We start from the raw sequence: 288,358 nt of genomic DNA, 5'->3' as shown, positions 1-288,358 counted from the left end.
GTGTTTGCAACACAAGTGCAAATTCACACAGACGTCCTGACTGTGGATTTTTTTTTTTATTGCTATACGCTATATGCTAACTTAAATAACTTCTAATATACATTGACATGGCATTTTGTAAGCTACATCTGATATAGCTTTTTAAATAATTTGTATTGTGTTATGCTTAGTTTATAGGATGTTAACAAAATGTGCATTATGGTCATTTTAATTGGGTAACTGATGCATGTGTGATCTAAGTGTGATCTAACTTACATATTGTAAATTGTAAATTCAGGGACACTTCTGAAATATTTTGGAGCTAGAGCACCGACTGGCCAAAATGATACTTCCACAGCAGCCACAGACATGGTCTGTATGTGTGCATTTTTGCATAATTTTTTACTTTTGTAAATGCTATAAATGTTGTGAATAACATGTATACTAATGACAATACCATTTTCTCTTTATTAGAAATGCCTCAACCAGAAATTCCACCAAATCCTGTGTCTGAGGATGAGCCTCTGTCTACTGACCCTGCTAACTGGCCTTCAGTTCTGACTGACAGAATTCGGACACAGCTGGTTTGCAGAGGACCAAGTGAGGTACCTGCAGTGCAGACTTTATTCTCCCCAGAAATGAGTTGAATGGAAGAAGACGCCATCACCAGTATTTCAAGAAGACATTGGTTAATGGTGAAAAGATTCCCAGAAGCTAGTTAGTCTATTCAGAGAAAACCAACAGCCTTTTCTGCTTCTGCTGCAAACTCTTTTCAAAGAGGACAATTAACTTAACAAGCTCAGGCCTGACAGACTGGAAACATGCAAATTCTTTGCTCACCTCTCACGACAACAGTCCAGAACACCTCAACTCCATGAAAGTATGGAAAGAACTGGCAGTCAGGATAAAAAAGGGGGAAACAATTGATAACCAGGAGATGGCACTTCTAGAGGCTGAGAAGATGAGATGGAGAGCAGTGTTGACCCGTTTAACTGCGATTGTGTCCATTGATGAGTCCAGTCTCTGGCAGTGAGAAATCTGGCACCAAGGGGGAGTACAGACACATTGTTCATGCCATCTAATGGGAATTTCCTCAAAGAGGTTGAACTGATGGCATAATTTGACCCAGTAATGAAAGAGCAACTTAACTGAGTCCAAAAAAGTACCTCTGGTCACACCAGCTACCTCAGTCACAGCATACAGAACGAACTGGTTAATCTGATGAGCAGCAAGATCATTTTTGAAATGGTGAGTGACATCAAGAAGGCAAAATAGTTCTCAATTATTCTTGATTGCACACCAGACATCAGCCACACTGGACAGCTGTCAGTTGTAATTTATGTGGTGTCACTGACAGAGGAGAAGCTCTGCATAAAGGAACATTTAATGGGGTTTTGGAGGCAGGGGAAACAACAGGGGTTCAAGCCAGGCTTCTACAAATGAATCCAAGAGCTCTTTTTGTGCCATGTGGGGCTCATACCCTGAATTTGGTTGTGGCCGATACTTCTAAGGCTCCCACTGATGCCATGAATTATTTTGGCATCTTACACAAGCTTTTCACCCTGTTTTCAGCCTCCACTCAGAGATGGGCCATACTGAAAAAAACATGTGGGCATCACTTTGGACTGACACAAGGTGGGAAAGTAAAGTGAAGAGTGTTGAGCCCCTGAGATATCAGGCAGCAGCTGTGAGAGAGGCACTGATTGAGGTGAGAGATCACACTAAAGACCCCATCATTAAGGTTGAGGCCCAGTCCTTGTCGGAGGAGGTGGGATCCTACCGCTTCAGCATCTGTACAGTGGTGTGGTATGACATCTTGAGCCAGACACACCATGTGAGCAAGTTGATGCAGTCTCCCAGCATGCAAATTGATGTAGCAGTCAGTCTTCTCAATAGGGTTGAGAAAGATCTTCAAAGCAACAGGGCAACAGGCCGTGTGACAGCACAGATGTCAGCCAAGGATATTTGTGAAGAAATGAATGTTGACGCTGGTCTGCAGCAGAAGAGAATGAGGTCCACAAAGCGTCACTTCTCCTATGAGGCATTTGATGAGCCTTTAAGTGATGCTCTGAAGAAGCTGGAGGTCACATTTGTCAATGTTGTTGTTGATGCTGCAGCTTCAGCTGTTCAGGAAAGATTTTCCACACTGCAGAATGTGAGAGAGAAGTTTGGAGTGCTCTCTAATTTCAGAAACCTCCCAGACAAAGAGCTGCAAAAAGAATGTGAGACCCTGCAAAATACACTGCACTTTAAGGGACACTCAGACATGGATGGCAGAGAGTTTGTGCAGGAGCTGAAGAACTTCCGTGACCTCCCATCAAAATCCATGACTCTGCTTGAGCTGCTGACTTTCATCCATGAGAAAGAGCTCGCAGAAATCTACCCCAATCTGTGGACTACACTCAGAATTGGTTTGACTCTTCCAGGACAGTAGCTGAAGCAGAGAGGAGTTTTTCCAAGCTGAAGCTTATTAAAACATACTTGAGGTCCACTATGTCACAGGAGCGTCTCTCTGGACTTGCCATCATCAGCATCAATTATACAGTTGCACAACAGATTTCGTTTGATGATGTAACTGATGATTTTGCATCAAAGAAGGCTAGAAAAGTCAAGTTTTAGATTGCACTTCACACCTGTTGTTGATGTTAATGCCAGTTGTAAACGGTGAAAAACCCAGGTTGAAAAATCTGCTACAGTCTGAGCACTGAATTCAGATTATGTTAATTATCTGCTGTTTCTCTATGTACAAAACTGGTGTGTTATCATAACTGGAACTGTTCAGATGGTATTAGGATGATGCAAAACAAAACTCGTATGTAAAATACGAAATAGTTTACTGCAGGAATCTTTTTTATGTAGTTTTTTTATTTATTTATTGTTTTAGCTTTCTTCAGGGATTTTTCAAGCATAGTTATTAGATCCTGCGATGAAGGATTTGTGCAATTTACATTAGTGTTTATATACTGTATTTTACTTATTATCTTGTTTTTTCTCTGTTCTTGTTATCTTTTTGTATTTAAGATTATATATAATTAAAGCTGCAAGCAGCGTTGAATGGGCCCTCGCACCCCATGCTTGTCGGCGACCGGCGGACGGGGTCACTGCAGTTCTCAGGGGATACACTGGAGTAACAATGCACCGTGGCACGATGCACAGTCTGTGCAATTCAATATTTTACAGAGCAAATCATCTGTGACAGCTGTAAGTCTTGGCTGTTTTGAATGTATTCTCTCTGTGACATTAAAGTATGTTAAAACAGCCACACACACACACACACACACACACACACACACACACACACACACAGAGAGAGAGAGGGAGACAACCCACCAGAGAGAAATGTAATGGCTCTATCTGTTGGACAGTCAACATTTGAATTGAATCCCATCACCCTGACAGTAACAGCAGGTCACACTTACAAAATAAGACATTTCCTGTTCTCAATAGGTGGCACTACAATAATTGTATAATTATTCTCTCTGTGGCATCAAAGTATGTTAAAACAGATTCACCTACTATTACAGGTTACTGACACATAGCCACCAGTGAGAAATGCTATGGCTCCATCTGCTGGACAAAATAGCACACTACTTGAAATGATGATGGAATTGGTAAGACAGTTCATTTCACTTTCACAAGCAGAACAGGCCCAAAGTTTAATGGAAACTCACAATTTTCACAGTAAGTCATCACGACGGCCATTAGTCTGTCCTGATAAAATTTGAAGAGAATCCAATCACCCTGACAGTAACAGCAGGTCACACTACAAATATGCTCCAAAATCAGACATTTCCTGTTCATAATAGGTGGCGCTACAATAGTTGTATGAATATTGACATATGGATGTGTGCAGTTAGGGACCATTAACAATACTGTAAAGTTTGATGCAGTTTGGACTGAATTACAGCAAGTTTAATGCAACTTCCTGTTTCATGGCGCGTCATGAAACTTTGAGGGGCCAGAACATCCACGCCACTTCGACGAAAAGTCAAAAACTTATGTCAGGTTCCTTCGCCTATCTTTCGACAACGTATTTCCAAATTTTGAAGTTAATCTGATAAGGCATCAAGCCTGAGGGCAACCAAGACACAACCAAAGTTTTGTCCAACTTTCACAGTTTTATCAAAATAACAGACTTCCTGTTATATATGTGACATATTTCCAGATTTTTAGACGCAATGGGCTTCAGGAGGTGGTCCGAAGATGGCGCTACAGAGCCATTTTGCCACGCCCCGTGCTCAAGGCCCTTATACATTAAAATTTTCGGCCGAACAAAGGCGTCTGCAAATTTTCAGAACTTTTCGTGCATCTTTAGGCATGATTTCATTGGAGGAAAGACGCAGAAAGTACGAAAACAATAGGGTTGGGCCCCTGCACTTCGTTGCTCGGGCCCTAATAATAAACAGTACGAAAACAATAGGGTCCTTGCAACTCCGTTGCATGGCCCCATGGGGCCCCTGCACTTCGTTGCTCGGGCCCTAATTAAATAATACAAATAATATAATATATTGTTGTGTTGGTGGTGGGGTTGCAATTAATCTCTGGGGAGAAGGCTGTGACTGTTGTCTGTGCATATGCACCAAACAGCAGTTTCGAGTATCCAGCCTTCTTGGAGGCCCTGGGGGGAGTCTTGGAAGGGGCTCCATCTGGGGACTCCATAGTTCTTCTGGGAGACTTCAACGCCCATGTGGGCAACAATGGAGTAATTTGGAGGAGACTGAGACTGAGACTGGGCAGAATGGCCTGCCTGATCCTAACCTGAGTGGTGTTTTGTTGCTGGACTTCTGTGCTGGTCACGGATTGTCCATAGCACCATGTTCAAGCATAAGGTGGCTCATAAATGTACTTGGCACCAGAGCAACCCCAAACGTGTAGTGCAGGTGAACTGGGAACAACTGGTGGAGGCCCCTGTTCGTGAGATCTGGTGAGGAAAGCCATCAAGCTGAAGAAGAAGGTCTTTTGGTCCTGGTTGGCCCAAGGGACTCCGGAAGCAGCAGGCAGGTATCGGGAGACCAGAAGGGCTGCAGCTTCTGCGGTCTCAGAAGCAAAAACTCGGGTGTGGGAGGAGTTTGGAGATGCTATGGAAAATGAGGTGTTCCAACTATCGTGGTATCACACTACTCAACCTCCCTGGGAAAGTTTACTCCCAGATGCTAGAAAAAAGAGTCTGACTGATTGTTGAACTTTGGATTCAGGTACAATGTGGATTCCGTCCTGTTCGTGGAACAATGGACAAGCTCTTTACCCTTGCAGAGCTGCTTAGGGATCACATGAGTTTGGCAGTCCAGTCTACATGTGTTTTGTGGACTTATGAAGGCCTACGACAGGGTTCTGTTGGCTGCATCAGGCCGTGACCTCCACTACACACTGGGATGGTTTGCAGCCAACCGTGAAGTGGTTGGGATGAGGGCCAGCACCTCCAAGTCCGAGGCCATGGTGCTCTCCCAGAACACGGTGGATTGTTCCCTCTATGCTGGGGGTGAGTTCCTGGCCCAGGTGAGGGAGTTCAAGTATCTCGGGGTGCTATTCGCGAGTGATGGTAAAATGGAGCAAGAGATGGACAGTCTGGTGCAGCGGCTGCAGTAATACGGGAGCTGTATCGAACCATCGTGGTGAAAAGGGAGCTGAACTGTAAGGCAAAGCTTTCGAATTAACAGTCTATCTTCGTTCCGGGTCCTCACCTATGGTCATGAACTATGGGTAGTGACCGAAAGAATGGCATCGCGGTTACAAGTGGCTGAAATGAGGTTCCTCCGAAGGGTGGTTGGGATCAGCTTTAGAGATAGGATGAGGACCTCGGACATTCAGAGAGATCTTGGACTAGTAGTTTAGCATCGAAAGGGGCCAGATGAGGTGGTTCCCCTCCCTTTAGAGCTTTAAGAAGCATGGCCAGCCGGGAGGAGACCCCAGGGGAACCCGACCTCGGATAAGCGAATGGAAATTAATGAAAGAATTAAAAAAGGAATGGCTTTAACAAAGCCAAGATTTGAATCCCATTGGTGTTTTGAAACAGGCAGTAAAGATCCCACATTCCTTATGGAAGTGGTATGGAAGTGGCTTTAGTAAGAACATCAGGGACTGGTGAACGTTTCTATAAAATGACTACAAAAAGTTGCTGATGGTCAAGGATTTATTTATTTTTCATGCTCTAATTTTTTGTAATCTGTGAATGGCAACATTAAAATCTCACCTGTTCGATGCTGATGACATATGGAGGGACCTGTCCGTTCTTTTTTGTGGAATTTGTCGTCCAGGTGTCTTCTCTGCTCTTAATTTTTATCAATCATCTTTTCACCAAAGCAGTCTGGATCATTTGCAGAGACCATTATATAGATTTTTTCCAACAGATGTGCTGTCTCTTTTTCATGTGTGCACATGTGGTATCTATGTCGACAAATCTGGCGTTTCAAGTCTTTCAAGTCTTCTAACGCAATTTTACAATTTTCATGTGACTGATGGGTCACAACTGTCATTAAATAGTCATGTGCCCTCTTGCCCAAATCCCTTTTGAGCCACTGCACTCCTAAATGGTAATGGAGGCTGTGCTGACCATTTTCCAGCAGTAAGAGAAAAGCATGAATTCCCTGATTTGATGGAATTTTGTCAACGTCTTACATATATATATATATATATATATATATATATATATATATGTATATGCGGCTAACGGCTACCAAAATGAAGGAATCGGATGAAAACCATTGACTGTATATATTAAAGCACGTTGCTAGGACTGATGGAAGGCAAGTTTTATTTTAAAAGACTACCTGACGGAAGCCTTGACAGACAACAAAATAGTCTAGCGCAACCTCTGAGTAATAGAGTAATATAAACTAGTATGCGCGCACCATGCTTACTCGTGCTTGCGACCTGGCTACCGTAATACCTGTTGTTCTAGTCTACATGCAATTTTATTTCTCATTCATAAAAAGCTAAATTGGGGACATTTTTGGGGACAGCTTTAGCCAGGGACAGGGACACCAAAACGGGGACTGTCCCCGGAAATCGGGGACGTCTGGTCACCCTACCGTTAGCGCAGTGTGATTTACAAGTGACAGCTGCAGCAGGCTGAGGAAATGGGTGGGACTTACCCACATGGACGAAATGTAATTGGCTATCAGCATAGGCAGTGATACGTGAACACAGGTATAGCCTATCACAACAATAGCCACCCGACCCAGTCCCCCAGCGGACCACAACGCTGTTGGCCGTTGCGATAGACTTTTTTCCCCCTTTATTTTTATTTTTCCCATGGCCACGCCAGTCCGCCCATGAGCCTAGAGGCATACGCACAGGACGCACAACTACCTGTGGTTACCCACCAAACACCAGACGTCATTTAGACGTTGTTTTTTGGGCTAAATCTGGTCGGTCTGTCATAGCCGTAATTTAGCCAAAAAATAGTTGTTAAAAATTGGGCTTTGTGTAGTCGTCTTTCTATAGTCCAAATTTAGCCCAGAAATAGTCGTTGAGAATTGGGTTGTGTTTAGTCGTCTTTCTTTAGTCCAAATTTAGCCCAAAAATAGTCGTTGAAAATGAGCACAAACATAACCCCTCCTCCCCCCCAACCCGTCTTACCATAATTCTCCATGTCATTGACTGCTCTTCTTCAAAAAGGTTCTCAGGATCATCTGTATGGATGAGGGAGTGATAAAACTTTGTTAGGGGTCCATGCAACGCGTTCCAGGATCACTATTGATTTTGTTGCAATTATTAGGGGTCCATGCAACGAGTTGCAGGATCACTATTGATTTTGTTAGGGGTCCATGCAATGAAATTGCAGGATCCCAAACTGATTTGGTTGCGATTTTTATTTTTCTTCTTATTAGGGGACCATGCAACGAAGTTGCAGGACCCCTGTTGATTTTTAGGTGTCCATGTAACGAAGTTGTAGAGTCTCTATTGATTTTGTTGTGATTTTTATTCTTATTGAGGGGTCCATGCAACGAAGTTGCAGGCTCTCTATTGATTTTGTTGCGATTTTTATTCTTTTTATTTAGGGGTCCATGCAACGAAGTTGCAGGGTCCCTATTGATTTTGTTGTGATTTTTATACTTCTTATTAGGGGTCCATTTACGTTTTGGCTCATATCTCGAGAACCGTGTGCCCTAGAAACAAATTTATTTCTCCCTCTGATTCCTTACATAGCCCTGGTTCTAATGGACTAGGCCACGCCCATTTTCGCCTGCCATTTTTTCCCGCCATTTTTTCCCGCCATTTTGAAGAAATTGCACCACAAGGACAAATAAACTCCTCCTAGCCCGTTCATCCAGTTCTCACCAAACTTGGCATGAATCATCTATGGACAAAGATAATGAAAAGTTGTCAAAAGAACTTTAGCAGGGTTATTAATTACAAAGTTTATGTCCAATTAATTTTTAGGGCTTGGCACAAGTCCAAAGCTAATATTTTGTATATACCCAAACTTAATCAAACTTCATATCGTTGATAATAATATGATTCTGTACAAGCACGCCATTTTTTGTGTCCCTTGGTCACTAGGGGGCGCTACAAAAGCAACATTTTGAAATCTCCAAAATCGCAATAGCTAACATCTTGAAATTTGGCATACACAATCTGTAACACATTGTGTACACGCCCATCAAGTTGCATGACATTATGTCTACATCGGGCACTACAGGTGGCACGGAAATATTTAAGGCTTATAACTAGAGATGCACCGATTTATCGGCTGGTGACCGGAATCGGCCGATTTTCACGTGATCGGCCATGACCGGAGACCGCCGGTCAGTCTGACATATGCCGATTTTTTGCCGGTCAAATGCACTCGCATTTACATCGCGCAACATCAGCATCACACGCAGGCCAGCTGACAGTCTTGCCTGGGCCCGGGACGAGATAATCTTAGACGAACTTCTCTCTCTTCTCTCACCGGTAGCCTGACTCTGTCCCTCTGCTCCGAGACAGCGGGCCCCTCCCGCATCACTCTCTCTGTCACCTGACTGCAGCCGGATCTCTCTCCTCTCTGTCTCATCCTCTCTGACGGAGCTACCGAACTCAACTGTTTCTGTCAAAGATAACGTGTTGTGTCGGGCTTTTATACAAGCTAATGGACGTTAGCATTAGAGCTAGCCTGTTAGGTTACGTTACAAGGCTGGTAAACGTTGGCTGCGCTGTTTCTAACCTACGTTCACTTTACTAGTCCCAGCTTCACCGTCACCACCTTTTTTTAAATATTTGTTAAGAAAATCTTTAAGGCCTCTATTTTCTTCTCTTTTTCTCTTTTCTTTCCTTTTCTGAGCACCGGACTAATGCTGACCGGACATTTAGAGCGTACTGAACTTCAAATCAAACGGCAACATCAAATTATGATCAGTGGCCAAACCATTTTTGTGTTGGGGGTGGGGGGGTTCTTGACCACTATTTCAAGGACAATTAGGAAGAAAACAAACAAAAAAAAAGGCTTTTATGTAACTCAAATATTAAATTTTTTTTCCCCACAAATTGGCCTATTTTATTTTATTTTTTTCCCCACACCAGGAGTAATTTATATAGTTCTATTTTTATAGTGATAGCGATTATCTGTTCAAAAAACGTTCTATTAAAGAAAAGATAATATTAATATTCTATTAAAGAAGAGAAAACAAATCTTTGTGTGTGTTGTAAAGTGGTTAGAAAAAATGAAATCGGAATCGGCTAAAATCGGTATCGGCAGGTCAAACTCAATGAAAAATCGGAAATCGGAATCGGCCGGGAAAATTGTAATCGGTGCATCTCTACTTATAACGTTTGAAGTATTCACTCAATCCTTATGAAACGTATCAACCCTCATTATAACATGCTTGCGTACAATCAATCCAAGTTTCGTGAAATCCGGGCTGTAGGGGGCGCTACAGTGACTACATGTTTATATCTCACAAACCAGTAAACTGCTTGAAATTTCAGAATAATAATCAGTGGATAACTCTTGACAAGCCCACCAAGTTTCATGCAATACAGTCTGTAGGGGGGGCTACAATGCTGATTTATGCCTCTGCGTCCCGCTCGGGGACGACTTCGCCATGGCATGGATCCCTTTATGATCGCTTGCAATCATCTAGTTAGAGGTCCATGCAATGAAGTTGCAGGATCCCTTCTGATTTTGATGTGATCTAGGGGGCGCTACAAAAGCAACATTTCAGTATCTCAAAAAACGAAATAGCTAACATCATGAAATTTGGCATACACAATCTGTAACACATTTTGTACATGCCCATCAGGTTGCGTGACATTACGTCTACAGGGGGCACTATAGGTGACACGCAAACATTTAAGGCCTATAACTTTTCAAGTATTCACCCAATCCTTATTAAACTTAACAACCATCAGTATAATATGCTTGCATACAATCATGCCATGTTTCGTGATATTCGGGCTGTAGGGGGCGCTACAACAACTACATGTTTATATCTCAAAAACTACCATAGTAAACTGCTTGAAATTTGACAATGATCATCTGTGGATGACTCCTTACAAGTCCACCAAGTTTGGTGCAATATGGTCTATAGGGGGCGCTAATGGTGACGTGTAAATTTTGAGTCCTATCTCCTACTAAGTTGGCAAACCCAGCTTTCCTCTAGTCACACTTGACCTCCTGTCAGGTCTTTTCCCACCTGCTTTAGCCTATGACTCCCTCTAGTGGCAGACTGAGGCAATGGCATCTGTGGAACACTGCATAGAAGCTCACCAAATTTCGTTGCTTCCAATCCGCCCCACTCTCATTCACTTGTCAGCCAACAGATTCCTCTGCAGACACTCTGCCTACTTTCAGGCCGTGTCTGACTCGCTCATGCCGCTGCGTCTCACTCGGGGACGACTTTGCCAGAAAAATACACTCCTCCTAGCCCGTTCATCCAATTCTCACCAAACTTGGCATGAATCATCTATGGATAAAGATAATGAAAAGTTGTCAAAAGCAGGGTTATTGGTTACAAAGTTAATGGCTAATTAATTTTTAAAGCTTGGCGCAGTATAACTCCAACGCTAATATTTTGTGAAGTCTATACCCAAACGTAATCAAACTTCATAACATTGATGATAATATGATCCTGTACAAGCACCCCAACTTTTGTGACCCTTGGTCTTTAGGGGGCCCTACAAAAACAACATTTCTATATCTCAAAAACTGCAACAGCTAACTTCATGAAATTTGGCATATACAATCTGCAACACATTGTGTACACGCTGTTACAACCTGGCTCAAGTGGCCACAACAAAAAGGGAGATGCACCACGTTAGCGGCCGACAAAACAAGTTTATTTCTTTAATAATTAACAAGGGCCAACTTAGGAATCACACTGAGAGCACCTGCGGGATTAAAACAGAGGGGAGTCAGTGGACAGAATAGAGAAGGGTGAGCCCTCATACACCCTCTCTTTTAAAGTGAAAGAGTGGCGGCAGCCAAAGACTACAGGGCACTGGGAACAGGTGCCCTGAGTTATTGCAATCATTTAACTACACCCACACATGCCCACAGGGGCATCACACACTCCCATCAAGTTGTGTGACATTACGTCTACAGGGGTTCGCTACAGGTGACACGGACACATTTCATATGACTTAAAGGCCTAAAACTTTTGAAGTATTCACCCAATCCGTATGAAACTTAGCAACCCTCATTATAACATGCTTGTGTACAATCATGCTAAGTTTCGTAACATTCTGCCTGTAGGGGGCGCTACAACCACTACATGTTGATATCTCTCAGGATAGCTGTCCTGAGAGAGCTGGGTTTTATAAACTTATACTTGCACTAACTCTCAGGTAGGGCTACACCTGATGATCCCAGTGTTTCCCACAGATTTGAAAGCAATGTGTGGTGGTCGGCGGGGGGGGCATTGACCATTTAAAATTTAAAACTGCTTATTATGTAGGTAGCCAAAGGGCCTGTTTCACTTGATGCAAAGGTTCATTTTTGTGATTAAAATAAATGTAAAATATTACCCCAAATCCGTCTTCCTAGCCAGGACAAGACGTACGTATTAAGCTACATGTGTGCGCCTGTGTTATAACGGCGCTTTTTGCCCCGTGTGCGCTCATGCGCTCATCTGTTGACATTTCCGAATGCCTTCCTACAGTTGCTTAACAAAAGCGGGTTTCCACACAAAAAAGTGCATGTGTCATTAGTATGAGAAAAAAAAATTGATTTTAACTGTGTCGGGCTGGGGTCGGGCTCGGACATAAATATCTTAATGCCTGTCGGGCTCGGCTCGGGTTCGGTTACTGCTCTGTCGGACGCGGGCCGGGCTCGGACAGAAAAATGCGGCCCGATCCACACGGACACAGATGATCCAGACAGACGTGGTGTGCACGGAGGGGAGGGGCTGTGTGTGTGTGTGTGAGAGAGAGAGAGACGCGTGAGTGACAGAGACGAAGAGAGAGCAGGGAAAGGAAATGCAGCTGAACGAATACGCAGCGTGTTTTAAATAGCGTAAAAAAAGAATAACGAAACGCAATATGTGACGGTCGGTGTTGAATCTTTTTTTTTTTTTTTTTTGGTCGGTGTTGAATCTGTGGCGCAGCGCTTTGGAAAATGTCAATCAATCAAATGTGACTGTCTCCTTGCAACTGTCACTTTATGTGAGCAACAGCAACAGAACAATTTCCTTGAAGGATTAATAAAATATTCTGAATAATAAAATCTTCACACCAGTCAGAACAATCAGCTCTTGAGGCAGAAATGCATCTTTTTAAAGGTGTCTCTTAGAAAGATTGTACATGTAAAGTATTTACACAAAAATAAACTCACCTCTGTGTTGTCTGAGCTCTTGTGTGCTATAGATGCAGCTGCCTCCTCTCACTGGATCCAGTCCTTTATATATGGGTATCATCTGAATCTCTGACTGAATATAACTTCATAATTTGTGACGTCAAAGGGAAAAGTGAAAGTATTTTTGCTGTACCACGTGATTTCCCTGAAACTCACCTGTGAGTTTCACATAAAGTGAAAGTATTTTTGCTGTACCACGTGATTTCCCTGAAACTCACAGGTGAGTTTCAGGGAAATCACGTGGTACAGCAAAAATACTTTCACTTTTCCCTTTGACGTCACAAATTATGAAGTTATATTCAGTCAGAGATTCAGATGATACCCATATATAAAGAACTGGATCCAGTGAGAGGAGGCAGCTGCATCTATAGCACACAAGAGCTCAACAACACAGAGGTGAGTTTATTTTTGTGTAAATACTTTACATGTACAATCTTTCTAAGAGACACCTTTAAAAAGATGTATTTCTGCCTCAAGAGCTGATTGTTCTGACTGGTGTGAAGATTTTATTATCAGATTCAGAATATTTTATTAATCCTTCAAGGAAATTGTTTTGTAGCTGTTGCTCACATAAAGTGACAATTGCAAGGAGACAGAGTCAAATACAGATAGAATAAAAAAAACATATATATAATAAAAACAAGATGTAAGATGCATAAAAACCAAATATTAAGTATGCATGTTTGCAGTAAAGGAACACACAAATTAATTTCATAAAATTTTCTAATTTCAACGGAGTGGTTTCTCTCTCTCTCTCTCTCTCTCTCTCTCCAGCTCAATAGCCTCCTCGCTTTTTTTTTTCTCACACAAAATAATATGAATTTACTACTGTAACTTTAAATGCAAAAGAAAATGAAATATATTAACACTTCAGTGTCGAATTAACTCACTGGTATTGCATCAATATATATAAAAAAAAAGAAAAATACAGAGTAAAGATAGACTTAAATAAATCAATCTACCTCATTTACAACAACTTTTTCTTCATGAACTCATATGTAAACACACTACCACAAAGCAATTAAAATGCATCGTTCTTATATGCTTATTGTGTGCAATCCATCTCTCTCAAAGTGCATTAAAATACACGAACCTACATATGAACAGTGTAACGCACCTATGAATCAACAAAGGGGAGCACATGAGTCACACACACGGACAACGGAGTGGTTTCTCTCTCTCCTGTAGCGAGTGAAACGATACGCAAAATCTGCACGATTTCAGCACAATTTAGGGTCTTTTTGACCGATCAAAACTTACTGTGAAACTCATATGAATGTTCACAACGAAGTTGTGTTACAGTTTCATGCAGTTTTAAACAAGTTTAATCACTTTTACAGACGCTAGCTTAAAACAATGAGGGAGAGCATCACAACGCGTCTTACCAGCTCAATAGCCTCCTCGCTTTTGCCGGGAATGCGCAACTGCGTCACGCAGAGGCGGTCCTGGCTAGATTTACGCCCTTTACGATTTTTGCCAACAACGTCCGTTCGCCTGTCAATCAACCGGAGTTACCGCCCACATAGCAAAACTGGTGTGGCCCACCTCTGGGCCACACCTCCCACTTGCACTCGGCCCACATGCCTGAAAGAATTCCGGCCCTTATGTGGGCCACATAAGGGCCACATCTCAGCCACACTGCAGCCAGAGCTGGCCCTAATATGGCCCTAAGGTGGGCCAAACCATTTACAGAAGTGGTTCCTGATGTCAGCCTTAACTCAGCCACTATATTTATGTGCCATATATATATATATATATATATATATATATATATAAAAACAAGTACAGTATTATAAGCAAATGTTTATTTTTTTTAGTCATGTCAACACAGTACATTTAACAAACATTTAACAAATTTAAAAACTGTACATTTATGATTCTAGACATGTCCATAAAGGTTTAAGATTGTATTTGTCACATACAGTTATATATAGTACAATGCACAGTGAAATGTGTTCTTGTACCTGCAGCCAGTAGTAAAAAAAAAAAAAAAAAAAAAAGAGTACTACAGTAAAACAGTAGTAATTGTAAATTCCTTAACACACAAGGTAAAACAATACAAGTGTAAATGTACACCGATAAATATAGAATAAAATATAGAATAAAATATAGACTGTAATACAGAATATAGATGGTAAAACTCAAGTGTAAACTTAGGGGGGGGGTAGTTTGTATATATACACACACATTTACGGTATTGAGCAGCTGTGTGAGTAAAGTGCAGTGGTATAAGTCTGGTTAAGGTTCAGAGTTGAGCAGGCGGATGGCATGTGGATAGAAACTGTTCTTCAGCCTTTCAGTCTTTGTCCTCAGGCATCGGAAACGCAACCTGATGGCAGTAGAGAGAAAACTGGATTCTCCCCACTCTCAGCACGAGTTTAAGATATGGTGCTGTCCATTTCCTGCTTTCTCTTCATCCTCTTCAGTCTGCCACCATCTCTACCTGGAGAGAGATGTAAACATCTTTTGATGGTCCAGTCTATTTCCTGGTCTGTGGCCCCAGATGTTAGTCAGTTATGCCAACAGCAGCTGAAACATACACACAAAGCACAAATGATACAAAAATTAACATTTATGTATCATTAGGTAATATGGCTACAGTAATTATATTAAAACTGATAGTGATGACAATATTCAGATAAGTGTTTTCCCTACATCTGCTTGGTTTAATTTATGTACAAAACAAGGACTTACAGTGTTACACAAACTGTGAGTAGTCAGTATCAGTATGTAATCAATAAAAATAACTCTAAGATTCTTGAAAATAGAGTCTGTAGGTTTGTAAACAACATTCAAACCGACCCGTTTTATGGTCGTTTACAAACAATAGTTTCAGTCTAAGTTCCTAAACCTCAGACTTCCCACCAGTCCCCTAGAACTGAAGAAGCTACTCGGATGAGTTGTGAAGCGTCTTCTCAAAAAAATAAAATAAAAACACATAACACATACATAAATAAAACTCTACAAGTCCACAGTTGCCTTTTTAAACGCTATTTTTGTTTTGAAGCACGATATATCTGCAATTGCCAGCGGAAAAACGCTAACGGTCAGCTAGCAGAAGCTATGGCAGTAGCCCTAATGTTTAACTAGTCGGAAAAAACGTGAAAAAAACAAAGAAAACGACCCCTTCGGCAAAACATCTGCTGTGTTAAGTTCGTCTATATAATTTATTCAAAACGCATATGATAGTTTAACAGCAACACAGTGCAGTCCATCCTTTCCTGAGCCGCATTTTAGGCTAACGGTAATCGTTAGCTAACGCTAACCACGCGTTAGCCACATAGCTAACCGTTAGCCACATAGCTAAACGTTAGCCACATAGCTAACCGTTAGCCACATAGCTAAACGTTAGCGCCCCTTGTTAACATTCAGGCTAGACTCTAGACAGACATTGTCTTTGTATACCAACATTACAGCGCATTGTCTCAAAAACAAATGTTATCGTAAACATAAAACTGATGCATTTCACTCACCTAGGGTGACCAGATCCCAATTCGCCAGACGTGGGACAAAGACTACGTTTGTGTGGGACAATGTGGGACAATGTGAGATACCAATGCTTCAAGGTAGTCTAAAAGAACTATGAGAAAAAATAAACATTTCTATTCTGCCCCTTTGCTTATAGCATTAGCTACTATGCTTTGCCATCTGATTGATTCAGTAGGACATAACAGCCTGCAAATAAAAACTTAACAAATATATTTTACAATATAAATATATATAAAAACTTGCTTAAATGCAAATTTCCCAAGTTCACAAGGTGAGCAACACGTTTTGTCTCGCATTGTCTGTGTCGTTTCACGTCGTATTCACCTCCGTGTGAAACGGAAAAATGACTCAAGCAAACTTCACAGCAAACTTTACCAGACTCGCCTTGCACTGGTTTCACCCAGGGATAGATAGTTTCCCAGTCTTTATTATAGCTGCATTTCTTCTTCTCAGTCGTACGGGTTGTGCTTCCCTCCATGTCTCGCGCTGCATGCCGTTCTGGGGGGTATTCCATCAAGCAGGCTAAAGGCAAAGCCAAGCTTAAATGGCCAAGTCTGGCTAATATGAGTGAGAGTTCGGTTCCATCAAAGAGGCTGAGATTAGCCCCAACTCAGTAACCATGGAAACTATGACTCCGGCTAAGCCTCAACCATGGCTAAGCCAGAACTGTGGCTCAGGTTTCCGTTCCATCAATCTGAGCCTCAACCCTGTTCCACCAAGGTGGCTAATGTGAATGCCAGCCAAGTAACCATGGTAACTTATCCTGCCGGGCAAACCTGGTCTGTAGCAGGCTAAAAGTGAAGCTTAGCACCATCTATGATCAAAGAATGTCCAATAGACAGAAACAGAGACACACAACTGTCATGGAATGATAAAATAATATGTAAAACATAAAATATATAATAAAATGTATTAAAGAAATTATTTATACTAATAATTATATATATATTATCTATAAGTACATTAAAGAACATTATCATGAAAATAAAATATAATAAAAAATAAGACACAAATAAATTAATTAATAAAATTAAACTAATTAGCCAAAAAATATAATAAAAGGAAACTGAGGCGTTGAAAATAAAAGATTGAATATGTACACCAAACCACAATTAGATGTAAATGTTCAAAACCACCACCAGCACCAAGGGTCTTCCAGGACAGGACCAACCCGTTGACCCACACAGATGTGTACCTGTGGAAGAGGTAGCGGTTCACCAGGCAAAGCATTGTGTATTTATGCAGTTTGCTTGAACCACACATTATGAGGGTCACTCGCCGCAGCCAGTCTCTGACCACTGTGTAGTCAGTCTGTATTGCACTGTGGTTCTTTGCCAGTGATACATTTCTCTACAGTGTTGGTGCTGCTGAGAAGTTAAGGCAACTGTTTGCAGAGTGGCAACAATTATATGTCCTCTATTCATTTGTGATTATTTCCAGCATCGCCACATATTATGCAAAGGATTTGAGATGATCACATGGGGGTGTCCATGATGTCATATTGTCATAGGCCATGACTAATTGGAAACAGAGACAGATGGCAATGAAGTAATATATTTATTTGAATAAAGGAATTTCCATAGTTATCTTTCATATTTATACATTAAACATGACACAGAGCAAACACATTACAGGTAAGAGCAGTCTACCTGGCCCTGAAGCAGTTCCTTAATATCTACATCACCTTCCCTGGCCATTATGACCCACAGCGGATCAAGGAGACATTCTATGCAATTGCAGGTTTGTGACAGTCATGTAAAATACTTTGATTAAATGTAGCCTATCATTATCAAAAATGTAGGCAAGGCAACTTTATATAGCACATTTTAGCACAAGGTGATTCAAAGTGCTTTACATAAAATAAAATGAAAATACAACAATTCAACATATAGCATCTGGGACAAAATGCAGAAGTAGCACAAATACAGCATGTAAAAATGACAGGCTTAAATGAAAATGATATAAATTCTATACAATTAAACAGAGCAATTGGCCATGCAGGAAATAAATTAAAGCTATCCCATCGATTTGCATAACAATCAGTTGATAAATGTGATGAATATCACTTTCTAACATTACTACTAGGGCTGCCAAATGATAAAATATGGAGAATTTCACATAAATTGCAGTGAAACAATAATGCTATTTTAATTATGTTCATATGAATGTTACTTATTAGGGCTGTCTTTTTGTTCTTTGGGGATTTTCCTTTTAATTTTAGGGATTTGGTTGCATTAATAGGTCCACATAATTGATTAGTTTAAAACAAAAACCATCAAGAAATCAATTGGTAGATTATTGTCTACATATATTTTGTCCCTATGATGGGGGATTTATATAACATGATGATGCTGAAATACTTAATTTTCTTTGTCACTTACGCATTCAGCCTGTCGGCAATATTCTGCCACGCCACATCCCTCGCTTTATTGCCGCGGTATTGCTTTTCTTTCGGATTACGTGGCTGTAATCCTCATATACCTCCATGAGGAGGGTTTGCTCCGCTGTAGAGAATATTTCTGCACGCTTTCCATTGCTTTTCGGCATTTTTGACAGTGTTCGGCACTCGACTATAATGGGCTTTTTAGTTTCCCTGTGGGCGTGCACAAGTTGAGACTTAACAGGTGAGGCTTGACTAAGCGTCAGGTGGAGCCAGCTGATTTCACTTGATGGAACGACTTGAAGCTAGATTGGGAAGTGGAGCTTAGTCAAGCTTCAAGCTTACACCTAAGTCTGGCAATTCTTAGCTACGTTGATGGAATACCCCCCTGATCTGATTCGCATTGTTTGTTGTTGGTGGGCGCGCCGTTAACCTGCGTCCGCGTCCCAGTTTGATTGACATGACCAAACAGCCCGCCCCGACCCCTGATGACAGCCCTCACTGCTTTCTCCAAACAGCTATTTGATAAATGCCAGATTGTAAAACATGCATTTCGAAACTGGAGTCTGACTGTCAATAACAATGCGGGACAACGTCTCAATTTGCGGGACGTGTGAAAAGTAATGAAAATGCGTGACTGTCCCGCACAAAGCGGGACATCTGGTCACCCTACACTCACCACGTCTATGTTGTCCGTCTCACCGGAGTGCACGAGCAGCCATCAGCTCTGGCCACAGTGACGTCGGTCGCGTCAGTCACCTGGACGGTTACGTCACTTCCGTTGAGTGGCTGATGAATTTAAAAAGTGGATAGCTGGCTGACCGTTGAAAGTCCGCTGTTGCAAAGTTTAACTTTAAATTTTCAGATCAACTGAGACATCTGTCCTGTTTCGACAAGAACCATATTGTGATAGTTGACATTGATTGACATCGACAATATATCATAATAATATTTAATTTACTTATTTATTTTTATTAAATCTGTGATGTTAAACAACAACTCACTCAAAAATATCGAAAAATGACTTTAAGGTTGGCATGAGTCCGGCCTCACATATGTGGCCCAGAGGTCTAAGCTGGTATGTGGGCCGAATTCGGCACTCCACAAGTGGCCCACATCTGTCTGCCGGAGTCAAGACAGTGCCGCCTTTGCCGCATCTGGGCCATGTCCGGCTCACATGCCGTATGCCAGTGCCGAGTGAACGCCACCTGTGCCGGCTTCAAGCCAGACCTGGCCCACATGTCTCTGCTATGTGGGCGGAGTCACGTAGATGACTGCACAGATTTTTTTTTTATTTTTTTTTTGTCATTACATATAATCCAATTAATTACATGTAGATATGGGTCTATGGGTCTATGTTCATTTTAGGAATGAAATACAATTTATTTGGAAGCAGTTTGTGTTGTGTGGCCTGGGATCAGTCTATCCCCCCCCCCCACCCTTGCCTCTTCTGACACACACACAACCGGTATGACTCTCAGCAGCAAGTTGACGTGACAATGAGGGCGCCCCAGCGCCCACTTCTCTAACTTGACATGGAAATGAGCGGTAGACTAGAAAACTGGCGAGTTTTGTTTCCAGTTTTTTTATTTTATTTTTTTTTATTTTTTTTAGGGCGCTCGTGCGCCCTCACATGGCGTGCGCCCTGGGCGGTCGCCCACATTGCCCATAGCAAAAACCGGCCCTGGCGTCACGCATGTGTGTCTCGCTAATAACCGTCCCCCGCTACAACACGTAATGTGGAACCAATTAACTTATATACAAAAATTACTCACATCCAAGGTTGAAAGTACATTGAAAAATTGACTTTTGCAACAGAGGTTATAAACAGGTTTTGAGAAGGTTCATCAAAATAATATAATGTAAAACAATTTCTTTTTAAATAAAATATTTACTCAGCTACATACTCCCCCCTGAACTTCTCAAAACAGTGAGATGTTGGGTTAAAAGCTGATTTGCAGGTAACACACAACTTATTTACTCAAACAGACATCTTTCATGCAACACAAATGTTTCCTAACTAACAAGGAAAATGAAACAAAGGAGTTGGCCAGACTCCTAATATTCACTTGCCAAAGAAAGTGCCTTATACACATTCTCATACTGATGTCCGGGTAAATGCTACCTTAAACTTTGGTCAGTCTCAAAACACATATAGTACACACTCTCAGAAACAAAAGTCAACTTCCATGACCCAGAAAACCTACATGAATAAAGTTTTAGCAACTGCATTGACTAAACTGCCTGTTTTTTTGTTTCTCTGTGTCATGTTCTGGATTAACCTGTTAACTGGCTTCACTATCCTGCCCACTCTTGTTCTTATCTGGCCTGCTGGATTACTTGGTGGCAAACTTCTGTGGTCTGGGGCATCTCTGCTAGTTTCATCCTCCTCAGCTACACTGTCTGGGTGACTGACACTCGAATTGGGCTGGCCTACACTGTATTCAGACTCTGCCATACTCCCACTGTCCTCATCTTATTCAGGATGACCGTCTTCCTCATCTCTGGCATTCCCACCGACACAGGGACTTGACTCAGCATCCGCAAAGGGGACTTTGGGGGATTCAGGAAGGGTGTGTGCCATCTCATGAGAGTCATCTGGGGAAGTTGTCTCAGCTACCCAGCTGGCAATGCGCTCTGAGCGATCAACCTCAGCCTCTGGTATGATGAGGCTATCACTGCCCTCATTGTGGGCATGACTTGGCTCGGCCACACAATCAAAAGATGACTCCTCAGCTTGATCCACCTCAACTGGCAGGAAGTTGGCTTGCAGAAGCAAGTTTCTATGGACAACTCTCTCCTGTCCAGAGACTAGATGCTTGATGCGATAGGTGTGGCACCTTGGGTTTTTGGCGATGACTGTGTAGAGGATGGACTCCCACCGGTCGCCTAGTTTTCTGCAGCCACGCACACACCTATTTGCCAGAAGGACTCGATCTCTTTCCTCGATGTCTGCACCTTTCACCCCTCTGTTGAACAGATCTGCCCGATGCTGCTGGCTATGATTTGCATTGATCTGGGCTGAAGCCAGAGCTTCTTTGAGGTCACCTCTCATCCTCTTGACATAACTGTCATAGTCTGTGACATCATTGTCCCTTTCGACATTGTGAAACATGACATCCACGGGGAGTCTGGGAATGCGCCCGTACATCAGGAAAAAGGGGGCATAGCCAGTCGATTCATGAACCGTGCAGTTATAAGCGAAGGTCAGCGTTTGCAACATCTGTGGCCATCTTTGCTTGTCTCTGGGGGGTAGGGCCCTGATCCTATTCCTGTTGAATCTCTCAGTGTGTGGCCGTTCCCCATGGGATGGTAGGGGGTCGTTCTTGACTTTTTAACCCCAGCAATCTGTAACAGCTCCTGAATCAACCTACTTTCAAAATTCACACCCTGGTCCGAATGGATCCTTTGAGGGAATTAGACGCAAAAGTACTTATCCCACAGCTGGCGTGCGACTTGCTTCGCTGACTGGTCAGAGCACTTAAAGGCATGAGCCATTTTGGTGAAATGGTCTGTGGCCACTAACAACCGTCAGGACTGCTGACACCTCACCATCGGTCAGCGAACAACATTCACATGAAAGTGGTTTTTCAACACTCTGATGATTGGCACCAGCTCTGAACACCTCTTGAACGACACCCTCTTGAACTTGTTGAGACTCCTCCAAAAGCTCCTCATATGGCTCCTTTATGAGCCTCTGGCTGACATGGCATTGAACGAATGGCTGTCTGCTCAAAGCGTCAGCAACAATGTTCTTACTCCCAGGTATGTACTTGATGCTGAAGTTGTACGCTGCTAACTTTGCTACCCATCTTTGCTCACACGCGTCGTGTTTGGGCTTTGTGAGGATGTAAGTCCAAACAGTAAATGTGTGACCTTTTAACCAGTGACTAAATTTGCCACAGACAGACCACTTCAATGCCAGAAACTCTAGGAGGTGAGCAGGATAGTTGCTCTGAGCACGGGTCAGCGCCTTGCTGGCAAAGGCGATGGGACGTGCCTTACTTTCACCATCCTGGAGCTGAGATAAGACAGCGCCTAAGCCATCCTGAGAGGCGTCAGTAGATAGAATGAATGGTTGGCTGAAATCAGGGTGCGCTAGCACGACTGAATTCAGGAGTGCAGCTTTCAGCTGTTCAAATGAGCTGCAATGCTCCTCCCTCCAGTCACCTGGATGCAACTTCCTGAATGCAGCAGTCCCTCTTGCATTCACTCTCTTTCCCTTTGGTGCAGCAGTCAGTGCAAACAATGGCTTGGCCATGCAAGAAGAATCGGGAATGAACTGCTGATAGTACATGACCATTCCCAAGAACGACTTGATCCTCCTCTGGGACGGTGTAACACCGTCCTCCATCATGAGATCAGACTGAGACATAGAAGTGATGGCCTTGACCTTATCAGGGTCGGTTGACACGCCGTTTTCAGTCACAATATGGCCCAAGAATTTGACGCTCCTCCTCAGTAGGTGACATTTTTAAGGGGCCAGCTTTAGTCCATGGACCCGCAGTCTGTTGAAAACTGTCTCAAGCCTCCTGAGGGCTTCAGCTTCATTGGGAGCGTAAACAAGCACATCATCCAGATAGCAGAGTAGCGTCAGGAAGTTCTGGAGGTGAGATCCATTGCACTGAATATGGCCGAACCTCCCAGAGCTGCCAGACAGTCAGACTGATGGGGCAAAGGATGTGCATCTTTGACTGTGCGTGCGTTCAACAAGCGATAATCCACGCAAATCCTGAGATCCCCATTCTTCTTCCATACAAGCACTAGCGGGGAGGCCCATTCACTGTTGGACTTGCGGATGATCTCACGTTCTTCCATCTCTGTGAGAACCTGCCGGAGCTTGTGATACTCCCCTGGTGGGACACTATGGAATGAATTTACTATCATAATGCAAGAGCATTTTAAATTGATTCGAGGGCAGGATTTATCGATTTCATTCTCAGATTTTGTGATATTATCTCTCAAAACTCTGCTCTCGCTCTCAAATTTGCTCTGCGCTCTCAAATTTGCTCTGCGCGTGCTCAAACTGTGTCCACGCACTCGTTTACGATGCTGCTCGCGCAGATTTCCTGCGCTCAATCTCCAGCTCTCTCTCTTGCTCTCACGGAACATGTGCGCTCACGAAACTCTGCTCTGCTCGCGGATGTTTGGTGTATCAACGCTGTCAACCAATAGAAGGCCGGCTGGTAGTGACCAATCAGATGATCCCTGTTTGTATACGGGTGCGTTGGCTGTTTTTCGAGGAGCGTCGCATACGGGCGGGCACTCTTTCAACAGGTTTCATTCATTCCCTACCCCCGGGGCAGTAATAAATGTGATTTCTTGTATTTGTTGGACCACTGTAAAATATCATTCAACACATACAAGAGCGTCCGAGCTTCTCATTAAAATGGCTATATTGTATAATAACAGCCGCATCGAACACTGTTCTTTGCGGTGTGCTGGTGCAGAAAACAATGTCACCATCCTGAAGCTAGCGGGACGGGCGAAATGGATCGGCGGCAACGCCAAAGTGCTCAGGCAAGTTATTTTTAGATTCATTTTAATGTCACGCGCTTGTGGTAACTTTCGTGAACGCTTTAAAATCAAGGTAAAAATGTTTACGATGAGGCAGTGAGCTGCTGAGGCTCTTGGTCTCTGTTCCAGACCTAGCTAATGAGCTATATTCTAGATGTGCAACAAATATTTACATGGGACATTGGTGGTTATTATTTTTCTTCCTAATGTTAGCAGGCCATAAAATTGCCTCATCGTAAACATTTTATCTTGATTTTAAAGCGTTCACGAAAGTTACCACGAGCGCGTGACATTAAAATGAATTTAAAAATAACTTGCCTGAGCACTTTGGCTTTGCCGCCGATCCATTTCGCCCGTCCCGCTAGCCTCAGGATGGTGACATTGTTTTCTGCACCAGCACACTGCAAAGAACAGTGTTCGATGCGGCTGTTATTATACAATATAGCCATTTTAATGAGAAGCTCGGACGCTCTTGTATGTGTTGAATGATATTTTATTCGAACAGTGGTCCAACAAATAAAAGAAATCACATTTATTACTGCCCCGGGGGTAGGGAGTGAATGAAACCTGTTGAAAGAGTGCCCGCCCGTATGCGACGCTCCTCGAAAAACAGCCAACGCACCGTATACAAACAGGGATCATCTGATTGGTCACTACCAGCCGGCCTTCTATTGGTTGACAGCGTTGATACACCAAACATCCGCGAGCAGAGCAGAGTTTCGTGAGCGCACATGTTCCGTGAGAGCAAGAGGGAGAGCTGGAGATTGAGCGCAGGAAATCTGCGCGAGCAGCATTGTAACCGAGTGCGTGGACACAGTTTGAGCACGCGCAGAGCAAATTTGAGAGCGCAGAGCAAATTTGAGAGCGAGAGCAGAGTTTTGAGAGATAATATCACAAAATCTGAGAATGAAATCGATCAATTCTGCCCTCGAATCAATTTAAAATGCTCTTGCATTATGATAGTAAATTCATTCCATAGGACACGCCGGTATGGGAGCCTGAATGGCCGCTGATCAGACAAGTGGATGCGATGGACAAAATCACTCATTAATTAACATTTTGTTAATAAAATGTCCAGGATGTTTTGTTATGTTAAGTCACTGATGCCTCAATCTGTAACTCCTTCTTAAACTGTGAAACTGTAACTTGAAGCCTCTTCTTACTCAGGCTGAGATTTGTTTATTCATTCTTACTTTTCTGGTGAGTGAGGGATGAAAAAGTACTTTCACTCCAACCCTAGTTTTTATTTAGGCAGTTGTTAACGTGGTACAGGAGGCGGTTTCGAGTGCCTACAAAAAATGTTGCTTGCAATAGTTAACCGGCTTGGACATACGTTCACCTGCATCAAGCTAGAATCGCAGACTCCGCTGCAGAGGAAGTGATGGCATCCTACATACAGGAAGTGATCGTTACATACCCCCGACCCCCACCCCACCCCCACCTCACCCCCCCCAAAACAAGGCCTGTCCTCCGCCTGGGTCTGAGTGAATATGTGTGAGTGTCAGCCACCGCTGTCGCAGTGTGTGGGGCACCATCGGTCGCAGGTGGTTCTGGAGCAGCCGGAGGCTCACTCCTTTCATCACCCCCACCAAACAGGACGTCAAAGCCGTACTCCGGCTCCTCCTCCCCTTCATGCAGACCTATTGCCGACTCCATACATCTGGACTCTGCTGCTGGAGAAACATTGGCCTGTGAAACCTGTGCATCCCACCCCCAAGTGTGGAAGGGTAAAAGGTTGGACACGTGGTGAACTCCAGCATAGGAGTTGTCTGCCACACTGGACAGTTTGAAGTTCAGCAACTTGGCCGTGAACCCAGCTAATGCATCCAGCCGAGGGTGAGTTCTCAGCCGCACCAGGTCTCCAGTTTTGAAAGAGACAGGTCTCCTTTTTTTGTCATACTGAGTTTTCTGCAAATCTCAACTGGTCAAGAGAAACTGATGCACATGATCATACGCGTCTTGCAAAGCTGCAGACAGCTCAGATTTGTAGGCCTTGACGGACTCTGGAGCTGGTTCAACATCAGGCTGCATTGTCAAGTCTAGCGGAGTGCTGATGTCCCTGCCCTACAGGAGAAAGGCAGGCAAGTCACCAGTGCTCTGATGAGGAGCGGTTCTCAGCACAAAACTGATAAGACCAAGGTGACGGTCCCAGTTTCTGTGTTTAGACCCAACACACGATCTGATGGCGGTTTTCATCGTTCGATTCACCCTCTCAGTTTGGCTGGATTGAGGGTGATAAGCCGTGGTCAGCCTGTGGGCAGTTCCCATTGCCATCACGACCAAATCAAAGACGTCTGGACGCCCCTGTGAGACACCAGGTATTTCGGTGCGCCATGCCTGGCAAAGACCCCGGACAGGAACTTATCGGTAGCCACCTGTGCAGTTGCTTCCCGCACCGGGCAGATCTCGACTCACTTTGTAGTCGACAGCGTCGTCGTATAGGGGGGAAAGGTGATGACAATTCTAAGGGCCCACAGCCCATCAGGGCCCACACACAGCCCCAATAATTTCAATAACCCCCTTGGCCCCTTCTTAAAAAATGATTTGGTCCACACCGCGGGTTCGAATTGAGCGAGAGCGAAGTGAGCGTGAGCGAACTCCAACAGGGAGTGAGGGAGATGAAGATGATGGCACCACATAAAAAACATAAATCTGGACACCAGAAAAGACTAGAAAGGGAGGCCAGGGCTAGGAGCAACAGAGCAGGGGCCCCGGACATCAAATTTTTTTTTTCTAAGAATGGTGAGAGTACAACTACCGAGGGCGCCTACTTGTTCATTTATTCATTCATTTATTGTCTGTAACGCGTACCTGACGGGGCGCAGGGGCTGTAGCTTACGTTAGCTGTCAATCATCGGGTGAGAGGCGGGCTACACTCTGGGCAAGTGGCCAGTTCATTGTAGAGCAGCGATTCCTAGTGTAGATAACTGAACGTTGTGTAGGCTATCTACAGCGGACTGTGTGTTTCACACATATTACTGTCGGACAGTGCTCCAGTAAACACCAAGCACCTGCTCAGTTACGAGGCTACATTGAATTGTATTATGACGCATCAGGGCCGGTTTTTGCTATGGGCAATGTGGGCGACCGCCCAGGGCGCAATCTATGTGAGGGCGCACGAGCGCCTTCAAAAAAAAAAAAAAACTCGCCAGTTTTCTAGACTACCGCCAGTAGCGGTTTTAGGCATGGGCAAACATAATCATTTGTGTCATTTGTGTCATTTTTTCATGACACAAGGGGGGCGGCACGAGCACTTGGAAAATAAACAAATAAATCTGCTCCGCTACATGGTTTTCTATCATCTGTCATATCTGTGTGGGGAACTGGCAAATTGGCGCCCCCTGCAGCTGCAGGCGCCCTTGCTTGCTGAGAAGGTGCCGTGCACTAGTGATGGGAACGGCAGTTCTTTTGACTGTACTGAATCACTAGAATCAGTTCATTAAAACGATTCGTTCAAAAGATTTGTTCACCGAATCGTTCCGTCCTTAGCTGGAGCCCTGATTGATGTCAAACGCATCCACATCCGGTGGTTGCCAAGGCAACCGCTCAGCGTATCTGTGGTCGGCAGCCCGGCGATCTGCACATCAGTCCATACGGTTGACCAATAAAAGTTCAAATCACAAGCATTAGAGCACTAAATACTAAAATATATGAATGGAGATTCTGACACAAAGACATAGTAACGTTGTACTAATTAGCAGACAACGGACTGAATCGGTTAGTCTATTGTTCCACGGTGGCACGTAGTACAGCCAACAGAAAACTTACTAAAATACAAATGACAACACCACTGTGGCTAAACACCATGTATGTTAAGTACATGCTAACATACACACTGAAAGTGTCCGTCAAATAACAGCATGTTTAACATGGAATTAGCATGTTAGCTTCTAGCCTCGTTTTATTCTACACAGTTTATACTACACGGTGCTACACGGATGTCAACAAGCCAGCGCTAATTATAGCAGTAAAGTTACTAAACGTGAACCAAGTCCCCTGCCCTGAGTGGCAGTTCTATCTGTGTGTTCAGTAGTATGCGAGTGAGTGACACAGGCTTCGTGATTCGCTTTAAGATTCTAGGATCACTAGAATCGCGAACGTACTGATTCGTTCGCGAACGTACTGATTCGCTGATCATGCAGTACGTTCGCGAACGTACTGATTCGCTAATCATGCTACGTTCGCGAACGTACTGATTCGCTAATCATGCAGTACGTTCGCGAACGTACTGATTCGCTAATCTTGCAGTACGTTCGCCAATCATGAGTGGCAGGGCGAACATGAATCGCCTGACAGACTCACCTCTCTGTTTGTAGCGAGTGACACAACACTACAGCAGCAGGAGTTTATATATATTTAAAAAAACACACACACACACATCACAGCTACAGCAGAAATTCTGTTACTTTTAAAAACTTCAGATATTTAAATCTTCCTGGCAGTCAGAGCTTATAGACGTGTATTAATGTAAGGGTATTATATACACTGTTTTATATTATGTATTCCCCTGTAGGTCTAATGCAAATATGGTGCTCCGTCTGGTGAAATAATACATACCGAAGACCGAACATTATGTGCGTGCATTTTTCCAAACTGTGTTTGTGACCAAATGTCTGATTGTTAGACTGCCCCCCCGGCAGTTCCACTCCCGGCCGGCACTCTCGCTGCAGAGCTCAACTGAACTGAGAAAGGAACGAATCAGTTCATGAAGTGATTCCATTCAGTACGTTCACTCAAAAGATTCGTTCAAACGAACGAATCATTCGCGACCGACGCAACACTACCGTGCACAGAAGCTGTGTGTGAGAAGGAGGGGGGGGCAGTTCACCTGGGTCTCTCCCACATTGAACGGATGGGAGGGGGTCCACTGTATAAAGGGCTAAAGTCAGTCACACCTTGACTTTCTTCCATATAACGCACATTTCATTCATAGTATTATAAATACAGGCCTATAATTCCTGCATGCTTTTGTTTTTATGAATTTTGTGAAATGGCCAAAAATAAAAAATAAAAATAGGTAATACAAAACGATTATGTGGTCACCAAGGTGAATTGGTTTAGTCTTGACTTCTGGTTGTGAGTGACAGAGCTGGGAGATGGAAATCTGTTGATTGTCGAGTGTCAAATAAATGCAGAGATGGACAGAAAAAGAAAAGATAAAGGTATGCTATGTTCTCTCTGTATGATTACAGTATCATGTCATGAATCAAGGGCTAATGTTAACTGGTGCTATACGTTTGTTAGACTTTTTGCTACGATGCTTGCAATGCTTATACAACAGTAATTCGTCTTAACAAACACCAGATCTAATTTCACCTTAAGATTGTGCTTTTCAGTTATTATATATTTCCATCACGTTGGGTCCTGTAATTAGCCAATGGAATTTTCATATCTGTAAGTAGTTTCAAAGATGAACATTTCCTATTTGCTACAACTCTATTTCGTGTCAAAACATAGTTTAACCAGTCAGAACTAAAAGTGTGCCAAGCATAGAATTGGACGCAGTAACCAAGGAGCTAATTGTTCCTCCCTGAAAGATAGATTAGTATAGCCTCTAATGACAGACAGTTAGCGTGTAAGGGCATGTTTATTCAAATTTGTAATTCATGGATGTTCTTTTCTTTTCGCGTGCTGGGGGGGTTATGTGAAAAATGACAAAAAAAAAAAAAAAAAATCTGTGCAGTCATCTACGTGACTCACGTAACTCCGGTTGATTCACAAGCGAACGGACGGTGTTGGCAAAAAGTAATGCAAAAGTTAATGATGTCTTCATCTTCATCTTCATCATGGATCAAAGTAAAAGACCAAAGAAGCATCAGGTGCCCAGTTCAGAAAAACAAGAAAAGAAGAAGAGGACAAACTGGCAAAAGATAAAGGTATACAGATTTCTATGAGTGACGTGAGTGACAGTAGGCTATAGGCTATTTATTAGCCTCTTGCTAATATGTTGCTATTAGCCACAGAAGACGACTGTATTTGGTTTTTAGTTTTGCTGAACTAGCAACTATTAGAATTGAGGCAATTGCACTTCACACCTGTTGCTAATGTTAATGCCAGTTGTAAACAGGGTGAAAAACCCAGGTTGAAAAATATGCTACAGTCTGAGCACTGAATTCAGATTATTTTAATTATCTGCTGTTTCTCTATGTACAAAACTGGTGTGTTATCATAACTGTTCAGATGGTATTAGGATGATGCAAATCAAAACTCGTATGTAAAATACGAAATAGTTGTATTAGCGCAGGAACCTTTTTTATGTAGTTTTTTATTTATTTATTTTTTTAGCTTTCTTCAGGGATTTTTCAACCATGGTTATTAGATCCTGTGATGAAGGATTTGTGCATTTATTTATCTTGTTGTTTCTCTGTACTTGTTATCTTTTTGTATTTAAGATTATATATAATAAAATAATACAAATAATATAGTGTTGTGTTGGTGGCGTTTTTTTTTTTTTGGGGGGGGGGGGGGGGGGGGCGCCAAGGGATGGTTCGCCCAGTGCGTAAATCTAGCCAGGACCGCGCATTCAAGTTCTACTCAGTAATTATGAGCATTAGGCGAAGGTCAATAACGTTATCATGATGTGTTCAAATGTGGTCTTGTAAAAATGTGTTAGCTATTGGTGGGACATTTGAAAATACAAAAAAGTTAAATGTTCCAACAAGATTTGTTGTTGTTTTCACAGCGATATAAAATAAAATACACCATAATGGCTGACAATAACAAAAAGACAATTTAGAATTTTGGACAGTTTACACTGACTTTTGGATGGTTTAAAAATATTTTTTGTCTGACAAGGGTGACACTGACATTACAAGAGCTTGCCCTCCACATACAATGGCAAAGTAAAGCTGTCTGCCTAGAGCTATGGTAGCCTACTGAGTAAGCCCATTTAGATTTTGTGTATTCTTCATCAGTTTTCCCATGAAACGTAACATTTAATATTTACAAAAAGCAATATGTAATGGAGCAATAAAACTTTATGCTCTGCTTCTCCAGAATCAGCAGTGGCCGCTTCATCTGAGTTTGACCCAGCAGCAGATCCTCATCCCCAGCAGTCCAATGATGCATTTGATGGTGAGTGAGTGATTAAGACACTGATTGGCTGTTTTGGTTTATTAGTGAACTGCTGTACCACTGCTGGCAATTACTAAGACATTAATCAACCCTTTGGCTATTTTAATTACTGTATTCAATAGCAAAATAAAGGCAAAAATGTTTTTTAACTCAATTTAAGTCACTGTTGCTGTTGACAGAGCCAGGCCCATGTCCCCAAAGTGAGGCTACTTCAGATAGTGAAGGGAGTTGTGAAGAAGAGCAAAGCTGTTGCAGTCATGAAACTGCTGAAGACAGTCAGAGCACAGGAGGTACAGAAAGACAGGAAAGAGAGAACAAGGAGGAGGAAGAATATTTAACATGCGACCCAGGATTATGGCCAGAGAAGCTCACAGACCACGATCGTGAGATTATTGTCAAAAAGCTGGCCACAGCCACTCAGACAGACCTGGCCTTGATAATGCCAAAGGATTCGGAAGGAAGGAAATTTCCAGAATATTAAGAGTATACAAAGTCAACAAATGGACGGGAAAAACAGAAGAGGGACTGGTTAATGTACAGTGAAAGCGCAAAGGCAATATACTGTGTGCCATGAATGTTATTTTCCTGTGATGGCCTAAAAAAATCAGCCAGTGCACTTATAACCAAAGAAAGGTACAAAATATCAGATCTCAAATGGCGGAGAATGTACAACAAATTCCCTGACCATGAGGTTTGCAAGGCGCACAAAACCTGCTACCTCAAGTGGAAAAATCTCAGATATTCTTTAATGGAAGCAAAGGGGGTAGACAGCCATCTGCAACAAGAAGTCCAACTTGAAGTTGACAGAAACAAAGCTATTCTTGAGAGAATATTAGATGTCACCCTTTTCCTGGCCTCAAGAAATTTGCCATTCAGAGGGAGCACAGATACGCTTGGTGATGTACGGAATGGTAACTTCCTTGGCACCATAGAACTTTTAGCCAAATACGATCCTCTGTTGAATGATCATCTGAGAAAAGTGAAGGAGAAAAGACCAAGCACCAGAGTGACCCATTACCTTAGCCCAGAGTCTCAAAATGAGTTCATTGAACTCTGTGGAGATAAAGTATTGAAAGAAATACTGAAAGAAAGGGAGTGTGCCATTTATTACTCATTAATATGTGATGGTTCTCCAGATGTCTCCCACAAGGAACAGAATGTAATTCTGTTGAGATATGTTGTTCAGCAGGAGAATGATCAGTGGGAGGTAATTGAACGTTTCTTGCAGTTTGAAGAATTCAGTGGCAAGACTGGCCATGAAATATCAGAGATGATACTGAAGACATTAGAGGGGCACCACATTGACATTGCAGATTGCAGAGGCCAGGGCTTTGATAATGGCTCAAACATGTCAGGAAAAGTTAAAGGGGTCCAGGCTGAAATACGGAAAATAAATCCACTTGCTACATATTCACCATTTGCCTCACATACTCTAAATATTATTGGTGTACATGCTGCAGAGTCATGTACTGATGTTTCAACATTTTTCGGGTGTTTGAATTGCTTGTACAATATCTTCAGTGCCAGCCCGGAGAGATGGGCCATTCTCAAAGAAAAGACTGGCTGCTCCCTTCACCGCATGTCTGATACCCGTTGGAGTGCCCGTGTAGCGGCTGTTAAACCAGTTGCAAATCACTTGCCATCGCTCATAGAGGCCCTGGATAGCATCCTTGCTAGATGCAGCCTTACTAATGAAGTCAGATCAGAGGTCACTGGTCTGAGGAGTTATTTTACATCATTCAAAGCCATCGTTCTTCTGACTGTCTGGAAAAAAATACTGCAGTCCATTGAAGACAGAAACATAATTCTACAGTCAGGAAAAATTACGCTAGATGTGGAAGCAGCAAATATAAAGGCATTGAAGGAAGAAATGCAGGTCTTTCGCAACTCATGGGATGACTTCCTTACAGAGGCTTCCCTCATCGCAGAAGCTATGGATGTTCCCACTGGATTTCCAGTCAGCCACAAGCGAAAGAGAAAGCGTTTTGCAGATGAGAGTCAGAGGTCAGAAGAAGAGGGAAACCAACAGGAGACAGAATCAAATCTGTTTCGAAACGGTGTTTTCTATGTAGCTTTAGATAACATCATCTCTGCCTTAGACAGCTGCTTTCAAGCCGTTGCAAATATCTGTGAAGAATTTGCTGCAATATTGAAAATCAAGGATTTAAAAGATTATCAGATTCACTCAGTTTGCCATCCATTAACAAGCAAATACAAACAGGATCTTAGTGCTAATTTTGAAAGTGAAGTGCAGCATTTGAGGTCTGTCTATAGTGCCACATTTTCAGGCTGCCATTCTCCCCTTGAACTGCTGAATTCCATCTATAAACTTCAGCTCCAGAGCATTTTTGGTGAAGTATGTGTTGCCATCCGAATCTTCTGCACTTTACCTGTGACTGTTGCAGGTGGAGAAAGGGCATTTAGCAAACTGAAACTAGTTAAAAACTATCTCAGATCCACAACAACCCAAGAGAGGCTAAATAGCCTTGCTAGACTTTCAATTGAAAGTCAGCTAAGCCGACAGTTGGACTTCAAAGACCTCATCACTGAATTTGCCAACAACAAGGCTCGGCGTTGGGCTTTCTGATCAGACTGACAGAGATATTGCACCATGCAAGCTAGTTAAGCTGTGAACAAACAAGCCAGTTCAAACCTAAACTGAGATTAGATGAGGTTTGATTTTTTTTGTTGTTTTTGATATTTATTTTATAACAAAGTATTTCATGTGCTGTTGGTGTTACCTGCACATTTAAGTTAAATGCTACATTTCTACCTTGAGCTCCACCTTGTGGACTATCTTGAGCCAGGACACTTTGAGTTTTTTTAATTGGTGGCCAAGCAGCGAAGCTGCGTAGGACACCTATTGTGTTTGTACGTTTTCTTCCCTATTATTATTATTTTTCCGCCATGGGAGTCTATGGCAGCCCATAGAACCGTATGGTAAAAAGTTGTGAAATTTTGCACACAGCTTAAGGACAGTCTCAACATTACTTTGACAGAGTTTCATGTAAGCACTAAGCACGCTGTAGCGCCACCAACGGGTCAAAGTTTAAAGTACATTTGTGCATGTAACTTTTGAACCGTATGTCCGATTTTTGAAAACAAGGTATCGTTGGAATTCTTGGATCATGACGATTTCAACGCACTCTATGACGTCATAATGCGTCATGATAGATTTTTCGCAATTTACGATTTTGGCGAAAACACGAAAAAAGTTTCAGCGGTCACAAATTTTGTCCAATTCTCACGAAAATTGGCACAGACCGTCTTCTGACCAATGCGCACAAAAGTTACTATCGGGCGTCTTCAGGTTCGAAACCATTTGGCCGCTACAGCCAATCAAAATTAGCAGCGATGGCGCCGTTTTCCATTTTATCTCATATCTCGGCAACGCTTTGGAGCAATGAAACCAAATTTGGTACCGCGCTTCCAGATGCTGTCCCAAGTGTACGAAAAAAATCTGGTGTCTTGTGGCCACTAGGGGGCGCTATAATTAGCAAAACATTGTTTTTGCTCATATCTCTTGATGCGTTTTTATTTGAAATGAAATTGCGATATCCGCAGATACCGTGGGTTGCCCCAGTGACAGTTCATGCCAACTTTTCGTGCTAGCCAATCGCAGTCGGCGGCAAAGCCGCCAAACAGGAAGTTTTGTTATATCTCGGTGATGCTTTGACTTCCGAAGACCAAACTTGGTCACACGCTTCGACACTCCCTTAGAAGTGCGCAATAAAAATTTGGTGTCATTCGGCCACTAGGGGGCGCTGTAATTAGCAAAATTGCGTTTTTGCTTATAACTTTTGACCCGTATGCCTGATATTTAAAAACTTGGTACTGTTGGACTCCTTGGATCATGCCGAGATCAACGATACCTATGATGTTAATTTCGCCCCATTGGAATTTCCGCCATTTTGGATTTTATCAAAAACACTTAAAAGTTTTCACGGGTCACAAATTTTGTCCGATCAACACCAAACTTCACACACATCATCTACGGACCGTGCTTCATTAATGCATTACTTTTTGTCTTCGGAACTAAAACCGTTCTCCTGTAACAGCCAATCGAAATTTGCGGCGAAGCCCCTAGCAGGAAGTGAGCTCATATCTCAGCAGCCCTTGCATCTATCAAAGCCAAACTTGGTGCATGGTCTCAGGACCCGATCAGGGGAACGCTCAAGAAATTTGGCGACCTTTGACCTCTAGGGGGCGCTGCAATTAAGTAAGATGCCTTTTGGCCTTTAGCTGTTGATGTGTTTGGAATTAAAATGTACTAATGGTGTCTGGTAATACTGTTAGACGTCCTTAGGCCGACCCACGCCAACTTGTGATGTCATCGTAATTGATTCGGCCGCCATATTTGATTTAATCAAAACCATCAAAAAGTTTTCACAGGTCACAACTTTCTTCTGATCTTCACCGAAATTGGCACAGGCCATCTTCAGACCATGCCTTATCAATGCATGGCTTTCTGGAACAATTGGCAAAAGCATTCGCCAAACAGGAAGTGACCTTATATCTCAACCAATTTACATAATAATACTCTAACTCATTGTTGAGTGATTATACACCAGGCATCAACAGAAAAACAAAGAAAAACATCATAATACACAGTTGTAAAAAAAGTGGCAATGAATGGGGTAGAGGGGCCCACTCCGATATTCTTTCAGGGGGCCAGAATTCCTAGCAACGGCCCTGGTAGTCGACGAAAACCAGAATGTATTCATTGCCCCGTGAAGACCTTGGGAGGGGCCCGACAAAATCGACCCCAGCAAACTCCCAGGGGAAAGAGACAACCACCGGCTGAAGGAAACCTCCGGGTTTCTGGTTGTTTGGTTTACAGAATTGGCAAGTTTTGCAGGACAGCATGTACCTTTTTTACATCGCATTCCACTTTTATGCTGATGACAGCCAAATTTATGTGCCCCTCCGTCAAACAGACAACTACTCTGCAAATCAACTGCTAGAGTGCTTGGCAGAAATCAAGGCATGGCTGGCCATGAATTTCTTACACTTGAACAGTAACAAGACCGAGGTCATGCTGTTTGGGCCTAGCGATGCCTCCAAGGTCCATGCTGATTTGGGGCCTTTAAATCAGCATTTAACGCAGACAGCAACTAACCTCGGTGTACGAGTTGACAGTGATCTGAAACTGGATGCACAGATTAAAACAGTGGTTAAGTCCAGTTTCTTCCCACTGAGACAACTGGCCAAAGTAAGATGATTTCTTTCTCTCCACCACTTCGAGATTTTAATCCATGCTTTTATCACAACTCGTTTAGACTACTGCAATGCACTTTATGTTGGGCTTAGCCAGACGTCACTATCTCGACTACAGCTCATTCAAAACGCTGCTGCTCGACTTTTAACTGGTACCAAAAAGCACAATCACATTACCCCAATTTTAGCAGAAATTCATTGGCTCCCTGTCCGTTTCCGGATTGATTTTAAAATTCTTTTATTTGTATTCAAAAATATTCATGGCCTCGCTCCTCAGTATCTGTCTGAACTGCTCCAGCCGTACGCTCCCTCACGCTCTCTTAGGTCGGCAGATCAGTCACTGTTGGTTGTCCCAAAGACAAAGAGGAAGCTGAGAGGTGACCGTGCCTTTGCAGTTGCTGGCCCCAAACTGTGGAACAACTTGCCATTGCACATTAGACAGGCCGACTGTCTTCCTCATTTTAAAATCCTCCCTTAAAACACATTTTTTCTCTTTGGCTTTTAACTCAGCATGAGATGTTGGTTCTTATTGTTTACATGGTTTGATTGGTTTTATGATTTAAATCCTGTTTTTAATTTTTCTTTGTGTTTTTATATTCTCATGTCTGTGTACAGCACTTTGGCCAACCTCGCTGTTTTTAAAAGTGCTTTATAAATAAAGATTGATTGATTGACTGATTGATTGATCACCCCTCATGCCAGGCCAGTACACCTGTTTCTGGAGACGGCCATGGGTCTTTGCTATTCCCAAATGACCTGACATAGGTTGGTCATGGAAGTAGTCTAACAGGGTACTGCGAAGAGAGGTCGGTACATAGAAGTGCCTGTCGTCTTCATCTCAAGGAGGACCTCCTGTCTCTAAAGTAGACAAGGCCCTCATGAAGGCAAAAATCAGAGGAGTTGATGCAGGCGTCATCCTCCAAAGAGGTCGGAAGAGAGCTGATCACTGTGTCAGCAGCCTGCAGAGCCCGCAGCTGGTCCTTGTCTGTCAGGACAAGCAGCGGCTGGATCCACAGATTCAGTGAGCCCACAGTGGCATAGCAGGGGAGTAAGCCAACCTCCTCACCAGGTGAAACTGGATTGCATCACAGCGCATCAAGGATAGTGTTAGCTGCCCCAGGTTTGTGGACGATGTCCAGGTGAAAGTCCTGGAGCTGCAGGCACCATCTGGCCAGGCGACCTGAAAGGCTTGGCCGTGACATCAGCCAACGCAGGCTGTTGTGGTCGGTTACCACAGTCACATGGGTCCCTTCCACGTAGGGACAAAAATGTTCTAGAGCCCAGATTACGCCGAGGCACTCCTTCTCCGATGTGGAATAAGGACGCTCAGACTTGGACAGTGTTCGGCTTGCATATGCGACTGCCCTCTCGCAGCCGTTCTCATCATTCTGGTCCAAAGCAGCCCCCAAACCAACATCACATGCATCAGTGTGGATGGCAAATGGTTTGTCAAAGCTGGGAAGCACCAGGACTGGTGCAGTGCACAGCTTCGATTTGAAGTCATCCAGGGCTACTTGGCAGTCATCAGTCCACTGGAACTGGGCCTCTTCTCTAGTCAGAGCAATGAGGGGTTCTGCAACCTTTGAGTAACCCCGGATGAAGCGCCGGTAATAACCAGACATGCCAAGAAACTGTTTGACCTGCTTGACAGTACGGGGTCTTGGGAAGGTCTTAATGGCATCAACCTTCCCCTCATCCGGGCTTAAGCCCTCCCGACTATCAACGTAGCCCAGGTACCGGAGAGAGGGCTTGCAGAAGTGACATTTTGAAAACTTCAGCAACAACCCAGCATCTGCCAGGTGCTGGAAGACTGTCCTGAGATCTGTCAGGTGCTATGAGAAACTGGGTGAAGCAACAACTATGTCATCCAGGTAGACCACGCAACATCTGTATACCAGGCCAGCCAGAACTGAGTTCATCAGCCTGGAATGTGGCAGGTGCATTAGAGAGACCAAACGGCATTACCCTGAATTGGTACAAACCCATATGACAGACAAAAGCGGTTTTGGGGCGTGAATCAGGAGCCACTGACACTTGCCAGTACCCCTGGGCAAGGTCCAAGGTTGAAATGTACTTCCCACGTGCAAGGAAGTCGAGTGACTCATCCACCCGTGGGAGCGGGTACGAGTCCTTGACTGTGGCCCTGTTCACTTTCCTATAGTCAACGCAGAAACGCTGCTCACCACTGTCAGGAGTCCGCTTGTCCCTCGATCATTTTACAATCTTATCAATAGCATCATATCTACGTTCATCTGGGCAGGTAAATGGGCCAGGGCAAGTAGATCCTTGCTCCAGAGGGGCAGATCATTGGGCGGACTGGGATTACCCAACCTCCTTGGGTAATATTGGGCAGCCAACGCACATAAGATCTTACTCTGGTTCATCTCATCTCAGTATAGTTAGTACCAGTTGGAGGCGAACTCATGTTCCATGTCTCTCCAGGCGCTAGTATGTAGCACCCATCCCCTCTCCCTCGCAAATTGCACCTCCAACCCTATTGTAACTAACACATTAAAAATATGGACCCAAATTAGGAGGCGATTTGGATGGCTCACCCTTCCCCAAGCTACACCTCTCTGTAACAATCATTTATTTGTACCAGCCAAGATTGATTCGCGCTTTTCAGTCCTGGGAACAAAAGGCCTGAGATGCCTGGGAGACTTATACATAGACAGACTGTTTGCTGGCTTCAACCAACTATGCTTATCCTTTGGACTGGGTAATACAGACTTTTTTCGCTTCTTCCAACTTCGTGACTTCGCACGAACATACTCTCCTCAGTTTCCCCATGCCCCACCCCTCAGTGGCATAGACTTAGTACTGCAGGCTAAATCTTTCCCTAAGGGCCATGTCTCATATCTCTATAATCTCTTATCACCAACTAACGACTCAGCTGTGAATAAGAGCAGGATCGACTGGGAAACCGAACTCCAAATAAGTATTTCTGATGCCCTATGGAAAAAAGCGTTGGAAGCTGTTAACTCCTCCTCTAGCTGTGCCAGACTTTCCGTCATTCAATTTAAAGTACTCTTTAGACTGCTTTATAGCAGGGACAAACTCGTCAAACTTTCTCCAGACAGGACTACTGAAGCTTGTGACAGATGCTCTCGGGTGCCCTGGAATCTGACGCACATGTTTTGGACATGTTCTAAACTATCTAACTATTGGCAATCCTTTTTTAAATCTGTTTCTGATATCCTAGGTATATCTATTAGTCCTTCACCACATATAGCTATTTTTGGTGTGGCTCCTGATGAACTTGTAACCTCATCTTTGCAGGACAACGTTATAGCTTTCGCATCCTTGATTGCACGTAGAAAAATTCTTCTCTTATGGAAATCACCCCAGCCACTTTCCTTTAAATCCTGGCTGCATGACCTATTATTCCTATTGAAACTCGAGAAAATCAAATTCAGCCTCAGAGGCCGTCCCGAGAAGTTTTACTCACACTGGAAACCGCTACTTGATTATATCAATAAACTCCCTGCTAATGAAATGTCCCCACGATTCTATGCTCACACCTTCCTCGGTCCACCAACCCCCCTAAATATGACCCCTTGCGCCCAGACGGGCTCAGGAACAGGGGGCTAAACTGCTGAGCATCATGTAGAGACGCAGGCAGCAAATGAGCAATCCATGTGACAATCTCTCTCCTTTTATTATTATTGTCATTATTTATTCTGTTTCACTTTGCATATTGTTTTGTTTGTTTGTTTGTTTTTTGTTTTACCAGTACTTGCAGTTATGTAAGAATGATTTGAGTGCATTAACCTGCTGATATTATAACCTAAAGGTCTTCGGGTTGTGTGGGATGGGTGTTGGGATGTACAGGAAAAAAAAAAAAAAAAAAAGAGCTGCCGTACAGATAAGCTGAGCGGTTGCCTTGACAACCGCCGGATGTGGCCTGCGGGCCTTGAGTTTGACATATGTGCACTATGCAGTCAGGGCTCCTGCTAAGCACTGAACGATTTGGTGAACAAATCTTTTGAATTAATCATTTTAATGAACTGATTCTAGTGATTCATTACAGTCAAAAGAACTTCCGCTCCCATCACTAGTCCAGGGTGTACCCCGCCTCTCACCCAATGACAGCTGGGATAGGCTCCAGCCCCCCACGACCCTTCACAGGACAAGCGGTCACAGAAGATGGATGGATGAATGAATGAATGTATAAATTATGCAGTATATACAGTGTACAAAACTAGAAAATAAAGTTTTATCACTCCCTCATTCATACAGATGATCCTAAGAACCTTTGTGAAGAAGAGCAATCAATGAGATGGAGAATTATGGTAAGATGGAGGAGGAGGAGAAAGAAGAGGAATAGGAGAAGGAGGAGAGGATTCATAAATTAAATATGGTTTGCCAAAAAAAGTTTTAAACTGACCTTGTGCAATCTGTTATATTTTCCATAAAGGAGCAGCAAATGATGGAAATGAAGCTGCAACCAAGGTAAAATATTCTGTTCATAATCAGTAAAATATCAGAAAAAATATAAATTTTCCACCAGTACACATTTGTAAAAAGTAATTTATGTTAGCATTTTCTAAAAAAGAATATTCGTATATGATTTAAACAACTGTATAAACAACAATGAATTGAATTCAAATCCATTGGTCCCTTCAATGGGTGTGGAGTTTGCATGTTCTCCCTGTGCCTGCATTGTTGTCTGTATCTGGGTTAGCTGGGATAGGCTCCAGTGGTTACAGAAAATGAATGAATGAACTCAGGCAGCAATACCACCAGTAACCACTAGATGGTGGCAAGCAGCCTTGAATGTGTTCCACAGTAATGTCTTCATAGCTAGCTAACTGGCTGCTGATTGAAAGATAACTACTTAAGTATTTTAGTGCATGCCCTTCTAGAACAAATGCAGAATGAATTGCATCCTTAATGTGAGAGTCAATGAGAACCATCTTGGCTATTATATGCAGCCAAACTCAATTCAACACAAAGGTGAGGGCCAGCAGTACTTCATGGCTAAATTCTGAGTCACACAGACAGTCTTTGACAGAGACAGTTACTGACAATGAGCCAAACACTGTGGTAGAAAAATCTTCAGATTTCTTTGGAGCGCCTGTGGCTCAGTAGGTAGAGCGGGTTGTCCATGAACCAGAGGGTTAGCGGTTCGATCCCTGGAATGTGCCACATGCTGAAGTGTCCTTGAGCAAGACATTGAACCCCCAGTTGCTCCCAGCGTGTGGCACTGGTGTGCGAATGTGTGTGTGCTTGTGTAAGCGAATGGGTAGATGTGTCTGTGACTGTAAAGCGCTTTGAGTACCAATAGAAAAGTACTATATAAAAGCAATGCCATTTACCATTTCTTTGGGCTCCAAAAAAGAAAGAATGAATTCAGGTCATTCTTCATCGCCTGAACTTGAAACTATAGACCCTTTTACAGCCTACGTCATGATCAACCATGTGTTGTTGGGTGCCAGAATTGGAGGAGTAAGGTTAATAGCGCCAAACTGAAATTTTATCATATACCAGCTGCCACTCTGAATCAAAAAGATCATAGAAACCTGTGGTTAAACGATATAAAATGAGAGGATTCAGCTAGCACAACACAAAACTCATCTGTTAAATCTTTGTAAGTTAAGTCTTGTTCATGACCATTCAGGACATATGTTACACGTCCCAGATATGGGACTGAATGCAACAAATTTAAAAGATCCTGAAAGACAGGAGAAATAAACGGAGAGTTTGACACAGCAGCGTTTCTCGTTTTCTCCCAAATTGTATCTGTTTATTCATTCAGAATAAATCACAAAATATCTGTGCATTAATTGTTTTGGTTCAAGTCCCAGTGTGGCGTACAATATATAAAGTATATAATATATTAATCTCTAATAATAGTATAAACTATGTTATATATTCAATGCACACATAACCAATTCATACAAAATATTGGCATATTACCATTTCCCAAAATAACACAATATCACATACTCTATATTCACATTCTAACATATCAGTTATCCAAAGCCACTGTGGCTGCATAGTGTACTTTAACATGGCTACAAGACATAAGAATCACTTTAAATCACTTAAACTAAACAACAATGACCATTTACAAAACCATGTGTGTGTGGACTAACTCATGCTTATTAAAGTTGGCAAAATAATCGTGTCACAAGCAGAGTGTCGAAGCTCAAAATGCTATGCTACATGGATCAATGGGATGATAATTACCCAGTTCACTGCGAGACGGCAGTTTAGCCGTTGATCAACGGCAAACTTTCTATTTACACTTAGATTATAAACAACACTTCCATCAGTTATCAACCCGATGTTAAGAAAAAGGGTGATACCCCAACAAGTAAAGATATAGAAAGGGCAGTTTACCCATTACTGACCTGAAAGACAGGTGAAATAAACGGAGAGGTTGACACAGCAGCGTTTCTCGTTTTCTCCCAAATTGTATCTGAGAGCGAGCGGAGGTCCGTTCCCATAGCAACCGGAACGCAACTGCTTGTGCTGTGCCACTCCTTAAAGTGACAGTGTAAATATATACATAAAACGAAATATCTTGTGGACACCTATTTGGGTGTGCCACACATAGTTGTAGGCATCTAAAGATTCACATGTCCTCATTTTCTATTCAGTGTACACTCTTGTTTTCTCTATCAAGTGTCCGACCGTTGCACAGTATCAGATCCTCCATGGGTTATTCAGTCTGGTCCCGTCTATTAATATTAACTTTTTCAAGTACTTTTCAAGGACACTCTCGGTCCTGGGGAGCGAGTGACTGTATGTATTCAGATAAAAAAAAAACAAAAAAAAACTTGTGTTTTCTTTGACCATTGTCAAAAACAATCCACAGAAGCTACTAGTCCATGTTAGCTAAGTATTAGTGACGTGTCATACTCAATAGAGCCAGTTCTAAGAGCTGATGCTTGGTAGTGAATCGGCGACTATTTTTCCTTATGCCTGTGAGGATCATACAATTATGTGAAAGAGACAGGGGGACAGACGCTGTGGATGACTGAGTTACAGCAGACAGTGGTGAATAGGGCAGATACTCACGGAGAGAAGAAATCACATCAGCTCGTCAAAGCTGAGGCTTCAGATTTTTCTCAGTTTCACAAATGGTCACTAAGGACATTTATACCGTTTGTTTACTGGGTTTGATTCAGTTTTTGCTTGTGTGGATTTGATTGCAGTGTTTTGTTCATTTGTTTGCACAATTAAAGTTTTACTCGGACTCGTACTCGTACTCGTCGTCTTCCGCTTATCCGGGTCCGGGTCGCGGGGGCAACAGCTTCAGCAGGGAAGCCCAGACAGCCCTCTCCCCAGCCACTTCAGCCAGCTCCTCCGGAGGAACCCCCAGGCGTTCCCAGGCCAGACGAGAGATATAATCCCTCCATCGTGTCCTGGGTCGGCCTCGAGGTCTCCTACCGGTGGGACATGGCCGAAACACCTCTCCCGGGAGGCGTCCGGGTTAAAGTTTTACTGAAATATTAAAAGTGAGAATGCTTTTGTAACAGAATAACTGCACAAAATGAGACAATAATTAGCCTTCTCATAAAAACATTGAATGCAAACGGCTTATCAACACACAAACCACATGTACACTATATTACCAAAAGTATTCGCTCACCTGCCTTTACTCATTCTATGAACTGAAGTGCCATCCCATTCCTAACTCATAGAATTCAATATGATGTCGGTCCACCTTTTGCAGCTATTACAGCTTCAACTCTTCTGGGAAGACTGTCCACAAGGTTGAGGAGAGTGTTTATAGGAATTTTTGACCATTCTTCCAAAAGCGCATTGGTGAGGTCACACACTGATGTTGGTCGAGAAGGCCTGGCTCTCAGTCTCCGCTCTAATTCATCCCAAAGGTGTTCTATCGGGTTCAGGTCAGGACTCTGTGCAGGCCAGTCAAGTTCATCCACACCAGACTCTGTCATCCACGTCTTTATGGACCTTGCTTTGTGCACTGGTGCACAGTCATGTTGGAAGAGGAAGGGGCCCGCTCCAAACTGTTCCCACAAGGTTGGGAGCATGGAATTGTCCAAAATGTTTTGGTATCCTGAAGCATTCAATGTTCCTTTCACTGGAACTAAGGGGCCAAGCCCAGCTCCTGAAAAACAACCCCATACCATAATTCCTCCTCCACCAAATTTCACAGTTGGCACAATGCAATCTGAAATGTACCGTTCTCCTGGCAACCTCCAAACCCAGACTCGTCCATCAGATTGCCAGATGGTAAAGCGTGATTCATCACTCCAGAGAACGCGTCTCCACTGCTCTAGAGGCCAGTGGCGGCGTGCTTTACACCATTGCATCCGACGCCTTGCATTGCACTTGGTGATGTGTGGCTTGGCTGCAGCTGCTCGGCCATGGAAACCCATTCCATGAAGCTCTCTGCGTACTGTACTTGGGCTAATCTGAAGGTCACATGAAGTTTGTAGCTCTGTAGCAATTGACTGTGCAGAAAGTCGGCGACCTCTTTGCACTATGCGCTTCAGCATCCGCTGACCCCTCTCCGTCACTTTACGTGGCCTACCACTTCGTGGCTGAGTTGCTGTTTTTCCCAAACGCTTCCATTTTGTTATAATAGAGCTGACAGTTGACTGTGGAATATTTAGGAGCGAGGAAATTTCACGACTGGATTTGTTGCACAAGTGGCATCCTATGACAGTTCCACGCTGGAATTCACTGAGCTCCTGAGAGCGGCCCATTCTTTCACAAATGTCTTGTTTCACAGTCTGCATGCCTGAGTGCTTGAATTTATACACCTGGGGCCAGGCCAAGTGATTAGAACACCTGATTCTGATCATTTGAATGGGTGAGCGAATACTTTTGGTAATATAGTGTATTTGCTATGTTGGGCTAAAATATTAGGCTATAAACGATACTAAATAAAGAGCTGTTTGGGAGCCAAAAGAGCCAGCTCTTCTGTGGGAGCCGTGGCAAACGAGCTGAACTTTCCATCACCACTAAGTATTCCTGTGGATTGTTCTACCTCCAGCTAAGCCCCACCCACTAGATCACATCATCAGTTCAAACGTTCAATAAGATCATTTGTTTCCTCAGACTGATTCAGTGAATACACCTGGTGAAGCTAAACATCCCAAGAAGAATGAAGAAGTGACCAATGATAGAGGTAAGATTTTACATTCTATATTTAATTTATTGAGTTTCAAACCCTGTGGAGATGAAAGTGATTAAACAGACAGTAGTCTACAGGTGAAACACTCAAAGTAGTCAGTAATATCAGAAACCAAACTGTGAGAGTGTGTTTTAATGACTTCTGAAATATAACAGTGATGTTATGTTTTGTTTCAGTGACGTCTCAACTCACTCTTGTGCTGATTGGTGACAAAAATTCAATTGAGATTGGACCAAGAAACTACTTACTTCAACATGACAAACAAACTAATGTGGAACCATTTTCATCCAAACTGTATGATTTGTGTGGCCGACACATCTGTATCATTAACATGCTCGGTCTACGACACGTTGACAATATTCCATCAAATCAGGGAATTCATGCTTTTCTCTTACTGCTGGAAAATGGTCAGCACAGCATCCATTACCATTTAGGAGTGAAGTGGCTCGAAAGTGTTGCTGGGAAGAGGGCACGTGACTATTTAATGACAGTTGTGACCCATAAGTCACATGAAAAGTGCGAAACCACATTAGAAGACCTGAAAGTTAACACCAGCTTTGTTGGACAAAGATACCACACATGCACAAAAAGTATGATGGATGAAAAGGAGATAGCAGATCTGTTGGAAAAAATCGATGCCATGGTCTCTAAAAATGATCCAGACTGCTTCAGTGAAAAGATGATTGATGAAAATAAAGAGCAGAGAAGACACCTGGACGACAGATCCCACAAAAAAGAATGGACAGATCCCTCCACGCGTCATCAGCATCAAACAGGTGAGATTTTAATGTTACCATTTACAGATTACAAAGAATTAGAGCATGGAAAATGAAGGAATCCTTGGTCATCAGCAACTTTTTGTAGTCATTTTATAGAAACGTTCACCAGTCCTTGACATGTTCATACTAAAATGTCTGACCCCTCCTCCATGAAGAATGTGGGATCTTCACTGCCTGGTAAATCTTGGCTTTGTTAAAGCCATTCCTTTCATCTTTTTTGAGGCATTCCTTGGTTTTCTTATGACCATTGTTCTGTTGAAAGGTCTGCCTCAACTTCAACTTTTAGGCAGATGGGATCATATTTTCTTCAAGCACTCTTTGACGCGATTGAGAATTCATTCTTTAAATTATGATTACAAGCTGATCAGTTGATGAGGCAGCAAAGTAAGCCAGGTAAAATGTGTGCATCTGTTTCTGAATGTAGACATATGCTCTAGACCAGTGATTCCCAATCTGGGTACGCATAGAGTGATTACATTTTGAAACTGTAAAAACGGATAACGGGTTGTTTTCTCATAGGGCTGGGCGATTAATTGAATTTCGATTTCGCTTCCTTCGATCATGAAAATATGATAATCGTAATAAAACGATCATTCTGCCGCACGCCGTGTCTTATGGGGTAAATGCAGCGAACCCTTCCATCTCCACCTGTGCGCTCCGCTCTGCCCCCGCGGGAAAAAAATAAGTGTGAAGACGATAGATGACAGAAAGGCAGCCTTTGGTCGGGAAGAAAGGTAAAGCGAATTTTGTGGCGTGGAAACACTTTGGTTTTTTGGAGTCTGACTTGGAACAAACAAAGATATTGTGCAAGATATGTCACGCTACTAAGGCTGCCAAACGTCCGTTGAAAAACGGAGTCTTCCCGTATTTACAAACTAAAGTACGTGTCCCGTATTGAGCTGTCACGGGATGCACTTTGTCCCGTATTACCATGAAAATAAAAAATACTGTGTAAAATGTCAATGGATTTAAGGACTGACCAGGCGCTTTATATGAATATTTACAGTAAACTTATTCCCAGGCCGTCTCCTGATCTCTGATCAATGAGCTGACAGTGGAAATGCCGCTCACCTCATTGGTCGAGGTACTATGGAAGCCCATTTCCACCACTTGATGAAAAAAAATTATGAGATACTAAGTCATAATTATGAGATACTAAGTCAAAACTAGACAATTCCCCTGCGGGAAATCGCGAGAGTGATGCAGTGGCCGCAGCAGTCTGCGATACCATGCTATATTGCTGCGACAGTACGATGCTACGATGCTATGATGATGCTACTATGCCAAGATGCTACTACAATGCTATGATGCTAAGATACTAAGATGCTATGATACTAAGATGCTACAAAGCTAAGATACTATGTTGCTACGATGCTAAGATGCTACAATGCAATTATACTAAGATGCTATGATGCTTTAATGATCACCTGTTCATATAGTCATAATATAATCCTGGTGAAAATATTTGCGACTTACGTTGCAAATAATTTCATGTTTGACAACAAAAAGTAATGGTCAGGTCAAGACAGGTATGAAAGTATTCGCGACTTACGTCGCGAATGTCTTTACTAAGTAGCATGTCTTTACTACCATGAGCAGCAGCTATAACAAAAAGCACAACTCAAATAGTCATTTAAGGCCTGGTTCCTTCTGACTGGATGGGTGTGAGTTTGATGTCATGCAGGGTACAACAAACCAAACAGGATGAGGAGGATGCAGTAGGCCTGGCTGAGAGAGAGAGACACTGAGAAGGGTCGTCCTTTATGCTTCGCCTTCTACAAACTGAAGGGCAGGTACAGGCAGCAGACCCCTCCCAGCTCCACCTGAAAGCCAGCATCAAATAAGGAAGAGAGTGGGAGGGATCTCACTAGGATCCCCAGACAAAGAACGAGCAAATCGTAACAATTGATCGTTAATCATAATAATTTTAACAATAAAACTCATTACTCCTACCTGAGCAATAGTTTAACAGTTTACGGCACAGTCTTACAGTTAGAAAAACAATAATATTAAACTTAACACATCCAGGCTGTAACAAGGAACCAGCGATGAAGTGAAGACCTTCAAATTGTCCTGCGAGTCCAGCTCTTTGTCTCATGTTGGACGTCACTGCAGTCTGTCTGGATCAGCTGGAGGAAAACTATAGGCAGAGAAATAGACATGTCAAATAATGTTATGTAACATACTTAATATAACTCTTATGAGTGTTCAACAGCTCATTATTTATTTAATTAAAAACATCATATTATATTAAATTACTCCAATTATATATATATACTGTCATTAATGTTGTTGCAAGCCATAAATGTTTCCTACTTTATGTGGTGGAATAATATATTTTTCAGTTTGACACAGTTTAATTTAAAAATATCTTCCCTTTAAATTGTAAAACTTCAACATTATTACTGTGATAAGCACCCGCTAGCAAGGCGGCGAATTAGCCGGCGGCTAACCCCACTAGCCTCCGCGTTAGCTCACGGCTAACTGCCGCGGCTAATTCGTGTTTAACTCCCGCGGGTCCGCGGTTAAATCCCGGTTAGCTAGCGGTTAGCTAGCGGTTAGCTCGAGGCTAACTCCGCGGTTGAGTCCGCGGCGTTAAGGTAGTGGCTAGCTAGCTCCGTTAGCTCCGCTAGCTTGCTAACATACATGAGCTATGCTGGAAGGCTAGTCGTCGGCTAAATCACTGGGCGGCTAGTCGTTAGCGTCTGTTAGCAGTTTAGCTATTCACTGACCTAATAAGATGAAGGAAACGGGTCAGGGATGTTGTGTCAGGAGTTTCAGCAAAGCAGCCAGATATAATTTGTGTTTAAAATAAAGGAAAAGGTCAAACATGACTGAGAAATTGTCATTCAGTCAATGAGAAGAGCTATAGCTAAGAGGCCCAGCAGCTGTGTGAAAGCACCAAGGGAGACAGCGATGGTTTGGGGGGTTTTAATGTTTTGGCAGATCATGTTTTCCACTGAGAGCTCTTTTCCCGCCTCTCGTCCCCAGCAGCTGCGTGTGTGAACGTGTGTAAGCTGGTTGGGGTCTGGTTGTCATGGCTACCAGGGTCAACTGCTCCTGTTCGAATGTCAGTTGGAAGACGGGGAGAGAGAGAGAAAATGCTGAAAAATCGCCTCGAACAGGAAGGACTTGTGGCCAAACCGTATTTCCAATCATTGAACCGACTTAACTTTGGGCATCTTGAGGCTTTCCTGAACGTCTACATATGCAGTTTGTGGGTAAAATGAAGAAATGTGACCTATTAAAGCGATTCAAAGAAAGGTTACGTCTGCTTTCCTCCAGAAATTTCCCTGCCTTTTTAACATGGCAGTCTATGGAGCTGTGGGTGGGTGTTGCTGGCGCATCTTTGTGTCTGACGCCAAAACTATAAGACTTACAGCTTTAGCAGACGAATTTGAGTGAGAAGACAAATTTTCCTACGTTTCTATGTATAAATTATGTCTGTCGTGTGAAATTTGTGGCCACGGGAGCAGTTTCTGTGCAGTTTTTTGACTAACTTTCTTCTCCCCTCCTCACTCTAGCTGATGATGTCATCCACTCTAGCACAAACATTCCGCGCAATACACACCCATTATAAACCCTGAAATTTGAGTAAAAACCTACACAACTCTGAGGCTTCATAGTTTAAAAACGGTAAAAGTTGTCGACAAATGAAGTGAATCTCTGAAGAGAAGGCAAGAGTACCTACGTTTTAAAGTTTAAATGAAGTCTCTCGGTTAAAGTATGCCAGAGCAGTTCATTGTTGAAAATGTCTGTTGAATTTTTATTTTTTTCGGGCTTCTCCATTCATTTCAATTGGGAAATTTGTCGCAGTTTTTTCGCGACTACGTCGCGAAAAAATCTTGTTTGAAAGAACTGTATAGAAGCACACCGAGTCCGATCGAGACGCACGTTTTGATGTATTTTGACCTGTGTGCGACGAACGGTATTTGAGTTGAAAGGTTTCGAAAATGCGTAGGAAAAAGTTTAATAATAACTAGACAATTCCCCTGCGGGAAATCGCGAGAGTGATGCAGTGGCCGCAGCAGTCTGCGATACCATGCTATATTGCTGCGATAGTACGATGCTACGATGCTATGATGATGCTACTATGCCAAGATGCTACTACAATGCTATGATGCTAAGATACTAAGATGCTATGATACTAAGATGCTACAAAGCTAAGATACTATGTTGCTACGATGCTAAGATGCTACAATGCAATTATACTAAGATGCTATGATGCTTTAATGATCACCTGTTCATATAGTCATAATATAATCCTGGTGAAAATATTTGCGACTTACGTTGCAAATAATTTCATGTTTGACTACAAAAAGTAATGGTCAGGTCAAGACAGGTATGAAAGTATTCGCGACTTACGTCGCGAATGTCTTTACTAAGTAGCATGTCTTTACTACCATGAGCAGCAGCTATAACAAAAAGCACAACTCAAATAGTCATTTAAGGCCTGGTTCCTTCTGACTGGATGGGTGTGAGTTTGATGTCATGCAGGGTACAACAAACCAAACAGGATGAGGAGGATGCAGTAGGCCTGGCTGAGAGAGAGAGACACTGAGAAGGGTCGTCCTTTATGCTTCGCCTTCTACAAACTGAAGGGCAGGTACAGGCAGCAGACCCCTCCCAGCTCCACCTGAAAGCCAGCATCAAATAAGGAAGAGAGTGGGAGGGATCTCACTAGGATCCCCAGACAAAGAACGAGCAAATCGTAACAATTGATCGTTAATCATAATAATTTTAACAATAAAACTCATCACTCCTACCTGAGCAATAGTTTAACAGTTTACGGCACAGTCTTACAGTTAGAAAAACATCAATATTAAACTTAACACATCCAGGCTGTAACAAGGAATCAGCGATGAAGTGAAGACCTTCAAACTGTCCTGTTAGTCCAGCTCTTTGTCTCATGTTGGACGTCACTGCAGTCTGTCTGGATCAGCTGGAGGAAAACTATAGGCAGACAAATAGACATGTCAAATAATGTTATGTAACATACTGAATATAACTCTTATGAGTGTTCAACAGCTCATTATTTATTTAACTAGACAATTCCCCTGCGGGAAATCGCGAGAGTGATGCAGTGGCCGCAGCAGTCTGCGATACCATGCTATATTGCTGTGATAGTACGATGCTACGATGCTATGATGATGCTACTATGCCAAGATGCTACAATGCTATGATGCTAAGATACTAAGATGCTATGATACTAAGATGCTACAAAGCTAAGATACTATGTTGCTACGATGCTAAGATGCTACAATGCAATTATACTAAGATGCTATGATGCTTTAATGATCACCTGTTCATATAGTCATAATATAATCCTGGTGAAAATATTTGCGACTTACGTTGCAAATAATTTCATGTTTGACTACAAAAAGTAATGGTCAGGTCAAGACAGGTATGAAAGTATTCGCGACTTACGTCGCGAATGTCTTTACTAAGTAGCATGTCTTTACTACCATGAGCAGCAGCTATAACAAAAAGCACAACTCAAATAGTCATTTAAGGCCTGGTTCCTTCTGACTGGATGGGTGTGAGTTTGATGTCATGCAGGGTACAACAAACCAAACAGGATGAGGAGGATGCAGTAGGCCTGGCTGAGAGAGCGAGACACTGAGAAGGGTCGTCCTTTATGCCCTTCTACAAACTGAAGGGCAGGTACAGGCAGCAGAGCCCTCCCAGCTCCACCTGAAAGCCAGCATCAAATAAGGAAGAGAGTGGGAGGGATCGTCACACCCCCACCTTTAAGAGGGGCATCCTCACTAGGATCCCCAGACAAAGAACGAGCAAATCGTAACAATTGATCGTTAATCATAATAATTTCAACAATAAAACTCATTACTCCTACCTGAGCAATAGTTTAACAGTTTACGGCACAGTCTTACAGTTAGAAAAACATCAATATTAAACTTAACACATCCAGGCTGTAACAAGGAATCAGCGATGAAGTGAAGACCTTCAAATTGTCCTGTTAGTCCAGCTCTTTGTCTCATGTTGGACGTCACTGCAGTCTGTCTGGATCAGCTGGAGGAAAACTATATGCAGACAAATAGACATGTCAAATAATGTTATGTAACATACTGAATATAACTCTTATGAGTGTTCAACAGCTCATTATTTATTTCATTAAAAACATCATATTATATTAAATTACTCCAATTATATATATATACTATCATTAATGTTGTTACAAGCCATAAACGTTTCCTACTTTATGTGATGGAATAATATATTTTTCAGTTTGACACAGTTTTAGTGGCTAACCCCACTAGCCTCCACGTTAGCTCGCGGCAAACTCCCGCGGGTCTGCGGTTAAATCCCGGTTAGCTCGCGGTTAAGTCCCGGTTAGCTCGCGGTTAAATCCCGGTTAGCTTGCCGTTAGCTCGAGGCTAGCTCGCGGTTAGCTCGAGGCTAACTCCGCGGTTTAGTCTCCCCATTGTAACAGTCTGAGAGTCCCTAATGTTTTGTCAGTCTGTGTCTGTAATGCTATAGTGGGAGGGGAGGTGGGGGGGTTGGAGTGGGGGGGTCATAGTGTCAGGTTCTGGCTCCCTACTATAGTCCTGTAATGGGTTTAGGGGGTCATAATGTTTTGGCAGTCTATTACTGTAATGCTTAAATGGAGTGGAGGGGGGTCATAGTGTCAGATTCTGCAGCCCAACTATAGTACTGTAATGGCTTAAGTGGTCATAATGTTTTGGCAGTCTGTGTCTGTAATGCTATAGTGGGAGGGGGGGTGGGGGGGGTTGGAGTGGGGGGGTCATAATGTCAGGTTCTGGCCCCCTACAGTACTGCAGTAATGGTTTGAGGGGGTTTTAATGTTTTGGCAGATCATGTTTTCCAGCAGCTGCGTGTGTGAACGTGTGTAAGCTGGTTGGGGTCTGGTTGTCATGGCTACCAGGGTCAACTGCTCCTGTCAGAATGTCAGTTGGAAGACGGGGAGAGAGAGAGAAAATGCTGAAAAAACGCCTCGAACAGGAAGGACTTGTGGCCAAACCGTATTTCCAATCATTGAACCGACTTAACTTTGGGCATCTTGAGGCTTTCCTGAACGTCTACATATGCAATTTGTGGGTAAAATGAAGAAATGTGACCTATTTAAAGCGATTCAAAAAAGGTTACTTCTGCTTTCCTCCAGAAATTTCCCTGCCTTTTTAACATGGCAGTCTATGGAGCTGTGGATGGGTGTTGCTGGCGCATCTTTGTGTCTGACGCCAAAACTATAAGACTTACAGCTTTAGCAGACGGATATGAGTGAGAAGACAAATTTTCCTACGTTTCTATGTATAAATTATGTCTGTCGTGTGAAATTTGTGGCCATGGGAGCAGTTTCTGTACAGTTTTTTGACTAATTTTCTTCTCTCCTCCTCACTCTAGCTGATGATGTCATCCACTCTAGCACAAACATTCCGCGCAATACACACCCATTATAAACCCTGAAATTTGAGTAAAAACCTACACAACTCTGAGGCTTCATAGTTTAAAAACGGTAAAAGTTGTCGACAAGTGAAGTGAATCTCTGAAGAGAAGGCAAGAGTACCTACGTTTTAAAGTTCAAATGAAGTCTCTCGGTTAAAGTATGCCAGAGCAGTTCATTGTTGAAAATGTCTGTTGATTTATTTATTTTTTCGGGCTTCTCCATTCATTTCAATGGGAAATTTATCGCGGTTTTTCGCGAATAAATTCGCGAAAAACTCACGAATCCCTTATAAAAGTAATAGCACGGGATTCGGGATCAAAACACACGTTTTGATATATCATGTGTTGGGGTCCTCTCGCCGGTTCGGGCCGCATTAATCGGCGAAAAAGGGCGGAAAATGAATAATAAGTAAAAAAAATAAAACTGCAAAGAAACACGCAGAAGATCAATAGTGGCCTCGTGCCTATGGCACGAGGCCACTCCTCCCATAGCTTGCTATGGGAGGAGTGGCCTCGTGTCATAGGCACTCGGCACTAATTACTCCAATTATATATATATACTGTCATTAATGTTGTTGCAAGCCATAAATGTTTCCTACTTTATGTGGTGGAATAATATATTTTTCAGTTTGACACAGTTTAATTTAAAAATATCTTCCCTTTAAATTGTAAAACTTCAACATTATTACTGTGATAAGCACCCGCTAGCAAGGCGGCGAATTAGCCGGCGGCTAACCCCACTAGCCTCCGCGTTAGCTCACGGCGAACTGCCGCGGCTAATTCGTGTTTAACTCCCGCGGGTCCGCGGTTAAATCCCGGTTAGCTAGCGGTTAGTTAGCGGTTAGCTCGAGGCTAACTCCGCGGTTGAGTCCGCGGCGTTAAGGTAGCGGCTAGCTAGCTCCGTTAGCTCCGCTAGCTTGCTAACATACATGAGCTATGCTGGAAGGCTAGTCGTCGGCTAAATCACTGGGCGGCTAGTCGTTAGCGTCTGTTAGCAGTTTAGCTATTCACTGACCTAATAAGATGAAGGAAACGGGTCAGGGATGTTGTGTCAGGAGTTTCAGCAAAGCAGCCAGATATAATTTGTGTTTAAAATAAAGGAAAAGGTCAAAAATGACTGAGAAGTTGTCATTCAGTCAATGAGAAGAGCTATAGCTAAGAGGCCCAGCAGCTGTGTGAAAGCACCAAGGGAGACATGGATGGTTTGGGGGGTTTTAATGTTTTGGCAGATCATGTTTTCCACTGAGAGCTCTTTTCCCGCCTCTCGTCCCCTGCAGCTGCGTGTGTGAACGTGTGTAAGCTGGTTGGGGTCTGGTTGTCATGGCTACCAGGGTCAACTGCTCCTGTTCGAATGTCAGTTGGAAGACGGGGAGAGAGAGAGAAAATGCTGAAATATCGCCTCGAACAGGAAGGACTTGTGGCCAAACCGTATTTCCAATCATTGAACCGACTTAACTTTGGGCATCTTGAGGCTTTCCTGAACGTCTAGATGTGTAATTTGTGGGTAAAATGAAGAAATGTGACCTATTCTAAGCGATTCAAAGAAAGGTTACGTCTGCTTTCCTCCAGAAATTTCCCTGCCTTTTTAACATGGCAGTCTATGGAGCTGTGGGTGGGTGTTGCTGGCGCATCTTTGTGTCTGACGCCAAAACTATAAGACTTACAGCTTTAGCAGACGAATTTGAGTGAGAAGACAAATTTTCCTACGTTTCTATGTATAAATTATGTCTGTCGTGTGAAATTTGTGGCCACGGGAGCAGTTTCTGTGCAGTTTTTTGACTAACTTTCTTCTCCCCTCCTCACTCTAGCTGATGATGTCATCCACTCTAGCACAAACATTCCGCGCAATACACACCCATTATAAACCCTGAAATTTGAGTAAAAACCTACACAACTCTGAGGCTTCATAGTTTAAAAACGGTAAAAGTTGTCGACAAGTGAAGTGAATCTCTGAAGAGAAGGCAAGAGTACCTACGTTTTAAAGTTTAAATGAAGTCTCTCGGTTAAAGTATGCCAGAGCAGTTCATTGTTGAAAATGTCTGTTGAATTTTTTTTTTTTTCGGGCTTCTCCATTCATTTCAATTGGGAAATTTGTCGCAGTTTTTTCGCGACTACGTCGCGAAAAAATCTTGTTTGAAAGAACTGTATAGAAGCACACCGAGTCCGATCGAGACGCACGTTTTGATGTATTTTGTGTCTGTGTGCGACGAACGGTATTTGAGTTGAAAGGTTTCGAAAATGCGTAGGAAAAAGTTTAATAATAATAATAATAATAACTAGACAATTCCCCTGCGGGAAATCGCGAGAGTGATGCAGTGGCCGCAGCAGTCTGCGATACCATGCTATATTGCTGTGACAGTACGATGCTACGATGCTACGATGATGCTACTATGCCAAGATGCTACAATGCTGAATGAATGAATTAATTTATTGATCATTGAGAGATACTCACGAGCACGAACGGGGGGACGAGCTTGAGAGCAGGGTCGGTGGGAAGGCTCCTCTCCGGCCGGGGGGGACGTCTGATGAAACATTAAGACCAAACACATACAGAACTCAGCAGTTAAGGAGAAAACATTAGATGTAACATTTCTAGAGCCATTTTCACGCAGACAGATGTCATTGTGGCACAGAAGCTTATCTACTGTGTAAATACCTCCAGGGGGGAAGGGGTGGACCTCAGCTCCTCCAGGTCGAGCCTCCTCCAGCGCTGCTTCACCGCCATGGAACGTCTGGACTTCCTAGGCATCCTGCTGACAAAAAATAGACAGAAAAAAAAAACAAGACAAAATACTTTTCAAAGCTTAACAGGCTATCAAACCTATCAAACTAACCTAAACCCTAACCTTTACCTAAACTCTAACTACCTAATGTAAAATAATCTAATCTAAGACAAATTAATGTAATATGTTATACTTAAATTAAATCTGTGTAGATGAAGGTGTGGTGAATGTATGTGTGTGGGTGAGGTGACGATACTGCTCTGCGATGGTTGAGGGCGATGAATCAACGATGATCACTCTCAGCTGTCGAAGCACAGGAACCCTTTAATCCTATCAAAGACAATGCAAAAAAATTGAAATGTCTTTCAAATGTTATAAGTAAATGTAAGCAACAAGCTAATAACAAAGCAGACACATGTTAAACATCTGTAGTTGTCATAAAGTGTGTGTTTTCCTTATACTAAGATGCTATGATGCTAAGATACTACAATGCTAAGATGCTTTAATGATGCTACAATGCTATGATGCTAAGATGCTTTAATGATGCTACCATGCTATGATGCTTTAATGATCACCTGTTCATTTAGTCATAATATAATCCTGGTGAAATTATTTGCGACTTACGTCGCAAATAATTTCATGTTTGACTACAAAAAGTAATGGTCACGTCAAGACAGGTATGAAAGTATTCGCGACTTACGTCGCGAATGTCTTTACTAAGTAGCATGTCTTTACTACCATGAGCAGCAGCTATAACAAAAAGCACAACTCAAATAGTCATTTAAGGCCTGGTTCCTTCTGACTGGATGGGTGTGAGTTTGATGTCATGCAGGGTACAACAAACCAAACAGGATGAGGAGGATGCAGTAGGCCTGGCTGAGAGAGAGAGACACTGAGAAGGGTCGTCCTTTACGCCCTTCTACAAACTGCAGGGCAGGTACAGGCAGCAGACCCCTCCCAGCTCCACCTGAAAGCCAGCATCAAATAAGGAAGAGAGTGGGACGGATCGTCACACCCCCACCAGGATTATATTATGACTATATGAACAGGTGAATTATTATGATTAACGATCAATTATTACAATTTGCTCGTTAATCATAATAATTTTAACAATAAAACTCATTACTCCTACCTGAGCAATAGTTTAACAGTTTACGGCACAGTCTTACAGTTAGAAAAACAATAATATTAAACTTAACACATCCAGGCTGTAACAAGGAATCAGCGATGAAGTGAAGACCTTCAAATTGTCCTGCAAGTCCAGCTCTTTGTCTCATGTTGGACGTCACTGCAGTCTGTCTGGATCAGCTGGAGGAAAACTATAGGCAGACAAATAGACATGTCAAATAATGTTATGTAACATACTTAATATAATTCTTATGAGTGTTCAACAGCTCATTATTTATTTAATTAAAAACATATTATATTAAATTACTCCAATTATATATATACTGTCATTAATGTTGTTGCAAGCCATAAATGTTTCCTACTTTATGTGGTGGAATAATATATTTTTCAGTTTGACACAGTTTAATTTAAAAATATCTTCCCTTTAAATTGTAAAACTTCAACATTATTACTGTGATAAGCACCCGCTAGCAAGGCGGCGAATTAGCCGGCGGCTAACCCCACTAGCCTCCGCGTTAGCTCACGGCTAACTGCCGCGGCTAATTCGTGTTTAACTCCCGCGGGTCCGCGGTTAAATCCCGGTTAGCTAGCGGTTAGCTAGCGGTTAGCTCGAGGCTAACTCCGCGGTTGAGTCCGCGGCGTTAAGGTAGCGGCTAGCTAGCTCCGTTAGCTCCGCTAGCTTGCTAACATACATGCGCTATGCTGGAAGGCTAGTCGTCGGCTAAATCACTGGGCGGCTAGTCGTTAGCGTCTGTTAGCAGTTAAGCTATTCACTGACCTAATAAGATGAAGGAAACGGGTCAGGGATGTTGTGTCAGGAGTTTCAGCAAAGCAGCCAGATATAATTTGTGTTTAAAATAAAGGAAAAGGTCAAACATGACTGAGAAATTGTCATTCAGTCAATGAGAAGAGCTATAGCTAAGAGGCCCAGCAGCTGTGTGAAAGCACCAAGGGAGACAGCGATGGTTTGGGGGGTTTTAATGTTTTGGCAGATCATGTTTTCCACTGAGAGCTCTTTTCCCGCCTCTCGTCCCCAGCAGCTGCGTGTGTGAACGTGTGTAAGCTGGTTGGGGTCTGGTTGTCATGGCTACCAGGGTCAACTGCTCCTGTTAGAATGTCAGTTGGAAGACGGGGAAAGAGAGAGAAAATGCTGAAAAATCGCCTCGAACAGGAAGGACTTGTGGCCAAACCGTATTTCCAATCATTGAACCGACTTAACTTTGGGCATCTTGAGGCTTTCCTGAACGTCTAGATGTGTAATTTGTGGGTAAAATGAAGAAATGTGACCTATTCTAAGCGATTCAAAGAAAGGTTACGTCTGCTTTCCTCCAGAAATTTCCCTGCCTTTTTAACATGGCAGTCTATGGAGCTGTGGGTGGGTGTTGCTGGCGCATCTTTGTGTCTGACGCCAAAACTATAAGACTTACAGCTTTAGCAGACGAATTTGAGTGAGAAGACACATTTTCCTACGTTTCTATGTATAAATTATGTCTGTCGTGTGAAATTTGTGGCCACGGGAGCAGTTTCTGTGCAGTTTTTTGACTAACTTTCTTCTCCCCTCCTCACTCTAGCTGATGATGTCATCCACTCTAGCACAAACATTCCGCGCAATACACACCCATTATAAACCATGAAATTTGAGTAAAAACCTACACAACTCTGAGGCTTCATAGTTTAAAAACGGTAAAAGTTGTCGATAAGTGAAGTGAATCTCTGAAGAGAAGGCAAGAGTACCTACGTTTTAAAGTTTAAATGAAGTCTCTCGGTTAAAGTATGCCAGAGCAGTTCATTGTTGAAAATGTCTGTTGAATTTTTTTTTTTTTCGGGCTTCTCCATTCATTTCAATTGGGAAATTTGTCGCAGTTTTTTCGCGACTACGTCGCGAAAAAATCTTGTTTGAAAGAACTGTATAGAAGCACACCGAGTCCGATCGAGACGCACGTTTTGATGTATTTTGTGTCTGTGTGCGACGAACGGTATTTGAGTTGAAAGGTTTCGAAAATGCGTAGGAAAAAGTTTAATAATAATAATAATAAGAAGAAAAACGTAGTGAAGAACAATAGTTTGCAGTGCTTCGCACTGCAAACTATTGACTCCCATAGCTTTGCTATGAGGGTCAATAGTTTGCATTGCGTAGCACTGCATCACTAATAATAATAAGAAGAAAAACGTAGTGAAGAACAATAGTTTGCAGTGCTTCGCACTGCAAACTATTGACCCCCATAGCTTTGCTATGAGGGGGGTCAATAGTTTGCATTGCGTAGCACTGCATCACTAATTAAAAACATCATATTATATTAAATTACTCCAATTATATATATATACTGTCATTAATGTTGTTACAAGCCATAAACGTTTCCTACTTTATGTGATGGAATAATATATTTTTCAGTTTGACACAGTTTTAGTGGCTAACCCCACTAGCCTCCGCGTTAGCTCGCGGCTAACTCCCGCGGCTAACTCGCGGTTAAGTCCCGCGGGTCCGCAGTTAAATCCCGGTTAGCTCGCGGTTAAGTCCCGGTTAGCTCGTGGTTAAATCCCGGTTAGCTTGCGGTTAAATCCCGGTTAGCTTGCGGTTAGCTCGAGGCTAGCTCGCGGTTAGCTCGAGGCTAGCTCGCGGTTAGCTCGAGGCTAACTCCGCGATTTAGTCCGCGGCGGTTAGGTAGCTGCTAGCTCCGCTAGCTCGCTAACATACATGAGCTATGCTGGAAGGCTAGCCTAAGGCTAAAACATTGGGCGGCGAGTAGTTAACTTCTATTAACAGTTCAGCTATGTTGGGCACAAACACTTAACATATAAATAATTCTAGAAATTTACTTACCTAATAAAGTGATAGCACCAACAGAGGAGGGAGGGAGAGAGAGAGGGAAGGAGGGAGGGGGGGGGGGGGGTCATGGAGTGTTCTGTCTCCCCATTGTAACAGTCTGAGAGTCCCTAATGTTTTGTCAGTCTGTGTCTGTAATGGTATAGTGGGAGGGGAGGTGGGGGGGTTGGAGTGGGGGGGTCATAGTGTCAGGTTCTGGCTCCCTACTATAGTCCTGTAATGGGTTGAGGGGGTCATAATGTTTTGGCAGTCTGTGTCTGTAATGCTTAAATGGAGTGGAGGGGGGGGGGTCATAGTGTCAGATTCTGGCTCCCTACTATAGTCCTGTAATGGGTTGAGGGGTCATTATGTTTTGGCAGTCTGTGTCTGTAATGCTATAGTGGGAGGGGGGTGGGGGGGTTGGAGTGGGGGGGTCATAATGTCAGGTTCTGGCCCCCTACAGTACTGCAGTAATGGTTTGGGGGGTTTTAATGTTTTGGCAGATACTGTTATCCACTGAGAACTGTTTTCCCGCCTCGGGTCTGGTTGTCATGGCTACCAGGGTCAACTGCTGCTCCTTCGCCTTCTCCCTCTCACCTCTGCCTGAGTCAGAGGGAAAGTGCAAACTAGGATTTGCCCTCCGAACAAATGCTCATAAATCAAAAACTACAAGTCCTATCGGGAAAACGAACACATCGTGAGCGTCAGCCGAGGGTTTTCTACAATTTAGTGTTGTTCCCACGCGCCTACTGCGAAAATTGTGGCCGTAGTCGTTTTAGGAAAAAAGTATGCGACGTGAAAAATCGTCGAAAAATCGCTCTCGCTTTCCACATACACACACATGGGGAAAAATTCGAAAACTGGTCGCCGCACTCCTCGCTCAGAGGAGCCTCCAGTCCAAACCGTACGTCCCACACAAATCAAACCAACACCATCTTAAAGCCAACAAAAATCCCTACGTTTTTATGTATTTTTTATCTCTGTACCTCAAAAACTGTGGCCACCACATGAGATTGAACCTTTTTTTTTCAGAATATCACCGAAACTCTGAAGTTAGAGTGAGGCTCAGAGGGAGGGATTTTTAATTTTTTTCCCCAAATTTCACCAAACGTAAACTGCGACCCTGACCAAACCGTAAAAGGTATCGAAACGCCGTTTTCAGGAAGAGAAAGCTACACTTCCCGTGCCTCGTACAAACTTCCAAGCAAGTTTCTACTACAAAGCATGGCCGAGTAATCGCTCGACAAAGCCAAGCTGTAAATTTTGGAATGTTGCCGCTTTTTTCGGGCTTCTCCATTCATTTCAATGGGAAATTGATCGCGATTTTTTCGCGACTACGTCGCGAAAAAATCTTGTTTGAAAGAACTGTATAGAAGCACACCGAGTCCGATCGAGACGCACGTTTTGATGTATTTTGTGTCTGTGTGCGACGAACGGTATTTGAGTTGAAAGGTTTCGAAAATGCGTAGGAAAAAGTTTAATAATAATAATAATAATAATAATAAGAAGAAAAACGTAGTGAAGAACAATAGTTTGCAGTGCTTCGCACTGCAAACTATTGACCCCCATAGCTTTGCTATGAGGGGGGTCAATAGTTTGCATTGCGTAGCACTGCATCACTAACTAGACAATTCCCCTGCGGGAAATCGCGAGAGTGATGCAGTGGCCGCAGCAGTCTGCGATACCATGCTATATTGCTGTGATAGTACGATGCTACGATGCTACGATGATGCTACTATGCCAAGATGCTACAATGCTGAATGAATGAATTAATTTATTGAACATTGAGAGATACTCACGAGCACGAACGGGGGGACGAGCTTGAGAGCAGGGTCGGTGGGAAGGCTCCTCTCCGGCCGGGGGGGACGTCTGATGAAACATTAAGACCAAACACATACAGAACTCAGCAGTTAAGGAGAAAACAATAGATGTAACATTTCTAGAGCCATTTTCACGCAGACAGATGTCATTGTGGCACAGAAGCTTATCTACTGTGTAAATACCTCCAGGGGGGAAGGGGTGGACCTCAGCTCCTCCAGGTCGAGCCTCCTCCAGCGCTGCTTCACCGCCATGGAACGTCTGGACTTCCTAGGCATCCTGCTGACAAAAAATAGACAGAAAAAAAAAACAAGACAAAATACTTTTCAAAGCTTAACAGGCTATCAAACCTATCAAACTAACCTAAACCCTAACCTTTACCTAAACTCTAACTACCTAATGTAAAATAATCTAATCTAAGACAAATTAATGTAATATGTTATACTTAAATTAAATCTGTGTAGATGAAGGTGTGGTGAATGTATGTGTGTGGGTGAGGTGGCGATACTGCTCTGCGATGGTTGAGGGCGATGAATCAACGATGATCACTCTCAGCTGTCGAAGCACAGGAACCCTTTAATCCTATCAAAGACAATGCAAAAAAATTGAAATGTCTTTCAAATGTTATAAGTAAATGTAAGCAACAAGCTAATAACAAAGCAGACACATGTTAAACATCTGTAGTTGTCATAAAGTGTGTGTTTTCCTTATACTAAGATGCTATGATGCTAAGATACTACAATGCTAAGATGCTTTAATGATGCTACAATGCTATGATGCTAAGATGCTTTAATGATGCTACCATGATGCTACCATGCTATGATGCTTTAATGATCACCTGTTCATATAGTCATAATATAATCCATGTTTGACTACAAAAAGAAATGGTCAGGTCAAGACAGGTATGAAAGTATTCGCGACTTACGTCGCGAATGTCTTTACTAAGTAGCATGTCTTTACTACCATGAGCAGCAGCTATAACAAAAAGCACAACTCAAATAGTCATTTAAGGCCTGGTTCCTTCTGACTGGATGGGTGTGAGTTTGATGTCATGCAGGGTACAACAAACCAAACAGGATGAGGAGGATGCAGTAGGCCTGGCTGAGAGAGAGAGACACTGAGAAGGGTCGTCCTTTACGCCCTTCTACAAACTGAAGGGCAGGTACAGGCAGCAGACCCCTCCCAGCTCCACCTGAAAGCCAGAATCACATAAGGAAGAGAGTGGGAGGGATCGTCACACCCCCACCAGGATTATATTATGACTATATGAACAGGTGAATTATTATGATTAACGATCAATTATTACAATTTGCTCGTTAATCATAATAATTTTAACAATAAAACTCATTACTCCTACCTGAGCAATAGTTTAACAGTTTACGGCACAGTCTAACAGTTAAAAAAACAATAATATTAAACTTAACACATCCAGGCTGTAACAAAGAATCAGCGATGAAGTGAAGACCTTCAAATTGTCCTGCGAGTCCAGCTCTTCGTCTCATGTTGGATGTCACTGCAGTCTGTCTGGATCAGCTGGAGGAAAACTATAGGCAGACAAATAGACATGTCAAATAATGTTATGTAACATACTTAATATAACTCTTATGAGTGTTCAACAGCTCATTATTTATTTAATTAAAAACATCATATTATATTAAATTACTCCAATTATATATATATACTGTCATTAATGTTGTTGCAAGCCATAAATGTTTCCTACTTTATGTGGTGGAATAATATATTTTTCAGTTTGACACAGTTTAAAAATATCTTCCCTTTAAATTGTAAAACTTCCAACATTATTACTGTGATAAGCACCCGCTAGCAAGGCGGCGAATTAGCCGGCGGCTAACCCCACTAGCCTCCGCGTTAGCTCACGGCGAACTGCCGCGGCTAATTCGTGTTTAACTCCCGCGGGTCCGCGGTTAAATCCCGGTTAGCTAGCGGTTAGCTCGAGGCTAACTCCGCGGTTGAGTCCGCGGCGTTAAGGTAGCGGCTAGCTAGCTCCGTTAGCTCCGCTAGCTTGCTAACATACATGAGCTATGCTGGAAGGCTAGTCGTCGGCTAAATCACTGGGCGGCTAGTCGTTAGCGTCTGTTAGCAGTTTAGCTATTCACTGACCTAATAAGATGAAGGAAACGGGTCAGGGATGTTGTGTCAGGAGTTTCAGCAAAGCAGCCAGATATAATTTGTGTTTAAAATAAAGGAAAAGGTCAAACATGAAGTTGTCATTCAGTCAATGACAAGAGCTATAGCTAAGAGGCCCAGCAGCTGTGTGAAAGCACCATGGCAGACAGGGATGGTTTGGGGGGTTTTAATGTTTTGGCAGATCATGTTTTCCACTGAGAGCTCTTTTCCCGCCTCTCGTCCCCAGCAGCTGCGTGTGTGAACGTGTGTAAGCTGGTTGGGGTCTGGTTGTCATGGCTACCAGGGTCAACTGCTCCTGTTAGAATGTCAGTTGGAAGACGGGGAAAGAGAGAGAAAATGCTGAAAAATCGCCTCGAACAGGAAGGACTTGTGGCCAAACCGTATTTCCAATCATTGAACCGACTTAACTTTGGGCATCTTGAGGCTTTCCTGAACGTCTAGATGTGTAATTTGTGGGTAAAATGAAGAAATGTGACCTATTCTAAGCGATTCAAAGAAAGGTTACGTCTGCTTTCCTCCAGAAATTTCCCTGCCTTTTTAACATGGCAGTCTATGGAGCTGTGGGTGGGTGTTGCTGGCGCATCTTTGTGTCTGACGCCAAAACTATAAGACTTACAGCTTTAGCAGACGAATTTGAGTGAGAAGACACATTTTCCTACGTTTCTATGTATAAATTATGTCTGTCGTGTGAAATTTGTGGCCACGGGAGCAGTTTCTGTGCAGTTTTTTGACTAACTTTCTTCTCCCCTCCTCACTCTAGCTGATGATGTCATCCACTCTAGCACAAACATTCCGCGCAATACACACCCATTATAAACCCTGAAATTTGAGTAAAAACCTACACAACTCTGAGGCTTCATAGTTTAAAAACGGTAAAAGTTGTCGATAAGTGAAGTGAATCTCTGAAGAGAAGGCAAGAGTACCTACGTTTTAAAGTTTAAATGAAGTCTCTCGGTTAAAGTATGCCAGAGCAGTTCATTGTTGAAAATGTCTGTTGAATTTTTTTTTTTTTCGGGCTTCTCCATTCATTTCAATTGGGAAATTTGTCGCAGTTTTTTCGCGACTACGTCGCGAAAAAATCTTGTTTGAAAGAACTGTATAGAAGCACACCGAGTCCGATCGAGACGCACGTTTTGATGTATTTTGTGTCTGTGTGCGACGAACGGTATTTGAGTTGAAAGGTTTCGAAAATGCGTAGGAAAAAGTTTAATAATAATAATAATAAGAAGAAAAACGTAGTGAAGAACAATAGTTTGCAGTGCTTCGCACTGCAAACTATTGACTCCCATAGCTTTGCTATGAGGGTCAATAGTTTGCATTGCGTAGCACTGCATCACTAATAACTAGACAATTCCCCTGCGGGAAATCGCGAGAGTGATGCAGTGGCCGCAGCAGTCTGCGATACCATGCTATATTGCTGTGATAGTACGATGCTACGATGCTACGATGGTGCTACTATGCCAAGATGCTACAATGCTGAATGAATGAATGAATTTATTTATCATTGAGAGATACTCACGAGCACGAACGGGGGGACGAGCTTGAGAGCAGGGTCGGTGGGAAGGCTCCTCTCCGGCCGGGGGGGACGTCTGATGAAACATTAAGACCAAACACATACAGAACTCAGCAGTTAAGGAGAAAACAATAGATGTAACATTTCTAGAGCCATTTTCACGCAGACAGATGTCATTGTGGCACAGAAGCTTATCTACTGTGTAAATACCTCCAGGGGGGAAGGGGTGGACCTCAGCTCCTCCAGGTCGAGCCTCCTCCAGCGCTGCTTCACCGCCATGGAACGTCTGGACTTCCTAGGCATCCTGCTGACAAAAAATAGACAGAAAAAAAAAACAAGACAAAATACTTTTCAAAGCTTAACAGGCTATCAAACCTATCAAACTAACCTAAACCCTAACCTTTACCTAAACTCTAACTACCTAATGTAAAATAATCTAATCTAAGACAAATTAATGTAATATGTTATACTTAAATTAAATCTGTGTAGATGAAGGTGTGGTGAATGTATGTGTGTGGGTGAGGTGGCGATACTGCTCTGTGATGGTTGAGGGCGATGAATCAACGATGATCACTCTCAGCTGTCGAAGCACAGGAACCCTTTAATCCTATCAAAGACAATGCAAAAAAATTGAAATGTCTTTCAAATGTTATAAGTAAATGTAAGCAACAAGCTAATAACAAAGCAGACACATGTTAAACATCTGTAGTTGTCATAAAGTGTGTGTTTTCCTTATACTAAGATGCTATGATGCTAAGATACTACAATGCTAAGATGCTTTAATGATGCTACAATGCTATGATGCTAAGATGCTTTAATGATGCTACCATGCTATGATGCTTTAATGATCACCTGTTCATATAGTCATAATATAATCCTGGTGAAAATATTTGCGACTTACGTTGCAAATAATTTCATGTTTGACTACAAAAAGTAATGGTCAGGTCAAGACAGGTATGAAAGTATTCGCGACTTACGTCGCGAATGTCTTTACTAAGTAGCATGTCTTTACTACCATGAGCAGCAGCTATAACAAAAAGCACAACTCAAATAGTCATTTAAGGCCTGGTTCCTTCTGACTGGATGGGTGTGAGTTTGATGTCATGCAGGGTACAACAAACCAAACAGGATGAGGAGGATGCAGTAGGCCTGGCTGAGAGAGAGAGACACTGAGAAGGGTCGTCCTTTATGCCCTTCTACAAACTGAAGGGCAGGTACAGGCAGCAGACCCCTCCCAGCTCCACCTGAAAGCCAGCATCAAATAAGGAAGAGAGTGGGAGGGATCTCACTAGGATCCCCAGACAAAGAACGAGCAAATCGTAACAATTGATCGTTAATCATAATAATTTTAACAATAAAACTCATTACTCCTACCTGAGCAATAGTTTAACAGTTTACGGCACAGTCTTACAGTTAGAAAAACAATAATATTAAACTTAACACATCCAGGCTGTAACAAGGAATCAGCGATGAAGTGAAGACCTTCAAATTGTCCTGCGAGTCCAGCTCTTTGTCTCATGTTGGACGTCACTGCAGTCTGTCTGGATCAGCTGGAGGAAAACTATAGGCAGACAAATAGACATGTCAAATAATGTTATGTAACATACTTAATATAACTCTTATGAGTGTTCAACAGTTCATTATTTATTTAATTAAAAACATCATATTATATTAAATTACTCCAATTATATATATACTGTCATTAATGTTGTTGCAAGCCATAAATGTTTCCTACTTTATGTGGTGGAATAATATATTTTTCAGTTTGACACAGTTTCATTTAAAAATATCTTCCCTTTAAATTGTAAAACTTCAACATTATTACTGTGATAAGCCCCCGGCTTGCAACGCGGCGAATTAGCCGGCGGCTAACCCCACTAGCCTCCGCGTTAGCTCACGGCTAACTGCCGCGGCTAATTCGTGTTTAACTCCCGCGGGTCCGCGGTTAAATCCCGGTTAGCTCGCTGTTAAGTCCCGGTTAGCTCGCGGTTAAATCCCGGTTAGCTTGCGGTTAGCTCGAGGCTAGCTCGCGGTTAGCTCGAGGCTACATCATACATGAGCTGTGCTGGAAGGTTAGCCTAAGGCTAAAACATTGGGCGGCTAGTAGTTAACTTCTATTAACAGTTCAGCTATGTTGGGCACAAACACTTAACATATAAATAATTCTAGAAACTCACTTACCTAATAAAGTGATAGCACCAACAGAGGAGGGAGAGAGAGAGAGAGGGAAGGAGGGAGAGGGAGAGGGAGAGAGGGGGGGGGGGTCATGGAGTGTTCTGTCTCCCCATTGTAACAGTCTGAGAGTCCCTAATGTTTTGTCAGTCTGTGTCTGTAATGCTATAGTGGGAGGGGAGGTGGGGGGGTTGGAGTGGGGGGGGGGTCATAGTGTCAGGTTCTGGCTCCCTACTATAGTCCTGTAATGGGTTTAGGGGGTCATAATGTTTTGGCAGTCTGTGTCTGTAATGCTTAAATGGAGTGGAGGGGGGGGGGGGTCATAGTGTCAGATTCTGGCTCCCTACTATAGTCCTGTAATGGGTTGAGGGGTCATAATGTTTTGGCAGTCTGTGTCTGTAATGCTATAGTGGAAGGGGGGGTGGGGGGGGTTGGAGTGGGGGGGTCATAATGTCAGGTTCTGGCCCCCTACAGTACTGCAGTAATGGTTTGAGGGGGTTTTAATGTTTTGGCAGATCCTGTTATCCACTCAGAGCTCTTTTCCCGCCACTCGGGTCTGGTTGTCATGGCTACCAGGGTCAACTGCTCCTGTCAGAATGTCAGTTGGAAGACGGGGAGAGAGAGAGAAAATGCTGAAAAAACGCCTCGAACAGGAAGGACTTGTGGCCAAACCGTATTTCCAATCATTGAACCGACTTAACTTTGGGCATCTTGAGGCTTTCCTGAACGTCTACATGTGCAATTTGTGGGTAAAATGAAGAAATGTGACCTATTTAAAGCGATTCAAAAAAGGTTACTTCTGCTTTCCTCCAGAAATTTCCCTGCCTTTTTAACATGGCAGTCTATGGAGCTGTGGATGGGTGTTGCTGGCGCATCTTTGTGTCTGACGCCAAAACTATAAGACTTACAGCTTTAGCAGACGAATATGAGTGAGAAGACAAATTTTCCTACGTTTCTATGTATAAATTATGTCTGTCGTGTGAAATTTGTGGCCATGGGAGCAGTTTCTGTACAGTTTTTTGACTAATTTTCTTCTCTCCTCCTCACTCTAGCTGATGATGTCATCCACTCTAGCACAAACATTCCGCGCAATACACACCCATTATAAACCCTGAAATTTGAGTAAAAACCTACACAACTCTGAGGCTTCATAGTTTAAAAACGGTAAAAGTTGTCGATAAGTGAAGTGAATCTCTGAAGAGAAGGCAAGAGTACCTACGTTTTAAAGTTTAAATGAAGTCTCTCGGTTAAAGTATGCCAGAGCAGTTCATTGTTGAAAATGTCTGTTGAAATATATTTTTTTTCGGGCTTCTCCATTCATTTCAATTGGGAAATTTGTCGCAGTTTTTTCGCGACTATGTCGCGAAAAAATCTTGTTTGAAAGAACTGTATAGAAGCACACCGAGTCCGATCGAGACGCACGTTTTGATGTATTTTGTGTCTGTGTGCGACGAACGGTATTTGAGTTGAAAGGTTTCGAAAATGCGTAGGAAAAAGTTTAATAATAATAATAATAAGAAGAAAAACGTAGTGAAGAACAATAGTTTGCAGTGCTTCGCACTGCAAACTATTGACTCCCATAGCTTTGCTATGAGGGTCAATAGTTTGCATTGCGTAGCACTGCATCACTAATAATAATAAGAAGAAAAACGTAGTGAAGAACAATAGTTTGCAGTGCTTCGCACTGCAAACTATTGACCCCCATAGCTTTGCTATGAGGGGGGTCAATAGTTTGCATTGCGTAGCACTGCATCACTAATAATAACTAGACAATTCCCCTGCGGGAAATCGCGAGAGTGATGCAGTGGCCGCAGCAGTCTGCGATACCATGCTATATTGCTGCGACAGTGCGATGCTACGATGATGCTACTATGCCAAGATGCTACTACAATGCTATGATGCTAAGATACTAAGATGCTATGATACTAAGATGCTACAAAGCTAAGATACTATGTTGCTACGATGCTAAGATGCTACAATGCAATTGTACCAAGATGCTATGATGCTTTATTGATCACCTGTTCATATAGTCATAATATAATCCTGGTGAAAATATTTGCGATTTACGTTGCAAATAATTTCATGTTTGACTACAAAAAGTAATGGTCAGGTCAAGACAGGTATGAAAGTATTCGCGACTTACGTCGCGAATGTCTTTACTAAGTAGCATGTCTTTACTACCATGAGCAGCAGCTATAACAAAAAGCACAACTCAAATAGTCATTTAAGGCCTGGTTCCTTCTGACTGGATGGGTGTGAGTTTGATGTCATGCAGGGTACAACAAACCAAACAGGATGAGGAGGATGCAGTAGGCCTGGCTGAGAGAGAGAGACACTGAGAAGGGTCGTCCTTTATGCTTCGCCTTCTACAAACTGAAGGGCAGGTACAGGCAGCAGACCCCTCCCAGCTCCACCTGAAAGCCAGCATCAAATAAGGAAGAGAGTGGGAGGGATCTCACTAGGATCCCCAGACAAAGAACGAGCAAATCGTAACAATTGTTCGTTAATCATAATAATTTTAACAATAAAACTCATTACTCCTACCTGAGCAATAGTTGAACAGTTTACGGCACAGTCTTACAGTTAGAAAAACAATAATATTAAACTTAACACATCCAGGCTGTAACAAGGAATCAGCGATGAAGTGAAGACTTTCAAATTGTCCTGCGAGTCCAGCTCTTTGTCTCATGTTGGACGTCACTGCAGTCTGTCTGGATCAGCTGGAGGAAAACTATAGGCAGACAAATAGACATGTCAAATAATGTTATGTAACATACTTAATATAACTCTTATGAGTGTTCAACAGCTCATTATTTATTTAATTAAAAACATATTATATTAAATTACTCCAATTATATATATACTGTCATTAATGTTGTTGCAAGCCATAAATGTTTCCTACTTTATGTGGTGGAATAATATATTTTTCAGTTTGACACAGTTTAATTTAAAAATATCTTCCCTTTAAATTGTAAAACTTCAACATTATTACTGTGATAAGCACCCGCTAGCAAGGCGGCGAATTAGCCGGCGGCTAACCCCACTAGCCTCCGCGTTAGCTCACGGCTAACTGCCGCGGCTAATTCGTGTTTAACTCCCGCGGGTCCGCGGTTAAATCCCGGTTAGCTAGCGGTTAGCTAGCGGTTAGCTCGAGGCTAACTCCGCGGTTGAGTCCGCGGCGTTAAGGTAGCGGCTAGCTAGCTCCGTTAGCTCCGCTAGCTTGCTAACATACATGAGCTATGCTGGAAGGCTAGTCGTCGGCTAAATCACTGGGCGGCTAGTCGTTAGCGTCTGTTAGCAGTGGCCCCCTACAGTACTGCAGTAATGGTTTGGGGGGTTTTAATGTTTTGGCAGATCATGTTTTCCACTGAGAGCTCTTTTCCCGCCTCTCGTCCCCTCCTGCTGCGTGTGTAAGCTGGTTGGGGTCTGGTTGTCATGGCTACCAGGGTCAACTGACGCTGAAGTCTCCTTCTCTCTCTCACCTCTGCCTGAGTCAGGGGGAAAGTGCAAACTAGGATTTGCCCTCCGAACAAATGCTCATAAATCAAAAACTACAAGTCCTATCGGGAAAACAAACACATCGTGAGCGTCAGCCAAGGGTTTTCTACAATTTAGTGTTGTTCCCACGCGCCTACTGCGAAAATTGTGGCCGTAGTCGTTTTAGAAAAAAAGTATGCGACGTGAAAAATCGTCGAAAAATCGCTCTCGCTTTCCACATACACACACATGGGGAAAAATTCGAAAACTGGTCGGCGCACTCCTCGCTCAGAGGAGCCTGCAGCCCAAACCGTACGTCCCACACAAATAAAACCCACACCATCTGAAAGCCAACAAAAATCCCTACGTTTTTACGTATTTTTTATCTCTGTACCTCAAAATCTGTGGCCACCACGTGAGATTGAACCTTTTTTTTTCAGAATATCACCGAAACTCTGAAGTTAGAGTGTCGGTCAGAGTGGGCCCATAGAGCCCCATTATAAACGCTGATTTTTAATTTTTTTCCCCAAATTTCACCAAAACGTAAACAGCGACCCTGACCAAACCGTAAAAGGTATCAAAACCCCGTTTTCAGGAAGAGAAAGCTACACTTCCCGTGCCTCGTACAAACTTCCAAGCAAGTTTCTACTACAAAGCATGGCCGAGTAATCACTCGACAAAGCCAAGCTGTAAATTTTGGAATGTTGCAGCTTTTTTCGGGCTTCTCCATTCATTTCAATGGGAAATTTATCGCAGTTTTTTCGCGACTACGTCGCGAAAAAATCTTGTTTGAAAGAACTGTATAGAAGCACACCGAGTCCGATCGAGACGCACGTTTTGATGTATTTTGTGTCTGTGTGCGACGAACGGTATTTGAGTTGAAAAGTTTCGAAAATCCGTAGGAAAAAGTTTAATAATAATAAGAAGAAAAAACGTAGTGAAGAACAATAGTTTGCAGTGCTTCGCACTGCAAACTATTGACTCCCATAGCTTTGCTATGAGGGTCAATAGTTTGCATTGCGTAGCATTGCATCACTAATAAGAAGAAAAAACGTAGTGAAGAACAATAGTTTGCAGTGCTTCGCACTGCAAACTATTGACTCCCATAGCTTTGCTATGAGGGTCAATAGTTTGCATTGCGTAGCACTGCATCACTAATTATGAGATACTAAGTCACAATTATGAGATACTAAGTCAAAATTATGAGATAGCTAAGTCATAATTATGAGATACTAAGTCATAATTATGAGATACTAAGTCAAAATTATGAGATAGCTAAGTCATAATTATGAGATAGCTAAGTCATAATTATGAGATACTAAGTCATAATTATGAGATAGCTAAGTCAAAATTATGAGATACACTCTTGCTGTGTCTTAAAGTCATACTACATTTTGATGTGATGGGGTTTGTGTGAATCATCCCGAACAACATTGTGTGATCCACTGATTTATCACTTAGGCCACTTACTTATTATGACAGGAGCTGGACCGATTCACACAAACCCCATCACATCAAAATGTAGTATGACTTTAAGACACAGCAAGAGTGTATCTCATAATTTTGACTTACCGTAAATCCTCTAATACAGGCCCGGGCCTTTATTTTACTCAAGCGCATTGCGGTCCAGGCCTTTATTGGAAGGAGGCCAGAATTAGAGGCAGGCCTCAATTTCTATTTGAGCAAAACGAACTACCAGTAGAATGAATAAAAACAAGATTTTGTGTCTATTTGAACCTATAAAATACTAGGTTAATTTATTGAAAACGTACAGTTACCATAACATGGTATGCATACAGAACATTAACAACAAATGAGCGGCGCGACGCGGTCGGGCCGCACTGAGGACAGTCCGCTGCCGGTCGGCAGTCGCGCCGGGAGCGAGGGGGCCCCGTCCCTCGCTGTAAAGCTCGCGGCCGGAGCCGGCGAGCCACCTTCGCCCCGAGCACTTCCAGGCCGACCCAGAGCCGGGGAGAGGTCCCGCACACCGTGCCGCCGAAATCCTGACCCGCCGAGATGGTTCTAATAATAGCCCCGGCCACTATTAGAGACCGGCCTTTATTTACCTCCGCTGACAGCGAGAGCGGCCAATGTTGGAGACCCGGCCGCTAATGGAATACAGGCCAATATTAGAGGATTTACGGTAGCTATCTCATAATTATGACTTAGCTATCTCATAATTATGACTTAGTATCTCATAATTATGACTTAGCTATCTCATAATTATGACTTAGTATCTCATAATTATGACTTAGCTATCTCATAATTTTGACTTAGTATCTCATAATTATGACTTAGTATCTCATAATTATGACTTAGCTATCTCATAATTTTGACTTAGCTATCTCATAATTATGACTTAGTAACTCATAATTTTTTTTCATCAAGTGGCGGAAATGGGCTTCCATAAGGTACTGTTGCTTGCGAATCTTGTATTAAAAATAAATTGTTGAAAAAAAAAATTCACCACGCTGGCCCTGCCAAAGTGTGGGATAGTGTTTTATTTTTACCTATTATTTAATTCATTTTATTAATATATTAATTTGTATTTTTCTTGTTTTTTAGTTCAAACGTATCGTGTTAAAAGAAATACCAGAGTTAAAAGTTCAATAAATGCTTGTTCTCAAATCAATGAATAATCGTCCTTAATAATCGTGATTATGATTTTTGCCATAATCAAGCAGCCCTATTTTCTCATTTTCTGATTCTCCACCTAAATGAAAAATCAAAAGACTGTTTTTCATGTGAGTCAAGTATGTTAATCGCTGGATTGTAGGACAACTGGTTTTGAAGCTATGTATGTGTTTGCTACTAATGTAGCTAGTGCTAGGTCACCTAAATAAGAAAGACACCAATTCCCTGAAATGTCTGTGATTGGTGGGCAGGTGCAGATTCTGTGATGAAATATTGGGGAAGTGGGAGACCTTCTACTAGAAAACAATTAAAACAAAGTGCATTCTTAACTCTTTCATTATTAGCTGTTACATTATCATCCGACCGGATGATGATTCCGACGTCATTACTGTAGATCTGGGTGGTGTGGATCAGTGAGTCCATGTCTTGCTCATTCCTGGCGTACAGCTTGAAGCATACGGCTTGGCCTGTAGTCAAGCCAAGGGGTGCACAGGTTGGTCTGTCTTGTCTTACAGTCTCAGGTGACTGCTTTATCTACCAGAAGCTGGTGCGTTGCTCCCCTGGTGTTCAGTGGAGAAAACCTGTTTATTCTCCTGGATTTCAACTCTCTGCTATACCTCTCCAGGTGGGTAGCTAGGGCTGTGAGTCTTTGCTTGTATAGCAGATTTGAGACCGTGACACCGTGAACCAGGATCTGCAGATTTAGTCTACACTAAAATGGAGAGAGCAAGGGGCAGTGAGCGTCGACTAGAAAAATGGCAAAACTCATGACTTGACAACTTACTGAAAACATAACTAATATTCATTCATTCATTCATCTTCTGTAACTGCTTGTCCTGTGAAGGGCCACGGGGGGGGGGGGGGGGGGGGGCTGGAGCCTATCAAAGCTGTGATTGGGACAAGAGGTGGGTGCCACCCTGGACAGGTCTCCAGTCTATCACTGGGCTAACACAGAGAGACATACAGCCATTCACACTCACACCTACGGCCAATTTAGAATCACCAATGAACCTAACCAGCATGTGTTTGGATGGTGGGAGGAAGCTGGAGTACCCGGAGAGAACCCACGCAGACACAGGGAGAACATGCAATGGACCCAGTCGGCCCATGGATACAACCCAGAACCTTCTGGCTGTGAGGCATCAGTGCTAACCACCACGCTGTGCCGCCCCCTGTTGGCAGACATTGAAAAACATTTTTTCACCAGTTTTCAGTGTTTATGTTTGAATATTTCCTGTGCTATAAACACCAAGGTTATAATAGTTAACGAAAACGAACGAAATAACGAAAACTAAAATTGAAAAAACAATTTCGTTAACTGAAATAAATAAAAACGAAAATTAAAAGAAAAAAACGATAACTAAGTGAAACTGTATTGCGTGTTTAGAAAACGAACTAAAACGAACTGAAATTATAGATATAATTCCCTTCGTTTTCGTCTCTGTCAATTTAATTATAAGCCTCAACTGGTTGGATTCATATGATCAATTTATTCCGCTCTGGCAGTTTTACGCCAGCTGGCAGCAGCAGCAGCACCTTACGGCACCTCACGGTCCGTGACGTCACCTGGCAGCATAATGGCGGTTGCAGCAAAAGCTGGGAGGAAGCAGCAAAGTCCTGTATGGGACTTTTTTGAATATGACGACGAGAAAGATAAAAGCAGGTGTCTTGTAGTGGAAACAGACTGTGACAAAATATGTGGCTTGATTCTCAAGGGGAGAAACTCCACTAATCTCAAAGTCGATTACCAAAACAAGCTAGCCTCTGTGAGTCCGCCGCCGCCCCCTGAAAGAGAGGGATAAAGCATGGGTGTCCATTACGTCGATCGCGAAGGTAGTGCGGGTAGATCGCATGCCATTGAAAAAAATGTTTCAGATGTTAGTCTAAAACATTTATCTGTCGCACCCCCAAAACAAACAGCAAGACAAACGTTTATCTTTATTTATTTTTACTTTATATTTGCAACATGCCCTCAGTTCAGCGGCACACATCCACAGCCATGCACAACTTCAACAATCAAGACTACCGTCTTTCTTAAAGACGGCGCTATTTTTCTAAAGGTGCAGTGCACCAATTTTTCTTGATAAAAATAAAAACAGATGGATAGAGCTTTTAACACTGTATCAACAGTTAATATGACTTAGGATCACTTTGATTTGGTCACTGTAAAAGTAGCTCGCAAGCCAAAAAAGTGTGGGCACCCCTGGATTAAAGAAATAGTTCACCCAAAAATAAAAAATCATTATTAACTCACCATCATTTTTTAAACGTATCTTTTGTTGAATTTTATTATACAATACTCACCCTGACCTTTTTGAATCCCACACCTGACAAATAACCCAAAGTATGAAAAAACTAAAACTAATACTAAAACTAATAAAAACTAAACTAAAACTAAGCATTTTTGGAAATATAGAAACTAATAAAAACTTGCAAACTCACATTAAAAACTAATTAAAACTAACTGAATTGGAGGGAAAAAGGTAAAAACGAAATAAAAACTGAACTAAAATGAAAAATCCAAAACTATTATAACCTTGATAAACACTTGACAGCTATAAGTTCTTCCACTCATTTGAAGAATCCGTAAGTTTTAATGGTTGTCAATTGTCAAACTTGAGGCTTATTATAGTACACAAGCCAGTAGATGAAGTCACGGTAGCTATTGTACTGTACACCTCTTGGTCTAGACTCCCTCTTCTGACAGATGATTCAGATTAGAATAAAAATAAAAATAATATGATACTAGATGATCGCAAGCGATCATAAAGGGGTCCATGCCGTGGGGAAGTCATACCTGAGCGGGACACAGAGGCATAAGTGGGTCGAACGCGGCCTGAAAGGAGGCAAAGTGTCCGTGGAGGAATCTGTTGGCTGACAAGTGAATGAGAGTCAGGCGGGTCAGAAGCAACGCAATTTGGTGGGCTTGTATGCAGTCGTCCACAAATGCCATTCCATCAGTCTGCCACTAGAGTGAGTCATAGGCTAAAACAGGTGGGAAAAGACCAGACAGGATGTCAAGTGTAACTAGTGGGTCTGCCAACTGAGTAGGAAATAGGACTCAAGTATTTAAATCTCACCAGTAGCGCCCCCTATAGACCATATTGCACGAAACTTGGTGAGCTTGTAAGGAGTCATCCACAGATGATTATTGTCAAATTTCAAGCAGTTTACTGTGATAGTTTGTGAGATATAAACATGAAGTCGTTGTAGCGCCTCCTACAGTCCGAATTTCACAAAATTTGGCATGATTATACGCAAGCATATTATGTTGGTTGCTAGTTTCATAGGATTGGGTGAATACTTCAAAAGTTATAGGCCTTAAACTCATATGAAATGTTTCCGTGTCACCTGTAGCGCCCCCTGTAGACGTAAAGTCACGGATTGTGTATGCCAAATTTAATTAAGATAGCTACTGCAGTTTATGAGATATTGAAATGTTGCTTTTGTAGCGCCCCCTAGAGACCAAGGGTCACAAAAGTAGGGGTGCTTGTAGAGAATCATATTATTATCAATCATATGAAGTTTGATTACGTTTGGGTATATATTTAACAAAATATTAGCTTTGGACTTATAGTGTGCCACACTTTAGCTAATAACTTTGTAATAAATAACCCTGATAAAGTTCTTTTAATGTTTTTTTCATTATCTTTGTCCATAGATGATTCATGCCAAGTTTGGTGAGAACTGGATAAACGGGTTGAAAAAGTTGATTTTGCTTTGAGGTGCAATTTTTTCAAAATGGCGGGAAAAAAATGGCGGTAGGCCAGTAACAATAATCAATAAATCAATTAATCGCACGATAAATAAAAACGATAATTTTGCTGGCCTCGATATATTGCCATGTGCATACGTGTTTGTTTTCCTTGTCTCTCTCTACCAAACAGGCTGGATGACAAGAGGGTTCACTCTGCATCGATCTCAGCACCTGGACGCGTTGGTTCCACAGATAATAAATGGAGTGAACCCTCCTGTCAGTCATCCAGTCCCTTTGTCTCAGTGGGGGGGGCGAGTCCGCGAGCATCCACAGAGGGAGAGAGCAGCAGGTGAACCTGGTGAGGAGTAGAGAGTAAGGTAACACGAGTATAAATTTGTAGGAATAAAAGGATGATTTCAAAGAAGAATGCCACAGCCCCAGTGTGGGAACATTTCGGATTTAAACCCAATGAACAAGGTGAGTCCATTAACACTGGCTGACGAGCCAGTACGTCGTATTTGTTTGAAAGTAGTGGCAACGAAAAAAGACAATGCAACCAACTTGTACGCGCACCTGAAACACAACCATCCAGTCCAGTTTTACAGCTGGGGGGAAAAAAAAAACTGCAACTTGAGATGCAGAGGAGCCTTCACCCTGACAGTCCACACTCACTGAGGCCGTCAAATAAAAATGAAACAGCGCAAAATGGTGTGGTCTCACAGAGAGTGTAGTTAGCTACATTATGTTTGTTTTAATTATTTAGGATGTTTAAAAGTTCTTGACCTTCCAGTTATAATGTTAAATACTCTTGAGAAATAAACGTTATTTTGCTTTTGAAAGGGTGTACTTGCATTATTATACCATATTATCATTAGTAACAAAAATGGTCTCAAAATTATGTTGACAATAATATCGTTTATCGGCAATAAATTGTGGGACAATATGGTCCAGCGCAATTTGTTATCGTGACAGAGCTACCAGACGGAAATGTTTGTTTCTAGGGCACACGGTTCTCGAGATATGAGCCAAAACGTAAATTGGCTTATTATAGCGCTACCTTGGTCTCTAGGGGGCGCTACAAAAGCAACATTTCAATATCTCAAAAACTGCAATAGCTAACTTCATGAAATTTGGCAAACACAATCTGTAACATATTGTTGTAAAAATCACAACAAAATGAATAGGGATCCTGCAACTTTGTTGAATGGACCCCTAATAATATGATATAATGATTAATAAAACGACTTTTAAGATTCAAAGGAACTTCCAGCAAACATTAGAAGACTGGACATTGAATTGGACTTCTGATTTACTGTCCTGCAGGTACCTCAGATGAAGAAAAGATGGATGACAAACAAACGGTAAGAGAAGTGAATGAAAATACATTTGATACTAAAATACAAAGCAGCCTTAGTGTCAGTGGCTATGACATGATCACCTTGATGTGCTCAACAGATTTAGTATTTGCTGTTAGTTCAGTGGTTCTCTGTTTGATGAGGGGTGCCTTTGCTTTCTTGAGGCAGCTTCTTCTCAAACTCTGTTTTCTTATCATTATGCTCTATTTAAGCATTTTTTGCTGGATCTAGTTTTTAAATGAATGTTAAGTGAAGGTATTTGTTTTCATAGTGTGATCCAGTGAATGAAAGCAGTGGTATTGAAAACTTGGAGAAGAATGCTGACAGCACCACAGCCAATGAGAAAGGTAAATGTTCTGAGGAATTTAACAAAATACAACAAACTGAGCTTTTATGATTCAAAAGGAACTTCAAGCAAACATTAGAAAACTGAACACTGAATTGGACTTCTGATTTACTGTCCTGCAGGTACCTCAGATGAAGAAAAGAGGGATTACAAACAAACGGTAGGATTAGTCCAAATTTATCAAAGTTCTTCAGGACTTTCTACTCGTTTCCATCTGATGACAGATTTGGTTTTTACATAGAGTTCATGTTTATTTACTGATTTACTGCAGACAGTGGAGATGTCTGAAGAAATCACCAGGGAGAAGCAACGTCAAGCAGAAACTGAAGCTCTTCTTGGTAGACTCCACCTTCAAGATAAACGTATACAGAAGCTGACACCAGCAGATTTTCTTAAGATAGGTCCACCTATGAAACAGCACCATGACACATCTGAGAAAGATCTAGCTCAAGCTTTTTTTGGCAGGCTGATGATGTTAGACTATAGGGCCAGATACACTCCTGTAAGACCAGACAGTCCTGAGACAACCCATCTAGATCCTGATCCAGTGTCTGACACTGCTGAGACAGGCGACTGTGATTTTGACTCTTTTTTGATGATCAGTGTAGACTCACACCAGACAAAACAGACTCATGTGCATCCAATGGACGTTCAAATGGCAGTATTCCACTGCTCAGACAACTTCCTTAAACAGAGCATGATTACAGAGCTGTCTCAGTGTCAGTATGCCTTACCTTTGCTTGTTCCTGACCCAGTAACAATGGACATCGAGTGTCCTCTGTGGACATTCAGACAAATAACTAAAAGTTGGAAGGTGACTCAAGCCAGTGATGGTTCACACGCTGTCTCTATGAATATTCCAATCTGCAAAGCTCAGACACCGTTGGTGTCATTCTTCCGCCTGGGTTCACTCTCCCTGTCTAAGTCTGAGCTGATGAACACTTTGATCAACGAGCGCCACAGCACCTTCTTCCACCGAAACTGCCCAGGTAGCACCAAGTCTCGCCATTTGATGGATGGTGTTGCAGAGATAGCCTGGTACTGCCCCGCTGGAAAACCCAATGATGCCTTCAATGACTGCATTGCCTTCTGTAATCTTCATGGTGATGCTCTGTTGACTGAAAAACAACGTGACATACTGACTGAGAAATCTTCAATCAACGTTGTTCTTGTCCCAACTCTACACAAAGACGACAAAAGTTGGCCACGAATGTTGACCCTTTTAAAATCTCAAAAGCCTCTCATTTGTCTCATTGTTGATGACAACTGTGATGTTGTTAAGAAAAAAGGAAAATACAAACTGGGGCTCAAAGAAAGAAGCATGTCAGATATATCCGAACAATTGAAAAAGATTATTAGAGAATATTTGTCTTCTCTTGGTAATTCCAGATCAAGAAACTCCTTCCAGCTAGAAACCATGGCTGAGGTATCTGGAATCAGAGTGGATGAAAGGGACCCAGTCTGCCAAAAAGGGAAATCTGCTGCTATGAAAATAGTGGATTTACCAAAGGGGATGGATGTTTCAAATATCAAAGACAAATTTCTCCCTTGCCAGGGCCGTCTGTGGCATGAGTGGTGCAGAATAAAGAAAGAGCTGAATCATCTCAAAGGACACATTGAGAAGGACAAATGTGAGAAGAAAAAGAAACTGAAGGACATAAGGAAAAAACAATGTGCTGCTTCCTGCAGTAAACTGATGGAGTTGTTCATTGAAAGCCTCTCATCACTGCCACCAACAGACAAAGAGTATTTCCTTAAATGGATGCAGATCTTAATGGATGCCCTCTCCACAGACAATCTGTCTTTAATTCTCCAAAGCTACGATAAAACATGGTCTGAGGTCTTGGCTTTGAAGAACAAACGTGATAAGTTTGATCAGTTACTGCTGACGCAAATGAGGCTTGAAGACATATCAAAAAAACTGCAGTCTGCAAATTTAGGCTCGGAGCACATCTTCAGAGAAATGGGACAGATCTATGAAGCTCATGTCACAACAGATACCGAGCAGCACACACTGACTGACTGGTCCAAATACCCTGAGCTGGCTGCACAGCTGATGATATCAGGGTACCCACTGGAGCTGATGGACGGTGATGCAGGTCATGTGCCTTTAACGTGGTTTTCCAGTATTTTACAGGAGGTCGTCAACAAACTGGGTGACCAGAGAGTTTTTGTGTTGTCAGTTTTGGGCGTACAAAGCAGCGGAAAATCAACAATGCTGAACGCCATGTTTGGATTGCAGTTTGCAGTGAGTGCTGGCAGGTGCACAAAGGGTGCCTTCATGCAGCTGGTCAGAGTGTCAGAGGAGCTCAAGAAAGACCTTAAGTTTGACTATGTTCTAGTGGTGGACACTGAAGGACTGCGAGCTGTTGAGTTAGCTGGAAATGCTATTCGTCACCACGACAATGAACTAGCAACGTTTGTTGTTGGTCTGGGAAATATGACGCTGATCAATATTTTTGGAGAGAACTCAGTTGAGATGCAAGATGTTCTCCAGATCGTTGTTCAGGCTTTCATGAGGACAAAGAAAGTCAAACTTTCTCCCAGCTGCGTGTTTGTCCATCAGAACGTTACAGATGTTGCTGCGGCAGAAAAAAACATGGATGGAAAGAGACACCTGCAAGACAAACTGGACCAGATGGCCCAACTAGCAGCCAAAGAGGAGGGTTCCAGTGCAGAGAGCTTCAGCGACATCATCGAATTTGATGTGCTGAAAGATGTGAAATACTCTGCCCAGCTTTGGGAGGGCAGTCCACCCATGGCTCCTCCCAATCCAGGTTACTGTGAGAGCATCCAAGAACTGAAGAGCTTCATCCTCTCTAAAGCTTCAAAGTCTGATGGGATCACTCTCTCACAGTTCAGCAGCAAAGTTCAGGACCTGTGGAATGCCCTCCTGAAAGAAAACTTTGTTTTCAGTTTTAAAAACACACTTGAAATCTCAGTGTACAGAAAACTTGAGGTCCAGTATGGTAACTGGACCTGGGTCCTGAGGAGCAACATGTTGGCCATTGAAAACCAGCTTTACAACAGAATCGAAAACGGAGAGCTTGACAGAGTTGAGTTGAATTGTCTTAATAGAGAAATGAGTAAAACATACGAAGAAATCAAGAAAGCAGTGACAACGTACTTTGCAGATGACAGAGATAAAGACATACTGGCCCAGTGGATGGAACGATTCAAAAACAAAATCAAGGAGTTTCGCAAGGACCTGGTGCAAGGAGTGAAAAAGAAACTGGATGAAGTTATCCAGCTAAAAACTGCTCAGAAAGAGCTCGATGACAAGAAAACAGAGTTTGAGAACAAGTTGCTACAACAAAGCAAAGAGCTCGCTGAACAGTTGAAGGACAAGGCCAAAGATGAAGAGCTTCAGAAGAAGTTCAACTCTGTCTGGAGCGGCTGGGTTACTGAGTTAACAGCAAATACAAAACCTGTCGAGGACATCAACTTGAAAGAAGATCAGTTTGCCATCCTTCAAGAACTTGGCATTGAACGGGCTCTCATAGATGAATCCAAAAGAAGTGGCAGATATAAAAAAATTTCAGTGGTTCCACGTCATTTGGATTACGTAATCCTGAAAAAACACAAATGTGAAGATGCTGAGCAGCAAAACAAGGGCACAACCAAACAGCAAGGGAAACAAAAATTTCAACTTCAGTTAGCATTGACGAATTTCTTTGAAACACCTAAATCTCGCAGTGCTTTTAATTGTGAAGATGAAGAACAGATCAGGTTGCTCATTAACAAAGTTGAAGAACATTCCCTGAAAGCAATCAAGAGCAAACCTGTAGCTACAAGAGGCTACACGTCAACGTACCTGCAAGAAGTGGCCAAACATGTAAAAGAAGAAGTGGAAACATTTCAGTCGGAGTGGAAATATACTTTGAAAAAGACGTTTACAGTTGATCTGCTGCTGTACATGTTTGAGAAGTCAGAGAGCTGGATTCTAGAGTCCCAGATGAAATTCAAAGTGAACAACGATCCAGTCACTTATTTAGAAAGCAAGAAAACACAATATTACAACATCTTTAGAAGCTTCTGTAAAGGAAGCTCCTCTGCTGTTGTTCTTGGAAAACTGATCTGTGAAAAGCTGAAAGCTTCGACTCTTGAGGCTGTCTATAACAAGACCGCCATTGATTTCGCTGGACGGATGAAGTGTAATTATCCAGCATTCAACGGGAACAGGCTGAACCTGGAGAAATACGTGTTGAAGTCACTCGCTGAGAAAGAGGACTTTAATGATTTCATCACCTACATTCAAAACCCAAGAAAGCAAACAGAGGCTTTTATAAAAGCTGAAGTAGAAAAATACATCTCCACAGAACACAGAAATGAAGTGGAGAGTATCCTGAGGCAAAACGTCAAAGACATCATTGAACTTGTGAACCAGGCTTTATCTGGTGCAACAGAGAAAGTCCAAACACAGAAAGGAGACACTGACATGTGGCTGAGGGAGTTTTCCAGTTTGCTAAAAGGAGACGTAAAGTTTGATACCATTAGTTCTGAAAACTTCAGTGACATAAAGGAGTTTGACTTTCTCAGAGAAACGACCAAGAAAGGACTCAAGTCCATCACTGAGCAGATGAGCAGCTTCAACCTGGATAAGATGAAGGAATCCAGAGAGAAGACAGATGAAATCCTCATCAGGCAGCTGTGCTCATGCTGCTGGGTAACGTGTCCCTTCTGTGCAGCTGTTTGTACCAACACTATTGAAGATCATGCTCCTGATGACCACAGTGTTCCTTTCCATCGAATGTCTGGGATCAAGGGATGGCACTATAAAGACACGGTGGAGCTATGCATCACTTTCTGCACAACAAATGTTTCAAGTGACGGCTGTTTTTACCCTCGTCATGATTCAGAGGAAACTGTTCCTTATAAAGATTACAGAACTGCAGGTCCAGAGTATGCTGACTGGAAAATTACCCCTGATGAGTCCAAACTGGAATACTGGAAATGGTTTGTGTGCCAGTTTCAAAAAGAACTGGAAGATCACTATAAGTTAAAATTCCAGGGTTTTGGAGAAATTCCAGATCAGTGGAGAAACATCTCAAGATCTGAAGCTATTAAGAGTTTGGATCAAATGTGTTCTTGAGTCAACACAACACAAACCTGCTAAAGACGATGATACTGTTGGACGTGACTCGTGAATCAAAGACGGACAAAACAGATGGACTGACAAACCGTGACATAAAGGAGACCTGACTGTGACGACAATAGAACAAGTTATTTCCATCAGTGGCAGGATTTAGAAAATGACAATATTCCCTTAAAGTCAAACTGAAACAACATGAATTAGTTCAGAAAAGGTTCACGTGTGTTATAATGAGCTAAAGAGACCAGTCAGAAACAAAGCAGTCACAGTTTGATTGAAATTAATTCTTATTGTGTTATTATTTTACATGATGCACCAAACCTGTAGCAGTGAACAAATGATACTGCAGCTATTTACTTTTTCATTTTATAGTTTTCTTTATATTTCTATTTGTTGGTTCAGATAAGGTTTTAAGAGGGATTTTATTTTTGTTTAATCTTTTTCTCTTTCAATAATCATGAAATATGTTTGTTTCATGAACCCTGTTTTCAGTCATTTGAAGTTGTGTCTTGGATTGACAGTAATCTTTCATTTACACTGTATTTTATTTTTATTTAGGTGAATTTATCACCTTTTGATGAAACTGATGAAACTGGTGGACTGTACATTGTGTTAAAGTACAATAAGATTTGACGTTCAGCTAATATGGAAGAAGTCTTCAGACATAAGAATGGTTTCAAATGAAAAACACGTCATACAAATATAGTCTTTTGAACTTTGACTCACTTTCTCCTCTTAAATCCATATTTTAAAAACGTTCTAACTCATGTATGAGGAAGGAACCATATATAATGTGTGTTTGAAGCTTAGATCATTTTAACCAAGCTGTCATTACATCTTGTTCATCATTTTGATTTCTATGTATCGGAACTTTTTGTCTTAATGAGAAAGAATCTATAGACCATTTAATTTATTAAATCTACTACTTAGTGATTAAAATAAATCATCTCAGATAAAAGTTGATGTCGCTGATTTGTAAAATTGATCATAATAAAAAATAAATACTTTTGATTTCCTCAAAGACCAGCTTTCTATTATTAAACCGATAAAGTCTCAGTGAACACATGGATATACAGAAAGGATTTCAGACCCCTTCACTTTTTGTAGAATCATTTCTTAGATTTAATTTTAAATAAATAAAACTGACATTTGTCCCCACTGATTCATTTATTTGACATTTCCAAAAGTTTTCACATTTTTGTACTGGTTTTAAACTGTACTCAGGTTTCTGTAGTTTGCTGTAATTGTCCTTGAACTGAGCCCTCCAGCAGCAAACAGGTTGAACATAACGTAGAAAACCTCATCAGTTTACCAGCTGCTTGTCAGTAGAGAACAGAAGACCACGAGAGGAACTCTGTAGCTCCTCAACAAAGATGTAGTGAGACGTGGGGGAGACATTAGCAGGACTTTTTAGAACAACTGAGCAAGAAGGGCCTTTCATGTGTGTGTATACGCAGGAATATTTAGTGGTAGGAAATGTTTGTGGAGGAACAGGGAATTAAAGGAGGAAGCTTGAGTCAAGTCTTTAAAGAACAGTAGGATTTATTATTGTTATTATTATTATTATTATTATTAGGTTCCATGTGTTCTGATGTGTCCATTGTAGGAGCTTTCATCAGAGGTCAGAGGTCAGCATGGACACCCTGACTGGTCTGCAGCTCCATAGCCCCAAACTAAACAACCTGTGATCCACTGAGTGTTCTGACTCCTTTCTATCAGAACCAGCATCAACTTCTTCAGCAGTCTGAGCTCCAGTAGGTTCTCCTCTGGTTCTCCTCCTTCCTTGGACCTCTGTTGATAGATACTGACCACTACAGACCAGGAACATGGAGATGTTCTGATCCAGTCGTCCAGACGTCACAGTCTGGTTCTTCTCAAAGTCAAATCTTTCCTCTTGAATATTTTTCCTGCTTCTAACATCAACTTTGAGGATAAAATGTTCAACTTGCTGTCTGATATATCCACCCACTGACAGGAGACATGAGAACCAGGTAATCAGTGTTGTTCACGTACCATGGTCATAATGTTATGGCTGATTTGTGCATGTGTTTAAACTGTGGTTAAAGGTGAGCTGCAAGAGAGTTTTTATATCAAACTGCTCAGAGACTCCAAGAAGAAAGAAGATGATGTTGTCTCTAAAGTATGTGAATAAAAACCATCATTGATATTTTTTCATGTTTTATTCAAACCTCTGGACACAAATAATAAAACCTGAAAATACACAAACGTATTAATAATTCAGTAGCTGTACCCGACAGACTCAGCACTTAAAATAAAAACATTTCAAAATAAAACTCTTAAGTCACATTCTATTCCACTTGAGCTCCAAAACATTGACATTGATTGACAGCAGAGCAGCAGCTTCCAGCTCAGAGAAGTCAGAGTCTGTGTGATAATAACTGGTGAATGAATGAACTACATGCAAACTGCAGGTCTGACCTCCAGGACAAGTTTAGACTCAGTGTCTGGATCCAGGAGACAGAGTCTTTTGTTCCACATTGATCATGAAGTTGAAGTCCTTGTTAATTTGGGTTCCTTTAGTCCTTCCTCTGGTTTTCTGTCTCATTGTTGATCATGTTTTAACAGCTTCATGATTTTCTGTGGCTCCTTCTTATTCATCCAGACACCAACAGTCTAAAACTGTCCAGTGGGAACTTTGACTCTGATCCGACTCAGAATAAAATCCTTCTGACGACAGAACAAGAGTCAAACTGAGCTGAATAATGAGACAACGATGACGGACAAGAAAACTAATGATCAGAATCTAAAAGTAGAAGAGTGACAGCAACATACGGCATGGATAAAGAAAAAGAAAAAAGTTCTCACTGGCTCCATTTACATGGAAAGACCTTCTGATCAGAGATGGACTGTTTCCATGGAGACCAAATAAACAGGAAGCTTGTCCTCCATCTTTGTCTCCAGTCCTGAATTAATAGTTTCAACAACTGATTGTTTTTCCATTTTTATTCTTCTTTAATATTAATAGTGGAATACTAGAGTCCCTTGTACTGGATTAAAGAACCATAGTAATGTATATTAAGGTGCATGATTCATATTAAATAAAACCATCATAGAAACAGAACATTTCCATCTAGACTAGTGATTCTGTGGAACCTCAGATTAGATTAATGACATTCTTTAAATAATATGAATAAAATATGATTTATTATTCCAGTCATATCTGTGCAGGACAGATTGATTCATGTAGAGATGAGGTCAGATGTGTGGGAGAGATTAAATGAGTTGTGGTTCATGTTTCATTCATAGAAAATATGAAATGTTTGTTAAATATTAGAAGTTGTGTGTCTGATGATAAACAGCAGGGGGCGCTAATTCTCCACTTGCTGCCTTTAATCCACAGCAGAAGGAGAGGACAGAGATGGACGTCTCCTCATCACTTCTATATTATTCATCTTTATTTATTCACAGATTCTGTTGCAGTTTGTTTCTGACCAAGATTAGAATAAAAAATAAAACTATATTTCATCGTCTTTGTGGAATTACTGGCGTTTCCTCTGCGTCCTTTAAATGTGAAAACTGAAGCTGATAAAAACACATGAACAGAAACACACGGATAAAGAGAGTCGAGCTGCCGAGACTGTTCAGAGCATTTACTGGAATAATAATAATAATTAAGTGAATTTTACTTCATAAAAAAAATAAGGTGATGTAGTGGAATGTGGAGGACTTGTTTCTAGACACATGTTGGATCATCTTAATGTAAAAAGCAGCATCCAAACTGTACCTTCCATTAGTTCTAAGCCTTTAGTTTAACTCAGTGAGAGCTGACATGTAAATGGAATAATTATTATGTATTGTTGTATTCATATGGAGGACTGTATAGTATGAATAAACTAGTTAAGGTACATGCACATTTACTTCACCTTGTTTATCCTTTAAAAGCAGATCTGAACTAGAAAACTGAAAGGAACACGTAAAGATCAGTCAAGACGTCCTGATTATCACCAAATGTTTCACTGAAACTCAAAGTGGTCCTCAGAGGAATAAAAGCAGACGAGGGTGAAACACACAAATCACTCAAGATCTGTCACCATCAGCTTTACTCATCAGGCTTTTGAGTTCCATTCTGTTGATTCTCTACAAGGTTGTCTGCTTCAGGTTCTTTTTTTCTGGCCTCTTCAAGGTTGACTGCTCTGGCTGCAGAAAGAAAACAATTATTTCCCCTGAGTTTCCTCTGACACAACATTTCTTTGTGTGTCTGACTCTCAAAGTGTTTTAGTATCAGAAATGAACTAAATCATGTTGTTCTGATCCACTCCTCTTGTTCATACTTCCTCCTGTGATAGTGGTCAAAATCCACAATCCTCATTCTGAACTAAAACAGATTCTAAAGTTCAGATGAAGCTTCATCAGTCTCAGTCAGACTCAAATCAAGTGGGTCTCTTCAGATGTTACTGTCACTTTAGAACTGAAAGGAACAGAAACACTGAAAGGACATTTGGTTTAATGAAGGAGAAAACTTTGACAAATATCCAGTGGATGAAGTCAGACTGCTGAAAGCCTCACATTAACTCCAGAGAATAGAATGAGGACTGGAGATTGTGTCCTGTCCATGTTAGGATCAGTATGAACAGGAGGAAGGATTACAGCAATCAGAAACAGGTTCAGTGATCATGAGTGGAAATATGAACAGAAGGTTTCATTTCTGACTAAACTACTGTCAAGACTCTGAGCATGGAAACACACAAACAATATGGTGTCTGATCAGATTTACTGGTAGAAAGAATTATTTGAGTTTACCTTTATTCGACTTTTGTTTCTTGCAAAGAAGAAAGACAACAACTGCAAGAACTGCAGAAATAACACTGACAACTGCAAGAGCAACAAGAGCAGCAACCAATCCAGTAGATGATCCTGAAACAGAAGACATAAAGTTAATGTAACACTCCTACAGTTTGATGAACAGACAGTTCCTCATCAAAGAGAACACCACCATGTGTACATGCTCCTGAAATCTAAACTCTAGCAGTCAGTGCAGATTAAAACCAGGCTCAGTGATGTTAGCATGGATCTAATGTCCAGTTTCCTCCTGCTTGGTTTCACAGCTAACAGCTTGCTTTAGGTTTTGGTGTCAGTAGTGAGGAGGCTGATGTTGTAGCATCCTCCTCTTTCTGAGACGTGTTGTTCATCAGTATGAAGGATGTTTGAATCTCTGTCCTGCCTCTCTACTTTAGGCTTTTCCATGTGACTTGTGCTTTTCCTCCTGCTGTGATCCTGACCTGATCTGAAAACATGTCTGACAGTCTGTCTGGAGGTTTTCTCCACCCTGAGCCGAGGCTGTGATGATGGACTCTGGACTACATCTCAGAAACATCTTCATCTCATCATGCTTCTTATTGGAGCTTGTAGGGGAACCAGTCGTCCTCTCGATTCTTCCCCTCTCTGGAATTTAAATTTACGGAGTTGTTTTGCAGAAGAACTCTCCTAACAGATCAACCTTTTTCACCTTAGCCATAAAGGTGCCATGTCTGAACGCGGGACAGGCCCACGCTATCGGACCTCCCTGATGCTCTGGACGTCATCTGAGCCAAAAGAGACAGATTCACACTTCTTGTGGAATTTCCCACTCTTGTTTCTGGACTAATTAGTCCTGAATCGAAAGAACATCAACATGATATCAGGAACTACAAAGAATGAATTAATTGACTCTTCAGGACAAAGTCTAGAAACCTTAATGTGATGTTCAATTATGTTTTAAACTTGTGATGTACTAATTTTCTTTTTCAGAGACGAATGCAAACATACCATTTTAACAGGTTTGCCCCCCTCTCTTGGAATGACCAAGAGAGCGAAACACTGATAAGCCGGTCGTAAATAACTTTCTTTCCCCAGAACCAGACTCTGATCTGCATTTTCCTCTGAAAAGCACCTAAGTTTGATAATATGACTATCGAAAATGTAATAACCTGGTAAGTTATATATTATTGTTCAGGAAGTGCTTACGATCACAATGAGACGATTTTGGTCCTTGTACGATAATGCTAGCCCAAATTCACATAATTTGTCACAGTAAGGATGGATCAACATTGCCATCAAGTGGCTATCTTTAAAAGTATTTTCTCTCTTTTAATTGTTGAAGTTAAAGAATGTAGAACCTTAGATATGTTCTAGTAGCTATTAGTTGAAATCATAACTATTGAAGTTGTTATTTTAGAAACCCCAACCTTTTATTATTAGCAAAATGTCAATGTAAAGAGAACTTGAGTTTATTAATTTATTGATGCTTTTGAGTTACTTTGATGTGGTCATTCTGATACGTCATCTTGTCATGTTGTAATGTTGAGTGTTGTCGCATACGGAAAACATTGCTAACGAGTCATGATGGGTGATGGAATGATTCAATTTAGTAATATAAAATAGGTTATAATAAGACATCTCAAGACAAAGGAGAAGGCGTTCTCTTCTCTTTCCGCGCGAAGATTCTGGAAACCCGATCCAAAACACGCCCTGAATAATTAACTCATAAAACCAGAGAGACGCACCCATTTCTCCGCACTTTAGGACTTTTATGCTCTTTCCGCCGCTCTTTCTCCGGACTTTTGCACTTTCCACTTTCCACTCACGTTTACGTTTTACTTAGTCTTCTTCTTTACGTACTTAGTCACGTTTATACTTAGTAACTTTAAGAACAACTTGAATATTGACAATACGGTCCTTTTCAAGCTCTGTTTGTTTCTCGTCGGATGTTTTTCCCGACGTACGATTTTTATAGTGACTTAAATATTTTTCTAGCTTTATTCATTTTTATACTCTACGAACCGAAGTACTAACCAACATCGTTTATAAGTTAGCCAGCGTAGTCAGCTGGGATATCAGAGAAAGACCCAATCTCTTCGACGGATCAAGAAATCAAGAAGCTGTTGCCATAGCAACGACATCAAGAAGACGTGACGATCCAGTTTCTTGTTGAGTGTTGTCGCATACGGAAAACATTGCTAACGAGTCATGATGGGTGATGGAATGATTCAATTTAGTAATATAAAATAGGTTATAATAAGACATCTCAAGACAAAGGAGAAGGCGTTCTCTTCTCTTTCCGCGCGAAGATTCTGGAAACCCGATCCAAAACACGCCCTGAATAATTAACTCATAAAACCAGAGAGACGCACCCATTTCTCCGCACTTTAGGACTTTTATGCTCTTTCCGCCGCTCTTTCTCCGGACTTTTGCACTTTCCACTTTCCACTCACGTTTACGTTTTACTTAGTCTTCTTCTTTACGTACTTAGTCACGTTTATACTTAGTAACTTTAAGAACAACTTGAATATTGACAATACGGTCCTTTTCAAGCTCTGTTTGTTTCTCGTCGGATGTTTTTCCCGACGTACGATTTTTATAGTGACTTAAATATTTTTCTAGCTTTATTCATTTTTATACTCTACGAACCGAAGTACTAACCAACATCGTTTATAAGTTAGCCAGCGTAGTCAGCTGGGATATCAGAGAAAGACCCAATCTCTTCGACGGATCAAGAAATCAAGAAGCTGTTGCCATAGCAACGACATCAAGAAGACGTGACGATCCAGTTTCTTTCTTCAAACACAAAGACATTGCCAAGTGTCATCTGCCTTTGACTGAACACCTACAGCGCTCTCAAGCAAAGCTGGGTGTTGGAGTTGCAGATCAAGCAACAAGTCCTGTCTACCGGTCCCGGAGAGACCTGCATCAGCTGTGCCGCTTCGTCACCATCTCGTCATACCGACGCCGAGAAGACTCTACAAAAGTAGGCTTAATCGTTCCTACCGCTTAAGACAAAGAGTTGGTGTCACTACTTTGAAACTCCCTACTAACATCTTTTAGAGAAGATTGATTAGATTAGGTATCAAATCCATTCCCTTTAGTTTAGGACTTAAACATCTCCATCTCTCACCATCGCTCCAGAAATTAACTATTTCAGACCTTATTATATTCGTTCATTTGATTACACTCCTATATTCTATTAGTCCCTCATTTATTCATAGTTGTCACTTTATTAAATAAATATTTGTTCACACTTAAGAAGTTGTTTGTGATGTTATTTTACGGCAGAGAATGACTGGTACAAATTGTAGTAAAGGATTCACTCCTTCAGATATGCAAATTATTGAACTGAGACTGATAAATTGATTTAAACCGTGTTCTTCCTACGATAACAGGAGGTGGTGCCCTAACGAGACAATTAAAAGGTGTAGACTACCCTATATTATATGGCGCATCCGCGTGAGGCTACGTATACCTGATTTCTCTGCAGTAATTTCATATTACAGACAAAACTTAACTGTGATAATTAATTAAGAGTTAATGCCGTTCTTATCCGCTGAGCGATCCAACATCGCTGCTTGTTTTATGTGCTTCGGTTGTGTATGAGCTTTCTTTATTGAGTCACTACCTTACTTTAAACGTGTAAAAGAAACCTTGCAAGGATAAAATTGAGCAATATTTAATGAAACAACGTCGCCGTACGTTACGTCTGAGTCGAGTCGCTGCGAGTTTCCAGGACTCTGAACTGTTTGCATGCTAGAGTGTTGTAAGCACGCTCTCTTTAAAAGGCCTGTTGGTGGATTATCAGTTGTTGCGAAGTTCCAAAACTGATTAACGTCGCCCTGAATATTAGTCCACTTTGCTGCGAGGTTCCAGAAAGTTTGACATTTTCAGACCCTCTTGTGTTTTCTGGTTAGATTAGCTACCTAACCCAAAACAGCTGTATTAAAGACAGTGAAAGAGGCTGTATTTTTCCCCTCTTAAGTGATGAGACGGGTTGTTGCTGTGGTAACGAAATTCTTACCACACGCATATTTGTGAAAAGAGGAGTAGATAACTCCTAAGTTGTGCTCGTAAACGAGCTGAATTAACCTTGTGCTTGTTGTCTGTCCAGGTGAGCTGGAAAAATTATTTTTGTGTTGAAACTTTAAAGAAGGCCGCCGTGCCCTGGAGTTTCCGTTGTGTGAAAAGTGAATTTCTCGCTGCTGAGAAATTAACCCTGTCGTGCCCAAACTGACACTGAATCAGATTCTGTTTAAACAGGGCGGTCTTTCAGTGGGCGGAGCTAGAAACGCCCCTCGTGACGCCTAAGACGTAACTTCCCTACATTTGTAGACGTAACTTCCCTACATCTGTAGAGTAAAATAAACGACACCGCCTCTGGTGGTCGATTCGACTAATTGCATTTGACTTGCAAACATGGAAGGTCTGAGCTTGTATAGACAGAGCCTAAAATAACTCACTATTGAACTAGTGGTTTTGTTAAAAAAACTAAAACTAAAAACTAAACTTCCTTGAGATATACTTTTAATCCAATTTACTAAACTAAGTTTGTTTGATTACATGTTTGAAGATACATAAAGTATCAATATTATTTGGAAATTGTTAACAAAACACATTATATGTTTCTGTGTTTACAGATTCTCATTTAAGCTAAAGCCACTGTGTGCTAACACACTTGCAGGCTATTGAAATTTAATTTGAAATTAAATCCAGATTTAATTACTTAATCTATTCTATCATAAAAAAAAAATTATTAATAAAAAAAAGTAAACTTTTCTAATTTTCTTAAAATTACTCATTCGAGTTCTTTTTAATTTTTCCATGTTTCTCCACCCTAGAGTTACTCACTGCTGTGACACAAAGTACTACTGACTGTAAGTTTCAAAATTACCACAACTAATCATGGAGGACCCAAACGGTTCCTTTCCCTCCAGTTTAGGAAATCCCTCCGAGAGCCTAGATTCAGCATTGGTCGATCTGACTAGCAAATTGATGCCTGGATATGTAAATCAGATCCAAGAAACAAATCCCTCTGATCTAGAAGAAATAATGTCTGTGCTCGTGTGCCAAGCTTTAACTGAAAAACTTAAAGATAAAGATCTAACTAAAATGTTAGGAAGCATGGCTATTGTCTTGGCAGCGCAACTCAAACAGTCAGCAAAATTCTTGGAGCAAAGCCAAACTAAAATAAGGGCCCAGCAACAAGATAATAAAGCCCTCAAAAGACAACTTGATGAGACTAAACAGTCTTTAACTGCGGCAAAGGAACGCAACGATGACTTAGAATCTCAATGTAACACCAAAAGGGGGGTAGATAATAAATCGTCGGACGACGAAGGCACAGAGTTTGAAAGTAGGAATACTAGACTCAAACAAATCCTCCAATACCGCGAGCAAGAGCTAGCGGAAACAAAAGATCAGCTTCAAGAGTTGAGCAAACTTCTCATCCATTCTGACAATTGTCTTAAACACGCACTAAATGAAATAAAAGACCTAAAGATTAAGCTCAAAGTCCACGACCGAGCTAGATAATTTGAGAAAAATCGCTTCCTCCATTTACAACAGGAACTAGAAGAAGTCCGGGACAATGCTAGAGAATCCCGACGACAACAAGCAAGGACAGAATCAGAGCTGGAAGAGGTTAAAAGAGAGTTAGAATACTCCCTTGAGTTAGGCCTACACCAAGGAGAAGCTTTGGGTGCAACGCACCACAAGTACACTCAGGGAGACCGTCCCCCTCCTCATCCTCCGCCGCCCCCTGCTCTCAACCTTCATACTCGGGTTAGCGCAGCTATAACTGACCGATTTAGGGAGACCTTGTCCCCTAAACCTCACTCATCTTCGGACACTTATCATTCACAAGGTCCTTCCGACAGAGACCTGGATAAGATCGCCCGCAACATAACTCGCTTTGACCCCAAAGCCGGTGAAACTCATGACACTGACGCATACCTCAAAGATATAGAGTTCTATTTGAGGAAATTCCCAAATGCTACAACTGATGACAGGATCTACCTAATCAAGGTAACCTCAAGTCATCGAGTTAGCAGATTCATTGAGCGACAACCTCACCATGTCAAGGAAAGATATGGAAGCCTCTGCGAGGTACTAAAAGAAGAATTCTCTGGCTACACGCCGCAGACAGGTCTTGCAGCTGCTTTAGCTGTCAAACAAGGAAGACAAGAATCTCCTCAACAATACTACGAGCGGCTCCACGAAGCCTATTTTGGTTCCAGAAATGATATACAGATGGAAGAAGAAATGCACTTCAAATCTCTGTTCGTGCAAAACCTCCATCCCTCAACTAGCCATCACCTCGGAGTCATGGCATGTCCAAAAACCCTCACAAGTCGCCAACTGCGCAAGCTAGCCATGAAAGGATTTGCAAAACAAAAAGAAAACATGGGCAAATCATCAGAACCCCACATCCTGAGTATCAACACCAGGTCAATTCCCTTGGAGTTAGAAGGAGCTCCGAGGAGAGCACCTTCGCAGCTCACCACGAATCCTGCTGAACCATGTCAACCTGTTACCAGGCCATATCCTTCCTTTCAACAAAAGAAGCAAGGCTGCTGGCATTCACAGTCACCCTCATCTGACAGAGGTCAGAACCAACCACGCTTTGAGAGAAAGCGGAAGCCTCCTGATTTCCGCCGAGACAAGCCCCCACGTAACCAGTGGAAGGACCGCCAACCTCGTGCTAATAGAGGACATGATCAACATGACTTTCGAAACACTCCCTTCAGGGACCAGGAACATCATCATCAGAGCTCCTCTGATGAGGAAGCAACAGATCAGAACAGGCGAACTAGCCAACAAAAGAGAAACAGCACTCACGGTAAGTATAATCAATCAGGTCTGACCAAGAAAGATCTTGAAGCCATCAGGCAAATGATTGAAACTATATTCAAGAAAGAAAAGAAAGTCGACGTCTTTTCTGTAGCTTCAGCAAATCCAAAACCTTCTCCTCAGAAGAATCCAGACGACCAACCAAACGTCGTTGTGGAAGAAGTCTACTTGGGCCCCGAAGAAACTGAGCAGGTGCTGCCTCAGACTCAGGCCCCAACACCCTCAACCACTGCGCTTGAACAATCAGACGCAGGAAGAAAGAAAACAACCCCTCCTAGTGCACTTCTGGTAGTCCAGTCGGACTCAAAAGAAGAACCATTCAAGGAGGACTCTTTGATCACTCAAGGTGAGCCACCTTTCCAACAGTTCTTGTGCCACCTCACAGAAAAAGGGATCGCTCGAAAATTCTACTTGCCTACGACACTTGAAAACGAGCTTGAACATGAAGCACTCCTTGACACTGGTGCAGATATCACCCTGATGTCATCAGCGCTTTTCAACAAGTTGCAAATGGTAACACACCAATCCAAGAAGAACTTGCAGAGCTGCTTTCTTGATGCTCAACCATATTCTTCCACAAGCACCGTCTTGAAGGCCATGGCAGTGATTAACTTCACTATTGGACCAATGAGCCTTGTCCACCCCGTGTATGTGTCTCCCCTTGACACCATTCCTCTTCTAATCGGTAAAGACCTCCTTAACCGATTTGAGCCATTGATTGACTTCAAGCGTTTGAAGATCTGGGCACAGGTTTGCCGACCTCTGCCTATTTCTCTTTTCCATGCCACTGCAGCTCAGTGCTACACCCTTGAGACAAGGTCCTTGACACCTGATAACCTACCTGACAAAAAGCAACCCACCGAGGTTGATGACATGTCAGAAGAAACAAACAATATTCAGCCACCACCCTTGTGGCCCAAAGAAGAACTTCTGTCTGAACAAGACACTTTCTTGTGCACGTTAACTAGTTCTCCTGAGGCACACAACTACTGCCCTCAGGTAGTAAAAGGCATCAAACTTGAAGATGCTGATGTCAACGATGTGATCTTAACTCTCTGGACTGATAAATCAGCCATCAGCCGAGAGCTGTATAAGTCCTTGTCACTGACAAATCCAAATCTTCCATTTGTGAAGAAATCCTTCCGCTTCCCTTTAGATCCCACACCTCAGGCGATATCGACCACTGACGGGATCTGCACCTTAAAGGTGGTATGGAACCACAGGGAGCTGAATCATCTTTTTCTGGTCGTTCCTGACCTACCACACTCTGTCCACAGTGGCAGTGATGTACTTGTCAGACTTACTGCTCAAATGGACACGATCAAAAACATTCCATGGTCTCAGACAGGAGTACGAGGTGAAACCACCCTTCCTGACCATGATGACATGAAATCAGGGAAAACAATTCCTGAAGCGAGCCAGGTGGCCAACGAACGCCACCCGCACATACCTGCTAGAAGACCGTTCAAAAAACAAAGAGCTCAAGGACCTACCAGATACTTTGGCCAAAACAGGTGCCCCTGACGGGTACCCCTGGATACTTGACACTGGATGTTTTACCCACCCTCCCACCCCAATTGTCTTTGCTCCTCAAATCATCAAAGGCTTCTTGTCCATGTCTGCGATGCACTCACTTCTCCTGAGTTCGTGGTGCCTCAGAGCCACAGGGGGGTGATGCCAATGCATGCCCTTGACTCTCCATGCGCAGGCCACAAAAGAATCAGAGCAACCCCACACAGAGTGACAGGATTCTCAATTTTTGAAATGACAACTGATAGACAGATGATGCTTCCACGGCACCTGCTCTACCAGCCAGAAGAGACCAGCATTGCAACGGCATATACAACACGCAAGTATATGACCGACCTAAATGCTCATCCCAAAGCCACCTTCGCTTTTCCCAGAAAAATTTGGACAAGAGTGCAGAAGGATGCAAGGCCTATTACGACCAAAAAGCATCCCATAACGAATTACAAGTGGGGGACCAAGTCTCTTCCGCCGTGTACCAAATCAAGGTTAGCAAAGGTCAAAAAGAGCCAACCTTCAAATGGGTTAATCGCAACCAGATTAAACCACACAAAAACCCCATGGGACTTGTCGGGGACTCCAATGTCCTAATTAGGTCATAAACGATAAGAAACGTTTAAACACCCAAGGGTGCCAATCGATAAAAACAACAAAACCAAATAAGATTGCTGTTAACGTAAACTACTAAAATTAATTGTAAGATAGGTATCCTATCCTAATCCACCAACCTCGATTTACTTTCCAAGTTAAAATCGACATAATCAATTAGCTACAAGTGGGGGTCAAACACCTCACAAAACATAAATCCCTTTAGGGCTCAACTCTATACATTTAACAGAACCCTAACCATGCGCATTCTTTTCATAAAGATGATTTGGCTGATCATTTATTAGTGATGCAGTGCTACGCAATGCAAACTATTGACCCTCATAGCAAAGCTATGGGAGTCAATAGTTTGCAGTGCGAAGCACTGCAAACTATTGTTCTTCACTACGTTTTTCTTCTTATTATTAAACTTTTTCCTACGGATTTTCGAAACTTTTCAACTCAAATACCGTTCGTCGCACACAGACACAAAATACATCAAAACGTGCGTCTCGATCGGACTCGGTGTGCTTCTATACAGTTCTTTCAAACAAGATTTTTTCGCGACGTAGTCGCGAAAAAAACGCGATAAATTTCCCATTGAAATGAATGGAGAAGCCCGAAAAAAGCGGCAACATTCCAAAATTTACAGCTTGGCTTTGTCGAGCGATTACTCGGCCATGCTTTGTAGTAGAAACTTGCTTGGAAGTTTGTACGAGGCACGGGAAGTGTAGCTTTCTCTTCCTGAAAGCGGCGTTTCGATACCTTTTACGGTTTGGTCAGGGTCGCAGTTTACGTTTTGGTGAAATTTGGGGAAAAAAATTAAAAATCCCTCCCTCTGAGCCTCACTCTAACTTCAGAGTTTCGGTTATATTCTGAAAAAAAAAGGTTCAATCTCATGTGGTGGCCACAGTTTTTGAGGTACAGAGATAAAAAATACATAAAAACGTAGGGATTTTTGTTGGCTTTAAGATGGTGTTGGTTTGATTTGTGTGGGACGTACGGTTTGGACTGGAGGCTCCTCTGAGCGAGGAGTGCGGCGCCAGCTTTTCGAATTTTTCCCCATGTGTGTGTATGTGGAAATCGAGAGGGATTTCTCGACGATTTTCGTGTCGCATACTTTCTTTCCAAAACGACTACGGCCACAATTTTGGCAGTACGCGCGTGGCGACAACACTAAATTGTAGAAAACCCTTGGCTGACGCTCACGATGTGTTTGTTTTCTCGATAGCACTTGTAGTTTTTGAGATACAAGCATTTGTTCGGAGGGCAAATCCTAGTTTGCACTTTCCCTCTGACTCAGGCAGAGGTGAGAGGGAGACTTCAGCAGCAGTTGACCCTGGTAGCCATGACAACCAGACCCCAACCAGCTTACACACGCAGCAGAAGGGGACCAGAGGCGGGAAAAGAGCTCTCAGTGGAAAACAGTATCTGCCAAAACATTAAAACCCCCCAAACCATTACTGCAGTACTGTAGGGGGCCAGAACCTGACATTATGACCTTTTCCTTTATTTTAAACACAAATTATATCTGGCTGCTTTGCTGAAACTCCTGACACAACATCCCGACCCGTTTCCTTCATCTTATTAGGTCAGTGAATAGCTCAACTGCTAACAGACGCTAACGACTAGCCGCCCAGTGATTTAGCCGACGACTAGCCTTCCAGCATAGCGCATGTATGTTAGCAAGCTAGCGGAGCTAACGGAGCTAGCTAGCCGCTACCTTAACGCCGCGGACTCAACCGCGGAGTTAGCCTCGAGCTAACCGCTAGCTAACCGCTAGCTAACCGGGATTTAACCGCGGACCCGCGGGAGTTAAACACGAATTAGCCGCGGCAGTTAGCCGTGAGCTAACACGGAGGCTAGTGGGGTTAGCCGCCGGCTAATTCGCCGCGTTGCAAGCCGGGGGCTTATCACAGTAATAATGTTGAAGTTTTACAATTTAAAGGGAAGATATTTTTAAATTAAACTGTGTCAAACTGAAAAATATATTATTCCACCACATAAAGTAGGAAACATTTATGGCTTGCAACAACATTAATGACAGTATATATATAATTGGAGTAATTTAATATAATATGTTTTTAATTAAATAAATAATGAGCTGTTGAACACTCATAAGAGTTATATTAAGTATGTTACATAACATTATTTGACATGTCTATTTGTCTGCCTATAGTTTTCCTCCAGCTGATCCAGACAGACTGCAGTGACGTCCAACGTGAGACAAAGAGCTGGACTAACAGGACAATTTGAAGGTCTTCACTTCATCGCTGATTCCTTGTTACAGCCTGGATGTGTTAAGTTTAATATTATTGTTTTTCTAACTGTAAAACTGTGCCGTAAACTGTTAAACTATTGCTCAGGTAGGAGTAATGAGTTTTATTGTTAAAATTATTATGATTAACGATCAATTGTTACGATTTGCTCGTTCTTTGTCTGGGGATCCTAGTGAGATCCCTCCCACTCTCTTCCTTATTTGATGCTGGCTTTCAGGTGGAGCTGGGAGGGGTCTGCTGCCTGTACCTGCCCTTCAGTTTGTAGAAGGGCGTAAAGGACGACCCTTCTCAGTGTCTCTCTCTCTCAGCCAGGCCTACTGCATCCTCCTCATCCTGTTTGGTTTGTTGTACCCTGCGTGACATCAAACTCACACCCATCCAGTCAGAAGGAACCAGGCCTTAAATGACTATTTGAGTTGTGCTTTTTGTTATAGCTGCTGCTCATGGTAGTAAAGACATGCTACTTAGTAAAGACATTCGCGACGTAAGTCGCGAATACTTTCATACCTGTCTTGACGTGACCATTACTTTTTGTAGTCAAACATGGATTATATTATGACTATATGAACAGGTGATCATTAAAGCATCATAGCATGGTAGCATCATGGTAGCATCATTAAAGCATCTTAGCATCATAGCATTGTAGCATCATTAAAGCATCTTAGCATTGTAGTATCTTAGCATCATAGCATCTTAGTATAAGGAAAACACACACTTTATGACAACTACAGATGTTTAACATGTATCTGCTTTGTTATTAGCTTGTTGCTTACATTTACTTATAACATTTGAAAGACATTTCAATTTTTTTGCATTGTCTTTGATATGATTAAAGGGTTCCTGTGCTTCGACAGCTGAGAGTGATCATCGTTGATTCATCGCCCTCATCCATCGCAGAGCAGTATCGCCACCTCACCCACACACATACATTCACCACACCTTCATCTACACAGATTTAATTTAAGTATAACATATTATATTAATTTGTCTTAGATTAGATTATTTTACATTAGGTAGTTAGAGTTTAGGTAAAGGTTAGGGTTTAGGTTAGTTTGATAGGTTTGATAGCCTGTTAAGCTTTGAAAAGTATTTTGTCTTGTTTTTTTTTTCTGTCTATTTTTTGTCAGCAGGATGCCTAGGAAGTCCAGACGTTCCATGGCGGTGAAGCAGCGCTGGAGGAGGCTCGACCTGGAGGAGCTGAGGTCCACCCCTTCCCCCCTGGAGGTATTTACACAGTAGATAAGCTTCTGTGCCACAATGACATCTGTCTGCGTGAAAATGGCTCTAGAAATGTTACATCTATTGTTTTCTCCTTAACTGCTGAGTTCTGTATGTGTTTGGTCTTAATGTTTCATCAGACGTCCCCCCCGGCCGGAGAGGAGCCTTCCCACCGACCCTGCTCTCAAGCTCGTCCCCCCGTTCGTGCTCGTGAGTATCTCTCAATGATCAATAAATTAATTAATTCATTCAGCATTGTAGCATCTTGGCATAGTAGCATCATCGTAGCATCGTAGCATCGTACTATCACAGCAATATAGCATGGTATCGCAGACTGCTGCGGCCACTGCATCACTCTCGCGATTTCCCGCAGGGGAATTGTCTAGTTTAAGACCTACAATGCAAAATATGCTCGTATTTAAGACTTTTTAAGGCCTTAAATTGGCATTATCAAATTTAAGACTTAAGACTTTTCATGACTCCGCTTAAACCCTGGAATGATAGATTTTTTGCCTCTTAGTTTTTACCTCTTTCCTCCCGTGTCATCTTTTCTCGCGACTACTGGCTCCCTCGCTTCGCGCCACTCGGTTTTCCGAACAACTCTCTGGCCGCTCCGGCGTTATCTCGTGCTGCATTCACAGCAGTCGGACATTGGAGATTCGCGCTCGTAAATGTCAAATTGGCCATAAGTTTTCTTTGAATTCGGTGCTGCCAACTGGGGTGGCAACAGGGGTGGCAAGGCTTTCTTTTAGGGTGGCATTTGCCACCCTATGCCACCCCGGTAGATCCGCCCATGACTATGAATGAAATGTGCGTTATATGGAAGAAAGTCAAGTTGTGACTGACTTTAGCCCTTTATACAGTGGACCCCCCCCCATCCGTTCAATGTGGGAGAGACCCAGAGGTGAACTGCCCCCCACCCTCCTTCTCACACACACCTTCTGTACATGGCACCTTCTCAGCAAGCAAGGGCGCCTGCAGCTGCAGGGGGCGCCAATTTGCCAGTTCCCCACACAGATATGACAGATAATAGAAAACCATGTAGCGGTGCAGATTTATTTATTTATTTTCCAAGTGCTCGTGCCGCCCCCCTTGTGTCATGAAAAAAATGACACAAACGACACAAATGATTATGTTCGCCCGTGCCTAAAACCGCTACTGGCGGTAGTCTAGAAAACTGGCGAGGTTTTTTTTTTTCTATGTGCGCCCTCACATAGATTGCGCCCTGGGCGGTCGCCCACATTGCCCATAGCAAAAACCGGCCCTGGCTGGCAGACAGGTTGACAGCAGAATAATTATAAGGCCAATACAGGTTTTGTGCATCTTTGCTTGACCAGTTCACACACATTGTCTTTTTATTTATTTATAGATTTTTAATAAAACTAATCTTTCAGTTGACTGTGTTTTCTAGTAGTTCTTCTAGTTTTCTGCTACTTTAAGTTTAATGTCCCCTTTTTGGTTTGACTGGTTGTAAAGCATGTAGCAAAACATTATCACCCAATTCTGTGTTTCACCTTGTTAGTCAACTTCACTCCAACTCAGTACCATCAATTTTATACTAATTTATGGAATCTATGGTAAACAGAGCTCATTTACAAAGCACCACCCAGTGTGGGCAGGTCAAACTGGCATCACAGGTGGAGAGAAACTGAATCAAATGTCCATTATTCAGTGGAAGTAGTCAAGTATTAGCCTAGAATCTAGACTCGCCCCTCTGGCTCGTCAGGCTAGTCAAGTATTACATTTGATTTGAAATCAGTGTAACAGAGAACCACTGAAAATTTTTATGTAAATGAAACGTGAACAGCAAGACATCTGACAATCCTTCTAGCTGACGTGACCCAGGCAGAACAAAGGAACAATCTACAGTAGCAGGTTAACAAGGACTCCTGACCAAAGACCAGCAGACCGGTGTGACAGCAAGGTGGAGTGACAGCGGGGACGGCCAATCACACAAGAGACGGCAGAGCCAATGGAGGAGCTTGTGGGCGGGGCTAAACTAAGGGAAACAGGCTTCAGCTTGAGCGGCTGTTTTCCGCTTGGTCCTAGTGCTTGACGGACCCCAGCTATATTTTAACTAATACTAATACTAATACACTTAATTTGCTATTTTCTATTCTTAAACACGGTTTTAAGCAACCTAATTGGTCACAATTTGATTTACAATGTAAATATTTTATGGTAAGTAAGGTAGGTCAGGGGTCTGCAACGTTTTCCACGCCTAGGACCCCCAAACTAATGGAGAGATGGGGCGGGGACCCACTTATGTATATGTATTTAAAGACATTTAAATTTATGGAGAAAGAAATTTGCAACCCCCTGCAGTACTTCCTCGGACCTCCTAGGGGTCGCGGACCACCTGTTGAAGACCCCTGCGGTAGGTAACATCCTTCAACCCATCAACAACAGACATTACAATTCATTTACTCCAGTACATCGACCACAACGCAGCCAGAGATCATATTTCAGAGTCCAGAGAAGAGACGTGATCTTACCGGTAGCCCTTTTGATTTCAGTCCTCATCCAATGCGCTGATTAATTTGTGAAGTACTTTGTTAGCTCTGTCTCTGCTGTCCTCCGTCGCTTTGCACCCAGCCAAATGGTGCAGTTTTTACATGTGCTGCTGATTAGTCTAATTTCACTCACACACATCCATTCATAAAAACATGGATGTTTGTGAAAGGCTGGCTGCACTGAGCTACAGACTGTAACTGCAAAGTACCAAAGAGGTGGTGGTGTGTTAAGGAGCTTCAGGAACCAGAAAAAGGTCAACGTCAGGTGTTTACTGACATCAAATTCAGACAAGAAGCAACAAATATAAAGACAGTTCATTTCCTCCTTGAACTCTTGTCTTTGATTCTCTCTCGTGCACAAGTCAAAGCTTTTCATACTCAGGATCATGACCATGCTGCCTCAGCTGCTGCTTTTAATTTGCCTCAGCCTCAAATTGCAGCTTCCTTAATCCCAGATCTCTAAAACGTAAACCACAATCCTCACGTTCTCTTGTTCTCAACTTTCAAATTAGTGCAGTATTACAGCATTTTGTAACTTTCATTCAACTGTATTTGTTACAGATCCCGGGTGAAGGGACAAGCGGGCAGATTACTGTTTCCTGTTTTTCAGGAGAAAGCAGATCAATATGTTTTTATGGTTTTTACTGACAGAGGAGGAGCTTCCTCTTCACCAAAAAGAGACGCTTCCAGCCTAATCAAAACTCTACTACTGCCACCTATTGGTCTAATAGTGCTACAGCATGAAATTATTTAGTGGACAAATAGCTAATACTGCTCCAAAAAGAGGTCAATATTAAAAATAAAATACAATAAAAACAAAAACAAATGTGAACACATGTTGTGTGGGTCACACATTATTATTTTTCTTTCTCTATATTCTTAAAATCCCTCCAGGTGATCACACTTTCCTACTTCTCTTTATGGATAAATCATCCAGCCTTCTTTTCAGATAATTCCATACACATATGCTGTAAAATAAAATAAGATTAGAATTTGGTTTTATTTGTCACATCCACAGTTATACATAGTACAATGCACAGTGAAATGTATTTTACTACCTGCAGCAGGTAGTAAAAGAACAAAACAGTAATAATTTCACTAATAATTTCACCCAGCGCACAAGGTAAAAAATATAAGTATAAATGTATAGAGACAGGAAAATATAAATATTAAATAAAAGAGAATAAAATAAAATATAAACTGTAAACTTAAAAGGGGTAGCTGTTGTATACGTACATTTAGAGTATTGCAGTTGTGTCAATAATGTGCAAACTGTACAAACCACATGTATGCTGATATTAGTTAATGACAGCTGAGACAGTTCAGTGAAAGGAGAGACATTTATGCCACATTGATTGACTTTCTTTGAAATTATGTGCCTTCCTATCAAACATGTACAAGTTCACACTCTGAAATCCTATAGATGTTAAAATATGGAATGAAAGTTGAGACATCTCAGTTATGTCTCCACATAGAAACTAAAAACCAGGCTCAGGTTTTGCAGCACATGTTCTATGTGGGACAGAAGTTCCCTGAGAATCTCCAGGTTTTAAATATTTCTCCAGCATCAGAGTAAGTCAGTGATATTTGTCAGTACATCCAACAGTACACAGCAAAGAATGAACAACTGATAGAAAACAGGACTCATGTTGCTGCCTGCAAAGCTGCTCACTGTATCCATGGCAACGCTGGACATTTTTGTTCAAACTAGTGGAAACTTATCTGTTTATGTATTTAATGATTTTTATAATTTGGTGGAAAGAATAAACACTACATCTTTTATTTTGAAGAAGCGGAAGTGAGATATAAACGAAACTGAAACTAACCAGTCTCCATTTTATCTTGGTGAAAATATGCAGTATCATGGAGCTTCCGCTGTTTTATTTTCTGACTTTGTTGGGAATAATATGTTGTCAAAGAGGTAAGAGTTACTACTTAAAGAGTCAAACGGTCTTTTACGGTCATATATTTAGTAATTATTGTTAAAATAATCTGACAGTACTCTGATATATGGTGTTGTAGGAGTAGACCCATAGTATATAGTAGAATAATGCTCCATTACTGAAGTAAAACTCCAGTATTTGTGTGTGAGGTGTAGTATCCTGGTGTTGACAGATAAATGAAACATGAGCTCTGAGGTTCGTCAGGCTCCAGGATTTATGAAAGTTATAAAGTAGAAATAAAAGAGGAAGTCAAGTAAACCTCGTCATACTGAGGTGTTCCTGACTTTATTTATTTCAGTCTCGTTACAAATATACTCATCAAGGTTCTGTGTGAATGTGGTGTGACTACAAAAGATCTCCTTTACTGAGAGAAAACGTTTTAAGTTTACAGACATTTTAGTGACTTCATGCTCGTCTCTGTTTAACGGTACAGTCTATGTGACACACCCGTCGCGGGGCCGCGCACAGTTAAAGCGGAAGCTGCTGTTTTATTTAAGTTACTGTTTGAGTCTGAAGAGAAATACAAGCAGGAAGAATCAGCTGCAGAAACAACTCTGCCAAATAATGCACCACATGAATTTCAAACGGTACAAGAAGGAGAGGATGTAATGAGAGAACACCTGCACCATGTTGTAACTTTATTTCTAGAGATGAATCAAATGGTTTCATTCATAATGAGGCTGTTTTATAGAGTTTGAATGAAAAGTATTTAATTATGACCTAAGCTGAAACACATTGGATGCAGTACTTGGATATAATCAACAGTGTATCAGTTATGAAGCCCAAATTATATCTCTGAGTATTTCTTTCTGAATACATTTCTGTTGATGAACATGATACTGTTACAACAAAGTCTGAACAAACAAACATGAAACAGAACTAAAAGTAAAATCTGACTGTTCTCTAAACTGTTCATGAACTGATTGTTTTCAGTCTAACTGTGGTGAAACATGTAAACTGTGTTACTGACTGATCACTCTGGATGTGAACACACTGATTAATACAATCAATGTTTTTGTCTCCCAGACACCGAGATGAGAGTGAAAGAAGATGAAGATGTCATTTTACCCTGTTCCTTAAACTCTACCAACATTAGGTCTGAGACCTTTAGCTGGGAGAAAGATGATCAGAATGTGTTCATGTACAGTGCAGGCAGTCATTATAATAACGGTCGTGGAGGTCAAGATCCACAGTTCAAAGGTCGAGTCTTTCATTTTGAAGATCAACTGCAGTCTGGTAATGCCTCCATAGTTATCAGGAAAACAAAGCTGACAGACAGTGGAAGTTACAAATGTATTCGTCCACATCACTGGCCAGAGATAAGATCCATCATTCTTCTCCTTGTTGGTGAGTATTACCATGAAACAGTTAAAGACTCCTGATTATTTCCAGAAGCGACTGGTTCATGTGTCCCAGATGGACTCAAGTCAAATCATCATCAAACAGTCACAATGACACATCTAACATGGTCCAGGTCCTGCCTCATTGACAGGCTGCACAACATCTTCATCTCCATAATATCAGCTCCATTAGTTGTTCCTGTCTAACAGTGTTTGTCTGGAAATAATCAAAACCCTCTACTGTTTATGTTCTGAGAGTTCTCACTGAATGAAACCACTTTTTGTGTCTTCAGTGACCAAAGTTCCAACAGTTTCATCTCAGATTAATTTTGAGTCTCTGCTCTTGATCTGTTTCTCTATAGTTCCTGGGTTCATGGTGCTTTCAGTTCTAGTGTAAATGTAAAGCCAGCATGTTCATATTGAATGTTAATAGTGTTCAGGGTCTGGTTTTGGATTATCCATGATAATGACAGGAGAGTGAAGTCTTGTTTGTGTTTGTCTGAACTAGGGATGCAAATTATCGAGTAATTCATTAGTCGATAGTTGTTTCATCTTATCAATCGATGATCGATTAATTGATAAGCGGCAGTTTTTCTGAGAAGCTGAATTTCCCTCTGAATAGGTTCTATCTACTGTATACGTAACATAAAATGCTATCTTCCTTATGATATAAAGAAAAAATGCAAATCATATTCCTTAATCAAAGATTTATTCTGGACTCGCTTGAGGGCAGGGAATAACATTCTGGTAGCATATCAAACATATTCTGAATAGAAAATATCAAACTATTACACAGGCTATTTAACATGAAAATAAATTCTCGCTTCTCATCTGCAACATTGGAAACATTAATAGCAGCAGTAGACTACAATACATTGTAGGCTACTTTAACATGAAAATAAATTAGTGCACTGTCTCTTAGCAGAATAATAAAAATAAATAAAATAAATTCTGAAAAGTAAATAAGGTGTCACATGTGGACTATTAGCAGTATTTATAATCCCCCTTAAACTGGGAAATGTGACAATATCACAATAACCAGGACTGGACAGTCGTAGCTCTAGTTAATTTAAATATAGGCTGCCTGATGACAGATGTGTCTGTCTTCGTAAAACAAAACAAAAACATCCCTAGTGCTCCTCATTGCATAGATAGACCCATCTATTTTTGTTCAAGAATATCAGCATATCAACATGGTCAGGAGTAAGTCGTGTGCGCAGCCTGTTAACAGTTAGGCCAGCTGCTGAGAATACATGCCCAGAAGGGACTGACGTGCCTGGTATGGCCAAGTACTTTCGTGCCAGTGCGAAATCCCTGTCCGTCAACGACATTTATCGGCAGCATGTCTGTAGTAACCATGTTACATATCCGCTGGGTAATGCCCTCTGTTTTGGGGAGTCACATACCCTTCACCCCAACGCTGTGGTGATTGTAGGCTGAGAACCACACGCTGTTTGTAGCACGGTTGAATGTGACATATTTAGGTGGTAATTTAACAAAGTTGTGGAGTTGTTGTACTTTAAAATACTTCCACATATTGTGTATTTGGCGTTGTTGTCGTCATTCACCAACTTAAAGTAGCTCCATACTGCACTCCATTTTGCCCTCTTCATCCTGTCAGTGTACCGCTTCTCGTTTGTTGTGCTGTTATCGTATGGTCGTCAGAGCCATGCTTCGCTTGTTTTCCCGCGCGTGCGTCAAGTACGTCTGGCGTCAAGCGCGCCCCCACGAAGACTGGCAGGGAATTATGGGTTCAAAATGCAATTAATTGCAATTAATTCATTTTAATCGAGTCATTTCTTATCCAAAATTAATCGATAATCGATTAATTGCTTGCATCCCTAGTCTGAACCATCATGGAGCCACAGAGGCTTTAATGCTCAGTGTGTTGTCCTCTCCAGAAGCAGTGTTTCCCACACATAGACGAATCTGTGGCGGTGCGCTCCGACCAAAAAAAAATAAAAATAAAAAAAGATTCAACACCAACCGTCACATATTGCGTTTCGTTATTCTTTTATTTTTTCGCTATTTAAAACACGCAGCGTATTCGTTCAGCTGCATTTCCTTTCCCTGCTCTTTCTTCGTCTCTCTCTCACACACACATACCGTAATTTCCGGACTATAAGCCGCTACTTTTAGAATTGCTTTGGACCAATGTTCCCTCTAATTTTTAAAACTCCTGAGCAGAAATTCAACTCCCCTGATGACCTGCTTGAGCAACTGTGAGCGACAGTACGTCCACATGCCGGTGCTATGGCCTCACCTCTCCAACTCCAAATATCAATACAATTGACTATTACTATAATGATTAATAACAGATCATTTTGACAACATTACCTAGGCTACTCCATATCTAGGTCACAGTTAATGAAAACAAAATACAATATTGTTTTGGCAAAACTGATTTTGCATTTATTGCCATATGAACAATTATGTCAAAAAATAACTAAGTTGGTGTCATCAACTCTTGACACAGAAGCATTTTTGATATCAACAGTAATAAAAATCTCAGGCAAAAACATAAATCGTAGTTGCACTACAGACCACAGTGCATGTGTGTGTCTGTGTGAGTGTGTGTGAGAGAGCTTGCAAAATTGTAATGAACTGTAACTGTAAATGACTGAATGCTATTGCTAATAACAACAATGCCACAACAGCGGCTACTCGTCATCAGAGTTATTGATTGGCTGTCAAGCTAAACAACCGCTGCGTATTGGCTGGGCAGCGCCTCGTGGGCATGTTTTTTTTTTTTTTAATGATCACTGGCTGACAGCACCCTGTCACCTGTCACTCACTGCAGTGATAAACGCCCACCCGGTTTAGGTAATAAATTTCAGAATTCGAAGCACACGGGGAGAAAAAAAAAAAAAAAAAACTAGTCTGGGATATTCGAGTGCGCAACTTTTTTTGTCTTCTGCGCAAAGAGGTGGGGGGCAGTGCGCAATTGCGCAGTAAAACACCTTAGAGGGAACAGTGCTTTGGACCCTGCGGCTTATACAACGGCGGATGGATTTTTACAGCTAACGGTCACCAGGGGCGCACTATCATGGAAGCGCAAGAGCGAGACAGACAGTTCGCGCCAGGTAACCCAGCAAAACAAACCAAGTGAGCCCAAATGCAGCACGAGAGCTGCTTTTAAGTTAAAGGATCTGGCTGACTTTTCTGGTATAGTAGGCTGGTTATTTTGATACAGTAAACGGCCGTGTTACTGCACCTTTACTGCTGTGTTGGCTGTTTAAGAAAAAGATGCTGGTTATTTTGTTGAGCAGCCGGGTTACTGCACTTTTGCTGCCGTGTTACAGGCAAGCACTTTTAAAACAAATTAAATGTAGCCATTTAACGTTATTGCCTCGTCAGCGTTGTAAGCTTTGTTTTTTGTTATACTGCACTACTACGGTACTATTGTCACAAGGGGAAAGAGGGGGAGATGAGAAGTGGATGATGATGAATGAAGAAAAGGTTATTATTATTGAAGGGAAAGGGGGGAAGCACAGGTACTGGTGATTTATCGGGGGAGAGCACGCTGACAGCGACCAGAGGAGAGAGAGGACGGCAAACCAACGAGAGCCGGTGTACTAAAAACAAAAGGTTTATTAAAAGAACTTAAAACAGTAAAACCTTAAAAGGTTTTAAAACCAAAAGTTAAAAAGATACAAATAAACATTAAAAAGTGTCCGTTACTAAAATAAAATAAAAAGAGTCCATCATGGCCGCCAAACCAGGGACGAGGCGGCTCAGAGGGGAGATGATCGGAGGCCTTCCACCGCTCCAGGTGCCGCAGGCGCCTCTTCTTCTCTCTTGGCAGTGGGCTGCCCGGCTGACACCTGGAAGATAAAACAACATGGCCAGTACGGGTGTCCACACATCGCACGGGTACCGGTGCCGCCGCACAACCACACACGAGAGCGTTACTGACGGCCCATAGGGCGAAACTTACCCGCCAGGCAGGGCGCACTGCCCTGCCGCTGCGAGAACTTCATGTAGTAACGCTCCGCGGTCTCTTCATCCGTGCGGCCGGCACACCCGCTGCTGGGACACCCGCTGCCTTCGCCCGTTCTCGGCTCGATCACGGCCTCCTCTTCGTTCTCCTCCCCTCACGCCGCCACGACGTCCCTCTGGCGTTCTTCTCACATGGTGACTCTGTGTCCTCTTTCAGTCCCCAGTCAGTCAGTCCGTCCGTCCGTCCATCCGTCCATCCATCCATCACGTTCTCCTTCTGTTCCTACATGTTATCGCCAGACCTCTCGCGTCTTTCTCCCATCGTGCCTTCTTTTCTTTTCCGGTCGTACCTTTCTTTATATCCCTCCGCCACTCTCCCCCGCTGCCGATTGGTTCAGTGGTAAGGGGAGAGGGCGGAGCCTCCCAGGTGCACAGCGGTGTGTTCACAGGCAGAAGTAAGTAAAAAACCACACGCATGCATTAAAAACATAATAAATAAAATGGTTAAACCAACACAAGTAAAAGCATGCAATATTAAAATTCAGTAAAACAAACAATTCAAATCATGCTAAAACCCACACTTCTGCCCCGTGACACTATGACTGCAGGAAGTGCGCTAGGAGCGCACCGTTGTATTATTTGTGCACTGCACGAATGCTGTTTGTAATGTCAAAGATGTGAAAGTTTGATCATTGATTGATTGAAAGATTTATTGTGTTTCTCAAATGTAAATAAATGGGACGCTTTGCGTTTCCAAACAGTCATTTCTGTCCCGACAATCCCCTCCGTGGTAGAAGAAACCCTTACGGTAATTAAACATTAAAACACCAGCGGCTTGGGTGCGCCTTATAGCCTGGAAATTACGGTATATATAGGGTGTTAAAATGAATGTAATAAAGTTCTGTGTAACCAATTATTAACTGTTTTTTTAATTATTAAACTTTAGGAATTAGGAAATCCCTTTAGGAATCCCCCCCATCGGTCAGACACAGGGCAGTCCTCATGCACATACCCTATCCAATCGTTCTTTTCATTCCCCAATCCCTTGGATATAATCAACAGTGTATCATATGTTATGAAGCCCAAATTATATCTCTGAATATTTCTGTCTGAATACATTTCTGTTGATGAACATGATACTGTTACAACAAAGTCTGAACACACAAACATGAAACAGAACTAAATATATAAATCTGACTGTTCTCTAAACTGTTGATGAACTGATTGTTTTCAGTCTAACTGTGGTGAAACATGTAAACTGTGTTACTGACTGATCACTCTGGATGTGAACACACTGATTAATACAATAAATGTTTTTGTTTTACAGAGCCACCTATCATCAAGATGGTAGTGAAAGAAGATGAAGATGTCATTTTACCCTGTTCCTTAGACTCTACCAACATTAGGTCTGAGACCTTTGACTGGGAGACAGATGATCAGAAGAATGTGTTCTTCTACAGAGCAGGCTTTCATTATAATAACGGTCATGAAGGTCAAAATCCACAGTTCAAAGGTCGAGTCTTTCATTTTAAAGATCAACTGCAGTCTGGTAATGCCTCCATAGTTATCAGGAAAACAAAGGAGACAGACAGTGGAAGTTACACATGTATTCTTCCATATCATCATCAGCCAACGATAAGATCCATCATTGAGCTCCTTGTTGGTGAGTATTTCCATGAAACAGTTAAAGACTCCTGATTATTTCCAGAAGCGACTGGTTCATGTGTCCCAGATGGACTCAAGTCAAATCATCATCAAACAGTCACAATGACACATCTAACATGGTCCAGGTCCTGCTTCATTGACAGGCTGCACAACATCTTCATATCCATAATATCAGCTCCATTAGTTGTTCCTGTCTAACAGTGTTTGTCTGGAAATAATCAAAACCCTCTACTGTTTATGTTCTGAGAGTTCTCACTGAATGAAACCACTTTTTGTGTCTTCAGTGACCAAAGTTCCAACAGTTTCATCTCAGATTAATTTTGAGCCTCTGCTCTTGATCTGTTTCTCTATAGTTCCTGGGTTCATGGTGCTTTCAGTTCTAGTGTAAATGTAAAGCCAGCATGCTCATATTGAATGTTAATAGTGTTCAGGGTCTGGTTTTGGATTATCCATGATAATGACAGGAGAGTGAAGTCTTGTTTGTGTTTGTCTGAACCATCATGGAGCCACAGAGGCTTTAATGCTCAGTGTGTTGTCCTCTCCAGAAGGTCAGGGACATACAGACAAAAACCTCTGTGAGGAGGGAAGAAGAACTTTAAACACGACTGCTGCAGCTCCTCAGTGTTGACCAAGACTTTCACCACGTTTATGGTCACTTCCTGAGAAAGTATGAACCAGATATATTATTGATAAAGGTTTTCTAAACTGGTGTAGCTGTCTAAGTTCAAATCAGATGATCTTTACATCTCCATGTACCACTGATGGAGACACATTAACATCTTTCTGGTTAAATGTTAATGATATATTTCTTAATATTTTACACATCTATACGAGTGATGTTCTTTATTTCCATTTTAATCAATCCAGTATCAGTCAGAATGTTAGTGGTGCTATGATATGGCATTTATTGTTATTATTTATTCTATGAGTTATATAAAATAATATTCTTATTTTTAGCAGAAATAAAGTTCAGTTTATGAAATTCTGTTCCAATATCCAGTTCAAACAAAGCTGAGAGGTTCAGTTCAGGTATATATTGAGTTTTTCTTTACTCCTAAACACATTATAATCCACATATATAGAATCAGAAAGGATGAACCAAAACATTTTACTGTTATATGTCAAGTGTTGTTTTCAATCTGTTGTTTATTCTGTGTTCACAGGTTCATCTCCAGAACCTTCAGTCACAATACTTGATGACACAAAGGACCAGGCTCTACTGGAGTGTAAAGTTCAAGGTGTTTCCCCAAAACCTAAAGTTCAGTGGTTGGACAGTGAGAACAAGACAGTTCCTGCTGAAGAACCACAAGTCACAGAAAGAGAAGGAAAATACAACATTATCCTCAAGGCCACTGTGACAAAGTCTGATGTCTATCGCTGTGTTTCTACACAAGAAGAAATCCATCATCAGATTGATCGAAAGATAAAAGTAACTTTGCTTGGTGAGTGTTTATTTAAATCTTCAGTTGTTCTCATTTATTTTTTTAACTCCATTCTCTCATAATTTCTACTTTTCCAAAGTTCATAATGTTTTTGTTGTTAAGCTGTCAGAAATGTGTAAACATGTATTTAATACTGAGCTCATAGTTGAAGTTAGTGTTGTACTACATTATATTGTATTGAGAGGTGTTCCTAATTTTGTGGCCATCCCATATTAATACATAAGTGGAGCAGATTATTAAGAACTCCACTCAGGATAAAGCAACACAACACATGACTGATTGTGACCTCAGTAGTACAACATAGACTCAGTGGCCAGTTCATTAGGTACAGCAGTGAATTCATTCTAATATAACAGTCCTGCTCTAAATCTAGTCTTCATGAAGGTTCTGGTGTTCAGCTTTAGTTTCTAATCACTGACAGAGATGTTCATTCAACTGTGTTTTCATTTTTGACTTCTATTGAATTGACACGTGTTCCTATTATTTTGACATTGTAGTCAGTGGGCTAGACTAAATAACAGAAACACTTTAGTGTTTAATTCAGTCCAGTTTATCATCACCACAAACTTCATCCTCCACAATGATCATCCAGGTGAATCACCACCTTTCTGACTCTGATTCAACATCAACTGAACATTCACTGCATGAAAAGTGGGATTTTCGTCAGTATGTGGCACTGTAGATTGTCGTGAAAGTTCAGGTTAATGGCAGTTCACGGCAATTTGCAGGCAATGCCAAAAACTGCCATGAATGGTCGGAAATTGACGTGGGTCATCCCCCATGACCCCCCTCCTCCTAATTCTAGGAGAGGGAGGCCAATTCAAATGCAAATCAGGGTTGCAGGGGGAGTTTTACCCCAGGTGACATTTTTCTAAAAGGTAAGAAAATCTCTGGTACAAATAGATCAGGCTCAGTATAGCCTAATTATAGTCTCTTAAATTTTAGCTTAAATTGATTTATTTAATGAAAGTATGCTAGATTACTGTATATGTCATTAGCAAAGGCAAATGTTACACAACAGAAAAAAGTTTAACTAGACAATTCCCCTGCGGGAAATCGCGAGAGTGATGCAGTGGCCGCAGCAGTCTGCGATACCATGCTATATTGCTGTGATAGTACGATGCTACGATGCTATGATGATGCTACTATGCCAAGATGCTACAATGCTATGATGCTAAGATACTAAGATGCTATGATACTAAGATGCTACAAAGCTAAGATACTATGTTGCTACGATGCCAAGATGCTACAATGCTATGATGCTAAGATACTACAATGCCAATTTGCTACAATGCTATCATGCTACCATGCTATGATGCTAAGATGCTTTAATGATGCTACAATGCTATGATGCTAAGATGCTACAATGCATCTTAGCACGCTGGCTGCTCTTGGTAGTAAAGCATTAGCCACTAATGTTAGCAATTAGCATGTCTTTACTAAGTAGCATGTCTTTACTACCATGAGCAGCAGCTATAACAAAAAGCACAACTCAAATAGTCATTTAAGGCCTGGTTCCTTCTGACTGGATGGGTGTGAGTTTGATGTCATGCAGGGTACAACAAACCAAACAGGATGAGGAGGATGCAGTAGGCCTGGCTGAGAGAGAGAGACACTGAGAAGGGTCGTCCTTTACGCCCTTCTACAAACTGAAGGGCAGGTACAGGCAGCAGACCCCTCCCAGCTCCACCTGAAAGCCAGCATCAAATAAGGAAGAGAGTGGGAGGGATCTCACTAGGATCCCCAGACAAAGAACGAGCAAATCGTAACAATTGATCGTTAATCATAATAATTTTAACAATAAAACTCATTACTCCTACCTGAGCAATAGTTTAACAGTTTACGGCACAGTCTTACAGTTAGAAAAACAATAATATTAAACTTAACACATCCAGGCTGTAACAAGGAATCAGCGATGAAGTGAAGACCTTCAAATTGTCCTGCGAGTCCAGCTCTTTGTCTCATGTTGGACGTCACTGCAGTCTGTCTGGATCAGCTGGAGGAAAACTATAGGCAGACAAATAGACATGTCAAATAATGTTATGTAACATACTTAATATAACTCTTATGAGTGTTCAACAGCTCATTATTTATTTAATTAAAAACATCATATTATATTAAATTACTCCAATTATATATATACTGTCATTAATGTTGTTGCAAGCCATAAATGTTTCCTACTTTATGTGGTGGAATAATATATTTTTCAGTTTGACACAGTTTAATTTAAAAATATCTTCCCTTTAAATTGTAAAACTTCAACATTATTACTGTGATAAGCACCCGCTAGCAAGGCGGCGAATTAGCCGGCGGATAACCCCACTAGCCTCCGCGTTAGCTCACGGCTAACTGCCGCGGCTAATTCGTGTTTAACTCCCGCGGGTCCGCGGTTAAATCCCGGTTAGCTAGCGGTTAGCTAGCGGTTTGCATTGCAGGCACTGCATCACTAATAATAAGAAGAAAAACGTAGTGAAGAACAATAGTTTGCAGTGCTTCGCACTAGCTTTGCTATGAGGGGGTCAATAGTTTGCATTGCAGGCACTGCATCACTAATGATACACAACAGAATTTATTTGAACAATTGGTTTCAATCAGCCTTTGCCACAAAGGTAAAATGTGCATTCCATGCAAACAACATTAGAATCAGAATGAGGGGTCTGCAGAGATCAGTCTCCTAGATCTCAACCACTGTGCATAGTGGCATGACTACAGTGACCTTTTCTTTGGTCTTACTTAGGGGGTGCGCGAGATGAAAAATGCAATGGCGGAGAAGAAGTTATCTTCTTCTACGCACCGTATATGCACAACTAACAGAGCCAGCTGCGCTGCACTTGAAAATCGTCAGGATCAGGGGCGGGGCTTCAGGGGGGGCTGGGAGGGCGGTACGCCCCCGGCCCTGGTCCCGGAGGGGCCCGGGCCGGGCCGGGCCGGGAGCGGGGACCTGGCGGGATCGGCCCGGGCCCCTCTCTCGCCTCCTTGCTGGGGAAGGTGGGCCTCTCCCGCGGCTTGGGCCCGGAGGTGCTTCGCTCATAAGAGCAATGCTTTCATAGTATCATTATCAACTTCGCTGCCTGTATGTGGGCTTATATAGGTTGCCCCAGTCAGGATGAGTCATGGTTGCCAAAAAACTTTGCATGACTGACTTTAGTGATGTAGTAGGTACAATATTAAATAAAATGTTGTGCTGTATGACTGGCGTTATTTTCACTCTCACATTTCACTTTACGACGTGCAAATTTACAAGTGGATCGCCGATATTGTCTCCAAGTGTATTTTGGGTAAAATCGCTAAGCTAATCACTAGCCGCTCAGAGTTTACAGAGAGGGAGCGGGAGGGGACGAGGCTGGATGACGAGGAGCAGGAGAGACGAGGGGATTGGATGGGAGCCATCCTCATGGCTCCCATTGGTCAATTTCTATGCAGGATTACGGTTGATAGAATGAATGAATTTTTTTTTTGTTCTTTTTGCTATCCATATTGTGAAGATCGGACAACTACCATATTCCAGATCGTAGAGTATAGCTTTAACATGAGTGGCAGTGCATATAAACATAAAAGTGGAGCGCTAAAGCGCAAAGAAAAGGAAAAAAAAGAGCAAGGAAAAGCCAAATTACAAAAACTGGACACATATTTTGTTCGTCCTCCTGGAGATGAACCCGACATTGTTGTTGGCAGCGATTCAGGCCCGCCAATATTGCCAGCACAGTCAGGGAGCCAGATTTACAGGTAGCAATTCTAACGATCATACACAATGTGTGAGTTAGTTGTAAACTGTTGATGGTTGTTATTGTAGTAGCCCAGCCGCCTATAGTTTAAATCCCCTTCTTTCTCTCTCGGCTGTATAGCGGTGATGTTAGGGACGACTCAGTTGCTAGCTGCTCCAGGGTAGAGCCAGACCTGGTGCTTGACCAGCAGCCCCCCTCCTCACCCGCGCTGGACACTGGAAATGAAAGCAGCAGGTCTCCTCACGCTACAGGTGGCACGCAGACCGTGGATGATGAAACCCCTCCTCTGGAGTGTTTTCCGACTGATCGGGCCAATTTTGCTGAAAACATCCAGGACGCCAACATTAAAAGATATATCCTTAAGATGGGCCCATGCAGACCCAAAGGTCCATTTCCCACTGATAACGACAATCGGTGTTTTTCGGAAAGTTATTACACCTCCACTACTAAAGTTGGGATGAAACTTCCCCGCAGCTGGATGTGCTATTCCCCCAAATTAGACAGCTGTTACTGTGAGCCTTGCTGGCTTTTTGCCAACCGAAATGCCCCGTATTACAACAATGCATGGGTAAACGGAATAAGAGACTGGAAACATCTTTCTGCCAAAGTTGAGAAGCATGAATCCACGCAAATACATCTTGCTGCATGCATAGTCTACGAGCAGTGGAAACTCAACAACACAATAGACAACGAAATGGAGAGGAATGTGCGTAATGCAGCCTTGTTTTGGAGACAGGTCGTGGAGCGCATTGTAAATGTAACTCTTACTCTGGCTTCATGCAACCTGGCATTCAGGGGGCACAGGGAAGTTATAGGTCAGGGAAATGCTGGCAACTTTTTGTCAATAATCGAGTTATTAGCTCGCTACGACCCTGTTTTGAAAGAGCTAATCAACCGACCAGAAGGGTCAGTGAAATACCTAAGTCACCAGATTCAAGATGAGATTATTTACATATTATCTCAACGTGTGAAAGCTGACATTATTAATGAAATAAATGAAGCCCCGTTTTATTCCATTATCATGGACACAACGCAAGATGTGTCAAAGATAGACCAGCTGAGCCAGGTGTACCGTTACGTAACTGTTGTTAAGAATGACATGGATATTGCAACAGATATACAGATCAATGAAGTGTTTTTGGGTTTTGAAGCGACTGTGTGCTCATCAGCGTCAGAGCTTGAAAACCAAATCCTGGGCTCTATAGAGAAAAACGGAATAGATCTGTCAAAATGCCGCGGACAGGGCTATGATGGGGCCGCGAATATGAGTGGTGCGTATTCAGGCGTACAGGCAAGAATAACAGAGAAGGAGCCCCTTGCCTGTTATGTTCATTGCGCTGCTCATAATCTCAACCTGGCTCTCAACGACTCTGTTAAAAACGTCCCTGGAGTGAAGCAGTTCTATGACACTGTAGAGATCCTTTACAACTTTTTTGGTCACAGTATCAAACGATGGGCGCTCCTCAGTGAGTTAATGACGCCAGAGAGCAGAACTGTCACATTAAAACGCCTCTGTCCCACTCGCTGGTCATCTCGACATGATGCGCTTTTTGCGTTAAGGCACAGATATGGAGACATCATAAAAGCCCTCGTCAAAATATCCCTGACCAGTGACAAAAAAGATGAGCGTGGTGAAGCAAGTGCGCTCAAGAATGCCATAAGCAAATTCTCTTTCATATTTTTGGTCAACATGCAAACCAAAATTCTTGAATGCATAAACGCTGCCTCACAGTTGCTGCAAGCTAAGGACGCGGACATTCTGAAAGCATCTACTCTTCTGCAAAACGCCATCAGTGTTTTGATGGAGTTTAGGGAGCAATTTGATGAGGCTAAGTCTGCCACTCTTGCTCGAGCCACGAAATGGGGAAGTCAAACGCAGTTTGAAGCAACCAGGGCCAGAAAAGTTAAGCGTCACTTTGATGAACTTTCTGAAGACAGTCGCCTCACTGACGCAGAGAGCAACTTTCGGGTGAACGTTTTCAATGCTTGTCTTGATATTATCATCCAGCAACTGTCCCGAAGATTCACCAGCTTAAATGGAACTGTGAATATGTTTGAGGCAATTCACCCAAACACACTGCTGCAATCAGGAGATGAGGAGTTACACCAAGCTGCCCGGCGGCTTAGTGAGCACTACAGTCGGGACATCGGCCCCAGCTTCCCTGGCCAGTTGCTTTGTTTCAGAACCTCTTTCAGGGACCTGATACCAAAACAAAAGTCTGTTGCGGATCTGGCAAAAATGCTCCTTGTCAACCACCCAGCATTAACTTCCACATTCAGTGAGGTTTGCACCGCCCTCCTTTTATTTTTGACTCTTCCCGTCACGGTTGCAACCTCTGAGCGCTCATTCTCCAAGCTGAAACTAATTAAAAACCACTTGAGGAGCACAGTGGGACAGGAGAGACTGAGTGGACTTGCCATGTTGTCCATAGAGAATGAGAGAGCAAAGAAAATGGACATACAGAGCATCGTGGACGAGTTCGCGGAGCGCAAGGCTCGTCGTATGCCCTTCAAATAGTGGGGAGTAGGCCTAGTACTAAATATTGAAACTGTGTTTGTACGTGAACATGTGGGCCACTGTGCCAGTTTTACTAAACTTTATAACTATTGATATAGGCTATAACCTACTGTGCTCTCATTAGTTGAAATAGTTAAAGTGGGTGTCAAAATGATGTGGTCGTTATCCGTGGTGCTGAACTGCTTTGAATTTGTGTTGTTTTATTATTATGTAGCCTAATGTTTTTGTTGTTCTCTTGGTTTGTTATACTTCATGTCCGTTTGATGGACTTCAAAATGACATAGTTGCTCTCCGTGGTGCTGAAGCATGTAAGCACCGCTGTTTTTTTTTTTTTCTTCTATAATATGACAATACAACGTTACATACGGAAATAATAAACATACAGAAAAAAAAAAAAAAAAAAGTAAGCACCGCTGTTGCGGGCATGTGTATGTTGTAAAATGACGTTATGATGAGCTTTATTATTTGGGTTTAAAGGGCCCGGTCATGTGCCCCGCCCCCGGCCCGTCTCTGATTCGTTCCGCTAGTGGTCAGGATCCTCATTTTTTATACCTGTTCCTGAGCCTATGCTCTTTGTTATTTATGTTGTGGGTCTTGTGTAACTTTATTACAATTTAGTTAAAATTACTGGCGTTCTAATTTTATTTCCAAAACCGCTGTGTTGTGATGACGTCGTTGTGTTAGCTCCACGGTCATTTACAGTTGCTGCAATTTTTGTTCAATTCAGCTGAAAATATTATCCATATTTCCCCCAACTTATCTGCTTTCTGCCTCTGAGCCTGTCCTCATTCTCTTTGCTCTTAAAAGTGGAGCTTGTGCGTAACTTTGTTTCATTATATTGTTATAAGAGTAGCGTGGCTCCTTTAAGGGGGTAGTACAGTGTGCATGTGCGACCGTAACGTATGTGTGGGTGGTAGAGCGAGGGTAGAGCGAGTGCGCCGGTGAACGGAAGTAACAGCGAGACTGGTTAGCACAGCTATTAGGGAATTGAGCAATAAATGTCCAGTTTATGTCATAGTTGTTGGTGAATAAAGGCTGTCGCTTCCTGACCAATGGCTGGACGGCGTCTCGCCTTCAACTCGCCTTCAACTCCTCTTGGACGCGATCAACAACTTCCAGGCAGTCCGCAGACTGACGAGAAGAAACTGCTGGTTGCTATCAGTGGATTATCTCGTCAACTTAATCGAGTTGCTGCCGAGATGAATGAGCAGTTAACTCAACTCAGCGGTAAACTCCAGGTTGCTGTTCACAGAGGATAAGTTGGCTGCTCTGGAGTCGAAAAACTGTGCGGGAGAGACTAACTCTAGGAAGAGAAGACGGCTGCACAATCCCAAGACTGACTGCGGTAAGAATATGTTCGATGACTGCTAGCTAAGCTAAAAGTATCCTAGCCTAAAACCAAAGCTAAGAGTAGCCTAGTAGCCTTGCAAAAGAACAAGTGAGCAGAACCAGTGAAAGTTGCTTTATTAAAGTGTATTTTTCTGTCTTGTAATTTACAGGAAGCAGTAGGCTACGCCGTCTTCACAACTCAGAGACCAATCGCATGAGCTACGAACCGGAGCAAGGGTAAGATTTAAGCTTAAATAATATGCTTATTAACTTATTTACTGTTCCCCCTTCCTTGTTTAATGTTACTGTGGCTTACGTTTGATTTTTATTCATACCACTCTCATTTAATTGTTTTCCAGCCGCCTGTAAGACCTACTACGAGACAGTAGGGCCTACGCATGAACTTCAGATATAACCAGCATGAATTTGCATCGCAGGCGGAGGCTGCGAAGAGTTCAGCTCGGGGTCGGTCGAGAAGAAAGAGCGTAAGACTTTTTTTGGTGATTTTTCAGGTGCATTGATAGATGTATTGTGTTCATATGCAGTGCATCGCACAGTACTGATTGTCTTCATTGATTGTTTTTTTACAGCGAGACAGAGCGTGCTAGCAGAGGACGAGGTTGAACTCTGGAAGTCCGCCACCGTAGACCTGATGTCTGATGAGGAAGACGGCGTTGTTGGTGGGGTGTCTGGATGGATTGTAAGAGCTCCGTCCTTTCGCAGCCCGGAGCTCTCTGAACTCTGTGCCACGCTGCAGTCCCGTTTACAGGCGACTCCGAAGTACAGAGTCACGCACCATAGGCGTCTGCAAAACGGGCCTCCCAGAGAGAACGCCGCCAGCAAACAGCCAGTTAACAGAGCTGTAACTTTTGGGCTGCTTGTGAGCTACCCATATGTTGTGTGGGCACCTCACTTATAGTTGTGTGTTTGTTCTGATAAAGCTCTTTTTTTGCTTAAACATGTTCTTGGCAAATGTTCTTTTCCTCAATAAATTTATTCATGTCCTTGATGGTAATAATAGTGTAGTAGCCTAGGATAACAATGACATGAATATACAGCATAATAACATATCATATAAATAAATTAATAAATAAATATATATAATATATTAATTATCTTATTATTGAGGTTTACATTTATTATGAGCCGGTGTGACCAATGTGACAGATCTGCCAACCAATCACGAGTGATTTAACTCGTTTGAAAGTTGTGGTTTCATCCAATACTGTGTAAGGATACTCAAGCCAGACCTGGCCAGGCACGGTTTCGCTGCATTCATATGCTAATTAGAACCATTAGCGAGATCTGACGCGTCATGGTTCGTTAACGACAATTTGTGGCACAGATAAACGCGACGTTCGCGGGTTGCAAATTGTCATTAACTGCCGAAAATTAGGGAGATCTCTGGGCGTTTACGGGGACGAAAATCACACTTTTCACCCAGTGATTAGAACAGTCATGAAGGAGGATTTAATGCAGGACTGTTATATGAAGGTGATTCATTTTCTGTAGAACTGTGTCTATTAATAAAGGTGATAAACAGAAAACCGACATATGTTTTTTTTTTAGATCTTTTCCTAATTTAAATAAAAACATTGATCTCAACTTCAGATCCATCAGATCAGAATCAGCTGTTCCACATTAGCTCCAGTGATTAGAGGCTCGATAGAGAGCGACAGGTGGAACCTTCTTAATCTAAACCTCTGCTGGTCTCTTTGATACTGAAGTGTTATTATGCCAAGATATAAAGAGCTCTCTAAGGCCTTCAGATAGAAACGTTGTGGACGTCTTTGAGTCTGGAAACAGATTTAAAATAAATCATTCCACTTAGGGCTGGGTGATATGGATCAAAAGTCATATCCCGATATATTCAGGCTGAATATCGATATACCATATATACCCATAGGAAAAATACGTTGCTCATCTGTTGTTCAATCTCGTCTCTTGAGATCAGTTTCAGCTTCTCATATTCGTTATCATTCTGTGATCATTTGTTTCTGATTTACTTCTCCTAAGGGACCCTTAGGAGCAAGAGATAGCAGCAAAAAGAGACAAGACATCACTAAGACAAAGGAGCTTGAGTTGAGATAACCATTTGAGCAATACTTGAGAAGTGGGAGAAACAGAGGAGATCTCATTATTGTATGGCCCTGATCTCAATTATGTCTTGGTTATTTTGAAGGAGAATTAAAGAGAACAAAATGAGATGAATCTGAGAAGTATGAGCCCTAAAAGAGATTTTATCAATGTCTCTTCCATGTCTTGATTATTTCTCTTAAATATCTTACTGAAGCTATACGATTATGATATGAGCCATATTTGAGAAATATGAGAACAAATTGAGAATGTAATTTAAAGATTATCTTTAGTAATTAAAATTAAAAACACTCAATACTCAATATTGAAAAGTTTAACACCTTTATTTGGGTAACACCATTTAGGTAGCATCATTTACACTTAAAAATTAAAACAAAATACAAATATAAAATGGAAATAAGATACAAAAATAAATTAAATACAGAAATAAAAATTCAGTCATCATCTACTCACCCACTTGCTATTAAGAAGTCGGGTGTAGTTTAATCCTCAAAACCTAAAACTCAAACTTTCTACAGTAATCACAGACAAAACTGAATAAAAGCTTCAAAATCCTCCAAGCAGCAGGATGCAGAATTGTTTTTGGGGATACTTTTACTTAGCCTGGTCGTTACCATCCTACGTTTCCGCCCGAAATTTGATTTCGGTCTGCACGTTAGTCTGGCACAATGTAACAGGAATCTGTCTCCATAATTGGTGGATGCTTATTTTGAGGTTTAAAATCATTGGAGTTCCCTTAACCAATCAGCAACGTTTGATAATGACGTATATTGTGCGCCGGAGTTCAGGCTCTTACGCTTACCACTTCCGCTTCCAGTTAAATAAATCAAACTTTTCCCAAAGCCAGTTGGAAGGAGAGCTACGACGTCCTTGCCATTTATAAAATTGACAAGACAAGCCTCTTGTTCTGGTTTTAATTCTGTGATGCTCTTCCTCCGTCGCCATTGTTGCTATGCTGTTGAACTACAAGCTTCGCTGGACTACAAGCAACTCGGCATGCGAGTTTCACGTCATCACTCAACTGTTCGCTGATTGGCTAAGACCGCGCGGTTACACGCAAACCGCAGAAGGGCAATTTGGCCAGACTCCGTGGCAGACCGAAATCAAATAGAGAGCCGAAGTCCCGCCCCCTCTACTTCCGGGTTATGGGACCTATCTTTCGAAAAAATATGAACGGCAGTCTATGGCGAAAGATAAATTATTTTCTGGTCCCGATCGACTTGTGCCTTGGATTATACATATGTTGTTTTTCAGAATAAAAAATGATTTTATATGTCAAAAATGTCACAGTTTGTCGCAAGATAGTTAAGTAAAACGCTACGGAAAATACGTAATTAAACGAACTACAAGTCCCGCATGCTGGCGCGTACAGAACCGACCAAAACTCCCTTCGTGTAACTACAGCTCTGGACATGACCAGATTTATAATGATTTTCACCTCGTTTGATGCTTCTGCCTTCGTACTGGAAGAAGACGGTAAAGCTCAACAAGGAGACAGCCATAGTTCTCTAGGGATCTCTAGAGAGATGTAGTTCACTAAGCGATCTCATACAAAACCTAATGTTGTTCAGCTTATTTACGTCAAATAATTTATCTCTTGACGTGAAAAATTATCTTTTAAATTCACACACATCATATGTGAAATTCATGCCACAATTCGATCGGGACCAAAAAATAATTATGATCTCTCCATAGACTGCCGTTCATATTTTTTCGAAAGATAGGTCCCATAACCCGGAAGTAGGGGGGCGGGACTTCGCCTCTCTATTTCGGGCGGAAACGTAGGATGGTAACGACCAGGCTAACTTTTCCTTGGTTTTGTTTGGAAAAATTACGTAGTTAAAAAAACTACACCTGACTTCTCAGCAAGGAGGTGAGTAGATGATGATTGGATTTTCATTTTTGGTGAACTATTCTTTTAAGTAAAACAGAAAATACATTTACAGAATTGGAACCGTGCCGTTTACACCCAGAGATCTGTTTAGAACAGTGTGAAAGCTTTGTTTATGGAACTGGAATAAGCACCATGTCAACTGTGGTGCATTCTAGAGCCCGACCGATAAGGGATTTTGAAGGCCGATACCGATACAAATATTTGTTGGTTTTAAAACCCGATATTCCGATATATCGGCCGATATTTTTTTTTTTTCAGAAATGCGCAACAAAACATTAACAGATTTCCCTAACATTAGTTATTTGTAGTTATTTATGAGTTTTAACTACAATAATATGATAATGCATCCCTTTACCTGCACTTTTTAAATTCTTTCCATCAAGCTACATCAAACCATTTTCAATCATCAGTTGCTGCCTGCCTTCTAAAACCTACTATTTAGCGATCTAAATCCATGATGTGACTCGTTAATGCTGCGGCTGAACGACAGTCTGCAACGCACACTTGGCGTTATTGGATTTCACACACGTGTAAAAGAAAAGCTAACTTTTATGCACAAGCTACGTTTGATACTTTTTCTCTATGTCTAAATGTTCACTCCTCGCAAGTCTAACTTACATTTTACAATGCAGGGACTGTAATTAGAGATATGCTAGTTATAAATACAGTAATCATTACAGTACTTTATTTAGGCAGAATAAGTTTGTTGTGGTTTCCAAGCTCATTAATGTTAACGTTAGCGGTCTTGCACTGATAGTGGCATTAGCTAGCTTTGTGGTTAGCTAGTCTATGATGAGCCATAATTTAGCAATAACGTCATACTGCAAATTGTAAAACATACATTTTCAATATAACAGGCCAAGGAGAGATGATACGTCTCATTGCTATAACTGTCACGCTATTAAAGAAATACTTCAGTCACATTGTCAAAAGTTAAAAGGACAGTCAGTCAACTACACTGTAACAACGTAACGTAATTAGCTACTAGCTAATGCCGCTTCACTCTCGGCTTATTTAACAGCAGCAAAACTGGACATGATAGTCACGAATTTTGTCATGCTTATTTGAGTTAAGAGAACTGATGGGGATGTTCTTTTAATTGTTATTCAAGCAATGTATGTCTCGTGACCAACTCACCATGAACACACTTCACTGATGATCTTACTCGCGGATAACTGGTTCTCTCTGCCCGACTCTGGCTGGATCAGCACGAGTTATACACGAGTGTTGCCAACAGGGACGGTGTAGAGTGCCCTCTGGTGGACAAACTAAACTATACAACGCCAACACTCATGACATGGTTGAAGGGCGTTTCGTTTTTATTTTATTTTTGAAATATTCATTTATCGGCCGTTATAAATGCCGATACCGATAGTTTTGAAAATGCCTAATATCGGCCGATAATATCGGTCGGGCTCTAGTGCATTCTATAAAGCAATCCGGACTACATGAACATGAACACTTCCAGATTGTAAACAATGAACACACTGACCAGCACTGCTGAGGTACATGTAACAATCACACTTGGGTTTGAATCAAGCACATGAAAATATGTGAAAAGGACCTGATAACATACTACAAAACCTCAGAGTCAACTTGGTAGGTACTGTCTTAACGCCTCTGGTCCATGAAAATGAAAAAGAAAAAAGAAAAGGTGAGAGACAGCAGTCCACATACTGTAGGCTATAGTGGCCTACTCCTTAGAACCTGCTCTGGTCCTGCATTTGTTGACTAAGGCTTCTTGAGCTTGGCCTCCTCAGTTTGTTCCCAACCAGGTAGAGTAGCACATCTCAGGACATAAGCTGTAGGGTTTAATCCCGGGAAATCTGATCAAGACTATTTCCCGATTCCCGGGGAAAGGTTATGACGGGAAACGGGAAATATATATTTATTTTTTTGTTACACGTGCGCTTCTATTGTTGTCTTACGTAATCGTTGAATTCAGTGCAGCAGTAGGCTTTAGCCTAGAAATCCACGCACCCTAGCGGCAGCAAATGTAATTTGCAGCAGTAGGCTACCAACCTCCTAATGATGTCTGCAGCCAGCTTTGTTAGGCCGTAAGGTGAACCCTGTTATCGTTTCATCCCGCTCCACAGTCTGGCATCTACACAATCTTTAGTTCATAAAACATAACGAGTCATGCTAAGCTACCCAAAAAAAGTTTGTCGCAAAAATTCCAGTCGATTGCCGATGCGTCTATGTTTTATGCAGAACTAGTTTCTTCAGAGTGTAATAAGATCTTGGTCGAGTGGTGGCACGGTTGGTCACGTGATCGTTCTACACCAATACGGTAGCTGCTTTTTGGCAGATAGGCTGTCACGCACGCAGCTCACTTGATCACGCAGCAGAATTGATCATTGCAAACTTTGTTGATATGGACATAAACTGTGTTTCTTGCCCTAATAATGCTACAAATAATAAAAAACATGCTGGGAACGCATATTTGAATGATATCGATACATTACTTGGGCAAAAACAACAACAACAAAAAACAGCTATTTCCCGGGATTCCCGGGAAATGGGTGGTCTTTTCCCGGGATCTGATTCATCTAATTTTCGGGAAAAATATTAAACCCTAATAAGCTGTAAGACAAGAGCATTAAAATCTGGCATGAGTAATTTGACAAGACTCACCACATAGACCATACACAACTGCACTTCAGGTTGAAAGGACATAACACCGTGAGACGTCCATTTCAGTTTAAAGAATTGCAAATCAGCACGTTAGTTTTTTGGGCCAATCATAAACAACAGTCTGTTATCCCAGAGGTTGCGCTAGACTTTTTCGTTGCTGGTCATTTTGCCTGACAAGGTCATAAATTTCCGTCATAATCTGTTTTTACCGGTCACTTTAATTTTTTATTTTTTTTAAATGATAATAAAAACATATTCAATAGCATTCATTAACTTTAAGTACTTTTTTTCAGAACAGTATTTACTATAAATGGTAACCAAAAAAAAAAAAAAAAGTTTCGGCTGCCGACATGTCTTGTCCGTACGGGATGGCGTAAACAGCTTAGACGGTACTGGGTTGAAGTGCTTTGGTGGTATGCAAATTCCATGTTGGCAGCCGTTAGCTACATAGACATACATATATATTGTATACGGTCTATGGCAGCAGTTCCCAAACTTTTTTGGCCGCCTCCTTCTATATATCAACCGCGCTGACGCACCCCCAATCCCCCACACTTCTCGCATTTGAATTAAACTGAAACACTTTCACATTTTCGATATAATGAAACAAAGTTACGCACAAGCTTCACTTTTAAGAGCAAATTTGTGGATGGATGACAGGTTCAGAGGCAGAAAGCAGATAAGTTGGGGAAAATATGGATAATATTTTCAGCCGCATTAAACAAAAATTGCAGCAACTTTAAATGATGGTGGAGCTAACACAACCACGTCATCATAACACAGCAGTTATGGAAATAAAATTAGAACGCCAGTAATTCAAATTAAATTGTAATGATTACACACAACTCACAACATAAATAACAAAGAGGATAGGCTCAGGAACAGATAAAAAAAAATATCCATCTGACGATTTTCAAGTGCAGCGCAGCTGGCTCAGTTAGTTGTGCATATACGGTGCTTAGAAGAAGATAACTTCTTCTACGCCATTGCATTTTGCATCTCGCGCACCCCCTAGAGGCAGTTCACGCACCTCCAGGGGTGCGGGCACCACACTTTGGGAATCCCTGGTCTATAGTTTGCCGCATAGGTTCAGTGTAATCAGTGTACCAGGAAATCATGCACCGACAAAGTTCCGCGATGTTTGGAATGTAAACTTTGATGAGAGACAAGAGCCAATTGACCTATGGCTAAACCACGCCCCCAAACGCGATGAGCCAATCACAGTGCGCATAGCTAATCCAATACACTCGGACATTCTCTGCTTCCACGTCCATTGAAATGCATTGCAGTTAGTCAGTTTTCGTTCGTTTTTAAATGTTTTTATATGTTTTTTCGTGACATTATAAGTTTAAAATGGTCAAACGGTGTGCATGGGGTACCTGCAACTCCGATACTAGGTATCCCGAGAGGCTGGGCGACGACGGTGTCTATTTTTTACCCTTTCCAAAGCCATATCTCAACCGAGAGAAGTGTCTGCTCTGGATTAATTAGTTATGTGGAAGACCACACCACCAACTAAACGTGAATAAAATCAACAAAGACGTCTACATCTGTTCAAAGGACTTATTAGTTAACAACGTAGTCTAACGTAACGTTAGGCTAACGTTAGCTAACGTTACGTTAGACTGTCGTTAGAAAACATTAGACTAGCCTAATGTTAGCTTCTAGCTGCGTTGTACATCATTTCACTTCGTTTCCTCGGAGTTAATTTGCCTGTTATGTAGTTTTTGTACTTTGGCAAACCTACCTGAAGTAGAAGCTTCTTACCGACCTTCTCAATGATAACATCATTAATATAACCTTCCAACGCATAGTGTAGACCCTTTTGGTCACTTCGAGATGAAATGTAATCCTTCTGACTCCAAAAATCATCGATAGCCTCCTGACAAATGTCTCTTTCTGTGAAAGTTGCCATAGCGCCTGTCACCGAATGTTGATTGTTTGTCCGAGTGAGTGGAGGGGGCGTGGCTTAGCCATAGGTCAATTAATAAGGTCACTCGCCACCAAGTGGTCAGGGGTGTGAATTGCAATCTGTCAAAATGACCGACGGCCTTCAGATTTTTCCGTCATATTTAAAAAAAAACGGTCAATGACGGAAAATATTCGGGTTAACGCGACCCCTGTGTTATCCTTAAAGGTGCTATACGTGATACTGTATAAAACTTAATTTCTGGTGTTAAACTTCTATTCTGATAGTAATCATTGCTACACTGTCTTGATTGGATATAATCATTATCTCCACTATCCTGGTCTGAAAACACACAGAGCCTAACTCTGACAACTTACTTAGGATTCCATCAACTTTTTTTTACAGTCTGCATTCCTTCCTTTGCTGAGGGTTGTAGCCAGAACTCCTGTTGGCCGATGGTGAAGATAGGCTGTTACCATGTCTCTCTCCAATGAGGTCACAAAGAGTCTGAAGCTCTCTGACCTGGCCTGGACCATGAAAGGGAGAAATAGTACAAACAATACAAGAGTGAGAAAATACCAAGCTACTCCTTAAAATAGTTTAACAGCTTTAATGGCAGGCAAGTACAAGAGCAAGACGCGTGTGACGTCATGTTTACATGAGTCCAGATTAAAAATGAGTCTCTAAAGTAAATGCTAATCTTTACCAACACAGACACACATACGTTGTACACAGGAGTGATGGTTATTTGTAGCGCTGCTAATTTCGTTTAATCAACGGACCCTCCTGTTCCACTGTAGTCGCGCTAACGGCAGGGCTAACTGAGCTAACGGCGCTAACAGAGCTAACGACGCTAACAGAGCTAACGACGCTAACTGAGCTAACAGAGCTAACGGCGCTAACAGCAGGGCTAACTGAGCTAACGGCGCTAACAGAGCTAACGACGCTAACTGAGCTAACAGAGCTAACGGCGCTAACAGCAGGGCTAACTGAGCTAACGGCGCTAACAGAGCTAACGACGCTAATAGAGCTAACGGCGCTAACAGAGCTAACGACGCTAACAGAGCTAACTGAGCTAATAGAGCTAACGACGCTAATAGAGCTAACGGCGCTAATAGAGCTAACGACGCTAACAGAGCTAACGACGCTAATAGAGCTAACGACGCTAACAGAGCTAACGACGCTAATAGAGCTAATGGCGCTAACAGAGCTAACGACGCTAACAGAGCTAACGACGCTAATAGAGCTAACGGCGCTAATAGAGCTAACGACGCTAACAGAGCTAACTGAGCTAATAGAGCTAACGACGCTAATAGAGCTAATGGCGCTAACAGAGCTAACGACGCTAATAGAGCTAACGACGCTAACAGAGCTAACGACGCTAACAGAGCTAACTGAGCTAATAGAGCTAACGACGCTAATAGAGCTAATGGCGCTAACAGAGCTAACGACGCTAATAGAGCTAACGACGCTGTGTAAATTATTCCCAAAGAATAATGGACAATGTAGCTCCTTGTTGACGCTCTTTATTTCTCGCCCCGTGTCACACACCAGCGGTAACGTACAACTCTTTTCCGGAACTACTTTCGCTACCGTTATCAGTACACATGAATTCAGATCAGTGCGCGCATACACAAAACAGTCCCCTGGATATCGCACTCATATGACATCTCCCCTCTTTTGAGTCATAGACATAAATGTATGCAAACAATAACCAAGAAAACCTGCAGTGTCTCTTCTCCTAAGAATTATACAACCAAGGCAGGTAATGATAAGAGAGAATAACAATTAACCTAAGTATGACAAACCTACAGTGTAGGTTCGTGGAACACTCTGCTCTGTAACTTATAAGCCACTTCTAAACAAGGCAAGAAAGTGCTGTAACACAACAGGAAGAATAACATTAACAGTGCACATCTGCATTCAGTCCCTTCTTTCATTCTTTCTCTATTATTTCCCTGAGGTCATGGGGTAGACTGCCCATTCACCTCCATAGCTGCCGGAGATTATTCTGCTCCGTTGTTGGCAAGCTATGTGTTAAGTACATACAAAGTCTTTAAATCTGTCAGGTAGACGGATGACTCTTCCTCTGGAAGTCACCCGAGCCTGATCACATCCCCCAGGCTCCGCTGGAATAGTCTCTCTGACAGGTGAATCTGGATATGAGCACAGGGGTGATGATGGTTGTTCACTTGCCTGCGTGCTCTCCGTCTCGTCCGGCTGTTGAACAGGAAGGAAGGTTGGGCGCAGGTGGCGCCTGTTTCTCCTCAGTGTTCCACGGTCCGTCTGGATCAGGTAGGACCTTGGTGTTGTGTGTGGTTGTTGGACTGTCCCTGCTGTCCCCCATTTGGACTCTCCGTCGAGTTTCACTACTACTCTCTCCCCTCTTCTGAGAGGTGGGAGTGCTCTGACACCGTGGCGCCTGTTGTAAGTGCGTCTGTAGTTCTCCTTCGCCTTGGCGTCAGCTTTACGCACCTTTGTGAAGTCGGGCCACTTTGGGGCGAGGACTTTGTCAACTGTGGGCACAGTTGTCTTAATCTGACGGCCCAACATGAGCTGTGCAGGGCTGGCACCCGTGGCTTGCAGCGGTGTGGCTCTGTAGCTCATAAGAGCCAGGAACGGGTCGGCCTGTCGAAGAATCTTTTTCGCCGTCTGAACTGCCCTCTCAGCCTCACCGTTGGACTGAGGGTAGTAAGGGCTGGAGGTGATGTGTTTAAAGTCGTAAGCCACAGAAAAGCTTTGAAACTCCTTACTAGAAAACTGTCGTCCGTTGTCTGTGTGTAGCTCATCTGGACACCCCCACCTGGCGAAGATGTTCTTCAATCGTGCACAGGTGGTCCCACTGGTCATGTCGGGTAAGTGTGCTATTTCCAAATAGCGAGAGAAATAGTCAATGACAATCAGGTAGTTTCTCTTTTCATACTCACAGATGTCGGCTCCGACCTTCTGCCATGGCCTTTGAGGTAGCAGTGTTGTCATCAGAGGCTCCTTCCTCTGTGTCGGTCTGGTTTGCATGCATTTAGGGCACTTTGTCACCAGTTCTTGGATTTCCTTCTCTAGTCCTGGCCACCACACACTCATTCGTGCCCTCTCACGACACTTAGTGATGCCCTGGTGCCCATCATGTAAACGGTGGAGTATGTCACCTCTCATACTGTGTGGGATAACAATTCGATCTCCATACAACAGAAGTCCTTTTGAGGTTGACAGGCTGTTACCCCATTGGTGGTATGCTTTGGCCTGTACTGGGACGCTGCCCACATGCTTTGGCCACCCATGTGTCACCAGTTTACTCAGCACCTGCAGGTCATGGTCAGTGCTCGTCTCTTGCTTGATCCGCTCCAGCTTGGAGGGCGACACTGGCCATGCTGCGTGAGCTGCATCCTCGAACACTGAAACATCACAGGTCAGTTCTGATATTACACTCTGTTTTACAGATAGTGGCTGTCTGGACAGTGTGTCAGCTACAGTCAGTGTTTTCCCCGGCACATACTCTGCAGTGGGATTGTATCTCATCAGACGCATGAGCAGCCGTTGGCACCTCAGGGGAACCACGTCGAGGTCTTTGTTGTTGATCAGTGGGGCTAGTGGTTTGTGGTCTGTGTGCACTGTGAAGCTGTCTAATCCGTACAGGTAGGTGGAGAATCTCTCACAGGCCCAAACGACCGCCAAACACTCTTTCTCTATCTGCGCGTAGCGCCGTTCTGCATCGGTCAATGTTCTGGAGCAAAAAGCTACTGGTTTCAGCCCCTCGACGTGGCGTTGTAGCAGCACGCCACCCAGCCCGAAGCTACTTGCATCTGCGCTCACTATTGTGGGTTTGTTTACATCATAGAATGCAAGTGTGGGTGCTGTGGAGATGAGTTGTTTCACCTTGTTGAAAGCGTCGACTTGTGCTGCGTCCCAGGTCCATACCGCGTCAGTTTTCAGCAGGTCGTTGAGGGGTTTTATCACTTCTGACAGGTTGGGCAGGTATCTACCCAAATAATGAACCATGCCCAGGAACCTCCGGAGGCCTGGCATGTCATCTGGTGGCTGTAGCTCTGTGATGGCACTTACTTTTGAGGGATCAGGGCGGATGCCCTCTTCATCGATGAGGTGCCCCAGGTAGTTCAGCTGCTTTTGGCGCAGGTGGCACTTTCTGTCATTGAGCTTCAAGCCTGCACTCTCCAGGATCTGCAGGACATTCTGGAGTCTCTCTTCGTGCTCTTTCTCATCCCTGCCGTGGACAAGAATATCATCCATGTACACCTCAACCCCTTCCTGGCCTCTGAACAGCACTGACATCTCCCTCTGAAAAATCTCCGGTGCACTGGAGATCCCAAACGGGAGCCGCTTGAAGAAGTACCTCCCCATGGGAGTGATAAATGTGGTCAGCTTGGCTGTTTCCTTCTCCAGCGGGATTTGCCAGAAGCCACTAGCCGCATCAAGCAGGGAGAACACTCGGGACTCTGCCAGCCGTGGTAGTATGTCATCTATAGTAGGTAGGACGTACCTCTCCCTTTTAACTGCCATGTTCAGTTTCTTTAAGTCCACACAGATTCTCACATCCGCTGTTCGTTTGGGGACTGGGACCATCGGGGCACACCACTCCGTTGGTTCTGTTACTTCCTCAATGACACCACACTTCACCATTCTCTCCAGTTCAGCTTTAACTTTGGGGAGCATGGGTGCGGATATTCTCCTTGCAGTGTTCACACTGTACGGTACAGCATCATCTCGCAGACATATTTTAACAGGCTTTATCTTCAAGAGGCCCACATCTGTATCAAACGTGCTTTGGACTTCGTCCACTCTTTTCACCAGTCCCATGGCCACTGCGACAGCTCGGCCTAAGAGGTTGCTGCAGCTGTTTGTTTTGACCACATGTATGATGAACTTGTATTGCCGGCCTTTGTACCTTGTTAAAGCTGTGAACTGTCCTAGACCATCAAGTTTTCCCCCTGGGCTGTCAAAGTCCATGTCATCGCTTGCTAACTGGGGCAGGTGTTTCAGCTTGTGGTAAGTTTCATCTGATATCACACTGGTATCAGCACCCGTATCAATCTTGAAGGTCACAGGAGTGTCTCTGATGACTAGTTTAACAGTCCATGGTGTATTAGTGTCTGCAATGTAGGTGTACTTTGTTTTGATCTCACCTAGAAAATGTCTGCCACTGTGGTCAGCCTCCTGCTCCACTGTGGTTACCTCGTTCACTCTGGCGGAGCGACACACAACAGCGAAGTGTCCAGTCTTATGGCAGTTTCTGCATTGAGCATTTCTGGCTGCACAGGCTGCATGTTTGGGGTGATCCTTGCCGCACCTGAAGCACTTGCCCCTGTTGCTGCGGTGTCCTGGGCTGGCGGTGTGGAAACTGCCGTGCTTTTTCCCCCTTCCTCTGTGCTGTGGGGTAGGAGCTGCGCGTGCCTGTGTTCGCGCCACTTCGCTGAGGTAGCTAGCGTCGGTCGAGCTAGCTCTAGCCTGCTGGCTTATTTGCCCTTTTACCTGCTCCGACTGTCTCACAATCTCCACTGCTCTTTCCAGTGTTAGGTCCGCTGTCAGCTGTAGTTTTTCCGATAACTCCTTGTCCACAATCCCGATGACCAGCCTATCCCGAATATTCTCTATTTTCGCCGGACCGAACTGACAGGTCTCTGCTAGCTCGTAGAGGGTGCGGATATATTCCTCCGCCGATTCACCGGGCTTTTGCGCTCTGAGATAAAAACGAGCCCTTTCATGGATAACGTTCACTTTAGGTATGAAGTAGGTGTTTAATTTTCCCAACACAGTCTCATAGTCGTCAGCATCTTCATCCTCCGCGAATACAAAAGTGTTGAACACTTGCTCAGCCTCTTTGCCAAGTGCATAGAGCAGCGTGCTAACCTGCACATCCCCATCTTCCAGGTTTAGCTTTGTAGCCATACGGTACCTTTGAAACCGCTGCCGCCACTCCGGCCACTGCTCCGGTCGAGTAAAGTCCAGTTTCTCGGGAGGATTAAACTTTGCCATGATCCACGTCCGAGTCGCTTTACTTCTGACACCATGTGTAAATTATTCCCAAAGAATAATGGACAATGTAGCTCCTTGTTGACGCTCTTTATTTCTCGCCCCGTGTCACACACCAGCGGTAACGTACAACTCTTTTCCGGAACTACTTTCGCTACCGTTATCAGTACACATGAATTCAGATCAGTGCGCGCATACACAAAACAGTCCCCTGGATATCGCACTCATATGACAGACGCTAATAGAGCTAACAGAGCTAACGGCGCTAACAGAGCCTGGACTCCGGTACTCGCTGATACCGATGCCGGCATTTTCGGCAGTATATCGGAGGCATAACATACTGTGGAACAGGGGGTGACGCCATGACCGTTACCTACTCCACCTTCCAACGGACCACTCCGTAGTCAACAGTTAAATATTTCACCTTACGTCAAAATAATTTCTTCATTCAACTCTTCACAACGTTACATAGTTGACCAACTAATATAGATTATGATTCTTACCTCTCCCAGCCAAGGGCAAAACTTCCAGCATCAGCGGCCAAGGACAAGTCTCTTTGCCCGCGAATATCTTTGGGCGCAACGTTCAAAAAGATTTGTCCAATCATATTCTGTCTTCCTGGAAAACATGCACGCATGCGCATTACGGGGGCAGACGTGACTTTACGGAAGAAACGGCGCAGCGTCTCTGTAAATAACGACTAAAAGTAAGTAATAGTATAAATTGTTTTTGTTTTGCGAATTAACGGACTATGTTAAAACACACGAGGTAGGATTCTTTTAACTACAGTAACGTCACCGCGTTACGAAACATAGAGATATAAATGCCGCATTCAACGGCGCTACCACCTAGCTATGCTACCTAGCTACAGCTAGCTAATACATGTCTACTGAGGCAAAACGTCTATGAGTTAGAAAAATGAGCTTACATTACATTTACATTAAAGTGATCATCAGTGATCAATACTTTTGCTACTTTAAAAATATGATGTTAATAATTATTTTGTAGTTTGACTTAAGATTTTAAAATGGTGGTACTTAACAGTGCAGTAGCCTAGTATTAATAAAACAGCTCTATATTATTTCGGACACCAGTCATTGCTATAATTGTTAAATGACCATGGTGCTCTTTAGTAAACAGACAATACATTTTTAGGCCAGGATGTCAGTTTTATCCAATTGAGAGAATTCATGCAGGATAAATAATACACAAGTGAAATTGGAAGTGATAAGAGAAACTTTATCTATCCCAGAGAGAAATCAGAATGGTACAAAGAAATGAGCAGAGGAAACTGGAAGTGGAACAATATAAAAAATATATAGAATTGACACTTGCTAGAAAATGTATTTCTGAGCTGATTAGATGGAAACCCCTATTACTGAACAAACACTTGATGCTTCATCATAATATAGAATTTTACTTTTACAAAAAGTTCCACTGTATATTCCAGCAACTTGTGTCTGTATTTATGTAGTATTGGAGTGTCAAAATGACCACACGAAAACCTGGAAAATGTTGGAGAAGGACTGGTGATGAAGAAGACCCAAGCCTGGCATAGCCATGTTGCAGCAACCTTCAGCAGATATGATATACCTAATTTTCTTCCCTGCAGTCATCCCTCCCTGCAGTCACCAGTGTTCATGTGGAGACTGATCAGCAATATTTAGTTAAGTTATTAAATGTGTGGTTGTGTGTTTTATGTTCAAAAGCCACCTTCTCTGCTGTCTGACCTGTTTTAGCCACAGCCAGTCCCAAGTGCAGAGGAGAGAGATATATCCTGAACACAGTTAGTTCTGATTGAGAATCACAGGCCCTGTAGATTGATAGATAGACAGAAAGACTGATAGATAGAATGCAGTCCACAGTTGGTCAAACCTAGCATGGCAATATTGCTTTGTGTTATCCTGATTACAGTAGCACGTGAAGAATGAATGCGAGTTATCTGAGCATGTATTATTAATGTTCTATTTATGTCAACTTGCCTCTCGTGTTTTACATGTTTTCTCTTTTTCCTTTTTTTATCTTTTGAGTTGCAAGAAAGTTTCTCACAAGAAATCAGTTCTTTATCTGGTGTGTTTGAGCACATCATGGCTGTTTGTGTTAATGGGTTAAGTTTTGGAACTCAAAATTGTAATGGGTTATATAAGAAATCAACAAATTTTGTAAGTTGAACATTATGTAAATAAACCATACAGTATATCTCATAAATTATCTGCCTGAGTTGTTTACTTATTTAATCAAATGAGATAATGATTAAGGTATAATATTAAATCATGTGTTATATTGAGACTCATGAGAGCCTGCACTACTCATTTTTTTTGTTTTTTGCTGAGACGCTAAGAGACGAATCTGAGAACTCAAATAGTGAGCATTGAGAGACAGAACCATGTTCTCACTGAGACATAACTGAGACAGTAAGGATATCAAATTGAGACATATTTGAAAGCGACACAACATGTCTCATTTTTCTCTTAGCTGAGATCAGGAAAAGAGACAGATGTGAGAGACTTTAGAGATCTCACACAATGCTCTCTGTGAGACTTATTTCTCAGAGAGATATTTGAGAAGAATGAGAAAACAACTTTGGTCTCGATTAGTGCTCATTTATGTCTAGGAGACGTAAATGTGACATAAATGAGATCTCATCTTCAATTTTGCCTTGCTATGGGCAGTTAAATCTTTGATCAGCTGCTGTTTGGTTCAAATGAATAATTACAACTCATTTATAACGTGAACAGTTTCCATTTAAAATTATAATTCATGATCAAACTCCTCACATAGTCAACACCTTTGTACACTACTGGACTCCACTGCCATAAATTCTACCTTTTCTAAAATGTTGTGTTGTTGTTGACATGGTCAGAAATGTGGCGTCCTTTCTGATCGTCCTCCAGTAAAGCTCCAATAAGAAGCATGATCAGATGAAGATGTTTCTGAAATGTAGTCCAGAGTCCATCATCACAGCCTCGGCTCAGGGTGGAGAAAACCTCCAGACAGACTGTCAGACATGTTTTCAGATCAGGTCAGGATCACAGCAGGAGGAAAAGCACAAGTCACATGGAAAAGCCTAAAGTAGAGAGGCAGGACAGAGATTCAAACATCCTTCATACTGATGAACAACACGTCTCAGAAAGAGGAGGATGCTACAACATCAGCCTCCTCACTACTGACACCAAAACCTAAAGCAAGCTGTTAGCTGTGAAACCAAGCAGGAGGAAACTGGACATTAGATCCATGCTAACATCACTGAGCCTGGTTTTAATCTGCACTGACTGCTAGAGTTTAGATTTCAGGAGCATGTACACATGGTGGTGTTCTCTGAGGATGAGGAACTTTCTGTTCATCAAACTGTAGGAGTGTTACATTAACTTTATGTCTTCAGTTTCAGGATCATCCATTGCATGGATTGTTGGTGTTGGAGTTGTCAGTTTTCTTCTTGTTGGTGGTGACATTTTTTTTGCCATTCTTTACTTCAGACAAAGAAACAGAAAACAAATATACAAACGTAAGTTTAAATAATTCTTTCTACCAGTAAATATGATCAGACAACAACATCTTGTTTGTGTGTTTCCATGCTCAGAGTCTTGACAGTAGTTTAGTCAGAAATGAAACCTTCTGTTCATATTTCCACTCATGATCACTGAACCTGTTTCTGATTGCTGTAATCCTTCCTCCTGTTCATACTGATCCTGACATGGACAGGACACAATCTCCAGTCCTCATTCTATTCTCTGGAGTTAATGTGAGGCTTTCAGCAGTCTGACTTCATCCACTGGATATTTGTCAAAGTTTTCTCCTTCATTAAACCCTGTGTACATACATCTACTGATGCCTAGTCTGGACACATCATCAGTGATGTACCTGGATTCACTGGGCGTTTCGGGTCTTTCAACTATCATACGCCCTCCTCCAGGTGACCCAGCCGGGGTTGATCAAGTCCCGGCTTGTGTCCAGACGGCTAACTAGCTACCATGACTCCATGGATCTCCTCTTTTGAGCCACAGCCATCTTGAGGCCCTTTCTGCCGCTTCTGTGGTACTGCGGATGGCTCTCCTCCTCCTCTCTCTATCGATGCCTAAGCTGCTAAAGGCTCTGGCCAAGGAACGGGCTGCAAATCCTCTGCAACCAACCTCCACAGGGAAACACCTAGCTCTCCAACCCGCCGGCTGGCAGTCGCTGACCAGTCCTGCATACTTGGAGAGCTTCCTCTCAAAGGCTTCTTCCAAGCGCTCTTCCCACGGGACTGTCAGCTCCAGTAGCACTGCTTGTTTGGTGGACTCAGACACGAGGACAATGTCTAGTCGCAGGGTGGTAACTGCAATATGACTGGGGAACTTCAGCTGTCTTTGAAGGTCCACCAACAACTGCCAGTCTCTTGCAGACGACAGGATGCCTGCAGATAAAGATCTTCTGGCCGGGGTAGGCTTATCCCCGGCTCTGACAAAGGCGATGGTTTTATTGGAGGGGCGGAACTGTTTAGCCCATGCCAGTCCTGCGGCAATGGCTTCCGCAGTGGTCTTAAGGACTTGATCATGCCTCCACCTGTAACGACCCTCTCCAAGTGCCCTTGTACAGCAACTGAGGATATGTTCCAGGGTTCCTCGCTTGGAGCACAGTGGGCATGCTGGTGTCTCTGCTATGCCCCATGTGTGCAGATTTGACGGGCTTGGGAGCACATCATAAACTGCCTGGATGAGGAATTTGATGCGTTGAGGCTCAGCTTTCCAAAGCTCTGCCCAGGTCACTTTCCTCTCAACTGCATTCTCCCATCTTTTCCAAGCTCCCTGTTGCTTCATGCCCACAGCCTTGCAGGTTCTCGTCTCCTCCACTGCTGCTCTCACCTCGTCCTGAACAAGATGTCGCCCTTCCTTCCCCTTGGTGTTCAGTTGGGGAGATGGAAAAGATCCTAGCCCAGCTCGGCCTCGTGTGACCACTCCAACCAAGCTCCTGTGCCGGAGCCTAGCATCTGCCTCTTCAACCGCTTCCTCTGCCCTCCATTTCCTGCCAGTCCTCACTTGGATCCCTGCCTTAGCCACCTTCGGATCACTTGAGTCCCTGTACTGAACCACTTCTCTGGCTCTGGTGACCTTGAATTCCTCCTCCAAGGATTTGAAGGGCATTTGCAGTTTGTTGCTGTTGCCGTAGAGAGCAATGCTGCTCAGACTCTTTGGTAGTCCAAGCCATCTCCGAAGGTGGTTGCTGACCTTCCTCTCCAAGGTCTCAACTGTTGAGATGGGGACGGAGTAGACCAGGAGGGGCCACAGAATCCTGGGAAGGATGCCGTGCTGGTATACCCAGGCTTTAAACTTCCCAGGTAGGCCTGACTTGTCCACGGATTTCAGCCAGCCATCCAACTCAGTGCATAACGACTGGATAGATGTTGTGTCTCTCAGGGAGCAGTCGAAAACCTTGCCTAAGCTCTTGACAGGCTTCTCTGAGATAGATGGAATGGCTGTGCCTGCGATGGTGAACCGGAACTTGTCTTCCACCTTCCCTTTCCTCAGCACCATAGATCTTGATTTGGCGGGTTTGAAACGCATCCGGGCCCACTCCGCCAGCTTTTCAAGTCCCTTCAGAATCCAACGGCAGCCCGGGACTGATTCTGTCGTGACTGTGAGGTCATCCATGAATGCCCTGATGGGTGGTTGCCGTTGTCCGGAGTTCGTGCGGGGCCCTCTGCACTCTGGCTCAGCAGATTTTGTGAGCATGTTCATGGCTAGTGAGAACAGTGTCACAGAAATAGTACACCCTGTGATGATACCGATCTCCACCTTGTGCCAACTGGATGTAATTGCTCCTGGGTACATGATGTTTCGTCAGAGTGAGCTGGACGAGCTTGTGTGGAATGGAGCCGAATGCATTTGCCAGGTCAAGCCACAGCACTGAAAGGTTACCCTTCTTCTCTCTGGCCTCCCGAATAAGCTGTGTCACCACACCGGTGTGTTCCATACATCCAGAAATTCCTGGAATGCCAACTTTCTGGACAGATGTATCGATGTAGGAGTTCTTTTGCAGGTAGGTGCACAGCCACTTGGAAACAGCACTGAAGAAAACCTTTGCCTCAACACACAGCAGGGAGATGATGCGGAACTGGTCTAGCTGAGTGGAGTTTTCCTCCTTTGGGATCCATACCCCTTCAACCACTCTCCATTGTTCAGGGATCCTTCCCCTTCTCCAGAAGACTCGCAGGATTGTCCACAGACGCAGCAGGAGTTTGGGACAGTTCTTGTACACTTTTTATGATGTGCCACTCGGTCCTGGAGCAGAGCTTGCCCTTGCTCTGCGGACACCAAATGTCCTTTCAGTGTTTCTGTTCCTTTCAGTTCTAAAGTGACAGTAACTTCTGAAGAGACCCACTTGATTTGAGTCTGACTGAGACTGATGAAGCTTCATCTGAACTTTAGAATCTGTTTTAGTTCAGAATGAGGATTGTGGATTTTGACCACTATCACAGGAGGAAGTATGAACAAGAGGAGTGGATCAGAACAACATGATTTAGTTCATTTCTGATACTAAAACACTTTTAGAGTCAGACACACAAAGAAATGTTGTGTCAGAGGAAACTCAGGGGAAATAATTGTGTTTTCTTTCTGCAGGCGAACTTGAAGTAGTCAGAGCCGAATTTAATGCAGCCAACCCTGAAGCAGTCACACTTGTAACAGCCAGAGCAGACAACCCCGAAGCTGGTCAACAGGACGGACCTCAACAGCCTATGATGCCAACAACTGGTGGTAACATATCTTGAGTGATTTGTGTCATCTGTTTTTATTCCTCTGAGGACCACTTTGAGTTTCGGTGAAAACATTTGGTGATAATCAGGACGTCTTGACTGATTTTTCCTTTCTGTATAAACTTCCATAAACTTCCTTCCAAACACATTTCTGTCAAATATAATCAGACTTCAAATCCTCCAATCAGTGGACAGAACAGTTTTAGTTAGAGGAAGTTAAACATACTTCCACAGTCTGACATACTTTAACCTGACTGGGACAATTAATGAATAAATCTGAGTGTGTATCCATAGAAAACTCCCAGGTCATAATATCAATGAGATTTAAATGTTGCTGTGATCATTCCTTCTCTCCACGCTGACAGCTGGATAAGACTCTATAGACGACACAATCCACAGTTCATCCTCTGTTCTTAAACACTTATTTCCTGATCACCATCAGTTTCCACATTGTCCTCCCCCATATGAGCTTTGACTGTTGCTGGTTTTTATTTCATGGTGTTGTGTCCCCTTCTTCTTCTATGGTTTAATGATGCCTGAGGCTATATTTAGTGCCTCTGACTGTTTTTCTAATGTGATGACTATACAGACAAAGATTTTATCAGCTAAAGTGACAAATCTGGGCTTCAGCAGTCTTCACTTATCAAAGGGCTCGTAGAGCTGAGGCAGGAAATGCTGGTGGAGGATTCAGAGCTGAGGGTCAGGCTGTTAGCTGAGATCTAGAGGCTTGATCTGGGGGGCCTGACTCCCCTCCTGTCATTAAGTACATACAGTACCACTTACTGTATCCTGAAGTCCTGAAAGTAGACAAAGTGAACCCAATCAAACAAATGAAATGGAAAGATTAGACTAAAATGAGCCAGTATTACATATCATGTCCTCCTTGTGTCCAGTATCTGCTGTGACCTCCTTGTCACTAAATGTTTCTGGTAACTGCTGATCAGTGGTCTACAGCAGCTTGGAGGAATTTTAGCCCATTCCTCAGAACAGAACCACTTCAGTTCTGAGATGTTGGTGGGTTTCCTCACATCAACTGCTTGCTTCAGGTCCTTCCACAACATTTCTATTGGATTAAGGTCAGGACTTTGACTTGGCCGTTCCTAAACATTCATCTTGTTCTTCTTTAACCGTTCTTTTTAGGGATGTCCCAATCAGGTTTTTTTGCCCCCGAGTCCGAGTACGAGTCATTTGATTTTGAGTATCTGCCGATACCGAGTCCCGAGCCGATACTTCTACAGTACATTAAAAAAAATGAAGAACAGCGAAGAAACAGATCCAGGATATCCCTGATTTTTTATTTTATCATTCTATGATATCAACAATCGTGAAATTTTTTTCATCAACTTTAAAATATCTCCACACCGCAGACATATTCGCGCCACTAGCTTGAAGTTGCTGCCGTGTTCTGCTTCCTTTACAGCACGCAGCAAAGTAACGTCATGCCGCATACGTTGTTTCTGTGTGGAGTTGAGATGGTCTGACTCTGTACCACCACATAACAGCAAATACTAAGCTGTTATTTTTCCCATTTGTTTTGAAATATTATAGATCTGATAAAAAAAAATAATGAGAATAAATATAAATATATATATATATATATATATATATTCGATCCCTGATCGGGATGTAACGTCCGATTCCGATCGAGTCTGAAACCACGTGATCGACCCCGATTTCCGATCACGTGATCGGATCGGGACATCCCTAGTTCTTTTGTAGAACCACTTGTCTTCTTGGTTCTCGATGTCTTGCTGCATGACCCAGTTTCTCTTCACATTCAGCTCATGGACAGATGTCCTGACATTTTCTTTTAGAGTTCATAGAATTCACAATTCATTGGTCCATCAATGAGGACAAGCCGTCCTGGTCCAGATGCAGACTGAGCTCCTTGATAAACGCTGCTGTAAATATGTGGAGGTTAATCCAGCGTCAGTTTTTAATCTGAGGTCCTCTGAAAACTAGTTAGACTTCAACAGGACATTCAAGAGCTTTATTATTCAAATCTGATGGTCACGTTGAAGAGCAGATTGATGCATGTGACCATGAAACATCATCTACTGATAGAAACATGTGGAAACAGCCAGAGTTGACAGTGAACTGTTGACATGTGAAGAATGAGAGCACCATGAAAGACACATTCAGTTAGAGTTGAGCTGTCAGTCCTACAGAGACAGACTGTTGTCTTTTAGAGCTGATTATCACTGAATCATTCCTTTAAGGGAGACTAAGATGAAGAATATGTGTTTAGTTCTCTGATATGTGATGAGATAGATTTCTGCTCTTGTGCAGCTTTGACAGAAAACAGACTGAGGAGGAACATGTTTGCTTTTTAATGTTGTCAGAGACTCTTTGGACTCTGTTGTGTTGCTTTGATTGTTCAGTGTTTTCATGGTTTTATCCAACACTGCTGTGTCTCATTTTGAATCTTGATGTTGTTGATGCAGATTTATCTCATTCATGCAGGTGGTATAATGTCAGGGGACAATAAAAATTAAATTCAATTCAATTCAATTTATATAGCATCAATAACAATACAAATTGTCTGAAGGCGCTTTACAAAAACCCGGCCTGAAACCCCCAGAGCAAGCCTGAAGGCAACGGTGGCAAGGAAAAACTCCCTTTTAACAGGAAGAAACCTCGAGCAGAACCCAGCTCATATGGAGGGACCCATCTGCCTAAGGCCAGCCGGGTACAGACAGAAGAAAGAGAGAAGAGAAGAGAACAGCAAGATGAACATACATCTGTCATAGATACACATATCTGACTAAAGCGTACATGTGGAATCTTATGATAAAACCTTCCTCTGGTCTGTTACTGAGGACATTATACTTCCTGGATAAATGAGATCAACCTGCATGGAAACAATCCAAACTCCCAGAGGAACATTTGCCTTTTTAAAAACAAGGAGCGCAGATTAGAAAAATGTGACGACAAATAATGAGGAAGCAGAGCAGAGGAATGAAAGAAGAAGAAAAGCAACGTACGGCAGAATTCAAATGGGCCAGTTGTAAAGAGATGAAAGTAGAAGGAGCAGAACATGTGGGTCACTCCAGGAGTTAGTTTTTGATTTTCTTCATAGTTCAATTCAAGCTGCAGCTTTTTCTTATCACACTGTTGGTCGTTGTTCACTGAGTCAGACATGGACATTGACAAAAACACCAGACTTCACTGAACTAAAGCTGTTGTTCTGGAGATGAACAGAAATATTATGTTAGACGTGAATATAATGTGACTTTGTTTGATATTATTTTCAGCCGGAGCCGAACTTGAAGCAGAGAGAGCCAAACTTGAAGCAGAGAGAGCCAAAGTTGAAGCAGAGAGAGCCAAACTTGAAGCAGAGAGAGCCGAACTTAAAGAAGAGAGAGACGACTTTGAAGGTAATCAACAGAACAGAGCTCATGAGCCTATGATAAGTAAAACTGATGGTAACATATCTTAAGTGATTTGTGTGTTTCACCCTCGTTTGCTTTTTTTTTTGTTTTTTTTTTATTGAGCATCTACAGTTCGGTACATAGATGTACATACAGAGGCATCACAATGCTCATATTTATATTTTAATGACCCCTCCCCCCACCCAGAAACATGTTGGACACCAATCCAGAAAATAAATAAATAAAAAATAGACATGGCACAAAAGATCATAATTGAATGAGAAGGAATATAACAAAACCAGCACATATCTATGCTCGCTGAGAGTGTAGCTGAGCACTAAACTAAATACGATTCACATGGATTCAATGATAATCACAGATGCGAATGTGAAGATGACCGCTGAGTGATCACCAAGTGGGTACAGTTTTAAGTTTTATGTCTTCTGTATCAGGATCATCCATTGGATTGATTGTTCCCACTAGATATTTGTCAAAGTTTTCTCCTTCATTAAACCAAATGTCCTTTCAGTGTTTCTGTTCCTTTCAGTTCTAAAGTGACAGGAACTTCTGAAGAGACCCACTTGATTTGAGTCTGACTGAGACTGATGAAGCTTCATCTGAACTTTAGAATCTGTTTTAGTTCAGAATGAGGATTGTGGATTTTGACCACTATCACAGGAGGAATAATGAACAAGAGGAGTGGATCAGAACAACATGATTTAGTTCATTTCTGATACTAAAACACTTTGAGAGTCAGACACACAAAGAAATGTTGTGTCAGAGGAAACTCAGGGGAAATAATTGTCTTTTCTTTCTACAGCCCACTCTGAAGCATACCGCTTTGATGCAGCCAGGTATGAAGCAGCCGTAGATGAACTTTTCTCATGAAGCCATGCCAACGTTAAACCACCCACAGAGAGTGATGAGGATATACCAGATGACATTGATGGTGCGAGATCTTGAGTGAATTGTATGTTTCTTCCTTGTCTGCTTTTATTCCTGTGAGGATCACTTTTTGTTTCGGTGAAAACATTTTGACAGAATATTTTCTCAATTGGAAGGTAGTTTAATTTTTATTTAAATCCAAAATGTACAGAAGTTGATCCATGTTACTAATGTATATTTAATTGTAAAGTGGTGTACGCTTGCATACATACAGTGTTTTTCTACTTTAGATAAAGAGGCCTGTTGGATATAAAGTGATGTCAAATATGAGCAAATATGAATTCCTCAGGGGATGAATACTAATTTTTATACCACAGCTCAAAATCCAGACACACTAGAACAGTTGAAAAAAATTCCTGAATGAAATCTGTGAAAGTTCAGCATTCGACGAGCAGAACTGATCAGAAGTGTTGTAGATATTATCTGTAACTTTGTAAAAATGTAAATGTATTGTATGAAGACAGCTGGAGTCACAGAGAGGACATGTCTCTGATACACAACCTGATGGAGACAAGGTCACAGCATCCTCATCAGAGAAGGTTGACATCAGGTTCAGAGTCTGACTCTCTGCTAATCAAAGGAATCAGAGACATGTAGTCATGAGTAGATGTGTTGAAGGTCTTGTATATATTTATACAATATATTTTGTCATGTTATGTTCTTATTTAGTGTTATTACTTATTTATTATTAACCCTTTATTTAACCCACTGTGGGGAAACGTGGAGCAGCAGACAGTTAAAAGACAGACCACACCCAGCAGCTGGTTAGCTTAGCTTAGCATAAAGACTGGAAACAAAGGGAAACAGCTAGCCTGGCTCTGTCTGAAGGTTCAGGAATAAAGTCAAACCTCTGTCTCCTGAGCTCAGTGACTTCCTACAGTCTTGTCATCACAGCACCATCAACCAGTGGAGACTGGAGGAGGAGGTGACTGCTCCTTGATGATCCTCCACCTTTGGACAGAGTCAGGCCAACATGTTCTGACATGTGACACCTCATCAAACTACAGGAAGTTGTTTTACCACCTGAGTTAGAACATGTTGACCTGTGAGCTTCAGAGGTGCTGCTAGACAGACTAACTGTTTCCCTCTGTTTCCAGTCTTGATGCTGAGCTGAGCAGAAACTCTGCTGCTTGGAGCTTCATGTTTAACAACAGATCTGACATTTACCTGCTCACAGCATGTCAGACTGTTCCTTTAAGATGCACATTCACCGAAATCCTGGCTTCATCTGAATAGACTCCACTGTTCTGTGACTGTGACAAGTTCCTCACATGTTTATTGTGGAGATAATCAGCAGCTGGAGCTGAGTTTAAGGATGAATGACTGAAAACATGTTTCTGTTTCATGTATTAATGTGTGGTAGGTCACAGTTTCCTCTTCGCTCCACTTCATCTGATGTTTTCATCTATTTTATATCAGTTCTTCATTTTTACTCATTTATTATTCTGTTTCCTGTTGTATTTTATCCTCATACAGTATTGTGATGTTTTAGTTTGAACTTTAAGCTTCAACTTTGTTTTTTATTTTCAAATTAAAAGTGTACAGAAACATATGGAATGAAACCATCATGTGTTAATAATTGATCTTCACTTGTTTTTAGTTTGTTGTAATCAAAGAATATCCAAGAAAATGTAAACCTTGAAGCTAACCTTGATATAAATAATATTGGTTATGATTGTTTGTTCAGTTAAAAAAAATAAAAGGAATGAAAGTGATTTTATCTTCTGCATCAGTTTCTATAATGACTTCCATCTGCAGCACCTGTTTTTATGCTCCAACATTTACATTCTTTAAATATAACATTACATTTAGATCAAATAAACTGTTTCACTATAAATAATAAAAACTAGTCTGGGTCAGAGTATTTATCCAGATTTTATAGAACAGAGTTTCTAACATGAACAGTGGAGGAGTAGATGATGATGATGATGAGTTAAAAATGTCTCCATGAAACTCTGCATTAGTCATTTGACTATATTTCTCTTTTAATTCAGCCTTTCTGTTTGTGTCTTTTTGCAGTGGTTTTATTTTTGATATTAGTGTTATATACATTTTATTAAATTTAAAATGACCAATGCCAAGTAACCATTTATTTATTTTCAGGTTTATTTTTAATATTCACATTCATATTATTTTATGATATTGTTGCTATGATGCTTCAGTTTGCAGCCTTTTACTGTTGCTGATGTATCAGCTGCTCCAGGTGGGACGAGCTTGAACTTCTTCATAATAACAGGAAGCTTTTTAGATCTTGTGGTTTCTCAACATGAGGTTTGTCACCAACAAGAGGGTCCAAAGATAAATCAGAAGGACTTTGTTCTAAAAAGATGTTTCAACAGTAAAATATTCTATGTCATAATATAGTGGTTTTTTTTTTTCAAAAACTCTCCACAAACCACCTACCACTTCTAGGAGGACAAAACATTTCACTGATTCTGTCTCACATCAACAATAACATGCACAATGTTTGAGGTAAGTTCAGTTTGATTTAGTGACCTACACAGGTGCACAGCCTCTTTTTAGTAACAGCTCCTTTCATCCACTAGGTGGCGCTGTTACCTTTTTGATTCCTGCTCTTAGATTCTGTCAGTTTTTAGAGTGGGAGGTGTGTGGCTCAGTAAACTCTGCAGGTTTTCTCCTCTACAAGTCATCTCTGCTTCATCAGTCCTCTTCACATTCTACATCTGTCAACCTTGAACTGAACAAATATTTACCTGCTCTGTTTAAACTGCTCAGTCAGTCACGTTAAGTCAATCAGTAACAGTTCATTCAGTGCATTTCTGCAGATAAACAGGATACTGTTATAACATGATAGAACAACAATATAAACCTGACTGTTCTCTAAACTGTTCATGAACTGAATGTTTTCAGACAGTGGAGCATACTACTGTGAGTATGGACATTTAAGGTTCATACCACGACTCATCTTCAGGCTTACTGTTGGTGAGTATTTCCATGAAACAGTTAAAGACTCCTGATTATTTCCAGAAGCGACTGGTTCATGTGTCCCAGATGGACTCAAGTCAAATCATCATCAAACAGTCACAATCACACATCTAACATGGTCCAGGTCCTGCCTCATTGACAGGCTGCACAACATCTTCATATCCATAATATCAGCTCCATCATAAAACTTAATACATCTATTCTCTCTGTTAACGGCCATGGAATTTACATTCACCCGTTTTTCCTCAATTGCAGCTGCTAAACATTTCAGTACCTGGTTGTGACGCCAGGTATAACGTCCTTGGGAAAGACTAACCTTACAACCTGTCAGAATATGTCTAAGCGTGCAGACACAAGTGCACAGTGGACAGGCATTATCCTCACCTACCCACTGGTTTAGGTTCTGGGGAGTTGGCAGCACATCATAAGTAGCCCCTAACATAAATCTAATCCTGCTAGCCTCCATGCTCCAAAGCTCTCTCCACTTAAAGTCCCAGTTCACCCATTGACCTTGTTTAGCCTGTGACACTGCCTTAGTGCATCTTACTGCTTTCTTTTGTCTGTGTATCTCTTCCACTACCATCCTTCTCCTTTCTATTGCTGATGCCTTGCTCCACAGAGGTTTCCCTGCACACAGCCCTAGGCCTCCACGCCCTTGCTGTAGATTTATCCCTATGCCTAAGAGCTGCCTGTGCTTGCTGTACTGCCTCCTTTGCCTTCCACTTCCTCCCTGTCTTAACAGTAGATGCTGCACTCCTAACCACTGGATCCTTCGACTGAGTGAGTCATTTCCAGTCTAACCTTAGCACACTTAACCTCCTCTGATAGGCTGGTAACTGGGAGCTCTAATATGCCTTTCCCTTACAAGGCTGCGCCACTTAAGCAGCGTGGGACACTGAGCCACTTTCTGATGAATAAATAAATTAATCATCCTTTCTAACTTTTCTACCTTTGAAAGAGGAACCTCATACACTGTCAGTCAACTGATGGATTCAAACCCAGAACCTTCTTGCTGTGAGGCATCAGTGTTTATTGTTTTATTGTTTATTTGGATCCCCATTAGCTCCAGCAGAACTGCAGCTATTCTTCCTGGGGTCCGACATATAATACAATACAAGAAAAAAAAAAAAAAAATTTTTAAAACAAAAACAAAAACAAAAAACAGACAAACAAATACAAAATATGTATGTATATATATATATATATATATATATATATATATATGTATATAAATTATTACAGAAAAATAAAAGAGGTGGCACTTATTTACAACAGTCCTTCAAACTCTTAAGCAATTCATGCATGCCACATCATTCCATTATGATTTCACTCAATATCATATATATCTAACATCCTTTTATTTTCAGATATTTTATATATTTTAACCATCTTACTTTATTCATGGTTAGGATTCTGTGTGTATCCATTTAAAAGATGTTTTTTCACTAACAATTTAAATTCTCTTGTGCTAGTGGTTTGTCCAGATTGTTTGGGGAGTAGGTTCCAAGCATACAGCTCTGTATATTACTGTTCTTTTACTGTAGTTCGTCTTTATTTTTGGGAGGGAAAACTTTCCACTGGCCGCATGTCTTGTTGTATAACTATGACTGTCTGAACTATACTGTAGTTTTTTGTGTAGAACTTGTGGGGTTTTTGTAGTACATTTCTTACAAATATCAGTAATGAATAAAACAGTCTATCACCAACCATCAACCAACCAAGATTTCTATGCATTTTAAATACATTAGTTCTAAGATCACAACCCAGGACAATGCGAATTGCTCTGTTTTGCACTTTTTGAAGTTTATTAATTGTGTCTGCTGTGGCGTTTGACCAGACCACTGAGCAGTAGTAGAGATTTGACAGAATTATAGCTTGTATTATCAGTTTAGTTGATTTTGGTGATAAATATGCTTTGCATCTTCTTATAACAGAGATGCTACTTCCCACTTTATTAACAACCTTGTTTATATGTGTTTTCCATGTAAGTTTGTCATCAATGACAACTCCCAGCAGCTTGGTCTCCTGAACCTGATTGATACGTACTTCTTTGATTTTCAGATCTAACTGAGAATTTTTACTAATGTTGTGGTGTGAGCCCATTATCATACAGTTGGTTTTGGATATATTCAAAGCAAGTCTGTTGCAGTTAACCCACTCCACAACTGCTTTTAACTCTTCTTTCAAAACCGCATTTAGGCCCCCGTTGGATAGTGCAGAGGCATATATGGTTGAGTCATCAGCATACATTCCTATGTTTGCATTTCTCAGAACAAGTGGTCATTGGTGTAAATAATGTACAATAACGGTCCCAAACAACTCCCCTGTGGTACTCCACATGACACAACATTCTCTTCAGAAAAACACCCATTAAAGAAAACGGTCTGTGTTCTGTCAGTTAGATAACTCCTTAGGAAGGACAAAGAGGACACCTCAAACCCATAACATTCAAGTTTTTTCAACAGTAAATTGTGGTCAATTAGGTCGAATGCAGCTGAGAAATCAAGCGTAACCACACCAACTAGTTTCTTTTTATCTATTTCCCTAAGCCAGTCATCTGTCATTTGAGTTAGAGCTGTTGTTGTGGAGTGACCCTTACGATATGCGTGTTGAAAATCTGTTAGTAAATTATTCAAAGATAAGTAGTTCGTCATTTGTTCAAACATTACACTTTCCATAATTTTACTTAATACAGGTAAAAGGCTAATTGGACGACTGTTGGCTCCTGAAAATTGCAGTTTCTTATTTTTTGGTAATGGAATTATCTTGGCACGCTTCCATTGTAGTGGACACTGACAGTTGGCAAAACTCATATTTATAATGTGACAGATAGGAGGTGCAATTTCCTCTGCGACCAGCTTTAGTAGCTTACTATCAAGATTATCAATGCCTGGTGGTTTATTCTTACAAGTTTGTAACATATCTTCTACTCTCTTGATACCTACTTTATCAAACTTAAATGAACATTGTTTATCCTTCATAATGTTATCTTTTATTAATAGATTGGATATGTTATTTATATCAATAGGCGGCATATTATTATTTAATTGATCAATTTTATTTATGAAATATTTATTAAGATAGTTAGCAATGTCAGATGGTCGAGTGAGGAAGTTGCCGTCCACCTCTAAGAATGATGGTGTTTGAGGGTTTTTGCCCATTAATTCATTCAGTGTTTTACATACTTTTTTGTTATCATTTTTTATATCAACGATCCTATTTTCATAGTACAATTTCTTTTTTATTCTATTTAACGTTGTAACACAATTTCTTAACTTATGATATATTATCCAGTCTGACTCATATCCTGTTAGTATTGCAGTTTTCTTTGCTTGATCTCTGTGTTTCATTTGCTCTCTGGTTTCGTGATCTAACCATGGTGTACATGTGTTTCTGACTGTGAATTTCCTGAGAGGAGCGTGCCTGTTTATTACTGGCATCAGAATTTCATCAAATTTGTTCAGAGCTTTGTTTGGGTTACATTCTTGTAGAATTTCCTCCCAACTTAGGTTCTTTACCTCCTCCTTAAAGCACTCAGATTTAAACCATTTGTATGATCTTTTAAGAATTATTTTGGGTCCCGTTTTTGGAATTTTTGCCTTCCTTACCACCGCCACCATGTTATGATCACTACAACCGATAGGCAGTGTATGACGGGACGTAACCCAGCTGGCAGACAGGTTGACAGCAGAATAATTATAAGGCCAATACAGGTTTTGTGCATCTTTGCTTGACCAGTTCACACACATTGTCTTTTTATTTATTTATAGATTTTTAATAAAACTATCTTTCAGTTGACTGTGCTTTCTAGTAGTTCTTCTAGTTTTCTGCTACTTTAAGTTTAATGTTCCCCTTTTTGGTTTGACTGGTTGTAAAGCATGTAGCAAAACATTATCACCCAATTCTGTGTTTCACCTTGTTAGTCAGCTTCACTCCAACTCAGTACCACCAATTTTATACTAATTTATGGAATATATGGTAAACAGAGCTCATTTACAAAGCACCACCCAGTGTGGGCAGGTCAAACTGGCATCACAGGTGGAGAGAAACTGAATCAAATGTCCATTATTCAGTGGAAGTAGTCAAGTATTAGCCTAGAATCTAGACTCGCCCCTCTGGCTCGCCAGGCTAGTCAAGTATTACATTTGATTTGAAATCAGTGTAACAGAGAACCACTGAAAATTTTTATGTAAATGAAACGTGAACAGCAAGACATCTGACAATCCTTCTAGCTGACGTGACCCAGGCAGAACAAAGGAACAATCTACAGTAGCAGGTTAACAAGGACTCCTGACCAAAGACCAGCAGACCGGTGTGACAGCAAGGTGGAGTGACAGCGGGGACGGCCAATCACACAAGAGACGGCAGAGCCAATGGAGGAGCTTGTGGGCGGGGCTAAACTAAGGGAAACAGGCTTCAGCTTGAGCGGCTGTTTTCCGCTTGGTCTTAGTGCTTGACGGACCCCAGCTATATTTTAACTAATACTAATACACTTCATTTACTATTTTCTATTCTTAAACACGGTTTTAAGCAACCTAATTGGTCACAATTTGATTTACAATGTAAATATTTTATGGTAAGTAAGGTAGGTCAGGGGTCTGCAACGTTTTCCACGCCTAGGACCCCCAAACTAATGGAGAGATGGGGCGGGGACCCACTTGTATATGTATTTAAAGACATTTAAATTTATGGAGAAAGAAATTTGCGACCCCCTGCAGTACTTCCTCGGTCCTCCTAGGGGTCGCGGACCACCTGTTGAAGACCCCTGCGGCGGTAGGTAACATCCTTCAACCCATCAACAACAGACATTACAATTCATTTACTCCAATACCTAGACCACAACGCAGCCAGAGATCATATTTCAGAGTCCAGAGAAGAGACGTGATCTTACCGGTAGCCCTTTTGATTTCAGTCCTCATCCAATGCGCTGATTAATTTGTGAAGTACTTTGTTAGCTCTGTCTCTGCTGTCCTCCGTCGCTTTGCACCCAGGCAAATGGTGCAGTTTTTACATGTGCTGCTGATTAGTCTAATCTCACTCACACACATCCATTCATAAAAACATGGATGTTTGTGAAAGGCTGGCTGCAGGGTCTACACTGAGCTACAGACTGTAACTGCAAAGTACCAAAGAGGTGGTGGTGTGTTAAGAAGCTTCAGGGACCAGAAAAAGGTCAACGTCAGGTGTTTACTGACATCAAATTCAGACAAGAAGCAACAAATATAAAGACAGTTCATTTCCTCCTTGAACTCTTGTCTTTGATTCTCTCTCGTGCACAAGTCAAAGCTTTTCATACTCAGGATCATGACCATGCTGCCTCAGCTGCTGCTTTTAATTTGCCTCAGCCTTAAATTGCAGCTGCCTTAATCCCAGATCTCTAAAACGTAAACCATAATCCTCATGTTTTCTTGTTCTCAACTGTCAAACTTGTGCAGTATTACAGCATTTTGTGACTTTCATTCAACTGTATTTGTATTTGACAAGCGGGCAGATTACTGTTTCCTGTTTTTCAATAGAAAGCAGATCAATATGTTTTTATGGTTTTTACTGGCAGCTCTCGAATAAATGAGGAGGAGCTTCTTCTTCACCAAAAAGAGACGCTTCCAGCCTAATCAAAACTCTACTACTGCCACCTATTGGTCTAACGGTGCTACGGCATGAAATTATTTAGTGGACAAATAGCTAATACTGCTCCAAAAAGAGGTCAATATTAAAAATAAAATACAATAAAAACAAAAACAAATGTGAACACATTTTGTGTGGGTCACATATTATTATTTTTTTCTTTCTCTCTATATTCTTAAAATCCCTCCAGGTGATCACACTTTCATACTTCTTGTAGCGATCCCTTGGATTAAAGACGATTGAGAGCCTCGACTGATGCGTAAGGTTTCCTTTATTAAATCCACCAGGCAGCAGAATAGCGGTGATCAGGAACTTTATTCGATATACCCTTACAGCACCGTGAAAACTGCATTGAAACATAATAAACAAACAAACATTTCGCACACTTATTCCCACGTTAAACACAATAAATAAAATCTCGATTTAAAGGGTTTTAAATATCAAACATCATACCTCGCTGCGCTCTCCAAGGAATGCAAACAATACGACAGTCCATTTTTCTTAATTTAAATACAAAGTAGCAGCGCTAATCCATCAGATTCAAAAAGGTATCGTGAACTCGCCGGCCGATTTGAAAGCTGTGCAAAAACTACGGAGCTACCAGTGGGACAAATTTAAGCAGTACGAATGCATAGTATTTCCGGGTCACACAGAGGTCACATTAAACTCGTACAAAATTTGGGAATATTTAAAATAGTTACATATACATATGTATACACACATATAAATCTCAGTGTGGTCCTTTCCTACTTCTCTTTATGGATAAATCATCCAGCATTCTTTTCAGATAATTCCATACACATATGCTGTAAAATAAAATAAGATTAGAATTAGGTTTTATTTGTCACATCCACAGTTATACATAGTACAATGCACAGTGAAATGTATTTTAGTACCTGCAGCAGGTAGTAAAAGAACAAAACAGTAATAATTTCACTAATAATTTCACCCAGCGCACAAGGTAAAAAAATATAAGTATAAATGTATAGAGACAGGAAAATATAAAATTAAATAAAAGAGAATAAAATAAAATATAAACTGTAAACTTAAAAGGGGTAGCTGTTGTATACATACATTTAGAGTATTGCAGCTATGTCAATAATGTGAAAACTGTACAAACCACATGTATGCTGATATTAGTTAATGACAGCTGAGACAGTTCAGGGAAAGGAGAGACATTTATGCCACATTGATTGACTTTCTTTGAAATTATGTGCCTTCCTATCACACATGTACAAGTTCACACTCTGAAATCCTATAGATGTTAAAATATGGAATGAAAGTTGAGACGTCTCAGTTATGTCTCCACATAAAAACTAAAAACCAGGCTCAGGTTTTTGCAGCACATGTTCTATGTGGGACAGAAGTTCCCTGAGAATCTCCAGGTTTTAAATATTTCTCCAGCATCAGAGTAAGTCAGTGATATTTGTCAGTACATCCAACAGTACACAGCAAAGAATGAACAACAGATAGAGAACAGGACTCATGTTGCTGCCTGCAGAGCTGCTCACTGTATCCATGGCAACGCTAGACGTTTGTGCTCAAACTAGTGGAAACTTATTTATTTATTTAATGAATTTTATAATTTGTTCGAAAAAATAAACACTACTTCTTTTATTTTGAAGAAACGGAAGTGAGAGAAAAACAAAACCGAAACTAACTAGTCTCCATTTTATCTTGGTGAAAGTAGCCTACGGAACATCATGGCGCTTCTGCTGTTCTATTTTCTGACTTTGGCTGGAATAATATGTTGTCAAGAAGGTAAGAGTTACTACTTAAAGAGTCAAACGGTCTTTTACGATCATGTATTTAGTAATTATTGTTAAAATAATCTGACAGTACTCTGATATATCGTCTTGTAGAAGTAGGCCTATAGAATAATTCTCCATAATTGAAGTAAAACTCCAGTATTTGTGTGTGAGGTGTAGTATCCTGGTATCAACAGATAAATGAAATATGAGCTCTGAGGTTCGTCAGGCTCCAGGATTTATGAAAGTTATAAAGTAGAAATAAAAGAGGAAGTCAAGTAAACCTCGTCATACTGAGGTGTTCCTGACTTTATTTATTTCAGTCTCGTTACAAATATACTCATCAAGGTTCTGTGTGAATGTGGTGTGACTACAAAAGATCTCCTTTACTGAGAGAAAACGTTTTATGTTTACAGACATTTTAGTGACTTCATGCTCGTCTCCGTTTAACGGTACAGTCCATGTGACACACCCGTCGCGGGGCCGCGCACAGTTAAAGCGGAAGCTGCTGTTTTATTTGAGTCTAAAGTTACTGTTTGAGTCTGAAGAGAAATACAAGCAGGAAGAATCAGCTGCAGAAACAACTCTGCTAAATAATGCTCCTCATGAATTTCAAACGGTACAAGAAGGAGAGGATGTAATGAGAGAACACCTGCACTATGTTGTAACTTTATTTCTGTTGATTAACACGATACTGTTACAATAAAATCTGAACAAACAAATATGAAACAGAACTAAAAGTCAAATCTGACTGAAAATCATTGGAGCTATGTTGTTTTTAAACTTAAACTTCATACTTCAAACACTATAAAGAGGACATGGAATTGATTCTTCAGTCTGAAATTTAATTTTAAAAATAACAGTAATTTTAATTTTCATATTGAAAATAAAAACATTATGTTGTAAAAGTGACAAATGAACTCTGTCTGTGAATAAATCAGATGTTTTAGAGTTAAATCTAAACTTCCTACCAACTCTCTTAGTGTCATTCTCTGTGTTTGTTCCAAAGTGAAGTCAGCAGTCCTGTCTGTGTTAACAGTGGATGGTGGTGAAGCTGCTCTCAACAACACCAGCAGACAACTGAACTTAAACAGGGTGATGTTTAACCCTTTCCACCCTGGAGGTCCCTTTATCTGTTCTTAAAGCCTCTGTCATTTCAGGAGGATGCAGAGTGTGCTACATGCTCATTGTTGTGATGCATCCACTTTGGTGCAGTTGCAGATTTCTTTAGATCAGGTTCAATAACATCAGTGACTGGTTGTTATCAGGATGTTAGAAGGATGATGATTTGATTTAGTGGAAGTGAAAATGTCTCTTTTTCAGATGTCTCTCTGTTCTGCTGATGGAGACTCAGATTTATTGGATTTCAGCCACAGAGCCCACGTTGTTCAGTTTGATGGAAGTTTGATTTTTAACATGTGGAGATTTAATAAAAAGCTTCAGTTTAAAGCAGGGGTCGCCAACACGGTGCCCGGGGGCACCTGGTCGCCCGCAGGGGATGTTCTAAAAACAGCACTTGTCGCGAGTGCCTCTAAAATTTGTATTTAATTGTGTCGCTGTTCTTTTTATATCAATAACACTTGCATTACTGTAGAGTTGAGCATGGTGTTATTTAATATAAAATTATTAGGGCCGGGACTCGATTAAAAAAAAATAATCTAATTAATTAGAGGCTTTGTAATTAGTTAATCGAAATTAATCGCATATAAATATTTGACCTGAGAACAGTGAGAAGTAATTTTTTTCATATGGATTTATAACAAAATTTCCCATCCACGGGCCCAACCAAAGCGGTCTCATCACAGTGTTTCCTCTGTGTTGATTTTGGAGCGGCGGCCCGCCATGGTTTAATTTTCTGCCGCCGCTGTATCAGAAATGGGGCCAGGGGCGGAGTGGGCGGAGTTTCCCGGTCGGCCGGCCGAAGGATTTACACAGCGGATCACAAATTGAGCGGCCGCGAGGCGAACGCGACAGGCCTGAGCTTATCGGAATCATTGACTTAAATACTCTCATATATATATTATTTAGTATTATATTAAGCGGGCAATAGCTAAAAAACACAGCATCAGCTTCTTCGTTCATGTTCATTGTGGTTTGTTGTTGTCTGAAGTAATGAACGCTAGTTGGTAGTTGGTGCTCCAGTATAATCGGTCCGCCGAAACTCATCCAGTGAGAAACGTTCCGCGGTGCAAAAATAAGTGCAATTAAAATGCGTAAAAAATGTTTAACGCGTTATTTTTGTGTAATTAATTAATCTTAATTAACGCGTTAAAGTCCCGGCCCTAAAAATTATATATATATGTTTTATGTATATATGAACTCTGACCTCCTCTCTGGTGTCAAAGTTCAATATCAAGTGTAAGACAAACCTCCATCTTTGTTTTTACCGATGTATGGAAGCGGCCGCGGCTACGTTGAGGAGCTAGATGAGGGTCAACAACAGAAAAACTGGGAAGTAAAGCTAAAGATAACGAACCATGTTGTGGGACGTCCCAGTGAGTGGGAAGAAGCGTTCTTTTTTACCACAGTAAAAGAAACGTGCGTATATCTCATTTATGGGGTTATGGGGTTACTGTGGCAACGGCAAAGCGCACAATGAGGAGAGACACTTCAGTTCAGGACGTGTCCCGCTAGCTTCCATGCTAACTGCTAACTCCCCTCCTGGCAGCGCACTAGGGCGGGAAAAGGCTGTGAGTTAAAGGCAGTGTTTTTACATGAGGCCGGCGAAGAAGTCAAAAGACGTAAGGGAAACATCATTTAGCAAAACGGATGTTTTTAGTGAAACGCCATGGAGACCTTAAACTAAAATATTGAACTAAAATGTGAAAAATGATTTGTTCTAAAAGTCTAACTAGGGTTGCCACCCGTCCCGTAAAATACGGAATCATCCCTTATTTGACAATTAAATGTGCGATTTGTTCCGTATTTCCATAAATGTCCAAAACACATGTCTGTCACACACACATCAACACTAAATCAACAATAATGGTCAATGGTTTCACCAGAATATCTCAGTTCATGGTCATAGCCTGTTTTATTAGATTATTGTGGTTTGATTGATTGTTTAGGACAGTGGTGTCAATCAGCGGAGCTAACCACGGGGCTAAGTTAGCATGCTAATGCTAATACCATGTTGTACATGTTGCTGTTATTTGGCTAACGGTCACTTTCAGTGTGTCTGTATGTTAGCATGTTAGCATGTATGCTAACAGACTGGTGTTTAGCTGCAGTGGTGTTGTCATTTATAGTCAGTTTCCTGTTAGCCGTGTGTGCTAACTGTCTGCTAACTGGTACAGCGTTACTGCGTCTCTGTGTCAGGATCTCCGTTAACATATTTTAGTATTTAGTTCTCTAATACTTGTACCAGAGCGCCGCGCTGCCGTACCGATATGCTGAGCGGTTGCCAAGGCAACCATGAGACTGACGAGTATGTCAATAAAGTTGGGAGGAGGAGCCGAATGACGTACCTACCTGACGCACGTAAAATACCTGCGGGTCAGTTGTGATAGATATAAATATTATCTACCCTGATACAGTTATGGGCCTTGAGTTTGACATGTGGTTTATGAATGATCATTTATTTAATATACAGTAGAATTAGACAATATAAATATTATATATGGTCATTTAAAAAAACAAATACTAATAGATTAACAGTTAATAAATAAACAAATAAATAAATATATTTTGTTAAAAAGTTAATTGGTACAGATTTCATTTAAGATTTAATTAGCTGCACTTTATAAGAGAATGTGTTTATTGTTAATAAAACATTTCAAGCTTTAAATATGACTAATTGCTTTCTTGATCACCCCTTTACTAAAAACACCAGCACTAAATTAAACATACCACTGCTGCGGGCCCCCTGCCCCACAGGAGTCGTCCCGTGGTGGTCATGGCCCCGAGGAGCCGTGGTGGGCGTCCCTCCCTTACTTTCATTTCTGAAAGGTGGCAACCCTAAGTCTAACAGATGTAATGTTTTTGTTAAAATGCTACAGATTTGTACAAATGTGATATGATTCATTTAAATATGTGAAAGAATGTGTGTGTTTTTTTAATATTACATTACTGGTAGATTGTACAGACATGGGACAAAGTTAATGATTTGTTCAAAAATGTCATAAAGGTGTAAATTTGAACAAAACTAAAACAGGTGACTTTAAACAAAGTTCTGCAAATGTGCTCATTGATACAGAGCAGTGAAGAAAGAGAGATGAGTCAGAGAGACATGATAGCTCAAATGTTGAAACTGAATTATAGGAACAAAAATAATGAAAAATGTTGTATGTTTAAATAATTAGGTTTCTACCATGTAAATCATTACTAATATTTATTGTGAGGATTCATTAACAGCAATATGATATAACAGCAACCACTAACATGAGCAGACAGCCTTATTATTATTATTATTATTATTATTATTACTGTTCTAATTATTAAAGGTGAACTTTGAGACTATGTTATTCAGTAAGTTTGTATCACAGGTAGCCCTTCTAATTACTCGGTACCCTTGAAGTAGCTCTCAGTTTCATAAAGGTTGGTGACCCCTGGTCTAAAGGGTTGACACCATGTTTGACATGAAGCTGATACTGACACAGAAGTTCTGTCAGTGACTGTTGTTGACATTTTGTCCTGGTTCTTCTGAATATAGTCCAAACAGCATCAGGCTGTGTTTCATGGAGTACTGCTGCTCTATCCATTTCAATATGGAAATGCTAATCACATGGTTCCCACATGGTTCTAACAGACACTGACATTATTTTTGTAACTGCATATAGACAATGCAGTGCAATCTGAATGGGTTGATGGAGGGTTGGATTAATGTGCTTTAGTCATACTGGTCATAGATAGAGAACTAGTCAGGAACATGTCTGATTACTAATCATTTTACTGCTTTGAAAGAGAGACGAGCAAAGATTCAATATCAGTGACTAATGTGATTACTCTTATTGTAAATCAAGTAAAGTGGTTGAGTTTTAAATGGATGAATTCATTCCACATTATCAACACAAAGTCCCCTGCTCTTTATTCTGGATCTGCTGCAGCTACAATGAAACATGATGAACTGAATCACACCAGTTATTTCATTCATTCTGGTCGTCTTTACATCCAAAGTTTCTGATCAATGGAAACCATGTGTTGATTGAACTCATTCTAGATTCTGACAGTGTCCACAAATAAGGTTTAGTTTGGAGCTTTAGGAGAAATCTTGTGTTCTGCCATCTAGTGGTGACTGGTGGAATCAACTCACACAGCAAATACCAGTTAACACAAGGAGAATCCAGTTCATTCAAAGCAGATGAACATTTAATGAAGCTGTTGTCCAGTTGTTAACTGAACACTCATATGATTTATATAGTGAAATATAATAATAGTCAAATATTTGTAATATTCTGACAGAAAACCCAATAACGTTGGTGGTGAAACATGGAAACTGTGTTACTGACTGATCACTCTGGATGTGAACACACTGATTAATACAATAAATGTTTTTGTCTTCCAGTCATCAAGATGAGAGTGAAAGAAGATGAAAATGTCATTTTACCCTGTTCCTTAGACTCTACCAACATTAGGGCTCAGACCTTTGACTGGGAGAAAGATGATCAGAAGAAGGTGTTCTTCTACAGTTCAGGCAGTCATTATAATAACGGTCGTGGAGGTCAAGATCCACAGTTCAAAGGTCGAGTCTTTCATTTTGAAGATCAACTGCAGTCTGGTAATGCCTCCATAGTTATCAGGAAAACAAAGAAGACGGACAGTGGAAATTACAGCTGTATTTTTCCATTTCGTCAGCCAACGATAAGATCCATCATTGAGCTCCTTGTTGGTGAGTATTTCCATGAAACAGTTAAAGACTCCTGATTATTTCCAGCAGCGACTGGTTCATGTGTCCCAGATGGACTCAAGTCAAATCATCATCAAACAGTCACAATGACACATCTAACATGGTCCAGGTCCTGCCTCATTGACAGGCTGCACAACATCTTCATATCCATAATATCAGCTCCATTAGTTGTTCCTGACACAGAAGTCAAACACTGATATAAACCAGTCTCCTTTGGAAATGTGAGGTTGATGATTTCACACAAACAACTCTAACATATTCTTTCTTTTCTCCTTTAGATTGTACCTTAAAAGACAGAACAGAGGAAAAGATTGCAGGTGAGTCCTGATTGTGATGACGTCACTGATGAATGGCTCTCACCTGGATGTGATGGAACTAATCACTGATTATTGGACACATTTATACACCAACATCTCTTTAGTTTGGACCAGTTTTAATCATGTAGAAGGTTTGTAAATAGTTTTATAGAAATGAAGTGACCTGAAACTATAGAAAGTACATTTTTGACGTCTGGATGATTCTCAATACTTTATTTATGATGCACTAATATTGATAAAGGTTTTCTAAACTGGTGTAGCTGTCTAAGTTCAAATCAGATGATCTTTACATCTCCATGTATCACTGATGGAGACACATTAACATCTTTCTGGTTAAATGTTAATGATATATTTCTTAATATTTTACACATCTATACTAGTGATGTTCTTTATTTCCATTCTAATCAATCCAGTATCAGTCAGTGTATCTGTAATGATCCTCTGACACTGATTTAGTCTCATCTGTCAGTTTCTCCTTTATAAAAGTACTTCAGTCTAATTCTACAGCTCTGTAGATTCTTCTACTTCAGTTTCTAATGTTTAGTTTCATTAATATGATCATAATAGTGAATGTTAGTGGTGCTGTCATATAGCATTCATTGTGTAATATTATTTATTCTATCCATAGTGATATAAAATAATAATCATATTTTTAGCAGAATTTAATTTCACTTTATAAAGTGAAATTCTATTAAAACAACAAACAAAGCTGAGAGGTTCAGTTCAGGTATATATTGAGTTTTTATTTACTCCTAAACACATTATAATCCACATTCATTAATACACAGGATAAGATGTTATAATCCCTTGTGCCAAAATCCCAGGCAAAACACATTTAGAGGCTGTGCTGTCTTAAAATGTTAAAATGTTAAGTTAAATAAGTTAGTAATTGAGCAGGTTAAAAGTCTATATTTCTTGGTTTAGAGAAACCGCGTTGGTGTGAGCGCTCTTTCCTTTCATTTCCAGCTATGTTGTGCCGTGTTGTGTTTATCTGTTGCATGCACCGCTGAATCGAGTTAGCTCAGAAGAGCAAAGCAGACGGCTAATTATTATTGAGTTAAGTGTTTTCTACGCTTTTGCCTTGGAAAATAATTATCTGTAAGTACTACTGTATATGTAGGCAGTTGTTAAATGCTTGTGTATTTTTGTGAGGAATGTATGATGGGGACTTAATTTCTTATGTTAGCGAAAACGTACTTTGCTAGCTTTCAGCAGCCTTGTTGTTTATTGAAGGACTTTAATTCGTTAGCTGACTGTCTAGCTGTGCACAAGCATACGCACTGCGAGGGCAGTACAGAGGCCCTGTTCAACTAAGAGACCCTACCAAACCTATGGTCATATAATATGACAATTAACCTATAATCTACATAAACATAAAGTAAAAGCTGCTGGCTTGTAAGCCCATTGAGCAGCATAGTTCAGACATTGTAAAACATAAACTAACTAAACGCTCCTGGCTTGTATGGCCCGCTCAGCAGCTAACCATAGCTACCACGTAACAAGAAGACAACAGCAGTAAGCAGCATGTCATTGGGGTTTTCAAGTGGGCACCTCCCTTCACCGATGTTTCGTTAAGTTAGGCCCACGACACCTCGAGAAGGCTTAACAGTGACTTCCAGCGTCCTGGAGTCACCCCCCTCCACACCGCCACTGCACAACCCTGTTTCCCTCACCATGCGATGTCTATCAACAACTAATATAGCAACTAATAACCACGAGCCAAACAAGCAAATCTACCATGATTCGCCCCGTTGATACGGGCCGAAAACACGTAATCGCGTAACAAACAAATCGACCGTGGCCTACATGCGGCCATCCTTACCTTAGCTAGTTCCCCAGCTAGCATGCTTCCTACGCACCCACAACAGATACATATATAGAATCAGAAAGGATGAACCAAAACATTTTACTGTTATATGTCAAGTGTTGTTTTCAATCTGTTGTTTATTCTGTGTTCAAAGGTTCATCTCCAAAGCCATGTGTCACAATACTTGGTCAAACAGATGGCCAGGCTCTGCTACAGTGTGAAGTTCTAGATGTTTTTCCTAAACCTAAAGTTCAGTGGTTGGACAGTGAGAACAAGACAGTTCCTGCTGAAGAACCACAAGTCACAGAAAGTGAAGGAAAATACATTATCCTCAACGCCACTGTGACAAAGTCTGGTGTCTATCGCTGTGTTTCCACACAAGAAGAAATCTGTCATCGGATTGATCGAAAGATAGAAGTATATGTGCATGGTGAGTGTTTATTTAAATCTTCAGTTGTTCTCATTTATTTTTTAACTCCATTCTCTCATAATTTCTACTTTTACAAAGTTCATAATGTTTTTGTTGTTAAGCTGTCAGAAATGTGTAAACGTGTATTTAACACTGAGGTCTTAATTTCAGTGAGAACATGAAGATAAAGGAAGAAATAAGAGGAGGAGGAGACTGTGTGGAGGAATCAGTCACACTCAGACTCTAAAATAGATTTAGAAACAGCTGGTGCATCTGTAGAAGAAGAAATACAAGATGAGAGATAGTCACATTTAAAAAGGAATTTGGTTTGAAACAGAAGAATTAATAAATAATTCTAATGATTAAAATGTAATAAAAGTGAAGAACTATGGATCCACATGTGCCTCTAAAATCTACTGAAGTTCTTCTTGTCTGTAATTAGAGATTATACAGAGACTTTAATCAACCAGGTCACACATGAATCACAGAACAAACAACATGAAGGAGCTTCCAGTCATTCATGATTTTATTCAAACTAAAAACTAGGACTGAACTTTAACTCTAAATCTGTACAATGACAGCACCAGGTCCTAAAATAATACATAGAAACATAAAGGCTCAGTTTACAGTTAATGATTAACATGTGATTAGTTCTCTTTGCTGGCAGTGAAGCTCCTAAATATCAAACATGTGAAACAATAAGTCCATCTCATTGAAACTGTGTCTATTAAAAAAGGTGATAAACAGAAAACTGACATATTTTTTAGATATTTTCCTAATTTAAATAAAAACATTGATCTCACCTTCAGATCCATCAGATCAGAATCAGCTGTTCCACATTAGCTCCAGTGATTGGAGGCTCGATAGAGAGTGACAGGTGGAACCTTCTTAATCTAAGGCCCCGTTTACACGTACATGGTTATTTTGAAAAACGGAGACATTTACCTTCGTTTACAGGCAAACGGAGAATTCGCCTCTGAAAACGATGCTTTCTAAAAACTCCGGCCAGAGTGGATATTTTGGAAAACTTCGGTTGCACGTTTGCATGTAAACTGACAAAAACAAAGGTTTAGGCAGCCGACGTCACAGTATGCGCCGGAATGTGCACCTGCATGCTCCAAAAGTGCGACCTATGTTTATGTTTATTTGTTGCTTGCTTTCTATTTTCAGGATTCTGATTGGCTAACGTGGGCTTTTCTGAAAACTGATAGGTGTGCACGATGTTATTTTTGAAAACTGAGAGGGTAAAATGTCCGTTTATGAAAATAACCGGCCACGTGTAAACGTAGTCTAAACCTCTGATCTCACCTCTATGTGATGTAGATTCACCTCTTGTCTTGTTAGGAGTTTCATTTTCTTAACATCTAAATTATTTAGAACATTAATGGTTTCTAGTTTTAAAGGAGATAGAAAATAAAATAAAATACACTCCAGTTAAATCTTTGATCAGCTGCTGTTTGGTTCAAATTAATAATTACAACTCATTTAAAATGTGAATGGTTTCCATTTAAAATTATAAATAAATTCATGATCTAAAAGCTCTAATAAGAAGCATGATCAGATGAAGATCTTTCTGAGATGTAGTCCAGAGTCCATCATCACAGCCTCAGCTCAGGGTGGAGAAAACCTCCAGACAGACTGTCAGACATGTTTTCAGATCAGGTCAGGATCACAGCAGGAGGAAAAGCACAAGTCACATGGAAAAGCCTAAAGTAGAGAGGCAGGACAGAGATTCAAACATCCTTCATACTGATGAACAACACGTCTCAGAAAGAGGAGGATGCTACAACATCAGCCTCCTCACTACTGACACCAAAACCTAAAGCAAGCTGTTAGCTGTGAAACCAAGCAGGAGGAAACTGGACATTAGATCCATGCTAACATCACTGAGCCTGGTTTTAATCTGCACTTTGTGAGTGTTGCATTAACTTTGTGATCTGTTCCAGAGTTTGCCTATGGATTGTTCGTTGCAGTTGCCATTTCTGATGCTGTTCTTCTTCTGATTTATGGAATTCTTCTTGTACTGAAGATTTGCGACACTGTAAAATGGTTTAAAGGTATGTTTAAAGAATGCTTTGTCTCAACCATTATCATTAGACATCAACAAACTTTTTGATCAAGGCATTTTTATTTAGTTTTACAAGTCATAGTTTACAGTATAACATAAGTCCAAACGAACCGTAAACCCCATCCCCCCCCCAATTCCAGACATACAGAGTTCACAGTATGAAATGCATTAGTTCAATATACAGAGCTCACAAAGCCAGATTACAAAAAAAAACAACAAAAAAAAAGGAAATACAATAATAAAGATGACTGAAGACAACAACAGAGGTTTACAGTGCTATATTGTCTGCCTCCATATCCTCAACAAACATTAAGAAAGGCTGCCATATGTTATAAAATTTTGTAGTAGACCCCCTGATTGTGTACCTGATCTTCCCCAACTTGATATGGTACATGACTTCCCTAACCCAATGACTGTATGTTGGAGGTGCTGGGTCTTTCCATTTCAGTAATATCAGTCTCCTAGCTAGGAGAGAGCAGAAAGCCACCACTATTCTTTCCCACATCTCTAGATGGGAGTCTATCTGAGTTACACCAAACAGGGCAATGAATGGAGACGGTGCAAGGCTTTTCGCAAAGATCTTAGAAAAGGTCTCAAAGATGGGCTGCCAGAAAACGCAAAGCTTTGGACATGTCCAGAACATGTGTAGGAGAGTGGCTGGATCTCGCCCGCATCTATCACAAGTGGGGTCTATATCAGCATTGATCTTAGAGAGTTTAACTTTAGACCAGTGCAGACGATGTACAATTTTAAACTGAATGACAGCATGTCTAAGACAAATGGAGGATGAAAAAATTCCCTGTATTATTTTGTGCCAAGTGTCGTCTGTGATTTGCTCATTTAAATCTGTCTCCCATTTATTTTTGAGGAGGTCCAAAGGCATCAAATTATGAGAATATAGTATTTCGTATATTGTGCTAATAGTTCGTTTTCTGACTAGCGTACAATCAAAAATTGAATCCAACAGGCCAGTTGGAGGACGTAAGGGAGAATATATAAAGTTTGAGAATACAAAATTCCGAAGTTGCAGGCATCGATAAAAATGTGATTTGGGAATGTGATATTTTTGTACCAACTGTTCAAAGGAGGCAAAGCTGCCGTCAATATACAGATCAGACAGTGATACCATACCTCTTCTGGACCACATATCGAAGACCCCATCTATTAATGATGGGACAAACATATGATTCAATGCAACTGGGGCAGCCTGAGAAAGATCTGTAAGTTCAAATGATCTTCTAAATTGGTTCCAGATCTTGATTGAGTGCAAAACCACAGGGTTAGAGGTAAAGTTAGAAATGGGCTGTGTAAATGGCAGCTTAGAACACAGTAAAGCTTTTAAAGAAGTGGAATTCACAGATGTCCCCTCCAGATTTAGCCATTCAGTGTCAGTGTTATCATTATCGTTATCCATCCAATATAACAGTACTCGAATGTTAGCCGCCCAATAGTAATACAAGAAATTAGGGAGTGCCATTCCTCTCATTGAGCGAGGTCTCTGAAGTACACTTCTTTTTATCCGGGGCGGTTTTTTATTCCAAATGAAACCTGATATCTGATTATTTAATTTCGTAAAAAAAGACTTCGTTAAAAAGATGGGAAGGCACTGAAATATATATAAAAACTTGGGCAGTATATTCATTTTTACTGTATTAATTCTTCCACCCAGAGAGAGAGGCAGGGGATCCCATCGTTCAATATCCTGATTTAAGTTTGATAACAGGGGCTGATAGTTAGCAGCATAAAGATCTTTATGTTTATCTGTAATCCATATGCCGAGGTATTTAAATTTTTTGGGGCTAATTTTAAAGGGGAGTGAATTCAAGGATGTCTCATCATTACTGGTGCCAACAGGCATCAGCTCACTTTTTTGAACACTGACCCTGTAGCCGGATAGTTTGCCAAATTCTTTTAGTAGGACCATTAGCTTAGGAAGACTCAAAAGTGGTTGCGATATATATAGTAGCATGTCATCCGCATATAGCGAGACTTTGTGCTCCCTCCCCGCCCGGTGAATCCCTCTGATATCAGTATTTTGCCTCAGAGCTAAAGCTAGTGGTTCCATTGCAACCGCAAAAAGAAGCGGTGACATGGGGCATCCCTGTCTTGTACCACTTTTAAGCTCGAAGAAAGGGGACAAATTATTATTAGTACGAACAGCAGCGACCGGAGAAGTATATAAAAGTCTGATCCATGATATGAATTTATTGCCAAATCCAAACCTCTCCAGCGTGCTATGACATCAACAAACTTTTAATATGTATCTCATTTGTTAACAATAATTAGTGTTATATTAATGTTCATTTTGTGATTTCTTTCAGAGTTGTACTATGGATTGCTTGTGGCTGCTGTAGTGTCTGGTGCTATTGTTGTCATTCTTTTAGCTGTATTTGTAAAAGAGACTTGCACCAGAATAAACAGGAGTACAGGTAAGTTTAAATGATGCAACCACATATTATTTGTACAGTGTCTGTCTCAGTCAGTATCTGAGTTATTCTTGAGCTATGACCTCAAAGTTCACAACAAACCTTATATACTCTTATTAACAGTTTTATTTTGTTCTCCAAAATGATTTTATACAGTATTAAATATTTAACTGTCTGTCACAGCCTATCAACACAATATCTACAAATATTAATGAAATACAGGTATATCATGAACTGCCATGAGCCCTTTTAGTAGGTTCTAGGTTCTAATTGCATCTTCTTTCAAGTACTGCAGGTCAAAGAGGCTCCTGAGAGCCCCCTCCAAGAAAGTCAGTCAGTGGTTTAGAAGTAGCAACATACAAAGAAAAACACTGTTGAGTATAAATGAGCATTCAGATTCTACTTGAATAAAAGTACAACATGTTCTTTAAGAAGGAAAAGTTCAAATTTTAAAGTTTGTGATAGTAATTTAAACTAAAATAATCAAGTTCAATTATGTCTGGCAATCGAGACAAAGTTCTGACACACCCTCAACACAGTGCGCTTGCAAGTAGTTTTATGACTGGTCATAATTTTGGAGCAAATTTGGATTTCAGGAACAACCTGACATCCTATGTTAACATAATTGTTGCTACTGGTATTTATTGCTGTGGTTAATGCACCAGTGTTCTGTAAATTAACAACATGTTCACTTTGTTCAAGCATCCAGGCTATCTATAGAAAACCTTTTAATGTATATGCTGATAGGGTGCATTGTTGCTGCCAGACAGCTCTGAATAAAGTAGTGTGCGTTATGTAAACTACTTGGTTATATAATGTGCAGCATGGGGTCGTCAGTATTGGTTCCTGTGTAACGTGTGTTCACAATGCAAACAAACTGCTCCAACCAACAATTGCAAGCGGGCTGAGACCACCCTCTGTGACTGGGCTCAACTCAGTTAATTTGTTCTGGGACGGAGTGCTATAGCTGTGTTCACACCAGCCTAAAAGAAGTGACCTCGCTGGGATATGCTCCTAGATTTTTATCAACAAATTAACAGTGCTGCAGCAGAAAGTGGAGTCAGATGTTAACATGTTAGTGTTACTGGATGTCTCAGTCTGCTCAGTGAAGCATGAACCTTGTTAAGTGGAGAAGATTTGATCTGAACAAAGCTCATCAATAGTAGCTCCAATAAGAAGCATGATCAGATGAAGATGTTTCTGAGATGTAGTCCAGAGTCCATCATCACAGCCTCGGCTCAGGGTGGAGAAAACCTCCAGACAGACTGTCAGACATGTTTTCAGATCAGGTCAGGATCACAGCAGGAGGAAAAGCACAAGTCACATGGAAAAGCCTAAAGTAGAGAGGCAGGACAGAGATTCAAACATCCTTCATACTGATGAACAACACGTCTCAGAAAGAGGAGGATGCTACAACATCAGCCTCCTCACTACTGACACCAAAACCTAAAGCAAGCTGTTAGCTGTGAAACCAAGCAGGAGGAAACTGGACATTAGATCCATGCTAACATCACTGAGCCTGGTTTTAATCTGCACTTTGTGAGTGTTGCATTAACTTTGTGATCTGTTCCAGAGCACCCCTATGAATTGCTCGTTGCAGTTACCTTTTTTAGTGCTGTTCTTCTTCTGATTTATGGAATTCTTCTTGTACCGAAGCTTCGCATCTTTTTCATAAAGCATTACAGTACGTTTAAATAATTCTTTGTCTCAACCATTATCATCAGACATCAACAAACTTTTAATATGTATCTCATTTGTTAACAATAATTAGTGTTATATTAATGTTCACTTTGTGATTTCTTTCAGAGTTGTACTATGGATTGCTTGTGGCTGCTGTAGTGTCTGGTGCTATTGTTGTCGTTCTTTTAGCTGTATTTGTAACACCGACTTGCACCAGAATAAACTGTTGGACAGGTAAGTTTAAATGATGCAACCACATATTATTTGTACAGTGTCTATCTCAGTCAGTATCTGAGTTATTCTTGAGCTATGACCTCAGAGTTCACAACAAACCTTATATACTCTCATTAACAGTTTTATTTTGTTCTCCAAAATGATTTTATACAGTATTAACTATTTAACTGTCTGTCACAGCCTATCAACACAATATCTACAAATATTAATGAAATACAGGTATATCATGAACTGCCATGAGCCCTTTTAGTAGGTTCTAGGTTCTAATTGCATCTTCTTTCAAGTACTGCAGGTTAAAGAGGCTCCTGAGAGCCCCCTCCAAGAAAGTCAGTCAGTGGTTTAGAAGTAGCAACATACAAAGAAAAACACTGTTCAGTATAAATGAGCATTCAGATTCTACTTGAATACAAGTACAACATGTTCTTTAAGAAGGAAAAGTTCAAATTTTAAAGTTTGTGATAGTAATTTAAACTAAAATAATCAAGTTCAATTATGTCTGGCAATCGAGACAAAGTTCTGACACACCCTCAACACAGTGCGCTTGGAAATAGTTTTGTGACTGGTCATAATTTTGGATGAAATTTGGATTTCAGGAACAACCTGACATCCTATGTTAACATAAGTGTGGCACTGGTATTTATTGCTGTGGTTCAGTGGCGGTTCTACATTGAATTACGCCCCAGGTGAGACCACCTTCGAGCTGCGTTACATGGAAGAAAGTCAAGTTGTGACTGACTTTAGCCCTTTTATACAGTGGACCCCCCCACCCGTCCGTTCAATTTGGGAGAGACCCAGAGGTGAACTGCCCCCCGCGCCCCCCTCCCCTTTCCCTCTCACACACACCTTCTGTGCACGGCACCTTCTCAGCAAGTAGGGGCGCCTGCAGCTGCAGGGGGCAACAATTTGCCAATTCCCCACACAGATATGACTGTTAGCTGTGAAACCAAGCAGGAGGAAACTGGACATTAGATCCATGCTAACATCACTGAGCCTGGTTTTAATCTGCACTGACTGCTAGAGTTTAGATTTCAGGAGCATGTACACATGCTGGTGTTCTCTGAGGATGAGGAACTTTCTGTTCATCAGACTGTAGGAGTGTTACATTAACTTTATGTCTTCTGTTTCAGGATCATTCAAAGGACTGATTGTTGTTTTTGTCCTTGGTTTTCTGCTTGTTCTTATTGATATCTTCCAACAAATCATCACAATAGTCAAACGTAAGTTTAAATAATTCTTTCTACACAACAGCATCTTGTTTGTGTGTTTCCATGCTCAGAGTCTTGACAGTAGTTTAGTCAGAAATGAAACCTTCTGTTCATATTTCTACTCATGATCACTGAACCTGTTTCTGATTGCTGTAATCCTTCCTCCTGTTCATACTGATCCTAACATGGACAGGAGACAATCTACAGTCCTCATTCTATTCTCTGGAGTTAATGTGAGGCTTTCAGCAGTCTGACTTCATCCACTGGATATTTGTCAAAGTTTTCTCCTTCATTAAACCAAATGTCCTTTCAGTGTTTCTGTTCCTTTCAGTTCTAAAGTGACAGGAACTTCTGAAGAGACCCACTTGATTTGAGTCTGACTGAGACTGATGAAGCTTCATCTGAACTTTAGAATCTGTTTTAGTTCAGAATGAGGATTGTGGATTTTGACCACTATCACAGGAGGAAGTATGAACAAGAGGAGTGGATCAGAACAACATGATTTAGTTCATTTCTGATACTAAAACACTTTGAGAGTCAGACACACAAAGAAATGTTGAGTCAGAGGAAACTCAGGGGAAATAATTGTCTTTTCTTTCTGCAGGTGAATCTGAGCAACCCTGCTATACTAAATGTTACTTCAGACCTGCCAACATGTACGCATTTTTCGTACTCGGCACGCATTTTGACCCTTAAGTACGCTTGTACGGTTCGCTGCTCTCTTGGTACGCATTTGATGGGCACGGCAGTTCTTTTGACTGTACTGAATCACAAGAATCAGTTCATTAAAATGATTCGTTCAAAAGATTCGTTCACCGAATCGTTCAGTCCATAGGAGGAGCCCTGATTGATGTCAAACGCATCCACATCCGGTGGTTGCCAAGGCAACCGCTCAGCGTATCTGTGGTCGGCAGCCCAGCGATCTGCGACATCAGTCCATACGGTTGACCAATAAAAAATCACAAGCATTAAAGCACTAAATACTAAAATATATGAATGGAGATTCTGACACAAAGACGTAGTAACGTTGTACTAATTAGCAGACAACGGACTGAATCGGTAGTCTATTGTTCCAGTGGCACACAGTAGCTACAGCCAACAGAAAACTTACTAAAATACAAATGACAGCACCACTGTGGCTAAACACCAGTATGTTAAGGTACATGCTAACCTACACACTGAAAGTGTCCGTCAAATAACAGCATGTTTAACATTAGCATGTTAGCTTCTAGCCTCGTTTTATTCTACACAGTAAATACTACACGGTGCTACACGGATGTCAACAAGCCAGCGCTAATTATAGCAGTACAGTTACTAAACGTGAACCAAGTCCCCTTCCCTGAGTGGCAGTTCTATCTGTGTGTTCAGCAGTACGCGAGTGAGTGACACAGGCCTCGTGATTCGCTGTAAGATTCTAGGATCACTAGAATCTAGAACGTACTGATTCGCTAATCTTGCGCAGTACGTTCGCCAATCATGAGTGGCAGTGCGAACGTGAATCGCCTGACAGACTCACCTCTCTGTTTGCAGTGAGTGACACAATTACAGCAGCAGGAGTTTATATATATATTATATATATATATATATATATATATATATATATATATATATATATATATATATATATACATATGTGTGTGTATATTTGTGTATATATATATATGTGTGTATATATGTATATATATGTGTATATGTATATATATGTGTATATGTATATATAAATATGTGTGTGTGTGTATATATATATATATATATATGTATGTATGTATGTATGTATGTATGTATATACATATATCTCCCCTCCAGCTGGGAGCGCAGCAGGCAGTCAGTTTCCCGACTCAAAGCGCGCAAAAAACTTGTCCAGTTCGTCAGCCAGAGAAGTGCTGGCACTCACTCACTCGGGGGGGTGTGATGAGATAGATTTCTGCTTTGTTTGATATTATTTTCTACAGCCTGTTGCTTCTTTTTAGAAATTAACATGAGTCTCTCATGTACAGTTCCAAACAGAACATCTATGCTCTTGTTGACTGTCATATTTGAATATATATATATGAGGTATGTTTTTATTTAGAGGTTCAGGGAAGCTCTAGTTCTGAACCAAGTACAGTCCAAATACCTGGATGTGTTCTTGCCCCGTCCCTTTTATGGAGTAGCATCAGGAGCTAACTTATATGATATCCCAGAATTCATTTCATCATCAAGTATGCTGCTGTTCTAGTTCCAGAATGACCACACTGTGTCCTCCGGTCGGTCAGTTCAGAGTCTAACTTGTCAAGTCTGAACTACAATGTCTAAAAAGTCTGAAGTTCACGTACTTGATCTTGATAAACGTCCTCAGACTGTCTGACACCAAAAGAAGAAGAAATGTCCTCCGTGATCTGCTGGTAACTCTGCAGCTGTTGGTGTCAAAGTGCTGCGTCTACAACCAGAAAGAGATTCACAAATCTGACCTGCATGGAGGAGAAAAAGCCTCTGCTGTCTAAAAAGAACATCAGCACTACGGTTAGTCAGTGAACATGCAGACAAAGACCAGGACCTCTGGAAGAATGAGCTCTGGACACATGAGTCAAAGACAGCAGTTGTTTGTCCACAGTAACAGTCGACGTGTTTGGAGATTTTTCAGGAGAAGAAGCTCAAAGCGTCCGTGAAGCCTGGAGGTGGAAATGTTGTGGTTTGGTTGCTTGGCTGCCTCAGAGACTGGACAGCTTTCAGTCATTGATTCAACTCTGAACTCTGCATCAATATCAAAGAGTGATTGGAGATAATGTGAGGCCATGTGTCTGAAAGATCAAGTCAACCTTTTAACAGAGTAATGATCCTAAACTAACAAATCCACCAAGGAACAGCTCAGAAAGATGAAATGGAGCCCAGATTTGAATCCATTAAGTGCTGTGGAGGAATTTAAGACCACGAGAAAACCTTCAAACGTTTTAAAACTGAAGGAATTTTGCTGGAAGAGTCAAAATGTCTCAGTTCCACATAAAACCTACAAGAAGTTAAATCTGCTAAGCCTGAGGCTATATTTAGTGCCTCTGACTGTTTTTCTAATGTGATGACTATACAGACAAAGATTTTATCAGCTAAAGTGACAAATCTGGGCTTCAGCAGTCTTCACTTATCAAAGGGCTCGTAGAGCTGAGGCAGGAAATAAGAAGTTACAAGAAGTTAAATCTGCTAAAGTTACTTGAATATTCCATCTGTTGATATTTCTGTTCAATAGATGAGTTAAAAAAGAATTGTCCTTGTGCTGTTGTTCAAATATACCACATTTATCTGTAGAGCAGTTTCAAAGAGCATCAAATACTAGTTTGTCTAAATATGTCAAATGTGATGAACTTATTTCATCCACAATGACTGCAGCTTCCTAACAGCTGCTTCATTCACTGCAGCAGAGCGTCGCTTGATCACAAGAACTGAAGGAAAACCACAATTAGGTTTTGACTTAAAGAGAAGATGGACATAAAATAGAGCTGATAAAATATCTGTGGAATAAACAGAGAAACACTTTATTTTATTTTCCTCAGTTTTATCTGTTAAGTTGATGATTTCACACAAACGTCTCTAACATGTGTTTTCTTTTCTCTTTTACATCTCAGAAGACAAAGACAAAGACCCAGGTGAGTCCTGATTCTGATGTTACTGAAGATCTCACCTCTATGTGATGTAGATTCACCTCTTGTCTTGTTAGGAGTTTCATTTTCTTGACATCTAAATTATTTAGAACATTAATGGTTTCTAGTTTTAAAGGAAATAGAAAATAAAATAAAATACACTCCAGTTAAATCTTTGATCAGCTGCTGTTTGGTTCAAATTAATAATTACAACTCATTTATAATGTGAACGGTTTCCATTTAATATTATAATTCATGATCAAACTACTCACGTAGTCAACATCTATGTAAACTACTGGACTCCACTGCCATAAATTCTAACTTTTCTAAAATGTTGTGTTGTTGTTGATACGGTCAGAAATGTGGCGTCCTTTCTGATCGTCCTCCAGTAAAGCTCCAATTAGAAGCATGATGAGATGAAGATGTTTCTGAGATGTAGTCCAGAGTCCATCATCACAGCCTCGGCTCAGGGTGGAGAAAACCTCCAGACAGACTGTCAGACATGTTTTCAGATCAGGTCAGGATCACAGCAGGAGGAAAAACACAAGTCACATGGAAAAGCCTAAAGTAGAGAGGCAGGACAGAGATTCAAACATCCTTCATACTGATGAACAACACGTCTCAGAAAGAGGAGGATGCTACAACATCAGCCTCCTCACTACTGACACCAAAACCTAAAGCAAGCTGTTAGCTGTGAAACCAAGCAGGAGCTCCTCACTAGTATTATTATTCAAATATTTTTATTGACTTTTTAATATTGCAAACTACAGTATCTCCACCTCAGCAGGGACCACACCAAACAATGCAGTTTCAGGAGCAGGGCCTCTCCTTGTTGCAGATATAGGAGACTGTGTCAAAAATTGAGGACCAAAACTGTACCAACTCTGGGCATGCCCAAATCATATGGTGTAGGGTGGCCGGAGCCTGGCAGCACCGGGAGCATGTCGGATCCACATCTGGATATATCCTGGCAAGTCTACTTTTAGATAAATGGAGCCTGTGGAGCACTTTAAACGGGAGCAAACCATGTCTGATACAGATTGAACTTAAGTGTACTCTTCTAATTGCACTTTGCCAGGAGTCATCCGAAACTTCAAACCCCAGTTCGTCCTCCCACGCTGCCCTGATATTAGTAAGTGATGGAGAGGGGTCATTTGAATACTCTCATACAACCTGCTTACTCCCCCTCTTTGGTCTGGATCTCCACCCAACCACTCATCTATCAAGTCGTTTGGGGGGGGGTGACGGAAAGGAAGGAAAATGCTTCCGAACAAAGGCACACATTTGCCAATATCTTAATGAATCTGAGCTGGGAATATTGTACCCACTTACAAGCTGTTCAAAAGACATGAACACCCTGTCCTTCGCCAACGATTTCAGACCATTCCTGAACCATAATTTAAACACTGTATCCATGAGTGAGGGCGGAAAGACTGCATTAGCCGAGATTGGGAGAAAGGGCATAGCCTGTCTATGTTTGAAGTGGGTCCTGAATTGAGACCATATTCGTAGTGAGCCACTCACAATAGGATTGTTTGTGAGACGCTGTCTACTGAGTGGTAGTGGCACACATACTAAAGAAGGTAGGGACACAGGATGGGTAGAATTTTGTTCCATTTCCTCCCATACAGGTCCACCCTCCTCATAAAATGCAGAGAACCAGTATGACAGTTTATAAATATTAGCCGCCCAATAATATTATAAAAAGTTTGGTAGTGCTAAACCTCCAGTCTCTTGGTTTCTCAAGATACGCCCTCCTTATCCGTGGGATAGTCTTATTCTTTATAAAGATGGATGTGGATTTATCTGATTCTTCGAAAAAGGACTTTGGGATAAAAACAGGCACTGTATGAAACAAGAATAAGAACCTGGGCATGATTGTCATCCTGACAGAATTGACCCTGCCGGCAAGTGATATAGGTAGTGCTGACCAACGGACAAGGTCCTGCTTGGCCCCCTCTAGAACTGGTTTAAAATTTTGTTTGAATAAATCACTGTATTTACGGGTTACTGATACGCCAAGATATGTAAAAGTGTCATGAGTTTCTATTAGTGGATATATGTCGAAAGGCATCTGTCAAGCCTGGTCGTTAATAGGGAAGAGTAAACTCTTGATTTTGTAGCCTGAAATCTTCCCAAAGCTAGAGATTATTTCTAAAGCCTTAGGAATAGAGATAGAGGGGTTGGCCAGATAAAGTATCAGGTCGTCCGCATATAGAGACAGCTTGTGAGTTTGGCCCCTCTATCAATACCCCTGAGCTCCCCAGCACTCCTTAGTGCAACTGCTAGCGGTTCAATGGCCAAGTTGAATAAGAGCGGGCTAAGTAGGCAGCCTTGTGTGGTCGCCCTACGTACAGAAAAATGATTAGAGGTGGTCTTATTGGTACGGACCGAGGCCAGCAGTGTAGCATATAGTACCCTTATCCAGGAACAAAAAGCTGGTCCAAAACCGAACCTCTCCAGAATCGCAAATAGATATTCATAGATATTCATTCCGGGCGAATGCTTTGTGTGCATCAAGGGAGAGCAAGACTCCGCTGATTGTGACTTTTCCGGAGAGTAAAGAATATTAAAAAGCCTGCATACATTGCTAAAAAAAACTGCCGCCCTGAAATAAAACCAGTCTGATCTGTATGTATCACTGTATGCATGACAGACTCCAATCAACTAGCCAGAACTTTAGTTAAGATCTTGCTGTTGCCGCAAAGTAGGCTTACAGGACGATATGATTCGCATTTCAGGGGGTCCTTTCCCTTCTTAAGAAGCACCGAAATGGTGGCCTGGGTCATTGTAGGGGGGTGTCACACACTCAAGTGCTTCAGCATAAATATTTTTTAGAAGAGGGATTAGTTTGCCTGAGAATTTTTTAAAAAATTCAATCGGAAAGCCGTCTGACCCTGGAGCTTTACTGCTCCTCATCCATTTAATTGCCCGATCAATTTCAGCCACTGAGATGCTGCTATCCAGATCTGTCCTATCCTGTTGGCCTACTGTTGGGATTTTGAGACTACTGAAAAACAGAGCTAGCTTCACATTATCGCACTTTTCAGTGGCATAAAGGTCCTCATAAAATGTTCTGAATTGCTCATTTATGCCTTTTTGATCTGTGGTAATCCCGTCTGGAGTGTTAATCCCCGCAATAAATCCAGCCTCTGCGGATTGTCTTAGCTGGTGGCATTGTAGTTTGCTGGCTCGTTCCCCATGTTCGTAGAACTCTTGACGAGATCTAAGATGAAGCTCCTCAGCTGCTCCAGACAAGAGGGTGTCAACTTCTGTTAGCAAACCTATTCTTTCCCTACTGAGATCAGCAGATGGGGTCTCTGAATTCCTACGATCGACCGTCTTCTGTTCATACTAACATTATACAATATAATCTGTCCGCGTAAATAAGCTTTCATCGCTTCACAAAGGTTACAGTGGCTTATATCTGGCAACTGATTTGTTTCTAAGAAAAAAACAATTTGCGCTGATAGGACGCTAACAAAATCTTCGTCAGACAGAAGACGTGGGTTGAGTCTCCAGGTATGTTGTGGAGGCTCATTATTTGGAAAGCAAAGCGCCATTGTTACTGGGCCTATCTGACTAAAGCATACATGTGGAATCTTATGATACAAACTGATGATGTTACATGACAGTTTGAAAATGTAAGAGGAATCATAGGCAGGTTGGAGAATTGTTCATTCAGGTAGGAGTGGATAACTGCAGGAGGACATGAAGACTGGGCAGGCTGATGAGACCACGACAACAGATGTAGTATAGAGCTCTACAGAAAACACACACCTCCAGGCCAGAGATACTCACAAGAAGGGGGGGGGGGGACACAGCAGTAAACATTCTACATAGTAATAGCACAGACTTGCATGACTAGTAGTAGATAGGAAATTAGAGGGCAAGTGCTCTGTGCCAGAGAAAAGAAAGAGGAGGATGCGAGAAAGGAGAGAGAAGAAAGAAGGAGGGGTGTATCTAACAGAGTGTCAATCACTGCTCATGGACACGCATTTCATAGCGCCCTCCCCTCCCTCCACCACCTCGACCTCGACGGGACGCACCACTTGGCCGCGGGCGTGTAGAAGGAGCCGGGATGTAATCCTCGTCTGAGGCCTGTGCCTCAGCTTCACTCTCAAACGTCTAACCACATCAACAGGTAGCGGTCATATATCTACCACATAGCAAATTGATAAATCTAAACTGTGGAATAAAACGCCACAATGAATGCTTCTAACTGTTATTGATAGCAAACATCATCGATGTAGGCTACTTTCAGAAACATCCTAACCTTGGTTTTGTCCTAAAGTTGACTATTGCTAAATATTTTGACCTAAAGTATAACGACTGTATCGTTGTACTTTAGGTCAAATTATTTAGCAATAACGTAGGGTATTATAAAAACTACGTTGGTGTGTTCCATGCTAGTTTGTTTACTCGCTCTGTCTCGGTTCTCTACTCGTGCACAGTATTCCAGGGCCAATATGCACGCGCTCTATCGTGCACAGCTCTCCCTTGTGGGGGGAGGGGCTTGGGAGACCGTTTTGGGCTTTAGCGGAAAGTGGGGAGGGACTGAGAAGTTGTCGATGTTCAAATTTTTTGGCTAAGTCCTGGATCTTCGCAATCCTGCCTACTGCACCTTTAACCAGCTGATTAGTTTCATCTGGTTTCATAGATAAATATAGCTGGGTATCATCTGCATAGCAATGAAAGTTTATGCCATGTTTTCTAATAATCTTGCCTAATGGCAACATGTATAACGTGAAGAGTATTGGTCCTAGCCCAGAACCCTGAGGAACTCCGTGACTTACTTTTGTATAAGTTGAAGAATCATTATTGACATGAACAAACTGGAATCTGTCAGACAGATAGGATTCAAACCAGTCTAATGCAGTTCCTTTAATCTTGACCTCACTTTCAAGTCTCTGTAGTAAAATATTATGATCAATAGTGTCAAATGCAGCACTAAGATCTAGCAGAACAAGTATAGAGACAAGTCCACTGTCTGAAGCCATGAGGAGATCATTGGTAACTTTAACCAGAGCTGTTTCTGTACTATGATGAACTCTAAAACCTGACTGAAACTCTTCAAACAGACCATTCTTGTTTAAGTGGTCACACAACTGATTAGCAACAACTTTTTCTAGAATTTTGGAAATAAAAGGAAGGTTGGAGATTGGTCTATAGTTGGCTAAAACATCTGGATCTAGAGTGGCTTTCTTGAGTAAGGGCTTAATTACAGCAATCTTAAAAGACTGAGGCACATATCCTGTTAATAAAGATAAATTTATCTGGTTCAATATGGAGGTGTTAATTATTGGAAAAACTTCTTTGAGCAATTTAGTTGGGATTGGATCTAGAAGACAGGTTGATGGTTTAGATGCTGTAATTGTTGAAGAGAGCTCAAGAAGATCTACTGGGGAGAAGGATTCCAGATATTGACAAGGTCTTACAAAAATTTCTAATGTCACTGTACTTACATCTTTAACAGCTATTGGAAGGATGCCTTGAATATTTTCTCTAATGCCAACAATTTTATTAGTAAAGAAGCTCATGAAGTCATTACTACTGAGGACTAAGGGAATAGATGGCTCAACAGAGCTGTGGCTCTTAGTCAGCCTGGCTACAGAGCTGCAAAGAAATCTGGGGTTGTTCTAGTTTTCTTCTATTAATGATGAATAATATGCTGTTCTAATACTACTGAGAGCTTTTTTATAAGTTGTCAAACTATCTTTCCAGGCTATGCGAGCTTCTTCAGAATTAGTGGAATGCCAAATTCTTTCTAGCTTTCGGACTGCCTGTTTTAAACAGCGCAACTGTGAATTATACCAGGGAGCTAGCCTCCTCCTATTTATGACCTTCTTTTTCAGAGGAGCAACTAAGTTTAGAGTTGAACTAAGCGATGCTGCAGTGCCATCGACAAAATAATCTATTAGTGCAGGGGTTAAATTGTGGTTGCTGTCGTCCACAACATTGGTACATGGCACTGAGGTAAATGAAGAAGGAATTAATTCTTTATATCTAGTTACAGCATCATCAGATAAACATCTACTGTAATGAAATGTCTTTTCAGTTCCTGTGTAATCCATTATTGCAAATTCAAAAGTTATGAGGAAATTATCAGACAAAAGAGGGTTATGAGTAAATACTGTTAAACCTTCAGTTTCTATGCCATATGTTAGGACAAGATCTAAGGTGTGATTAAAACTGTGAGTTGATCCATTTACATTCTGAGAAAAGCCAATTGAATCTAATAATGATGAAAATGAGGAGCTAAGGCTGTCACTAACAACATCAACATGGATGTTAAAGTCACCTACTATAATGACTTTATCTGTTCTAAGAACTAAATCACATAAAAACTCAGAGAACTCAGCTAAAAACTCAGAATAAGGAGCAGGTGGGCGATACACCACAACAAAAAGAATTGGTTTTTGTATTTTCTGGTCTGGATGGGGAAGACTAAGAGTAAGACTTTCAAATGAATTAAAGCTCTCCTTAGGTCTAGGATTAATAGATAAATCAGAGTGGAAGATTGCTGCCACTCCTCCTCCTCTACCTGTGCTTCTAGGAATATGATAATTACTATGACTGGGTGGCGTAGACTCATTTAAACTAACATATTCATCATCCTGTAGCCACGTTTCAGTCAAACTAAATAGATCAATCTGATGATCAGTTATCAGATCATTCACTAAAAGAGATTTGGATGAGAGAGATCTGACATTTAAAAGACCACATTTAATTTTCCTATTCTTCTGTTCTACCAATGAACTTGTACTGATTTGAATAAGGTTCCTATGAGAAACTCCTCTGTTGTTATTTTTTGGTTTAAATAATCTGGGAGCAGACAGAACATCTATAGAGTTTATAAAGTTTTGGGTGTGAGACAGTCCTAGAGAAGCCTCCTGGTCTGAACTCTGGGTTGTCATGGTTTCGGGTGATTAATAAAATCGGCCATATTCCTAGAGATAAGCGCAGCACCCGCTAAAGTTGGGTGGATGCCATCTCGCCTAATCAGACCAGGCTTTCCCCAGAAAGTGTGCCAATTGTCAATAAAGGCCACATTGTTTGCTGGACACCACCTAGATAACCAGCGATGGAATGACGACGTGCGACTAAACATGTCATCATTGGTCAGGTTGGGCAGGGGACCAGAGAAAACTACGGAGTCCGACATAGTTTTAGCAAACTTTCACACCGATTCCACTTTAAGTTTTGTGACCTCCGATTGACGTAACCGGGTGTCGTTACTGCCGACGTGAATAACAATTTTAGCATATTTAATCTTAGCCTTAGCCAGCAGTTTAAGGTAAGATTCAGTGTCGCCCGCTCTGGCCCCTGGAATGCATCTAACTATGGTCGCTGGTTTCTCTATCTTCACGTTCCGCAAAATAGAGTCGCCAATCACCAGAGTTGGTTTCTCAGCGGGCGTGTCGCTGAGTGGAGAAAACCGGTTGGAGACGTGAAGGGTTTGGTGGTGATCCACGGGCCTTGTGGGACTATGCTTCCTTCGAACCGTCACCCAGCCGCCCTGGTTTCCCGGCTGCTCGGGAGCTGTCGGGGGACAGCTAACTGGAGCTATGCTAACAGGAGCTACTCTTGGGCCACGTTTACACGTACGAAAACGATCTTTTCCCTCTCCGTTTTCGAGGGCATCGTTTCAAGAAATATCCGCGTCCACACAGATCCGTTTCAGTACGACTGAAAACGCTACTTCATATTCCAGGCCTATAGGTGGCGCTGTTTCAGTTTCAGAAATTCACCAAAAACGGAGAGGAAGAGGCGGAGAATGCACATAAAGCTTGAGCGCTGTTTACAAATCGGCTTTAGAAGAAACCAAACTCAAGGAGAAATGATATTTTGCCCTGGTAACCCTGATAGGTTCAATATCTTCTCCAGCAGGAACACAAGCATGTAGTCCGCCATTGTTGTTGATGTTGTTATGAGACGTCTTGCGGGATATAAGTGGTGGAAGGCTCGAGGGGTGTGGCGATGATGTCATCGTTTTCTCCGAACCCCGTTTCTCCCAGTTGACAGGCAAAACATAAATAGGGATGGGCAGAACGAGCCTTTGTGAAACAACGAAATGTTCGAAGCAATTGCACCGGAATTGTGTCAAGGCTTCGAAACAATCCGACACACGTAACTCCATGGTGACATCTAGTGGCCTGTTTTGCTAACATCACATTTTGACCATGAAGCACAACTGCTTCAGACAAAGAATATAAGTAGGCGACATGGAACGCAACTTGTCGTAAACCGCCAGGTGGTTCAGTGGTTAACTCATATGCACTCGGCCCGAACGGCCGAGGTTCGATGCCCTGCTGATGCTGAAAGTGTCTGAACTAGTTTATCCCACAGAAAATTCAGCATTTTATACATATCTGCTTGTTACAGATGTTTTATTATTTCAGTGTCATAGTTTGTTATTTGGGAGGTACTGCCTGCCTTTAAATGAACATGACACTCACTTTTAGACATTATTACGACTACATTTAGAAAATACAGGACATCTTGGTAGTTTCATGCAGTTTGAAGCAAAAAAATTCTCAGGTTCGTAAATTGGATTGACAGCAGGAGTACAACAGTTTACAAAACATTGTTTAATATTTTAGGCGTAGGCCTACAAGCTTTGTGTTTTCTATAGTTATTATTATTATTATTATTTTTAAATAAAGGTCAGACTCGAACCCTGGGCCGCTGCAGCAAGGACTCGGTACATGGGTCACCAGCTCTACCCACTGAGCTATGCGGGCAACATGTTTCTAAACAGACCTGTATGCAGTGTCCCAGCAGCAGCAGCAGGAGGCCTAGGTACGGGGGCAGCTTCCTCTGTGTCCCGGAAAACTACAGAGTGACAGCTCCTCAGATGGCGCAACATGGTGGACGTATTATTGCAATAGGCAAGGGACCTGTCGCATAACATACATCTCACCATATGAGGGGTTTCTAGATGGAAATGCTCCCACGCCACTGAACGTGTTCTCCTACGTGGCATCTCCATCCTTAGCCTATCTATATCCTAACCTAACCAAACACTACAACTGTAACCTAGTCTACTTCGCGCTAATCTGCTACTATCTAATATTAACGTCACTAGACTATATCTATCTAAACTATCGCTCACTGTCTGTCTCGAGCCTGTCAATTAATCTATATCACTAACCTTATCTGTCAATCACAAAATCAATCGCTATGTCTCTATATGTCGCAATGTCGCTATCTCTCAAAATATCTCTCCTCACACAAAACCCACGAAGATTTGTTTGTTTGTTTGAATGGCTTTTAAGCATTGTGGGACTTGGCGAATTAGTGTGCCCCCTGTTGAAACCAGTTTGAACCACCACGAAGCCTTGCTCAGCCATGGTCACGTGACATGGGCGTTTTGAACCACACTTCGAAACACTTTTCGAAACACTTGCGTTCTATTTCGTATAGGCTACGCCCTCTAAGAGCTATCGCTGTTGGGTTTATCCCTCGCGCACCTGCGCAGTACTGAGAAAAAATAGTCCACGCCCACCCACAGGGGGCCCCACCTAGACGGAGTATAAATACCCGTGTTAACATACAATCAGCTCCCCATTTTCTTTCAGCCACCAAGCTGCAAATACTTTGAGAAACTAAGACTCTTCAAGAAGCTAGCTAGCTAGCAAAAACTCACCATGTCGACGGCGACGGCAGCCTCCTCGGCGGACGAGGACAGGCCGTGTTCTTCCTGTGATGGCCGTGTCTCCGGCTTCGACCTCCACACCCGCTGCGGGATCTGCCTGGGAGCCCAGCACGCTGGCTTGGCCTTGACCTCGCGGTCCTCCTGCCCGTACTGCGCGCTCCTCCCTCCTGAAGAGAAGCGGCGGCGGGTTGAACTCTTCACCACGGCGGTGGACGATGTCTGGCCTCTGCAAGAGACCTACACCGTGGAGGAGGCCCTGGATGTCCTGGACCCGCCTGACTTATCGGACTCGGACGAGTCTGAGCTCTCGCAGGCTGACTTCCCTGTCCCTCCCCTCCCCCAGCCGGAAGAGCTGGAGCACGCTGGGACAGGATGTGTCCCCGGGATCCCTTCCTCTGCCACCACCGCCCTGCCATCGATTGGCGGCCTAATTAAAGAGCTGCCAGACATTATTAAGCAGGCGGCCGCTCGCCGGGAGCTTCCGGTTCCGCCGGCTCAAGAGTCCGCACAGCCGGACGAAATGTACGGTGTGTTTCCCCTCGCTCAGCCGAGCAGGCGAGACGCCGTGTGGCCTCTCTTCCCGCCCATCCGGAAGTACCAGGAGGGCGCGGCGGAGGACCCGAAGAACCTGAAGGCACCTGTCTCCACCTACGTGCCAATCACCAAAGTCGGTGGTTTCAGCGACAGAGGGTTCCCCGCTGTACCTCCGCTGGAGGACAACCTCACCACCTTCTTTGGTGTCAGCGGTACGGCAGCCGGACGGCGGCTCTTACTGCCTGCACCCAGAGACCAATACGTCGCTCGGCAGGCAGACCGGATCCACCAGTGTGCCTTCCAAGCATCTGCTGCGACGAACAACATCGCCCTGCTGCTCTCCAGCGTTCTGAAGATCGCAGCAGACCCCGGGATGCCTCCCGAGCTAGCCACGGAGCTAAGCAACGCAGCCAGCGCCGCCCTCACACTCTGCGCTTGCTCCGCCGTCTGCATGGCCCGACAGGCCGCCTGGGCGACTCTGCAGCACCGCCGCCTGTGGCTGGAGCAGACTCGCATTCCCGAGGCATCCAGAAGAGAACTCCTGGAGGCTCCGATCCACCCGGACGGGTTGTTTGGGCCGCGTTTTCGTGCCATGGTGGACTCCATGAAAGCCGCTTCAGAGGAAGCGGAGTCCATCAGACGTCACGTGCACTGGGGCCAGCCTCCTCCGCGCCAGCAGCGCTTTGTGGAGCGCCGTCCTAACCGTCCCGACGGCGGACGGCACGGCAGCGAGCAGCGCCGGGGCCGGAGGCGACCTCCTGCAGCTGCGGGAACAGCACCTCATCACTCGGCTTCCTCCGCCACACCGGGTCGGCCTCCCTTCCCACCCTCCTCGGCTGGTCGGCAGGCTTTTCAGAAGGCCCCGAAAGCCGCCCACTCCGGCTACGGCGGGGCCAACCCTCTCTTTGAGCCTCCGAATAAGCAGGGCCGGAGACGCTGACATGAGGGGGGGGACATGTGTGTTAATGTTCTTGATGTTAACGCTGTCGTTAGTGGGACAGATTGTTTTGAATTAAAACAAAAACATCTTCCCTTAATAAGCAACATCCTACCGAACAAACAACCTGCACCTGTCTCTGCTGACACAGCTGTAGTTACTCACATGTTCCCCACAAAGAGCGAGCCGGCTCTCCCTAACCTGCCGGTTAGCGGACAGCCCGGTCTCGAAGTGTTGAAGCACTACACAACCTCTGTTTATCAAACAGATTTTTCCCCTGCACAAGGAAACCTGTGTGACAATGAGCCCACGAGAGCCGCACGTGCGCCTCGTGTGGACAACGCACACTCACACACTCACCTGCCCGTAAACTGCGGCTCCTCTCTCTCAGCAGGGAGCGAGTGCGCTGACATGTCGCATCATCGCGTTTGTGGACCTTCTCCCACTAAACGGCGATGTAAAGTCACTGCTGTTAGTGCGTCTAACGCGGCTTCAGGGAGATCCTCCGCTGCAGCGCAGCTCTCGGGGATTCCCTCTCAGCCCTTTCGTCAGCAGCCCCCCATGGGTCACTTCCGGGGTTTCCCCGCCTCACGTGACAGCGGCGAGGGCTCTGTCGCAGCTCGTTTCCATGACAACGGCAGCGAAGCAGGAAAATGTACGCCCGCTCTCCGAGCGCTCCTTGGTGTGGCAGCGCGTTTGTGTGATGGACAGCTGGATGAGCAGGCTGATAAACAGGGGTTACACCCTGCAGTTCGCCTCTCCACCTCCCCGCTTCAACGGGATTGTGGAGACGGTTCTGTCGTCTCAGGACCAGCGTCTAGCTCTCCAGTCAGAGTTGCAGGAACTTCTGGCGAAAAATGCAATCTCCAGAGTTCCTCGCGGGGAGGAAAACCGGGGGTTTTACTCCCGTTATTTTCTGGTTCCCAAGAAAACAGGGGGAATGAGACCCATTCTGGATCTGTCCCTGTTCAACAAATCAATAATGGTCAGACCTTTCCACATGCTGACGGTCAAGAGAGTGCTGGAGTGTGTGCGTCTCGGAGATTACTGTGTGTCAGTGGATCTGAAAGACGCATATTTTCACGTTCCCATCATCCCAAAGCACAGACAGTTCCTGCGCTTTTCATTCCAGGGGATTCAATATCAGTACAACCGCCTGCCGTTTGGTTATTCCCTGGCCCCTCGCACTTTCTCCAAATGTGTGGAAACAGCTCTGCAGCCGTTACACAAAAGAGGGATGAGAGTGCTGTTTTATTTGGACGATCTACTGCTGTTAGCTCGATCCGAGGAAGAAGCTCTGGTGCAAACGACAGAGTTGCTGTCACATCTGTCAAACCTGGGCTTCACCATAAACTGGAAGAAAAGCTCTCTCTTCCCCTCCCAGTCCATCACATACCTGGGCGTGGACTTGAACTCTGCCAGCATGACAGCACGGTTGTCACAGCAACGAGTGGCTGCTCTGACAGCCCTGTTGCAGCGTGTCGCGCCTCCCCGGGTGGTGACAGCGCTGTCGCTCATGCGGCTGCTGGGGATGATGTCAGCAGCTCACGTGGTTGTCCCTCTGGGTCTCCTCCACATGAGGCGTTTACAGAGATGGTTCATTCGGTTACGTGTCGACCCCGTGCGTCACCGGAGGAGAATGATCTCCGTTCCTCCCTCCGTGGGTCCCGATTTGGCTTACTGGGGAAATCCCCGCATCCTGTCGGGCGGGATTCCCCTGGGCAGAGCTACGTCACATATCTCGGTGTTCACAGACGCATCTCTCTCAGGGTGGGGGGGGACGTGTCTGTCTCAGGTGGTGAGCGGCCGGTGGCCAGCTCACATGTCTCTCCACATAAATGCTCTGGAGCTTCTCACAGTGTGGAAAGTGGTTCAGCACTTCGCCCCTGTGCTGCGCGATCAGCACGTGCTGATTCGCACAGACAACAAGGCTACAGCGGCATACATAAACCGTCAAGGGGGGGTTCGATCTGCTCGGCTGCTGAATATAGCGAGACAGCTCTTATGCTGGACGCACACACGCTGTCTGTCCATCAGAGCAGCGTATATACCGGGCGAACTGAACAGGGGCGCAGACATCATGTCGAGGGGAGGCCCCCGTCAGGGGGACTGGAGCCTCCATTCCGATCTGGTTTCCCAGGTGTGGATCAGATTCGGCAGAGCCGAAGTGGATCTGTTTGCTGCACTCGGGAACGCACAGTGCGACCTGTGGTTCAGTCTGAGCTCACGGGACAATCCTCCGCTGGGAGTGGACGCGTTCGCACATCGTCCGTGGCCCAGGATGTTTCTATACGCTTTCCCACCGGTTCCGCTCATCCCTCGGGTTCTGGACCGAGTGCTGGAGGAGCGGCTGTCCATGGTTCTGATAGCCCCGGTGCGCACGAGTGCGTCATGGTTTCCGTGTCTGCGGCGACTAGTGTCGGGCCGGCCCTGGGAACTGCCGTGGCGCGGGGACGCGCTTTTACAGGCAGGAGGGGCAATCAGGAGTTACCCGGTGCTGGGGCAACGGTTATGGGCCTGGCCGCTGAGCGGCAGCGTTTAGAGAGGTTAGGCCTCTCTCAGGATGTTGTGCGCACGATACAGGGCGCACGGGCCGCGTCTACTAGAGCGTCATACACGGCAAAGTGGGCAGCCTTTCAGCGCTGGTGCGTAGAAAGGAATTTAGACCCCACTGCGTGTCCTCTGCCTCATGTGCTTTCTTTCCTGCAAACACTGGTTGACAGGAATCTGGCTTTCAGCACGGTTAAGATTTACACTGCGGCTGTGTCATCCTGTCACGAAGGTTTTGGTGACAGATCAGTTTACAGTCATCCGCTGGTGAAGCGTTTTCTGAGAGGTGTGCGGAGAAATCGACCTGTGTCTCGCTCATTTGCTCCTCAGTGGGATTTGGCGCTGGTTTTACGCGCGCTGATTAAACCTCCTTTTGAGCCATTGGATCAGGTTCCGCTCAAGTTTCTGTCCATTAAAGCGGCCCTGCTTTTGGCTTTAACATCTGCAAAAAGAGTCAGTGATTTGTCTGCTCTTTCTGTGGCTCCATCATGTCTCAGAATACAGGGAGATGGCAGTTCAGCTGTCCTGCGCCCGAACCCAGCTTTTACGCCTAAAAGCATCACCAGTTCGTTCAGATCAAGAGTGGTAACGCTGGAGGGGTTCTTCCCCCCTCCTCACAGATCAGAGGAAGAAGCCATGTCTCATCTTCTCTGTCCAGTGCGTGCGCTGTCATGCTATGTGGCGCGCACGGCTTCTACACGCCGCTCTCAGCGTCTATTTGTTCATTACAGAGACCAATCTAAGGGGCTTCCTCTGTCTGCACAGCGCCTGTCACACTGGCTGTGTGAGGCGGTTACACAGGCGTACGTTGCGTCCGGGTCGGACCCCCCGGAGCGCATCAGGGCGCACTCCACCAGAGGAATCGCGTCCTCCACAGCTTTACATGGAGGAATGACGGTGGAAGACATATGCACGGCGGCATCTTGGTCTTCCCCCTGTTCTTTTGTTCGCTTTTATCTGCGGGATGTGTCCCAGTTTTCCATGACTCACTCTGTTCTGAGTGTTCTGTCAGAGTGATGTGTTTATTCTTGTCTCTGCTCTGTTCCTCTGTTGCAATGCGAGACTTCATCATTCGTCTTGATTTTTTTTCCCAACTGTCCTTTCTCCTCAGTATATTCTGAGGAATGTGGACTGCGTCATTACGCACGGCGTAATGGTTGGGCATGGATGGAGTTGTGTTTATTTTAAGTAGCGGGTATGTTTGTGCTTCTGGTACTGTATGGAACCAGTGTGGCATAGACTATATCCTGCTACGCCCTTATCCCAACAGCGATAGCTCTTAGAGGGCGTAGCCTATACGAAATAGAACGTTAGTTACGTATTGTAACTCCAGATTCTATGAGTATAGGCGCAGCCCTCTAAGCTAGGGGCCCCACTGGTTCCCTGTGGCTAAAAGAAAAGCCTTTTATTTGGGAGCTGATTGTATGTTAACACGGGTATTTATACTCCGTCTAGGTGGGGCCCCCTGTGGGTGGGCGTGGACTATTTTTTCTCAGTACTGCGCAGGTGCGCGAGGGATAAACCCAACAGCGATAGCTCTTAGAGGGCTGCGCCTATACTCATAGAATCTGGAGTTACAATACGTAACTGTTTCGAAACGTCAGCTTCGAGCGTCACACCCCTACACATAACCGGCGTTATCAGAAATCTCCACTTTGGCCGGAGTTTTTAGAAATAATCGTTTTCTGTGATAAAAACGGGGTTTTCGTGTAAATGAGAGGCCAAACCGCAGGGAAATATCTGCATCTTCCCTTCGTGTAAACGGGTCCTTGGTTGGTCCGCACCGGCTACAGGGCCCTGGCTAGCTGCTGGTTTGTTTTCAACGGTGCGGAACCGTGCTTCCAATTCGGAAAGCCTCGCCTCCAGTGCTACGAATTCATCCATCCAAACCTTCTAAATCACGGTATCATGATGTATTTTTTGCATACTGGGAAATTTAACTTGAATTACACATGGTAAACTGGATTTGTTCGTTTTGTTCGGTGGTGTGGTGGTTAGCACTGATGCCTCACAGCCAGAAGGTTCTGGGTTCTAATCCATCTATCGACTGGTTCCTTTCTGTGTGTAGTTTGCATGTTCTCCCTGTGTCTGCGTGGGTTCTCTCCAGGTTCTCCAGCTTCCTCCCACCGTCCAAAGACATGCTGGTTAGGTTCATTGGTGATTCTACATTGGCCGTATGAAGAAGAAAAAAACATTATAAGTCGTGTTTTTTGAGGGAAATTTATTTTATAAAATCAGAGACCAAGAACACATTTCATCTTGAAAGGCAAGTTAATAACAATAGAATAGAGAACAACAGACTAAAAAGGTGTCTGGTATGTTAACGTAACATATTAACAGTTATTCAGCTAACTATAGCATAAACAACATAACACAAGTTTACCAAACTCTCGATCTCACTCCAGATCACTAAATCCATTGAATTCTTCATCCTTGGTGTCACTTCTGAGCAATTCTGCCAACTTCGGAGATAGATGGCGCGCCGCCGCGATTATTCAGGAGTAATAGGGGTAGCAGATACGCCTAGAGTGCCCTCTCGCGGCTGTCAGTGTGAAAATAACGAACATGTGAAATGATATATATTTTAATATATAAGTCGCACCCGAGTATAAGTGTTTCATCCTCGCCTGCTTTTATTCCTCTGAGGACCACTTTGAGTTTCAGTGAAAACATTTGGTGATAATTAGGACGTCTTGACTGATTTTTCCTTTCTGTATAAACTTTAATGATGCCTGAGGCTATATTTAGTGCCTCTGACTGTTTTTCTAATGTGATGACTATACAGACAAAGATTTTATCAGCTAAAGTGACAAATCTGGGCTTCAGCAGTCTTCACTTATCAAAGGGCTCGTAGAGCTGAGACAGGAAATGCTGGTGGAGGATTCAGAGCTGAGGGTCAGGCTGTTAGCTGAGATCTAGAGGCTTGATCTGGGGGGCCTGACTCCCCTCCTGTCATTAAGTACATCCGTGAAGCCTGGAGGTGGAAATGTTGTGGTTTGGTTGCTTGGCTGCCTCAGAGACTGGACAGCTTTCAGTCATTGATTCAACTCTGAACTCTGCATCAATATCAAAGAGTGATTGGAGATAATGTGAGGCCATGTGTCTGAAAGATCAAGTCAACCTTTTAACAGAGTAATGATCCTAAACTAACAAATCCACCAAGGAACAGCTCAGAAAGATGAAATGGAGCCCAGATTTGAATCCATTAAATGCTGTGGAAGAATTTAAGACCACGAGAAAACCTTCAAACATTTTAAAACTGAAGGAATTTTGCTGGAAGAGTCAAAATGTCTCAGTTCCACATAAAACCTCGCTTGATCATCATAAAATAGAGCTATTATTTTATTTTCCTCAGTTTTATCTGTCAAGTTGATGATTTCACACAAACGTCTCTAACATGTGTTTTCTTTTCTCTTTTACATCTTTGAAGACTGCAAACCATGGATTTTTTTGACAGGTGAGTCCTGATTCTGATGTTACTGAAGATCTCACCTCTATGTGATGTAGATTCACCTCTTGTCTTGTTAGGAGTTTCATTTTCTTAACATCTAAATTTAGAACATTAATGGTTTCCAGATTTAAAGGAAAGATAAAATAATAATAAATCTTTGATCAGCTGCTGTTTGAAAATAATAATTACAACTCATTTATAATGTGAACAGTTTCCATTTAAAATTATAATTCATGATCAAACCCCTGATGTAGTCAACACTTATGTAAACTACTGGACTCAACCACCATAAATTCTACCTTTTATAAAATGTTGTGTTGTTGTTCTGCTTTTATTCCTCTGAGGACCACTTTGAGTTTCAGTGAAAACATTTGGTGATAATTAGGACTGTTGTCAGTGGAGGAATTTAAGACCACGACAGACTGTTGTCTTATAGAGCTGATTATCACTGAACACTGCTGTGTCTCATTTTGACTCTTGATGTTGTTGATGCAGATTTATCTCATTCATGCAGGTGGTATAATGTCAGGGGACAATAAAAACCTTCCTCTGGTCTGTTACTGAGGACATTATACTTCCTGGATAAATGAGATCAACCTGCATGGAAACAATCCAAACTCCCAGAGGAACATTTGTCTTTTTAAAAACAAGGAGTGCAGATTAGAAAAATGTGACGATAAAATAATGAGGAAGCAGAGCAGAGGAATGAAAGAAGAAGAAGAAAAGCAACGTACGGCAGAATTCAAATGGGCCGAGTTGTAAAGAGATGAAAGTAGAAGGAGCAGAACATGTGGGTCACTCCAGGAGTTAGTTTTTGATTTTCTTCATAGTTCAATTCAAGCTGCAGCTTTTTCTGATCACACTGTTGGTTGTTGTTCACTGAGTCAGACATGGACATTGACAAAAACACCAGACTTCACTGAACTAAAGCTGTTGTTCTGGAGATGAACAGAAATATTATTTAGAGGTGAATATAATGTGACTTTGTTTGATATTATTTTCTACAGCCTGTTGCTTCTTTTTAGGAATTAACATGAGTCTCTCATGTACAGTTCCAAACAGAACATCTATGCTCTTGTTGACTGTCATATTTGAATATATATATGAGGTATGTTTTTATTTAGAGGTTCCAGGAATTTTGCTGGAAGAGAGAAAATGTCTCAGTTCCACATAAAACCTACAAGAAGTTAAATCTGCTAAAGTTACTGGAATATTCCATCTGTTGATATTTCTGTTCAACAGATGATTTAAAAAAGAAGAATTGTCCTTGTGCTGTTGTTCAAATATACCACATTTATCTGTAGAGCAGTTTCAAAGAGCATCAAATACTAGTTTGTCTAAATATGTCAAATGTGATGAACTTATTTCATCCACAATGACTGCAGCTTCCTAACAGCTGCTTCATTCACTGCAGCAGAGCGTCGCTTGATCACAAGAACTGAAGGAAAACCAGAATTAGGTTTTGACTTAAAGAGAAGATGGACATAAAATAGAGCTGATAAAATATCTGTGGAATAAACAGAGAAACTCTTTATTTTATTTTCCTCAGTTTTATCTGTTAAGTTGATGATTTCACACAAACGTCTCTAACATGTGTTTTCTTTTCTCTTTTACATCTTTGAAGACAAACCACCAGGTGAGTCCTGATTCTGATGTTACTGAAGATCTCACCTCTATGTGATGTAGATTCACCTCTTGTCTTGTTAGGAGTTTCATTTTCTTGACATCTAAATTATTTAGAACATTAATGGTTTCTAGTTTTAAAGGAGATAGAAAATAAAATAAAATACACTCCAGTTAAATCATTGATCAGCTGCTGTTTGGTTCAAATTAATAATTACAACTCATTTATAATGTGAACAGTTTCCATTTAAATTTATAATTCATGATCTAAAAGCTCCAATAAGAAGCATGATGAGATGAAGATGTTTCTGAGATGTAGTCCAGAGTCCATCATCACAGCCTCGGCTCAGGGTGGAGAAAACCTCCAGACAGACTGTCAGACATGTTTTCAGATCAGGTCAGGATCACAGCAGGAGGAAAAGCACAAGTCACATGGAAAAGCCTAAAGTAGAGAGGCAGGACAGAGATTCAAACATCCTTCATACTGATGAACAACACGTCTCAGAAAGAGGAGGATGCTACAACATCAGCCTCCTCACTACGGACACCAAAACCTAAAGCAAGCTGTTAGCTGTGAAACCAAGCAGGAGGAAACTGGACATTAGATCCATGCTAACATCACTGAGCCTGGTTTTAATCTGCACTGACTGCTAGAGTTTAGATTTCAGGAGCATGTACACATGCTGGTGTTCTCTGAGGATGAGGAACTTTCTGTTCATCAAACTGTAGGCGTGTTACATTAACTTTATGTCTTCAGTTTCAGGGTTATTTATTGGATTGATTGTTCCCACTGGATATTTGTCAAAGTTTTCTCCTTCATTAAACCAAATGTCCTTTCAGTGTTTCTGTTCCTTTCAGTTCTAAAGTGACAGTAACTTCTGAAGAGACCCACTTGATTTGAGTCTGACTGAGACTGATGAAGCTTCATCTGAACTTTAGAATCTGTTTTAGTTCAGAATGAGGATTGTGGATTTTGACCACTATCACAGGAGGAAGTATGAACAAGAGGAGTGGATCAGAACAACATGATTTAGTTCATTTCTGATACTAAAACACTTTTAGAGTCTGACACACAAAGAAATGTTGTGTCAGAGGAAACTCAGGGGAAATAATTGTGTTTTCTTTCTGCAGCCAACCCTGAAGCTGGTCAACAGAACGGACCTCAACAGCCTATGATGAGTAAAACTGATGGTAACATATCTTGAGTGATTTGTGTGTTTCACCCTCGTCTGCTTGTATTCCTCTGAGGACCACTTTGAGTTTCAGTAAAAACATTTGGTGATAATCAGGACGTCTTGACTGATTTTTTCTTTCTGTATAAACTTCCATAAACTTCCTTCCAAACACATTTCTGTCAAATATAATCAGACTTCAAATCCTCCAATCAGTGGACAGAACAGTTTTAGTTAGAGGAAGTTAAACATACTTCCACAGTCTGACATCCTTTAACCTGACTGGGACAATTAATGAATAAATCTGAGTGTGTATCCATAGAAAACTCCCAGGTCATAATATCAATGAGATTTAAATGTTGCTGTGATCATTCCTTCTCTCCACGCTGACAGCTGGATAAGACTCTATAGACGACACAATCCACAGTTCATCCTCTGTTCTTAAACACTTATTTCCTGATCACCATCAGTTTCCACATTGTCCTCCCCCATATGAGCTTTGACTGTTGCTGGTTTTTATTTCATTGTGTTGCGTCCCCTTCTTCTTCTATGGTTTAATGATGCCTGAGGCTATATTTAGTGCCTCTGACTGTTTTTCTAATGTGATGACTATACAGACAAAGATTTTATCAGCTAAAGTGACAAATCTGGGCTTCAGCAGTCTTCACTTATCAAAGGGCTCGTAGAGCTGAGGCAGGAAATGCTGGTGGAGGATTCAGAGCTGAGGGTCAGGCTGTTAGCTGAGATCTAGAGGCTTGATCTGGGGGGCCTGACTCCCCTCCTGTCATTAAGTACATACAGTACCACTTACTGTATCCTGAAGTCCTGAAAGTAGACAAAGAGAACCCAATCAAACAAATGAAATGGAAAGATTAGACTAAAATGAGCCAATATTACATATCATGTCCTCCTTTTGTCCAGTATCTGCTGTGACCTCCTTGTCACTAAATGTTTCTGGTAACAGCTGATCAGTGGTCTACAGCAGCTTGGAGGAATTTTAGCCCATTCCTCAGAACAGAACCACTTCAGTTCTGAGATGTTGGTGGGTTTCCTCACATCAACTGCTTGCTTCAGGTCCTTCCACAACATTTCTATTGGATTAAGGTCAGGACTTTGACTTGGCCGTTCCTAAACATTCATCTTGTTCTTCTTCAATCGTTCTTTTGTAGAACCACTTGTGTTCTTGGTTCTCGTTGTCTTGCTGCATGACCCAGTTTCTCTTCACATTCAGCTCATGGACAGATGTCCTGACATTTTCTTTTAGAGTTCACTGGTAGAATTCAGAATTCATTGGTCCATCAATGATGACAAGCCGTCCTGGTCCAGATGCAGACTGAGCTCCTTGATAAACGCTGCTGTAAATATGTGGAGGTTAATCCAGCGTCAGGTTTTAATCTGAGGTCCTCTGAAAACTAGTTAGACTTCAACAGGACATTCAAGAGCTTTATTATTCAAATCTGATGGTCACGTTGAAGAGCAGATTGATGCATGTGACCATGAAACATCATCTACTGATAGAAACATGTGGAAACAGCCAGAGTTGACAGTGAACTGTTGACATGTGAAGAATGAGAGCACCATGAAAGACACATTCAGTTAGAGTTGAGCTGTCAGTCCTACAGAGACAGACTGTTGTCTTTTAGAGCTGATTATCACTCAATCATTCCTTTAAGGGAGACTTAGATGAAGAATATGGGTTTAGTTCTCTGATATGTGATGAGATAGATTTCTGCTCTTGTGCAGCTTTGACAGAAAACAGACTGAGGAGGAACATGTTTGCTTGTTAATGTTGTCAGAGACTCTTTGGACTCTGTTGTGTTGCTTTGATTGTTCAGTGTTTTCATGGTTTTATCCAACACTGCTGTGTCTCAGTTTGAATGTTGATGTTGTTGATGCAGATTTATCTCATTCATGCAGGTGGTCTAATGTCAGGGGACAATAAAAATTCAGTTCAATTCAATTTTATTTATATAGCATCAATAACAATACAAATTGTCTCAAGACGCTTTACAAAAACCCGGCCTGAAACCCCCAGAGCAAGCCTGAAGGCAACGGTGGCAAGGAAAAACTTCCTTTTAACAGGAAGAAACCTCGAGCAGAACCCAGCTCATATGGAGGGACCCATCTGCCTAAGGCCAGCCGGGTACAGACAGAAGAAAGAGAGAAGAGAACAGCAAAGAGAGAAGAGAAGAGAACAGCAAGATAAACATACATCTGTCATAGATACACATATCTGACTAAAGCGTACATGTGGAATCTTATGATAAAACCTTCCTCTGGTCTGTTACTGAGGACATTATACTTCCTGGATAAATGAGATCAACCTGCGTGGAAACAATCCAAACTCCCAGAGGAACATTTGTCTTTTTAAAAACAAGGAGTGCAGATTAGAAAAATGTGACGACAAATAATGAGGAAGCAGAGCAGAGGAATGAAAGAAGAAGAAGAAAAGCAACGTACGGCAGAATTCAAATGGGCCGAGTTGTAAAGAGATGAAAGTAGAAGGAGCAAAACACTGTGTGCTTTGTGTGTTCACTAATTCACGGATGGGATAAATGCAGAGACCAAATTCCTTGTATACCCAAGTATACTTGGCCGATAGACACTTAATCAACATGTGGGTCACTCCAGGAGTTAGTTTTTGATTTTCTTCATAGTTCAATTCAAGCTGCAGCTTTTTCTGATCACACTGTTGGTCGTTGTTCACTGGGTCAGACATGGACATTGACAAAAACACCAGACTTCACTGAACTAAAGCTGTTGTTCTGGAGATGAACAGAAATATTATTTAGAGGTGAATATAATGTGACTTTGTTTGATATTATTTTCAGCCGGAGCCGAACTTAAAGCCGAGAGAGCCAAACTTGAAGCAGAGAGAGCCAAACTTGAAGCAGAGAGAGCCAAACTTGAAGCAGAGAGAGACGACTTTGAAGGTAATCAACAGAACGGAGCTCATGAGCCTATGATAAGTAAAACTGATGGTAACATATCTTAAGTGATTTGTGTGTTTCACCCTCGTCTGCTTTTTTTTTGTTTTTTTTTATTGAGCATCTACAGTTCGGTACATAGATGTACATACAGAGGCATCACAATGCTCATATTTATATTTGAATGACCCCTCCCCCCACCCAGAAACATGTTGGACACCAATCCAGAAAATAAATAAATTAAAAAAAAAAAAAAATAGGCATGGCACAAGATAATAATTGAATGAGAAGGAATATAACAAAACCAGCACATATCTATGCTCGCTGAGAGTGTAGCTGAGCACTAAACTAAATACGATTCACATGGATTCAATGATAATCACAGATGCGAATGTGAAGATGACCGCTTAGTGATCACCAAGTGGGTACAGTTTTAAGTTATGTCTTCTGTATCAGGGTTATTTATTGGATTGATTGTTCCCACTGGATACTTGTCAAAGTTTTCTCCTTCATTAAACCAAATGTCCTTTCAGTGTTTCTGTTCCTTTCAGTTCTAAAGTGACAGGAACTTCTGAAGAGACCCACTTGATTTGAGTCTGACTGAGACTGATGAAGCTTCATCTGAACTTTAGAATCTGTTTTAGTTCAGAATGAGGATTGTGGATTTTGACCACTATCACAGGAGGAAGTATGAACAAGAGGAGTGGATCAGAACAACATGATTTAGTTCATTTCTGATACTAAAACACTTTGAGAGTCAGACACACAAAGAAATGTTGTGTCAGAGGAAACTCAGGGGAAATAATTGTGTTTTCTTTCTGCAGCCAAACCTGAAGAAGACACAACAGACAAAGATAAATCAGGCAACCATGAAGAGAATATACTGATGAGTAAAACTGATGGTAACATATCTTGAGTGATTTGTGTGTTTCACCCTCGTCTGCTTTTATTCCTCTGAGAACCACTTTGAGTTTCAGTGAAAACATTTGTGGAATATTGGGACATTTTGACAGAATATTTTCTCGATCAGAGGATAGTTTCATTGTTATTTAAATTCAAAATGCCAAAAACCTGTTGGTTATATCGTGATGACAATAGAACAGGTGAAAAAAATTCCTGAATGAAATCTGTGAAAGTTCAGCTTTAGACGAGCAGAACTGATCAGAAGTGTTGTAGATATTATCTGTAACTTTGTTAAAATGTAAATGTATGAAGACAGCTGGAGTCACAGAGAGGACATGTCTCTGATACACAACCTGATGGAGACAAGGTCACAGCATCCTCATCAGAGAAGGTTGACATCAGGTTCAGAGTCTGACTCCCTGCTAATCAAAGGAAGCAGCAGACAGTTAAAAGACAGACTACACCCAGCAGCTGGTTAGCTTAGCTTAGCATAAAGACTGGAAACAAATGGAAACAGCTAGCCTGGCTCTGTCTGAAGGTTCAGGAATAAAGTCAAACCTCTGTCTCCTGAGCTCAGTGACTTCCTACAGTCTTGTCATCACAGCACCATCAACCAGTGGAGACTGGAGGAGGAGGTGACTGCTCCTTGATGATCCTCCACCTTTGGACAGAGTCAGGCCAACATGTTCTGACATGTGACACCTCATCACAACTACAGGAAGTTGTTTTACCACCTGAGTTAGAACATGTTGACCTGTGAGCTTCAGAGGTGCTGGTAGACAGACTAACTGTTTCCCTCTGTTTCCAGTCCTGATGCTGAGCTGAGCAGAAACTCTGCTGCTTGGAGCTTCATGTTTAACAACAGATCTGACATTTACCTGCTCACAACATGTCAGACTGTTCCTTTAAGATGCACATTCACCTAAATCCTGGTTTCATCTGAATAGATTTTAAATTTTGAAACGAATGTAGAGAAAAAAGAAGCAAAGAAAAATCTGATTGACATCAGTTTCCATCCTCCACTGTTCTGTGACGTGTTCTTCTCATGTTTATCGTGGAGATAAACAGCAGCTGGAGCTGAGTTTAAGGATGAATGAGACGATGAGTTCTTCATCTGCTCATTTATTATTCTGTTGTTTTCTTGATTTGATCTCTGGTTGTTTTTCTTTTTAGTTTTCTCTCTTTGTTCATTGTTGTAATTCAAGAAAATCTTCAACTTCTGTTATAATCTGTGTGATTTTAACTTTAACCATTACTTCATCTGATGTTTTCATCTATTTTATATCAGTTCTTCATTTTTACTCATTTATTATTGTTTCCTGTTGTATTTTATCCTCATACAGTATTGTGATGTTTTAGTTTGAACTTTAAGCTTCAACCTTGTTTTTTATTCTCAAATTAAAAGTGTACAGAAACATATGGAATGAAACCATCATGTGTTAATAATTGATCTTCACTTGTTTTTAGTTTGTTGTAATCAAAGAATATCCAAGAAAATGTAAACCTTGGAGCTAACCTTGATATAAATAATATTGGTTATGGTTGTTTGTGTGTTCATTTAAAAAATAAAAGGAATGAAAGTGATTTTATCTTCTGCATCAGTTTCTATAATGACTTCCATCTGCAGCACCTGTTCAGACAACCATTCACACTCACTAACACCCGTCAGTAAAGTTAGCTGGGTATAACTTCACTGCTGTATCCTGGTCCTGCTGTGGCACCACTCAACATTATCAGCCGCTGGTATTTTTTGTGTAAGAGGTAAGAAATCTTCATGACTCCTTAATCATAAAGAAATATTTATAGATTCAGCACAAATTTTAATGAATGTTGAAGGATTTCACTCACAAGTCTGCAGACTACATTGGGAATTGTGACTCTTTTCCATACTGACAACGTCCTTGTGACTTCCATCTGCAGCACCTGTTTTTATGCTCCAAGGTTTACATTCATTAAATATAACATTACATTTAGATCAAATAAGCTGTTTCACTATAAATAATAAAAACTAGTCTGGGTCAGTGTATTTATCCAGATTTTATAGAACAGAGTTTCTAACGTATGAACAGTGGAGGAGTAGATGATGATGATGAGTTAAAAATGTTTACGTGAAACTGCAGTCATTTGACTATATTTATCTTTTAATTCAAACTTTCTGTTTGTCTTTTTGCAGTGGTTTTATTTTTGATATTAGTGTTATATACATTTTATTTAATTTAAAACAACCAATGCCAAGGAACCATTTATGTAGTTTCAGGTTTATTTTTAATATTCACATTCATATTATTTTATGATATTGTTGCTATGATGCTTCAGTTTGCAGCCTTTTACTGTTGCTGATGTATCAGCTGCTCCAGGTGGGACGAGCTTGAACTTCTTCATAATAACAGGAAGCTTTTTAGATCTTGTGGTTTCTCAACATGAGGTTTGTCACCAACAAGAGGGTCCAAAGATAAATCAGAAGGACTTTGTTCTAAAAAGATGTTTCAGCAGTAAAATATTTTTTGTCATGATAAAGTGTTTTTTTCAGAAACTCTTCACAAACCACCTACCACTTCTAGGAGGACAAAACATTTCACTGATTCTGTCTCACATCAACAATAATATGCACAATGTTTGAGGTAAGTTCAGTTTGATTTAGTGACCTACACAGGTGCACAGCCTCTTTTTAGTAACAGCTCCTTTCATCCACTAGGTGGCGCTGTTACCTTTTTGATTCCTGCTCTTAGATTCTGTCAGTTTTTAGAGTGGGAGGTGTGTGGCTCAGTAAACTCTGCAGGTTTTCTCCTCTACAAGTCATCTCTGCTTCATCAGTCCTCATCACTTCCTCCCTGTCTTAACAGTGGGCGCTACACTCCTAACCACTGGATCCTTTGACTGAGTGAGAGTCATTTCCAGTCTAACTTTAGCTCACTTAAACTCCTCTGTTAGGCTGGTTAACTGGGAGCTCCCATATTATGGCGTTATTTATGAGCCTCATTCTTGAGCGAACAGAGGGCCGTTCTGAGCGCAGACAAATATGTTTTGCAAGCACAAAAGTTAATGTTTGAGCAGATAATATTTTCACTCAGAGATAAATTTAATCTGAGCAAACAATAAACTATTTTGGGCACACAAAATGCATTTCTGTGTGTGTTCAGATCTGTGCAGAGACACGACAGCTAAAACTGCCTCTCAGGTTCACTTCAAGGAGCACTCGCTCGGAGCAGCGTCTGTGCTCAATCCTGTCAACACGCTCGCTCAACACGGTGCCAGAGAACGTCTAATATGGGGAGAAGTTCCACTCTCACTGAACTTCCGGGTTCTGAACTGTTGCAGTTCCACTCTGATTCCATATGAGGGCGCTCTCAGGACGAGTGCAGAATGAATGGCGGTCTATGGAGCAGTACCCCTCAAAATCCACTTTTCTCAGGATATAATTTTTTGTGCAGTAATTTGAATATTGAATTTGAAAGGAGATGCAAAGAAATTACACACTGCTGGGTGTTAGATTTTTTAGAGTCACTTATTTTGCTTTAAAAAGTATTTTAAAATGTCAATGACGTCATACACATCGTACGACCAGATACTGCTTTACGGCAATCCTTCAGTCACTGCTTTGGTGCTTTCGCGCTCTGCACTTTCTTTTCTCTCGAGGCATGGACAACACAGCTGACACGGGTAAATAATCGTGCTAGAAGAGTTTCTGTTTCGTTGTTTTAAAAGACCGGGCCGAAAAAAAAAAAACTTGGGCGAAAAAGTCCGCCTTAACATTCTGGTCCCGCTTCGGATGCCACGATGCCGTCAAGCGGGATCTGGTCGTAATCAGTCCTTCACTGACCAATCAGCGTTCATTAGCACAATGCTAGCGTGTTATGGGCAACAACAACTCAACCTGTAAGAAAACGAAAGGACATAAGTTCTCGTTCATTCAACTTTTGACCTATAACCCATGTTGAACTTGCAAAACCTACAATCAAATCTGAGATTTCTCAACGACAATCGGGTGAAAGAGACACATTTAGCCGTTTAGCTCCATAGAGTCCCATTCATGTTGCACTCATGGCGATCGCCCCCAGTGGAAATCTGGTGGAACTGCAACCAAAATTCGTTACAATGGGACTTAATAGAGAGTGGGAAGGCTCTCCGTAGACGGGCTCTGACGGTGCAGTGAAATATTTGTGCCACTATTCCAACCAATCACAAGCCTCGGATAGCGTCATCCTGATTGGCTGCTTCGCAGCGTCCTGACAACACTGTAAAAGGTGGTTTACAGCAGTGCCGCTGGTGGGATCTGAAGGCGAGAGGAGTTCATCGGCTTAATCGTCACTACATTACGTTTTCGGTTAGTTTTATATTTTCATAGTATTACATAAATTATACATTTATCACCGTCATATGAAGGAATTCCAGGTGATTTGACATCATGTTGGCTAACATACAGGGAAACTGGTCATCTGTCCTTGCTAGCTAGCTGTCGCAGGAGATGTGTGAACCAGAAGGGCGACAAGAAAACTTCACATCACGGCCACATGTAAGTAGTAGTTCATATTGCTTGGTCTAGTTTCTTACAATTCTTTGTTATGTTCAACAAATATGGTTCAACATGGTTATTTTCTTCTGTCTGAGAGCTCTTTTTTGTTACTGCCGCTAAATCAACGAAGTAACCAACGTAGCCTATGATGCTAAGATAACATGTTTGCTAGCTACAACAGCTGAGACCAATGCAGTTAAAAAAATTAAGAAATTACTAATGCATTTAGTATTGTATTACTAATACGCTCTTAGACCTTATGAGTTTATCCTGACTGTCTCTTTCTTTTTCCAGTCAGAGGTGATCTTCGTTTAGAACGTTCAATGAAAAATAAATATGGAGGAAAAAAGTGAACACATAAACAGTAATACACCACAACGTCAGGTGAGCTGCCTTTTTTTGTGTGTGGCTTAATTACCATTATTTCATCTGTTCACATAGTTAATTATTCTGGTCTCAAAATTGGATTAAGATTATAGCTAGCTAGCAAGCAGGACAATGGACCTATAGCTAATTTGTCAGTTTCGATTGATTATCATAGTATGTTTTTTTTTTTTTTTTTTAAACTAATTTTAGCATTTTTAACTTATAATGTTATTCTTTTCCCGTTTGACTGATGAAGGATCATGGTGCGGTGGAGTCCGCAGCCAGAAACCTCTATGGAGAGCCATCTCTGTCAAAATGAAATAAATAAATAAAAATGGAAATAAATAAATAAAAACTTAAATAAATAAATATACCTCTGAAATAAATAAATATACCCCTGAAATAAATAAATAAAATTATTTTTTAATGACACTTTTATTTTTTTAAAGACACTTTTTTTTATTTCAGGACACTTTTATTTCCAAACGCCACATTTATTTATTTCAGGGCACTTTTATTTCCAAGCGCCACATTTATTTATTTCAGGGCACTTTTATTTCCAAACGCCACATTTATTTATTTCCGGAGACTTTTAATTTGAAACGCCACATTTATTTCCGAAGGCCACATTTATTTCCGAAGGCCACATTTATTTCCAGGCTCTTTTTATTTCCAATCCTTGTATGTAAATGAGGGGGCGTGGCTAACCATAGAACCAGACCGAAGTACAGAAGCTAACCTGTCGATCGCGCTCACTGAGGGACCGCGTTCGCGGTATATGCATGTTCGAGAGATATGAAGGTATGTTCCAGACCTTTTCATTTGGGTGAGTGTTTTGATTGTTTACTATTGGTCATGTATTAGCGCAAAATGCGATTTTACTTCATAATCATTGCTACCAAGACAGCCAGTTAGCCAGCTGGCTAACTAACCAACTGAGATAACCAGCTAACTAGCTGGCTAACTGGCTGTCTCTAGTTGGCTAGTTAGCCAGCTGGCTAACTAACTCAACTGAGATAACCAGCTAACTAGCTGGCTAACTGGCTGTCTCTAGTTGGCTAGTTAGCCAGCTGGTAGATGAGTAGATCGATAGACATTCACTTTTCTGTTATTTGCGGATATTTAGAGTTTTGATATATGTCGTTTTACCACAGGTAACCCAGCATATGAAATGAATGAGTCACACCCCGACAGGGCTCCATCCCTGCGCCTGGGTTACCCCGGAATTCTACAGAATGTGTGTGCGTTGTGTCTGCGCTCCGGAACGGCAGCGGAGCCGATACGTTTCAATTCTAGTCAATGTGTGTGCTTCCATCACGCTTCCAGGCGCTCCGGAGCCTCCACAGCAGATACGCAGAACTTGGATTTTTGCTGGACGCCGGACCACAACGCAGCAATTCAGCACAGAGCAGATCGTGCGGGACAGGGAGTCGTGCGCAGAAACATAACAATAAAACATCCGGTTAATTTTCAAAATAAAATACGCCGTGTTCACAGCGGACCATATTTCGCTGCACTACACCAGAGAACGTCTAATATGGGGAGAAGTTCCACTCTCACTGAACTTCCGGGTTCTGAACTGTTGCAGTTCCACTCTGGTTCCATATGAGGGCGCTCTCAGGACGAGTGCAGAATGAATGGCGGTCTATGGAGCAGTACCCCTCAAAATCCACTTTTCTCAGGATATAATTTTTTGTGCAGTAATTTGAATATTGAATTTGAAAGGAGATGCAAAGAAATTACACACTGCTGGGTGTTAGATTTTTTAGAGTCACTTATTTTGCTTTAAAAAGTATTTTAAAATGTCAATGACGTCATACACATCGTACGACCAGATACTGCTTTACGGCAATCCTTCAGTCACTGCTTTGGTGCTTTCGCGCTCTGCACTTTCTTTTCTCTCGAGGCATGGACAACACAGCTGACACGGGTAAATAATCGTGCTAGAAGAGTTTCTGTTTCGTTGTTTTAAAAGACCGGGCCGAAAAAAAAAAAACTTGGGCGAAAAAGTCCGCCTTAACATTCTGGTCCCGCTTCGGATGCCACGATGCCGTCAAGCGGGATCTGGTCGTAATCAGTCATTCACTGACCAATCAGCGTTCATTAGCACAATGCTAGCGTGTTATGGGCAACAACAACTCAACCTGTAAGAAAACGAAAGGACATAAGTTCTCGTTCATTCAACTTTTGACCTATAACCCATGTTGAACTTGCAAAACCTACAATCAAATCTGAGATTTCTCAACGACAATCGGGTGAAAGAGACACATTTAGCCGTTTAGCTCCATAGAGTCCCATTCATGTTGCACTCATGGCGATCGCCCCCAGTGGAAATCTGGTGGAACTGCAACCAAAATTCGTTACAATGGGACTTAATAGAGAGTGGGAAGGCTCTCCGTAGACGGGCTCTGACTACACCTTGAAAACATAATGAGCGGAGGCAGGCCTGAATTCAACAGGTCAGAGGTTTTTGTGGTTCTCGTTATAGGAACTATATCCTGCTATATAACTGATTTCACGAGATCTCGTGGGTCCTCATGATTCCTGCTGTCCGGCGGAGCCGCACCGCAAGCGCAGCCGGTGGGTGTTGACGGACGGCGGTGCACGGAGCGGACACGCAGCGCAGCCGTTCCACCATGCACAGCATCCAGTGGAATTCCGGGGTTACTCTGATGTTACTCAGTCGGACCGGTACTCATGCAGATAAGAGCGACTTAAAGGAAGAAAAGACCAGGCAAACACACATATGGCAGAAAATGAGCAAGATGGAGACAACGCAGAGGCCCTTACCTGTATGCAACACATCTGTATATCTTTGTGTACTTATGTTTTTGTAATTGTTGCTGTTATACCATTGTGTTATCAGTGTATATAAGTGGTGTAATTCTTTGACAATAAATGTAATTCTGATTTTGATGGTCTGACTGTCTTTTATTAGAAATGCCATTGTAATTGTGCAATTGTTTGGGTGCATGTATAACAAGTATTACAGAACAAATAATGCAAAGAATTGTGCTAAAGAATAATGCAATGCAATCAAAAAGTGAAGCCCTTTCAGGTAAACAATTCACAAACTACTACTTGCATTAAAAAAAATTGCAAAAGTTGACATAAGTAAATACACCGATCAGCTATTACATTGTGACCATTTGTACAATATAATGTGATCCAATACAAAAGCTGTGCCATAAATTTTGCCTTTGCAAAGATAATGTTCAGTTTTTGATTGACATGGGCAGAGAATATTAGACTACATGGTGATTACTGAAGTTGTATTTTGAACTGGAACAGAGCATTAACATGAGAGCAGGTCTCCGCAGCTCCGGCCGAACAGGTGCAGTGGCTTTGAGGGCGGATCGCCGAGGCGCTGCGACTTCAATACCTAAGTACATAAATAACAACAGGAAATGAAAAGAATGAGCACAGAATGAACAAGTGATGTATTCTCATTAAACACTAACTAAGCATGCTAAAGGAAAGGTAATAAGTTAAGGCTATTTACATACCTTTCATCACTGACGATGTTCCCGCAGTTCGCCAGTTTATAAATCTCCAAGTCTTGAACCCATCCATTGATAAATTGAACGTGGACTTCCAACAACTTATAAGAGAGAAACTGCTCGCCGGTGTAAGCACTCACAACACAGACAAAATACCCGTACAAGTCTGGGAAAGTACTGGTACTGTAGCTGTTTACCTTGAGAAGCAGCTAGCGTTCGTTATCGACAGGTTAGCTTCCGTTGCTTCGGTCTGGCTCTATGGTTAGCCACGCCCCCTCATTTACATACAAGGATTGGAAATAAAAAGAGCCTGGAAATAAATGTGGCCTTCGGAAATAAATGTGGCGTTTCAAATTAAAAGTCTCCGGAAATAAATAAATGTGGCCTAACAAAATAAAGGTCTCTGGAAATAAATAAATGTGGCGCTTGGAAATAAAAGTGCCCTGAAATAAATAAATGTGGCGTTTGGAAATAAAAGTGTCCTGAAATAAAAAAAAGTGTCTTTAAAAAAATAAAAGTGTCATTAAAAAATAATTTTATTTATTTATTTCAGGGGTATATTTACTTATTTCAGAGGTATATTTATTTATTTAAGTTTTTATTTATTTATTTCCATTTTTATTTATTTATTTCATTTTGACAGAGATGGTTCTCCATAGGTATCTCTGTTACTTAACACCATGGCTTCAAATGCTTCACCAAGTTCAGCAGAGTTGGGACAGGGAGAGACTAGAAATGTAACGGTGCAGCAAGAAATGACCAGGTTCGTGCCATCTCATTTTATATTTTTATTTGTATATTTGCAGATGAAATATTCATATTCATTTAGTATAACATCAAATACTTTTATTTAAATTGTAATGGACAGGACTGACAGGTCTTGCACTGTTCATTTAATTTGATCGCTAAAAACATTTTTGCCCAACAGAGCTTTTCCAGGATATTTCAAATCAAACTTCAGTCGTGGTAAAAAGAGGCTCTTATCTTCCACAAAGCAGCTTTCTAAAATATCTAGTAAGATCGTCGCCCTGAATTTTTATCTGCTGCAAAAAAACACATCCCATACACCAATGCCAATTCTTGTGGTTTAATGCATGTAAGCCAGTGCCTTTGAGCACATGCTATGCCAATTGTCACCTCACGTGGTGCACTCTTTTTTCCGACAGGTGCCCTGTGGGGCGTCACGTGATATAAGTCATCCCAACTATTTCCCTCATTGTCTGATGAAGATCCCATAGGATCGAAACGTTGCCTGTTTAAAATAAATAAATTGCACTTGGAGCATACACAGTGTGCAAATCTTATACGCAGCTGCCTTCATATGACTCCAGACAGAGGTTACGCTGTTGCCAAGCAGTTGCTTAAAGAGCATTTTGGAAATGGATTAAAGGTAACAGCAGCCTATATGGAAAAGATCACTGGATGGCCAAGTGTTAAGTCTGAGGACATTAAAGACTCCAAGCATATGCACTTTACCTGCGTGAATGCTCCAATGCTATGGAGGAACTACAATACGTGGAAGAGCTAAACATGCCAGCAAGTATGAAAACTGTGATTCAGAAACTTCCATACAAACAGAGAAAAATGGAGAGCAAGAGCATGTGATATTTTGGACGGAGAGGATCGAAGAGCTTGTTTCACAGACATTGTGAAATTCATTGAGCAACAGGTCAGAATAGCTTCAGATCCAGTCTTTGGTGACATACAGGACACTCCGTTTGTTAAAGGAGGAATCAAAAGCAAGCCTCAAATGAAATCACAGTTCAAAAGAAACAGTTTTGCAACTCATGCTTCAATTACTGATGAATTTAAAGCAGATGCTCGCACTAAAAGTTCAGAAGGAGGTTATCTCCTGTACAAAGACAAGCCCTACTACCTGCCTATATTGTTCTTGTGGTCATGCATCGGAGCTGTGTCCACAACTAGGAAAAAAGCTGCACAGAGAAAGGTTAAACTTTCTAAAGGAGAAAGATCTTTGTTTTGGTTGATTGTGCACTGGGCACTTAAGCAAGAACTGCGACAGGCGCATTACTTGCAGACATTGCAACCAAAGTCATCCCAGTATTTTGCACATTGAAAAAAGGGAAAGGCTTATCCATGGAGATACAGGTTGAACATTGAAGGACGAATAACTAAAATTCATCTGCGCACCATGGGTCATAATAAGGCAGTATCAAGCTGCATTGTTAATGGCTTGGATATCTCAGCATTTTCTGGCAAGCACTTCTACAATCTTCCCGATGTGTTTACCCAGAAAGGGCTGCCTGTATCAACAGACAACATTATCAGTGATGAGGAACTTGGTAAATGGCCTTATCTCAAAGATATTCAGATTCCTCGGATAAGAGCTGATGTTGACTTGTTAATTGGCACCAATGCCTCCAAATTGATGGAACCTTGGGAGGTGATTAACAGTCAAGGGGATGGACCATATGCCGTCAGAACCTTACTGGGGTGGGTAATTAATGGTCCACTTCAAGGAAATAATGACAAGCAGAGTTGAAGAGGCTACCCTGCGCTTACTGTTAACAGAACTGTTGTTGACAGAATTGAGGAATTGCTAATCAACCAATACAACCATGATTTTAATGAAACGACTCCCAACGAACAAAGAGGAGATGTCAAGAGAGGAAAAGAAGTTTATTGAAATCGTGGAAAACTCTGTTAAACTTCAGGACACTCATTATAAAATGAATTTGCCTTTCAAAAGAGAAAATGTCACCATGCCAAACAACTTCTGTGTTGCCAAGCAACGTATTCACAGTTTGAAAAGGAAACTTCAGAAGGATGCTAATTTTCATAGTGAGTACACAAACTTTCTTTCTGATGTCATTAGCAAAGGCTATGCTGAACCAGTGCCACAACATCAGTTGGAACCATGTGAGGGCAAGGTATGGGATATACCTCCTGTGGTGGCCTGAAGGTAACCTTGAATGTGGTCTTGTAGAGCATCGCATGACTGTCCATTTATTTGGGGCAGTGTCTTCACCCAGCTGTGCATGCTTTGCCCTTAGGAGGACAGCTGAGGATAACCAAACCAGCTTTCCAGCAGAAGTGAGTGACACAGTCAACAGAAACTTTTACATGGACGACCTTCTGAAGAGCCTGCCTTCTGAAGAGGATGCCATCATCATGGTAAAGAACCTTATAGCTCTTTGCCTAAGAGGAGGTTTCAATCTCACCAAATGGATCAGTAACAGTCGGAAAGTGCTTCAAAGCATTCCAGAAGAACACAAGTCAAAGAACCTGTTCGAGCTTGATCTGGACAGAGACAAGCTACCAATGGAGAGAGCTTTAGGTCTGCAGTGGTGCATAGAGACGGACACTTTCAAGTTTAAACTGAAAGTCAAGGAGCAACCCCATACCAAACGTGGCATGTTGTCTGGGATTCATCGCACCTCTCATGCTCCCAGCTAAACTGTTATTCCAGGAGTTATGTAGAAAAAAGTGCGACTGGGATGATCCGATGCCTCAGACCTTTCAGCAGAAATGGATCAAGTGGCTAACAGAGCTTGAAAAAGTGGTATATTTCAAGATCAACAGATGTATCAAGCCCAAAGGATTTGAAAGCATCGTAAGTGCTCAATTGCATCACTTTTCCGATACCAGCGAGAATGGATACGGTACCGTTACCTACCTCAGAATGCTGAACGTTGAGAAAATCGTTCATGTTGCATTTTTGTTTGGTAAAGCCAGAGTGGCTCCACTGAAGCCTATTACCATACCTCGTCTGGAACTCACAGCTGCTGCTGTTGCTGTTAGAGTTGATAAAATGCTTCAAGCAGAGCTGCAGCTTCCCTTGGAAAAGTCAAACTTTTGGACTGACAGCACTTCAGTTCTGAAGTACATAAAAAATGAAGACAAAAGGTTCCAAACCTTCGTTGCCAACAGGATATCTACTATAAGAGACCATTCAGATGTTTCACAATGGAGATACGTTCCCACATCACAAAACCCTGCTGACGATGCTTCAAGAGGATTGAAGGCTGAAAATATGGTCAAAGATGGATTGAAAGCACAAAGTTCCTGTGGGAGCCCGAAGAAAAGTGGCCAGCATTTCCTGTGGATTCCAGTGTCGCCTCCGACGATCCAGAGGTTAAACAAAATCTCCTGGTAAATATGAGTATCGTCGATACTTTGGATGCCACAAACCAACTGATAGCTTATTTTTCTGACTGGCAGAAGCTAAAAGTTTCAGTTGCATGGATCCTCAAACTGAAACGAACGTTGTTAAAATTGAGTGAGAAAAGAAAACAGTTGCAGCTTGAAAATACTCATGCTGATGGAAAGCTGTCACTGGATGTTCATAAAGAAATGCAAGCCTTCAGAGCTTCATTTGGATGTCAGAACTTGTCACTGGAAGATCTCATTGAGGCTGAAACCTCAATAATTTCCTTTTGCCAGCGAGAGAGATTCGCAAATGAAATTGCTGCATTAGCATCTGGGAAATCAATAGTAACAAAAGGCAGCACCATCTACAAACTGGATCCAATTCTGGAAGATGGCCTTATAAGAGTTGGAGGACGACTAAATAAGGCAGCAATGCCCGAAGACATGAAACATTCTCTCATCTTATCTAAAGATCAACACATCTCAAACCTTATTCTCCGTTATTTTCATGAACAGCTTGGCCATGGGGGAAGAAATCATGTACTTTCCACCGTAAGGAGAAGATATTGGATCACAAATGCCAATGCTAAAGTGAGAAAAATCATCGCAAAGTGCAGATTCTGCAGGCGGTACAGAGGAAAGACTGGAGAACAGAAAATGGCAGACTTGCCCACTGAGCGAGTTATCCCTGATCTCCCTCCATTCACTAATGTGGGTGTAGATTACTTCGGCCCAGTTGATGTGAAAAGAGGACGTAACATCGTGAAACGATATGGAGTAATCTTCACTTGTATGGCAAGTAGGGCTGTTCACCTGGAGGTAGCATTCATGAGCACGGTGGTTCTTGTGTGGGGCTGTTTTGGAGCAGCCACTGCTGTGGGAGGGGTGCTGCGGGACAGATGTTGCTCCAGGATGGGGGTGTACGAAACTGGGAGGGGAAAACATCAGAGTATACCCACTGGAATAAAGTAGACTACATCACTGCGTCCAGGCTCATGTCAGTTACATAAAACGTCATTAAGAGCGCAAACTAAACTGAAGCTAACCAGGAGCATCATGGAGCTTCTACTGTTTTATTTTCTGACTTTAGCTGGAATAATATGTTGTCAAGAAGGTAAGAATTTCTGTTTAAAGAGTCAAACGGTCTTTTACGGTCATATATTTAGTAATTATTGTTAAAATAATCTGACAGTACTCTGATATATGGTGTTGTAGGAGTAGGCTATTAGAATAATCGTCATACTGAGGTGTTCCTGACTTTATTTATTTCAGTCTCATTACAAATATACTCATCAAGTTTCTGTGTGAATGTGGTGTGACTACAAAAGATTACTAAAGTTACTGTTTGAGTCTGAAGAGAAACACAAGCAGGACGATGCAGCTGTAGAAACAAATGAAAGAACACCTGCACCACGTTGTGACTTTATTTCTGGAGATAAATCAAATGGTTTCATTCATAATGAGGCTGTTTCATAGAGTTTGAATGAAAAGTATTTAATTATGACCTGAAACATATTGGATGCAGTACTTGGATATAATCAGCAGTGTATCATATGTTATGAAACCCACATTATATCTCTGAATATTTCTGTCTGAATACATTTCTGTTGATGAACATGATACTGTTACAACAAAGACTGAACAAACAAACATGAAACAGAACTAAAAGTCAAATCTGACTGTTGTGTTCATCTGTCAACCTTGAACTGAACAAATATTTACCTGCTCTGTTTAAACTGCTCAGTCAGTCAGGTTAAGTCAATCAGTAACAGTCCATTCAGTGCATTTCTGCAGATAAACAGGATACTGTTATAACATCATAGAACAAAAATATAAACCTGACTGTTCTCTAAACTGTTGATGAACTGATTGTTTTCAGTCTAACTGTGGTGAAACATGTAAACTGTGTTACTGACTGATCACTCTGGATGTGAACACACTGATTAATACAATCAATGTTTTTGTCTTCCAGTCATCAAGATGACAGTGAAAGAAGATGAAGATGTCATTTTACCCTGTTTCTTAGACTCTACCAACATTAGGTCTGAGACCTTTGACTGGAAGAAAGATGATCAGAAGGAGGTGTTCTTCTACAGTTCAGGCAGTCATTATAATAACGGTCGTTCAGGTCAAGATCCACAGTTCAAAGGTCGAGTCTTTCATTTTGGAGATCAACTGCAGTCTGGTAATGCCTCCATAGTTATCAGAAACACAAAGAAGGCAGACAGTGGAAGTTACAGCTGTATTTTTCCATTTCGTCAGCCAATGATAAGATCCACCATTGAGCTCATTGTTGGTGAGTATTTCCATGAAACAGTTAAAGACTCCTGATTATTTCCAGAAGCGACTGGTTCATGTGTCCCAGATGGACTCAAGTCAAATCATCATCAAACCACTAGTAAAATGATTCAATTTGAGCCTCTGCTCTTGATCTGTTGCTGTTAGACCCAACTCTGTGACTATAAGCCACTAAACACTGATAGAAACCAGTCTCTTCTGGAAATGTGACAGGACGTTGATGACATCTGTTAATTTGGCTTTTTTTTTTTTGATCATTAAATATGTCTGTTATAAACAGAATGATAATTTCTTTTCTTGTCCTCAGTTTTATTTACTGTCAGGTTGATGATTTCACAGAAACAACTCTAACATATTCTTTCTTTTCTCTTTTAGATTGTATCTTAAAAGACAGAACAGAGGAAAAGATTGCAGGTGAGTCCTGATTGTGATGACGTCACTGATGAATGATCTCACCTGGATGTGATGGAACTAATCACTGATTATTGGACACATTTATACACCAACATCTCTTTAGTTTGGACCAGTTTTAATCATGTAGAAGGTTTGGAAATAGTTTTTATAGAAATGAAGTGACCTGAAACTATAGAAAGTACATTTTTGACTTCTGGATGATTCTCAATACTTTATTTATGATGCACTAATATTGATAAAGGTTTTCTAAACTGGTGTAGCTGTCTAAGTTCAAATCAGATGATCTTTACATCTCCATGTATCACTGATGGAGACACATTAACATCTTTTTGGTTAAATGTTAATGATGATATACTTCAGTCTAATTCTACAGTTCTGTAGATTTATCCTCGTGATAAATGATCTATCTATCTATTTGGGTGAATGTTAGTGGTGCTATGATATGTCATTTATTGTGTAATATTATTTATTCTGTCCTTAGTGATATAAAATAATTTAATTTCACTTTATGAAGTGAAATTCTGTTAAAAAGGTTCAGTTCAGGTATATATTGAGTTTTTATTTACTCCTAAACACATTATAATCCACATATATAGAATCAGAAAGGATGAACCAAAACATTTTACTGTTATATGTCAAGTGTTGTTTTCATTCATTCATTCATTCATCTTCTATACCCGTTTAGTCCTGTTAAGGGTCACGGGGGTCTGCTGGAGCCTATCCCAGCTGTCATCGGGCGAGAGGCGGGGTACACCCTGGACAAGTCTCCAGTCTATCACAGGGCCAACACAGAGACAGACAACCGTTCACACTCACACGCACACCTACGGCCAATTTAAAGTCACCAATGAACCTAACCAGCATGTCTTTGGATGGTGGGAGGAAGCTGGAGGACCTGGAGAGAACCCACGCAGACACAGGGAGAACATGCAAACTCCACACAGAAAGGCCAGTGTTGTTTTCAATCTGTTGTTTATTCTGTGTTCACAGGTTCATCTCCAGAACCATCTGTCACAATACTTCATCAAATCTGAGACCAGGCTCTGCTGGAGTGTGAAGTTCTAGATGCTTTTCCAAAACCTAAAGTTCAGTGGTTGGACAGTGAGAACAACAGAGTTCCTGCTGAAGAACCACAAGTCACAGAAAGTGAAGGAAAATACAACATTATCCTCAAGGCCACTGTGACAAAGTCTGATGTCTATCGCTGTGTTTCCACACAAGAAGAAATCTGTCATCAGACTGATCGAAAGATAAATGTATATGTGTCTGGTGAGTATTTATTTAAATCTTCAGTTGTTCTCATTTATTTTTTTAACTCCATTCTCTCATAATTTCTACTTTTACAAAGTTCCTAATGTTTTTGTTGTTAAGCTGTCAGAAATGTGTAAACATGTATTTAATACTGAGGTCATAGTTGAAGTTAGTGTTGTACTAGATTATATTGTATTGAGAGGTGTTCCTAATTTTGTGGCCATCCCATATTAATACATAAGTGGAGCAGATTATTAAGAACTCCACTCAGGATAAAGCAACACAACACATGACTGATTGTGACCTCAGTAGTACAACATAGACTCAGTGGCCAGTTCATTAGGTACAGCAGTGAATTCATTCTAATATAACAGTCCTGCTCTAAATCTAGTCTTCATGAAGGTTCTGGTGTTCAGCTTTAGTTTCTAATCACTGACAGAGATGTTCATTCAACTGTGTTTTCATTTTTGACTTCTATTGAATTGACACGTGTTCCTATTATTTTGACATTGTAGTCAGTGGGCTAGACTAAATAACAGAAACACTTTAGTGTTTAATTCAATCCAGTTTATCATCACCACAAACTCCATCCTCCACAATGATCATCCAGGTGAATCACCACCTTTCTGACTCTGATTCAACATTAACTGAACATTAGAACAGTCATGAAGGAGGATTTAATGCAGGACTGTTAGATTAAGATGATTCATTTTCTCTAGAATGAACAAACACCTTTATAACATGTCAGAAACATTACAGGCGTCATAGAAGTTCATTTAATAACAGATCAGTCGTTTGAAATCGTATCTTAATTGTACAAATGAATCTAGTCGATTAATTTCAGTAAGAACATGAAGATAAAGGAAGAAATAAGAGGAGGAAGTATGAACAAGAGGAGTGGATCAGAACAACATGATTTAGTTCATTTCTGATACTAAAACACTTTGAGGTGACATAAACGTCTTTGTATCTTGAAGACCTTTCACCTCTCATCTTCTTGTCTTTGTTTTAGTTTTCTGTTCAATATACCATGACCTGGATGACGAGACTCTTCACAGACTTAATTTTTGTTAACATCCCAATTGGAGTCACTGTCTGTCCGTACATTAAGCCAGTGTTCATTATAGAAGTATTACATGAATATGTTAGACAGGACTGAGTATAGATAGGTAAAACTGATGGTGACAGATCTTGAGTGATTTATGTGTTTCACCCTCACCTCGATTAGGCTGAGATTCAATATTTTCTCAATCAGAGGTAGTTTCATTTTTATTTGAATCCAAAATGTACAGAAGTTGATCCATGGTACTAATGTGTATTTAATTTTAAAATGGTAAACGCTTGCATACATAGCCTAGTGCTTTTCTATCGTGTAGCAGCAGACAGTTAAAAGACAGTAGCACAGAGATGATTAAAAAGAGGCACGCTATTAATAAGTACAAATAAATAGAAAATTAAATACAATAGAAATCGTATATCTATTGCTGTCCATGTGAAAGAGTAGTTTCACATTTTGGGAAACACGTCTTCTCAGTGTCTTGCTGAGAGACGAGCAGATTAATACCTCTCATATGAAGATACACCCAGCAGCTGGTTAGCTTAGCTTCATAGCAAATCAGAGTATTTCACAGCATGTCAGTGTAACCTGTTGAAAAAAAACCCCGAAACAAAGCAATGTTGTTTTATGTGGAAATATTTTACTTTCACTAAGCATTTCCTATTAATTCCTAATTACATTCCTTATTTAATTTTGCATTTAATTTATTAATTGATTACATCCCAGAGCCCTGAGTTTGCGCCATAGGGTGGTTCTGTGAAGAAAAAACTAATGTGATTGGCTTATTCTAATGTAGCCGACTCATTATCGGTGTTAAGTAGTTTATGCTCCGCCCCTTAGCGCAGGTTAGGTAGACGTGCGGTAAGAAGAAAAACGGAGCGGTAGCATGAAAAGAGCAGCGACACGGAATTAAGACACAGATACTGATATATGTTGGAAGAAAAAACATTTGATATTGAGCCAAACTGTTAAAAAGAAAGTTGTTCTTGTCCATAGTGTTCATCATGCCACTGTGAGCGACCCTGGGAACCTACCTGTGACTTAAAACGTTTCTTTCTCGGTGAGTACTGCGATGTAGCTGTTAGCAAATAGCTCCGTGAGTTAGCATAGCCTCATGGCGGTGTAACCACCGATCCAGAGCATAAACTCACAGTCTTGTGTTATTTTTCCATGATAAAAACGAAAACGGGAATGTGTGTGTGTATATAAAGAGTACGTGTGTACATTTTTTACGTTGTGTGAACGGAGAGAGCTATCATTTAGTTGAGTTTCATGAATTGTGAAACTGTTTAATTCTGTGTAGCACTGTGCTGTCTCGGTATTGTAATAAACTTAGCTATTTAAGGGTTTAAAGATAGCGTTAGGCTGCCACCACCTTTGTTAACCCGGTCTGGTCCGGTGTCAGAGGCAAGAAAATACTCACACAAAAACAAAGATAATAAAAATATAGCCATTGTTTATAAGAAGGGCAATTCATAAAAACTAGACTAGACGCCCTGGAATAAGGAGCCCCACAGAGACCAACTTTAAGGGCCAGGCAGCCACCCTGCAACCCATTAACACACAGCACTGCAAGTGAATAGAAAACACTCTCAGGGGATTACACTACACACATCAAATGCACAGCAACCGGTACACTGCAACCCAAGGACACACGATACTAAAATGCACTGCAACTTTAAGGACCACTCCAAACTGTAGGCAGGTCAAAACCCACTTTTACCGATAGGGGGAGGAAGGGAGCCCCCTTAACCCGCAGGCTGTCTCTGGGAAGGCCTCAACAGGGCGTCGAACCACCAAAACTTTTTAACATACACTTAAAGGCAATAACTAATTGATGAGACAACAAAGAGACAATAAACAGGAGAGTGTGATAACTTAACTCGCCGGGTCCGGCGAAAAGACCCCCCCGTGGGGTACAAACATGGAGCCTCCCAACAACTCCGGAAGCGTCTCCCGCAGCAACAGTCACTGCGGCTGCAGCCGGTAGGGGACAGCAGGTAACCGGGCCTGTTAGAAACCCGTGTGATGGCGAGGAATGCCATGGAGTCAGGGCAATTGTCAGCCCCGCGAAGCTCAGCCTCGGCACTCTACTCCCTGATCCCTCTCTACATAAAGGAGGCACCTATAGCCTCCCCTCCTAACGCAGGAACAGCTCCCCTAGTCACCTGTCTTCGCTGCCGGCAACACTAAAAGTTGCGAACAGCACCCTCCCGCCCAGTGCCACAGCCATATGGAATCAATTTTGTGTCAAAAAGTTGAAAGAATACTTTTAAAACAGCAAGCAAAAAATTACAACTCAAAATACCAAATAAAAAAAATCAAACAAAAAAATTAAATTCAATTAAAAAATACAAGATTGCAATGAAATAATTTTAGTAATCGTGTAAAATATTTGTCTTTGCTTCTTTCTCAGTTTTGTTTGATGCCGTTTTCTTTGATTACGATTCCAGCCTTCTCGTTTGCGCTCCCTGATTTTTTGGTTGCGGTTTTGACACAAATGTGACTGGTGGGTGGGATTTCCACGGGTGCATTGCCATTGGCCATTTATGTTTGACGGACAGCTAAGCAAGCGTATGAAGCGTATGCCGTACTCTGCTTCTGATTGGTTCTAACAACGTCATCACCTGCGCGACACAGTTCTGACCAAAATACCGCCAAACAGAAGAAGAAGTAACCATTCCAGCAAAGAAAATGTACGGTAAGTAAATTGCTGTTGTTAAGTAGTGCCGTTGATTAACACTATATTATTAAAACCCAGATGGCCAAACTCTCTCTTGGCGGTTCTGAATGTGACTCCCCCCTTCTTCTTTTAAGGGAAGACCTACGACAGAGAGGTTTTTACAAAGTAGAGGAACTTTGCCTACGATCTCTTGCAGAATGCAGTCCGAGGTAAGACAGGACATGCATACACTTTATGATTCAGTTAATTTCGGCAAATTATTAACAGTTATAACTATTACTGATTGTACATTATTGTTTACAGGAGCAAGTACGAACTGAGTTCTTACAAAGAATGCAAGCAAGATTCCTCTTAATATTGAGAAATGGAACACCAGACCTCGAATATCTATTAGATGTTGCCCAGCAGGAGCTGTCTTTAGCAGTAGCAGCATCACAACACCTACATCTCCCACCAGAACTTATCAACGGCCTACAGGAGCTGATCAACACCATTAGCTTGTCGGTAACTCATGCTCAGCAAGCATGCGTTAATGTGTCCGATATTGTGACTGTTACTGTGGGTAGGCTGGGACGGCCCCGTCTAGACATCACAGGGGGTGATATTGAAAGTCTTCTTTCTAATGGACTGCCTGTAGAACATCTAGCAAACCTGTATGGTGTGTCAAGAAGTACGTTTTACAGGAGAATGCAGGAACATGATCTATCTGTCCGTGGTTGCTATTCCAGCATGTCTGATGATGAACTGGATATTGTTGTGAGGTCTATAAAGACAAGAATGCCCCACGCTGGATACCGACTGGTAAAGGGTGAGCTGTTAGCTAGAGGCCATCGCGTGACATGGCGTAGAGTGTGGAGCAGTGTGCAGCGTGTGGATGGAGCTGGGGTTTTGGCCAGAATGATACAGGTTGGATTTGTAGCTCGTAGAACGTACAGTGTTCCTGCACCTCTGTCCTTGGTTCATGTGGACACTAACCATAAACTAATCAGGTCAGTATGGGATCTCTAGTGCATGCCTATGACATTTATAGAATACAGAATATCTTTTTATTTGTCATTGTAACAAGTACAACAAAATTGAGCAGTCTTTGTTCAGTGAAGCTATAAATAATTAAGATAAAAGAGATCAGAAAAGTACTCAAAACCCTCACACACCCACACATCCATGCATCCCAACCACACACATACATACACCCAAGTACATATAAATCTCAAATCTCACACACCCACCCACACATATCACAGCCATACACATCCACATTCATACTGTATAAAACTATACTTTGGTAACATAATTTAGTGTAGTAATGGCTGTTGGATAAAAGCTGTTTTTCAGTCTGTTTTTATGGATCTGTATCTACTGCTGGATGGCAGCAGTTCAAACAGATTAAGCACATTGAATGTCAATTTAGTGTGACAATGTAATGTTGAATTTTTCAGATTTAACATGGTCATATTCAGTGGGATCGATGGCTTTTCAAGGAGGGTATGTACAATTACCAGTTTCACAAAATGAAGTAACAACTATATTTCTCTTATTACTGTAACAGAGTATTTCCCTTTTTGTTCAACCTTGTTTTTACACAGATCTTATACCTTGATGCGGCTGCAAACAACAAAGCCTCCACCGCTTTTTCTTTCTTTTTGGATGGTGTATGCAAACATGGATGGCCGTCAAGGTAGGAATCACTGACAGTTCTGTACCTCACCTATCCTGTCTCTGCGGCCACTACACTAGCGAGAAACAAAGGGTCTGGTAGATTTAACATATTTTATATTCTCCATAGAGTACGTGGTGACCAAGGGGTTGAGAATGTGGACATTGCCCAATGCATGTTCTCAGTGCGAGGAACTGGACGTGGAAGTTTCATAGCTGGGAAAAGTGTTCACAATCAGAGGTAAATGGAATGGAAACCTTTATTTAAATTCTCGGGAATACAAACACCAGTTGTAAATGACACTAGGCAATGGAACAATAATGTTGTTGATTAGTATACAGTGCACAAATGTTTTTTTTTTTTTTTACCTTTTCACTCCAATATCCAGAGTGGAGCGGCTGTGGCGTGACGTGTGGTCAGGAGTCACATGCACGTATTATGAACACCTACACTCACTGGAGGAAGAGGGGCTGCTTGACCTGTCAGATGTGGTTGACCTCTTCTGTGTGCATTATGCAATTCTGCCACGACTGAGGTCTGATCTGAAAGGCTTCTTGAACAGTTGGAACAATCATCCTCTAAGAACTGAAGGAAACCTGTCCCCAAACCAGCTGTGGCACATCGGGATGCTACAAACATCTGTGATTGAACCAGATGTACAGGTACTGTTGAATTTGTAGAATAAGTCATTGACAAGGTGTACTTTTTCATCTATCAAATGAAACTCTGGTTTGCATTTGATGAAATAGTAGACCTTGTAAAAGCAGTTCTACCTGCAGTGGCTGTTTATTCTCACATTTTCACACTTAATATATCTGTACTTAAAATTACCTATGTATTGAAAAGATCAGTACATTGGTGTGTAAATAAGGATGCTGAAATGTTAGTGTTATCTAACCCTACTGTTTCTTCCAGCCCCCAGAGAACATCCCAGAGAGTGGTGACCCTGAGGATGGAGTGGTGGTGACAGAGATTCCCTGCCCCCTGTCAGAGAGGAACTTTGTCATCCTGCAAGAGGCAATAAATCCCACCATCTCACCACTATGCCATAAGGACCTGTACAGACAAACACGGCATCTTGTTCGCAGCCTGTCCTAAAATAAAATGAAATGTACAAAACTCTGTAATATGTAAGTATATCTCACTTGTACCTAGTTCTTGTTCACACCTAGAAGTGTGTCTGAATTTGTGTAGTTTTAGTACTTTTAGTTTATTTCCAAAATTTATGCTGCCAAATATGTCTGATGTCTGACTGGCCATAACAAATAAAAAAACCCATTGGACGTTCAGCTTGTGGTACAATAAACAACACAAAACTACTAGAAGTCTTCATATCTTTATTTAGAAAAACACTGCATGCCGTATTTCTTGACATTTCAAAATGTTGAGAACATATTAACACCTAACAGGTAATGCAGGTAAGGTGGAGGGCGACCCTGAGTAGTTCCATTGAGCCCAATGGAAACTACTGCCCAACCTTCCTACCAGCTACGCCCGACCAAAATCTGATCCCATACACATGGCAACATGGAACACATCTTTGAAGTCACTGTATGTGCTCATGTGAGTAACGGGGAAACAGACTGTATTTGTGCAGGCACTGACCACAGGATAGCAAATTCTGTGTCCAGGCATTTTTTCGCTACAGTTGTGCTCAAATGTTAGATTAATTTTAAAATCTGCCCTTTCGGACGGTAGAAGTGGCTTGTGTCTTTGGCCTGTGAGCCACTGCAGGACCATGGGGATGTTCAAAGACTTTCCTTGGTCACCTGGGGCCAGCGCATCAGGATTTCCTGGATCTGCATGAAACCAAAAACTTTATTAGTTTAAAGGCAGACTATGCAACATTTTCAAGTTAATTAATCACCTTCATGAGTCAGCCTCTCAGAAAATCTGCCTTTCTGTACCTCAGTACAAACCCACGTTTGTAATGACTGTTTTCATTTTGTCTTCTGAGATGAAAAACATTCAAAGCGTGAGGGGGGGTAAAACAACATTTTTATGACAGTGTGTATTTTCAGGCAGGCATCTCTGCAGGCACCACCACAAACTGCCTGGTGTGGCTTTAAAGAGGAGGAAGTAAGGATAAGGCCTCAATTAAATATAAGTTGGCACAATCATGAAAAATATTATTTTGTGTCTAGTTGTGCTTATACATCTCAATTAATTTACGTGTGTTCACTACCCAGTGAACCAAGAATCAAACCTGTGTCCTGAAGGTCTTCCAAGAAATCTTGGAGGAAGTTCAAGATTGCTGTCTCTTTGGTATATTTCATGCTGCCCTTCTCGCTCATGTCAGGTGAGATGATGCTCATTATATAATCTGCATCAGGCTGAAAAAGACATAATGGCAAAAAAATCACATAGAACACACAATTAGGAGCTAAAAAAACAGGCCTGACACTAAAAGCTGATGAAGCAGACAAAGATAAATCCTTACTTTATCGTCATCCTGTTTGGGGATGAACAGCGGTGCACAGATCAGTGTCTGCCTTTCAATGATGTCAAGAAAGTCATAGACCTTGAGGCCATTTCTTATTTGTTGTAGCATTGGTACCAGGCGCAAGGTAGCATGAAGAACAATTGCTCTGTTAAGTAGAAGAATAGTGGTTTTTAAAAAATTGTATACTGTAGAAATTGTAAAGGACTGAGATGGTGACGACAATTTCTCACATTACAGACACGAATGAGTGTGCCGTTTTTATTCGCGAAAACAAGAACACTGAATTCAACATGGTCCTGCCTGTATGAAACTCTGCTGACCAATTTCTGTGGAAATTACCTTATTATAGCATCCTTTTTGTCCACCTGCAGTGCTCCTGTGTAGCCACAGTTAATGATGTCATCTGTTAGGTCTGTTAAATCAGCTGCTGCCTCCACCTAAAAATAGTGCAACACACATACAGTTGTGTTCAAAATTATTCAACCCTGTTATGGATTTTAGGGAATTCAATATATATTTGCAATTGTGTTCATAATGAACCTTTTCAAGGGCTTGTTAATAAGGTAAATGCAACTAAAAATACAAAAATAGTTATTAACAGTGTCAAATGTACTTTTTGTGATTTCTTCATTGACAAATATTCAACGACTTAAAGATTACCACTCTTAAGAACTCTGTTCTTAAGAGTGGTAATCTTCAATCAAGTGTCTCTAATCAGTCAGTTTGATCAACATTATATAAAGATAGAAATGACAATGAAATGTTTTTAATTTGTACATACTCACCCTTTCTATAAGTGAAGCGTACTCGAGATCATCCACATCGGCTTTGGTTACATTGACACTATCAAAGTCTCCTGAAGCAATGAAATTGAAGCACCAGCTTCGTAAGAAGCTGGGTGGAGGGCCACCCTGTGCAAGACTCACGGCAAACACCTCGCCTGCAGTTCTGCATCACATTATGGAGAAAAAACAACAATTCTCATTAACACTCCTCTCCACCACCTATCAACCTGGCACACATGACATCATCTTTTTTGGGGGGCCCATACACTAATACCACTAATACAACTCTACTGTGATCCCACACTTTGGTTGTCCACACCCTCCTGCCACCCCAACATACAGTATACAATACTCCCATCACTTGTAAGCCCCCAGTCTCTGAGCAGCCATTGGCACAAACCCCTCTAGTAATACAGTTCACATCAAAAGGGAGTTAAGTATGACAACAATTCATACCTGTAGAAACCACTTTCTAGGTCAGAGACAGAGTAAATAGGGCTCTTCCCTTTGCTGCTGCCTTCAAACATTTTCACCTCAATGCCATGCACCATTTCTAAGAAAAAACAAAAAGCAGTGAAAACTGAGTGCACTGTGATTACAGGGTTTCCCCTAGCACTTTATAGTTAATGTGGCCACCTTAACAACAACAACAACAAACACCAACCATCTTGACTAGGTCCCCTGAAAAGATGAAGATTTTGTATTGCGAATGTAGTTTCTAAAGTTGATGTACAAAAAATTGTAATATGCCATTTATTTTCTTGGGGTTTCATATCAACATTTCATATGAAACTGCACAACATAGCCTTTCCAATGATGATAGTCACATGTCTGTGATGGGGCTAGCCACCACCCACCTTGACTAACACATTCTGCAGGGAAAAACTGGATTACAAATTAATTTGACTTGGATGACACTGGACATTCTCTCATCACTTTACCGGTCAGGAACTCTTTCCTCAAAGCTCCTGTGTCTATTCCGGCTTCTCCAATGAAAGTGACATTGAGTCTATTGACAGGTGACCCCTTCTTCTGTCTCTGCCATTGGAGCAGTCCTCTTTGAACAAGATTTTCTCTGGTGACGCAAATCTTGAACTCCTTGGCTTGGTCAACTTTCCCTGCCAGCCACTCTACAATGTCAGTTTCACTAACAAAACAGAAAAAGTGAAGTACATCAGCTTTAACAGGTCATCTTGGATAAGACAGGATATTTACTCTTCACAAAGGCTAAAGGAGGTCTGCACACCTTGATAGGTTTTTGCTTGCAGGTGTATTTTGAATTTCAACAGCTCCCTCTGGACTGAAGGGTTTGACAAGAAAACACGGTGAAGAACACAAATTTTTTTTTTTTTTGATCATTATACAAAAAAATACCTTTCCAAATTAGTTTCCCAGTCCCAGTCCACAGGAACTTGCATGGAACCTTCCAGTCCACAGGAACCTGCATGGCTTTCTAATTCCATAACTGGGTATTTTTTGTTGCATATAGGACAATGCCCTTGTGCTGGCTAAAAAACAAAACAAAAACACTCAGTACAGGAACAAGTATTTCCAAGTTAGTAGTGTATATAGTATGATATATTTCATAGTTTTTAAAGTTACATATTAAGAAACTCATTTAAAAGGATCCCTGTCTTGTAATAACTACACCATACCTCTGGTTCAGCTACTGAGCTACATTCCAAATCACCGCATTTAGTGATATGCAATGCAAGTAGCTGTAATGGCATGAAGGTCTTGCAGTTTTTGCACTCAGCCTTTGGCATTAGAGCAAACTCCTCTGCATCACTGGAGAGAGGTGCCAGATCTAGCTTGTCCTGCAGTGGTGCAATATACAGCATGGTTTTCCCTCCCCCAGAAGCAGATTTTATGGCAGTCCCTGTATACCCCTCTGTTTCAGGAGGTACTACAGAAAGATGCCTCCTTCCGTTCCCACCTGTTTAAAAATGGCAAATGTGATCGTAAATAATTCGCAGTAATTTTATATTTAGATTTAAAGGTCATATAGATTGCACCTTGTTCTGATGTGACATCCTAACCAATTCTAGTTCATATTTACCCAACTTTACATTTACAATTACAAGTTCAAGATTTACATACTCATGACAGCTTTGTGGGAATGCACTAACTCAAACACAAATTAATCACAGCCTGAGTAAAACCTTTTCCATTTCATTACATTTTCATATGTCTGAGGTTCTGCAAATTGATATGATTTTCATACCAGCAGCTTTGTATAACAGCCATCCTCCTGTTATACTTTTCAGTTTTGGGAAGGCTCCTTCAAACAAACTGGAGACCTAAAAAGTTCAATAAAAGGTTTAAGTACTCTTCTGGTTCTTCTGTCTGTGTGACAGACAAGGACTGTCAGGTGAAGAAATATGAATTTTACCTCTGAGTGAGACATGTCAAGATCCATGGTCAACGTCCTCTTTCCAAGACCTGCCTGCATATGCAGCAGGTCTTCTGCAGCTGAAGGGGTTGTAGTACAGTTGTTATGCAACAGAAAAATCGAAAAGTTAAATGGCTTCCAGATATTAGCCAATTTTGGCGACTTAAAAGCCACAGCACTTCGGCTAGGCCTCCGTCTGTAGTATCCTGGAAAAGACCTGCAACAGAGAAAAGATGTCAGTGCAATGTAAGAATAAGTCAATATAGTTTTCAAAGCACTACAGTTTGGGGTGGAGAGTGGGTGATAGAATCAATTGTAGTGAATATATATGTAGAAATGTCAGAAATGTTTTGAGCACTATGTATTAAAACCTTGCTTTTAGAAAAGATGTCACGCACAATGGTGTAAAGGACTGTCAGATATATCTTAATGTTCATGAGACATGTCCCAAAATATCTCCTCTGCCTTGTGGACTACTATGTTGACATCATATTAACAGGTTAAGCCAAACCAGCTTTCAAATGTCACACCTTCGCATTTCAGAGTCCATGCTGGTCCCCTGGCCTGATGTCTGACTCTGACTCCCTGGCCTGACATCTGTCTGTGTGCTGTTTCTGGGTTGTGTCCCCAATGAACTAGTAAGAATATTCAGTATATTCTGCACAGCTGCTGTGGCAGCTGCACTAGAGGGGGCAGAACCCTGCTGGAGAGTGAAATTAGCCATGCAGACATTACAACTGTGAAAAATGTTTCACATCACAACAATAATCTAAACAGTTACCTGACTTGCACAACACCCTATGGACCTATTGCACAGCAGCTCATTTCCCAGACAGACGTAAGCTAACCACATCTTGATTTTATTCTCTTAATTTAGTGAGTAAATTAAAACATTGCACGCAGGTCTACAGAACACTTATAGAATTGATTCATAGAATTATTCATAATTTGCCGAAATTAACTGAATCATAAAGTGTATGCATGTCCTGTCTTACCTCGGACTGCATTCTGCAAGAGATCGTAGGCAAAGTTCCTCTACTTTGTAAAAACCTCTCTGTCGTAGGTCTTCCCTTAAAAGAAGAAGGGGGGAGTCACATTCAGAACCGCCAAGAGAGAGTTTGGCCATCTGGGTTTTAATAATATAGTGTTAATCAACGGCACTACTTAACAACAGCAATTTACTTACCGTACATTTTCTTTGCTGGAATGGTTACTTCTTCTTCTTCTGTTTGGCGGTATTTTGGTCAGAACTGTGTCGCGCAGGTGATGACGTTGTTAGAACCAATCAGAAGCAGAGTACGGCATACGCTTCATACGCTTGCTTAGCTGTCCGTCAAACATAAATGGCCAATGGCAATGCACCCGTGGAAATCCCACCCACCAGTCACATTTGTGTCAAAACCGCAACCAAAAAATCAGGGAGCGCAAACGAGAAGGCTGGAATCGTAATCAAAGAAAACGGCATCAAACAAAACTGAGAAAGAAGCAAAGACAAATATTTTACACGATTACTAAAATTATTTCATTGCAATCTTGTATTTTTTAATTGAATTTAATTTTTTTGTTTGATTTTTTTTATTTGGTATTTTGAGTTGTAATTTTTTGCTTGCTGTTTTAAAAGTATTCTTTCAACTTTTTGACACAAAATTGATTCCATACAGCCACAGCCACGGACAACACAGCTCTTGTCTCTCTCTCAACCGGCGTCCGGCCTTTGAATCAGCTCTTTTATTCCCACCTGATAACTCCGCCTCCTAACGCAGGTGAAAATCATTAATTATCAGTTCTGTCAGGCACATCATCAATCCCCCCACATTTCCTCACTACAGTATTATTACAGAATGTTTACGAACAACAACAAATGTATTTTCCATTATTTTACTTACCTTAATCCAGAGTGAGGATTCATTATTGAATCGAATTAATGATGATGATTTAATGATTTTGTTCATCATTATAAAAAAAAAATAAGGGTACATTTCAAATGTTAACACTGAAATACTACCGTTATCTTTCCATGAGTTAACGGTAAGTGTTGTTACACATTGATATTTGAAAAGTATAAAACTGTACAGTAGTAATTGAAATGAATAGATTTATTTACATATTATACAGGCTGGGTTTTTTTGATGCCCTGGATTCTGGACTGAGTGAATTCTCTCCCTGACGAGGGGGATGGCGAGCCAACCCGTTGGATTGAAGAGAACCTTCACCATGCGTCATCATTCGTCCTGTTGATGTGGTAGGACGGTGGGAAAGACTTGCAGGAACAATTGGAACAATTTTTTCATTTTTTTCCAAAGAGAGACATTTTATTTTTACATAAAGAGTGCACCCAGTTAAAAGACATTCAAAACCAAATATTACTTAAGGCCGGCAGTGTTTGTAAATTGTATATTATTTCACATGTTTTAATACAGTCAGTCTGGTTAAACTCGCTTTTGTGCCTTCTTTTACTCGTCGGTGTCAAATCATTGTTCATTACACCTCCCTGTGAATCTAGACAGTTCTGGTCCAGTGTCTACTTAACCTGCCAGGTGGGTTACATCAGATTGTTCTTTTAAGATGTGCACATTCCTGTAGCCTGGTTTCATCTGAATAGATTTCAAATTTTGAACTGATTGTGGAGAAAACTGTGATGAGTTCCTCACATGTTTATTGTGGAGGTAAACAGCAGCTGGAGCTGAGTTTAAGGATGAATGACTGAAAACATGTTTCTGTTTCATGTATTAATGTGTGGTAGGTCACAGTTTCCTCATCGCTCCACTTCATCTGATGTTTTCATCTATTTTATATCAGTTCTTCATTTTTACTCATTCATTATTCTGTTTCCTGTTGTATTTTATCCACATACCAACAGTTTGTGAAGTTTTAGTTTGAACTTTAAGGTTCAACTTAATTTTTATTCTCAAATTAAAAGTGTACAGAAACATATGGAATGAAACCATCATGTGTTAATAATTGATCTTCACTTATTTTTAGTTTGTTGTAATCAAATAATATGCAAACCTTGGAGCTTACTTTGATATAAATACTACTGGTTATGATTGTTTGTGTGTTGAGTTAAAAAATAAAAGGAATTAAAAAAAACTCCTCTGTTAGGCTGGTAGCTGGGAGCTCCAATATGCCTTTCCCATACAAGGCTGTGTCACTTAAGCAGCGTGGGACACTGAGCCACTTTCTGATGAATGAATTAATCATCCTTTCTATCTTTTCTACCTTTGAAAGAGGAACCTCATACACTGTCAGCGGCCACATTAGCCGGGGCAGTAAACCAGATTGCAAGCACCATAATTTTAACTTTCCAGATAGTCCTGACTCTATGCTTGAAATGCCTTGAATCATTTATTCAATTCAAAGAATGAACAACAGATAGAAAACAGGACTCATGTTGCTGCCTGCAGAGCTGCTCACTGTATCCATGGCAACGCTGGACGTTTGTTCAAACAGTAGAAACTTCTATCGATGTCCAACTTGGACCTCTCAGAGAAAACGGTGTCTACATCTGAGGAGTTGGTTTCCATTAAAATCCAGTCCTCCAGCACAAATGAGCGCCCTAGCCTCCTTTAGTGCCTTCTCAAGCTTCAGAGAAGTTTGTGTGCTTTGCACCATTTTTACACTTGATTGCTGAAACTTTATTTGTGTAAGTATATTGTTGTTTACTTATTCATTCATTTTTCTTTATCTGAAACTCATTTGTCTTGTCTTGTCACTGGCTGTTCAAAGGTTAATTAAAGTCCAGCTGTTAATATCTGTTGTACATCTTGTGTTGCTGACAATACATTTACATTTAGATGATACATAACCAGTCTTTCATGATCTCAATTATGTGTGGATGCAAACTTTATGCATTAATGAGCACGGTGGTTCTTGTGTGGGGCTGTTTTGGAGCAGCCACTGCTGTGGGAGGGGTGCTGCGGGACAGATGTTGCTCCAGGATGGGGGTGTACGAAACTGGGAGGGGAAAAAATCAGAGTATACCCACTAGAATAAAGTAGACTACATCACTGCGTCCAGGCTCATGTCGGTTACATAAAACATCATTAAGAGCGCTTTCATTTTAAAGAAAGGTAAATAAGAGACATAATAAGAAAAACTAAACTGAAGCTAACCAGTCTCCATTTTATCTTTTAAAGTGAATATAAGGAGCATCATGGAGCTTCTACTACTTTATTTTCTGCTACAGGTTAACTCGGAGGAGAAAAAATAAGTTTGTGATATTGTCACTATTTGCTGAACACAAAACATATGCAGCTGCAATTTATGCTTATTTTGGTAAAAGACGATATGCGTGTAATGTCCGACCTGTTATTTCTGAGTTTGACGCTGTTCAATTAATTTTTCACAACTCAGAGCTTGTTTTATCCCCAAGTCATGAACGCAGCATCAACTGCAGCTGGATCTCAATTAAGATTTTCCAGGACCCGCCCCCACCCTACTTATGATTGGCTAGTAATATTAGTTTGGTTAGGAGCGAAAGCTGGTTTCCTCTCATTCCATTGGTCAGCGAACTCAACTGACTCCAACCTGACAATAACCCAAATCAACAAGTTTTTATTTTATTTTGTTTTTTCATCGCAGTCAATCGCCTCACGCCGGAGATCCGACACGGTGCCGGAATACTTTAAGCCCTGGATATATCTTAACAATGAATCATTATCTTTCTGTTGTAATGAGGTAGGCCTGTTCTGGTCAAGAATTAAACTGTGTGTGTGTGTAGGTGTGTGTGTGTGTGTGTGTTTATGTGTGATACACCTGATGACACAAAAAGAAGAAATTTATCTATATATACTGTAAAACAAGGAGAATAAGAGCAAAAACCTACAACTGCTGTTTACTTTTGCAAATAAAAGTTTGTAATTAATCACTTTATTCTTTTAGTGCTTGTATGCGGGTAGGGGTTGGGGGGGGCCTGGCTTGTCTTGGACACAGGAAAGGGGGGCTTCAAGGAAAAAAGGTTGGGAACCACTGAACTGTGTTACTGACTGATCACTCTGGATGTGAACACACTGATTAATACAATAAATGTTTTTGTCTTCCAGTCATCAAGATGAGAGTGAAAGAAGATGAAGATGTCATTTTACCCTGTTCCTTAGACTCTACAGACATTAGGGCTCAGGTCTTTGACTGGAATAAAGATGATCAGAAGAATGTGTTCATGTACACAACAGGCAGTCATTATAATAACGGTCGTCCAGGTCAAGATCCACAGTTCAAAGGTCGAGTCTTTCATTTTGAAGATCAACTGCAGTCTGGTAATGCCTCCATAGTTATCAGGAAAACAAAGAAGACGGACAGTGGAAGTTACAGCTGTATTTTTCCATTTCGTCAGCCAACGATAAGATCCACCATTGAGCTCATTGTTGGTGAGTATTTCCATGAAACAGTTAAAGACTCCTGATTATTTCCAGAAGCGACTGGTTCATGTGTCCCAGATGGACTCAAGTCAAATCATCATCAAACCACTAGTAAAATGATTCAATTTGAGCCTCTGCTCTTGATCTGTTGCTGTTAGACCCAACTCTGTGACTATAAGCCACTAAACACTGATAGAAACCAGTCTCTTCTGGAAATGTGACAGGACGTTGATGACATCTGTCAATTTGGCTTTTTTTTTTTTCTTTTGATCATAAAATATTTTTGTAATAAACAAAATGATAATTTATTTTCTTGTCCTCAGTTTTATTTACTGTCAGGTTGTTGATTTCACACAAACAACTCTAACACATATTTTCTTTTCTCTTTTAGATTGTATCTTCAAAGACAGAACAGAGGAAAATATTGCAGGTGAGTCCTGATTGTGATGACGTCACTGATGAATGGATCTCACCTGGATGTGATGGAACTAATCACTGATTATTGGACACATTTATACACCAACATCTCTTTAGTTTGGACCAGTTTTAATCATGTAGAAGGTTTGTAAATAGTTTTATAGAAATGAAGTGACCTGAAACTATAGAAAGTACATTTTTGGCGTCTGGATGATTCTCAATACTTTATTTATGATGCACTAATATTGATAAAGGTTTTCTAAACTGGTGTAGCTGTCTAAGTTCAAATCAGATGATCTTTACATCTCCATGTATCACTGATGGAGACACATTAACATCTTTCTGGTTAAATGTTAATGATATATTTCTTAATATTTTACACATCTGTACTAGTGATGTTCTTTATTTCCATTCTAATCAATCCAGTATCAGTCAGTGTATCTGTAATGATCCTCTGACATTGATTTAGTCTCATCTGTCAGTTTCTCCTTCATAAAAGTACTTCAGTCTAATTCTACAGTTCTCCAGTGTTCAGGTCATAATGTTTAGTTGTATGATAATGTGGGTGACTATTTGTGACGATATTATATGGATTTATTGTGTATTATAAATATCTATTCTATCCTTGGTGATATAAAATAATAATAGTTCACTCTATAAAATGTTAAGATGAAATTCTGTTCATATATGGAGTTCAAACAAAGCTGAGAGGTTCAGTTCAGGTATATATTGAGTTTTTCTTTACTCCTAAACACATTATAATCCACATATATAGAATCAGAAAGGATGAACCAAAACATTTTACTGTTATATGTCAAGTGTTGTTTTCAATCTGTTGTTTATTCTGTGTTCAAAGGTTCATCTCCAGAACCGTATGTCACAATACTTGCTCAAATAAAGGACTGGGCTCTGCTGGAGTGTGAAGTTCAAGATGTTTTTCCAGAACCTAAAGTTCAGTGGTTGGACAGTGAGAACAACAGGGTTTCTGCTGAAGAACCACAAGTCACAGAAATTGAAGGAAAATACAACATTATCCTCAAGGCCGCTGTGACAAAGTCTGATGTCTATCGCTGTGTTTCTACACAAGAAGAAATCTGTCATCAGATTGATCGAAAGATAAAAGTCACTTTGCTTGGTGAGTTATATTTTATTAGAATCTTCTGTTGCTCTCATTTATTTTTTTAACTCCATTCTCTCATAATTTCATTTTTGAGTTCTATTGAATTGACACGTGTTCCTATTATTTTGACATTGTAGTCAGTGGGCTAGACTAAATAACAGAAACACTTTAGTGTTTAATTCAATCCAGTTTATCATCACCACAAACTCCATCCTCCACAATGATCATCCAGGTGAATCACCACCTTTCTGACACTGATTCAACATCAACTGAACATTAGAACAGTCATGAAGGAGGATTTAATGCAGGACTGTTATATTAAGATGATTCATTTTCTCTAGAATGAACAAACACCTTTATAACATGTCAGAAACATTACAGGCGTCATAGAAGTTCATTTAATAACAGATCAGTCGTTTGTAATCGTATCTTAATTGTACAAATGAATCCAGTCGATTAATTTCAGTAAGAACATGAAGATAAAGGAAGAAATAAGAGGAGGAAGTATGAACAAGAGGAGTGGATCAGAACAACATGATTTAGTTCATTTCTGATACTAAAACACTTTGAGGTGACATAAACGTCTTTGTATCTTGAAGACCTTTCACCTCTCATCCTCTTGTCTTTGTTTTAGTTTTGTGTTCAATATACCATGACCTGGATGACGAGACTCTTCACAGACTTAATTTTTGTTAACATCCCAATTGGAGTCACTGTCTGTCCGTACATTAAGCCAGTGTTCATTATAGAAGTATAACATGAATATGTTTTAATAGACAGTTAAACAAATAAAACATGTGTCAGTGTCCAAACATATATGAACTAACTGGATATTATTCTTTTCTTTCCTGCAGCCAGACGTGGCAGGTATTAAGAAAAAGAAACTCATCCACTGAACAGGAGGGTCGACAGCTGAACCAATAAGTCATCTGATGATTTCTATGTTTCACTTTAATCTGTTTTTATTCTTGTGAGGACCATTGAACGTGTTCATTGACAAATCTTTTGTTCTCATTCATAAAATTTTAAAGTTCAGGTCTGGTTTGAAAGTTAACGACAGAAGTTTGAAGAAATGGATTTGAGTCAGACACACTAATAAATGTTGTATCAGAGGAAACTCTGTGACAAGTGAAATGATTCTGTTTTCTTCCTGCAGCCAAATTTAAAGTAGTCGAAGTAGCAAACATGGAGAGGACTGAGTATAGATGGTAAAACTGATGGTGACAGATCTTGAGTGATTTATGTGTTTCACCCTCACCTCGATTACGCTGAGAAACGTTTGAGGAAAATTGGGACATTTTGTCATAATATTTTCTCAATCAGAGGTAGTTTCATTTTTATTTGAATCCAAAATGTACAGATGTTGATCCATGGTACTAACGTGTATTTAATTGTAAAATGGTGAATGCTTGCATACATAGTGCTTTTCTAACGTGCAGCAGCAGACAGTTAAAAGACAGTGGCACAGAGGTGATTAAAAAGAGGCACGCTATTAATAAGGTTCAAGGTTCTTTATTTGGCCATTTGTGCATAAAGCAACAGTCCAGGCACATTGGAAATCTTGTGCAGGGCTCTCAGAGTCAACAGTTTAGGTAGTTAGGAAAGGAAAAAAGGTATAAAATATGGAAATCACTATACCACGTTAGGAAAGGCACTATAGTAAGAAAATATAAATACAAAATATAGAAACATACAACAATAAGAACACAACAAATAAATACAATAGAAATCCTATATCTATTGCTCTTACATTTTGGGAAACGTCTTCTCAGTGTCTTACTAAGAGACGAGCAGATTAATACCTCTCATATGAAGCTACACCCAGCACCTAGTTAGCTTAGCTTCATAGCAAATCAGAGTATTTCACAACATGTCAGATTGTTCCTTTAAGATGTACACGTTCCCATAGCCTGGTTTCATCTGAATAGATTTCAGATTTTGAAGTGAATGTGGAGAAAATGAAGCAAAGAAAAATCTGATTGACTTCATGGAGGTAAACAGAAGCTGGAGCTGAGTTTAAGGATGAATGAGACGTTACTTCTGTTTCATGTATTAATGTGTGGTAGGTCACAGTTTCCTCATCTCTCCACTCCATCTGATGTTTTCATCTATTTTATATCAGTTCTTCATTTTTACTCATTCATGATTCTGTTTCCTGTTGTATTTTATCCTCATACAGTATTGTGAGGTTTTAGTTTGAACTTTAAGCTTCAACTTTGCTTTTTATTTTCAAATTGAAAGTGTACAGAAACATATGGAATGAAACCATCATGTGTTAATAATTGATCTTGTTTTTAGTTTGTTATAATCAAAGAATATGCCAGAAAATGTAAACCTTGGAGCTAACCTTGATATAAATAATACTGGTTATGGTTGTTTGTGTGTTCATTTAAAAAATAAAAGGAATGAAAGTGATTTTATCTTCTGCATCAGTTTCTATAATGACTTCCATCTGCAGCACCTGTTCAGACAACCATTCACACTCACTAACACCCGTCAGTAAAGTTAGCTGGGTATAACTTCACTGCTGTATCCTGGTCCTGCTGTGGCACCACTCAACATTATCAGCCGCTGGTATTTTTTGTGTAAGAGGTAAGAAATCTTCATGACTCCTTAATCATAAAGAAACATTTATAGATTCAGCACAAATTTTAATGAATGTTGAAGGATTTCACTCACAAGTCTGCAGACTACATTGGGAATTGTGACTCTTTTCCATACTGGTCAACAAAAGCTCTTCCATTATTTACCACTTTGACTGAAAATCCAGTGTTGACAATTTTCTAAACTCTTTTCCTTGAGGCAGAAGTTCTGGCTTCATCTTCTCATTCAGAGCGGTTTAATGTCACATCAACAAGACTAAATATGTTACAGTCATACATGAATTATATTATCTAGACTATAGAGAGACAGGACATATGATAAAAGTGAGAACAAACATTATATCAGTGGCACACAGACAGATAACCAGGGGAACGAGCCAAGCCCAGTTTGTTGGAGATTGTACAATTTAAGGTGAGGCTCAGCTCGTCGCTGCCTCAACTCGTGTCCCTCTCTGGATTTGAACCTGTATTTATTATTAGAATCACACAGAAATTTATATCACAGACCAACAGACAGACAGCATTTATTTTATTATTACTACTACTTTCCTCCCTTCACCACACGTCCCGGATCATTTGACTCTAAAGAGAAATACAAGCAGGAAGAATCAGCTGCAGAAACAGCTCTGCCAAATAGTGCACCATAGGAATAACAAGAATAACAAGGAGTGGATGTAATGAGAGAACACCAGCACCCATGTTGTAACTTTATTTCTGAAGATGAATCAAATGCTTTCATTCTCACTGAGGCTGTTTTGTTGAAGCAGTAATTAGTCAGGCGTCTGGTTTCCTGTAATAACCTCTAACAGCTCCACCCAACAATCTGCTGCAGAGATTTATAACTTCTACTGAAAATAACGTCTGAGTGAAATCTGGTTTGACTGCAGTGTTCTGCTTCATGTCCATACCTGTCTGTGTTTCTCCTCTTCTACTACTTCTGTTTTTATATTGTTGCTATGATGCTTCAGTTTGCAGCCTTTTACTGTTGCTGATGTATCAGCTGCTCCAGGTTGGACGAGCTTGAACTTCTTCATAATAACAGGAAGCTTTTTAGATCTTGTGGTTTCTCAAGATGAGGTTTGTCACCAACAAGTGGGTCCAAAGATAAATCAGAAGGACTTTGTTCTAAAAAGATGTTCCAACAGTAAAATATTTTTTGTCATGATAAAGTGTTTTTTTCAGAAACTCTTCACAAACCACCTACCACTTCTAGGAGGACAAAACATTTCACTGATTCTGTCTCACATCACAATAACATGTTTGATTTAGTGATCTACACAGGTGCACAGCCTCTTTATAGTAACAGCTCCTTTCATCCACTAGGTGGCGCTGTTACCTTTTTGATTCCTGCTCTTAGATTCTGTCAGTTTTTGAGAGTGGGAGGTGTGTGGCTCAGTAAACTCTGCAGGTTTTCTCCTCTACAAGTCATCTCTGCTTCATCAGTCCTCATCACATTCTACATCTGTCAACCTTGAACTGAACAAATATTTACCTGCTCTGTTTAAACTGCTCAGTCAGTCACGTTAAGTCAGTCAGTAACAGTCCATTCAGTGCATTTCTGCAGATAAATAGGATACTGTTATAACATCATAGAACAAAATTAAAAACCTGACTGTTCTCTCAACTGTTCATGAACTGATTGTTTTCAGTCTAACTGTGGTGAAACATGTAAATTGTGTTACTGACTGATCACTCTGGATGTGAACACACTGATTAATACAATAAATGTTTTTGTCTTCCAGGGCCATTTATCATCAAGATGAGAGTGAAACAACATGAAGATGTAATTTTACTCGATTACTTGATAAATACGGACCTTAGATCTAAGACCTTTGACTGGAAGAAATTTGATCAGCAGAATGTGTTCCTGTACAGTGCAGGCAGTCATTATAATAACGGTCGTCCAGGTCAAGATCCACAGTTCAAAGGTCGAGTCTTTCATTTTGAAGATCAACTGAAGTTTGGAAATGCCTCCATAGTTATCAGAAACACAAAGGTGACAGACAGTGGATATTACTACTTTCTGGGGTTGTCTTCATATCTTGATAGGGGTGAACCAGAGACCATTGAGCTCATTGTTGGTGAGTATTTCCATGAAACAGTTAAAGACTCCTGATTATTTCCAGAAGCGACTGGTTCATGTGTCCCAGATGGACTCAAGTCAAATCATCATCAAACAGTCACAATGACACATCTAACATGGTCCAGGTCCTGCCTCATTGACAGGCTGCACAACATCTTCATCTCCATAATATCAGCTCCATTAGTTGTTCCTGTCTAACAGTGTTTGTCTGGAAATAATCAAAACCCTCTACTGTTTATGTTCTGAGAGTTCTCACTGAATAAAACCACTTTTTGTGTCTTCACGTGACCAAAGTTCCAACAGTTTCATCTCATCTCAGATTCAATTTGAGCCTCTGCTCTTGATCTGTGTTACCTGAACCGATCTAATTGGCTCCGAACCGTAGTTGGGAGCGCACCGGCCTCTACTTAGCGTCCCGCTTGTGGCTCGTAAGTTAGCTGGTAACACGCCAATGTCTGGGCCCCGCTTGAAGAGGAAGGAGGACTCGAGGGGAATGCCGGTCACAAACGACTTTATTTGGAATGACAGGAACTGCGGCCTTAACAACTTTGGGTGCGGTATAACTGAACCTATCTAAACACTGCCTAGACTGCCTGGCTTCACCTGTGGAGTTGTAACATCGCCCTCTTGCACACACCATTCTGGCACTTCCTTTTTCCCACAATTCCCTGGTTACACACAAACATTAATGCTCAGTGTGTTGTCCTCTCCAAAAGGTCAGGGACATACAGACAAAAACCTCTTTGAGGAGGGAAGGAGAACTTTAAACACGACTGCTGCAGCTCCTCAGTGTTGACCAAGACTTTCACCACGTTTGTGGTCACTTCCTGAGAAAGTATGAACCAGACTGAAATCCACTTCCAGCTCCACTTAAACCCACAGATTAACATGTTGTATCTCATCTAACAACCCAAATAATGCTCCACATGAATTTCAAACGTAACAAGAAGGAGAGGATGTAATGAAAGAACACCTGCACCCATGTTGTAACTGAAACACATTGGATCATATGTTATGAAGCCCAAATTATATCTCTGAATATTTCTTTCTGAATACATTTCTGTTGATGAACATGATACTGTTACAACAAAGTCTGAACACACAAAGATTGAAAAAGAACAAAAAGTCAAATCTGACTGTTCTCTAAACTGTTCACAAACTAATGTTTCAGTCTGTCTACAGTCTACAATAAATGTTTTTGTTTTCCAGAGCCATCTGTTACCATGATGAGAGTGAACGAAGATGAAGATGTCATTTTACCCTGTTCCTCTGGCTCTATCAACATAAGTTCTGAGACCTTTGACTGGAAGAAAGATGATCAGCAGAATGTGTTCCTGTACAGTGCAGGCAGTCATTCTAATAACGGTCATTCAGGTCAAAATCCACAGTTCAAAGGTCGAGTCTTTCATTTTGAAGATCAACTGCAGTCTGGTAATGCCTCCATAGTTATCAGAAATACAAAGGTGGCAGACACTGGAAATTACAGCTGTATTTTTCCACATCATTGGCAAACAACAATATCCATCATTGAGCTCATTGTTGGTGAGTATTTCCATGAAACAGTTAAAGACTCCTGATTATTTCCAGAAGTTTAGAAGTTTATTTCCAGTGACCTTCTTGCTGTGAGGCATCAGTGCTAACCACCTCTCCACTTTGCCGCCCGACTCGAGTCCAATCATCATCAATTAGAATAATAGTTTTGATCATAAAATGTTTTTGTAAAAAACAAAGTGATAATTTCTTTTCTTGTCCTCAGTTTTATTTACTGTCAGGTTGATGATTTCACACAAACAACTCTAACATATTTAATGGTCAGTGTGTTGTCCTCTCCAGAAGGTCAGGGACATACAGACAAAAACCTCTGTGAGGAGGGAAGAAGAACTTTAAAGATTAACATGTTATATCTCATCCAACAACCCATGATCAGCAGCTTTTTTGACCACTGGACTGACATGAATAAAGTCAATCTAAGTCTAAATGTTACAGGACATTTGTAAAATATGTGTCTTGTTTTTTAGTTCCGGATTATAAAATATCAGTGTAACACACAGGGTCACACTTTATTTTCTTTTCCTCAGTTCTGTCTGACTCTCAGGTTCATGATATCACACAAAACACGTGTTTTCTTTTTTCCTTTAGATGGTGACTTAAAAGACAGGACAGGTGAAAATATTCCAGGTGAGTCTTGATCAGTGAATTTCAACTATCGTTAAGTCAGGGGTCTTATAGAGAGATGGAGCAGGGACCCCCTGTATATTGTATAGAATTGTGTTTTTATATTAAACTGGGCCTAGTGTCATGTATTAACGCACCTTGTTATTGTGTGTTCAGTACTAAGCTATTCAATCAACACACAGGTTCATATATTCCTGTTTTTTTTATTTTAAACATCTGGTACAGGTACAGTGAGGAGGGCGTGGCACAGCCATTTATAATCACATGACCGCCTTCTCCACCCAACAAAAGGCAAAACACATTTAGAGGCCCTGTCCAACAAACCTACAGTCAATGTGTTATGAGATATGAACTAAATAAATGCTGCTGGCTTGTACAGCCTGCTCAGCAGCTAACAAGAAAATATTTATGTATGTCTCATTCCTCAGATAAATTACGTAAAACACCCAGTCAGTGCACGATTAAACCTACAGTCTAAATGAACAAAGTAAATGCTGCTGGCTTGTATGGTCCGCTCAGCAGCTGACCAAACAAAAACATATCGCTACCAACCAACATGAAGACATCAGATACCTGGCCTAGTCAACAGCAGTATGCAGCATGTCATTGGGGTTTTCAAGTGGGCACCTCCCTTCACTGATGTTTCGTTAAGTTAACTGTCCACTGTATCCTTCGACTGACTGAGAGTCATTCCAGTTTAACCTTAATCTTAAACTCCTCAGATAGGCTGATAACTGGGAGCTCCAATATGCCTTTCCCACACAAGTCTGCGCCGCTTAAGCAGCATGGGACACCGAGACATTTTCAGATGAATTAATTAATCATCCAAAGCGCTCTCCACTTCAACTTCCTTTTCTCCACACTCTCCCAGTTCACCCATTGACCCTGCTTAGCCATCTCCATCTGAACTAGTGGCTTCCAATAACATGCTTTGCTTTGCTTTGGTCAATGTCAAGTTCGGGTGTAGCCCATTGCTTATTAAAGCCTGGGCTACTGCCACAATGAGTCCCTAGTGGGAACTGTTCCGTTCTTTCAGCTGTCTTTCCATGCTGTCCTAGTTGTCAGCTGCACTGTTCGCAACAGTCACTAGCCTAAGCTAGATTTAGCATTCACATAATATGTATTTAGATACATATAATATGTATGATCATCAGGATACTGGCCTCTGCATCTTTGGGTCTGGGATCTTAGTCAGTTGAGGACTGAATAGGCTCTTAGTCAATCATGGAGAACTTGACAGAGATTCGTGACTGGCTCAGCAGCAACAGGGGTGTGTCCTCCTCTGTGTGTGCAGGAGTCTTGGAGGGACGGGTCCAGGCTAATCTTGAGGTGTCAGTGAAGTGGTGCCCAACAACTCCAACAGTTTTGCAATATGCTGGATTGATGTTCATGTGTATTGAAAGACTTTTAAATTTGTAGAAAAATAAATGTGGAGAAAAAAAAGAAAGATAAAGATAAAGAAAAATCGTCTAATTAACTAAAGAGCGCCCCTGCAATACCTCCATGGCCCCCTTGGTGGTTGTGGACCCCTGTTGAAGACCTCTGCACTATATTTTATATTTATAACATTCTTTCAATTTCTTTAATCTTATGAAACGCTGCATAGAAAAGTTCAATGCTGGGAGACTCTTTCCTCTTAAAGTTTTAAAGACAATGTATTCCATAAATCAGACAGGTTGAACCAAAAGCATTTTTCTTCAGGTTCTGATTTATTCTGTCTTCCTCAGGTTCGTCTCCAAAGCCGTATATCACAATACTGAAGCAAACAAAGGGCTGGACTCTGCTGCAGTGTGAAGTTCAAGGTGCTTATCCACAACCTAAAGTGGAATGGTTGGACGGTGATAACAACACAGTTCCCACCAAGATACCAGTGGTCACTCGAAGTAAAAAGCTATACAACATTAAACTCCAGGCTAATGTGACCACGTTTGCCTTCTATCACTGTGTATCCACACAGGAGGATTATGGACATCAGATTTATTCAGAGACCCACATGTATTTGTATGGTGAGTGGTATTTTATTTGCATCTTATTCATGTTTTCTAAAGTGTGACTTTGTGCTCAGACTGAATGTGGTCTGAAAAGAAACTGCTCAGTCCGCTGGTTTAATCGCAATATGTCATCATAGTGACACATTCATGAAGACGAGGAGGTTATGTCAGTTAGTAACAGTCCATCCAGTGCATTTCTTTCTTTTCAGTCTGTGGTGAAACATGTAAACTGTGTTAGTGACTGATCACTCTGGAAGTGAACACACTGATTAATACAACAAATGTTTTTGTCTTCCAGGGTCACCAGTCACCAAGTTGAGAGTGAAACAACATGAAGATGTAATTTTACTCGCTTACTTCAGAAATACGGACCTTAGGTCTGATACCTTTGACTGGAGGAAAGATGATCAGAAGAATGTGTTCCTGTACAGTGCAGGTTTTCATTCTAATAACGGTCGTCCAGGTCAAGATCCACAGTTCAAAGGTCGAGTCTTTCATTTTGAAGATCAACTGCAGTCTGGTAATGCCTCCATACTGATCAGAAACACAAAGAAGACAGACAGTGGATATTACTACTGCCTGTCTTCACATCTTACATGGTACACACCAAAGATCATTGAGCTCATTGTTGGTGAGTATTTCCATGAAACAGTTAAAGACTCCTGATTATTTCCAGAAGCGACTGGTTCATGTGTCCCAGATGGACTCAAGTCAAATCATCATCAAACAGTCACAATGACACATCTAACATGGTCCAGGTCCTGCCTCATTGACAGGCTGCACAACATCTTCATCTCCATAATATCAGCTCCATTAGTTGTTCCTGTCTAACAGTGTTTGTCTGGAAATAATCAAAACCCTCTACTGTTGATGTTCTGAGAGTTCTCACTGAATGAAACCACTTTTTGTGTCTTCAGTGACCAAAGTTCCAACAGTTTCATCTCAGATTAATTTTGAGCCTCTGCTCTTGATCTGTTTCTCTGTAGTTCCTGGGTTCATGGTGCTTTCAGTTCTAGTGTAAATGTAAAGCCAGCATGCTCATATTGAATGTTAATAGTGCTCAGGGTCTAGTTTTAGATTATCCATGATAACGATAGGAGAGTGAAGTCTTGTTTGTGTTTGTCTGAACCATCATGGAGCCACAGAGGCTTTAATGCTCAGTGTGTTGTCCTCTCCAGAAGGTCAGGGACATACAGACAAAAACCTCTTTGAGGAGGGAAGAAGAACTTTAAAGATTAACATGTTATATCTCATCCAACAACCCATGATCAGCTGCTTTATGACCACTGGACTGACATGAACCAGTCTCTTCTGTAAATGTTACAGGACATTTGTAAATCTGTGGCTTGTTTTTTAGTTCTGGATTATAAAATATCAGTGTAACACACAGGGTAACACTTTCTTAACTTTTCCTCAGTTCTGTCTGACTCTCAGGTTCATGATATCACACAAACTCTAACATGTTTTCTTTTTTCCTTTAGATGGTGACTTAAAAGACAGGACAGGTGAAAATATTCCAGGTGAGTCTTGATCAATGAATCTCACCTATGGGTAAGTCAGGGGTCTTCAACGTTTTTCAGGCCAAGGACTGCCAAACTGATAGAGAGATGGAGCAGGGACCCCCTATATATTGTTTAAAATTGTGTTTTTATATAAAACTGGGCCTAGTGTCATGTATTAACGTACCTTGTTATTGTGTGTTCAGTCCTAAGCTATTCAATCAACACACAGGTTCATATATTCATGTTTTTATTTTAAACATGTGGTACAGGAACAGTGAGAAGGGCCTGGCACAACCATTTATAATCATACCTTATCATCTGATACCAGGGCCAATATCAGCATTGTCTTTCAACTGCATGATAAACAAGCAGACTTAGAATCACAAGTAAAAAGGAAGATAAAACTAAATTAAATTAAATTAAAATAAAATATGAGTAAAATCTAGTAAAATAAAAAGAGAATAAGCAAAAATATACAGAATTAGCACATGAACAAATGTACAAGAAACAGAGATGGAAGAATATATATTATATACTTAGGAATGATAATAAGGTGTAATAATGTCCATTAACAAAGGTGAGTGTCTGTGTTTGGGATGAATGACGTCCTGTAGCGTTCACTGTGGGAGTGGAGCTGGATCAGTCCACTGTCCCTCTATGGTCCGGTGGAGTGGATGAGATGGATTGTCCATGATGGAAAGCAGTTTGTCCAGTGTCCTCCTGTCCCTCACTGAGACAAATGTCTCCAACTCACTGCTAGCAACATGACCAGCCTTTCAGATCAATTTGTGGATCCTATTGATGTATTTTCTGCTGGTGCTGCTCCCCAACAAACCACAGCAAAGTACAGACTGATAGAAAGTCTCCATCAACTTGCTGCATAGATTAAAAGACATGAGCTTCCTCAGGAAGTACAGTCCACCCAGGCCCTTCTTGTCTTCTTGCCCAGATACTTATAGTGGTCCACTACTTCCACCTCCAGGCCCTGGATGGTGATGGGCTCCACTGGTGTCCTCTTCCTCCCGAAGTCAATGACCAGCTCCATGGTCTTGTCCACATTCAGGAGTAGGTGGTTTGTCTGGGACCACTCCACAAAGTCTCTGATCAGTGTCCCATACTCCACCTCCTGTCCATCTCTAATACACCCAACCACTGCAGAGTCATCAGAGAACTTCTGCAGGTGGCTTCAACTTCAGTTGAGGACTGAATAGGCTCTTAGTCAATCATGGGGAACTTGACAGAGATTCGCGACTGGCTCAGCAGCAACAGGGATGGGTCCAGGCTAATCTTGAGCTGGATTTCATTTATTCTGTCTTCCTCAGGTTCGTCTCCAAAGCCGTATATCACAATACTGAAGCAAACAAAGGACTGGACTCTGCTGCAGTGTGAAGTTCAAGGTGCTTATCCACAACCTAAAGTGGAATGGTTGGACGGTGATAACAATACAGTTCCCACCAAAGTACCAGTGGTCACTCGAATTGAAGACCAATACAACATTACCCTCCAGGCTAATGTGACCACGTTTGCCTTCTATCGCTGTGTATCCACACAGGAGGATTATGGACATCAGATTTATTCAGAGATCCACACTTGTTTGTACGGTGAGTGGTATATTATTTGCATCTCTAAAGTGTGGCTTTGTGCTCAGACTGAATGTGGTCTGAAAAAGAATAATGAAATCATAAACAGCTGAATGTCTCTCAGGGAAACATTTTATTTTCCACATTTTTTTTCCGTTTGGTTGATTTCACACAAACATCTCTAACATGTGTTTTCTTTTCTCTTTTGCATCTTATTAAAAAAAACTGAAACAGAGACCATCATCCAAGGTGAGTCCTGATTCTGACTAATGAAGATCTCACCTCTATGATGTAGATTCACCTCTTGTCTCGTTATGAGTTTTATGTTTTCCATCTAAATGATTGGATCAACATTTCATCTTTACGTTACTGAAATGAACATTAATGGTTTCCTGTTTTTTTCAAAGGAACAAGAAATTAACATACACTTAAACATTTGATCTGCTGCTGTTTGGTTCAAATTAATATTTACAATTCATTTGTATTGTGAACGGTTTCCATTTAAATTTATAATTCATCGGTACGACTCCTTAGATGGTAAAGTGGACAGGAGACATAAAGGCAACAATCAAAAGAGTCAGAGTTTGTGTGAGTGAGAGGAAAAATGTTTTATTGACGAACAGAAAAACTACTAACACAGGAACACAAGTGTGGAGGAGTGTGGGACAAGGTGGTCTGAAACTGAAAAAACATGCAATAAAACTGGACCTAATGTGATGCTGGACTCCATGACTCTCATCTACAAAAATGGATCTTAACCAAAAAATAAATACAAAGGTGGCACCAACCCTAAAACCTAGTGCTTTTAGACAGAGACGTGCTATGTGAATGGAAAAAAATAAGTATTTATCCTCACAACCTCACTCCACAAACCACAAAATAAATGATTTTCAGCATAGGAACACACGACCAGCAGCTCAGGCATTCAGAGAGTGGAGCGTTCTGTTATATTGGAGCCCTGGATGATTGGTCAGCCGAGGTCCACAAGTGCAGGTCAATTAGGCTGAAGGTACCTGACAGAAGGGGGACGGAAGCCCAGGGCCCATATTCCTAAAGATTCTTGCACAAACAGTTGCTCCTAGTGGCCAAATTTGGGTAAAAATTCTTAGAATCATGATGTTTTCTGGGCGGCACAGTGGCGAGGTGGTTAGCACTGATGCCTCACCGGCTCGAATCCATGGGCCAGCTGGCCTTTCTGTGTGTAGTCTGCATGTTCTCCCTGTGTCTGCGTGGGTTCTCTCCAGGTTCTCCAGCTTCCTCCCACCGTCCAAAGACATGCTGGTTAGGTTCATTGGTGATTCTAGATTGGCCGTAGGTGTGAGTGTCTCTCTGTGTTAGCCCTGTGATAGACTGGAGACCTGTCCTGGGTGGACCCCCCCTCTAGACCAGTGACAGCTGGGATAGGCTCCTGCAGACCCCCACGACCCTTAAAAGGACTAAGCGGGTATAGAAGATGAATGAATGAATGATGTTTTCTAAGAATTTCCCCTCAAAGTTCAGAGTAGATCCTGGTAAAGATAAAAGGCATTCCTAAAGAATCTTCAGAGAGCTCCGAAGGTGAGATCTGTTCAGAGCAGGGAGGAGGACTTTTAAGAGGCTTAGGAGTTTCTGAAGCAGAAAGGAGTCATTTATCTGTTGTGCTATATTTTCCCATTCTCCCATTTTAGATTCTATGGACTTGATAGATTTGATAGTCCAGTCTATGCCCATTATCACTAAAAGTGTATTTTCATCACACCTCCTCACTAAGATAAGAGTTTCTGTCCATTCCTTGCTCAGAGTTCTCTGAGAATCTTCTGGAATCACTCCTAAGCTAAGACTCCTAGCTAGAAATGTTTAGGCTAAGTTAGGAGCTCTGAGAGGATTCTATCTTTTCTAAAATGTTGTGTTGTAAAGCTCCAATAAGAAGCATGATCAGATGAAGATGTTTCTGAGATGTAGTCCAGAGTCCATCATCACAGCCTCGGCTCAGGGAGGAGAAAACCTCCAGACAGACTGGCCATACGTCCGGATTTCGGCCGGACAGTCCGGAATTTAAACGCCTTGTCCGGCGTCTGGCGCAGCCTCAAGCCGGACGCTTATTTGTCCTCCTTTCTGGAGTTGCACCTGATCGCAACGCTGCATATCGTACAATGGTGTAAGACTTTCGGTTAAAAAAAAAAAAAGATTGGTTAAAAATGATTGGTTAAAAGCGGTGTCACTCAATTCTCTGATTTCTCATTGGTTGAAAATGTAAACAAGCCGTCCCCTGGTCCCATGTGCTCGCTGTGTCACTCATCTCGTTAACTAAATGTTAACATGCCGAAAAGCCGAACCTCATTCAATGCCGAGAGGTCAAACCATCTCAAATCAGTTAAAATACAGGTGGACTGCAGCTGCACACACATACATAAACACAAATACACTGCAGACATGTCCCCAAAGGACAGAATCACTGTGGAATACAGTGGAATACGACTTTTCAGTTCAATATTCACCCGTTACATGGTGTTTTTTCTTCTTACCGCCTTTTGTTCTATATGGAGGAGTTCTATATGCTTATTAAGAACTGGAATGTATATTTTTTGCATTTATTTATTTATTTTTATGTAAACTTAATTTGCACATTTATGGCCATAAATGTTCTGCTTTCTGACGCTGCACTTTGCAAGACAGATGTATTGAATAAATACAAATACTGTGAACAAATACTTTTCGCCTTCTCAGGAATATTTTTTCCTCTTCTGTTACACATACATCATGATATATCATAGATAAATTGTCTTGTGATGAACAGAGTATCTTAGAATCACTGTATCATGATACCATCGTTATCATGTACAAAATTGTATTGTCGTGGGGAGTACACTAGAGTTGTATGTTGCGATTTTTCTTTTCTCACTAAATGCCGCAAAGTGTCCTCCTTTTTGGTGTTGTGGAAATGGCCACCCTAGGTCAGGATCACAGCAGGAGGAAAAGCACAAGTCACATGGAAAAGCCTAAAGTAGAGAGGCAGGACAGAGATTCAAACATCCTTCATACTGATGAACAACACGTCTCAGAAAGAGGAGGATGCTACAACATCAGCCTCCTCACTACTGACACCAAAACCTAAAGCAAGCTGTTAGCTGTGAAACCAAGCAGGAGGAAACTGGACATTAGATCCATGCTAACATCACTGAGCCTGGTTTTAATCTGCACTGACTGCTAGAGTTTAGATTTCAGGAGCATGGACACATGCTGGTGTTCTCTTTTACTGCGTGTCATTAACTTCATGTCTTCTGTTTCAGGTTGGAATGTTGGATGGGTTGTCGCTGCAGTAATCTTTGGTGTAATTTCTGTTGCTGTTACTTTTCTTTACGTCAAACTAAAATGTAAGTTTAATTATTTCTACCAGTAAATATCATCAGACAACAACAGCTTCTTTCTCTGTTTTACGTGTTCAGAGACATGTTAACATGATTGACACTAAAACACTTCTAGGTGGAGGAAATGGATTTGAGTCAGACACTGTGACAAGTGCAATAATTGTGTTTTCTTTCTGCAGGCAAACATAAAAGTGAAGACGGTCAACGAAACAGAACTCAGGAGTTGTATGAATGGGGAGAAGTTACGGTTGTCTGACTCGTCTGCTTCTATTCTTGTGAGGACCACTCTGAGTTTCAGTGAAAACATTTGTGGGACATTTTGACGGAATATTTACTTATTCAGGAGGGAGTTTCTGTTTTATTTAAATGCAGAATGTGGCAAAGGGGATCCATGTCACTGATGTATATTTTATGGTGAAACGGTGTAAGTTTACATAAATAGTGCTTTTCTACTTTAGATATAGAGGCCTCTGGGAGTACATTTCACCTTCTTTCAGCTCCTTGAAATCATGATCCTGTTTTATATCAGTTCTTCATCTGCTCATTTAGTATTATGTTTAGATTTGTATTTTATTCACCCACCAACAATATTGTGAGGTCTTAGTTTGAACTTTAAGCTTCAACTTTTCTTAAACTGAGTCGGTGTCTTTTGGTTTATTATTATTTATTTCCTTGTGTAACCAGTATAATGTTCTACATTGAGTTTTTTTAATTAATTAATTAATTTATTTTTGTGAAGGAGGGAGGCGACGTATCAGTGTCCTTTCAATCGTCTTTATTTCCTGATGACAAAGACAAAAATAAGAACAAACGAATGATCGGCTTGATCTCCCTCAAGCGAGCCCCTAAAATGTGGACATAACACAGATAGATATATTAATATTAACCCATGAAATGAGGCCCAGTAAAGCATAAAACAAATGGAAAGAAGGAAACTGCTCACCTCTCTCACAGAGCACAAAGACAAGAGGGAGAGTGTTGGTGGGACAAGGGCCTTTATAGAAATATGGGGTTCCCTGAAAAAGGAACACAGGGAACACAGGCTAACTGAGGTTTCCACCCAAGGAGAAGTAGCTCACAATTGTCAGGTATGTTAAACAAACATAAAAAATACATTTTGTGTAATTTAATAACATACATAACCCCTGTTACACTTGATTTGATCTCAGTCTGTTGTTTGTGTCCTGTAATCCCAGAAGATCAGGATGAAACCTTCAAGGTAACCTAACTTCACATTAACCATTACTGGTCTAAGTGTCTTTTAGTTTATTTTAACACTGTGCTGTTTTTGAATATGGGTTTGTGTGTTCACTTAAAAATAATAAAAGTGATTTTGTCTTCAGCATCAGTTTCTATAATGACTTCCATCTGCAGCATGTCTTTATGAGAATATTTTTCAACGTTTACATTCATTAAATATAACATTACATTTAGATGAAATAAGCTGTTTCGCTATAAATAATAAAAACTAATATTCAGATTTAGAAGAACAGTGTTTCTGACAAGCTGAGCATGAACAGTGGAGGATATTTGTTTCCAACACTGAACCATGAAACTGAATCCCAGCAGACTGTTGCTGCTTTCTCAGCTCTTTTACCATTTAAATATTTCCAGTTTAAATATGAAATACTGTGCAGTTGTTGGACGAGGAACATTTATGTTTTAAAGTGAGAATGATTCTTTAGTTAGACTCAACATGCACCAGGACTCAAGGAGATGTGAGGAGGTCTTGTTCTGTTCCAGGGGCTGAAAAGGTTCAGGATGAGGACGTAGCTTCACCCATTACTCTAAGACTGACTGAGATCATTTATACTGGGAGAACTTCAGCTTCAAACTTTATTTAAGGTGTTTTAAAATAAAATCCTGTAGTAAAGTCTTTGCTAATTGTGAAAGTGTTACTTTATACATAATGACAATGACACTGTGGGCCTTCTGAGGGTGTCCTGTGGTGTCTGGTAACAGAATGTTGTTAGTGGGGGGGCCTTTGAGGGGAGGGGCCTCTGTGGATCATCCCACAGATACTTGATCAGTTTGGGATCTAGTGAATTTGGAGGCCAGGTCAACACCTTGTGCTGTTCTTCATGTTTTTTTAGTTGTTCCTAAAGTGTTTTTGTGTGTGTGTCTGTGTCAGGCTGCATATTGGACATAGTTTCTTAGTTTAGTTGAAGCTAAAGGGGTTTATGTCCTGTACTGCAGTCAGCCACCAGGGGGCGTCATCACACAGAGACAACAGTTTGATTATTGTCATGTTTTATTTAAACTTCTCGACAGAAATAATGAAGCGTTACCTGAAACTACACCATAATCAACAAGTACATCATCACCTAACAAAATCAGAGCTGAAGTTTGAATCAATTAAATGTTCAAACTTAATCATCTACTGATTTTTCTTGATTTATATTTTAATCAAAGTTATTCTCTTTGGATTGTAGAAAAAAAAGAAGAAAAACCAAACAAACAGCTGAATCATTAACTGACTGATCTTCTCATCAAAAGAAACAAATAAATCTTGAGCTGAACGTCTTAATCAAAAACTCTCATATCTCATATATTCAAATATGACAAAGTTTGGATTGTTTCCATGCAGGTTGATCTCATTTATCCAGGAAGTATAATGTCCTCAGTAACAGACCAGAGGAAGGTTTTTATTGTCCCCTGACATTATACCACCTGCATGAATGAGATAAATCTGCATCAACAACATCAAGAGTCCAAATGAGACACAGCAGTGTTGGATAAAACCATGAAAACACTGAACAATCAAAGCAACACAACAGAGTCCAAAGAGTCTCTGACAACATTAACAAGCAAACATGTTCCTCCTCAGTCTGTTTTCTGTCAAAGCTGCACAAGAGCAGAAATCTATCTCATCACATATCAGAGAACTAAACACATATTCTTCATCTAAGTCTCCCTTAAAGGAATGATTGAGTGATAATCAGCTCTAAAAGACAACAGTCTGTCTCTGTAGGACTGACAGCTCAACTCTAACTGAATGTGTCTTTCATGGTGCTCTCATTCTTCACATGTCAACACTTCACTGTCAACTCTGGCGGTTTCCACATGTTTTCTATCAGTAGATGATGTTTCATGGTCACATGCATCAATCTGCTCTTCAACGTGACCATCAGATTTGAATAATAAAGCTCTTGAATGTCCTGTTGAAGTCTAACTAGTTTTCAGAGGACCTCAGATTAAAAACTGACGCTGGATTAACCTCCACATATTTACAGCAGCGTTTATCAAGGAGCTCAGTCTGGATGAAATCAACCAAAGCAAGAAACCAAGAGAAACAACTTCAAACTTCATCAGCAGAAAAAAAAAAAAAAAAAAAAAACTCAGCACCTCAGTGTGAAGATGATACAGAAACAAACTTCTGTCGTTAACTTTAAAACTAAACCTGAACTAAAAAACCTAATGAGAAGAATGAGAAGAAAAGATGACTCGATAAATACGTTCAGTGTTCCTCATAAGAATAAAAACAGACTAAAGTGAAACATAGAAATCATCAGATGACTTATTGGTCCAGCTGTCGACCCTCCTGTTCATTCAGTGGATGAGTTTCTTTTTCTTAATACGTGCCTGTGTCACGGGGTGACTGTGTGTGGGTGTGTGTGGGTCTGCCGACCTGTGGAGGTGATTATCTGATCACCTGCACGTGTGTAATTAGGCAGCACTAGGGGGAGGGTCGTAGGTGCTTTTTCTTCTCATTCAGGAAGCAGAGACAGAGCAGGACGGAGCGGCTGAGCTGACGCGGGCAGGTGACACGGGGAGAATACGAGTACAGCCGTTGGTCACCACGACGGGTGAGGAGCGAGTCTGCCGAGGAACACGGGAAACGGCCATAAGACGACGGAAGCCGCTGCGGTACAAGAGAGAGGACGCCGTCGATGCGCCGGACCGACCCAGTAGACGCACGGTGCGAGAGGGGGAAGCTTTGGGAGACAGTGGAAGGGTGGGGACGCGTTCCACCCTTCCTCCAGCTAAGTACCCTTCTCATTTCGCTATTTGAACATAAGGAACATCTCCAGCATTATTATCAGTCATTATAGGACAGACGTCAGTCGTTGGATGGGATTTTTTGTTTGATTTGCCGTGCTATTAATTTCTCCCAAATTGTGTGGATTGTTTGTTTATTTTTGACTTGCCCTGTGTTGGCCTTTGTTTGATTACTTTTGAGATTAATTGATTTTATCCCATCAACACTGACTTCTGTTTCCTAAAAGAAAAAAGAACCAAATAACTGAAGACTGATTAGGCTGAACATTCTGACGGTCACCTGGTGTTTTCTTCTGTGTCTCCTACAAAGTGATCTTCAGCCAATCGTGGATAGTGAGGCCTGCTGCCCAGGAGCTCGCCACGTCCGGAGTAACTCTACATTGTGGACTCTTTTTAGAAAAGGACTTTTAGGAGTATATTATTTTAAATTTGTAATAAAAGTGTATATTTTCTATAAAAATCCCCCGTGGACTTTGTTGTTGTGGTAGTCGCTCCCCCGACAGAATACGGTGGTTTTGCACCCTGCCCCGGTCGCGTCCACTCGGCGACATTTTGGCGTTGTCGGCAGGATTTTGTGGGGTTTGAGCGACTACACCTTACAACATGCCCGGGGAGGGACAGGCAGCCACAGGACAAGCTATTAATCAGCCAGCTACAATGATGCCTTTTATGATGGGAATGTCCTGGGTACAGAGGTTTGGTGGGTTGGGCTCAGAAGTAAAATTGGGAGATTGGCAGGCACAAATGGAGACAATGCTAAGCTTCCAGCCAATCGGTGACGCTCAAAAGGCCGACTTGGTAATGGGGTTCTTAGATGGGGAGGCAAAAAGAGAAATCATGACATTAGAGAAAACAGGTAGAGATACTCCACGGAAAATCTTTGCTGTATTGTCTGCACTGTATGGAGACTCCACTCATGTATCTGTCTTAAGAGCCCAATTTTTTAATTGCAGACAGGAACCCAACCAGTCCCTTAGATCCTTTTCCCTTCGCCTCAGGGAATTGTTTCTGAGGTTGAAGCGCAAAGATGCTACAGGCCTGGAACACAGTGACATACTTCTGCGTGACCAGTTCATTATGGGACTACGAGAAGGGCCAATAAAGCAAGAGCTGAGGCGTCAAGTAAGGAAACAGCGAGCCCTGTCATTTGATGAGGTAAAGTTAGAAGCGCTTGCTTTAGAGGAAGAACAGGAGGATAACTGGTCAGCAGCACCTTCGTGCTTAGCCATAAACAGGCCTAACCCCTCTCCCCAAAATGGTGTTGCTGACTGGAAACAAGAATTTCGTAGAGAAGTACTTAAAGAGGTTAAAGAACAATTGGCAGAAACAGCAAAAGTACTTGTAAACGAGTTGCGAGCGGAGATTAATGGTCCCCCGTGTCCTCCTTTACCCACAGCTCGGCCTCGGGCCTATTCAGACGATCCTGGTAGGCCAAGACAGAAGTTTAGAACCTCCTCAAATAATCAGGATTTTAAGTGGGATCCCCGTGGCCGCCCCATTTGTAACCAGTGTGGGGAGCCAGGCCATATTAGGCGCCACTGCCCCCATAGAGAGGCTCAGTCGGGTTTTTAGCTGGACCGGCCACTGTGGGTCAAGTGGCCGGCCCCCCCAACTGCGACCCTATCCACAAGCTTGCAGAAGCCACCATTGCTAGAGCATGCCCTGTAGCAGAGGTCAAAGTAGACAACATAGATGTTAAATGCTTGGTAGACACAGGCTCTCAGGTCACCTTATTCAGTGAAAACCTTTGCAAAGAACTCTTTAGGGGTAAACAGACCAATAATGGAGATCTTCCATGGTTAACCTTACGGGCTGCTAACGGACTTGAAATTCCTTATGTTGGATATATGGTTGCAGATTTTATTGTTGGGGGGGTGAAAGTGCCATCACGTGGGATTGTAATTGTGAAAGATGACTGTCTGAAAGGACATAAAGCCCTTATGGGGATGAATGTAATCTTGGGCTGTTGGGAACAACTTTTCCAGAACCCAGGCAGACTGTGCAATCCCCAGTTACAGAATTTTGGGAAAGAGTGGGACAATGTGTTCACAGATTGTCGAAGGGTCCAAGCGACAGTGACGAAGGAACAGTGGGAGGGCACCGCCCGGGTGGCCTGCCGCTATGCAGTGACTGTTCCAGCCCAGAGTGAGGCCCTCCTGTGGGCCAGAGTGTCAGCCCCATCACAGCTCAAGAATCCCTGTGCCCTAGTGGAGCCTTTTGGGGGGGACATCGGAGTTGAGGTATCAAGGGCCTTGGTAACAGTGAAAGGGGGAAGGGTCCCTGTGAGGGTGCGTAACGTTAACCCCTATCCAGTCTCCTTGTACAGACTCCAAAAGTTGGCCACAGTTTCTGTGGTTGATCCACTAAGTGTGAGAGGGAGTACTGACGTCTCCCTCATGGAAGTGAGTCCCGGGGTGGTAGAGGTGGGGGCTGTCCAGGTTGGCCAGGAGGCTGACAAGCTGACCATTCCTCTACCCCAGAGTGACCACCTGAGTGAGGAACAGCAACATCAGTTCCACCAACTCGTGGCTAAATGGCAACATGTATTCTCTGTTCATGAGGAAGACTATGGCCGGACTGACATTGCTAAACATCATATTCCCACAGGTGATGCTGCCCCTATCCGAGAGAGGTTCAGACCCCTACCCCCTACCCTCTACAAAGAGATGCGCACCCTGTTACAAGGTATGTTGGACAAAGGGGTTATCAAGGAGAGCTGCAGCCCCTGGGCGGCACCAATTGTCCTAGTACAAAAAAAATGTGGTGCCTGGCGGTTCTGCGTAGATTACCGAAAGCTTAATAGTGTGACGCACAAGGATGCATTTCCCCTCCCACGCATCGAAGACTCCCTTACCAGTCTGACCGGAGCTGAATGGTACACTACATTAGATCTTGCAAGCGGCTACTGGCAGGTGGAACTGGAAGAGAAAGACAAGGAAAAGACGGCCTTCACAACACCACTTGGTCTCTTCCAGTTCGAACGGATGCCATTTGGGCTATGTAATGCACCAGCAACATTCCAGAGACTAATGCAAAGGTGTCTGGGTAACCAACTAACTGAATCTGCCTTGGTTTATCTTGATGATGTAGTGATCTTTTCTCCTGATTTTACAACACATCTTCAAAATCTGGAGGCAGTTTTCCAGTCCCTGGCACGTTATGGCCTCAAGTTGAGACCAGAAAAGTGCCACTTCTTTCAGAAGGAAGTGAAGTTCCTGGGGCACGTGGTGAGTGGACAAGGTGTTTCACCTGACCCCGAGAAGGTGACGGCAGTCCAAGAATGGAGCCCACCAACAACAGCAAAGCAGGTACACTCCTTTCTTGGGTTTGTAGGCTATTACCGGCGCTTCATTAAAGACTTTTCTAAGATCGCTAAACCCCTTCATGAACTTTTGGTGGGTAGAGGGCGTAAACAAAGGGGTGGGTCTTTGCCCATTAACTGGACTAATGAGTGTGAGACAGCTTTCCAGTTATTAAAACAAGAACTGCTTAGGGCCCCAATATTGGCTTATGCTGATTTCACACTTCCTTTCACCCTTTACACTGATGCCAGCCATCAAGGTTTGGGGGCAGTTCTGGCACAGGAACAAAAAGGGGAGGAAAAAGTCATAGCTTATGCAAGCCGCAGCTTACGCCCAGCAGAACGTAACGACTCCAACTACAGTTCATTTAAGCTTGAATTTCTTGCAATGAAATGGGCTGTTGTGGAAAAGTTCAAAGACTATCTATGGGGGGCCAAAGTGACTGTGATAACTGACAACAACCCACTAGTACACTTGCAAACGGCAAAACTGGGGGCTGTCGAACAGAGGTGGGCTGCCCAATTGGCAAACTTCGATTATACCCTAAAGTATAGACCAGGGAGGGACCACACTAATGCAGATGTGCTGTCTAGGCTGCCTCTCTCACACCCAGAACAAGATCCAGCTGAACCAGTACCAGAGGAGTACTTGCTGGTTGGTGTAGTGACTGCTCCGGGAACCCCAGCGGAGGCTGCGCCCCCAGGTTGGGGGTGGGACCCGAGTCGCTGGAAGGAGCTACAAGGGAAGGATGTCACACTCCGAACAGTGAGGGAGTATCTTCATAGAGGTTGGTTACCTAGAGGCGCTGAGCGTGCCACACTCCCTGAAACGGTAAAGAGACTTTTGAACCATTGGAGGCGGCTGAGCCTGAGAGATGGAGTGGTATGCCGTAATATAAAAGACTCGTTAACTCATGAGACTCTCCAGCAGGTGGTTGTGCCTTCGGACCAGACAAAGGCCCTGTGGGACGTTTACCACTCAGAAATGGGCCACCAAGGCGTGGAGAGGACGATGTCGCTTCTCCGAAGGAAATTCTACTGGTCTGGTATGGAAGAGACTGTAAGTTCTTGGACTCAAACTTGCCCACGGTGCGTATTGCGAAAGGCTAAGCCAGAGGTCAAGGCCCCATTAGTACCCATTGTGCCTAAAGCACCATTGAATATTGTTTCTATGGATTTCCTAACTCTGAGCCGTCCCACCGATCGTTATCAGAACATCCTAGTTATAACAGACCTATTCACTAAATACGCCTGGGCTATTCCCACATCTGACCAAACAGCCATCACTACTGCCCGTGCCCTGTGGAACCATGTCATACAGCCCTTTGGCTGTCCAGAAACATTGCACTCAGATCAAGGCCCAAATTTTGAGTCCAAAGTGATCTTAGAATTGTGTAACATTTATGGCTGTCGTAAGAGTCACACCACCCCTTACCATCCTCAGGGGAATGGGGGATGTGAACGATTCAACCAGACCCTGTTAAACTTGCTTGGCACCCTTGAAGCGGAAAAGCAGAATAGGTGGCCCGAATACTTACCTGGGCTAGTTCATGCCTATAATAACAGTATTCATAGCTCTACGGGGTATGCACCAACATACCTGATGTTCGGCCGTCATACTAGGCTACCCATCGAGATGATAACCAGTACACCAGGGGTGCAGGCAACGATGACTACTGCTGAGTGGGTGGTGAAGCATGCAGAACAGCTATCGTATGCCTATAACAAGGCCTCGGAGAACCTCAAACAGGCAGCGGAGAAAAATAAGAGACTGTATGATAAGACTGCTCGTGACACCCCACTACTACCTGGTGAACGGGTCCTAGTAGTGGACCACAGAAGACGAAATAAGGGGAAGTTGAGTGACCGGTGGGAAAAGCAAATTTATGTGGTGGTTGGACGTCATCATGCAAGCCTCCCAGTCTACAAGATCAGACCAGAGGGAAAGGACGGGCTGGAGCGCACCCTCCATCGCAACCACCTCCGCCCCTGCCTACTGTACCCCGCAACAGAGCCGTCTCAACCTGCCAGCCCAGGAGCAATTCGGGCCCCTTTGTTAAACTGGGGGCTGATGTTCCAGACAGGTCGAGGTGAAGCAGCAGAGGAGGCAGAACCCGGGCCGGTACCAAGACGTTCCCAGAGGTCCAATCTGGGTAACCCCCCTCTTAGGTATAGATGATGAATGCATAGCCGAATGGTTCTCGGGACTAGAACCTTTTGGTTTGGGGGAGTGTCACGGGGTGACTGTGTGTGGGTGTGTGTGGGTCTGCCGACCTGTGGAGGTGATTATCTGATCACCTGCACGTGTGTAATTAGGCAGCACTAGGGGGAGGGTCGTAGGTGCTTTTTCTTCTCATTCAGGAAGCAGAGACAGAGCAGGACGGAGCGGCTGAGCTGACGCGGGCAGGTGACACGGGGAGAATACGAGTACAGCCGTTGGTCACCACGACGGGTGAGGAGCGAGTCTGCCGAGGAACACGGGAAACGGCCATAAGACGACGGAAGCCGCTGCGGTACAAGAGAGAGGACGCCGTCGATGCGCCGGACCGACCCAGTAGACGCACGGTGCGAGAGGGGGAAGCTTTGGGAGACAGTGGAAGGGTGGGGACGCGTTCCACCCTTCCTCCAGCTAAGTACCCTTCTCATTTCGCTATTTGAACATAAGGAACATCTCCAGCATTATTATCAGTCATTATAGGACAGACGTCAGTCGTTGGATGGGATTTTTTGTTTGATTTGCCGTGCTATTAATTTCTCCCAAATTGTGTGGATTGTTTGTTTATTTTTGACTTGCCCTGTGTTGGCCTTTGTTTGATTACTTTTGAGATTAATTGATTTTATCCCATCAACACTGACTTCTGTTTCCTAAAAGAAAAAAGAACCAAATAACTGAAGACTGATTAGGCTGAACATTCTGACGGTCACCTGGTGTTTTCTTCTGTGTCTCCTACAAAGTGATCTTCAGCCAATCGTGGATAGTGAGGCCTGCTGCCCAGGAGCTCGCCACGTCCGGAGTAACTCTACATTGTGGACTCTTTTTAGAAAAGGACTTTTAGGAGTATATTATTTTAAATTTGTAATAAAAGTGTATATTTTCTATAAAAATCCCCCGTGGACTTTGTTGTTGTGGTAGTCGCTCCCCCGACAGAATACGGTGGTTTTGCACCCTGCCCCGGTCGCGTCCACTCGGCGACACCTGCAGGAAAGAAAGTTAGTTCATATATGTTTGGACACTGACACATGTTTCATTAACTGTCTATTAAAACATATTCATGTTATACTTCTATAATGAACACTCGCTTAATGTACAGACAGACAGTGACTCCAACTGCGATGTTTACAAAAATTAAGTCTGTGAAGAATGTCGTCATCCAGGTCATGGTATATTGAACAGAAAACTAAAACAAAGACAAGAGGACGAGAGGTGAAAGGTCTTCAAGATACAAAGACGTTTATGTCACCTCAAAGTGTTTTAGTATCAGAAATGAACTAAATCATGTTGTTCTGATCCACTCCTCTTGTTCATACTTCCTCCTGTGATAGTGGTCAAAATCCACAATCCTCATTCTGAACTAAAACAGATTCTAAAGTTCAGATGAAGCTTCATCAGTCTCAGTCAGACTCAAATCAAGTGGGTCTCTTCAGAAGTTACTGTCACTTTAGAACTGAAAGGAACAGAAACACTGAAAGGACATTTGGTTTAATGAAGGAGAAAACTTTGACAAATATCCAGTGGATGAAGTCAGACTGCTGAAAGCCTCACATTAACTCCAGAGAATAGAATGAGGACTGTAGATTGTGTCCTGTCCATGTTAGGATCAGTATGAACAGGAGGAAGGATTACAGCAATCAGAAACAGGTTCAGTGATCATAAGTGGAAATATGAACAGAAGGTTTCATTTCTGACTAAACTACTGTCAAGACTCTGAGCATGGAAACACACAAACAAGATGGTGTTGTCTGATCAGATTTACTGGTAGAAGGAATTATCTAGAACTTACCTCTATTATTGTATTGTCTGAAACAAAGAAAACCAATAACACAAAGAAGAACCAAAATGACTACACCACCACCAACAATCCATCCAACAGGGGGTCCTGAAACAGAAGACATAAAGTTAATGTAACACTCCTACAGTTTGATGAACAGAAAGTTCCTCATCCTCAGAGAACACCACCATGTGTCCATGCTCCTGAAATCTAAACTCTAGCAGTCAGTGCAGATTAAAACCAGGCTCAGTGATGTTAGCATGGATCTAATGTCCAGTTTCCTCCTGCTTGGTTTCACAGCTAACAGCTTGCTTTAGGTTTTGGTGTCAGTAGTGAGGAGGCTGATGTTGTAGCATCCTCCTCTTTCTGAGACGTGTTGTTCATCAGTATGAAGGATGTTTGAATCTCTGTCCTGCCTCTCTACTTTAGGCTTTTCCATGTGACTTGTGCTTTTCCTCCTGCTGTGATCCTGACCTGATCTGAAAACATGTCTGACAGTCTGTCTGGAGGTTTTCTCCACCCTGAGCCGAGGCTGTGATGATGGACTCTGGACTACATCTCAGAAACATCTTCATCTGATCATGCTTCTTATTGGAGCTTTACTGGAGGACGATCAGAAAGGACGCCACATTTCTGACCGTGTCAACAACAACACAACATTTTAGAAAAGGTAGAATTTACGGCAGTGGAGTCCAGTAGTTTACATAGGTGTTGACTACGTGAGGAGTTTGATCATGAATTATAATTCAGAATGGAAACTATTCACATTATAAATGAGTTGTAATTATTAATTTGAACCAAACAGCAGCTGATCAAAGATTTAACTGGAGTGTATTTTATTTTATTTTCTATCTCCTTTAAAACTAGAAAACATTAATGTTGTAAATAATTTAGATGTCAAGAAAATGAAACTCCTAACAAGACAAGAGGTGAATCTACATCACATAGAGGTGAGATCTTCAGTAACATCAGAATCAGGACTCACCTGGTGGTTTGTCTTCTAAGATGTAAAAGAGAAAAGAAAACACATGTTAGAGACGTTTGTGTGAAATCATCAACTTAACAGATAAAAGTGAGGAAAATAAAATAAAGTGTTTCTCTGTTTATTCCACAGATATTTTATCAGCTCTATTTTATGTCCATCTTCTCTTTAAGTCAAAACCTAATTCTGGTTTTCCTTCAGTTCTTGTGATCAAGCGACGCTCTGCTGCAGTGAATGAAGCAGCTGTTAGGAAGCTGCAGTCATTGTGGATGAAATAAGTTCATCACATTTGACATATTTAGACAAACTAGTATTTGATGCTCTTTGAAACTGCTCTACAGATAAATGTGGTATATTTAAAAAACAACAACACAAGGACAATTCTATGTTGTACTACTGAGGTCACAATCAGTCATGTGTTGTGTTGCTTTATCCTGAGTGGAGTTCTTAATAATCTGCTCCACTTATGTATTAATATGGGATGGCCACAACATTAGGAACACCTCTCAATACAATATAATCTAGTACAACACTAACTTCAACTATGACCTCAGTGTTAAATACATGTTTACACATTTCTGACAGCTTAACAACAAAAACATTATGAACTTTGTAAAAGTAGAAATTATGAGAGAATGGAGTTAAAAAAATAAATGAGAACAACTGAAGATTTAAATAAACACTCACCATGTAAAGCTATGTTTATCTTTTGATCAGTCTGATGACAGATTTCTTCTTGTGTAGAAACACAGCGATAGACACCAGACTTTGTCACAGTGGCCTTGAGGAGAATGTTGTATTTTCCTTCACTTTCTGTGACTTGTGGTTCTTCAGCAGGAACTCTGTTGTTCTCACTGTCCAACCACTGAAGTTCAGGTTGTGGAAAAACACCTTGAACTTTACACTGTAGCAGAGCCCAGTCCTTGGTTTGATCAAGTATTGTGACATACAGTTCTAGACATGAACCTGTGAACACAGAATAAACTGTTTGAAATCAACACTTGACATATAACAGTAAAATGTTTTGGTTCATCCTTTCTGATTCTATATATGTGGATTATAATCAGAATCAGAATCAGCTTTAATGGCCAAGTATGTACACATACACGGAATTTGACTCCGGCAACTTTTCTCTCTAGCACAGAAACAACTTAAATAAGTGAAAGAGAAATAAAATAAAATAAAATAAATCTAAATCTGTACACATAAAATATAGGATATGAGCAGATATACACCAAGCCAGGGTTTTGTACAGTGACTATGTACAATAATGCAGAGTTATTGTTTGTTCATGTGGATGGTCTGACACTCTGTGACTGCTCAGAGTTCATCAGAGCGACAGCCCGGGGGAAGAAACTGTCCTTGTGACGGCTGGTTTTGGCGTACAGTGCTCTGTAACGCCGGCCTGAGGGGAGGAGTCTGAACAGGTTGTGACCAGGGTGTGAGGGGTCTGTGGTGATTTTACTGGCCCGCTTCCTGACCCTGGACCAGTAGTACAGATGGAGGGATGGTCGGTACCAATGATCCTCTCTGCAGCCCTGACTGTTCTCTGCAGTCTGTCCCTGTCATGCCTGGTGGTGGATCCAAACCAGACAGTGATGGACGTGGTCAGGACAGACTGGACTATTGCGGTGTAGAAGATGATCAGCAGCTCCTGAGGCAGGTTGAACTTCCTGAGCTGGCGCAGAAAGTACAGCCTCTGCTGGGCCTTCTTCCTTATGGAGTCTATGTGGGAGGTCCACTTCAGGTCCCGTGAAATTGTGGACCCGAGGAACCTGAATGACTCCACTGTGGGGACTGTCCTGTTGTGTATGGTGAGAGGGGATGTTGATGGGGGTCTCTTCCTGAAGTCCACTGTCATCTCCACAGTTTTGAGCGGGTTTAGCTCCAGGTGGTTCTGACTGCACCAGAGGACCAGCTGTTCCACTTCCTTCCTGTATGCAGACTCGTCGCCGTCCCGGATGAGTCCAATGACGGTGGTGTCATCTGCAAACTTCAGGAGTTTCACAGAAGGGTCCCTTGAGGTGCAGTCAGTGGTGTAAAGGGTGAAGAGCAGTGGGGAGAGAACACATCCCTGGGGGGCGCCAGTGCTGAGGGACCGGGTGCTGGATGTGAAGTTCCCCAGTTTCACCTGTTGTCTCCTGTCAGTCAGGAAGCTGGTAATCCACTGACTGGTGGAGGGGGGCACAGTGAGCTGGGACAGTTTTTGGTGGAGGAGCTCCGGGACGATGGTGTTGAACGCAGAGCTGAAGTCCACAAATAGGACCCGTGTGTAGGTCCCTGCAGAGTCTAGGTGGTGCAGGATGTAGTGGAGAGCCATGTTAACTGCATCATCCACTGACCGGTTTGCTCTATAGGCAAACTGCAGGGGTCTAGCAGGGGATCCGTGATGTCCTTCAGATGGGCCAGCACCAGTCGTTCAAAGGATTTCATGACCACAGATGTCAGGGCGACTGCTATGTAGTCGTTTAATCCTGTGACAGGGGACTTCTTGGGAACCGGGATGATGGTGGAGCGTTTGAGGCAGGAGGGGACCTCACACAGCTCCAGGGAGTTGTTGAAGATCTGGGTGAAGATGGGAGCCAGCTGGTCAGCACAGACTTTCAGGCAGGACGGAGACACTCCATCGGGTCCCGGGGCCTTCCTAATCCTCTGTCTCTGAAAGAGCTGACGCACATCCTGTTCGCAGATCCTCAGCGCAGGCAGGGGACTGAGTACGGGGGTGGTTTGGGGTGCTGCCAGTCCTTTTGTGATGGAGATGGTGGGGGAAGTGAAAGGTGTGAAAGTCCTTTCAAACCTGATGAGAATTCCTCAGCCAGGCGGAGGCTCCCCACAGGGTGGGGGGATGGTCTCCTGTAGTTGGTAATGGTCTGCAGGCCTTTCCAAACTGTAGAGGTGTCGTTGGCAGAAAAACGGTCCTTCAGCTTTTCAGTGTAGTTCCTCTTTGCTGCCTTGATCTCCTTCGTCAGCTTGTTCCTGGCCTGCTCGTACAGGTCCCGATCCCCACTCCTGTAGGCCTCCTCCTTGTCCTGGCGTAGTCGTCTCAGTTCTGCAGTGAACCATGGTTTGTTGTTGTTGAATGTGCAGAAGGTTTTGGTCTGCACGCACATGTCCTCACAAAAGCCAATGTAAGATGTCACGGTGTCAGTCAGTTTATCCAGGTCTGAGGCTGCTGCTTCAAAGACGCTCCAATCAGTGCAGTCAAAGCAGGCCTGTAACTGCATCTTCACAGTTTTCACTGTAGGCTTAGCAGATCTCAGCTTTTGCCTGTAGGATGGGATGAGGTGGACCAGGCAGTGGTCAGAAAGTCCCAAAGCAGCGCGGGGGACAGAGCGATATGCGTCCTTTATTATGATGTAGCAGTGGTCCAAAGTGTTCATGTCCCTGGTGGGACACGTCACGTGCTGTCTATATTTAGGCATTTCAAGTTTGAGATTTGCTCTGTTAAAATCCCCGAGAATGATTAGCAGAGAGTCCGGGTGTGTTTTCTCCTTGTAACGCCTCCGTTACGCACGCCAGGCAGAGTGGAATGTACACGCCGACCAGCACAAATGATGCAAACTCCCGCTGAGTATAAAATGGTCTACAGTTTATGAAGAAAGATTCCAAGTGAGGGCTGCATGTGTTTAGGAGTAAATAAAAACTCAATATATACCTGAACTGAACCTCTCAGCTTTGTTTGAACTTGATATTAATAGAATTTCAGTTCATTTTACTTTATGAAGTCAACTTTATTTATGCTAAAAAATAGAATATTATTTTATATCACTATGGATAAAATAAATAATATTACGCAATAAATGCCATATCATAGCACCACTAACATTCACTATTATGATCATATACATGAAACTAAACATTAGAAACAGAAGTAGAAGACACTACAGAACTGTAGAGTTAGACTGAAGTACTTTTATGAAGGAGAAACTGACAGATGAGACTAAATCAATGTCAGAGGATCATTACAGATACACTGACTGATACTGGATTGATTAGAATGGAAATAAAGAACATCACTAGTATAGATGTGTAAAATATTAAGAAATATATCATTAACATTTAACCAGAAAGATGTTAATGTGTCTCCATCAGTGATACATGGAGATGTAAAGATCATCTGATTTGAACTGAGACAGCTACACCAGTTTAGAAAACCTTTATCAATATTAGTGCATCATAAATAAAGTATTGAGAATCATCCAGACGTCAAAAATGTACTTTCTATAGTTTCAGGTCACTTCATTTCTATAAAACTATTTCCAAACCTTCTACATGATTAAAACTGGTCCAAACTAAAGAGATGTTGGTGTATAAATGTGTCCAATAATCAGTGATTAGTTCCATCACATCCAGGTGAGATCATTCATCAGTGACGTCATCACAATCAGGACTCACCTGCAATCTTTTCCTCTGTTCTGTCTTTTAACCTTTTAAGGTGCGGAGGTTGGATGCGACCCGATATTTAAATGGAAAAATTAATAAATAAACATACTGTATATTTTCATGTTGACCGGAAACGTCCGTCCAGACATATTATAGCTCGTTTGAAAGCTCAGATGTTCGTTTTTACGACACATTCATGAACCTCCAGGAAGGATTTACGACATAAACATAGCAGCGTCTTACTTTACGGCAGTAAATAGTTAGCAACTCTCCTGCTAACTTTGTTCGCCGCAGTTAAAAAGCTTTTATAGGTCGAAAAACAAACATTTATTCACAAACTGTGTCTCGTTTTAAACAACAAAACTCCAACCATTAAATTCATCTCGTTTAAGTTCAAGCGGAACAAAAAAATAACGGAAATAAAAGTGAATTATTTCCATCGTTTAGTTTTATCGCAGCGACGCAAACTTTAAAAACAACAACTTTCCGGTCATTTTAAAGTGTTGACCAAAGATTTGACCAATGATGTTCAGTATCTCTGAAATCAGGAAACGCCCACCAACAAAACAAACCAATCCGCATCTTTCTACGAAGTAAAGCGACGAATTTAACGGCCTTTAAACTCCAGCAGCCAATCAGACGAGAGCATCTTAACTCGAGTTTGACTGACAGCTGCGTTCATCCAATAGGAAGTCAGCACCGTGAAACCACTCAGAGTTTGTAGCCGGTAAAATTACCTGTCTGACCATATATGGAAGTTAATGTAGTTGGCGTTTCCGACATAGTGGGACACGAAGTTAAGAGAAAAACTGGTTTTAAATGTCAAAAAAGACTCGATTCAATGAAAATAAAGGTGTAAATATTTAAGTAGAAGATTAAAACGTATTTTTATTTGTTAAGTTAATAATTTTGTGATATTTGTAACGTCATAAACAAGATTTATCATCATTATTTTTTCACCTTGGAGAGTTTTTTGTAGAGTTCTGTAGTCACCTGCTGGAGATGCTCGGAACTGCACTTTCTGAAATATCTCAGAGTCACTTCACTCTATCAACATGAAATCTGGCTCAGATATTATTAACAAAATAAGGGTGAAACAATGTAAATTTCAGACTGAAAAATCTGAATTATGACTGATTTACAGTACTTGTAATATAAAGTGAAAGTTTAAAAAAATAAAAATCTCCAATGATTTTCTTTTACGTCCTCCAACCAATGACCTGTGTTAGAGCAACCAGTAATACTAACACACTACATGAAACCTCAGAGTTTTCTTCATGGTGATACAACAGGCCTGTTTCAGTTCTTTATAGCATTTAGATTATAAACAAGTTCAAATGGGCAGGTTTAAAGATGCAGAGATGTTCATGGTTATAAAAACCCCTAAGAGGTTAAGATACAATCTAAAAGAGAAAAGAAAGAATATGTTAGAGCTGTTTGTGTGAAATCATCAACCTGACAGTAAATAAAACTGAGGACAAGAAAAGAAATTAGCACCCTGTTTATTACAAAAATATTTTATGATCAAAACACACACAAAAAAAAGCCAAATTGACAGATGTCATCAACGTCCTGTCACATTTCCAGAAGAGACTGGTTTCTATCAGTGTTTAGTGGCTTATAGTCACAGAGTTGGGTCTAACAGCAACAGATCAAGAGCAGAGGCTCAAATTGAATCTGAGATGAGATGAAACTGTTGGAACTTTGGTCACTGAAGACACAAATATTTAACTGTTTCATGGAAATACTCACCAACAAGGAGCTCAGTGGTGGATCTTGTGTCAGGCTGAAGATGTGGAAACATACAGTTGTAACGTCCAGTGTCTTTCTTCTTTGTTTTCCTGATAACTATGGAGGCATTACCAGACTGCAGTTGATCTTCAAAATGAAAGACTCGACCTTTGAATTGTGGATCTTGACCTCCACGACCGTTATTATAATGACTGCCTGCACTGTACTGGAACACCTCCTTCTGATCATCTTTCTTCCAGTCAAAGATCTCAGCCCTAATGTTGGTAGAGTCTAAGGAACAGGGTAAAATGACATCTTCATCTTCTTTCACTCTCATCTTGAGGACTGGAAGACAAAACCATTTATTGTATTAATCAGTGTGTTCACATCCAGAGTGATCAGTCAGTAACACAGTTTCCATGTTTCACCACCAACGTTATTGGGTTTTCTATTAGAATATTACAAATATTTGACTATTATTATATTTCACTATATAAATCATATGAGTGTTCAGTTAACAACTGGACAACAGCTTCATTAAATGTTCATCTCCTTTGAATGAACTGGATTCTCCTTGTGTTAACTGGTATTTGCTATGTGAGTTGATTCCACCAGTCACCACTAGATGGCAGAACACAAGATTTCTCCTAAAGCTCCAAACTAAACCTTATTTGTGGACACTGTCAGAATCTAGAATGAGTTCAATCAACACATGGTTTCCATTGATCAGAAACTTTGGATGTAAAGACGACCAGAATGAATGAAATAACTGGTGTGATTCAGTTCATCATGTTTCATTGTAGCTGCAGCAGATCCAGAATAAAGAGCAGGGGACTTTGTGTTGATAATGTGGAATGAATTCATCCATTTAAAACTCAACCACTTTACTTGATTTACAATAAGAGTAATCACATTAGTCACTGATATTGAATCTTTGCTCGTCTCTCTTTCAAAGCAGTAAAATGATTAGTAATCAGACATGTTCCTGACTAGTTCTCTATCTATGACCAGTATGACTAAAGCACATTAATCCAAGCCTCCATCAACCCATTCAGATTGCACTGCATTGTCTATATGCAGTTACAAAAATAATGTCAGTGTCTGTAAGAACCATGTGGGAACCATGTGATTAGCATTTCCATATTGAAATGGATAGAGCAGCAGTACTCCATGAAACACAGCCTGATGCTGTTTGGACTATATTCAGAAGAACCAGGACAAAATGTCAACAACAGTCACTGACAGCTAGACAAACACTGTGACTGAACGTGGTAGGTTTAAACTAAACCTGATCATTAGAACCTTCATGAAGGGAGAACGGTGACTTACTTCTTAACTTGAATCTGTCTCAATCACAGAACTTCATAGTTTGTAAATAAGAAAGCTTTAAATTCCAGAAATGCTTCTCCATCCCACCTTAAACACAGCTCCAGCTGATTCATAATGTTGGAAGCTGTTTGATATTAATACCTGCTGAGTTTTCAGCCTGTTACACTTCTACCAAGGTGGACAGAAACATCAATGAATGCAGGTGTAACCCCTGACCTCAGCCCAGGTACAGGAGCAGAGTACAGTAATCTCTCTAGGAACCTGTTGGTATGACAGCTCTTCTATCAGACAATCATCCAGACAAGTGGAACTACGCTAACAGGTATTTTTTAAAAAAATGTTTATGCATGGGAGAGAAGAAGGAGGAAGCTCAAGTTCTCATTCATGTTTGGTCATGTAAGAAAACATTTCAGTGAGAACAGAAGTTATGGTTTGGTACAAAGAATCTTCACATTTTAAACCGAGACAAACAGAAACAAGTGTAAACTCCAAACATCACTCTGTCATGTAAACTAGTCGGCACGCTAAAAGGATCACCACGTCTTGACTTGATGAACTTCTGTGTCAGTATCAGCTTCATGTCAAACATGGTGTCAACCCTTTAAACTGAAGCTTTTTATTAAATCTCCACATGTTAAAAATCAAACTTCCATCAAACTGAACAACGTGGGCTCTGTGGCTGAAATCCAATAAATCTGTGTCCCCATCAGCAGAACAGAGAGACATCTGAAAAAGTGACATTTTTACTTCCACTAAATCAAATCATCATCCTTCTAACATCCTGATAACAACCAGTCACTGATGTTATTGAACCTGATCTAAAGAAATCTGCAACTGCACCAAAGTTGATGCATCACAACAATGAGCATGTAGCACACTCTGCATCCTCCTGAAATGACAGAGGCTTTAAGAACAGATAAAGGGACCTCCAGGGTGGAAAGGGTTAAACATCACCCTGTTTAAGTTCAGTTGTCTGCTGGTGTTGTTGAGAGCAGCTTCACCACCATCCACTGTTAACACAGACAGGACTGCTGACTTCACTTTGGAACAAACACAGAGAATGACACTAAGAGAGTTGGTAGGAAGTGTGGATTTACTCTAAAACATCTGATAACTGTGAAGAATCAAGAGAAGATTGCTCAATAACAATCTGAATAAACTTCCATTTAATTGTTTTTAATATTATGATAAAGATAATAAATAATCGGAAATAACCTAGGAACCTGTTGGTATGACAGTTCTTCTATCAGATAATCATCAAGATAAGTGTAACTACACTAACAGGTATTTCTGCTTGGATAAGAAACAAAAATGTGTATGCGTGAGAGAGAAAGAAAGAAGAGGAGGCTCAGGTTCTCGTTAAGAAAACATTTCAATGAGAACAGAAGTTATGGTTTGGTAGAAAGAATCTTCACATTTTAAACTGAGACAAACAGAAACAAGTGTAAATTCCAAACATCACTCTGTCATGTAAACTAGTCGGCACGCTAAAAGGATCACCACGTCTTGACTTGATGAACTTCTGTGTCAGTATCAGCTTCATGTGAATAATTCAACTGAAAGACCTGAATAATCTTTCATTTAATTGGGACGCAGCGCAGTCCCACCCAGTGTTAAACACACATCAGATTAGAACAAACATCCAAACCCTGATCATGTCGATTATACTGTTAGAAATAACCAGAAGGATGCTGTCAGTGAAGGGCATCAGATTTTATTGTGGAGGATGATGTCTGTGGATTATCTTTATTTTAAAACGGAGCTAAATGTGGAAGTAGCAGGTGCAGATGCTGCTGTTATCCAGACCTACTCACTAAACAGAATCAGAATCAGCTTTATTTGCCAAGTATGTGTGCACATACAAGGAATTTGACTCCAGTAACTTTGTCTCTCTTGTACAAAACACACAGAACTTAAATAAGTGTAAAAAATAAATCTTAATCTGTACACATAAAACAAAACAAAAAATTATGAAACTAACAGAATAACTGATCTGAAAAATCCACAGTCTGCTCATTTAAATAAATAAAAATGATTTTCTCACCTTCGTCACCAAACGTTGTTCCAGAGCAGATCAGGAGACAGAAACACACGAGAGGAAGAAGCTCCATCGCTGTCCAAGTCCTCTGAAGCTGAAACATCCCAACAGCAGTTCTCTGTTCCTATATAAGGACTCCAGAGGCCACTCCTCACAGCTCAACCAGCATCCAGAACACTTTCAGTTTCTAGATCTGTTCAAGCAGCAACACACCAACACTTCCGTCCTGAAGCTCCAATTTAGAGAAATTAACTTGATGATTAAGAAAGGTGAAAGGACTCGGGTTAAGGCTGATTATGATCTATCTGGGGTTCTAGATATACACCATCTGTCAAAAAAAGTTTGATGTATGACCTCAATTACCTAGAGGTCAAGGGGGCGGGTCTTAGAGGAGTAAGCGTAAATGAATGAGATTATCTGGGTCAAAGGTGACAAGCTCAGTCAGTGTATTAGTACTTTGTTGTAGTTTGATTCACATGTTAGTACTTAGATGTTGATCTGATACTCCTGTGAAACTCAAAGGTCAAGTATTATAAAAACAGGTCAAAGGTTAAAGTGTTCTTTACATTTATAAAAATACACAAACACCTAATACACATAGACAATAATCTCCCCCCAACCATAAAAGACTGGTAAAGGGACCTCAAAACCACCAACAATATCACAACCTGGATACGCATTTACAATAACACCTTCTCAATGTCACAAAACTCCAAACTACAACTTACAGTACACTTCACCCAAAACACATTATATAAAATGGGAATGGTAGAAAATAACATCTGTTTACTCTGTACAACAAACACTATAGACGATTACTTTCACGCCATCTGGCTCTGCCCACCAGTTCAGAAACTTTGGACAAACGTTATTAATACACTTTCGCTAGCTCTAGGTCGCAGTATTCCAGCCTCCCCATCTATGTGTCTGCTAGGAGACCTTTCTGTAGTTGAACCGCCACTGAAATATGAACAACCAATTCAGTAATACACAGGATAAGATGCTACAATTCCTTGTGCCAAAATCCCAGGCAAAACACATTTAGAGGCCCTGTTCAGCTAAGAGACCCTACCAAACCTATGGTCATATAATATGACAATTAACCTATAATCTACATAAACTAAGTAAAAGCTGCTGGCTTGTAAGCCCATTGAGCAGCATAGTTCAGACACTGTAAAACATAAACTAACTAAACGCTGCTGGCTTGTATGGCCCGCTCAGCAGCTAACCATAGCTAACTCTATCTTCCCACGGGACAGTCAGCTCTATGAAATAGGTTCAGGTTCAGGTTCAGGTTACTTTATTGGTACCCATAGGTAAACTAGGTTTACAGTCTAAGAGGCAGGACATCCTTTACACTTATAGACCATCACATGACATACATCACACAAACCATGAAACATACAGTATAGAACAATAAAACAAACTGTAGATCATGGTTAACAACATGTTACATAAAAACATATAGACAGACAGTACAAACATAGATAAAAACATGACATAAAACACATGTTAAAAACATACAATAGATGCTAGTGCATGACCAAAGTGCTTGTGCGTTATGTGCAAGACTACTTTCTCTGGCTCAGACCACAACAGCAGATCTGGCCGTAGTCGGGTGCTAGCTATCTCGGTTGGAATAACCAGTTGTCCATTTAAATCCGCTCTCATCTCCCAGGCTCCTCCTACTTTTAGCTGTCCCGTGTTATGCTTGATGCCTGCTGGTCTAGCCTTTTCTCCATCCCGTACAAACTTAATACATCTATTCTCTCTGTTAACGGCCATGGAATTTACATTCACCCGTTTTTCCTCTATAGACGGATTTCTTGGCAACGTCACAAGTGTTTGCGCACGCAGACAGGGGGCAGAAAGACGTCTTTTCAGAGAATGTTGATAACGGAGGAGGACTGAATCTTTGCGTATTTCGTTTAGTAGTAGTAGTAGTAGTACAGTCAAAATGCCAAGGAGTTGTTGTGTTGGCTGCGCTAAAAGAGCCAGTGATGAGTGCCAGATGTTTAATATTCCTAGGGGGAATCATACTTTTGCAAAAAAACGGAGGAGGTTATGGCTTCAGGCAATAAAAAGGGCAGATTGGGGTCCAGATGGTGTTTTGTTTTAGAGCTATCTTAATTCTCTGTCTATGAGTTTAAGTTAGCACTGCATGCTCGTCCATGTTCACGTTCATTCATGTTAAAGTTTAACAAAGTTGTAAACAAAAGACGTTGCGTTCAGTAAATCTGTTCGTAGCAGGCTAGCAGCTAGCGCTAGCTAACTAGCTATCACGTTTGCGAGTGCTAATGTTGTTATAGCATGCCGGTTGGATCATTACTTCGGAGATATCCCCTTTCAACTTAACCACAGGTTGTATTTTAATACTTAAAACACGAAATACGTAAACATTAGCCAACATATCTTAGCAAGTAGCCTGCACGTCAACATATCTTAGCATAGCCTGCACGTCAAATGACAAAGAGCTCGAAATCTACAAAAAGGTAAATTCAGCTAAATCAGGGGTGTCAAACTGATCCGTGAAAGGGCCGCTGTGGCTGCAGGTTTTCATTCCAACCATGCAGCACTCATGCAGTGGGTGTGGCTGGCAGGTTTTTGTTCCAATCAAGCAAGAGGACACCTGAAATGACTGCGTGAAGGCAGTTCAGGTTATTGATTGAGCCAAGTCAGGTGTGCTGCTGCATGGTTGGAATGAAAACCTGCAGCCACAGCGGCCCTTTCACGGATCAGTTTGGCACCTGTGAGCTAAATGTTCAAGATATGTGAGCAAGCCAGGTAAGCTCCGTGACTAAAGAAAAACGAATGGTTCTTAACTTTAATTTAAAAGTAAAATCGGGCTGTCCGATTGATGCCGCTGTTAAAATTGGCTACGTTTTACATTACCCACCTAACATGATAATTATAGCCATACATATACAGTAACATTGCAAAATTAAAGATGGACAAACAGATCCAACTAAAATCACATTTTATTGAGTCTGCAGTTGTGCATTTATATACAAACAAAACAAAAAAGCTTCAATACTTCAATACTTAAGATTGTTGTCGTAGGGGACCAATAACTCAGTCTGGCTTTCTGCCCCCTGGATGCGCACGCACCCAGTAATGTTTGTAAACAGGAAACCCGTCTATTGCAGCTGCTAAACATTTCAGTACCTGATTGTGACGCCAGGTATAACGTCCTTGGGAAAGACTAACCTTACAACCTGTCAGAATATGTCTAAGCGTGCAGACACAAGTGCACAGTGGACAGGCATTATCCTCACCTACCCACTGGTTTAGGTTCTGGGGAGTTGGCAGCACATCATAAGTAGCCCCTATCATAAATCTAATCCTGCTAGCCTCCATGCTCCAAAGCTCTCTCCACTTCAACTTCCTTTTCTCCACACTCTCCCAGTTCACCCATTGACCCTGCTTAGCCTGCGACACTGCCTTAGAGCATCTAACTGCTTCCTCTTGTTTCTGTACCTCTTCCACTATCATCTTTCTCCTTTCCACTGCTGATGCCTTGCTCCACAGAGGTTTCCCTGCACACAGCCCTAGGCCTCCACGCCCTTGCTGTACATGACCTATGATATCCCTATGCCTAAGAGCTGCCTGTGCTTGCTGCACTGCCTCTTTTGGGTTCCACTTCCTCCCTGTCTTAACAGTGGGCGCTACACTCCTAATATTGATCGCTCGAACAGTTGCTAAAAAGACCATCCTCCTAAACTGGAAGGACAGAACAAAAATCACAATATCTCAGTGGCTCCTCCTATTATCCAACCACATCTCAACAGAAAAACAATCAGATTGACTCGTTTTATACATACTGGTCACAACTCAAAAATATGTGTGTCCTGGATGTTCCCATAAACCACGCCAGCACCCCACATATGAATGACTGAGCCATTGCTGTTGTTATTTCTGTTATGTGTTTTTTATTTTTAAACTGTTATTTATTTATTTATTGCATATTCTCCTCCCTCTTTAAACAAAACTGTCTCAATAGGTAAAGGTTCTGTCAGTTATGTTTTATTTCTTTTGAAAAAAAAAATATCCTTTTACACTGCAATACAAAACCGTCTATAATTCTTATCATTGAAAATATTATTTATGTTATTGTAATTAAGCAAAAATATAACAGGTAGCAATGATTTCTTGTCATCCTCTGCCCTCTTTGTTTACTTGTATTGCAATTTTTTTTATTTGCGTATTTGATTTTCTTTACCTCTTCTTTCTTTATTATTATTATTTTCTTTATTACTATTTTTTCATTTATTATTATTATTATTTTTTTTTCCACTCACCCACACAACACAACACGCACAACTAGCACAGTTTGTCATGACCTGGCTCAAAAGGCCACAACAACCAAGAGACAAACCAGTATTTTAACTAAACAATATTTTATTTGTTCATTAAATCAACTTAATGTGCCAAATTAAGAGTCAACATGTGAGATGTGAAAGTCAGTAAGTCAATGGTGTATGATGGGCATGAGTGAAGGATATGTGTGCAAATGTTGTCAAGTGTAAAAGGCAAACATACAAACAGACAAAAGGAACGGAACCAAAGAGCCACGTGATGTGCCTGGGAAGAAGAGCAGAGAGTCTGATTAGACAGGTACGCCTTTTTGCAACCTGGGCACACTTGGCACCACAAGTAACTCAAAGTTGTTCCTATAGCTCTTATTTAGAATACACTGTGTTATTGTGTATTTGCATTTATCTGTATTTATTTTGTTTCATGGGAAATAGTTTGAGAGGACTGTTTAGGGCTGTGCAAAGCTTGCAAAACATGTAAGATATCAACACTTTGGTGATCTTGAACGTCATGAAACCCAGCGTGGAGAAACACAACGAGAGAAGTTCACCTAATAAACAACTCTGAGAGACTATCATGAGCTGCTGAAGCCTCTAACGTCAGGTGAACCGTCTGAACAGGAGGATTAAGGTTCAGTGTTCAGAGTTCATGTTGGCTCCAGACCAAAATATGTTTTTTTTTTAAGCTTTAATCAACTGTTTTCATTGTGGAGCCTGAGGTTTATAGAAACAATCCAGTCAATCCAATTTAACAACATCACAAACTCCATCCTCCACAATGATCATCCAGGTGAATCAGCACCTTTCTGAACATTAGAACAGCCACAAAGGAAGATTTAGTGCAGGACTGTTATATGTGAAAATAATTTATAAACAAATACTCAATAACTGCTGACTTTCACCCTCACCTCCCATGAATCCATCCTTTAAGGTTTCCAGTGATCATGTTGTATCCACATTTCCGTCTTCTGTCTATTTAAATACCCTTGTATTTGTGAGTGTTACGTCCTGATGGTAAACATAAGGATTAATGTAGCTGCTTTATTATTCAGTCATCAGTGCAGGTCTCGTCTTTGAACCTGTCATCACCTGACGATCTGTAAACTCAGTTTTAGATTCTAATAATGACACTGGAACAGGTCTTAACAGGAGCTCAGTCACATCCTCAAGTTAGTTTCTGTCATGTCAGTGGAAGAAACATTTAGACTGAAGAGATATTATTTGTGCAGGACGACTAAAAGGAGCCTTCGTAGTTGACTTGACCTTATCAACAGTTCAGAAAGAAGCCTCCCCCCAGAAAATGAATGAATGAACACTTTGATAGGCTTGTTCTGCATTCCAGGTTTTAACTTCACCTCCAGAGTTCTGACTGTTTTTCTATCACTCTGATAATAACAAGAAGAGAACACAGGAACAGAATGGTGAGACAAACTGGGCAACATCACAGAACAGGGTAAACATAGCAGACTACTCCACAGCAAACAAAGAGAATGGCAGGGCCATGTACACGTGGGTAGAGGGGTGAGGAGACACAGGTGAAATGAATCAGGGTGGAGCACACAAGGACAAACCAATGCAACAATGAAAGGGAGGAAAACACTCCAGCTTCCTCCCACCATCTTAAGACATGCTCATTAGGTTAACTGGTGATTCTAAATTGGCCGTAGGTATGAATGTGAGTGTGAATGGTTGTCTGTCTCTGTGTTAGCCCTGCGATGGACTGGCGACCTGTCCAGGGTGTACCCCTGCCTCTCGCCCAATGACAGCTGGGATAGGCTCCAGCAGACCCCCGCGACCCTTGACAGGACTGAAACGGGTATAGAAGATGAATGAATGAATGAATCTCTGTTCCATTCAAAATGTTTCTTCTTTAATTAAAAACCAACTGCTGCCAAACAGGAATCATCTCAGAGTTGAATCACTTCTGTTTCTATTATCACACAAAAAACATGAACAGTCACTTTGACATTTTCATGTTTATTTAAATGTCTTAATAGAAATAATAAAGCACAGCGTGAAGCTACATGATAATCAGCAAGAGCATCATCAGTTATTAACATTAGAGCTGGAACAATGAAACAATCAATCAATCAAACTGAATATTTGATGGATTCAAATGTAGTAATCTCCTTCATTTCTCTTCTAGATTTAATAAAGTTATTCTCTTTGGACTTTGAAGACGTCATTCAAGACTCTAAGAAATGATTAGGCTCATTATTGACTTTTATTCAGCAATAATTGATTAATAATGGCAATAAAAGCAGATTTATACAGAAACAAACTTCCGTCGATGAATTTAAAACTTTAAAACCTGAACTTTAAAATCTTATGAATGAGAACAAAAATTTGTCAGTGAATACGTTCGATGGGCCTCATCAGATGACTTATTGGTTCAGCTGTTGACCCTCCTGTTCATTCAGTGGATGGGTTTATTCATATTAATTATCGCCATCTCCACCTGCAGGAAAGAAAAGAAAAATATCCAGTTAGTTCATATATGTTTGGACACTGACACATTTGTTTAACTGTCTATTAAAACAAATTCATGTTATACTTCTATAATGAACACTGGCTTAATGTACAGACAGACAGTGACTCCAATTGGGATGTTAACAAAAATTAAGTCTGTGAAGAGTCTTGTCATCCAGCTCATGGTATATTGAACATAAAACTAAAACAAAGACAAGAGGACGAGAGGTGAAAGGTCTTCAAGATACAAAGACGTTTATGTCACCTCAAAGTGTTTTAGTATCAGGAATCTAGTCTAACTAGTTTTCAGAGGACCTCAGATTAAAAACTGACGCTGGATTAACCTCCACATATTTACAGCAGCGTTTATCAAGGAGCTCAGTCTGCATCTGGACCAGGACGGCTTGTCATCATTGATGGACCAATGAATTCTGAATTCTACCAGTGAACTCTAAAAGAAAATGTCAGGACATCTGTCCATGAGCTGAATGTGAAGAGAAACTGGGTCATGCAGCAAGACAACGAGCCCAAGAACACAAGTGGTTCTACAAAAGAACGGTTAAAGAAGATGAATGTTTAGGAATGACCAATCACTCAAGATCTGTTACCATCAATTTTAGCCATCATAGACTCTTAAGCTCCGTTCTGTTGACCATCTTGAGCGTCACCTGTCGAAAGAAAACACAATTATTTCCTCTGAGTTTCCTCTGACACAACATTTCTTTGTGTGTCTGACTCTCAAAGTGTTTTAGTATCAGAAATGAACTAAATCATGTTGTTCTGATCCACTCCTCTTGTTCATACTTCCTCCTGTGATAGTGGTCAAAATCCACAATCCTCATTCTGAACTAAAACAGATTCTAAAGTTCAGATGAAGCTTCATCAGTCTCAGTCAGACTCAAATCAAGTGGGTCTCTTCAGAAGTTACTGTCACTTTAGAACTGAAAGGAACAGAAACACTGAAAGGACATTTGGTTTAATGAAGGAGAAAACTTCAATGCAATGAATAATCCTGAAACTGAAGACATAAAGTGAATGTAACACTCCTACAGTTTGATGAACAGAAAGTTCCTCATCAAAGAGAACACCACCATGTGTCCATGCTCCTGAAATCTAAACTCTAGCAGTCAGTGCAGATTAAAACCAGGCTCAGTGATGTTAGCATGGATCTAATGTCCAGTTTCCTCCTGCTTGGTTTCACAGCTAACAGCTTGCTTTAGGTTTTGGTGTCAGTAGTGAGGAGGCTGATGTTGTAGCATCCTCCTCTTTCTGAGACGTGTTGTTCATCAGTATGAAGGATGTTTGAATCTCTGTCCTGCCTCTCTACTTTAGGCTTTTCCATGTGACTTGTGCTTTTCCTCCTGCTGTGATCCTGACCTGATCTGAAAACATGTCTGACAGTCTGTCTGGAGGTTTTCTCCACCCTGAGCCGAGGCTGTGATGATGGACTCTGGACTACATCTCAGAAACATCTTCATCTCATCATGCTTCTTATTGGAGCTTTACTTGAGGACGATCAGAAAGGACGCCACATTTCTGAGCGTGTCAACAACAACACAACATTTTAGAAAAGGTACAATTTAGGGCAGTGGAGTCCAGTATTTTACATAGATGTTGACTACGCGAGGAGTTTGATCATGAATTATAATATTAAATGGAAACCGTTCACATTATAAATTAGTTGTAATTATTAATTTGAACCAAACAGCAGCTGATCAAAGATTTAACTGGAGTGTATTTTATTTTATTGTCTATTTCCTTTAAAACTAGAAAACATTAATGTTCTAAATAATTTAGATGTTAAGAAAATGAAACTCCTAACAAGACAAGAGGTGAATCTACATCACATAGAGGTGAGATCTTCAGTAACATCAGAATCAGGACTCACCTGGTGGTTTGTCTTTGTCTTCAAAGATATAAAAGAGAAAAGAAAACACATGTCAGAGACATTTGTGTGAAATCATCAACTTAACAGATAAAAGTGAGGAAAATAAAATAAAGTGTTTCTCTGTTTATTCCACAGATATTTTATCAGCTCTATTTTATGTCCATCTTCTCTTTAAGTCAAAACCTAATTGTGGTTTTCCTTCAGTTCTTGTGATCAAGCGACGCTCTGCTGCAGTGAATGAAGCAGCTGTTAGGAAGCTGCAGTCATTGTGGATGAAATAAATTCATCACATTTGACATATTTAGACAAACTAGTATTTGATGCTCTTTGAAACTGCTCTACAGATAAATGTGGTATATTTGAACAACAGCACAAGGACAATTCTTCTTTTTGAAATCATCTATTGAACAGAAATATCAACAGATGGAATATTCCAGTAACTTTAGCAGATTTAACTTCTTGTCGGTTTTATGTGGAACTGAGACATTTTCACTCTTCCAGCAAAATTCCTTCAGTTTTAAAATGTTTCAAGGTTTTCTCGTGGTCTTAAATTCCTGCACAGCATTTAATGGATTCAAATCTGGGCTCCATTTCATCTTTCTGAGCTGTTCCTTGGTGGATTTGTTAGTTTAGGATCATTACTCTGTTAAAAGGTTGACTTGATCTTTCAGACACATGGCCTCACATTATCTCCAATCACTCTTTGATATTGATGCAGAGTTCAGAGTTGAATCAATGACTGAAAGCTGTCCAGTCTCTGAGGCAGCCAAGCAACCAAACCACAACATTTCCACCTCCAGGCTTCACGGACGCTTTGAGCTTCTTCTCCTGAAAAATCTCCAAACACGTCGACTGTTACTGTGGACAAACAACTGCTGTCTTTGACTCATGTGTCCAGAGATCATTCTTCCAGAGGGCCTGAGGCCTCATGTATGAAGACTTGCGTGGATTTCCTTCTAAAACGTGGTGCACGCTCAGATTTAAAAGCCTTTAGAAGCATTTTTCCTTTGTACATTCCAATCGAGCGTACACAACCCCTCCCTGTACATGCCCCTTGTACATGTGCAAATTATATTTAAATTGACCCTGCACCTGAGATTCCCCACTCTGCGCAATCAGAAAACGAAAACATCAGAATGAATAAGACGGGAAAAAAGAAGAACTTCACAGAAAGTGAATTGGCATCTCTACTCACTGGAGTGGAGATGCGCAAAAATGTGCTCTTTAATGTTGACCTGTTCAGATGCATTGTATGGAAATTTGATATACCTGGCTGACATGTGGATAATTCCGTCCCACACGGCTTGCACGGCTCTGCTCAGGGTTGACCAGCACCGTCCCGATCGGTTGGAGTAATAGTTTTCACATTTATGACAGTTTCCCGGCATCACTTCTGAGTGTCGCCAAAGGATTGACATCTGTACAATCCAGCGTACACCAGCCACGGTGTTGGCATAGGACATTTCACTCTTGATACATCTGAACTTTTCTGTGAACGAGTACGTACGTTTTTGCACGCAACCTTCGTACACGAGGCCCCAGGTCTTTGTCTGCATGTTCACTGACTAACCATAGTCCTGATGTTCTTTTTAGACAGCAGAGGCTTTTTCTCCTCCATGCAGGTCAGATTTGTGAATCTCTTTCTGATTGTAGACACAGCACTTTCACACCAACAGCTGTAGAGTTACCAGCAGATCATGGAGGACATTTATTCTTCTTTTGGGGTCAGACACTCTGAGGACGTTTATCAAGATCAAGTACATGAACTTCAGACTTTTTAGCGTGCATACACAAGTGCAGCATCCTCACCTACCCACTGGTTTAGGTTCTGAGGAGTTGGCAGCACATCATAAGTAGCCCCTATCATAAATCTTATCCTGCTAGCCTCCATGCTCCAAAGCTCTCTCCACTTAAACTTCCTTTTCTCCACACTCTCCCAGTTCACCCATTGATCCTGCTTAGCCTGCGACACTGCCTTAGTGCATCTAACTGCTTCCTCTTGTTTCTGTACCTCTTCCACCACCATCTTTTTCCTTTCTCCTACTGATGCCTTGCTCCACAGAGGTTTCTCTCCACACAGCCCCAGGCCTCCATGCCCTTGCTGTACATGGCCTATGATATCCCTATGCCTAAGAGCTGCCTGTGCTTGCTGTACTGCCTCTTTTGGGTTCCACTTCCTCCCTGTCTTAACAGTGGATGCTACACTCCTAACCACTGGATCCTTTGACTGAGTAAGAGTCATTTCCAGTCTAACTTCAGCACACTTAAACTCCTCTGTTAAGCTGGTAACTGGGAGCTCCAATATGCCTTTCCCATACAAGGCTTTGCCGCTTAAGCAGCGTGGGACACCAAGCCACTTTCTGATAAATGAATTAATCATTCTTTCTAACTTTTCTACCTTTGAAAGAGGAACCTCATACACTGTCAGCGGCCACATTAGCCAGGGCAGTAAACCAAATTGCAAGCACCATAATTTTAGCTTCCCTGGTAGCCCTGACCGCTCTATGCTTGAAATGCCTTGAATCATTTCCTGCCTCAACCCTTCAAACTGCGCCTTATCACTCTTATCTACTACCTTTCCTTTAACAATTGAAATACTCCTAGATTTAACAGGCTTCACACCTAGCCCACTGCAGGTTGCTGTTTAGCTTATCCAGCAATCTTCTGGTACAAGGAGCGGTTGACGTTGTAGTCGTCATGTCGTCCATGTAGGCCCTAAATGGGGGAAGGTGAAGCCCTCCCTGCAGCCTTTCTCCTGCTACCACCCATTTGGAAAACAAAAAACTGTGTCAGTCATAGGTGAGTCATCTTCAGCCCCTGCTCTCATTGACTCTAGGGGTATTTTATCAATAGTTGTACTGGTAGCAAGGTAGGGTGTAGCCCATGGCTTATTAAAGCCTGGGCTATTGCCACAATGAGCTGCTAACCCATTGTAGCCCCGGTGGGGACTGTTCCCTCCTGTCAGCTGTCTTTCCATGCTGTCACTATGTCTTTCCCTAATTGTCAGCTGCACTATTCGCAACAGTCACTAGCCTAGGCTAGACATAACATTCATTAATATACAGGATTAGATGTTACAATCCCTTGTGCCAAGATGCCATGCAAAACACATTTAGAGGCCCTGTTCAACTGAAAAACCCTAACAAACCTACAGTCATGTGATATGACGATTTACCTACAATCCACATGAACGAAGTAAGTGCTGCTGGCTTGTAGCCCCACAGTGCAGCAGAGGATAAATTAAAACCTTGTGAATTATAAGCTAACCAAATGCTGCTGGCTTGTATGGCCCGCTCAGGAGCTAACCAAACAAAGAAATATCGCTACCAACCAACATGAAGACATGAGATATAGAATGAAGAAAATCAAAAACTAACTCCTGGAGTGACCCACATGTTTTGCTCCTTCTACTTTCATCTCTTTACAACTCGGCCCATTTGAATTCTGCCGTACGTTGCTTTTCTTCTTCTTCTTTCATTCCTCTGCTCTGCTTCCTCATTATTTGTCGTCACATTTTTCTAATCTGCACTCCTTGTTTTTAAAAAGACAAATGTTCCTCTGGGAGTTTGGATTGTTTCCATGCAGGTTGATCTCATTTACCCTGGAAGTATAATGTCCTCAGTAACAGACCAGAGGAAGGTTTTTATTGTCCCCTGACATTATACCACCTGCATGAATGAGATAAATCTGCATCAACAACATCAAGAGTCAAAATGAGACACAGCAGTGTTGGATAAAACCATGAAAACACTGAACAATCAAAGCAACACAACAGAGTCCAAAGAGTCTCTGACAACATGAACAAGCAAACATGTTCCTCCTCAGTCTGTTTTCTGTCAAAGCTGCACAAGAGCAGATATAATAATAATAATAATACATTTTATTTATAAGCGCCTTTCAAGACTCACAAGGACACTGTACAAAAACATAAAGACACAAAACAAGACATATCAGAGAACTAAACACATATTCTTCATCTAAGTCTCCCTTAAAGGAATGATTCAGTGATAATCAGCTCTAAAAGACAACAGTCTGTCTCTGTAGGACCCTCTTGAATGTCCTGTTGAAGTCTAACTAGTTTTCAGAGGACCTCAGATTAAAAACTGACGCTGGATTAACCTCTACATATTTACAGCAGCGTTTATCAAGGAGCTCAGTCTGCATCTGGACCAGGATGGCTTGTCATCATTGATGGACCAATGAGGTAGAAACAATTATTTAAACTTACCTTCGTCTTTTCCTTTGAAGTAAGGACGAGCAACGACAAGAAAAGTGACAAGAGTAAGAAGAGCACTGACAACTGTAGCAACAATGCGTGCAGTGCATAATCCTGAAACAGAAGACATAAAGTTAATGTAACACTCCTACAGTTTGATGATCAGAAAGTTCCTCATCAAAGAGAACACCACCATGTGTACATGCTCCTGAAATCTAAACTCTAGCAGTCAGTGCAGATAAAACCAGGCTCAGTGATGTTAGCATGGATCTAATGTCCAGTTTCCTCCTGCTTGGTTTCACAGCTAACAGCTCGCTTTAGGTTTTGGTGTCAGTAGTGAGGAGGCTGATGTTGTAGCATCCTCCTCTTTCTGAGACGTGTTGTTCATCAGTATGAAGGATGTTTGAATCTCTGTCCTGCCTCTCTACTTTAGGCTTTTCCATGTGACTTGTGCTTTTCCTCCTGCTGTGATCCTGACCTGATCTGAAAACATGTCTGACAGTCTGTCTGGAGGTTTTCTCCACCCTGAGCCGAGGCTGTGATGATGGACTCTGGACTACATCTCAGAAACATCTTCATCTGATCATGCTTCTTATTGGAGCTTTTCAATCATGAATTATAATTCAGAATGGAAACTGTTCACATTATAAATGAGTTGTAATTATTAATTTGAACCAAACAGCAGCTGATCAAAGATTTAACTGGAGTGTATTTTATTTTATTTTCTATTTCCTTTAAAACTAGAAACCATTAATGTTCTAAATAATTTAGATGTCAAGAAAATGAAACTCGTAACAAGACAAGAGGTGAATCTACATCACATAGAGGTGAGATCTTCAGTAACATCAGAATCAGGACTCACCTGGTGGTTTGTCTTTGCCTTCAAAGATGTAAAAGAGAAAAGAAAACACATGTCAGAGACGTTTGTGTGAAATCATCAACTTAACAGATAAAAGTGAGGAAAATAAAATAAAGTGTTTCTCTGTTTATTCCACAGATATTTTATCAGCTCTATTTTATGTCCATCTTCTCTTTAAGTCAAAACCTAATTCTGGTTTTCCTTCAGTTCTTGTGATCAAGCGACGCTCTGCTGCAGTGAATGAAGCAGCTGTTAGGAAGCTGCAGTCATTGTGGATGAAATAAGTTCATCACATTTGACATACACTATATTACCAAAAGTATTCGCTCACCTGCCTTTACTCATTCTATGAACTGAAGTGCCATCCCATTCCTAACTCATAGAATTCAATATGATGTCGGTCCACCTTTTGCAGCTATTACAGCTTCAACTCTTCTGGGAAGACTGTCCACAAGGTTGAGGAGAGTGTTTATAGGAATTTTTGACCATTCTTCCAAAAGCGCATTGGTGAGGTCACACACTGATGTTGGTCGAGAAGGCCTGGCTCTCAGTCTCCGCTCTAATTCATCCCAAAGGTGTTCTATCGGGTTCAGGTCAGGACTCTGTGCAGGCCAGTCAAGTTCATCCACACCAGACTCTGTCATCCACGTCTTTATGGACCTTGCTTTGTGCACTGGTGCACAGTCATGTTGGAAGAGGAAGGGGCCCGCTCCAAACTGTTCCCACAAGGTTGGGAGCATGGAATTGTCCAAAATGTTTTGGTATCCTGAAGCATTCAATGTTCCTTTCACTGGAACTAAGGGGCCAAGCCCAGCTCCTGAAAAACAACCCCATACCATAATTCCTCCTCCACCAAATTTCACAGTTGGCACAATGCAATCTGAAATGTACCGTTCTCCTGGCAACCTCCAAACCCAGACTCGTCCATCAGATTGCCAGATGGAAAAGCGTGATTCATCACTCCAGAGAACGCGTCTCCACTGCTCTAGAGGCCAGTGGCGGCGTGCTTTACACCATTGCATCCGACGCCTTGCATTGCACTTGGTGATGTGTGGCTTGGCTGCAGCTGCTCGGCCATGGAAACCCATTCCATGAAGCTCTCTGCGTACTGTACTTGGGCTAATCTGAAGGTCACATGAAGTTTGTAGCTCTGTAGCAATTGACTGTGCAGAAAGTCGGCGACCTCTTTGCACTATGCGCTTCAGCATCCGCTGACCCCTCTCCGTCACTTTACGTGGCCTACCACTTCGTGGCTGAGTTGCTGTTTTTCCCAAACGCTTCCATTTTGTTATAATAGAGCTGACAGTTGACTGTGGAATATTTAGGAGCGAGGAAATTTCACGACTGGATTTGTTGCACAAGTGGCATCCTATGACAGTTCCACGCTGGAATTCACTGAGCTCCTGAGAGCGGCCCATTCTTTCACAAATGTCTTGTTTCACAGTCTGCATGCCTGAGTGCTTGAATTTATACACCTGGGGCCAGGCCAAGTGATTAGAACACCTGATTCTGATCATTTGAATGGGTGAGCGAATACTTTTGGTAATATAGTGTATCTAGACAAACTAGTATTTGATGCTCTTTGAAACTGCTCTACAGATAAATATGGTATATTTGAACAACAGCACAAGGACAATTCTTCTTTTTGAAATCATCTATTGAACAGAAATATCAACAGATGGAATATTCC

At 41.5% G+C, this 288,358-nt stretch overlaps 10 protein-coding genes and 2 long non-coding RNA genes across 22 annotated transcripts in view; 9 read left to right on the top strand and 3 right to left on the bottom strand.

The window, feature by feature from the left end:
- LOC311486372 (interferon-induced very large GTPase 1-like) overlaps positions 1–10,806 on the bottom strand; it is a 23,581-nt gene extending 12,775 nt beyond the window's left edge. The window contains exons 1-2 of the mRNA XM_084542185.1: positions 10,667–10,806; positions 7,558–7,610 (exon numbers count right to left, since the gene is read on the bottom strand). Coding sequence (XP_084398311.1) covers positions 7,558–7,570 — 13 coding nt within the window. The 5' untranslated portion in view covers positions 7,571–7,610; positions 10,667–10,806. The remainder of the gene's footprint in view (positions 1–7,557; positions 7,611–10,666) is intronic.
- A 34,694-nt stretch (positions 10,807–45,500) lies between these two features.
- LOC311486872 (uncharacterized protein) lies at positions 45,501–79,935 on the top strand (the record flags this gene model as incomplete). Its single annotated transcript, XM_084542889.1, has 6 exons — positions 45,501–45,537; positions 45,720–46,319; positions 79,181–79,218; positions 79,484–79,559; positions 79,681–79,718; positions 79,834–79,935. The coding sequence occupies exons 2-6, from the start codon at positions 45,875–45,877 to the stop codon at positions 79,933–79,935; spliced, it is 699 nt and encodes a 232-aa protein (XP_084399015.1). The 5' UTR covers positions 45,501–45,537; positions 45,720–45,874.
- On the top strand, positions 79,883–85,701 carry LOC311486373 (interferon-induced very large GTPase 1-like). The gene has a single exon (XM_084542186.1). The coding sequence runs from the start codon at positions 79,968–79,970 to the stop codon at positions 84,648–84,650; it is 4,683 nt and encodes a 1,560-aa protein (XP_084398312.1). The 5' UTR covers positions 79,883–79,967; the 3' UTR covers positions 84,651–85,701.
- A 20,118-nt stretch (positions 85,702–105,819) lies between these two features.
- On the top strand, positions 105,820–148,450 carry LOC311486380 (butyrophilin subfamily 1 member A1-like). Its single transcript, XM_084542200.1, has 8 exons — positions 105,820–106,306; positions 107,355–107,675; positions 112,935–113,270; positions 114,436–114,714; positions 140,188–140,310; positions 143,402–143,536; positions 146,790–146,912; positions 147,727–148,450. The coding sequence occupies exons 1-8, from the start codon at positions 106,249–106,251 to the stop codon at positions 147,792–147,794; spliced, it is 1,443 nt and encodes a 480-aa protein (XP_084398326.1). The 5' UTR covers positions 105,820–106,248; the 3' UTR covers positions 147,795–148,450.
- LOC311486377 (zinc finger MYM-type protein 1-like) lies at positions 117,702–123,244 on the top strand. 2 transcript variants are annotated; one of them, XM_084542190.1, is made up of 4 exons: positions 117,702–122,302; positions 122,457–122,523; positions 122,646–122,771; positions 122,877–123,244. In XM_084542190.1, the coding sequence occupies exon 1, from the start codon at positions 118,804–118,806 to the stop codon at positions 120,955–120,957; it is 2,154 nt and encodes a 717-aa protein (XP_084398316.1). In that variant the 5' UTR covers positions 117,702–118,803; the 3' UTR covers positions 120,958–122,302; positions 122,457–122,523; positions 122,646–122,771; positions 122,877–123,244. The 2 variants fall into 2 exon arrangements, with proteins under 2 accessions (XP_084398316.1, XP_084398315.1); XM_084542189.1 differs by having other exon boundaries at positions 117,702–122,523.
- A 137-nt stretch (positions 148,451–148,587) lies between the features above and the next one.
- On the bottom strand, positions 148,588–149,686 carry LOC311486390. The gene is made up of 2 exons (XR_014699000.1): positions 148,700–149,686; positions 148,588–148,667 (listed from the first exon to the last, which is right to left on the bottom strand). It is a non-coding gene; the product is annotated as an uncharacterized lncRNA (long non-coding RNA).
- Positions 149,687–158,067: 8,381 nt separating this feature from the next.
- Positions 158,068–196,549, top strand: LOC311486871 (butyrophilin subfamily 1 member A1-like; the record flags this gene model as incomplete). The annotated part of the gene is made up of 12 exons (XM_084542888.1): positions 158,068–158,183; positions 163,674–163,997; positions 164,294–164,332; positions 166,294–166,569; positions 168,495–168,605; positions 170,938–171,045; positions 172,616–172,726; positions 172,849–172,956; positions 174,084–174,173; positions 177,758–177,778; positions 194,882–194,908; positions 196,527–196,549. The coding sequence occupies exons 1-12, from the start codon at positions 158,126–158,128 to the stop codon at positions 196,547–196,549; spliced, it is 1,296 nt and encodes a 431-aa protein (XP_084399014.1). The 5' UTR covers positions 158,068–158,125.
- Positions 196,550–197,653: 1,104 nt separating this feature from the next.
- Positions 197,654–203,111, top strand: LOC311486389. The gene is made up of 3 exons (XR_014698999.1): positions 197,654–197,716; positions 200,529–200,630; positions 201,449–203,111. It is a non-coding gene; the product is annotated as an uncharacterized lncRNA (long non-coding RNA).
- An 18,589-nt stretch (positions 203,112–221,700) lies between these two features.
- Positions 221,701–224,822, top strand: LOC311486382 (uncharacterized protein). 3 transcript variants are annotated; one of them, XM_084542202.1, is made up of 8 exons: positions 221,701–221,737; positions 221,854–221,928; positions 222,023–222,708; positions 223,159–223,204; positions 223,306–223,397; positions 223,506–223,616; positions 223,765–224,038; positions 224,292–224,821. In XM_084542202.1, exons 2-8 carry the CDS (start codon positions 221,917–221,919, stop codon positions 224,472–224,474), a joined length of 1,404 nt encoding a protein of 467 aa, XP_084398328.1. In that variant the 5' UTR covers positions 221,701–221,737; positions 221,854–221,916; the 3' UTR covers positions 224,475–224,821. The 3 variants fall into 3 exon arrangements, with proteins under 3 accessions (XP_084398328.1, XP_084398330.1, XP_084398329.1); XM_084542204.1 differs by having other exon boundaries at positions 221,713–221,737; positions 221,859–221,928; positions 224,292–224,822; XM_084542203.1 differs by having other exon boundaries at positions 221,715–221,732; positions 224,292–224,822.
- On the bottom strand, positions 224,700–230,643 carry LOC311486378 (uncharacterized protein). 6 transcript variants are annotated; one of them, XM_084542196.1, is made up of 16 exons: positions 230,183–230,643; positions 229,992–230,066; positions 229,527–229,699; positions 228,997–229,213; positions 228,829–228,904; positions 228,260–228,540; positions 227,979–228,112; positions 227,851–227,904; positions 227,546–227,751; positions 227,061–227,157; positions 226,605–226,767; positions 226,159–226,256; positions 225,817–225,964; positions 225,583–225,709; positions 225,244–225,328; positions 225,148–225,175 (listed from the first exon to the last, which is right to left on the bottom strand). In XM_084542196.1, the coding sequence occupies exons 2-15, from the start codon at positions 230,001–230,003 to the stop codon at positions 225,285–225,287; spliced, it is 1,830 nt and encodes a 609-aa protein (XP_084398322.1). In that variant the 5' UTR covers positions 230,004–230,066; positions 230,183–230,643; the 3' UTR covers positions 225,148–225,175; positions 225,244–225,284. The 6 variants fall into 6 exon arrangements, with proteins under 6 accessions (XP_084398317.1, XP_084398318.1, XP_084398320.1 ...); XM_084542191.1 differs by lacking the exon at positions 225,244–225,328 and having other exon boundaries at positions 224,700–225,175; XM_084542192.1 differs by lacking the exon at positions 225,244–225,328 and having other exon boundaries at positions 224,700–225,175; positions 229,527–229,696; positions 230,183–230,187.
- A 3,332-nt stretch (positions 230,644–233,975) lies between these two features.
- LOC311486388 (CD276 antigen homolog) lies at positions 233,976–237,522 on the top strand. Its single transcript, XM_084542211.1, has 3 exons — positions 233,976–234,362; positions 234,745–234,783; positions 235,627–237,522. Exons 1-3 carry the CDS (start codon positions 234,047–234,049, stop codon positions 235,953–235,955), a joined length of 684 nt encoding a protein of 227 aa, XP_084398337.1. The 5' UTR covers positions 233,976–234,046; the 3' UTR covers positions 235,956–237,522.
- A 1,275-nt stretch (positions 237,523–238,797) lies between these two features.
- Positions 238,798–252,513, top strand: LOC311486379 (butyrophilin-like protein 2). 3 transcript variants are annotated; one of them, XM_084542197.1, is made up of 10 exons: positions 238,798–240,574; positions 241,786–242,118; positions 242,716–242,754; positions 244,479–244,757; positions 245,041–245,373; positions 246,224–246,262; positions 247,567–247,845; positions 248,059–248,073; positions 251,094–251,177; positions 251,351–252,513. In XM_084542197.1, the coding sequence occupies exons 1-10, from the start codon at positions 240,253–240,255 to the stop codon at positions 251,425–251,427; spliced, it is 1,800 nt and encodes a 599-aa protein (XP_084398323.1). In that variant the 5' UTR covers positions 238,798–240,252; the 3' UTR covers positions 251,428–252,513. The 3 variants fall into 3 exon arrangements, with proteins under 3 accessions (XP_084398323.1, XP_084398325.1, XP_084398324.1); XM_084542199.1 differs by having other exon boundaries at positions 240,441–241,411; XM_084542198.1 differs by having other exon boundaries at positions 240,552–240,574; positions 241,293–242,118.
- Positions 252,514–288,358: the final 35,845 nt, after the last annotated feature.

The sequence above is a fragment of the Chelon labrosus genome (genome assembly GCF_963514085.1).
Source record: "Chelon labrosus genome assembly, chromosome: 4".
In the NCBI taxonomy this organism is placed as follows: domain Eukaryota; kingdom Metazoa; phylum Chordata; class Actinopteri; order Mugiliformes; family Mugilidae; genus Chelon; species Chelon labrosus.
The sequence above is the reverse complement of the archived record's forward strand: the minus strand, read 5'-3'. Positions and strand labels throughout refer to the sequence as shown.

Coding starts and splice junctions, on each gene's coding strand:
- LOC311486373 (XM_084542186.1), top strand. CDS start 79,968: ATGAAACAGCACCATGACACATCTGAGAAAGATCTAGCTCAAGCTTTT.
- LOC311486380 (XM_084542200.1), top strand. CDS start 106,249: ATGGAGCTTCCGCTGTTTTATTTTCTGACTTTGTTGGGAATAATATGT. Junction 114,715..140,187: donor GATAAAAGTAACTTTGCTTG/GTGAGTGTTTAT, acceptor TTATGTCTTCAG/TTTCAGGATCATCCATTGCA. Junction 140,311..143,401: donor CAGAAAACAAATATACAAAC/GTAAGTTTAAAT, acceptor TTCTTTCTGCAG/GCGAACTTGAAGTAGTCAGA.
- LOC311486377 (XM_084542190.1), top strand. CDS start 118,804: ATGGGCCCATGCAGACCCAAAGGTCCATTTCCCACTGATAACGACAAT.
- LOC311486382 (XM_084542204.1), top strand. Junction 222,709..223,158: donor ACTAACCATAAACTAATCAG/GTCAGTATGGGA, acceptor TGAATTTTTCAG/ATTTAACATGGTCATATTCA. Junction 224,039..224,291: donor TGATTGAACCAGATGTACAG/GTACTGTTGAAT, acceptor TGTTTCTTCCAG/CCCCCAGAGAACATCCCAGA.
- LOC311486378 (XM_084542191.1), bottom strand. Junction 227,905..227,978: donor TGGGAAACTAATTTGGAAAG/GTATTTTTTTGT, acceptor CAAACCCTTCAG/TCCAGAGGGAGCTGTTGAAA. Junction 226,257..226,604: donor ACGCTTCACTTATAGAAAGG/GTGAGTATGTAC, acceptor CACTATTTTTAG/GTGGAGGCAGCAGCTGATTT.
- LOC311486388 (XM_084542211.1), top strand. CDS start 234,047: ATGAGAGTGAAAGAAGATGAAGATGTCATTTTACCCTGTTCCTTAGAC. Junction 234,363..234,744: donor CACCATTGAGCTCATTGTTG/GTGAGTATTTCC, acceptor TTTCTCTTTTAG/ATTGTATCTTCAAAGACAGA. Junction 234,784..235,626: donor AACAGAGGAAAATATTGCAG/GTGAGTCCTGAT, acceptor CTGTGTTCAAAG/GTTCATCTCCAGAACCGTAT.
- LOC311486379 (XM_084542197.1), top strand. CDS start 240,253: ATGAGAGTGAAACAACATGAAGATGTAATTTTACTCGATTACTTGATA. Junction 244,758..245,040: donor GACCCACATGTATTTGTATG/GTGAGTGGTATT, acceptor TTTGTCTTCCAG/GGTCACCAGTCACCAAGTTG. Junction 251,178..251,350: donor TCTTTACGTCAAACTAAAAT/GTAAGTTTAATT, acceptor TTCTTTCTGCAG/GCAAACATAAAAGTGAAGAC.